Raw genomic sequence first — 288,358 nt, forward strand, 5'->3', positions numbered from 1 at the left:
CAGATGAAATACTATTGCAGGTCATTTCTTCGCACCACCCAAGCCACACTTCAGCAGTGCCTCACTCAAGGCAGTAGTGGGCCTCACGTTGCCCACCCCTAATTTAAATGGGGGGCGGGCAGATTCTAAATGCGTATTGAGACATGTATTATCTCCCGTATTTGAGGCAGTAAGCCTGTGTGCACCAGTTTCTGGGGAACATGGGTTTGAGGGTGCTGTTGCACCCTGTCCTGCTTTGTGGGGTCCTGGTTGACAGCTGGTTGGCCACCTGTGTGAACAGAATTCTGAACTAGATGGACCCTTGGTCTGATCCAGCAGGGCTCTTCTGATGTTCTTATATGCAAAGTTTATATGAACTTGCTCCCTCTCTTTTTGGGGATGCAGTTCCTCTTTATTTATGTATTTAATTTATTTATTACATTTTTATACCACCCAATAGCTGAAGCTCTCTGGGCGGTTCACAAAAATTAAAATCATGAAGAGCACAAAAACATCCAACAATCTAAAAACACAAATACAAAATACAAAATAAAAAGCACAACCAGGATAAAACCACACAGCAAAAACTGATATAGGTTAAAATATGGAATCAAAACAGCAAAGTTTAAATTTAAGTTAATAGGTGTTAAAATACTGAGAAAATAAAAAGGTCTTCAGCTGACGACAGAAGGAGTACAGTGTAGGCACCAAGCGAACCTCTCTGGGGTGCTCGTTCCACAGCCGGGGTGCCACAGCAGAGAAGGCCCTCCTCCTGGTAGCCACCTGCCTTACTTCTTTTGGCAGGGGTTCATGGAGAAGGGCCCCTGTAGATGATCTTAAGGTCCAGGCAGGTACATATGGGAAGAGGTGTTCCTTCAAATAACCTGGCCCGAAGCCGTTTAGGGCTTTGAATGTTAGTACCAGCATTTTGATTCAGGCTCGGACCTGGACTGGCAGCCAATGAAATTGTAGAAGACATGGCCCCCTTAGATCCCAGAGAAGACACATGATTCCAGTCTGGATTTTAGCTGTGTCCTGGAGGAGGTGAGGCAGGTGATGCATGCAGCTGGGCAATTGATATCCAAAGAGTATTGCTTGTCCTAAAGTTGGAGGGATTCTCTGCCTTGCTCAGACAAACTTGTCTAAAAAAAGAACCACGGAGGCTACAACTGATGCCAACCTAAGAAACATTATTCCCGATTAAGCCTCCTTCTTTTCACTCACAAGTTCTCTAAAAGGGTGCAGCAACACTCCCAAGCTCTCCTTTCATCTGTGTGAAAACAGCAATTTTCTGTGAAGGGTTTTGAACCCTTGGGGGAATGGTAGATGTCTATGCACGTCCCCGTCGGCTTGACGTCGCCTTCGCCTGTTCAGAGGAGGGTAAAAGGGCAGCCTCCAGGTGAAGAGTCTGCCTTTGAAGGATTCCTCCACTTCTCCCCGCCACAGCCCAGGAGAAAAATTCCAAATAAAACTCATATAAGTGAACAAGAGACACCAGCATAGAGGATTGAGTTGGAAAGCCACAGGGAAATGGGTGGAGAGACTTAAAGCTCCAGCAGATGAGTGTTTTATTGCATGCTCATTGCTGGGCACTCACAGATTTTTGAGGGTCCCTCTCACATTGTCATCTGCCTCCCATGTACTCCTGCTCCTTCTAACCTTCTTCGCACCACAACCCCCCCCCCAGTAAGTCTGAATTATTTTTAAGAACGAAAGTTGCTGCTGACTCCTGCTGTGTGCACAAGAAGCAGCATGATCAGAACAGTGCCCGTTGTTTACTTCCTGTTTCAAAAGAGGAAGTAATGAGGGACAAACGTGTGGGCAGAGAAGTGACAGTAAGCAAACACAATTCCCCCTATGTGATGATGCTCACTATTCATTTAACAAAGTGGGGGAGAGTTAAGCATAGGTTTTAAGAAAAGCAGGCCAAATATCCATGTATTTATCCACGCGCCTATATAACACCTGTTCAAATGTTGATAACGTTGTTAAGTCCTCAATCCCCTGCATTATGGGAGGTGAGCATTTCTCCTTCCAATGTGATAAAATAAATCTTTCAGCTGTTATAAAGGCTCTGAAAATCCATTTGCGCTGACCATGAGCTCTATCATGCCAGTGTTATAGTCTGCTGTCACGGCGGATTGCATGCAAAGGACTCCGATGATGTCGACCATGTCCTGCTGTGATTGTGGTTGTTCCCCCCTTCTTAGCGACATATTTTGGTGCGCGGAAAGTCTGGTTCTTCCGGTTATGCGAAAGCTCATGGAAGGGTGTGTGGGGGAGGTTTTCCGACAGGATGAATGGAGGGTGAGTTGTCCAACTCCCAACAACCAATAAACCAGGACAAATGTGTAGGTACAAAGGAGATCAATGGGTGGAGGCCATGGCAAAAACATCAAGGTGAATCTCAGCGGGATAACAGCAACGCTTCAGGAGAGGTGTAAAGAGGCTTGGGACATACAAGAACACAGGTGTAAGTTTGCAAGCTTTCATACACTATGGAAACGAAGTGGGATAATTCGGGGGGAAACCAGGACAAATGTGTAGGTGTGATGAAGCTTCATGTGTTAACTTCCTGGAGGCTGGTAGGTAGTTTAGGAGGACATACACATCGTTCCATATTAAAGATTGTTTCAGTACAAAGTTTACCATTATAACCTCCTCCCAAAACTACTAGGCATTGCCAAAACATGTGAATTAAAGAAGCATTAGGTGGGTTACGTCTGCAACAGTTCTGTAAGTTAGACAAAGCCTTATTGAAATGATGTTGTGGTGTCCAATAGAACCGAAACAAGATTTTTTTACTCAGTAAGATGTAGCCTAAGATTCATAGAAGCTTCAGATACAGACTCTAAAGCAACAATCCATTGATGAGGCAAAATAGGGGACTCCCCTTCTCTATTCCAATCCTGTCTTAAACTGTGGGTGTCATATTTCTTTACAACCACTAAATGATATATTAATGAATGAGGGAGAAACCTGACAATTACTTGCCATCCAGTATATGAAGACATTAAATATTTGACTTTGAATTCCTGTGTATTCAACCACATTTCTGGGTGCTGAAACCACATTTGGGGGCACCACCTTTTTTTCTGACAGGCTCTTCATTTTTAACAGCTACACGATGGTCAGGTACAACATGGCCCTCTTTATGCTGGAAATAGCTGTACCTGTTGAATTTTGCCTGGTGCAGCCAAGCGAGAATCTCATTCTGCGATCAGGATTTTACCCAAATCAGCAAATTCCTTCAGTGAAAATGACAGAGTCGTCCATCCATATCCCAGAGGCATTTTTCTGGGCACTTTCGGAAATCGAATCAGCTGAACTAAATAGCATCTTGGTCTGATCCAGCTGGGCTTTTATATGCTCTTGCATTACAGGCAGATTATTTGAGGAGGTGCAGATGTCAAAGGGTGCTCATAAATTACCCAGGATTAGCCACAGTAAAAGGGTGTGTCTGACAGGCAATGCATTAATTCAATTGGGCAGCAAGGTTCCTGCTCAATGTTGATCACAGATCTGAAATGGGACCCCCGCCCCCCCACCCTTGGCAAGATGCCATGCACATCTTCCTTCTCAAATCTGCCCATCTGACTCACATCTGTGAACCTCCGCTAGCAAAGTTCAACTTTTCCTCTTGCTAAAGGCCCTGTTCCTTCCCCCACTTTTTTCAATGGTGACAAAAGCCTCATTTTGTAGCCTCTCCGGACACAAGAGGCGAAAACAAGAACACGAGGAAAAGACATGAGGAAAAATTGAGGAAGTTGGAAGAGAGATATGAAAATCCTTTAAGAAAGAAAGAGGGAGATGCTCAGGGCCAGATTAAGGTATGCTGAGGCCCTGAGCTGTATTAAGATCCAGAGGTCCCGTGCCTCCCTCCCAGCCTTTACTGTTGCTATCCCCCCTCCCCCACGGCCACCTCTTGAGTAACCATGGCAACTATTACATGATTAGGCACGTCCTACTTGGGAGCCATTTTGTGGTGGTGCCCACAGCACTTCCTCAAATTCTCAATGTGCCCATGGGGCCCAGAAAGGTTGGGGATCCCTGCGGTACGTGCTTTTGCTTAAAAACGACAACAAAAACATTACCACACCTCCTTTGAGTTTTTATTTTAAAGCAAACTTGTTCGAGGGGAGGGCATGATCAGAAGGTCCCAGGTGAGGCCGATGGGATCTCCAGCTGAAAAGGTTGGGACCAGGAAGAGGTGAAGGGAAGCTCCTTCTTTGCCTGAGCCTCTGGAGACACAATCAGTGTAGAATAGTCTTCTCCAACCTGTTGTCTTCCAGATATCTTGAATTGCAGCTCCCAGTATTCCTGACCATTGGGCATGTTGACTATGGCTGATGGGAGTTGTAGTCCAAAACACCTGGAAGGCACCAGGTTGGTAAAGGATGGTGTAGACAATAATACTGAGTTAGATGGACACTGGCCTGAATCTGTCCTAGGTTCTTACAAGCCTGGGAGGACACACAGGGCCCAAGGAAATGTCCTCCTTACCAGCAGAGCTCAATCAAAGTTGGCCCCAGAGGCTGGGTTCACACAACCTGCTAACCCACACTCAATGGTTGAGTGCGGGGTGTTTGTTGAATGGTGGATTGTCTGAATCCAGGACATTTTCCACAGGGGGGGCTTGCTAACTGTGCCGTGTGGCTTATTATTATTTTCCCCGAATAAGCTGCCTTGAGAATCCATGGCTTGTGTTTGGGTTATTCAAGGTGGTTCACAAGCCACACGGCATGTTTCACAAGCCACCCTGTGGGAAACGTCCTGGTCTCAGACAATCCACCATTCAACAAACAACTCACATTCAGCCACTGAGGAAAACGTCTTGGGATCGGACAACTCGCTAACCCATGATTCAATAACAACCCACAATCAACCACTGAGCGTGAGTTAGTGTGTTGTGTGAACCCAGCCACAGAGAATGGATCCAACGCTTCCCAATTTTAGCTCCTCGCCATGGTGGGAGGTGAATCAAGCATATTGTTAAAACAACAGACATCGATTTAATCAGAGCCACACTGCCTTGACTGCATATTCGTGGGAAAATACACCTGCAAATCTCAAGGGCATTGCACCTGCCACTAAACCTAAGCTGATAATATCACCTAGCTTAATAAAACCACCGAAACGTTAGAAGCCGCTGACAACACACCAAGAGCTGTGTGGCCTGGTGCTTCCGCTGCACCTCCCTTTATCCCTCGCCGTGTTCCCGAGCGCCTTGGGAATTGGTTCGCTAAATGGACACACATTAGCTTGTTTGTCGCTGCTACGGGCGAGGGAGCCAGAAAGAGGAGGGGAGGATTGTGGGTAATTCAGCCTCAGCTTTTCGCCTGAGGTTCCTACATCATACACATTCTTTAGTTTCCTCCAGCGGCAGCAGGGGAGAACTGGATGTGGGTTCAACCACAGTGTAATCATAATTGGTGAAGAGTGGCGTGCGCATGGTTGGAGCTCACATGCCCCAAGACCTCTTTTGTCCCAAGATGGATGCCTCTCTTCCGACGGGAAAGCAGGAGCAGATGTCCGGAATGGCGGAACCCTGGGCTACAAATGGGGCGCAGGGAGACGGAGGGGGCAGAATGGATCTTGATCCCCCCAAACTAATCATTGTGACACGTTCGCCCTTGAAACCCTCTGCCCCCCCACAACAACCTCAAGAAACCTGTTACTGCCAACGGCAGCTGGACTAAATTAGCCAGGCCTGTTTGGCGTCTGGACACTGTCATTAGTAGAAAAGCAGAGCTTGGCCATTAACCGTAATGAATGAATTAATGGATGACTTGTTCTTCTCAAAGGGGGGAAAAAGTGGCTTAAATAAAGTTATTAACACAGCCCACCTGTGCTCGCCGCTCCGACTAGGCCGTTTAACTAGCCCATTAAGCCTCGAAGTAAGTCATCTTGAAAGTGAATATGAGTTTTCTGAAGTAGGCCCTTTAACGAGGTTCATATAATTCAATTAGAAGGCAGCATTCTTGAGCCGGGTGCTGGGATGCGACGCTTTCATCTCCAATAACGAAGCACAGACAACCACGCTTCGTATGGGGCGAGAGCAAAGCGAAGCCTTTTCAAGCTTTCATGTCCCCCCACCCTCCGTCCCACTGCCTAGAATAGAAACGAGTAGTACATCAACAGGAGTGTCCGGATCCGCGTCATGCCGTGGAAACGAGCAGAACAGGTTATTGGACACAAGATGCAATTGTCACATGGAAGGGTGGAATTTGTTCTCTCTCACCCCCCCCCGGTGCCCCGTTTTGGAGTGATGGAGAGGATGTGTTGGTTTTTAAGAAACAAGGTCTCCTTTTCCTTCTTCACACAGTGCACAGTTAAACGATGGGATTTGCTACCACAAGATGAGGTGGTGGCCACCAGTTTGGATGGCTTGAAAAGGGGGTTGGATACATTCCAGGACGAGAAGGCTAGCAGTGGCTACTAACCCTGATGGCTATGTGCTACCTCCAGTATCCGAGGCAGTAAACCTATATGCACCAGTTGCTGGGGAATATGGGTGGGAGGGTGCTGTTGCACCGTGTCCTGCTTGTGGGTTCCTGGTCAGCAGCTGGTGGGCCACTGGGTGAATGGAGTGCTGGACTAGATAGACCTTGGTCTGATCCAACATGGCTCTTCTTTTGTACTCTTTCTCCCCCCCTTCTTCTTCTTCTTCTTCTTCTTCTTCTTCTTCTTCTTCTTCTTCTTCTTCTTCTTCTTCTTCTTCTTCTTCCTCTTCCTCTTCCTCTTCCTCTTCCTCTTCTCCTCCTCCTCCTCCTCCTCCTCCATCATCATCATCATCATCATCATCATCATCATCATCATCATCATCATCTCTTTTCTTGCTCATGGCGGTTTTTCTAGATGAACATGACTGGCTTATTAGATTGTAAGCCTATGCGGCAGGGTCTTGCTATTTACTGTGTTATCTGTACAGCACCATGTACATTGATGGTGCTATATAAATAAATAATAATAATAATAATGCCATCCTTTACTGGTTCAGAAATTTCCTGACTGTTGAACATGTTTTATGTATGACTGCTTTCTGGATGTTGGTGTGGATGTATTTTGGTAGGCCCAGTTTCTTAACATTTTCCGTATAGTTTTTTGAAGTGATGGCAGTAATAGCAACTTTTTCCTCTTGCCTTAGTTCTTCAACTTCCATGACCAGTGGTATATATTTTCCTCTCTTTTCCTCTTCCTTTTCTACAACATTGTTGTCATTAGTTATTGCTATGTCAATGAGGTATGTGTGTTTTTCTTCTTTGTCTGTGACTGTTATGCCTGGTTGATTGCAAAGTCTTGTCTTGTCTGTACGAATTGTCCTGTCCCAGTCTGTTTTATGATCTGTATTTTCCAAGATTCTTTCTGGTGACTATGTATAGTATGGTATAGATTGTTTGATGAGGTTGAATTTGATGGCCTCGTTGAATTATTTTTGAAGCTGTATCGTGTCTGTCTGTATAGTCCATTACTGCCAGAATTTTACATCCTCCTGTTACATGGGCTATTGTTTCTTGTGACGGATGACATTTCCTACACGAGTTTGTTGTTACACTGTTATCGTTTATGATGTAGTTTTGGTAGTTCTTAGTGATGGTTATTATTATTATTTTGGGGGTCATGCAGACGTACTTATTTCTTTTCAGCTACGAATGGTTGCAATTTCGGCTGGCAGATGCAATGCCAAATGTTCATTAAGTGGGCTCTCCCGCCCCTCGGCCAATTTGAAGGGAAAAGGGTAGGAAGTCGTGCCATATCAGCTCCAGAGACCTCCGAGCTGCTTAATAAATGGTTCAAGCGAATTCATTAGGTCGGGAGAGACCCTCCAGATGTAAGAGGGGATTCTTCCTCTCAGTGTCACCGCCTGGGCTGCCCCCTCCTCCCTGCAAAAATGATACAACCCCTTTTATCACTTTACAACTTGTTAATGCCTTGCCCCGGGACCTCTTCATCTGTAGTAAACATCTTAAGGAAATATGCCTCCCCCGGGAGGAACTGTTTATTTCCTCAGGGGCCTCACGCATGTAATAGGGTTTTTGGAGATTTTTTTTTCTTTCTCTCTCTCTCTCTCTGTGTTTTAATGGTATGCAGGTGTTTTTTGCAAAATTGCATCGGGGCTGGTCATAAAAGTTCCCCGTAAAGAGCAGGTAGCACCCACGAAGAGGGGAAAATGTTTGTGCACCTGTCTGTGGAGAGGTTGAATGAGTTCTGGACTCCTTGCTGCCTAGGCAATGTTTTCTCTGGCCGCGAGATGCATCCTTTCATTTAGCACCAAAAGGTAAGTCCCTTTGGCTTCCCCCCTCCCACGAAATCTATTACAAACCCCCACTGTAGGGGGAATATGTTTTGACGTTGTTCTTTAATTGGAGCCGAAGGAAATTTCTCTGCACAGCTAATTGTTTGTTGGTAGCAAAATGGAAACATTATAGAGACCGCATTTTCCAATATAAGTTTCCTCAGAGGCATGGCTGTGACACGCTGTTCAACAGGGCTTACTCCCAAGTAAGACGAGGACTGCAGCCCCTCAGCCTTCAAAGAACTGAATGTCTGTTACATTGGCATGCCTCACGACAACGTTGTAAGGGAAAAATCATGGTCATTATCCCCATTTTGCAGATGGAAGGACTGAGGCCACCTAGATTTTTTTTTTATGGGGGAGATTTATTTGAATCAGAAGAGGGCATGTGCCCTACCTTATAGAGAATGGTCCTCCCTTTGAAGTCATAGGACAGTCCTCTGTTTGAAAGCAACTTTTATTTGAAGGAAGTGGAGGCTGGTGGATTCAGTTTCGGTGGGACAGTGAATCCACTCGGGGTTTCAGTCAGAACTCCAAAGGAGCTATTCAAGGATCCTCCATTGAAGGGCTGTCTTGTTGACATCTCCTTTAAAAAATATAAGACCCTAAGAAAATGCTGTCCAGTGGTCCTGGAGTGGCTTATAAACACTTCGCACCCGGCCAGAAGGCCAGCATTCACCTGATCACAGTTTCTTCTGCTATGGTGAGACAGGTTGCATTTCTATTTATAGCAATTGTTTCTAAATTGAGTCTCTCTCTATAAATAAGCCAATTCAAATTTCATGCAAACCTGCATCCTTTTAGTCTTCTTTTTTGGAGATGCATTCCCTTTTGTGACTTCTTTATTTGGGAATGTGGCGATAAACGTCCTAACAAGATTGCAATTGCTCTGTTGGTCTGAAACTACAGTACCTATTTTCCGATACATTTGCACCCCCAAACACAGCAACTATGTATTAGGTTTTTTCCCCAAGGGCTTTGAACCCCAGCCTCTGGGTACGCTTGACATTTTCACTCCTTTTCTTATTCTGCTTGATGCAGGGTTCTGCTGAACTCAAAAACGTACCTATATGACTACACCAAGCTAAATGAATCCATTAAAAAGAAAAAGGGGGACTCATTTTATGTACTTTGTATCTTTCATTTATTCACTGAGGTATAATCATGACTTTAAATCAGAGCTGTTGATTTGGACAGAGAACTAAAGGGCCAGACTGTCAGCAGAAAAGTTTAGAATGATAGAATATAGTCGCCTCTCAACTTAGATACACAAACGTGGCTTGTTTTTGCGGAAAAAAAAGGGAATGTCAGGTTATTATTTTTAAAGTTTCCGGTCCTCAAGGTTGTAAAGCAAATCCATCTTTAAAAAACCTAAACACACATCTCCTTTTAAAGGATGGAACAGCTTCATAGCTATATTTTCCACATCTTCCCTTTTCTCCACCCCATTTCACATCCCTGCTAGCGAAGAAGAGACAGGTGGATAACATTAATATCTAGCTATACACCTTGTTGAAGTCTCTGCTGCAAACAACACCCTCGCATCCCCGCCAAAGTCTGTACCTGAGCTGATAATGCAACTGAAAATGAAACTGCGCACACCTTTAAAATCCAGGAATATCCTCCATTTCGACTCTGGCTTTGATTTGGAACTTTTTCAGATTTGGCCTTTTTATGGATTCCAACTTTAAAAGGGTCTTTTGAAGACAATCTCATTCCTTCTGGATTATTTTGCCAGGAGGGGAAGCACCTGTTTTATACCTTCTTTTCTCATTCAGACTCTTGAAACCCAAACCGATCCTTTTCAGCAGGGAGTGTTGGAGTGGGGCGCAGCAAAAAAATATTGTTTCAAAGGGCACAGTCTGGCTAAAGTTAAAATACACGGGTGTCCCACTGGTGTCAGTGAGGAAGCTTAGGAAATCTCTTTAAATCTCTTCAATTGAAGTCCAACTGCCTTCGAATGCTTCATGTCGGCTGCAACTGAGCCCAAATATTGCAAACCAAGGCTTGTCATTCATCATTCACCCACCCATCTTCAGTGTGCTTAAAACTGAATTGGGCATTTAGAATTTGGGAAGATGAGCAACATTTCTATGTAATTCTCAGCGCCGTTCCTGGCCTGCATCCAGAGAAATGCATGGAGTTCGGCCGGCCCTACGATAAAGCAGCGTGAGAAGGCTGCCTCAGAGGGCAATCCCCCTTAATATCCCCCCCCCAACAAGGCAATGAAGCTAAGAAAGAAAAATTCCCTCGCCATCAATGGACACTCAGGGCTCTGGGGAATAGATTCAAGGCTCAGACCCCATGGAGCGAAGGCCTAACAATGTCCATAGATTCCTCACCAAATGATTTCAACGGGAGTGGAAAATAATAAGAACAAAGATCTCCCAGACTCAGGGGGGGAAAGTGAGCCAGCAGGCTTTGGGAATTAGAGAATTTTCCACCATGGTCTTCCAATTTCTCATTTAGGATCGTTCTGCAAGTGAGCTATTGATCAGGAGTGGAACCAGGAACTGGCTCTCTCTTTAGTCCATTGATTCGGGGTTTGCTCCCAGTTCTGCAGCTTCTCCGTCTGAATTGCTGAATGAATTCCATTTACAGCGAACCGTGTTGTCTGTGCATGACTGTGTGTTTGTTAGCTGCCTCAAAGGTTTGTTTGAATGGAAAGGCAGGCTAAAAACACAAATAAATTTAAACAAAAACAACTGGTAATGAACACATCAAAATGAAAGCAAATGGCCAATATTCATGATATTCAAAGTGCCATGTGATACCTTATTATTATTATTATTATTTGTGGCTGTTGATATTATTTACTACAAACAAGTAAAACATTGCTTTCCTTGCTTTTTTAGGGTGATATCAACAATTGCATATCACTGCGTCTAATTGAAAAGCAGCTAATTATAGGTTTGAGAGTAAACGCAAATATTTTACTTGGATTTTCTTATTTATAAAAGATGCTAAAAAAGCACTCTAAGAGATACGATAATTATTACGCATACAGACACCACCATAAAGAACAAGAGCTTTCGATGGCAAATAAAGACTCGCCTCTCCCGGCAGGCTTACCCAGATGAATTTTAAACCAAGAATTTTAAGACGTCTTGATGGTTATTGTGATATTGCATTGGTTTTATATGCTCTTTTAATTTGTTTTATGTATTTGGTTTATATTGTATTGTTGTACTAATTTTGTTCCCCGCCTTGATCCAAAGGGAGAGGTGGGTAAGAAATAAAATTATTATTATTATTATTATTATTATTATTATTATTATTATTATTATTATTATTTCCAGTTGGACCCTTCCCCACATCAAGCCTGTACATGTCAAGTTGCGAGGTGGGTGGGGGACGTATGGCTCTGCATTTTAGGAGTTTGATTGTGAATTATATACTAATATATTACAGCTCTTTGCTATTTGGTTGAGTCAAGCACTCCAGTGAGTCTTGCATTTATCAGCGGCTTCCACTGATAAGGTAAAATAATAATAATTGAAAAATCACCACTGGAACATGGCGGTGCAACAAGTATTTCTTGAAATAAATATTCCAAAGAATTCACTAGCTGTTTCATTCATTGTTGTACTAATTTTGTTCCCCGCCTTGATCCAAAGGGAGAGGTGGGTAAGAAATAAAATAATAATAATTATTATTATTATTATTATTATTATTATTATTATTATTATTATTATTATTTCCAGTTGGGCCCTTCCCCACATCAAGCCTGTACATGTCAAGTTGCGAGGTGGGTGGGGGACGTATGGCTCTGCATTTTAGGAGTTTGATTGTGAACTATATACTAATATATTACAGCTCTTTGCTATTTGGTTGAGTCAAGCACTCCAGTGAGTCTTGCATTTATCAGCGGCTTCCACTGATAAGGTAAAATAATAATAATTGAAAAATCACCACTGGAACATGGAGGTGCAACAAGTATTTCTTGAAATAAATATTTCAAAGAATTCGCTAGCTGTTTCGTTCGCAAGAATCACAGGGGCTAGCTCGAAAAGATGGAAAGACCTTAATCTGGTTGTCACTATTTCTCTTTTGTGACAAGTACGGCTTGTTTTTCTTAAGTAAAAATAGCAGCAAACTGAAGGACAAAGTGTTGGTCTTTCTGTCTGAGTCCCCAAATACTATTTGTGTTGAAAATTTGGCATTTAAATTCAGAAGGTGATTTTTTTATGTGGGGGTTTTAAGTCCCGTCGATTTAAACACAACACTTAAAAGCTTGCTTAAAACTCTCCAAATAGGGTGTGTGTTTTTTATAAACAGTGGAAGCCTAACCATGTTTAAGTCCCACTAAATTCAAGGGACGCTCACTCCCAAGTAACTGAGCATGGGATTGCAGCCTAAAGTATTTGATTTTCATTGAATCATGTCCATAATTTTTGCATGTAAGTGATTTCAAGAGAAACCTTCGAACTTAAATTTTAGACTGCTGGAATGGAGCCTAGAGAAGATACTCCCTTCCGAGATCCATTTCAGTGCTCCCATGAAATCGAATTTTCCATTCACAAGCCGGCTTTATGATGATCCACGTCCCGTTGCGAGGCTTGGTTTTGAATAGTCATTTCAGTGTTTTCTTGCTTCGTTTGTTAGCTGCTTCAAGAACTACTGCTGGTCAGTGAATGGCTTATCCATCTTAGATTTAAAAAAAAAAAATGCACTCTTGTTCTGAGGTATTCCTCTCCCCCACTTGAAAATATTTTTGAGAGTATGTTGAAATAAAAATGAATCACGCTGGAGCCCTATCTATACCAAGCAGGATATTATCATGCTTTGAAAACGGTTTGAAAATGTTTTGTGGAGTTTGTCCCAGGCCCAAATAGTTGTCACTACTGTTATAAATTGTGTTAAAGCAGTAGTATAGATACTGAGATGACAGTAGGGTTTTATTTACTTATTTATTTGATTTTTTCATCTCCTTTCTTTTTAAGTCAATTTCCAACAAGATTACAATGCACAAAATATAAAGCAGCTAAAAACAATGTCCATTAAAATACCCATCATTCTTCAAAGGAGCTCAAGATGGTATACAAAATGTGGTTGTTCCCTGACCCTGTACCAAACCGGCCTGCCGCTTTATTTTCACAACAACCCTGTGAGGTAGCTTAGGCTGAGAGGGAGAAACCGTGCACCAGGTCCAAAGTCACCCACCCAGCTTTATGTCCTGAGTGGGGATTCGAACTCAGTTCTTCCTGGTCCTAATCCGTCACTCTAACCACTCCCCTGATTGCTCTGGGCTTGCCTTCTTCCAGTGAGTCATACAGAGACACAATGGGCATCCTCTTCTTACAACGGATAACTGTTGCATCTCTTCATCAGGATCGAAGGAGTGATCCAATCATAGCCAATGAAGTCAACCTGGCGTCCTCCAGATGTGTTAGAGTGCAACTTCTGTAGTTCCCAACCAGCGTACTGACTACGGATTTCGGGAGGTGCAGTCCAAGGGCACCAGGTTGGAGAAGGCTAAAAAACAGAATTGTCCAACCTTAATGGAAGCTGATGGAAAAGGGGCAAAGGAAAAGCAGTGAGTCAAAAGAGTGTCTAATTTTTTCTTTGGTTGGATGCCTTGAGCACCCAGAAGCCCTTACCAAGTATTGGGTCTGTTCAGATGACACGCTAAGCCATGGTTAGGCTGCTAACCCTTTTGCAGCAAATAGTATGTATGTATGTTTAAACCGTGGTTACATAGCCATCATGGTTAGGAGTGGTTCTCATGACACACTAAGCCATAATGTTTAGCTCAAAAGGCTTAACCACCGTGAGTTAGTGTTTCGCCTGAACAGGGTCACTGTGAATTAAGAAGCTGTGAAATTCACAGGCGAGTCTCCCAGTTTTGTGTCGCTGCTGGATGCCATTTTGAATTCCCCAAGAAAAGCAAATGTTTTGGCTGAATTTGGGAGGCCGGCTGCAAAGGAGTGTGCAAAATCGCCCCCTTTCTTTCATTGTGTGTGTGGGTTTTGCAAGCAGGGGTCACAAATCTCCCCAGTGCTCCCCAGCTCCTTGCAGCGGCCATTTTGAATCCCCAAAATGCTTGGATTGATGCGACGTCATGAGACAGCACTGCTCCAGGGCATTCTGGGCAAATTCAAAATGGCGGCTGGCAGCAGCGCAGAACTGGGAGACTCACTGGTGGATTTCAGTTCCACAGCTTCTAAATTTGCTTCAGCCCCACAAAATAGCTGAAATGCTCCCTGCTTTTGTAGCTTACAAATGGCGGGTTACAAAAGTGCGTATTTTCACTCAGATGAAGCCCTCAGATATTCAATTTACTTCCCGCTGCATATCAGCAGCGCTCTACTCCACCCCAAGGCCTAGCAGTGTGCCGCTGCTATTTGGGAAGCCACTAATTTTTTGATTAAAAAAAAATCATCTAATTTTGAAATTTCGAAATTTCTCTGGATTTCAGATCTAGAGTAAAAATTAATTTCAGCTCTGCTTCAAAAGCGCATTTTAGTACCGCACTCCATATCCCAAACACTTAACAGTAACAGTAAAAATAAATAAATCAGTTTATAGTTTTGTCAACCGGCTCCTTGCACTTATCCCATCAATAGATACTGCGAGGCGATTTTGTCTTTCTCTTCTTAACGGATTCTCTGTGAGAAGGGAAAAGACAGAAGAATCCGTGGAAAAACATGGGAGGGCTACACATGGGATATGTCAGACTTTGGAACCACGGTAAAACGGCGAACACAGCAGGCCGATCGCATGATAAAATGCCTGGTCTGGAAGCACCTTTTGAAAACAGGGGATATTGTGCATTTTCTAAGCTCAGCAACCGGCATTTCCCAAAATTTCAGTGAATTATTCAGCCATGAAGCAATAGTGGTTGCTTCAAAACCAGTTTTGAGAATGCCAGAATTCCCCCCACCAGCTCCTCTAAACAAGTCTCAACTCTTCCAGTGCTGCGCTTAGAAAATACATTTAATTGGATCTGAGTTCTGCTGAAATAAACTTTTGAAAATGCCTAATGCTTAAGCCACACTTTTTTTCTCTGAGAGTGGATCCTATTTAACTCAGAATAAACACACCCATGGGTGTTCAGGATACAGAGTTATAATCCGATACCCCCTTACATTGGAAAACCCACTGACTTCAGCGAGATTTACTTCTGAGTAAGCGTTTGGGATTGTACTGTTAATTCCACCAAGCCAAGGCCTTTTCACACAAAGTCACACTGTTTTTTCTAATACACGAGTCTGGGCGTAAAGGGAAAAATGGATTTACATATTAGAAGAAAAGGAATGGAAGCGATTAAAAAGTTGCAAAATCTAGGCCCTGAGTTCTGTTCACGCAACTGAATTCTTAAACTTCTGTCGCACTGAGTTCTTCTGTCACACTGAGTTCTGTCACACTGAATTCGATTCGTGCAACTGAATTCTTAAACTTCGGTTTCCTATGGTGATTATCCCCACCCCCCCTCTCACTCACTCACATGCAAACTGCCTCCCACCCGAAGAAGGACGTTTTGATTCTCACATACAAAGCCTTGAGCACTCGGCTTCTTCAACTGCTGCTTTCTGTCTTGCCTGAGCCATCTGGATTTTATCTTGGAGTTGCTAGTCCTCATAAAGAAAGTTGAGGTTAAATTCATTTCAGCATTAGCTGAGCTTAGCCTGCTAAGTTGAGCTTAGTCTGGTATCATTTTACCAGGCCTCGTGTTTTGGAAATGGGTATTGACTTGTTTTCCAGATAGTCCCCGGGAAAAAGAAATAAATTAAAGACGAACAAGGAAAAGAAAGTGTCCAACCGCCAACCCACTTGAGACACAAACGCAAATGTAATTAGGGAACATATGGGAGGATTCGGAAAAGTTCAAAGCGGTCTCAGAAAAGGTTTATAAAAAGTTAATACAACACGTTGTTTCATATTTGGGTTCCCCCTGACTCCTGGCCTCTCCGTTTTTAATAGATTTCAGGCAACTCGGCATCACACGTATTTGTGTGGTTGTAAAGTTTACAGCCTGCTTTCTTGAGTGATCTGTCGCTCTTATAACTTCTTAGGTGGGAAGGAAAATCCCAGTCTCCCCCACAAAGAAAAGAAGAAAGTAACCAACCTGAACACTGGGGGGAGAGAAAAGATGTGATGTGGAAGAAGTTATCACTTCAAGTCAACCAATGGAATATCAGTAGGATCTCCTAGGCCTCAAAACATCCACGCAAGCCTTTTCCGGTTCATTTCAAATGAGCAGTGGTAAGACCAGTGAAAATATGGATGCCGTGATCTACTTCATCCCAATGAACATTTAGGAGGACCAACCAAGAACCCAATCAAATTGTCCCGTGGCCCAGAACTGGCCATGGGTTGGATCCACTGAATATTAGTTGATCTCCGTTATTTAAGATCATCCTTATTATCACTCAGAAGGGAAAGAAAACTGAAAATCTTGCAAGAGGAAAGGGCATAGCTCAGTGGGATAGAGCGCCCCGGGTTCGATTCCTGTCTTCTCCAGGTAGGGCGAGGAAAGAATCCTGCCTCAAACCCAGGAGAGATGCTGCCAGTCAGTGTCAACAATACTGGCCTAGACGGACCAATGGTTGCTCTCAGTATAAGACGGCTTCTTATGTTCCTTTTGAGAAGGAGGTATGCTATGTGTAGGTCCCTTTTGGGGTTCTGCAAAGGCAACCCCCATATGCATGGCTACTTTAACATTGAGTCTCTCACTCCTCCGTGATGCCTGTTTAATTCTGGGGCCCAACCAAATGCAAAGAGGTCAGCCACCCGCAGCAATTCAACAGTCATTTCATTGATAGATTGCTTTTATTGATGCATGCATTGAATGAATGAATGAATGAATGAATGAATGAATGTTTTATTCATAGCATTTGTGTCCCACCTTCAGTCTTGTTTACAATGTTTACCATTCCACTTAAATTTTAAAACAGTGGCTTACAACTTACTCAACATGAGAAAAAAATAGGGATGAAGATGGAAGAGGAAGATAAAAGTGTGTTACATAAGAACCCATTGGGTTCTAGCATTTTGAGAGAGAGAGAAAAATCTCTCCCTGTCCACCTCCTCCATACGATGCATACACTTCTGGTCCCTGTATCCACGATCTAGAGAATAGCCTGGCTCAAAAGAATAGATAACTTCACCATCAGACCTTCACGCGCCTACCTTGGCATGCACCAGTTCGCTGCCGTGAAACAAACAGGGCACCCCACGCCATGATGTGTATTGTGTGAATTTGGGGCGCATACCTTGTGTCCATTGCTCAGAAGAGTAGATAAACCAGGATTCTCTTTGACATTAATTCACAAAGAATTAGAGGGACTCAGTTAACTTACAAAGCAACTTCAGAAAGGGAGGGGGGGAAGGATTGCTACTGGCTAAAAGCACCCCCACCCTGACAATCAAAGAGTTAACTGCATTTGTCCAAATGCACAAATAGGACTTGGAGAGATAATTAGGAAACAAATTCAGCAGACATCTTGAAAGAAGTTGGAGACCTTTGATCTTTATAGACAAGAAAGCCTTATTCTACCCCCATAAGGTTCTGAGGGGGAGGGTGCAGCACACGTCCTGAAAATAAAGGGGGGGGGAATTCAGATGAGAGGACGATACCTCTCTCGAAAAATCAAGTCACACCTAATTCCATAGTAGCCTCATTATCTTAACCGGCTGCATATGTCTTGAGGTATCCAGCCGAAAGATTAGAGAGGCAGAGAAGGGCTGACAAAATAATTAAATCTGCAATTTGCCAAGTTTGGCCAATACGGCTTTGAAATCACCTTTCCAGGAAGTTTTACGGCTTGTTCCGTGACATGTATATTGCGGCCATCGGATTCTTCGCTAAGCTTTTTTGATGACTTTAATGGATTAATACCTGGGTACCATCGGCCGAACGGCCGACGCTGTAACCTGCTTCTAATTTGGCGAAAATTGGCCAAACTTCCTCTTTGGTGTTTTGACCCCCCACCCCACATGAAAAATCAACCCCCTAACTTCCTATCAATAGAATCTATATACGTTTTTAAAAAAAATCACAGAAGTCCACTTTCCGCGATGATTCATTAACCATTGTAATACTCTTGTTTCAAGTATCACTTTCAGATTCTTTTAAAAGCTTTTATGCACGGCAAGCATTCGGTGATAAAAACAGAATCCAGGCAGAAAGTTTCATTTGGGCGTCTTTAATCCCCTGGGACTTATTTCAGATGTCCTTAGTTCATGTGCAGAAGCTTCGGAATGCTCAGACTGATGCAGGGCTGGGTCTATATTCATTTTCGATGCCTTGATTTGCACATGGAATAGGTGAAGTAATATGAAGGATACCTCTGATTATGTCCAAAATGCATTCCCCCATCGCACAATGCACTTGTTACTGTCAATAGCATGGGAGCTGTTTCCTTATGGCTTCTTCCTATGCTACACTCTAAAGAAAGCAAACTCCATGTTAGGCATTATAAGAAAAGGAATTGAGAATAAAACTGCCAGTATCATACTGCCATTATACAAATCGATGGTGTGACCACACTTAGAATACTGTCTAAGTATTGGTCCACCAGATAGTCACTACTCCTGCATGCCACTATCAAATACTATGCACCATTGCATGTCAACTATAAAGAACTATTTCCAGGCAAGCAAACTTCCATGGTATATCAGCTGCTAATACAGTTGCATGTCAACTATCAGACAAATAACAGCTACTGTCACAGAGCAGCTACCACCATAGTTGTCAGCTATTAAATACTACATACCATTGCACAGTAACTATCATCATACATGCCGTTATCAAATACTACATGCCGCTGAAAGTCAAATATCAAATACTGCCAAATATCAAGAGTGAAATCAGCTATCAATGTATAACGAAACAAGAAAATATATTTATATAAAGCCAATTCTGGATGCGGAAATCATTGGACATCAAATCTAGAAAAGCCATATTCTGAGAATGTTTGATAGGGATGTCGAAGAAATCCAAAATGGAATCAAGTAACTTTGGATATCTATGAATCTGACTCATAAATCCCAAAGCAGACTGTCTTTTCCCGAGTCGCATGGATTCCGTGGATTTTCAGACTGTGTCTTTTTTAAAAACTTTCTGGAATTTTATGCAAATTTAGTCATAGAGAAATTTGCAAGATTAACAAACAAACAAACACTGGCTGAAAATGTGCATTTACCCCATAGTCTAAAGCATGAAAACATGCATTTTATGTGGATTTATGCATTTTGGAGGATTTTCACCTTTGCACAAGTGCGAATTTGCACAGATTTGGGAAATAGGAAAAAACACGCCATTTCGTCAATGAATGAACAATGGAACAGAAGGCACCTGACAATCCAGGTGGAAAGGATTTTACAAAATCTGTACATCTCTCATATTCGGCAGTTCATCCCTTCTTTTTGGGGGTGAGCATTTGACAAGTACACAGAGAATATTCGCCAGGGGAGAATTTGGGTGAGAACCTGCAGGAGCAAATTCATTTCCGCTTTGATTCACACTAAATTCCTTCCCTGGCCCACCTCATCCACATTGTCTTTGACAAGCAGCAGGTGCGGAAGAGGCGCAGCTCAGGGGTGCGGTACCCGCTTTGCATTCAAAATGTCTCAGGTTTAATGCCCAAAATCTCCAGGTAGGCATTGAAGAGTCACCGCCGGTTGGCATAGATCAGCTTTTCGTGCACAATAAAAATGAAAAAAGAAAGAAAGAAAAATAGATCAGGTTTCCCAGAAGTGGTGCCCTCCAGATGCCCTGGACTACAACGCCCATGGTCAGTGATGATGGGAGTTGTAGTCCAAAACCTCTGGGGGACACTGCATTGCGGAAGACTGACGTGGACTGAGGCCGCTTCCTCTGTGGGTGTCTCCCGGAGTGTCGCCCGGTTTGCCGACAGCTGGCTTCCCCAACTTAGCACCGTCGGACTCCAATTCCCATCACTCCAGCCAGGGAAGATGGGAGTTGTAGTCCAACAATCAAGGAGCACCCTCGGGTTGGCGAAGTCTGGCCTACAGATTTGTCTGAAAGCAGTAGCCGCAAAGGGAGTGACAAACGCTGAAAAATTGGGTTGTTATTAATACGGTGAAAACGCAAGTAGATGCAATATCAGGCTCCTGTATATATGGAATGTTCCTCCCCCCGTCCCCCCTCCCGCCCTCATCCAAGACCACAATTTTATAGTGACACAGGAAAACAACCTTATTACAAGTACCCGGAGACCCTCAGCATTTAAATCTTGAACATTAGATACGTGCCATTTATTTCAGGGTCAATTTCTCCCGACATGTTCCCTTCCTTGCTGGCGTACCGGCAAAAGAGCGCATACCCGAGACATATTTATAGCAACCGCTACTTATCGGGTTGTTGTAAATATGTCCGTGCTCAAATAAATCAGCCTCAGGATTATACAGAGCGGTAATCCCATGGCTCCGCTCGAAGTGTCGGTGAGATGCCGGACTGCCAAGGGGGAAACCTCAAGCCTTGGCCACGGATTTAGGCGTACACATTACACACACGCACACTCGCACAGCCCGCAATCCCTGAGGCCCAGGACGGCTCGTGGCTTTTTAAAGAAACATTTCAAACGGGCCCCCACCCCTCCCGCTGCCTCGAAACAGAGCTCCCAAGGCGGGCACGCATCATCTCAGAAACTGCAGTTAATAGAGAACAACTCAGAACTGCAACAGAATGTTGCAGTGCTGAACGCTGATACTCGGCAATTCCATCCCTCACTTTCTCCCTGACCCCATTCCATGACTACTGAGCGTGTTCCGATCTCATGGGGTTGTTTTTGTGCCCCCTCCCTTAGGTTTTTTTCCCCTTCACCTAAATAGGGTTGCCATATTCTGTCCACTAAACTGGGACAATTTTTTTTCGGGGGGGGGGGGAGAGTAGGATTTTTTTTTTAAAAAAAACACTGAGCAATATGTAAAGGTCTAGGGAAAGAAAGAAAGCTATTTTAAGCTTTAGTTATCGAAAGCCTTAGCTAGACCTAAGGATTATCCCAGGCAAATGGAGGGGTCGTCCCTGCCTGCTCCTGGGATCCCCTGTGTGTCATTTGGACATTCAGGGATGATCCCGGGATATAGGCATGGTCTAGCCATGGCCTAACACTGCAATCCCATGTGTGTCTACTCAGAAACAAATCCTATTACGTTAAATAGGACTTATTCCCAGGTACGTATGCATAGGATTGCAGCCTACGGTACTTAAGCACCTGGAAATAAATAATAGGCAAAGAACAGTTCAAGCAAACAATCAGGAAAAAAAATGACAGTAAATTATATTTCTCTACTAGTTCTCAAAAGCTAGAGGAGACTTCAATATGGAGACTTAGGCCACAGCTAGACCTAAGGTTTATCCTGGGATCATCCAGGGTTCGCCCCTGCCTGAGCACTGAATCCCCTGTGTGTCATCTAGATGAACAGGTTTGACCCCTGGATGATCCAGGGATAAACCTTAGGTCTAGCTATGGCCTTACACTCCACTGAGCAGGCTCAAGGCACCGTTTTGGAGGGTAGAAATTCTCCGGCCAGCTGGAACAGGAATCCAGGATTCTTGATGGACTGGCCGGGACATTTTGGAAATGCTTGGAAACCGGGACATTCCCAGTTTTCTGGGACGTATGGCAACCCTACACCTAAAGGATAGATAGATACAGATAGATAATCTGCAAGGTTTCGGTGCTGCTGTTTTTGCTACGTCTGTGACACTCACCCCCGGGCACTGAAAACGGAGAAAGCCACGCAGAGTTCTGCGCTGAAAGTATAGGGAGTGGTGTAGTTGTCACGAAGAAGACGTCTTCCTGGCGTTGAAGGGGTTCCGCTCACTTCCGGACCATGACCCAGCTCAATTCAAGGCGCTGGGGCTTACCTAGGGGACCCTATGGGGTTTGGGACTCAGGTAGCTGAAGTTTTCTCCCTCCCAGTCACCGTTCGAGGGCCCTCGCTCTTCAAGGCGAGGCAGGGGGGTGACTGAGGAGAGGTATTTTCAGAGCTGGCGGTGCCCCCCCCCAATGAACCTGTCTTTACTCCAAGGAGTTTTGCCTGGCCCCTTTGCGCCTACCTTCACCCACACCACATTCCCCGACGGGAATGCTGTTTTGCTGCTGCCAGGACTGTTTTTAAATACGGCACAGATGTCTTCCGCACGGCAGTGGGAAATCTCTGGCCCATTGGCCTTCTCTTTGGGGAGTTGCTCCCCTCACCCTTCTGTTTCCCGGTTGGGAAAGGCAAGGGGAATTGGTTGTGCTGGGAGGAGTCCTGGAGAACCCTGAAACGAATGACAAATGGCCAACTCCTTCTCTAGGGAGCCCGGCAACCCTGGAAAACAGGAGAGGTTCGGACCTTTCCTGCCCGGCACAGCTGTTTGCTGCATTGCTCAACTGATGTCTGAAGGCCATGCGCATGTGCGCCCAGCCTGTGCGCATGTGCACCCAGGTCATGCGCACGTGTGTCCAGGTCATGCGTATCGCCGCCCAGGGCTTCCATTTATGTGCCAAAGGACTGCTCATGAAGGGCAAGGTAGACAAGGGAGTGAATCCAGGGAAGGAGAATGTGGGCTGCCTTGCCCACTTTGGGGTCTGGCCCCACCCACTGTCAGCCTGCAGTCCGTGACGGCTTTCCACCAAGGCAATGCGGCCCAAAAACTTTCCGCACCCTTGATTTAAACATCCCATGTCCTTTGCCTCTCAGATGGCTTTATTTATTTATATTACATTTCTATCCTGACTTTCTGCCCCCCCCCCCTCTTTAAGGAACCCAAGGCAGTGTACACAATCCTCTTCCTCTCCATTTTATCCTCGCAACAACAACCCTGCAAGGTAGGGTGGGCTGAGAATCTGTGCCTGGCCCAAAGTCACCCAGTGAGCTTCATGACTGAGTGGGGACTAGAACCCGGATCTCCTGACTCCCAGTCCAACATTCTAGCCACTACACCACACTGGTTCTCTCTTTAAAGGTGGATAATGCACATTCATGGGGGAATAGACTATCTATGGCATTTGGCCATAACAGCCAAATTGAACCTCCAGGTGTATTTTCAGTCTACCTCCAAGTCCAACTTACTGCGAACAAACAACCCAGGGGGTGAGAGGGTGTGGAACGTTGCTTGCTTCTTCTGGTTGTATGGGCCATCTGGCTGACCCACCCTTGGGCAAGACAGACCTGGTTGGATCCAAGAAGGCAGTGCTTAGGACCTCCCATTCCAGACGTCTGCAGGCAATTTCAGATGTGTGTGGGAAATTTCCCCGAGAGCCCCTCTGCCGCCCGCCCGCTTGTTTCAGCTCAAGCGCTCCTCACATCTAGACAGTGCGCCGGTTCTGACAGAGGTCACTACTGGGAAACCGCACCGCCGCACAGCGGTGGTTTTTTAAGAACAACCGTTTCCTGACAAACAGGGCCCATGGGATGTCCCTTCCTGCCTCGACGTGAGGATGGCCGGAGAGCAATTTGCGAACGGCACGACTCTTCGCCAAGACGTCACCGGCTCAACAGTCCTCTTCCTCCCAAAGAGCCGGTTGACCTTAATTCACCTCCAATTAATAACTCAATTTCCACACCAACCCCTATTTTACTCTTTGTCCCTTGACACAAAACGGAGCATTAATGAGGGCTGAGCAACACAGGCCATTGCAGGCAGGGGCACGGTGTTTCCCTAAAACTTTCCTGGCCTGATCGCGATAGCGATCAGCACAACAGTTGCAAACACAGTGTTGCGGGCCGATGCCAGCTTAGGGAAACCCCGCTCTCGCCACCGGAGAGAGATCGAAGAGAATATCAAGCTGTATCAAGAAACACAATACGCTTCCTGCCACGCAAGTAAAGGTGGCTTTGCCAGGTCTGCAAAGAAAGGATGCTGCATGAACGTGGCCCAAATCCCAGCACAGATTGGAAAGACCCTCGCTAGCCATTGGCTGAACTGATGTGATGTCACGGAAGCTTGGAAAAAGAGCTGGAGAGGCAGAAAAGGACTGAAGAACTCTGTGAGCCCCTGCCAAAGGAAGTGAGGCAGGTGGCTACTATCCTGTTTCCCCGAAAATAAGACAGTGTCTTATATTAATTTTTGCTCCCAAAGATGCGCTAGGTCTTATTTTCAGGGGATGTCTTATTTTTCCATGAAGAAGAATACGGTACACATTTATTGTTGAACAACAAAAAAAAAGGTCTTATTTTCGGGGGGATGCCTTATATTACAGCGAGAGGCAAAACTGGAAGTAGGTCTTATTTTCGGTGGATGTCTTACTTTCGGGGAAACAGGGTAGGAGGAGGGCTTTCTCTGCTGTGGCACCCCAGTTGTGGAATGAGCTCCCTAGAGAGGTCCGCCTGGCACCTACACTGTATTCCTTTCGTCGCCAGCTGAAGACCTTTTAATTCTCTCAGTATTTTAACACTTAATTTTAACTTACATTTAAATTTTACTGTTCTAACTCTGTATTTTAATCTTATATCAATTTTGTTGCGTAGTTTTATCCTGGTTGTGCTTTTTATACAGTATTTTGTAATTGTGCTTTTAACCTGTTGGTTGTTTTATTATGGTTTTAATTTTTGTGAACCGCCCAGAGAGCTTCGGCTATTGGGCGGTACAAAAATGTAATAAATAAATAAATAAATAAAGAACTGAGTAGGAAGGAGAGTGAAGGATGCTGGGTATTCTGGATGAGACAGGGAAGAAAGAGGTGCCACGCCAAGATCTATCTCAGGAGTGGGGATTGGGTGGCCTTCCAGATGTTGACAGATTGCAACTCCCATAAACCTGGCCAGCATAGCCAACGGTGAGGGATGAGAGAAGTTGCAACAGCATTTGGAGTGCCACTCAATTCCATCCCAGGTCTGTCTGGAAGCAGGCAACGGAGACAGCAGACTTAGGCGAGGAGCGAGAGACAAAACTAGGCTGGCAAACATTACCCAGAGGACCTTTTCTTCTGTCACCCCCAAACTGTGGAACGGCCTGCTGGAGGAGATTCAATGACCGAACTCTCTGTCTGATTTCAAGACAGCTATAAGGACTCCAGCAGGCCTACCCAGGTGAATTTTAAACCAAGACTTTTAAGACGCCTTGATGGTTATTTTGATATTGTGTTGGTTTTATACGCTCTTTTAATTAATTTTATGTATTTGGTTTATATTGTATTGTTGTGCTAATGTTGTTCCCCGCCTCGATTCAAAGGGAGGGGTGGGTAATAAATAATTAAAAATTATTATTATTATTATTATTATTATTATTATTATTATTATTAGTGGAGGGGGGGAGTAAAGGAATGGAGGAAGCAGAAGGCCAAGGAAATATGTTCTGGGAACACAGAGAAAGCCTGCCAGGCTTCATAGCATCACCACAAGGCCTTGTGGGAAATGCTTCCATGACGCAATTCACCATCCCCCCCCAACCCGCGCCTCTGGTATATGTCACTTGTTGTCAGATTCATGTTTGCACACTGACCTCACACACACACACTCACACACAGTCCTAAGACAGGGCTTTCCCCATAACTCAAGACTTCAAAACGTTAAATAAGAAACTCCCAGTAGTCATCGCTGGATGAAAATTCAGCTGGAATTATCTCGGAGAACTGCAAACGCATCCCTTTTGGAGGGATGCCGCTTCCTCGGCAATCTTTGCACGCAGCTTGGGAGGACTCAAGCTAAACCCTGACAGATCTTATTTCACCACCGATCCGAAGGATGGATCATCCGGGTTCCCCTTGATTTCTGTTGGAAATATAACTCTTCAAAAAAATAAACCAACCTCTCCCTCCCACTCCTCCTTCCCCGCTGGAGAATTACACCACGATTTGATTATTTTCTCTCCCTCGACACGTTGGGTATTTTATTATATTAACCACTGCTTTGCTTTCTGAAGGAGAGATTTCAGTGCCTTGCGTCCCCCGGAGAAGCTCCTCACCCACCCAACCACATTGTAATTCAAGTGTCAAGATGGATTACGTTGATGGCAGTTCCTAGAGAGCTGACATCAGTGTGTCATTTCCCAAAGGGACAGGAACTTCAAAACATACCATGTTTTCCCTTGTAAGATGTCATGGATTGCATTAGAGAAGCATGTGGAATTCTGTCGCTTAATGTGTTAAAGTTGGCACGGATCTGCTTCCCGGTGCAAGGTGAGAAATTACTTAGCTAACAATATGCGCCGTTTCCCGCTCCGGCCCCGTTTTATACCCCTTTATGAGCCTCCAAGTGTGACTATTTCACCAAAAAATCCATGCCCTTGGTTGTGAAAAAAAATGTGCATTAAAACCCCCAAAACACATCAAATGGAAAGGAACGACCAGCTGGTTTTATTCACAAGCAGGAGAATTAATGGCCTTTGCAAATTCTTTATAAATATTAGAAGCAGATGAATTTACCATCATTGCAAAAAGTTTCTTTGTGTTGACAAGACAGCTAATTATCTGGCATTTCTACCGGATAATAAATGGATGTTTCCTTCAAGTGGGGGGGGGGGGGGAGGAACGCCCAACCGAATGAATATTTTCTCAAGCTCATTTGTAAGATCCCATTTTGAAAACAACTCCTTGCTTCTGAAGAGGGTTATCAGATGCTTGTGTGTGTGTGGGGGAAAACCTTCTCTCATCTTGCCCAAACTGAAAGTTGCAAAACGTTGATTTTCTTTGTGGTCGCCTGATGTTTTTACATCTTTCAACAAAGCGAGCCGAAAACTGGGAACATCTGAAAGTGTTCTTCCAACGGGAGAGGCTCAGCGAAAAAGTGGGCCACCTTTATCTCCCAAAGATCTGGGAGAGAATTGGAGGGTTTCAGTTGTCGCTGTCGTCATCGCCACCTTTGGGTCCGTGTCCTTTATAAAGTCAGCACAGAAGTTTGTGTCTTTAGACTGTTGTTTTATTATGGTTTTAATTTTTGTGAACCGCCCAGAGAGCTTTGGCTATTGGGTGGTATAAAAATGTAATAAATAAATAAATAAATAAATAAATAAATAAATAAATAAATAAAATAAGTTTGGGTAAAATGCCAGGTTTTGTGGGACATTCCTTCAAATAGAGGACACTTTCAAAACAGAGGACAGTCTGCTGACAGCCATGCCCTCTGTCTGTTGGAGGACGAGACCAGTGGTTACTGGTGGCTTCCATGTCAGTGGGACAGTGAATCCGCTCTGGGTTGCAGACAGGACCACGTCACGCTGGTCCCTTTCCAGCTTCATTCGCTGCCAGTCCAGGTCCGGGCCAGATTCAAAGTGCTGGTATTAACATTTAAAGCCCTAAATGGCTAGGGGCCAGGTTATCTGAAGGAACGCCTCCTCTCATATGTACCTGCCCGGACCCTAAGGTCATCCTCAGGGGTCCTTCTCCGTGAGCCCCTGCCAAAGGAGGTGAGGCAAGTGGCTACCAGGAGCAGGGCCTTCTCTGCTGTGGCACCCCGGCTGTGGAATGAGTTCCCTAAAGAGGTTCACTTGGCACCTACATTATATTCTTTTAGGCGCCAGGTGAAGAACTTTTTATTCTCTCAGTATTTAAACAGTCTATAAATTAATTGTATCTTTGCTGTTTTAAATGTGTATTTTAAATTTGTATTTTTGCATTGCTGCTGTTTTTATCTTGGTTGTGCTTTTATATTGTATTTCATATTATGGTTTTATACTGTTGTTTTGTTTTGAATTGTCTTAATTTTGTAAACCGCCCAGAGAGCTTCGGCTATTGGGCGGTATAGAAATGCAACAAATACATACATAAATAAATAAATATATAAATAAAGGCGTCATTTAAGGCGCTCCACCCCACTGACATGGGAACCACCAGCCGCCGCTGGTCCAGACCAAGTGTAGTTTAAGGATGAAGACTCCTGATGCTGAAGAATTAAGGACTTATCCACCCAGTTAGTGGTACCTGGACGGCGGACTGAGAAGGAGGCACGCCGACCCCCTGGGCACAGGTACCGAACGTCTGTCTACATTATAATTCGTTCCAAATTTGCAACCGTGCTTAATAATCAGCGTAGGCGAAATGCATGTATATCAGCAAGCCTTTTGGGGGCTCTGTTTTGGAGACATGTGACGGGGCCACCCCAGTAGAAAAGAAACAGGGTGGTCCGGGCACCCTTGAGACCCCGGGGCTGATGTTTTGGCCAGTAGCTCGGCTCCTCTCTTAACGCAGAATGTGTTGCTAGTGAAAACACCCAGGCAGAAAAGAGATTCCAGTTCCAGACAGGAGAGCAGGTTGATTCTCTTTTAACATTTCCACCGCACCTCTGTGTGTCCCCCCCCTCGCAAATCCTTGATATTCAATCAGGTGCTAGTGATGGGTCCCACAGCATTTTGAAAGATAAAACTCCCCCGTCCCCTGCCCCTGCCCCCAATACACGCGCTCCTTGGGGAAGGCTGGTGTTCATTTGGACGAGGAGGTTATAAAAACACAGACTGTCAAAAACAAGGGAATTAATCTCATTTAATTCAAAGGCCACTCAAAGAGAGAACCGGGAGGAACAGGAAGAGGCTCACGGGGCAGGGAATAGAAGATGTTCAGACGTAAAAATGCATCCAGAAACCTGTTTCTCCCCCCCTCCCCCAGTTCCTGCGAGACCCATTTCATGGTCAGCTGGTAGAATAAATGCTCATGTTCCTTCTAACATTCACATCTCACTCCAGGTGGGGATGACCTACCAAAAGGAAGAGGTATCATTATGTATACATGGGCGAAGGGACCCAACCACGGTCAAAGCAGAGGGGGATCCAGTTTGGGAATCCACAGGCCAGGTGATGGGGGATGATCCCAAATGGTTTGATTAAGGGACTTGAAGACAGGCCCTATGAGGACAGGTTGAAGGAACTTGGGATGTTCAGTCTGGAGCAAAGAAGGTTGAGGGGAGACATGCTAGCGGCGTTGAGGTACATAAGTCTGCCACGGGGAAGACGGTCAAGAACTACTTTCCACGGCCACAGAAATTAGGACCCGAAATAATGGGTATAAGTTACACCTACCTAGATTCCAATTAAATATAAGTCAAAGTGTTCAGAGGAGGGCAACCAGGATAGGACAACCAAAAGCCCTATGAGGAGGGACTGAAAGAACTGGGCATGTACAACCTGGAGAACGGAAGATTGACGGGAGACATGAGAGCACTCTTCAAAGACTTGAAAGGTTGCCACACAGAGGAGGGCCAGGATCTCTTCTCGATCCTCCCAGAGTGCAGGACACGGAATAACAGGCTCAAGTGACAGGAAGCCAGATTCCAGCTGGACATCAGGAAAAACTTCCTGACAGTTAGAGCAGTACAACAATGGAACCAATGTCCTAGGGAGGTTGTGGGCTCTCCCACTTGAGATGCCTTCAAGAGGCAGCTGGACAACCATCTGTCAGGGATGCTTTAGGGTGGATTCCTGCATTGAGCAGGGGGTTGGACTTGATGCCTTATAGGCCCCTTCCTCTGGGCGGTTTTTGTGAACCGCCCAGAGAGCTTCGGCTATTGGGCGGTATAAAAATGTAATAAATAAATAAATAAATAAATAAATTCCAACTCTACTATTCTATGTTTCTAAATGTTCCCAACGGTAAGTTCTGTACAAGAGTGGAACACTCTACCTACGGAGGTTGTGGGTTCTCCTTCTCTGGAGGTTTTTAAGAAGAGGCTGTTAAGCCTCCTTTCATGGATGTTTGAATTGGTTTTCCTGCACACGGCAGGAGGTTGGTCTAGATGACCTTTGTGGTCCCTTGCAACTCCACAATGCTATGATTCTTCAGCTCGTGTCAAGTTCAGACAAATTATTGTTATGGTCACGGATACGAATAGCAAGCTCAGGTGGTGAGCGCCAACGCAATTGTAGCCAAAACGGCATCTGAGAACAGAGAGGAACAGAGGAGCATTCTAGGTTTAACTGTGAGTTTGCAGAAGTACAGAAAGTTTTTCGAGGAGAAAACTGAAGGCAGGTCTCTCCCCACAACAGCCAAATGGGGACTGAGTACACTGTATGGCCACAAAGCATGAACAAGGTGGGTGGGTGGAATGGAAAATTGGGACAAGGTTATGGAATGGAGTAATCCAGAGGAGGGCATCCCTTAATGGCTGGCACCTTGTCCACACTTCAAGATTTTGTTGCAGGTCCCAGCAGTTGTTTAACAAAAATAATGATGAGTTGTGGTAGTTAAAACTACAAAATAGTTTTAAAAGGCAAAATTAATCTTCCATCGTAATTAGGACCATGAACCATGATCTAAAAATAAAATAAAATCCAAAATGTAAAGTAATTGTTAGGCGGGGGAATTCTAATTTCAAAGAAGAGGTTCGGGGCTTGGTGGTGAAGACACAACTACTCAGACAAAGAAGTTTCCTTCCCTAATCCTAAAAAATAGTTATTCCACAGCAAGCAAGATGTACTCTGAGCACACTCTGAGTTCCTTTCTTTGTGAACATGATGCCCCATGCTCTGAGTTCCGTGGCATTATAAAGACAAGAGGACATGATCATAGGCTCTGGTCTTGTGAGTCAATTATGAGCATTGCAAGTTTGAAAGCTCCCGCATGGGAAAATGGCCCTGCAGGTAGAAATTCAGCATATCAGGGAGAGGGTCGGGTCTTGTGATGCTTCAGAAACCAAAAGGAAACATTGCATGTTTGAAAGCTCTCGCATGGCAAAAAGGCCCTGCGTGTAGAAATCTAGCACACCGGGGAGAGGGCTGGAATCCCTGAAGTGCTAGTTGTCTAAGCTCAGGGGGGTGTTGTTTTACATGGGATGGGCATTCAAAAATACAGTCTGAAGTGGTACGGTAGAGGACTGTACCCTGCGATTATCCCGGAAGCAGAGAGGCATCCTCCCTCACTGTGCTACAGTGCTGTCTCTGCATTCTGAGCCAGCCAGTTCTTCAGAGCAGCACCACATTAAAGGTGGTTCGGATTCCCGGCCTCTTTTATAAACCCCCGTTTTGTTCCTGTAGGCTCGGAGTTAATAATATTTGTCTTCTGGATCCTTGAATCGATTAGAGCATTGTTTTCCTTCCTTTCTAGCCTGTAAACCGCACGGAGACGCGAGGGGGCCACCGTGCCCTGAGCCTAGCCAGTCCCCGAGAAAAGAAACGCTGGAAGAGAGGGAGGCCGCCTGGGTGGCCAAGCAAGTGATGAAACGCCTTCTCGGGCTGCCAGGTTGTGCCGTGACGTGCGGAAGAAGCAAACCCGCCCCCCTGGGGGGGGGGGGAGAGGAACGGGGACAGACCAAGCCAAGAAGCTGTACCGGCCAGGACTTGGCTTGTCTGCTTTCCCAATGGGATGCTTTAATTCTTGTTATTCTGCTAGACTGGGGGGTGGGCAACTTGTATCCCTCCAGATATTTTGTCCTACCACTCCCACCCACCCTAACCAACACAGCCAATGGTGGAGGAAATGGGAGTTGGAGGGTCAAACCATCTGGAAGACACAAGTCGCTAGACATTCTTAACAAGGGCCGCTTCCGCACTGAAGCAAGGCGATAGCCATGGCTGGAGAGTGGGGCGACGAGAACCATGAACTGATTTTTTTTTAGTTTTTAAAGCCTCTTTTGAGCAGACGTGCCTAGAGATGGAGCCGGGTTTTGGTAGACCTCCTCGTTGCCTTTGTCCCCAATTTCTACTCCTCCTCCTCCCCACCCCGCCACAGCCAGGGAGCGTAAGCGTGCACAACACATTTCATTTGGGTGTGCACCCACATTTTTATTTTTAAAGGTGAACATTTATTGTACACTCAGTCACAAAGGACATTAGGAAGCGCCCCGAGCATGGTGTGACTCCCAGAGTCACTGCTTGTCTCTCTCCCTTCATATGACAGGATGAAGGAGCCTGGGCTGAGCAGGGAATGTCTATGAGCATGCACAGCGAGGCATTAGGGTGTGCCTGGGCACATCCGGCACACCCCCTGTGCACGCCTATGCCAGGGGGACAGCAGACACGTAACGCGGACGCAGTTGTTCCTCGCTGCCATTTTTGACTCGCTTGCTGCCCTCTGGGCCAGAAGGAAAGGGTTGCTGGGCAAGGAGGTGGCAATAGTGAGGCAGAGGAACATAGGAAGCAGCCTAACCCAGGGCCAGACCACACAGAAGCATGTGCCTTTGCAGCCATGAGGACTAGTAACCCGGGTTCTATAAAGAACCACCCCGAACCTCAAAAGCGGAGAAGGGAAAGGAAGGAAAGGAACCTCTCATGCAAGCACTGAGTCATTACTGACTCTTGGAGGGACACCAGCTTTCACTGACGTTTTCTTGGCATGTGGTACAGTCCTCTAGGGACCTTATCAGTTCAGTTCTACTTCCATCTAAGTGGAAAACCAGCAGTTCAAGGAGAAGGCTAGGTTAGAAGAATGCTTATCCCTGAGGTGCTGGCTTTCTACACAAAGGGAGTTGTTGAAGTTTGGCGAAGGAGTTGAACATGCAGTTCCTCCATCTGAATGTTCAACTACACTCCACCCAATTAGTAAAACTGTCTTTTAGAAACCATACGGGGACAGAGATAACCGGCCTCAAATTTAAATGGCAGCAAGAGAGGATTTTTTTGATGAAATGGACAAAAGGGCAGGTTAAAACTTTTATTTAACAAATTATATTAAGAATACAGACTAAATTCTCAGACACGAACTTCCCTTTGTAAAATACAAGGAAGGCAATCTAAAATAAATATGAAAGGATATTAATAGGATTAATGAACAAGTTAATCCACTTTCCACGTCCCATCATAAAAATGCATAGCATCTTAAAAAAAAATACACACACACACGCACACACACACTAACACAACACAACCAAAGATTCCCCAACTGCATAACAAAAGCATTTATTTTTGCCTGTATGATCTGATGGCTCAAAACGGCTGCTTTTACCAACGCATTTCACGTTGCATCCCTTGAAAGTCTATTTCCTCCACTTCTGGCAAAACACACCCACAATTTTAAAGGAAAAATATACTGCCGTTTAAGCTTAATCCTTAATTTCTTGCCTCTCTCAAATCGAAATTTGAAATTGGGTGGGTATAAGCTCCGTTGGGAAAATGACATTTCCTCCACGGATTTGATCTGCTTAGAGCCAGTTCATGTCGTCTGATGCACTTGCATGTCATTGCTGGTGTGAGTTGGGCTGTGTGCAGAGCATTTGCACAACCGTGGACACCCTTTTTTCAGATACCACGATTACAGGAGTAAGTGTATCAACCTATAGGACAATAGACACTGCCGATTGCCCGTGCAATCTGAATATCCAGGTGACCGCAGCTCAGGTACAGTGGTCGAACTGTACTGCATGAATGAACCCGTTGTCTCCCCCTAATGGTGGTTGCTGGAACCACAGACAGGAAGCACTTTGAAAGGTCAGCAGGAAGTGCACACACACGTACTGGGAAACTAGGATTGGCACAGACCAGTGCATGGATACATAGCACAACAGACATGCGTGCAATTGTTACATGCAACACGGTATACAGTGCTGATGTGCCTTTCCCTATACAAAAGTGCCATCTTTGTATAGATATTTGTCACATCTGGAAAGGACCCAAGAGGCCAGACTTTCAAAACACTTTGCAAAAGTTGTAGCGGCAATGTCCACTAGGGGGAGACAAGAGCCATTGGGCCCGTTCAGAAGACACCTTAAACCATGGCGGTTAAGCCAGCAAGCCACGCCGTGTTCAGAAGAACCTTAAACCATGGCTTTAACCACAGTGAAGAAGGCTTTTTGCTTTATTCGCCATGGCTAAAGCCATGGTTTAAGGTGTCTTCTGAACACGGCGTGGCTTCCCGGCTTAACCGCCATGGTTTAAGGTGTCTTCTGAATGGGGCCAATGTGTGCGTTTCCTAGCAACCACCAGTAGGGAAGGAATAGAACACCACCTGTGTAGGCCTCAAAATTACCATTATGGGCAGTGGGGATTTTCTGTACATGCTCATTGCAGGACCAGCCTGCCCTACAGGAAAACATATCTCTGGAAGAGCCCCATTTTCAGAGACTTTCCTCAGGCGTGAGAGAAAAGGGGTCAGCTCATCCTCACACTGAACCCACAGAAAGTTTATCTGTACGGGCCTGGTGCTAACTTGAGGTGGTAAAACCTCTCTTCCTTATCTGTGCCACTTCTGACTGAGTTGAAGAGGCACGTGTGAATGAGATGCTTCCTTGTACAACCCCTCTCCCTACAAACTAGCACGTCAGGGAGAAGGGGATAAAAATAGCCCTCCCTGATATGCTAACTTTCAATGTGCAGGGTTGGCTCAGCACTTTTTTTTAAGTGGTACATTTAGGGGTGTCAGTTATGATTTGCCTCCAAAGTGGAAACACATCATGCACAGAAAGGAATAGAGGGGGATACCAATTTGGACACTGACTTTAATTTAAATAGAAATTCAATACATCTCATGCCATGGAGGAAACCATGACCAGGTGACCTGTCTGGCTACAGCTCAGTCTACCGTCCAGGTGCTGCTAACCGGCTGGCCAACTTCATGGCCCCTGGTTGCTCTCCCTTCTTAGGGCTTGTAATTGGGTTGGAATAGGTTGACCATATGAAAAGGAGGACAGGGTTCCTGTATCTTTGACAGATGCATAGAAAAGGGAATTTCAGCAGGTGTCATTTGTATGCATGCAGCACCTGGTGAAAGTCCCTCTTCATCACAACAGTTCAAGCTGCAGGAGCTATACCAGAGTGATCAGATACAAAAGAAGGAAGGGCACCTGCAGCTTTCACTGCTGTGATGAAGAGGGAGTTTCACCAGGTGCTGCATGCAGACAAATGACACCTGCTGAAATTCCCTTTTCTATACATCTGTTAAAGATGCAGGAGCCCTGTCCTCCTTTTCATATGGTCACCCTGGCTTGGACAGCCCTTCAATTGCAGGAGACCTTGTAAACGAATAGAGGCAAAGAGGAGAAACCGTGGTCCCTCCAAGCCCCTGCCTCACAATCAACCCCATCAGCACCATTGTCCCAAATTTTAAACCAGCTTCCCCCAATATGGTGACCCCCAGATGTTTTGGACTTCAGCCAGTATGGCCAATGATCAGGGATGTTGGGAGTGGTAGTCCAATTCATTTGAAGGGCACCAGGTTGGGGAAGGCTATTTTTTTAAAAATAGTAATAATGCCAAGCCCAAATGGACCATCTTCAACTTCTCTAATGATTACTGTTTATTCATTAGCAAAGAAAGGAAGAAGAAAGGCTGTCAAAACTGACAGGTAAAATGTAGATCAAATCAATGAACACATCTTGAAAAGGGGAAGGGGCATTCCCCAGGCCGAAAGGCAGACCTGCGCAGCTTTAACGAAGGCATCGGACAAACTGTGCCAATGTATCAAAATCTGCAGTACACATGGGCATGGAGTTTCTACTGCTTAGTTTCCCCTTGTGATAGAAACCCGTGTTGATGGTGAAGTAGGAGCAAGGAACGTCCTGCTCAGGGCGTGTGTTTGTGCGTGGTGGTAGAGGAGTACAAATTGTGCGCATCAGGAATCCGGAAAGCCGCCGTGGGAGCGCAGCCTTGAAATTCCACCATGAGAACTCAATGGAGCATATTTTGGACCTCACGGTTCCTTCTTCAACTGCTCACAGAAATAAAAAAAGACACATGAATACTTAAGCCAGAATCTCGGAATACATCCGTGGCAGACAAAAGCCCGATCTACGAAACTCTGAATACTGTACACATTCCACTGGCATTTCCTCCCTACTAGTTGCCGGTGACCACACAATTGCCAATTTGAACACGACCTAACGGATAAAATAAAATAAGGGACAGCAGCAAGGGCCGACGCACCAGGTCAGGAAAGAAAACAGAATTCAGGGGGAAGAGAAATGCTCTGGGTATGTTTACAGTTTTCTCTTACAGAAGATCTATCTAGCCCTGAATTGACAGAAGCTTTGTAGGGCCTCAGGCCTAGAGGAACTTCACATCTCTTGCTACTAAGGGATCCTTTTAATGGGAGATCCCAATGAAAGAACCTGCAATGAAACCATTGGCTCTACTGCTGAACTGTTATAGCTGCCTTTTCCCTCCCCATCAGAACCCAAGGAAAAGGCAGGTACATCTGGATGCTCTTGAGGCAAAGTTTACAAGCCAGCGCCAGGAATGAAAACTGAATAGATACATTGAGCCTCATAGGGGATTGGATGAGTCATCCTGGAACACCCAACCCTCTTACGAGCTGCAGTAGCTGGAGTGAACTAGTTGGTTGGATTTGGCTACACAGCGTGAAGCTTAAACCCTCCAGAAATCTTGTTTTCCTTTCCTGCAGAACGCAATTCTAAATTTTAGGGTTGGGGAGAGAGGACCCCTTGCTACAGAGTTAACCGCTAAAAGGGGAAGCGTAAAAAAGACATGGTAGCTCAAACAACCCACAAGATCAGCTACCTTTTCATAATCATAACCACGGCTATTGCATTTTAATACAGTGAGGGACAGTCAGTATTTACATGGTACACAGGCGAACCTTTCCACTTTGTTTTTGCAAGAGAAGAAATACAAAAAAAAAATTAAAAAACTATAATCATCATAATCCTGTCCCTCTTTGCTGCCGTAACATAGCATTTGTTCTCCGGCAGAGGCCTACGAATAAAGCAGCACAGGAGATCACACAGGCGTTCCAAAATAACTTAAAATTTCAATAACAGACTCCGCCGAGACATGCATTTGGGGGCTCAGAACGGAAGGGCTGAGACGCCCGTTGTGAACATGCTGGAGACTGAAGCTTGACGTTCTTCTGGGACCGGCAAAACTGGACCAGCCTCGTTGAGAACTGAAGTCTTTAGTTCCTTCCGCGAAGGCTTCTGAGGCACACACGGTGGTTGATCTCATCGTAAGCAGCCCAACTGGGCGGGGAGACAGAAAGGCTTAAAACCCAGGCCGAGGAAGTGGCACATTCGATTGGCTCTTTTTGTTAGTTGCCATGTTCAAGTATTTCTAGGCAAAGAAAGGTACTCGGGGACATTTTCCTAAGGTCGCTGTACGGTTCAAATTCCGAGAGAGCAACAAAGAACGTCTCCTGGGCTTCTATGCAAACGTCTGGAGCGATTCCTCTCCGTTGAAAAAAAGTGAGGTGCTTACAAAAACAAATACACACACACAGAAAAAAAGGCTTGGAAACTCTGTAAGGAATGGAGCGATCTTTGGAGAAAACCGCTTAGCTCGTGCCGTCGCGTTGAATGGATCGGGGCTAGTGCAGTTCCAGGCATCTGCATGAACCAAACGCAAGTCCGTCCTCCAAAGGTCTTGAGCTGATTCCCAACCACAGAAGATCGGTTGTGTGATTTTGACGAGGAGAAAGCAAAGAGATGTGTTTTCTTTTCTCCCACTTTATAAGCCGGTGCGGCGCGAAACCACCACAGGTCACGGAAGAACACTTGTCAACTGAATGCGCGACGTACGGTTTCAGCGTCTCTGTACAATCTGGAGAACCCACCCCACCCCAGCCCACCCCAAACCATACAAGTTCAGTGCAGATGATATGCTGTTATTTTGTAGACCCACATGGGTTAGAATACTGCTCAGGGCTTGTGGTTTTAACCTTGCTTCCAAAACAAGCTGGTGCCCAGAAGTTCGGAGGCACCGTTAAAAGCCACGGAGCAGGCGCCCAGCGCTTCTTAGACTGTGCGAGATATTCCGATGAAGGTGTCTTCGCTGGATTTTAGAGACTCCTCGACAAAGCCGGCTATTAGGACATTAAAATAAAATAAAAAGGGGGATGGATGGAAAAACCCATCCATCAAGGTTTGTGTTCAATCAGTTACAGTGTAGAATGATTCCAGAGGATGTATGATGAAAGGGAATGACACAGTCCAAAGCCTCCGAAACTACAACAGGTACATAAAAAGGGGAAAGAGATCCTATCCAGTTATATCATACAAAGAGAGGTGATGAGAGAGAGCGAGAGAGAGAGAAAGAGAGAATGAATTATCCCCTTTGCTGGTAAGGGTTCCAGTAACACTGCTTGTCGGGGGAAGGGGAATTGGGAGAAAGTTACGTGTTGGGGAGGGGATCAAATCCCCTCTCAGTAGTACGTGTTCTTCATCCACCAGAATCTGGCAGCGTTCAGGACTGTGGTAGCTGCTGACCCCTGGATGGACTGGGAGGCAGTCTGGCTGCAGCGCTCTGTTCTGTCCTGAAGCTGTAATCATACTGCAAGAAAAAGAGAGAGAAAGGTGCACAATAATAATAATAATAATAATAATAATAATAATAATAATAATAATAAATTTATTTCTTATCCGCCTCTCCCTCTGGATCCAAGTGGGGAACAACTTTAAGCATACCAGAAAATGCATAAGACTGATTAAAAACATGCAAAACTGATACAATATTAAAATAACAATCGGACATCTTAAAATGTCGGCTATTGGGCGGTATTGAAATGTAATAAATAAATAAATAATAAATAAATAAATAAATAAATAAAATTCATCTGGGCAGGCCTGCCAGAAGAGATCAATCTTTATGGCTGTCTTAAACTCAGAGAGATTATTAAGCTGACGAATCTCTCCCAGCAGGCCATTCCACAGTCTGGGGGTGGCAGAAGAAAAAGTCTTCTGGGTTAACAATTGTCAGCTTAATTTTGGCTGACTGGCGTAAATTCGCCCCGGAAGACCTGTAGGGTGGATTGTACGGGAGAAGGCGATCCCGCAGGTAACCTGGACCCAAACCATATCGGGCTTTAAAGGTGATAACCAACACTTTATACTTCGCCCGGAAACTAATTGGCAGCCAGCGAAGAGATGTTAAGACTGGTGTAATGTGGTCACCCCCAGGTGTACCGTTGACCAGCCTGGCTGCCATATTTTGAACTAGTTGAAGTTTCCGGACTAGGCACACAGGTAGCCCTATGTAGAGCGCATTGCAGAAGTTGAGCCTTGAAGTTATACGTGTGCCAAAGGAGGAAAGAAGCGAGGCAGAATCCTATTTTGTATGCCCCTCAAGGGCAGAGACTTGCATTAACTTTGTAATGCATAATGTGAAGCAACAGAACAAGTCCAATAATAGCCCCTCCCCTTTAACACAGCAGGGTTCTTCTGGGATGGGGGCAGCATGAAGAATTCCAAGTTTGAGACCACCTAGTTTCACTCAGATACCCCTCAAAGTTTTTGGCTCCTGGCAACTGGGATTAAACTGGAAAAGTGCCCTTTAAATTAGACTTCTTGTTAAACAAGAAGCCCAAAGCCAGGAGGCTGGTGCCAGGAACATAGGGCAATACTGCCATCTTGTGGCAAAAACACAATGGTACAACATAACGGTGTAAAAATAAAACTTAAGAATAAGCACATTCAAAGGACTGTTTCCGTAAAGAAAAGTAAGCTGATACGCTGGATGAGACCAAGGGTTCATCTAGCCAAGCACTGCCTCCAATTGTGGACAGTCTAATACTGCTACAAATAATAATAATAAGAGCAGCAACCACCAAATAATAACCTAACCTAATGACAAAAATGTTATAAAAATGTTGTAGAAAAGGAAGAGGAAAAGAGAGAAAAATATAGCTTCCAAATTGCGCAAGGTACTGGTTCCCCTCGATTCGGCCCTGGTTAGGCCTCATCCTGAGTACTGCATCCAGTTCTGGGCACCACAATTCAAGAAGGATGTAGACAACCTGGAGGGGGTTCAGAGGAGGGCAACCAGGATGATCAGGGGTCTGGAAACAAAGCCCTATGAAGAGAGACTGAAAGAACTGGGCATGTTTAGCCTGGAGAAGAGAAGATGGAGGGGAGACATGATAGCATTCTTCAAAGCCTTGAAAGGTTGTCACACAGAGGAGGGCCAAGATCTCTTCTCGATCATCCCAGAGTGCAGGAAACAGAATCATAGGCTCAAGTGACAGGAAGCCAGATTCCGGCTGGACATCAGGAAAAACTTCCTGACTGTTAGAGCAGTACGACAATGGAATCAGGTACCTAGGGAGGTTGTGGGCTCTCCCACACTGGAGGCAGCTAGACAGCCATCTGTCAGGGATGCTTTAAGGTGGATTCCTTCACTGAGCAGGGGTTTGGACTCAATGGCCTCATAGGCCCCTTGCAACTCTACTATTCTATGATTCTATGCTGAAATTCCCTTTTCTATGCAACTGTTAAGGATACAGGAGCTCTGTCCTCCTTTTCATATGGTCACCCTAAGGACAGGACTCATGTAATAGTTATACAGAAAAGGGAATTTCAGCAGGTGTCCAGGGAGCACCGGGTGAAATCCCCTCTTCATCACAACAGTTAAAGCTGCAGGAGCCCTGCCCTCTTAAATTAGAGTGACTAGATATGAAAGAGGGCAGGGCTCCTACAGCTTTAACTGTTGTGATGAAGAGGGGATTTCAAGGTACCAATAATATATGAAAAAACTATTGTAGTAAGTGACAACTATTTATGACACACTGAACAATGACTGTGAACATATAAATGAAATTCTCAATGCCAAACAGTCCAAGTGGTGTACACAGCAGGGTAAGATAACAGTTACTCCGGATATTTATAGCTTTGTAACTTCATCAGATCACTCTTAACTCTTTAATCGCAGGCAGCTGGTCTTGAACATCCACTGGGTGATAACTTCCCTTGAAATGGGAAGAACTCAAGCGACATAGTATCAATGTCTTATACGAATTGTTTCGTATCGTTTTATACAACCAAAATGCATCATTTCAATTCTATAAAATGGAGGAGCTATACTGGAGTGACCGGATACAAAAGAGGGCAGGGCTCCTGCAGCTTAAACTGTTGCGATGAAGAGGGGGATTTCGCCGGGTGCTGCAGGTATACAAATGTTACCGGCTGAAATTCCCTTTTCTGTACAACTGTTTAAGATACAGGAGCCCTGCCCTCCTTTCCATAGGGTCAGCGTAAACTAGATTAAACTAGTAAAGTGCTAAGTTCCTTCATACAACTTCTTTTCTGCTGAGACTGCCCATTATATTCAGAGATCTAGCAAACTAGATTAAACTTGTCATGTCTAACCCTACTGCCCGTGTTTTGGGAGAAGGTGTTTCAGGTAATCAATCAGAATCCAATTCGGACCTAGAGGAGGCAGCGCTAGACATCAGCCAGCCCATACCAGTGGGGGAGGAAGCTCTCAGGGGCGATTCCCCAGCTGGGAGTCAGCCCTCTCCAGAGCTCATCTCCTCAAGGCCAAATCCTACACATTCAGTGGGAAGTGAGGTTTCTTCCAGAGGTGAGCGTCCCGACAAGCTAGGTGATGCTAGGGTCCGCCAGAATCTCAAACACACGGCACGGAAGGAAGGTGTGAGAAAGTCAGTTCGATTACGCCAGAACCTGCCTCCGCACCAGGCTCTCTGAAGTTACGAGCATTTGGGAAGGGGCTTCTTGTTCTTCTTGAGCGGACAATTGTCTCACTTAGTTTGCATAGTTTTGCCTAGGGGGTAGTTTCCAAGAGATTAGACTCTCTTCAGGTAGAAGAGATTGTTGCTCCTTAATAAAAGCTTTGTGGATTTATTTATTTATTTATAACATTTATATCCTGCCCGATATCAATAAGATCTCAGGGTGGCGTACAGATAAAAACATACAGTATAAAACAGTAAATATACACAGCTAAAAACAAATTTACAAGAGCACTCTCCCGCCCATGTTCCCCAGCAACTGGCATCGATAGGCTTACTCCCTCTTATACTAGCACATAGCCATCAGGGCTGGTAGCCATTGGTAGCCTTCTCCTGCAGGAATTTACCCAACGCCATCCAAAGTGGGGGCCATCGCTACGTCCTGTGGCAGCGAGTTCCATAGTTTAACTCCGTGTCGCGTGAAAGGCGTCCTTCCCTTTATCTGACCTAAATCTCCCAACGGTCAGCTTCGTGGGAAGACCCCACTGGGTTGTAGCGTTACGTGAGGGGGTTAATGAGCTGCTTCAGACGAGCGTTTTAACATGCGCGGGTGACCGGCCACACACGGATCTCCGCGGGTCATTTGAATGATGCCGTGTGCCGCCTGAGTGGCACCCGCTCCTTCCGCCATTCCCCCCCCCCCCATGTTATAAAATAATCTTCATTAAACACGAAGGGGGTAGGATAAATTCCTGGTGGAGAAGGCTATCCATGGCTACTAGCCCTGATGGTTGTGTGCTACCTCCAGTATCCGAGGCATTAAGCCTGTGTGCACCAGTTGCTGGGGAACATGGGTGGGAGGGTGGTTGGCCACTGTGTGAACAGAGTGCTGGACTAGATGGACCCTCGGTCTGATCCAGCAGGGCACTTCTGATGTTCTTATGCCGCAATTTCCTGACCTCTGCAGGAGAGATTTCGCTACAAAACGCCCACTAGAGGGCGATGTCCCACTAAACTGAATGGGCCATGTGGTCGCTTCTCTTCCTCCGTGTGATTGGCGCGTCAGAGCCAACGGTAAGGGTGTTGAGTAGAATTTTACCCACAGAGGGTTAAATGCTTTGTCATCATGTTTCTGGACTTGGCAAGATTGCAGCCGGAGCGTGGAGGACGTGGTCTACGTTGTCAGACATGGACAGAGGACAATCGGTTAATTGGAGAATCAAGTATGTTGCAATACTAGTGGTGAAATGTATTTAAGATGCACAGTGTTTAATGGCATCTTGTTAGGGCTAGGTTTAGGGTGTTGGGTGTTTGGAGGTCCGTGTTGATGTTTTATGATGATTATGATGACCATGCGTGTAAATGAATGTTTATACTAAACTGATGAGAAAACCTCTGTAAAAGAACTTTACTGATGAATAAGGACTGTGAGTGTTATTTATTCCCGCAATGAGCTTCTCAAGGAAAAGTGCTAGGACTTTGCAGGCCAAACGTTTGTTGCGTGCTACGCACTCGGTTCTTATCATTTGGATAAAGGGAACGCGATTCCCCCCCCCCCCGAAGGAGCTCAATATCTGCCTTTTCTTTATTTATTCCATTTATATCCTGGCTTTCCCCCTCTTGCAAGATACTCAAGGCGGCTCACATGACCCTTTTTAAAAAACGGATGTTACATTTTCCACCCTCCGGAGGCTGATCTTTGGGATCACTGGCCATGCTGCCTGGGGTTTATGGGAGTTGTAGTCCGAAACATCTTGAGGGTACCAGGCTGCCAACCCCTGAACTAGAGCATGCTTTGCTTGAAGTCTTCCAGTGAGGGTGGGCCCACGTCCACCCTGGTAAATTGCTTTCCTCGTCAAGCTGCTCTCAACTTCAGGAGGTAGTCCGTGAAGGTCTCCGGGTGACCGTGGCCAAGTCAACGTCTCTCAGCCTAGCCTACCTCGCAGGGGTGTTGTGAAGACAAAAAAGTCACCACCCCAGGGAAACCACCTTGAGGTTCTCAAGATGATTGAGATACAACTGCAACAAACAATAAGTAGTCACAAAATGATATTATGCTGCAAGATAAATGCCTGGAGGAGAAGACTATCCATGGCTCTTAGCCTTGATGGCTATGTGCTATCTCCAGTATCCCAGGCAGTAAGCCTATATGCACCAGTTGCTGGGGAACATGGGCGGGAGGGTGCTGTTGCACCATGACGTCCAGCTTGTGGGTTTCTGATCAACAGCTGGTTGGCCCCTGTGTGAACAGAGTGGTGGACTAGATGAACCCTTGGTCTGATCCAACAGGGCTCTTCTGATGTCCTGATGTTCTAATGCTGAACTCAGTAGCGTCATGCCGGGTACTTTGAAGGGAAAACAGAGCCACCGATAAACAAAAAGGGAGATTCTAGGATACTGGTAGAACCCTGAGCTACACACACATTTGGTGGTGGTGGTTTTTAAAACTGATCCCTCCCAAATGGTGCAAAAACATCCAGGCACCCCAAACAGTGAAGAAACTGCTGTGTAGACGTGACTCGTTGCCTCCGTTTTGAGCAGAGCGCACAGGCAACACAGGCTTTCGAAAGCCACCATGCCGGCTCTGGGCTGCTTGTGGGGATGGAGGGGGGGCATGGAGGAGGGAAGAAAGTGTCAGGACAGAGAGAAAGGGAGACGGGAGGAATGTGGTGTGCGAGGAAAGGGGGCACGGAAGAGATTCACAGGGGATGTGGGAATACAAGCAACACAGCCTAGTGGGGGAAAGATGGCGGAAGAAATAAAATGGAAGTCACAGCAATGGGAGAGCGAGAGGCAGAGACGGGAAGGGGGGGTGGAGAGAGAGAGAGAGAGAGAGAGAGAGAGAGAGAAGCGAGAGGGTTGTGTGGGCACAGCAGGGACAACGTGCAACCTTTCGCTGAGAGTTCTTCTAAGTCCCATGCAAAATCCGAAAGAGAAAGATCGAAAAACATCCACATCTTTTTCTTCCAAGCGACACGGGAAGAGGAAGCGGTTTACTGCCCTTTGATGGCAATCTAGGAACGCTACCAGGGCCCCGATGATAAAATGTTCCGGGGAAGGGGGGAGCATTTCTAGCCCAGCCCCCCCCAACGCCCCCCCCCCCCCCGGTTGGCTGGCAACAAGATGGGGGATACTTGGCTCAGCAATACTACAAACAAGAAGGATCTCGGAATTGTTGTAGATCATGAGCTGAATATGAGCCAACAGTGCGATAGGGCTGCAAGAAAGGCAAATGCTATTTTGGGCTGCATTAATAGAAGTATAGCTTCCAGATCGCATGAGGTACTGGTTCCTCTTTATTCGGCCCTGGTTCGGCCCCATCTAGAGTATTGCGTCCAGTTCTGGGCTCCACACTTCAAGAAGGATGCAGACAAGCTGGAGCATGTTCAGAGGAGGGCAACCAGGATGATCAAGGGTCTGGAAACAAAGCCCTATGAAGAGAGACTGAAAGAACTGGGCATGTTTAGCCTGGGGAAGAGAAGACTGAGGGGAGACATGGTAGCACTCTTCAAATACTTAAAAGGTTGTCACACAGGCCAGGATCTCTTCTCGATCCTCCCAGAGTGCAGGACACGGAATAACGGGCTCAAGTTACAGGAAGCCAGATTCCGGCTGGACGTCAGGAAAAACTTCCTGACTGTTAGAGCAGTATGACAATGGAACCAGTTACCTAGGAAGGTTGTGGGCTCTCCCACACTAGAGGCATTCAAGAGGCAGCTGGACAACCATGTGTCAGGGATGCTTTAGGGTGGATTCCTGCATTGAGCAGGGGATTGGATGCAATGGCTTTGTAGGCCCCTTCCAACTCTGCTATTCTATGATTCTATGGTTTCATTTCGGGAGCAAGCAACCTGGTGTTTTTCCTTGCCAACGCAATCAACGATGCCGCCACTAGGTGGTACTGTGCGACCGTAAGAGTCCCGCTTTTGAAAATAAATAAACCTCCTTTTTCATTACCAACACCTGGTTATTCTTGAAAGTTAACGGGTAGGGAAAGTTAGGAGGCTGCGAGAGAAACAGACGTGACATTTATGCGTTCTCCCAGGCGCAAGGTTGTTTGCTGCCTAGGTAACTGGGAAATGGGCACGGCAGCAGCAGCGCAGAATGAAATGGAACTTCTGCTCAGCGAAGACGATGTGATGCCTCCGTTTTAAAAGGACGGAAACAAATAAAATTAAACAGCATGAAGGAGAAGTTCCGTCAAGGAGGAGTCTTTCCAAGAAGGCTTGGAAAGAAAAAAAAAGGGGGGAAACTGGCAAACCACATCTTCATTAATTTTATGTCAATGTCGTGATGTTGTGGTGAGCAGCAAGTGCCCGCAGCTATGCAGCAAGAAGTGCTATTTTTCAAACACGCAAACGCATAAAGATGTCAGCTCAAACTGTTTACTAATTAACACTTAAAAAGACACAAATTAGATATGCGTGGGTGAGAGCAATTATAATCAAGACGAATTTCTCCAGTCATTTGGGAGCGTTTGGGGGTGGGGGTGGGGTGGGGCGTTGGGAAAAAACCCCAACTCCCAGCTAAATTGCTGGAACCAACACTTAAATTAAAAAAAAAAAATACAAGGGGGAAAAACGAGAGCCCCCTGAATTCCTGCCAGTTAGCAAATATGTTCGTTTAAAGACCATTACATGTGACTGAGCTCTGGAGGCTTTGCTGCTAAACAGGAGAGGCGAGGGACGAGAAGGGAGGGTGGAAACGCAACCAACCCGTCGCTTCGGAATAAAATTAAGCCGCTCCAGCTCCGTTCTTCGCGCAGTGCCTTCGCCGAAGAGATTTTGCGGAGATGCTGAAATGAGGCGGCTAAACTGAAAGGCACGCCCTGCTGTTCAATGTTACGGGACGAAAAGGTGTTAAAGTGGTTGGCGGGATTCGAAAGACGCCCGCGCCCCTCCCGCGTTTCGGCTCGTTTCTGGAGTGGAGCGACTTAAAAACGGGGTGGTTGGGAGGGTGGGGCTGAGGTAGGAAGAAGGTGGCCGCGGGGCATGTCGTGAGGAGGGAAGTCAGGCCAGCAAGATCCTGGTCCAAACTGTATGGACCTTGAAGCTAGAGGGGACTGGTGGCTCCGGCGTCAGTGGGGGCCGTGAATCCGCTCCGGGTTTCAGTCAGAACTCTGAAGGAGCTACCTAAGGGGCGGAGCTTCACCTAAGGTGAATAAGAAATACTTCTTCACACAGCGCAGAGTTAAATGATGGAACTCACTGCCACAAGATGTAGTGATGGCCACCCGTTTGGATGGCTTTAAAAGGGGGTTGGATAAATTCCTGGAGAAGATGGCTATCAAGGGCTACTAGCCCTGATGGTTGTGTGCTATCTACAGTATCCGAGGCATTAAGCCTGGAAGTTACACATTCAATGACTGACTGCCCCCCTCCCCTGGATCCGGCAGAAAATGCTGAGTAAGATTTCCAGTGTTTAGAGAGCCGGATTTTATCCTACACCCGTTTCTTGCCACTCCCCGACACCACCCAGGTCACTTTGGTTTCGTTTTATTTATTTTTAAAAAATGCATTGCAAAACTATGCAAAGGGACGCAAATTTGCATTCACCTAGAGGCGTGACAGAACCACCGTTTTTCTCTGTGCAGGTTTCGGGTGCAGGATTTTCAACGGCAAAAGAAAGCGACGAACGGGCCCTTCTAAGGGGAGGAATTCCTACCGAGTTGCAAAAAGCAAGCGAGGACGGAAGCACAGAGCGAAGAGAAGTTCCCCCGGAGCACTTACCTCCTTTTCAATTTCCGCCAAGGATTTAATAGTGATGCCCATGAGGTCGACGGGCTGCATCTACAAAGAGAAGCCAAAGATATCCAGTTGAAAGCTGGAGGATAATCCTAGGGAAGTATCCTTTGGTTTCGGACCATCCCAACAATCGCATGGAACAAGTGGGAAAAACAGCCACAAATCCCAGAAAAGCACCCACTGGGCTTTATTTATGAAATGTGCTGCACACACATATGATACTGCTCCCCCTTCAAGAATTTCAGAGTGGTGAATAAATACTGGTTGCAGTTTTTGGGGTTCTCTCTCTCACCCCGCTGCCTCCTTGAGCAGAGATGAGCAAAACTTATCTATTCATCCCTGCAGCTATTGGGTCACTTACCCGCAAAAGCAAATATTTGACATTCACACTGTATGTACCTCCCCACCACACACACACATTTATTTATTACATATTTTTAATCCGCCTGATAAGGATTACAAAGCTGAAAGTTTCAAAAACGACAACACACAATTCAAAAACAACGAACAGCTCAGGGGAAAATTGCGGTGAAATAAAGCTGGAGAATATCCCAAATAACCCAAGGGAATGAGTTATTTTGGATATCCTTCAGCTTCTGGGTCGCTGGTCAAGAGCAGGATGACCACTGTGTGAACAGAATACTGGATTAGATGGACCTTTGGTCTGATCCAGCATGGCCAAAAAAACCCCGAGACAAAGTCTCAGGTATTGAATATATACTTTACTGAAGTATAGAATAAAGCTATATATTTTTCAACATCCTAAGATGCTGTCTCTTCATTCTTTTGGGCATAAAACACTTAAAAGTAGCAGTTAAACCCAAAATTTAAAATCTAAAATACAAAATGCCTGGGAGATTAGCCATTAGTACTTCTGTTTTTATTTTCATTTTATCTTGTACACCGCTCCGAATCTTTTTCAATGAGGAGCGGTATATAAACATTCTAAATAATAATAATAATAATCATTATCATCACTGGGCTATTTGTGCTACTTCACTGTGTATTCCCTTGCCTGCTTTCATTAATGCTGTTCCCCTGATAACCTCTATCTTACGGACGGTTGTTTTGCAATTTCTTGAAGCATATGGCTTTGTTTTTTAATCTTGTATGATGCTTGATTTCCGTAAGCTGCCTTGAGTTCAGTTTCAGGAGGAAAAAGTGGAGTATCCATTTTATTTTAAATAAAATCAATTCATTAAAAAATCATTCAATGGCACATTGTGTCTGTTGTCCATTCAGAAGTATAGATGGTAGATATCAATTAGGTAGATATCAATTAGCTGCAAATCCATGAGCAGTTGGCTTCACGTCTCAACAGGGGGCGCCACATGCTCTCCTTTCAGTTCCTAAAAAAATACAGCCGGGGTGGGATGGGGGGGGGGGGCGAGGTTGCCCTCTGCTCTCTGAACAGTTATGTCTTTTCCAAAATGTGTGTGTGTTTGACAGCAGTTTTCAACTGTTGTAAGTAACAAATATATATTAATCGTAGTTATACATTCTGTTTTTCCTCCAAGGCGGTATACTCAGGGATGCATATGAATTCCATTGCGGGGGGTGGGGAGTAAAAACTCAATGGAGTTTTCCGGTCCGGTCCTGACGGATTTTGTTCCACTACCCGCTGCTGGCATCACCTCGATCTGTGCAGCGAGAAGATCCAATATGCGGATTCCATCGTGATTCTTTCTTTAAAGGTGGCAATTTGTGCAAATTGTGGTTTTTGGGGGGCGTGTGTGTGTGAAATTTGCATTTATGGGGCTGTATTTTTTTTAAAAAAAGGAATGTTTTTTATTGGCGATCTTGCGCAAGTGTGCGTGATCGCAAGCCCGCCTGTCCGCTATGTAGCCCTGCAGAGACCTATCCCATTCTTGTCAATATCCTGGTCAGTTTCATCTGCTCCATCTAGAAAAGGAACTTGACAATTCCGTAACCCACCCCCATTTACCCCCATTCAAGGCCCCACTGACATGGCACCTTGACTAAAACCCGGAGCGGATTCACCACCCCACTCACATGGCACCATGGAGAGGTCCTTTAGAATTCTCACCGGTTCTGACTAAAACCTGGAGCGGATTCACCACCCCACTGACATGGCACCACGGAGAGGTCCTTTAGAGTTCTGACTAAAACCCGGAGCGGATTCACCACCCCACTGACATGGCACCATGGAGAGGTCCTTTAGAGTTCTGACCGGTTCTGACTAAAACCTGGAGTGGATTCACCACCACACTGACATCGCACCATGGAGCGGTCCTTTAGAGTTCTGACTGGTTTTGTCCAAAACCCGGAGCGGATTCACCGCCCCACTGACATCGGAGCCACCAGATCTCACTGGCCAAAACATCTGGCTTGCCTATCCCTGAGCTACACGAGAAGAAGACCCGGTGCTGTGCAACTCAGCTCTGGGAGCCTTTCCGACGGCGTTGCATGGAAGCACGCCCTCCATATGTCGGCAACAACCATTGAAGGAAATGTAAGAGGGGGATTAGCAGGGCCGTCATCCCTCCTGGCACGCAGCCTCGCGGCTGTGGAATGCCGGCTTCCTCGGCAACGCCGGAGGGGCAGGAACACAGCATGACCCATCCTGGCCACGTGCCAGGAGAGCCGCTCTCTTCACGGTCTGAATTCTGGCCCGCCCTGTCTCGAAGGCACCTGGCGAGTCGAAATGAAACGCATCCGCCTGGAAACAGGGCCGCACATCTTTCGCCGAGCCTCCAGATGTGTCGTGCTGGATCAGACCAAGGGTCCATGCAGTCCAGCATCCTGTTCACACAGTGGACCACCAGTTGTAGGCAGCAGTGCAGAGATTTAAAATACAGATTTGAAAACAGCAGAGCGAACGGACTAGAATGCGAAAACGCTTGAGAAAATGTGTTTCTCAACTTTGCACTTCCTTTGCCTGGTGCCGAACGAAGTGCAATGTAAGCACCAGGCGAACCTCTCTAGGGAGCTCTTTTCACAACCAGGGGGCCACAACAGAAAAGGCCCTCTTCCTGGCAACCACCCGCCTCACTTCCCATGGCAGGGGCTTTTGAACCCTGGTTTGCTATGGGCTGGGGCAGCCTTCTCCAGCCTGGTGCCCTCCAGGTGACTTGCACCACAGCACCCATTACCCTGGCTGTGGGGATGATGGGAGTTGTAAGTCGCTCTACCTCGAGAGCGCACCAGGTTGGGGTATGTATACCCACACACGACGCAGCACAACCCCTCCATCCTGTCTGAAAGATAGCACAAATCAGTCCAGGCCAAAAAACGGACGGAAACCTACAACGGGACTGAGTTCCGCAGCCCTGGCGCCACTCCCGAGAAGGCCCTGCCCCGGACACCTCTGAAGGGGACGGAATAGGAAGGTAGGCGTCTGCTGAAGATGTCTGCGTGTGTCTGTTTCAAGTGGGAACTTAAAAGATTTTGATTCCTACACAGCCGCGGGCGGACACAGCGATCGCCCGCCACTGCCAGCTAACGTGCCAGCAGCCCAAGAGGAAGCCGTCCGTACAAAAGCCGCTCTCTGGCACCGCCGGTGCTCTGGAGCCAAAGGGGCAAGCCACGAAGATGGACGAGGTTTTTCTTGAGGCGGCGTTTCTGCAGCCTGGACTCCAGCAGCGGTCCATCTGCTGCCTCATTAGGACGTAACGACCTCTCAACTTCCTAGAGTGGAATTGGTAAACAGGGCCGGCAAGGCCTTTCCCTCTCCGCGGAAGCTGGAAGCCGGCCAGCGTCGCCACAGCAACCGAGCGGAGTTGGGTCAGCTAAAGTTACTTTGCGCGCCGCGTGCGGCATCGGCTGACATTTCTCAAGATCTAAGCAGCTCCCAGAAATAAAGGCCGGGAAGGCAAGGAGCTGCCGATTACCTTGCAATTGTCCAGTGAGGAGTGTGTGTGTGTGTGGAGAAAGACGCGGCTCAGGCGCACACAGGGAAACAGCCCATCGATTGTGCGGGCATTTTGAAGTTCTCCCAAAGAGCGGAAGAGGTAGCAAACCTAAAGTCAGCACTGTACCATTTTCGGCGGCGCGTTGCAAAAACGAAACCCCTCCCTGGCTGATAAAAAGCTAGCGTTTCAGGGGGAAAGTCTTCCCTCCCTGACACCCTACCTTTCTACATGCAGGGATTTCTGCATTATTATTATTTTAAATACGAAAAAATGGGAACCGCCAGCCTCCCGCCGCATTGATGGTGCTATATAAATAAATAAATAAATAAATAAATAAATAATAATAACCTGACAACCTTGCAATCTACAGCGGTAGAGTTGAGAGACAAATTTATGCCTTCCTCTGCTGTTTGGGAGAAAAGCCATGTGTGTGAAAGCTTGCTCCTGAGTTCAGAAGAAGTAACAGATACACACAAAAGTGTGGATGGGGACTCTTTTGTTAAAAATCAACGACAGAAAGATCTACCTCACTGAAGTAGACCGAAGCTCTAACTAGCCCAGGGTACAGTTTCCAACAGTGTCAGGATGGAAGTTTCTAGAAAATCACAAGCAGGCCATAACAGTGTTGACACATTCCTCTTGTTTGCCCCTTGTACCTTGCATCCAAAGGTATACTGTCTCTGTAGATGGAGGCTCTACTGAGCTAAGCAGCCACCAACAGACCTATGAATCCCTCTTTTTAAAAGCTGTCTCTGGCCCATCGTCCCCATCTTGAACGAACCTCTGCACTGTATGAAGCGGCCAAACGGAAAGGAATGATTGTAGGAGCAGCAGCTAAAATGCAGAAAACTCACCCCTTCGGAAGCGCAGGCGAACTTCTCCGAGATCATAAACGGCACGCCTTCCATCGCTGCAAGCAAAACACAAAGAGAGCATCAACATTGTCACACTCATCTTGTCTCCGACTTCGGGGTCCCCAAATCGGCTCATGGCCAGTGCAATACAAAATGGTCCAATTTGGCCTTGTTTGTACCGGGCGCTCTCCAGATGTATGGAGTACAACTCCTAGCATCTGGAGTTGCTTCTCGTCACTCTACAAAAGAGGGCAGGGCTCCTGCAGCTTTAACTGTGGCGAAGAAGAGGGAATATCTCCAGCTGCTACATGCCTACAAATGACACCTGCTGAAATTCCCTTTTCGATGCATCTGTCAAAGGTACAGAAGCCCAGTCCTCCTTTCCATATGGACACCCTAAGGTACACATTGTGTCTCTGTGTGTTATCCGTTTATATGTTTTTACACAAAGGCTCCCCCCCCACACTTTGTGACAGTAATTTTTGGAACCGCCCAGAAAGCTCCAGCTATGAGGTGGTACAGAAATATAATAAACGAAATGAAATAACGAAATTCCCAGATTCCCCAATCACTGGCCATGCTAAAATCTAAAACACCTGGATGCCATGACGTTGCCTAAACTCTGAGCTAGGTGGACCAACATTGTCACCTAAATCCACAGCAGCTTCGTACGTTCCAACACCCCACTTTGTACGCTTCATCACCCCAGTTTGCACACCCCAAATTGCTCCCATGAGTCAACCGACATTGTGAGCACAAAAGCAGAATCATAGAACAGTAGAGTTGGAAGGGGCCCATAAGGTCATTGAGTCCAACCCCCCGCTCAATGCAGGAATCCACCTCAAAGCGTCCCTGACAGATGGATGTCCAGCTGCCTCTTGAAGACCTCAAGTATGGGACAGCCCTAAGTCATTGGTTCCACTGTCGTACTGCTCTAACAGTCAGGACGTTTTTCCTGATGTCCAGCCGGAATCTGACTTCCTGTCACTTGAGCTCATTATTCCGTGTCCTGCACTCGGGGATGACCGAGAAGAGATCCTGGCCCTCCTTTGTGGGACAACCTTTCAAGGCCTTGGAGAGTGCTATCATGTCTCCCCTCAATCTTCTCTTCTCAAGGCTAAACATGCCCAGTTCTTTTAGTCCCTCCTCACAGGGCTTTATTATTTCCAGACCCCTGATCTTCCTCACTGCCCTCCTCTGAACATGTTCCAGCTTGTCTGAACCAGTTACCTAGGGAGGTGGTGGGCTCTCCTACACTAGAGGCGTTCAAGAGGCCGCTGGACAACCATCTGTCAGGGATTCTTTAGGGTGGATTCCTGCATTGGACTCGATGGCCTTATAGGTCCCTTCCAACTCTACTATTCTATGATTCTTGAAGTGTGGTGCCCAGAACTGGACACAATACTCAAGATGAGGCCTAACCAGTGCCGAATACAGAAGTCTGCTTAACTTGCAGACTTCTAGAAGGGGAAAGGAGTGGAATATTTATTACTCCCAAGAAACCAAACACCCAAACTGGAGCAGAGAAGGCCTTTACGAACAACAACTCAATAGATTTCTTCTCTGTCTTGAAAAGAGATAGCAAAAAGACACCAGCATCAGGACACCCCGAAATGGCTTGCATACTGCTCACATCAACAACACCATTTTTCATTTCAAAGGATAGAGTTACTGGAAAATCTTAAATAATCAGCCCGGTTGGTTTTTTCTCTGTTTTTTTTTTCTCTCAGAGAAAAAATGTACAAAATGTTGCCAAAGCCCTACGGGTGAACTGCTCTTTGCTCCGTGCAAGGCTTGGAACAAGAGAATGCTTTCGGAATAATAATTAGAAGCTCATTTAAAAAAAGAAAAGAGAAAAAGAGACGGTATTTTGAAACTGGAAAGGGCGTGGAACCCACAGGGTGAATGAGCGCTTCCTGGCCAAGCCAGGATCTGTTGACAATATCTGATAGCGTGCTATTTAAACACAACCAAATTCCAGAGTTGGAAACAGACGCCAATAAAAGATACCAGGGGAGCGAGGCTGTTACGTGAGGCTCGAAATGTGATCTTCATTTACTTTGCACGGATGATGTCTTTCAGTGATTTTTATGGTCCTTCTAAATCAATATTTTATTCATTTGTTTTCTGGAAATTTGAAAAGGAAACACACACACAGCAGGGTACAGCTGGAAGGCATGAAGCAGCCAGCTTGCTGAAACGAAGAAGACCACTGTGTGAACAGAGTGCTGGCCTAGCTAGACCCTCAGTCTGATCCAGCATGGCTCTTCTTCTGTTCTTACGTTTTACATCACCCAGAAAAGGAGCTTGCTTCTCTCCGTTCTGCCAGGAAGCACACGGGTGAGAACTTTGTAACTTAGAACTAGTGCCTGGGCTTGCCTTTTTCCTCTTCCCTCCCCAGTGCTTTTCCTTTTGTGTCATGTCTTCTAGACTGTAAAACTGAGAGCAGGGATTGTGTCCTTAGTCATCTTTGCAAGGCACTCTGGGCGACTTCTTTTTTTTAACGGAAGAGTACGTATAAAAATACGTACATGCGCACATCTATCTTTACAGGCGGACAAAGAAGGCACCTAAATACTTAACACAGACCCAGATACGAAGCCCTAGTGAGCTACAGGACTGACCAGGTGACTTTGTGTCCGTCATGTTCTCTCTGCCTAACCTACCTCGCAGGGTTACTGGGATGATAAAATGGAGGGGAAGAATTCACACACCATCCCGAGGAACTCTTCTTGATCATCCCAGAGTGCAAGACACGGAATAACGGGCTGAAGTGACAGGAAGCCAGATTCCGGCTGGACATCAGGAAAAACTTCCTGACTGTTAGAGCAGTACGACAATGAAATCATTTACCTAGGGAGGTGGTGGACTCTCCCACACTAGAGGCCTTCAAGAGGCAGCTGGACAACCATCTGTCAGGGATGCTTTAGGGTGGATTCCTGCATTGGACTCGATGGCCTTATAGGCCCCTTCCAACTCTACGATTCTATGATTCTAGGGCAGGAGATAAAAGTTGCAGAGTGGAAGAAAAAGAAAAAAAGGTGGTGGTGGGGAAACCACGCAGTGGATGAAAAGTGAAAAAATATGCCACAATGGTTTGGAGCAAACGAGCTTTCCACAGAGCTGTAATTAAGCAGACCTGTAATTAAGTGGATGCCCTTTATCGGAATGATTGCGCTTAAAAAAAAATATGGCAGGACGCAAAACGTAGCCTGTTATTAATGCCACACTGTCAAGAGAAGAGCGAACACACTGTGGCAAAGCGTCGGCCTCATCAAGTCCTGTCATGGAGAAATTATTTATAAAATATACACTTGAGGGAACATCCGGGCGGGTGGAGGGGAGGAAAGAAGACCCAGAGAAGGGTGTGTGTGTGTGTGTGTGTGAAAATGGACGGATTGAACGGTTGCTTCTTAGGGAAAAAAGACGGCGGCGCCATGAGCGAGGTTTTGAAGAAAAATGGCACAACCTGTTTCCGGCAAGGAGCGTCACGGGCAATATCTCCTGCTCTGCCTTCTCTTAAGAGGGGTCTTAAAAAGGACAAAATGGCGGCAGGATTCAAGACCGTCCACCCAACTGTCATTTAGCAGCCTGCTAATCTCCCAATTAAAAACGATAAAATGAAAAGTATCTTAAAAATAAAAAAATCAGGTTGGGCAAGGGTCTCTCCCCACTATTGCTCCTCAGGCCCTTCTAGGCCAAAGTGAAGTCCAGAACAATGAACAGAGATAAGGCGGGCCGACAGCACTAGAGGGGAGGCAGAAGAGAACATCAGAACATCAGAAGTGCTCTGCTGGATCAGACCGAGGGTCCATCTAGTCCAGCACTCTGTTCACCCAGTGGCCAACCAGCCATCGGCCAGGGATGAACAAGCAGGACATGGTGCAACAGCACCCTCCCACCCATGTTCCCCAGCAACTGGTGCTCACAGGCTTACTGCCTCAGATACTGAAGATAGCACACAACCATCAGGGCTAGTAGCCGTGGATAGCCTTCGCCTCCAGGAATTGATCCAACCCCCCTTTTGAAGCCATCCAAATGGGTGGCCATCACGACATCAAGTGGTAGCGAGTTCCATAATTTAACTATGCGCTGTGTTTAGAAGTCCTTCCTTTTATTTGTCCCGAATCTCCCACCCATCAGCTACATGGGATGACCCCGGGTTCTAGTATTTTGAGAGAGGGAGGAAAATGTCTCCCTATCCACATTCTCCACACCATGTATAATTCTGTACACCTGTCGTGTCTCCCCTCCGCCTCCTCTTCTCCAAGCTAAACAATCCCAGCTAATGTGACCTTCCCTTGTAGGGGAGATGCTCCAGCCCCGTAATCATTTCAGTTGCCCCTTTTCTGCGCTTTTTCCAGCTCTGCTCTTTGAGGAACCAGCCTTGAGGCAACTATTATATAAAACCAGTCTACTGGCTCCACAAAACACCTGGTTCAGCACAGCGGATGAGCTGCAGTACCACTCTCTGGCCATTATCTCGGGGGCGCTGTAGAGCAGCAAAGATCTGTCTGAAAGGTCCCTCTGTCCAAGAATTGCCCTGGTGGCACGGGGCGGGGGTGGGTGGTGGGTGGGGGTATGGGCCCTTGTGCCTTGATGCCAGATACCCCATTCTGAGTTGGGTGTGTGTGTCAGGGATGCTGTGTACCTCCAGTGTTCCTGGCTACATTTATTCCAGGCTGGAACAATCACAATGGCAAGAGGCATCAGCGGATGGGTTTTGGGGTGCAACACTGGATATAGCAGGGCCATGACGCTCTCATTCGCCACAGCTAGGGGAAATCTTTACCTAGATTAATAGAAGGAAAAACTTCCTGACAGGAACATCTGTACAATAGAGGAACAGTCTACTTCTGGAGGTTGTGGATTCTCCACCTCTGGAGGTTTTTAAGAAGAGGCTGGACAACCGCCTCTCATGGATGGTGTAATTGGGTTTCCTGCACATTGCAGAGGGCTGGACTAGATTATCTTTGTGGTCCCTTCCAACTCAACTATTCTATGATTCCCAAAGGGCTACAGACAATGGTGAAAATGACCATTTGGGAGGTTACAGGCAACAGGCCTTTAATGGGCCTTCTGCATCTGGATCAGGTTCTCTGCAAGGTCAGGGCGCAAGCTGTGCATGCGTGGAAGAAGCCAGTGTGGCCTAGTGGTTAGAGTGTCGGACTGGGAGTCGGGAGAGACGGGTTCTAGTCCCCATTCTCGGCCATGGAAACCCACTGGGTGACTTTGGGGCAGTCACAGCCTCTCAGCCCAACCTACCTCACAGGGTTGTTGTTGTGAGGATAAAAATGGAGGAGAGGAGGATTATGTACGCCGCCTTGGGTTCCTTGGAGGAGAAAAGGCGAGATATAAATGTAATAAATAAATAAGTAAGTAAATAAATAAATAAATAAGGACAGGTTTAACTAAGTTTGTTTGTTGAATTGTTACGTTGGTGGGTTGTTGTTTTTTTAAAATACTGTTGTGGTAAGCAGCCTAGAGCGTTAGAGACAACGGTCTATGAATATATACAGGAAGGAAAATGTATTTTCTTGCCCCCACGTGCCATAATGAATGTGCCTCTCTGCCTTGCGCACCAGATCCCCCGCTCTGATCTCAAATCGTCAAGCCGGCAATCCGGCTCCCTTCAAGCCACGGTATTTTTAGAAAAGGCTACCAAGCGCGATCCTAAATTTAAACATGCCGATGAATTCCCATCGGTGACGCCGGCTAAGTATAAACGTGTCGCAAGAGGAGGAGGAATCTGACCTGGAACAGAACAACATTCCCTGGAATAATAAGCCTTTGGTTCCCTTGAAGAGAAAGCAAACAATGGGTTCAGAAGCAAGAGCAATTCTAACTACTAATTGCCGTTATTATACGTGTATTTTTATACATACGTACGCTCAGCATTGCATGGCGGTTATGAAAATGCGCACAATTGTTCCTTTTGACTCCATGAAAGATCAGATGTTCTTTTCAAATCGCTAATAAAGAACATTCTAGGACAAAGAGTAGGACAAGCTGAAGAAAACCCGTAAGATCAAGAGAAAGCGATATTTCAATTATAGCTGTCACGAACTATTTGGGCTAGAACAGCCTCCCTTAACTCAGCGGCCTGTAGAGGTGTGGGACTACAGCTCCCATGAGCCCCAGCTGGATGCCGGATGGGGATGATGGAAGTTGTGGTTGCAGAATGTCAAACTATGGAAGCTTGCAAGGGGCTGAAAACTTCCATAAACACCCTGCCTTGTGTACCTGCTGGGTGGGTTCACAATTTTTAATTTTTTTTTTAAAGGAAGGCTTCTTGCTGAGGCGATCCTAGCCAATCAGCGATCACATCGCTAGTATGATAACCTTGCAAAATCATGCTGCCGCTAACCAAAAATTTCCAAGTCAGTGTAAAGGCCCTCTCTCGAAGGTAAAGATTTTATGACTGTGCCGTGCACATTGGATTTGGCTATGTGATGTCAGAAAGCCAAGTCAGAGGGAGGGCAAAGCGTCCCCCTCACTCTGATTGGACAGACACTGTCCCTTCACTTCGCAGCCCCCTTCCCAACGCACACAAGTGAGAAGTCGTCAAGCGAATTGGAAACCCCTGAATGTCTGCCATGTGGTGCTATTAAGTCCCCCCAACTCCAGTGTGGTGTAGTGGCTAGAGTGTTGGACTGGGAGTCTGGAGATCTGGGTTCTAGTTCCTCACTTGGCCATGGAAGCTCACTGGGTGACTTTGGGCCGGCCACAGACTTTCAGCCCAACCCACCTCACAGGGTTGTTGTTGTGAGGATAGAAATAGAAAGAGGATTATGTACACTGCCTCGAGTTCCTCGGAGGAAAAACGGCGGGGTATAAATACAATCAATTAATCAATCAGTGTGAACCCACCCTGGTCTCACCAGACCCGGTTGTTATAAAAGCATCTGGGTCAGCATCAGTGGAGGCTGGTGGCTCCGATATCAGTGGGACGGAAATTCCACTCCGGGTTTTGGTCAGAACCGGTCAAAACTCTAAAAGGACCTGTCCAAGGTGCAGATAGCTCCTTTCAAGTCCTGACTGAAACCCGGAGTTGTTTCACCGTTCCACGGACATCGGGGCTACAGCCTCCGCTGGTCAGCCCTGGTCTTCTATATCGCTGGCTCTTGTTCCTCTGCCTACTAGGTCCCCCCTCGGAACCCTGGGGTGTCCCCCAACTTCATGATAAGGGAATGGTGCAACCCAACAAAAACTGGGCATATGGGAACCTCACTGAAAATACAGATCTGTGCCCTAGCCTTATATAAAAGTCGGCAGAACTGGTATCGCTTTAACGGGACAGCACTATTTCCGGCTGTGGGTGTTACATCTTTAAAGGAAAATACTGATTGCCTAAGGGTACCATTACCATACCCTTAACAATGCAGAAACAGCCGTGCGTTTTTGGACTATGCGCAGAGCATCACCACCAATGAGCATGGAACAGACCGTTCTAATGCAAAGCTCTCATGCTAAAACATATGTTGGGGGGAAGAATAATCAGCTTTATAACCCCCCTTTTTTCCCTTTTCGAAAGGGGTTCAGGAGACACCCACAATCTAGACCTCTCCAGGAGAAGTTCCAGAGAGCACCGTCCTCACCATTATTTAGGCAAATAATTAATTACTCCTGTTCACGTCAAGTGGTTTGTCACGACACATTAATGACTTGATAGACTCCCGTGAACTGGCGAACACCGAAACAGCCCCACGCGTCTTTATCGTCATTTAATTTAAAAACGATCCTGTGTGAAATTATCTCGTCGTGAGTGATGGAAGCATAAAGAACAGACTCAGCAAAGCCGCGTGTGGATCATTGCTTTATTAATGGGAATGTCAGAGAAATGAAAAATGCTGGCATCGTCGTACTTAGGGTCCCGGAAGGACTGCGTCGGTGCGCGGAAAGAGGGAGGGCTGTGCTCCGTTTCCTCTGCCGGACACGCGGGGACTTCAGGGCACCGTTACGGAGGGGCAGAAAGCCGGCCTGGTGCACAGACGAGGGGACATTTCGCTTGTCACGTGATGATATCCCAAAGTTTGCATTTGTTTGGCGTAGCTGCTAAGATCTACGTTGCTTTTTAAGTGTTGGGGTTTTAAAGTTTTAAAGCAGTCTGGAAACTTCAATTAATGCAAAAAATACTGCTGCCAGCCAGAATATTGCCTGGCACCCAAAGATCAGAATGTATAGCTTCAAATGTCTTTCATTTTTGTTAGCTGCTATTAGTTTCTGGACTTGGCTTAAAGTGCCTTTGAAGCCCTAGAGGGGTTGAGACCTCCCCAGCGTTTGAGATCAGTCTAGGAGTCTACTGTTCTGTGGTCAATCCACACATGAGGAGCAAAAAGATGAGGACAGGGCCTTCTCGGGGGTGGGGCCACAGCAGTGGAATTCCTTCCCAGTGGAGAGGCACCACGCTCCCTCTCTTTCCAACCTTTTGCTGGATGGCAAAAACTTCTTAAAAGTTAAGCTTGCCTTTACATAGTAACTGGTTATTTTAAGTGACCTTCTCAAATTTTTAGAATGGTTGCCTCCTTGGATTTACGACTCAGGCCATAGGTAGACCTAAGGTTTATCCCTGGATCATCCAGGGGTCAAACCTGTTCATCTAGGTGACACACGGGGGATCCAGTGCTCAGGCAGGGGCGAACCCTGGATGATCCCAGGATAAAATGTGGTCACTGCAGAGGCCACCAGTGAGGGAGGAAGCAGCAGCCAGGCACCTCTCCATCGTGCCTGGGTCCAGCTCCAGCTGAGAGCCCCCCCTCTCCTGCTACCAACTGTCTCTGCAGAGACCACCAGTGAGGGAGGAAGCAGCAGCCAGGCACCTCTCCATCGTGCCTGGGTCCAGCTCCAGCTGAGAGCCCCCTCCCTCCTGCTGCCAACTGTCAACTGTAACTGCTGAACTATGCAACTAAGAATGTAGTGACCGAATTTGCTTTCCTTTCCCCCCCCTCCTCCCTCCCAATCCCCTTTCCTTTTGTGTCATGTCTTTTAGATTGTAAGCCTGTGGGCAGGGACTGTCAGGAAAGACTGTTGTAAGCCGCCGTGAGAGCCTTTTTTGGCTGAATGGCGGCATAAAAATGCTTAAATAAAAAAATAAATAAAATAAAATAAAAATAAATCTTAGGTCTAGCTGTGGCCTCAGAGTTCAGAAGCAGCGTATTTCTCGGTATCGTAAGATGGGAAGGCACTACTGCCTTCAAGAGCTGCTCGTGGCCTTCCTGGGGACATCTGTTTGATTACTATGAGAAGCTGGATTAGATGATTCTTCTAATCCAGCAGGAGGCCATTACCTCCTTATCCTTCCTTCTAATACCAAACTCTGCTGGTGAGTGCCAACATGATTACTGTCATAAAAGGGCTACTGAGAAACAGGAGGGGTATCCCGAGGTTTACAGAAGCATGCAAAGAAAAATGAGAGAGGGAAACCCCTAACAAAGCTCTAAATAAAGGATGACAATGCATTTTGTTTGTATTGTAAACTGTGTTCTTTTAAATGAAGGTTTGGATATAAGGAATAAACTGAACTCGAGCTAAGCAATGGGGTCATGGGGGAGCAAAGGAAATGGGTCCACTTTCTACCCCAACAGAGTGCCGTGACAAGACAAATAGGCTGACGGCGCGGCAAAGACTTTGCCGGTTGGGCCCCGCCATCTGGTGTTGTACCAGGAGAGGAGACGTCGGCAGTCTGCTACGAGAGGATTAGCCAAAATCAACCAAGGCCCGGGAGTTCTTGACATCCAGACAGCCATTCCTGAAACAGCCTGGGCAGGGCTTTCCACACGCTGACCGACATCCAAGAAAAGCAAAAGAAGAGAACGGCACAGAGCATGCGGGAGACAGCAAACTTTGGATGTTAGCGAGAGGCATGGAAGGCCGTGAAATTAATGGCCTGATTGTCAAGCGGAGGAGGGCCAGGATCTCTTCTCCATCATCCCAGAGTGCAGGACACGGAATAATGGGCTCAAGTTACAGGAAGCCAGATTCCGGTTGGACATCAGGAAAAGCTTCCTGATGGTTAGAGCGGCACGACAAGGGAGCCAATGACCTAGGGAGGTCGGGGGCTCTCCCACACTAGAGGCCTTCAAGGTGCAGCTGGATAGCCATCTGTAAGGGATGCTTTAGGGTGGATTCCTGCATTGAGCAGGAGGCTGGACTTGATGGCCTTGTAGGCCCTTTCCAACTCTGCTATTCTATGATTCTATGATTCTATAAGAACCATACTGAATTAGACCAATCTAATTCAGACCATCTAATTCAGCATTCTGTTCCCAGGGGGTTGGACTTGATGGCCTTAGAGGCCCCTTCCAACTCTACTATTCTATGATTCTATGATACATCTATGTCCGTTGCCATTGTCACCTTTAAGGCAGTTGAGGCTGGTGGCTCCAATATCAGTGAATCCACTCTGGGTTTAAGTTGGAAAGGAGCTATCCAAGGTGCTGAACCCTGACCTCCAAATAGGTTCACCGCTTCGGTTAGCTCTTTCAGAGTTCTGACTGGTTTGCTCTAAAACCCGGAGCAAATTCACAGCCCCACTGACATTGAAGCCACCAGCCTACACTGGGGGACCTGGACTCCTCTGGATTTTGCCTGCTCCAGTTCCTAGACCCCAAACATGGGCCCTGCTGTCTGGGTGATGAGAACTGGGGATGATGGGAATCCGACACCTTCCGGAAGAGCACAGGGGCTCCGCAGGGCAAGAAGACCTGGAGCCATGTTCCACGGCTGGTCTTCTGGATCTCCCCTCGTGCAGGCAAGGTGATCCGCCTGTAAAGGAAGACGGCCGGAGAATTTTGTGCAGCCGGCATTTTTTTAAAGCAAACTGACCCAATTTCCACTTTCAGTACTAATATGCAATTGATTCCCCCTGGCTGTCCAACGTCTCTGACTCAGACATTTGTAATTGCATGTATTAGGGAGGAAATGTATGTTTCAGGGGAAACGCGTACAATTTAAAGGAGGATTTCCATATAGGTTATCATGATCATTACTATTATTCGCAGAAAACGGGGCAGAATGGATTGAACACCCGTGAAAATGACACCAACTGTATACAAACTGAGGAACCCATCCCTGCTATAAACTGGATTTTATCGTTGTGAGTGGCACTGGAAAGTATTACGTTTGCAAAATGCCGTACATGAATAAACTCCACTTTTACAGGTGTGCGTGTGTGTGTGTCTGGAGGGGAATCTACGTGCCACTCACTGTGCCTAAACAGGCAGTATTGTATCCAATCGCTAATACAGAAGAAGTTGGTGCGCGCTGAATATTTTACACCCCGTTCCTCATCCAACGGCATTACGCGCCCACGGAACAGCAATGCCTTACATGCAAACTGGAACTGGATGTCAGTGCATGTGGGGAATAGAATCATAGAATAGTAGAGTTGGAAGGGTCCTATAAGGCCATCAAGTCTGACCCCCTGGACAAGCTGGGTGCAAAGCCAAACAGAAGCCCATTGGACTCCCCTTCCTGCCCACCTCCCTCCCTGAAACCAGAGCACCGCTGCCCCTGCCCGCCTGAGGGACTGATTTCCCGTCCCTTGCTCCAGGCAGCCGTCCGTCCTCCGTGAGAGCCGCCACTGTCAAGGGAAATCTGGTCTCTGTCTTTTCCTAGATCTAATATTGGAAACTACAGTAACCGTAAAGGGCCATTTCTGGAAATGGCTCGGAAAACTGCAACACCCGGCCCACTTGGGATGTTCGGATCTCACTTCGTACTGGTGTTGTAGTTCGCAGTATTAAATTTAGGATAATACAGAGACCCCCATGAAGGACGGACAGCTCCCTGCCGTGTGCATTCACACAACACTGCCGGACTCAAGGGGACAGCAGGCAAGTCCCGTGGGCAGGCGGGAGCAATGGTTTATCAACGGATCAGGCTGAAGCGCTTTGGACCCAATCCGACCCATTCCAGATTGGTGCTCAGCCCTAGTGGGGAATCTACCTGCACCCGCCTGAACTGAATCAGTTGGGCAGAGTTCAGGCTACAGATCTGCTGGTCTGACACCCATATTTAGGACAGGATGTATTTATCAGCCAAGCGTCTACTACCTCTTTTATCCAGGCAACTCAGGGTGGCATACACAGCACCCCTCCTGTTAGCCCCAAAATAAAATAAAAATCTAAACCTTGCGAGGTTGACTAGCCCGTAAGACAGCAACTGGTCCAAGATCGCACCGCAAGCTTCCTTGAGGAGCAGCGATTCGAACGCAGGCCTCCCCGGTCCGAATTTCAATATTCCACCCACAGCCTTCTGCAGTGTGCCCAAGTCACCCAACTGCCCTCTTCCCTCTCAACAGGGATTTCAATGCATCTCAGCCTCCAAGGCGCATGCGCGGTTTCCCTCCCCATAGGTGACAACTGTCGCATGAAACGCCACCCAGCCGCTGCATAAAATTGAAGTTCAATCGCCAAATATGCACGTATGTGAAGAGTTCCTTCAACCTCTCTCAACGTGAGCATCTAAGTAGGCAGTTACATTCTGCAGGAGTGAACCCATGAAAAAGGAAAGCAGTGAAGATGAACGTGATTATAACTTATTGGTGAAGGGGGAAGGGGTTTCCCTTGAAATGAGAGCGCTGAGAGCCGCCAGGGCGGGGTTGGGTTTTCTACTAGGTATGCTTCCCTTGCACAATGCAAATTCCGTCAAACCAGGATGCCCCCATTAATGGAATTGCTAATTACAGAATAATAGCCACCCATCTCCATAACAGATCAAATGCCCAAGCCTTGTAGCTATTAGGGAAATGGCGCTTTGTAATTAAGATCATCCTCATTTCCAGATGCCAATTAACGATATAATTATTAGCCCCTTTCCGCTAATGCAAAATTAAGGATTTTCGCCCTTATTAGGGAAAGCGTTTGCTTTTTAAAAACATCGCTTCAAAGAGAAACCATCACAATAAGCAGACCCCCCTAGAAATCCTTCCTGGTTCCAGAGGTGAGCAGGTGAATTCACTTTCAATTACATATCTCTTCGAAGGCAACATAGCCTTAATTAATCAACCGTCTTAAAAAGGATACTACATTCTATCATGCTGCTATGCTTGCAAGCATCTCAGGGCGGCATTTATTAACCATCTGCCCCATTTTAACCTCACATCCCTCCTGCGAGGTAGGCTAGGCAGAGAGATTGTCCTAGGCCCAAGGTTCCCCAGTGAGATATTACAGTGATTTGAACCTGGGTCTTCCTGGACTAGTCTAACAGTACAGGCAGTGCACCACACTGATTTGGTTCACATGGACGTCAGTCTGATAGTCCAACCCCCCGCTTCTAGGCTGTCATTTCATTCAAACACAGTGAGGGCGGTTGGTTGATGTGGTTAACAAAAGACCCACAACTCTATAACAGCCCATGGGTTCTACAAGTGGAGGTTGGCTTAATGGGTGCCTTTGGGCATCAGTTACGTTCTGCAACCACTGTGGTATATTTAAGCCACCTTGGCTGAAAACGATCGTGCAAAACTGCCTGTTGTCTCTCTAGCGTGAACGAGCTTATCTGATTATTATCACCCATAGGAGAGGCTCTCTTAAGGTAAGAGCCCTGCCGGATCAGACCGAGAGTCCATCTAGTCCAGCACTCTGTTCACATAGCGGCCCACCAGCTGTCGACCAGGACCCACAAGCAGCACATGGTGCAACAGCACCCTCCCGCCCATGTTCCCCAGCAACCGGTGCACGCAGGCTTACTGCCTCTGATACTGGAGATGGCACACAACCATCAGGGCTAGTAGCCATGGATAGCCTTCTCCTCCAGGAATTCATCCAACCCCCTTTTTCAAGCCATCCAAATTGGTGGCCCTCACTACATCCTGTGGGAGTGAGTTCCATAGTTTAACTATGTGCTGTGTGAAGACGTCCTTCCTTTTATCTGTCCCAAATCTCCGACCAATCTCGGCCTAACCTACCTCACAGGGTTGTTGGAAGGATGAAACGGAGGGGAGGAGGATCCTGCACGCTGCCCTGGGCTCCTCGGAGGACAGGCAGGTCCGAGATGAAACTGACCTGGGAAGCCCATACAAAAGATCCCATAGTAGCTGCTCCGAGCTGAAATGCCACCCCCTCCCTCAAGGGGGCAGGCTTTCGAAGATCACTTGACCCGGCTTGGGGTTCTAAAGGTTTGCTTGGGTCAACGTCCTGCTCTCCCTGGGCGCTCTCCCTGGTCCTGAAATAGACTCTCATCTGACAGGCTCTCTGTTATCTGCTCCTTGACGCCCCGGTTGCCTTCTACTCTTGGGGTCAGCTCACCTGGCTCATTCCATCATTCCGCTGGCCCGCGGTCCAAGCAGGAGAAGACAGATGGCCGACATTTGCAGAGAGATAAATGCAAAAAGGCCCGATCAGCGAATGAGCAGCTATCAGATGAAGCTCAAAGGAATGCGGGAAACGAGAGCTATCCTCGTGGTTCAGGGTCCCCTCCCCGCCGCTCTCTCTTCTGGAAATGACAGCAATTTTAAGCTGGCACCCATGGCCAGTGACTAATGAGGGCTACCTGTGCAAGAACAGAAGGCCAAGCGGCCAGGTAAGGGCCTCTTGACAGGAACCGGCTCGGGCCGCGACACATTCATCATCTGCTAAACCAATCCACCAACTCCACACCACCATTTGTCATTAATTATGCTAATCAGCAAACCATTACTCTCCCGATGACAATGCAACTCTTATTAGCTAGTTACTGGGAGGGAGGTGGTGGAGAGAAGGGGGGCTTTCCGCTTCCCCCCTCCTCCGCTTCACCCCCAAATGCACCGCTTAAACATGAGCCCACAGGGAAGGAACGTCCAATTACGAAAGGAAGAAATTTCCTATTGTCTTCTACTAATGAACCAGCTGAGTGATCCGAAACATCTCCCATGTCAGAAGCCGTAAAAGAGACAAAAGCGAAGAGAAGCGTTCGTAGCCGCTACCTGGACGGAAGAACTTCGGGGAGAATTTTGGCTTGACCGAAAATACGCAGTATGTTCAAGAGACGTGTGCCCACGTGCTCAGATCGGTGTATTATTTATTTATTTATTTATTTATTTATTTATTACACTTATATACCACCCCCATAGCCAGAGCTCTCTGGGCGGTTTACAGAAATTCTAAAATTGAGATAAAAACAAGTATACAAAATTTTAAATTTTAAAACACAGAACATACACACATAAAGCATTAAAAACCGTTAAAAAAACTAAACATGTGGGTGATTAAGATGTACTGCAATATGCCTGGGCAAAGAGGAAAGTCTTAACCTGGCGCCGGAAAGATAGCAGCGTTGGCGCCAGGCGAGCCTCATCAGAGAGCTCGTTCCATAGTCTGGGGGCCACCACCAAAAAGGCCCTGTCTCTCTCGGAGTAGGCACCCGGAGGAGGACCTTAGATGTTGAACGTAGTGACCGGGTATGTTCACATCGGGAGAGGCGTTCCGTCAGGTATTGTGGTCCCAAGCCGTGTAAGGCTTTATAGGTCAACACCAGCACCTTGAATTACACGGCAAAACACGGATCTTGTAAAGCAATGGCTGGCTGTTAAGAAGGCAGATTTTTCAAAATAATTCTATGTTACGATTTGTGGCGGAGTGGTAGGAGCGCATTGATGAAACGGCAATTACAATATTTCAAAGTCGGCTAGTCATAGAATCATAGAATAGTAGAGTTGGAAGGGGCCTATAAGGCCATCTAGTCCAACCCCCTGCTCAATGCAGGAATCCACCCTAAAGCATACTTGACATTCATGCCTCTTGAATGTCCTTTCACTTCAAAACAACCATCACAGAAGAAGGCAGCTAAAGAGGGTCCAAGTACCCGGAGTATTTATCCTCACTTTATCCTCACAACAACAACCCTTTGAGGTGGGTTGAGCTGAGAGTCTGTGACCGGCCCAAAGTCACCCAGTGGGTTTCCATGGCCGAGCGGGGGACTAGAACCCGGATCTCCCAACTCCCAGTCCGACACTCTAGCCACTACACCACACTGGGCTAGTCACAGACTCTCAGCCCAACCTACCTCACAGGGTTGTTGTTGTGAGGATAAAATGGAGAGGAGGAAGATTATGTACGACGCCTTGGGTTCCTTGGAGGAAAAAAGGCGGGCTGTAAATGCAATAAATAAATAAATAAATAAACTTAATGGAAAGGTTCATTTCAATGGTGGCTCCGGAGCGGTTTCTAACTGCCTTGCTGTTTCCAAGTTGTTTCGTACCGTCACAAACTCTTAACACACATTAAGATCCTTAAAATTAGGTGGTAAAAGCTCATTAATATTGGCCAAGTAAATGGGCCCTATTAAACCATCTTTAAACAATATTGAAGCATAAATCTCCTTAAACTATATTTAATGACTGTACTTAAGATACATTATATGAGACTCTTAATGAAACATTAGATAGCGTTTTGAAGATGAAAATGAGAAAATCCATACAACGTCCATCCAGTTAACACACCCGAAAGCCATGTTCGTGAGATGCATTACGACCAAATGATTACTTCATTAGGGCAAATATTTTTCTAATCACTCCTGATTTATATTATTAGGCTTAAAGATACTTCGATAAAGTACTGAAGAAGTTTTCCGGGGCCTACAATGTAGGTTTAATGTAGTTTTACGATCGAACTTGTTATTTTGAATTGGCTTTAAGTAGGGCTGTTTAACTATTGGGGGCTGATTTGGAGCTTCCGAATCTGCCCTGATCTACCATGGCCTGATTCAGGCCCACTCTGACCCACTTCAGATCCAGATCCGAAGTGAAAACTGGACATCTGAAACACGTCAGATGTTGTGGTTTCCCAGGTGAAAGGATGACCAGGAAGCCAGATTCCAGCTAGACATCAGGAAAAACCTCCTGACTGTTAGAGCGGTATGACAATGGAACCAATGACCTATGGAAGTAGCAGGCTCTCCCACACTGGAGGCCTTCAGGAGGCAGCTGGACAGCCACCCATCAGGTAGGCTTTAAGGTGGATTCCTGCATTGAGCAGGCTGTTGGACTCGATGGCCTTATAGACCCCTTCCAACTCTACTGTTCTATGATTCTATGATTCTATGCTGCCTGTCACAAAGACCTAGAATTGTGTGTAGCTTTTGGTCATGCCAATTAATCAATCAAGAAATGAGCCAACTAATGTCAACTGATGGCATGGGTAGAGTTGAAGGAGTGATTTATTCAATTCACAAACGTAGAGCGGTATGACAATGGAACCAATGACCTATGGAAGTAGCAGGCTCTCCCACACTGGAGGCCTTCAGGAGGCAGCTGGACAGCCACCCATCAGGTAGGCTTTAAGGTGGATTCCTGCACTGAGCAGGGGGTTGGACTCCATGGCTTTATAAGCCTCTTCCAACTCTTCTATTCTATGATTCTATGATTTCTTCAAATACTTGAAAGTTTCATCACAGAGGAGGGCCAGGATCTCTTCTCGATCATCCCAGAGTGCAGGACATGGAATAAGGGGCTCAGGTTACAGGAAGCCAGATTCCAGATGGAAATCAGGAAAAACTTCCTGACTGTTAGAGCAGTACAACAACGGAACCAATGACCTAGGGAGGTGGCGGGTTCTCCCACACTAGAGGCCTTCAAGAGGCAGCTGGACAACCATCTGTCAGGGATGCTTGAAGGTGGATTCCTGCACTGAGCAGGGGGTTGGACTCGATGGCCTTAGAGGCCCCTTCCAACTCTACTATTCTATGATCCTATGATACATCTATGTCCGAATCTGTCCCAACTGAACTCTCCGAGAAGTCTGCCAGGCAAGACTTATACGAAAAAAGCACCAGGGAATTTGTCAAAGTACAGAAGGTAAAAAAGGAGGGAAGCCAGAGACAACCACAATAAAAAATATCCACCATGTTGACGCGACTCATTTAAAAGCATAGCAGGGGGCGACCACGTCAAAACTGTCAAGGAAAATAAGAACACCTATTTTCTTCTGCAAAATCCATGTGACAAATTATGAAAAGTAACATGAAAATTAAACTGAATTTGACAACTCCTTTTGAAAAACCCGACTGCAACCAAGCAGAGAGGATCAGGCAGGAAGGGCTGAGCTGTTGAGCAACCAAAGAGAAATATAATAACCTGGACATGGAGAAAATGGCCAAAACTAATCCAAGTCAGAATGCTGCAGGTGTCCTTTTCCGCTTGGTGGGCAAATTTGGAATGTTGAGCGTTGTGGGCACTCTCGCAAAATGTCTGCTACGGGAGGGTGAGGGTGTTGCCAATTGAAGAAGTGGATGCCATGGAGGCCGTGGCTGGTCACAAATACTAATTTCCCAGAAGGCAAACTGGTGAGGCTTTAAGAAAAGTAACATGTCTGAGATCCAAAGTACAAGGCACTGGTGGTGGGTTCTGAATTCCAAAACCCACAAATAGTGGGAGATTCAGCGCAGATAAAAGGGGGATTTTTTTAAAAAATTGCACAGTGCATGGTCAAACTATGGAATTCTCTACCAAAAGATGCAGTGATGGCCACCAATTTGGGTGGCTTGAAAAGGGGGGTGGATAAATTCCTGGAAGAGAAGGGTGGTACTTCCGGTAGCAGAGGCAAAAAGCCTACAGTATGTACATCAACTGAAGGGGAGCATGGGTGGGAGGATGCTGTTGCACTTGTGTCCTGGTTTTGGGTTTCTGGTTGACAACTGTGAACTGCCCAGAGAGCTCCAGCTATTGGGCGGTATAGAAATGTAATAAATAAATAAATAAATAAATAAATAAGGTTGGCCACTGTTGAACAGAATGCTGGACTAGATGGACCCTTGATCCGATCCAGCAGGGCTCTTCTGATGTTCTTAAAATTGCTTTTTCTATGTGTTTGTGTGTTGATCCCACAGTTTTCTGTTCCAATACCCATTTCACAGAAAACAAACTTAGGTACTCAGAGACATAAGAAAAAAGGCAAATGCTATTTTGGGCTGCATTAATAGAAGTATAGCTTCTAAATCACGTGAGGTACTGGTTCCTCTCCATTCGGCCCTGGTTAGGCCTCATCTAGAGTATTGCATCCAGTTCTGGGCTCCACAATTCAAGGAGGACGCAGACAAGCTGGAGCGTGTTCAGAGGAGGGCAACCAGGATGATCAGGGGTCTGGAAACAAAGCCCTATGAAGAGAGGCCGAAACAACTGGGCATGTTTAGCCTGGAGAAGAGAAGATTGAGGGGAGACATGAGAGCACTCTTCAAATATTTAAAAGGTTGTCACACAGAGGAGGGCCAGGATCTTGTCTTGATCCTCCCAGAGGGCAGGACACGGAATAACGGGCTGAAGTTACAGGAAGCCAGATTCCGGCTGGACATCAGGAAAAACTTCCTGACTGTTAGAGCAGCACGACAATGGAGCCAATGACCCAGGGAGGTTGTGGGCTCTCCCACACTAGAGGCCTTCAAGATGCAGCTGGACAATCATCTGTCAGGGATGCTTTAGGGTGGATTCCTGCATTGAGCAGGGGGTTGGACTCCATGGCCTTGTAGGCCCCTTCCAACTCAGCTATTCTATGATTCTATGATTCTATAAGAACCATACTGAATCAGACCAATCTAATTCAGACCATCTAATTCAGCATTCTGTCCCCACAGTGGTCAACCAGATGCCCAAAGGGGAACCCCAAGGGGTAAAATAGCAGAGAAAGTTAACCGTATCCTACATGAGGATGGACTTTTGTTCCATATGTAATTTGGCCAAGAAACTGAATGCAGGGACTTATCAAGCAGGGCTCTTCTTATGTTCTTAAGATATACTAACAGTCCAACACAGTATAAGGTAGCGTCACACGATCATACTAGGGTAGCCTTCCCAAACTTGCTTTTGGACTACAACTCCCATCTGGCCATGCTGGATGCGGCTGATTGGAATTGACATGCAAAACATGCAGAATGGATTCCAGGCTTCCTTTGCTCACATGCAATGGCATAAGCACATTTATGCACACTCTGCATGGGGGAAAAAGCTTTACAATAGACGGAACGGCAGGCAACGCTCTCTACAAATAAATGCCTTTTCAATTACCTAAAGAGGACCATTGAGATATCCATATAACAAGAGCCACAGAGAAGGATCACTGTGGCACCTGTCAACAGAATACGGCCTGCGCTGGTGATCCAGAAATAAAATAGAATTAAAATACAATTTTGCCACACTACTCATTAAAAGAAAATCCTTCTCGATTAGGAGAATGCCGTCGCAACAAGGTTATTTCATTTGTTCCACGCAGATCCGCTATCCAAAATGAAGGAGCAATTCCTTTGCATTTTATCTAAGTGCACAAATTATGCATTATGCATTTTTCATCAACGTTGGCTTCCTTCACTCACCAGAATTGCCTCTCTCTCTCTTTCTTTCTCTCTCTCTCTTTTTAATATTAGTGACACTGTAATGAACAATAGCCAATGTGATACATTATTCTTCATCAAACCTCCAAATGAGAGAGAGGAAAAAAGACCCCCGTGTTACACAATAATAGCTGTTGGTCAATGTAATGTACTAGATTAAATTCAACTTCTCTGTGTGTGTGTGTGTGTGTGTTTTAACACACCATAAAACAGCACGATAAGGCGACTATAAATTTGTTTTAATTTTACTCCAAACTCCATCAGGCACATCATATACAAGCACCGAAAGAAAGAAAAAAATTGTGTGAAAAGTAATTTTGCATAATCAGGACACGCCATCTGGAACAATTAAATGATTTCTATAGAACTATAAGGATCAGTCATATTTGCTTATTAAAGATCAGAAATTATACAAGTAATAAATCCTCGAAAAAACTAAGCGTGCTCTCGCCTGTCAACGCTATTTTAACTTCAGATACTGAAGAATGCTTGATAAGGCTGAAAAGAAGAGATTAATATATGCAAATTACATTGAGCATTTAAAATCCCCTGCAACTGTCTCTAGATTTTCCAGCCCTTATTGCCGCGTTTATGTTTTATTCATCCATTCACCCAACTCACCTGTCACTTCGTAAGCTATAATATTATGGGGGTATTATTAAACAGCATAAAGCCCCCTGCCTTAATTGGAAAGCTTCATTGCATTTTCCAATTATTTGGACTAAATTAAAAGCAGATGTACATAGTTTAATAAAGAGTCTAATATCAGTTCCGGGAAATCAAAATTCATTGTCATTACTGCGCCTCGATACTTTTGCAAACTGTACTCCATTTTTGGTGTGTGTGTGTGTGTGTGTACGTTTTCAAAGAAAATCTGTCTCTGAAATCTGTTAATTGTCATTCCGTTAATAACTGTTTAAATATCTGAACGGCACAGTAGCATTCTATTAAAAAAAATTAAAACGGCGGGGCGCGTAGAAGGAAAACAAATAAGGCTATAGATTGCCGATAAGGCAGGCGTCTCCTGCAATTGGTACATGATGTGCGTCAGGACGTGCGATTAAATGTGCAATGAATTGGAGTGGCCGGGGGTGGGGAGGTAGAGATGGTGGGCCTTGAACCCGTTTCCTGGTTGAGAATTGGCTAACTGGAACGCAAAACGCCACCACTCCCAACTCAAACCAATGGTGAGTCTTTTCTTTTCTGAAGACCCAATTCAAAACTTCTTTCCATGCGTGAGCCAGTCCAGGCGGTGGGGAAATGGCGGGGGGGGGGGAGGTACTGGGGTGTAAAGAAACGGGAAGGCCCACTGGGATCAGAGGAACTAGGAAAAGCACTTTCGAACAGGGGGCCAACGTTCTGTTTCGCTTCTTGTTCTCCCGTGAATCTTAACTAAGCTTGTCATTCGTATATGACTTCCCCCAAAGAATATGGCCTTTTTGACATCTGGCTGGGCTTACTTAGCGTGACCCTATGGAAAGGAGGACAGGGCTCCTGTATCTTTAACAGTTGCATAGAAAAGAGAATTTCAGCAGGTGCCATTTGTAGGCATGCAGCACCTGGTGAAATGCCCTCTTCATCACAACAGTTAAAGCTAGATGCAAAAGAGGGCAGGGCTCTGAAAGCTTTAACTGTTGTGATGAAGAGGGAATTTCATTAGGTGCTGCATGCCTACAAACGATACCTGCTGAAATTCCCTTTTCTAAAGAGACGGGAGCGCGGTCCTCCTTTCCATAGGGTCACCCTAGGCTTCCTTGCATGAGGCATCTGGGCAAGCTAGCCCCTCCATGCCACATTTCCCTGTCATCGCTTAAAAGAGTCCACTGACGGTCTCTTCCCTGTTACCCCGCCCTAAGACCAAATCCCGAAGGCAGCCTTGCTAAAACCACAAGGAACAACAGAACGCGTAACAGATGCAAAACCATCTGATGGCCATGGGCTGGCAACTCAATCCTGCAAATGAAAAATAAGAGCATGGTGGTGCACATTATTATTTTTGAAAGCAAATTATAGCAGCCATTAATTGGAGGACAGAGGGTGTGTGTATGGAGAAGGAGAAGAAGAATTTCTCAAGCAAATTTCCCCTTGCTCAAATGTTCTTGAAAAACCCTGAACCGGCATTTGAGTATAATCGGTTTTTTCTCCATCCTTCACAATTGTAGCTATTACTGAATTTAGGGAGGGAGTAGGGGATATAAACCTAGCGTGAAATTATATTGAACTGATATTTACACCTTAAATTCCACCTGGGCCCAACAGTTAGAAGGCTTAGGTTTATTTCCCTCAAAGCTGACATCGCAAAGCAAAGATTTGGAAATCCTAAATTGAAACTACGAAAACGTCGACCAAATTCGTGCAGAAATTGGTCTCCGCTCCACAGGAGAAAACCAGAACTCTAGATCGCTTCAGTGGACACCTGAATCTATCTCGCCCCCCACCAAAATCACTCCCAACTGTGAGTCATACTATTATGCATTTTATTTATTTATTTATTTATTTATTACATTTATATACTGCCCCATAGCCGAAGCTCTCTGGGCGGTTTATAAAGATTAAAAGAATGAACGTTAAAAGTCAATATACAAAATTTTAAACCATAAAAATACTTATTTATTTATTAAATTTATATAGCACCCCATAGCCGAAGCTCTCTGGGCGGTTTACAAAAGTTAAAAACAGTGGACATTAAAAAAAAGTACACAAAATTTAAAACCATCAAAAACTATAGAAACAACACTATAAAACAGCATCCATTTTAAAGAACAACAGTTCTGGGGTCCATTAAAAAACAAACAAACTTAGCATATGTTGTTAAATGCTGTTAAATGCCTGGGAGAAGAGAAAAGTCTTGACCTGGCGCCTGAAAGATAACAGTGTTGGTGCCAGGCGAGCCTCGTCGGGGAGATCATTCCATAATTGGGGGGCCACCACTGAAAAGGCCCTCTCCCTTGTTGCCATCCTCCGAGCTTCCCTTGGAGTAGGCACTCGGAGGAGGACCTTAGATGTTGAGCGCAGGGAGCAGGTAGGTTCATGTCAGGAGAGGCGTTCCATCAGGTATTGCGGTCCCAAGCCGTGTAAGGCTTTATAGGTCAAAACTAGTACTCTGAATTGGGCTCGGAAACATATAGGCAGCCAATGCAAGCGGGCCAGAATCGGTCTTATATGTTCGAACCTTCTGCAGCTTCCAAACCGTCTTCAAAGGCTGCCCCATGTAGAGGACATTGCAGTAAACTAATTTGGTGGTCACCAGAGCATGGACAACTGAAGCTAGGTTATCCCTGACCAGATAGGGGCGTAGCTGGGCCACCAAACGGAGTTAGTAGAAGGCACTCCGTGCCACCGAGGCCACCTGGGCCTCAAGTGACAGAGATGGTTCTAGGAGAAACCTCAAGCTACGAACCTGATCCTTCAGGGGGAGGGCAAATAGGTAACATTTAAATCATTTTTTTAAAACACTCAGCCAGGCCAAAGCTGTTATGCAACCCCTGATGCTTCCCCCCTGCCTCTCTGCTAAGCTTAGACAGCCAAAAGGCTTTTTCACCCATCATTTCAGAGTGAACAGCAAAAGCGCCAATCTAAGATGCTGCCCTGTTAAGCAGCAGAATTCCCTATTCCTCGGAGGTACCTACCGAAGCCTCTCTCTCGCTGTTCACACTTGACAAAAAGGGGTTTAAAAAGACTTTTGTCCCCTGTCCTAACTCTTCCGGGAGCACGTCACCAGGCAGAGCTCAATCGTGGGTCTTCGCACACTTCAAAAAAAGGACGTCCACTCCGAACATTTAGGCGCCAGGCAGATATTCAAAACCGGATGCAGTCATGCGATCCTAAATAATATCATTAATTTGCTTCTGAGGGGGGTGGGGGAACTGGGGGGGGTGACTGAAAGGGAACCAGCAGAGGCGGGCACCATTTTTCCTGCCTCAGAAAGCTGCTCCATCACAGTGTAGTGTCATTCCGGGGCGTTGTAACGGGGAAGAAAATGGCGGCCAGCGGCTCCAATGGCACTTGGAAGAACTCCAATGCCACAGCTGGCAATGCTGACTACATTTGAGGGGAGGGAGAGAACTAAAAGAAGCCACTACCACAGCTCAGGGAGGATCTGGAACTTGCAGGGAGTTTGTGGCAGGCCCTCGGAAAAACAAGGGGGAAACAGTCTCTCCATTTTTGCTACTGGCATGGGATTATGGCTCAACTCAGCCTGCCACAACATGGTGCCCTCTAGATGTGTTGGGTCTACAATTTTCATAGCTGGCTGGGGGCTCATGGGTGCTGTAGTCCAACGCAACTGGAGGGCACCAATTTGGGTAAGGCTGGTTTGCACACTAGCTTAAACTGTGGCCTTAGCTAGACCTAAGGTTTATCCCGGGATCGTCCCTGCTTGCTCCCGGGATATCCTGTGTGTCATTTACATGAACAGGGACGATCCCGGGATAAATCTTAGGATTAGCTAAGGCCAGAATCTGCCTCTGGCTTCAGGGCACCACACTTCAAGAAGGACACAGAGAAGGTGGAGGGGGTTCAGAGAAAGGCAACAAGGACGGTCAGGGCCCTGGAGACAAAGCCCTATGAGGAGAGACAGAAAGAACTGGGCATGTTTAGCCTGGAGAAGAGAAGACTGAGGGGAGATATGATAGCACTCTTCAAGGACTTGACAGGTCGTCACACAGAGGAGGGCCAGGATCTCTCCTCGATCATCCCAGAGTGCAGGACATGGAATAACGGGCCAAAGTTAAATGAACCCAGATTGCGGCTAGACGTCAGGAAAAACATCTTGGCTGTTAGAGCAGCACGACAAGGGAACCAATGACCTAGCGAGGTGGTGGGCTCTCCCATACTAGAGGACTTCAAGTTGCAGTTGGACAGCCATCTGTCAGGGATGCTTGAAGGTGGATTCCTTCATGGAGCAGGGGGTTGGACTCGATGGCCTTATGGGCCCCTTCCAACTCTACTATTCTACGATTCTTTATTTCACTGCTACCTTTCGGGGTCCTCCCAGGAGTTGCTGGCTGACTATTGCTATCCCTCCCAAATTCCCCCACAAAACAGCCCTAAACCATTTGTGACATCATTCCAAGGTGGGCTTTTGGAGAGAGGGAAGGGGGGGACAGTGGCCACCAGCCAGAGCTACGGCGGGTCCCTGCTGCTGCTGGTCCAACCCTCCTTCTACCCCACCCGTGAAAACCACCAAAATGGCTTCCTCAATTTCTCCGCTTGAGACTGGGACAGCAAAACTCAGGGCTGAGGAAAGAATTCGGGCTCAGGCTCACCGCCAACACCCCTGAACATCTGAAGAACGTTATAATAACAACTACCAGAAACTTTGCTCCAAGATTAAGGTGAAAGCTATTCTTCTACAGTGAATGAAACAATAGCATCTCTCTTAGTTTTCCTCCTTTCAAAATTACCTATGTTAATAAAGGTGGCACACTGTGCCTAGTGAACTATTTAATTATCTTTGAAAACTGGGGAAGGGGGAGTGGATGAATTAAAACAATAGTTTTTGGGGGAAATATATGACTAAGCTCTGATTAAAATGTCTATCCTCATCACAGGCAGATAAAAGATACCTCTTTTTTTTTTAAAAAAAAAAAGCCTATTGAAGAGCATATAGTATCGTGGCAGGAGCACGAGGCATTTTTTTGGCAACACAAGGGAAAATTACAGAGAGGGAGTGGAATGCGAATCAGAGATTTTAGTCGGAGAAAGGACGGGTTTTTTCTATTCAAGCTGCCACCAGCGCTCATTAATCAATGCCAAATTTCCTGAACGGACCCAAGCTTGAGACAAAGCCGTTACCAAACCGTGGGCCGGATATTTAATTTTCCGTGACAATTGTTATCTCGGCATTTGGACCTGGCCTTACGATTATGTTTTGACCAGGACCCTTCTTTCCCAGAGTTTGATTTACACGGCGAGAAGGCGGGAGGGGGTTTGCCACCCAGGTTGACGGAAGGAAAAAACGCAAACGCCTGTCACGATCGCGTTTCCAATGGCAGCTTACGTTTTGGACGTTGAAGCGTTGAGTGCTTTGGGAGAACTGTTGTTCAAAAATAATAATTATGCAGTAAGTAATAAGACTAGAGCTGCTACGTAGTTTTTGGAAACTCTTTATGGGCCGCAGTCATATTTTATCACTAGGGGCTCCTACAGTATTTTTAGCAGAACAAATGAGCACAACACTGACACCTGCTGGCATATTACAAGCACTACAAGTACAATAACACTGCTTATTTATATCGCCCGCCAACGCAATTTGGGGTGCAGACAAGGAGCCATGTGTCCCCAGCAGCTGCCATTTTCTTTGTGTCACAAAAAGTCAAACTGCTAGCCTCCTTCCCAACCACATGTGGGCACGGCTACAGCACTCAGGTCCCGGATAAAGATCCGGCTGTAAAGTCTTCGGTGCAACTTACCGTAAGGAGGAGCAACTAGAAGCCCACGGCACAAACGTAGGGACTGTGCGAGAGTTAAGAGTTGCACAACAGTTGAGACTGAGCTGGGAACCAAAATGTTTCTAGTACTTTCTACTGAGACCAGCTCTAAAACCGTACCTCCCTTCTCACTTTTTTTGTATGCCACCTAAGGAGGGCGTAGCCCAGTCTTCCCCAACTGGGTGCTGTCCAGATATTTGGGACTTCAACTCCCATCAGCCCCGTCAACATGGGCAATAGTGAAGAATTCTGGGAGTTCTGGTCCAAAACATCTGGAGAGCACAGGATTGGAGGATGTTGGGGTAGCACTAAAAAGCAGCTTAAAAATACTTGAAGACTGAGGAGATTACAATACCTGCCTACCTTACTGGATTTCATGGGGCTGAGATAAAGTCTGCAGAGTGCACTGAACAGTCTAAAAGTGCAACCCTATGCACCTCTACTCAGCCGTCTTCAATGGGACTTACTCACAAGTAAGCGTTTATGGCAGGGGCAGGCCACGTCAGGAGGTCTGATCCCCTGAACCAAGTAGAGGCTGGTGGCTCCAATTTCAATGGGGCTGTGAATCCATTCTGGGGTTTAGTCAGAACGGGTCAGAACTCCAAGGAGCGACCCAAGGCGGTGGACCTATTTTGGGGATAAGGTTCAGCAGTCTGGAGAGCAGCTTTAGAGTTCTGGCTTCTTCTGACGAAAACTCAGAGTGGATTCACAGCCAGAGCCACCAGCCTCTGCCACCTGATCCCCTTCCGCAGGGGCTGCAACCCCGCCCCCTTTGTGGGTGCCTAAAAATAAATAATTAAAAATGGCATCTAGTGGCTACAGAGCCCCAAAGCGGTCAAAATAAGCTTGTTTGCAAGCTAACTTTGACCCTTTTGGTGCACCACAACAGCTACGGAGCAAGAGAAGGGGTCAAAACTAGTTGGCAAACAGGCTAATATATTTTCAAAATGTGTTCTGGGGACAGTGAGTTGCAGAGGGCCAAACATTGAGCATCCCTGACCGCTAGGATTGCACTGCATGGTCCTACATACATGCTATTTATTTTTTTTTGCTCTACAGGGTAACGTCCGCCCCTCAACTGCAACCCAGAAACCGGTGAAGCAGAGGTTAAGAGCATTGGAGGCTGGTGGTTCTGTTCTCAGTGGGGCGGTGAAACCTCTCTGGGTCTCAGTCAGAACTCTAAAGGAGCTATTAGCATTTAAGAAAGCTATTAAGACTGATCTCTTCCGGAAGGCCTATCCAGTGGAATTTTAGGATGCTTTTAGGATGTTTTTTTTAGGATGTTTTAACAATGTATACTATGTATTTTATATGTTGTTGTTCCCTGCCTCAATCAAAATGGAGAGGCAGGTAAGAAATAAAAATTATTATTATTATTATTATTATTATTATTATTATTATTATTATTATTATTATTATTATCCGAGCAGGTCTTGTCTTGTCTGCCCAAACGTTGCTGACTAGGGACTTGTATCCTTCTTTATGTCCATTTGGGAGTGGGGTGGGGGGGACCCCAAGATATGCAGGGATCAGTCCTGGGCCCAGTGCTCTTCAACATTTTTATTAATGATTTGGACAAGGAGGTGCAGGGAACGCTTATCAAATTTGCAGATGACACAAAATTGGGTGGGATAGCTAATACCCTGGAAGACAGAAACAAACTTCAAAGTGATCTTGATAGGCTGGAGTGCTGCGCTGAAAACAACAGGATGAAATTTAATAGGGATAAATGCCAAGTTCTACACCTAGGAAAAAGAAACCGAATGCACAGTTACAAGATGGGGGGATACTTGGCTCAGCAATACTACAAACGAGAAGGATCTTGGAATTGTTGTAGATAACAAGCTGAATATGAGCCAACGGTGCGATAGGGCTGCAAGAAAGGCAAATGCTATTTAGGGCTGCATTAATGGAAGTATAGCTTCCAAACCACGTGAGGTACTGGTTCCTCTCTATTCGGCCCTGGCTAGGCCTTATCTAGAGTATTGCATCCAGTTCTGGGCTCCACAATTCAAGAAGGACGCAGACAAGCTGGAGTGTGTTCAGAGGAGGGCAACCAGGATGATCAGGGGTCTGGAAACAAAGCCCTATGAGGAGAGATGGAAAGAACTGGGCAGGTATAGCCTGGAGAAGAGAAGATTGAGGGGAGACATGATAGCACTCTTCAAATACTTAAAAGGTGGTCACACAGAGGAGGGCCAGGATCTCTTCTTGATCATCCCAGAGTGCAGGACACGGAATAACGGGCTCAAGTTAAAGGAAGCCAGATTCCATCTGGACATGAGGAAAAACTTCCTGACTGTTAGAGCAGTACGACAATGGAACCGGTGACCCCAGGAGGTTGTGGGCTCTCCCACACTAGAGGTCTTCAAGAGGCAGCTGGACAACCATCTGTCAGGGATGCTTTAGGGTGGATTCCTTCACTGAGCAGGGGGTTGGACTCGGTGGCCTTATAGGCCCCTTCCAACTCTACTTTTCTATGATTCTATGCACACAGCCTCAAGGCAAGTCGATGAAGGCCTCGTGGGGCAAGACAGGAATGATCGGCACTTCGTGCGGGGCCGAGAATGCCACCTTATCGGTGGATCGCTATATCTGCGATGCCATAAAACAACCCCAGCATGCAAGCGGGCGGGTGGGCGCGCAGCGAGGAGGGGAGCGAGACCCCGCTCTCTGGATAACAAAGGATCTCAGGCTGGCATCATTCATTGTCTCGTAGACAAAGGGGAGACAAATCTGCGGAATAATGAGCTTCTTTTCAGCGCACTGACAGATCTGCTCCATCTCGGGTCTAATCTATGGGACCTAATGTTCTTTACAGTGAAAGCAGCCAAGATGTTCATCTTCAGCTCGCTGCTCCCTTTTTTGTCTTTAAAGTCAACAACTCCCTGGGGGCAGTGGAAGAGCACAGATGGAACCCACCAGGAAAGGAGCCTTCAACAGGCCGTTGAAGTTGGGTAGATGAGGAGCCGGGATTTGGACCCCACCCTTCCACCCACAATTTCTGTGTCAGGGCCCTCTGGGTGGGAAGCAAGGGCCGTGAGGGGCCCAGGGATGGAAGTGTGGGTGGTGTACCAGGTCCTCTCTTCCTCCTTCCCAGTTTGGCCTCCCAACAATCATGTCGGTAGGTGAGGCTGAGAGACAGAGAAGAGCCCAATGTCAGCTAGTGAGATTTACGGCTGAGGGCAGATGTTCCCATGAGAACCTAAGAAGAGCCCTGCTGGATCAGACCAAGGGTCCATCTAGTCCAGCACTCTGTTCACACAGTGCCTGACCAGCCGTCGGCCAGGGATGAACACGCAGGACATGGTGCAACAGCACCCTCCCGCCCATGTTCCCAAGCAACTGGTGCACACAGGCTTACTGCCTTCTCCCTATATTCTCAAGAGCCACAGTGGTGTAGTGGTTAGAGTAGAGGTAAGCAATCCATTGCCCTCTGGAGCTACAGCTCTCCAGACAGCATGGCCATTGGTCTGGGATTGTGGGAGTTGTCATCCAAAACTTCTGGACAGTCCCAGGTTGCCTACTAGGGCTCTAACAACTGCACCTATTGGTTCTCAAAACACCATCAAGAAAACTTAAACCAGGGGTGGCCAACCTGCAATGTCCAGCTTAATTTCATGAAAAAAAAAATACCTGGAGGAGAAGGCAGTCAATGGCTACTAGTCCTGATGGATCTATGCTACCTCCAGTATCAGAAGCAGGAAGACTGTGTAAACCAGTTGCTGGGGAACATGGGTGGGAAGGTGCTGTTGCACTGTGTCCTGCTTGTGGGTCCTGGTCAACAGCTGGTTGGCCACTGTGTGAACAGAGTGCTGGACGAGATGGACCCTTGGTCTGATCCAGCAGGGCTCTTCTGATGTTCTTCTGATCATGTTGTGGGGTCTGCCCCAAGGGAGAGGAGGGTGGGAGGATAACAAGGGGGGGGATAAAAAAACAGACAGAATGATGGAAGGTAAGCAAGCAGTTCAAAGCTCTGATAAGAGTGCTCTGTCCTTCCCTTGGCATCACACTAGCTGGTGAAGAAGGAGGAGGAAAGGGAGAAAGAAAAGAGGCGGCAGAGAGAGAGAAAGAGAGCGAGAGAGAAGTGGGAGGGGACATTGGCCTCACGAACAACTGACTTTTGCCCCCCGACAGATGATCCTGAGAAATTGTGGCTCTCAATAAACAAGTGTTCCCTCCCCGTGACCTAAACTCAGCACCAAAAAAACTTGAACCTTCTGTCAACCCATAAAAATAAAGTAAATCATATTCGCCCAATTGGTTGACTGGCCAACCACGTAGGCGAAAGATATCCCTTGGAGGCAAATGCTGCCGTTCTAGACATAGGCCTCAATGCGCTTATGCAAGGTCTTAACACCAGCTTGTGGACTGCAATGGTTACGAAGATCTCAAGAACATCAGAGGAGCCTTGATGCTGGATCAGACCAAGGGTCCATCTAATCCGGCATTCTGTTCACACTTTGGCCAACCAGCTGCCCATGGGAAACCCCACAAGCATACTGGTACGGTATTATGCATGTTCCTTACCAGCTGCTGCATGCATTGAACATACCCCACTTTTAAAGTTGGGGGGTCAAAGCAAGCAATTCTGATGGGGCGGAAATAACTCCTTTTAAAAAATATTGTCGTGAATATTAACTTCCCCTCCCCAATTCTGTTTCGTGCCATTCTTTCTCCCGGATGCCATTTCCTCCCTTAGTGGATTAGTCCCATAGATGATCCCACCCAATCAGGGATCACATGATGCCTTTTCAGGAATCTATGCCTTCGGAGGGAAGGTCTGAAGAGGGAAGGTTGCTTCCTACACACATAGGTTCACTGATTCATAAGCCTGATTGCATAGGGGTGGTGAGGGAAGGGGGCCACAGGGACATGATGGATGGGGCAGGTCTAGCCAACATGGCCTCCTGTCCCGTGATTGGCTGAAAAGGGCTGTAGTGATTGGTAGGTCATGATGCTAGACAATCAGGTTTGGCTAAATGAGAAGATAAGAATACAAGAACATCAGCAGAGCCCTGATGCTGGATCAGACCGAGGGTCCATCTAGTCCAGCACTCTGTTCACACAGGGGACAACCAGCCATCGGCCAGGGACCAACAAGCAGGACATGGTGCAACAGCACCCTCCCAGCCATGTTCCCCAGCAACTGGTGCACACAGGCTTACTGCCTCGAATACTGGAGATGGCACACAACCATCAGGGCTAGTAGCCATGGATAGCCTTTGCCTCCAGGAATTTATCCAACCCCCTTTTAAAGCCATCCAGATGGGTGGCCATCAATCACTACAGCTTGTGGTTGTGAGTTCCATAATTTAACTATGCGCTGTGTGACGAAGTCCTTCCTTTTATTAGTCCTGGATCTCCCACTCATCAGCTTCATGGGATGACCCGGGGTTCAAGTATTTTGAGAGAGGGAGGAAAATGTCTCCCTAGCCACATTCTCCACACCATGCATAATTTTGTACACCTCTATCATGTCTCCCGTCAGCCTCCTCTTCTCCAAGCTAAACAATCCCAGCTGATGTAACCTTCCCTCATAGGGGAGATGCTCCAGTCCCTTAAAAGTTCTAGTTGCCCCCAGATCATTGAGGGTAAGTGAGGGCAATAGCGCAGGAGAAATAGAGACGCTGCAATCGCCAGAGGAGGTAGAAGCATTTTTCAGCATTGCAAAAAATGTTTGCCACCAGGGCCTAATCTACACCAATTGCACTACGAAAGCGGCATATAAAAGACAGGAGCCACACTATGGCTTTATAGCGGAATTGAAGTGAACTGGCAACTGCTGGGGACCATTGACACATACTGTTAACCAATATCCTGCTTGGTGTGGCTCCTGCCTCTTATATACCGCTTTCACACCACTTTCATAGTGCAATATCCTACTCGGTGTAGATTAGGCCCAAGCCAAAGAGTTTCAACTTAGACCTGGTAATGTAGGGTGACCATGTGGAAAGGAAGACTCCCCTAAGCCACAACTTTGCTCCTGGCTCCAGTTGATGGACTTCAGGGGTTCTAATAAAGAACGAAATAGATGCTGTATCTCTGACCATTTCAGACTTCCAACCTGTTTCCCTTTTATGCGTGTTCAGAAGAGGGCAACCAGGATGATCAGAGGTCTAGAAACAAAGCCCTATGAAGAGAGACTGAAAGAACTGGGCATGTTTAGCCTGGAGAAGAGAAGATTGAGGGGAGACATGATAGCACTCTTCAAATACTTAAAAGGTTGTCACACAGAGGAGGGCCAGGATCTCTTCTCGATCCTCCCAGAGTGCAGGACACGGAATAACGGGCTCAAGTTAAAGGAAGCCAGATTCCGGCTGGACATCAGGAAAAACTTCCTGACTGTTAGAGCAGTGCGACGGTGGAATCAGCTACCTAGGGAGGTTGTGGGCTCTCTGACACTAGAGGCATTCAAGAGGCAGCTGGACAACCATCTGTCAGGGATGCTTTAGGGTGGATTCCTGCATTGAGCAGGGGGTTGGACTCGATGGCCTTGTAGGCCCCTTCCAACTCTGCTATTCTATGATTCTATGATAGGGTGACCATATGAAAAGGAGGACAGGGCTCCTGTATCTTTAACAGTCGTGTTGAAAAGGAGAGGGCTTTCTCCGCTGTGGCACCCCGGTTGTGGAATGAGCTCCCCAGAGAGGTCCGCCTGGCGCCTACACTGTACTCCTTTCGTCGCCAGCTGAAGACCTTTTTATTCACTCAGTATTTTAACACTTAATTTTAACTTAAATTTAAATTATACTGTTTTAACTCTGTATTTTAACCTTATATCAATTTTGCTGCGTGGTTTTATCCTGGTTGTGCTTTTTATATTGTATTTTGTATTTGTATTTTTAACTTGTTGGTTGTTTTATGATGATTTTAATTTTTGTGAACCGCCCAGAGAGCTTCGGCTATTGGGCGGTATAAAAATGTAATAAATAAATAAATAAATAAATAAAATATTTCAGCAGGTGTCATTTGTATATATGGAGAACCTGGTGAAATTTCCTTTTCATCACATCAGTTAAAGCTGCAGGTGCCCTGCCCTCTTCTAAATCTGGTCACTCTCGTATACCTCCTGCAGCTTTAACTGTGGTGATGAAGAGGGAATTTCACCAGGTTCTCCATATATACAAATGACACCTGCTGAAATTCCCTTTTCTATGCAACTGTTAAAGATACAGGAGCCCTGTCCTCCTTTTCATATGGTCACCCTAGGTAATGTATTTATTGTTTATGTACTTTAAATTTGTTAAATACCCCCCTTTCAGTATCAAATCGCAAAGCAATGTACAAAATGCATTAAAACGACAATAAAATATAAAGATCAAAACAAAAAGAAAATCTACCGAGTCAGGTCTTAAAATGAGCAAATGCCAAAGTAACAATTTACAGATAAGTTTTCAACGGGCACCTAAATTTGTCGTCGAACAATTTGTCCGTCAAACTTTTTGAAAGCTTGTGTGTCCACTTGATTGGGAAGAGAGAAACATCTTGCAATTGCAACGGCTTTTGTTTCCAGCCAAAGAATTTTTTGGAAGGAAGACCAGACCTCATCCCTGTGAGACTATTAACATATCGTCCTGAAACAAGCTGTTTATTAACTTCGGCACGAAAACTGCCAAGGTATTAAAAAGCTCATCCGCTTAGCACAAACTTTTGATGGAATATTTGCACGCCTCGAGTTGACATCTTTTTAAAGGATGCGGTCCGGTGCTCCGTTGCCCACGCGCGCAAGTCCCATTGAAATCGATGGTGCAGAAAAAATTAAGATTAAGCAGATTTCAAAAATAATTACAAATCCTGGGACGCATTTCTCTAATTTGTTACGTTACTTCGCACAGTTAAAATATGGAATTCGCTAAAGCAAGATGGAGCGATGGCCACCAACTTGGACAGCTTAATAGAAGATGAGACAAATTCGTGGAGGATAAAGCTATTCAGTGGCTGCTGGTCACGACGGCTGGTTATTATTATCCTCCAGTATCGGAGGCACGACGTGTCTCAATACCAGTTGCTGGGGAATAGGGGCGGGACGATGCTATTGCACTCAATGGGCCTGTTCAGACAGCGCGCTAAACCGTGGTTAGGCCGCTAACCCGTTTGCAGCAAATGGTTAGGGAGCTTGTTTTAACCATGGTTATGCCGCCACCATGGTTAGGAACGGTTCACACTAAGGCCGTGGCTAGACCTAACGGGTCTAGCGAGATGGAGCGGGGAGGATCTCGTGATATGGTTATCGGGACATCTCCCCCTCTGTCTACACATGGCGCGCAATGTCCTAGGAGGAAGAGGATGTGGTGCCCGCCATTTTGGGTTTTTTTCCTAAAAAGAGGAGGCGCGCACCAGCGCTCAACTTGAAAACGTGTGTTGTTGTTTGTTTAAAAAATTCCCCACTCCCCCCACCTCATCCCCAGGTCCTTGCGGTTACTCAAGAGGAGCCAGGACAAACCGCGACAGCCAGCCACAAATTGCGCGGTCTTGCGACGAGCCCGGGACCGCGGGAAAAACTGGCATTTGTAGAGCCATATCCCGGGGAAATGGAGGGATCATTCCTCCCTGCTCCCGGGATCCCCTGTGCGTCATCTGGACGCACAAGGATGATCCCGGGAAGATCCCTGGGATACGCCCTAGTCTAGCCATGCCCTAAGTCATGGTTCACACGACACACTAAGGCATAACGTTTAGCTCAAAATGCTTAACCACTGTGGCTTAGTGTATCATCTGAACAGGTTCATTTCCTGTTTGTGGACTTCCCACGGGCATCAACTTGGCCACTGTGAGAACGGAACGCTGGACTAGGCAGGACCAGCACAGTCCTTACGTTCTTACTTTATCAATTCGTAATCTTTTTTTTTTTTTAAAGCAATTTATAAAAACATCGGGCACAAACCAGGCAAATTCAGACACTTCCTTTGTCCCGCTGACATCAAGGGAAGAGTTTGGCACAGACCTACGCCTCGCCCATCCAAATAAATCGGAATTAAATTTGTTTTACTGTGGTTAGCTCTTGTCCAAAGGTGGACAAGAACTAGCTTTACTGTACTTAGACTGCGTCCATTATCATTTCCTATCATATAGGCACTAAATACATCAGTTGCCGGGGAACATGGGTGGGAGGGTGCTGTTGCACCATGTCCTGCTTGTTCATCCCTGGCCGACGGCTGGTTGGCCATTGTGTGAACCGAGTGCTGGACTAGATGGACCCTTGGTCTGATCCAGCAGCGCTCTTCTGATGTGCTCACTTAGGACACAGCTAGACCTAAAGTTTATCCTGGGATCATCCAGGGTTCGCCCCTGCTTGAGCACTGGATCCCCTGTGTGTCACCTCGATGAACAGGTTTGACCCCTGGACGATCCAGGGATAAACCTTAGGTCTTAGAGTTAGATCGAATGGGCTCAATTAAATCCCTTCTGATTTCTCAGGTGAGTCTGCTCCATGCCATCTTGACCACCGCGTGCAAATTCATTTCTTAAAACCTGTACAAAACTCTTTAAAAAGAACAAGAAATTCACGAGGTGGTCCGAGGGTTGCCTTCCACACTTTTTTTTTTTGTTTTAATCCTCAAATGAACAGGTTTCTCTCTCTCTCTCTCTCTCTCTCTCTCTCTCTAAAGGACAGACTTCTTTTCCCTGGTCATTGGTTCATTCGTTTTGGCCCAACAGTTATGGACTTCTTTGATGGTGTTTATTTTTTATTATTATTACTATTGAGCTGATTATGGTTTAAGATTGATTTGGGTCCCCACCCCTGCCCGTTTTATTAATTATGGATTTCTGTATTTGTGTGTGTAATTTGCTTTGAGATTGCTTTTTGCAGCAGGAGGCATAAAATTTCATCATTATCATCATCATCATCATCATCAAACAGGAGCTCTGCTATGGGCCTAGAACTGCCCCCTGGAAAGATGGCACCTGATAACACGTCGTTCCGTACAGGGATGTTATATGGGGTGAGAGATGGCTGCCCCCCACATTAAAAAATAATCTACAGATTTTTCTACCCAGATGTTGGGCAACCTTGAAGTCCCCATTAATAGCACCAACACTGTATTAATTTCTTACCGCCTCTCCTATTTCCTTCACTATTTCACATTTCTCCTGCACTATCAATGTACATGATTACTAAGAGACAGCATTTAATTAAAATTAGATTAAAAAACCTCTCCTTTCCTGCTTCCTCCCTACCTTTTCTTCTTCTGTTGTTTTCCCCTTGCATCAAATTTTAGATTGTAACTTTCCTGGGACAGGGACCTATTCTCTTATATTTTCTAAAGAGCCTGACACAGAGATAACAACTTCTTAGTCCCTAACACTGCAAAGCTAAAGAGGATGTCAACCAATGTAGGACATTTTAAACAGCACTCCTATACCTGTCTACTCAGAAGTAAGCGCCACTGAGTTCAATTGGAGTTTACTCCAAGGTAAGTGGTTTTAAGACTGCAGCCTTAATTTATTAGCCATCTGCTTTTTAACCAATTAACTGATCCACTTTAAACAAATCCTCATAATTCCAAATCCTCAATATAAGCGCCTTTTTAAGATACTAACGCAAGCACGAGATGACGTTACAACTACGTTTCATTGTTAGGTGGAAAAATCGTTGGTTTTATTTCTTCGTTCATGCCTTATGACAGTAACATGTCATATGAAGACCTTTTTATTCTCTCTGTATTTTAACACTTCATTTTAACTTAAATTTAAACTTTACTGTTTTAACTCTGCATTTTAATTTTATATCAATTTTGCTGCGTGGTTTTTATCCTGGTTGTGCTTTTTATACTGCATTTTGTATTTGTGCTTTTAACCTGTTGGTTGTTTGATTATGGTTTTAATTTTTGTGAACCACCCAGAGAGCTTCGGCTATTGGGCAGTATAAAAATGTAATAAATAAATAAATAAATAAAGATCCCAGAATCAAAAGCACTTATATTTTTTTAAAAAAACACACACACATAAAAGCGCAGACACAAGAATATTTTCTCGATCTTCTGTTTAATCAACTAAAACTTCAGTTGATTCATTTACCGATTCAACTGAATAAAGACCTCCACTCTCTCCCAGAAAGGGTCTATCACCATATTATTGACATAAAATCTGCAGGTCCTTCCTCCCGCGGGGGAAAAAAAAAGAAAGAGACACTATGAATGCCACATTCGTTTTAATTATACACGTTGCACTCTGCGCCCAACATCTGCAAAAAGGTAAATTGGGCCCCCGCCCCTCGCTCCCTACACACGTCCTGATGTGTCCCCCTCTCTCTCACCCACGCCTGGGCCTATTGTTTCTTAAGTGACGGAAGGTTTAATCAAGAAAGCAGGCAATTCATCAATTGCAACGAGCCGACCTGCGTGGGGTTGACAGCCCCCACATGGCTTTATACAGTGGAAAAACCTGGCCACCTGTCAGCCGCCAACCTTTTACATCGGGATACACAAACGTAAACACCCCCCCTCCCCGATCAATCCTTCAGACCTTCCCATCCGTCCGTCCCCCTTCCTCCGCCTGGTCGCATCTTCCTTTATGTTCACCTGCGTCCCCCCCCCCCGTTATTGGCGGGGACAGACGGGGAGAGGCAAGCCGGCAACGGCTGTTTATGCGCCGTCGTAAAAATTTATGCACCCTTAACGTGACTTATTCCCCCTTCTGTTTGACTTCAATTATTATAAATAATCCCCCCCACCCTGTCTGCTTCGTTCAGGATTCTGCTCCGCTGCTGTGCTTTATTTTCTGTGGTCCCCGCGTAAAAACGCTCCCGTCCTTGCGCTCCGCCACGTTCCCCCGTCTCTCATCCCTTCCCTTTGCAAACGCTACTCAAGAAGCCCTTCAACGTCGGGTCCAAAACATCTATTTCTAATTAAGTCGAAGGCCACAAGGTGGAGAGGAAAACAATACCGGCAGCTCATTAAGCCAATTCCTGACATTTCGTGCCATTCGGCCATTGTTCGGTCACACTTTTGCGTGACCAAGGGACACAAATGAGGGAGGGGCTATGCAAATGGGAGGGGGGCAAATCCTTAATTGGTGGAGGCCGCCAGGGAAAGGGAGATGGCTTCGCTACCCCCCTCCCGCCTGCCCCCGCCTGCGTTCTCGCGTGTATGCACTGCACTTGTTTACATACGGACTTACCTTTATAGATCACCTTTCTGCGGACGCCCGCGGGGCTATTAAAACGACGACTTACGCATTTTACAGACATGACCTGAAAGGGCAGATGGACTAGGAATGGGGGGGGGGGGAATGTGCAAATGCAGGGGGCATGACCACCACACAAGGTGGTTGTAAAGAAGTTGCCACATGGCCATCAGTCACAGCCAAGCCGACGGAGGGGACCTGGCTAGGGTGACCATATGAAAAGGAGGACAGGGCTCCTGTATCTTTAACAGTGGTATCGAAATGGGAATTTCAGCAGGTGTTGTTTGTATGCCTGCAGCACTTGGTGAAATTCCCTCTGCGTCACAACAGCGAAAGCTGCAGGAGCCCTGCCCTCTTGACCAGATACGAAAGAGGGCAGGGCTCCTGTATCTTTAACAACTGCACAGAAAAGGCAATTTCAGCAGGTGTCTTTTGTATGCATGCTGCACCTGGTGAAATTCCCTCTTCGTCGCAACAGTGAAAGCTGCAGGAGCCCTGCCCTCTTCTGAATGACCAGATCCGGGTTCTAGTCCCCACTCAGCCATGGGAGCTCACTGAGTGATTTCGGGCCAGTCACAGACCCTCAGCCCAGTCTACCTCACCAGGCTGTTGCTGTGAGGATAAAATAGAAAGGAGGAAGAGAATTATGTACTCTGTCTTGGGTTCCTTGGAGGAAAAATGGCAGGATGTAAACGTAATAAAGATAATAATAATACTGGTTTTAGAAGCATGACGTGGCTAGAATTGGTGGGGACAGAAATGGGACTTACAGATTTTGTTAAAGCCTGTTATCCCATATAATTTGAGCACTCACTGCCTTCATGCCCTACTGGCGGGCTTTCCAGAAGGCTATGAAGAGCCAGTGTGGTGTAGTGGTTAGAGTGTTGGACTGGGAGTCGGGAGATCCGGGTTCTAGTCCCCGCTTGGCCATGGAAACCCACTGGGTGACTTTGGGCCAGTCACAGACTCTCAGCCCAACCTACCTCACAGGGTTGTTGTTGTGAGGATAACATGGAGAGGAGGAGGATTATGTACGACGCTTTGGGTTCCTTGGAGGAAAAATGGCGGGCTAGAAATGCAATAAATAAATAAATAGTATGTCAGTCGTCAGTGGCAGGCAACCTGGTGCCTTCCAGATGTTTAGGACTACCAGCTCTCACACACCCTGACCATTGGCACTGCTGGCTAGGGCTTAGCAGGAGCTACTCTTCAAAACACCTGGAGAGCAGCCAGGTTGCCTAGATGGATCGCCAGAATCGGATCCGTCACAGCAATCCGTAAGACGGTTTCAGTTCTCTCCCCAGAAATAAATGAATACATAAAACCCCGCAGACGGAGCTGTGCAGGAAAAAGTAAGCGCACCCCCAACAACTCCGAATTTCCTTCCATTTCTCCCCTCCTCCGGCACCATTGCCAGGGGAACGTTTCCGCTTTCCTCATTTCCAAACCCATTAGGACCACCAGGGTAACGAGGGAAAAACGAATACCGACATGAATTCTGCTATTGTTATATTCCATCTCTTTAGAAATCTACAGCAGCAGTTTCAGCACAAAGATTACCGTTTGAATGGCCCTTTCATTAAAGTACATGAGTTAATGCCATGTTCCTCTGTTCTAAGTGTCACTCACCATTATGATTATTAAAAAAAAAAATAAGGATAGAAAAGAAAAGAAAACCAGCCAACACCCTTTGTGGGTTTTGGGATTTTGGCTTCCCGCTGTGAAACAGGGTTCCCCTTCCAGAAAGCATAGCATAGCTTAGCTTCTTCTTTTTTTCCATTTTTTTTTCTTTTTAGAAGTCCCGGCTTCAAATAATGAAAAATAAGCGTGAATGAGATTGACTGGGTTCAGACAACACGAAGGAGCAGGTACGTAGCTTGGGAGTACTCCTAGACCCATCATTGTCACTGGATGCCCAGGTGGACTCTGTGGCACGGAGTACTTGGGGTCAGGTTCTGTTGATCTGCCAGCTACGGCCTTTCCTGGACAGGGACAACCTTGCCACAGTAGTGCATGCACTGGTAACTTCCCGACTAGACTACTGCAATGCACTCTATGTGGGGCTGCCCTTGAAGACGACTCAGAAGTTGCAGCTAGTGCAAAATGCAGCACCTTAGATCTGTTGGAGGAGCCCTTCTCCACATCTCACCAATGCAACATATACGTTATGATGGGACAAGGGAGAGGGCCTTCTCTGCTGTGGCACCTCAACGGTGGAACGCCCTCCCCTTGGATGCTCGATTGACGTCAACACTGATTTTATTCCGACGCCAAGTAAAAACATGGCTTTTTAACAAAGCCTTTGATGGTTAAACTCACTGGCACATTGTTTAAACTGTTTTAACTGCTTTTAAATTATATATTGTTTTAAACCTGGATCATGGTTTAATTTGTTTTTAACTGTGCAGATTTTACTATTTTATACTGTATGTTTTTATTTGTACGTCGCTCTGAGATCGTAATGATATAGGGCGGGATATAAATGTTTTAAATAAATAAATAAACCCACACTCAACAGTTGAGTATGAGTTGCTGCTTTTGAAACATGGTATATCGTGTTGTCTGAACCCAGCCATGCTAACAAACCATGGTTTGTTTGCCGCAAACAACCCAACAACAAACTGTGGATTCTCGACATGGGCTGTGGGTGTTCATGGTGGGTCCAAGTAGGGGGCAGGAGGCTGGCGTGCTTGGAGGCCTGCTGAGTGACCCCTGCTCCTTCCCTAGACCCGCCGTGAGCCCCCACAGCTGTACATGCCTCTTCAAGGGAGTCGCCATTTTAAAAATGGCCACTCCCGTCAATAGGCCCAGATGGCTACAGGGGCTCACGGTGGGTCCAGGACAGAAGCAGAGGGCTCGTATGGCATGTGTGTGGTCATCGGGTGCCATCCATCAGGCTTGGCTGTCAATGTCCAAATAATCTGGACATCCGAATCTCGCTCTGAGCCGAATCTGGGCCGAGCTGAATCGAGGCCAATTTAGCAGCTCTGAATTGGCCCCCAAAGTGGTTAGAGGGGGGTCTGTGCACAGCCCTAGTTTCTGCCGTCAACCCAAGGTGTCTGACCATGTGGAGGCTCCATTTGAAGACCCACATGAAAGTGGTCCCTTCCATTAACTGCAGTAATCCAACATATGGCCAGGCTTGACCTCACGTATCACATCCCAGAAGGTTTAGAGACCCCAAGTCCCCGTCTGGGCCGCTTGTGCAGTCAGGCCAGCCCTGAATTTAAACGTGTGTGTCATTATTTATATTCTTCATTTATGCCCCGCTTTTCCACCCAAAAACAGCGCTTAGGGCAGCTAAGAACAAAATCCGAGTTAAAAACGACGACTTCATTAAAACATAAAACCAGATTGAACTCAAAATACAATTAAAAGCACACCAATGAAACAAACAGCACCCATTCAAACCTCGTTCAGGAACAGAAAGGCTTATATGCCAAAGACGTGCCTGAGTCAAGAAAGAAGGGCCCACCCTAGCCTCCCACAGCAGCGAGTTCTAGAGCCTAGGAGCAGCCACCGAGAAGGCCCTGTTTCAATGGTTGGAGGCGAATGACACAAGGGCCTCCCTGGCAGACTTAAAACACATGGGCAGGCTCATACAGGAAAAGGCGGTGTTTCAGATGGACTGGACCCAAGATGTATAGGATTTTAAAGATCATAACCAGCATTTTGAATTGTGCCTGGAAAGCTGCTGTGATGAACAACTCCAGGAACCAATCCAGTCTCTGGCTTACCTGATATGGCATATAAATTGGAGTGCTGGTACTCGAAGTCTGGTCGTGTGCCGTTCCCTTTCCCTCGAAAACTGGCAGGAAGTGTCAGAGATATATGCCTAGAGAGGGAAACATATCATTATTAGAGCTTGTGAACCCAAGTGGCCTTATCAAAGGGTGGAGTAATAGCACTGTACAGGAGCAGCCCAAACTGGTGGGACCTGGTCTTCTTGGTGATAGACCAAAAACTTTGGAATGCTCTCCTTAGTAATATCCACTAGGGGGGCAGGGGCATGCGTTCCCAGAAGTCTGGGAACGCGTCTTCCAGCTCCCTCCCTCCCAGCTATGTAGGCCTTCTCCTGTGCACTGGCGCCGTTGCGCCAGTGCATGGGAGAAACCTAGATCGGCGCTGGAGGGAGGAGCTGGAAGAAGCGTTCCAGATTTCGGGAACGCGTCTCTCCCAGCCTTTCCCCCAGTGATTTGGGGCCCAGTCCCGGTTGCCCCTGAGGCCTCCATTTTTCCGGAGGTCTCCGGGGTTTCCCGGTGCATCTGGTCACCCTATGCTAGGGTCCGCCGGAAGCTCAAACGCATGGCACAGAAGGAAGGTGTGAGAAAGTCAGTTCGATTACGCCATAACCTGCCTCCGCACCAGGCTCTCTGAAGTTATGGGAATTTGGGAAGTGGCTTCCTATTCTTCTTGAGTGGACACTTGTCTTGCTTAGTTTGCCTAGTTTTGCCTAGGGGGACGTTTCCAAGAGGTTAGACTCTCTTCAGGTAGAAGAGACGTTTGTTGCTTAATAAAAGCTTTGTGAATTACGTAGCAAGCCTCGTTTGCCTCCCATCGAAAGCAGGAGTGTTCTGAGAAACACGGCAACCTCACTCTCTTCACACCCATCCTAAGTCCCTAGAATCCAAACTCTTCTTACTCTCCTCGCACGCGCTCAAACTCACCCCCTCACAAATTCCCAACTCTCTCCTTATATACTCTTCCCCCCAGCTATTACATCACAAACCACACCCACTCAGTTCTAACATTTCCATACTTACCAGACATACTAACCTAGACATATACAAGATACTCAATTGTGGGGTCACACTACAAGGTGCGCCCACGGTTGGCCCGCCAACGCCTGACCCCTAGGCGCTAACTTACTATAAGTCAAGGCAAACACTGAATCAGGATGGATACCGACGCGTAACCCCTGCTAACCGAGGGCAGAAATGTGTTTTCCTTACGCTCACGAAACGCCTTGTCATTTTATACCGTAGACAGGAAATTAGCTATGCGAAACGTTCCCTCTCTGGCACACACACAGACCCCACCGAGAAACCAAGAAGAGCCCAATTTATATTAAAACACACACACACACGCTCCTAAACACATATTGTTAAATGCGAGCAGCTTGGCAGCATATGGCAAATCAATTACTAGTTTCAATTCCGAAACATACACACACACACACACATACACACACAAAAGCCGAAGAGAAGCGGGGAGTGGAAGGGGGGGGGGAGAAGGGGAGGAATTACAAGAGGGATGTGGAACAACCGGAGAAACAATGGCAGAGTTAAGACAAACGGCAGCCGCCCGAGTTCTGAATACCATTAATCATCATTCCAAGCTGCAGGAAGCCATATTGACGCGCGGGCTGCATTTGAATATGTAATTAGGGCGAAGTTCTTCATCAAATTATCGCAGAAGAGAGACGAGGATGGGGGGGGGCAGGCTATTTTGCGCCCTAGGCAAGGTGAGCTACTTTCACCCCACCAAAATGCCAACTTTGATTTTTAAGAGCAGATGTTTCCTGGAAAAAATAAGAAGCACAAAACTTGAAACTGCTAAATTTATTTTAAAGTGCAAGAAATACATCATGCCAATTATAGCAAACAAATTGGAAAGGAACGTCTATGGGTCTAAAATGCATTATTTAATAGGAATATCACCTCCAAATCATCCCCCCCCAACTCACACACGCACGCACACACACACACACTCAGCATCACTCACTCCAAACAAACACACGCATGAACACATGCATTCACTCAAAGACCCCCTGCACACCATTCACCCATACATTCTCTCTCTCTCTTCCGGAAGTCCGAACGTGGAGCCGTCCCACCCCCACCCCAGCGTCACTGGCTTTGCTTCGGCTAGGCGGGCAGAAGGTAGATCGCCCAGCTGAACCCTCGGGCCGGGCCGGCTCACAGCCAACGCGCGTGACTGCTGCACTGAGCCCGGTGCCCTTCCTAGCTTGGCGCTCTAGGCAGCCTCCTGAGTGGCCTCTATGGTAGCACCAGCCCTGGTGGGTGGGTGGGGACCGGGCCAGGTATATAGAAGCAGGCACATTTGGCAGTTTCAGAAACTGTCGTGGGCACCACCACAAAATGGCTACCATGGGGGTGTGGCAAAGGGCACGTCCCTTGCCCAAAAGATTAAGTACAAGGGAGAGAGGTGCAGGGGGCAGTTGAGCCCCAACATACTAAATAACTCCTTTGAGTCCACAGTTTGGAGCAACAACAGAAAACGATTTCACAACAATCCTGGCCACCGATATGAAAAATGAGATCCTTTTTAAAAATAATAATAATAATGGGAGGATAGCATTTGGGATGCCTACCCTGGCCCTGATTCTTCCAGCTGAACCCGGAAAGGTTATTTATTCATTATTTATGAAGGTTATTTATTCATTATTTATTCATTATTTTGTTATTATTATTTATTATGTTATGTGGCTAGATGGCATCAATTTCTTTTGATTTTGTCAATCGCCCTGCAACAAAATTTGGTGGTGAAGGAGCAACATATAAATATTTTAATTGCATTTGTTGTTTTATTATTAATTTATCCATTCATTATGTGATTATAATTATTGTTATTATTATTGTTAAACGGATTGATGGCTTCTATTTCTTTTGGTTTTGTCAATCACCCTGGAAGAAAATCGGGTGAAGGGGTGATATACAATAATTTAAATAAAATAGACACTGGACATCAGGAAAAACTTCCTGACTGTTAGAGCAGTACGACAATGGAATCAGTTACCTAAGGAGGTTGTGGGCTCTCCCACGCTAGAGGCATTCAAGAGGCAGCTGGACAGCCATCTGTCAGGGATGCTTTAAGGTGGATTCCTGCATGGAGCAGGGGGTTGGACTTGATGGCCTTGTAGGCCCCTTCCAACTCTACTATTCTATCATTCTATGATTCACACGGTTTGGGGCCAGGTTATTTGAAAGAACGCCTCCTCCCATATGTACCTGCCTGGACCTTAAGATCATCTACAGGGGCCCTTCTCCGTGAGCCCCTGCCAAAGGAAGTGAGGCAGGTGGCTACTAGGAGGAGGGCCTTCTCTGCTGTGGCACCCCGGTTGCGGAATGAGCTCCCCAGAGAGGTCCGCCTGGCGCCTACACTGTACTCCTTTCGTTGCCAGCTGAAGACCTTTTTATTCTATCAGTAGTTTAACACTTAATTTTAACTTAAATTTAACTATTCTAACTCTGTATTTTAATCTTATATCAATTCTGGCTGCGTGGTTTTATCCTGGTCGTGCTTTTTATACTGTATTTTGCATTTGTGTTTTTAACCTGTTGGTTGTTTTATTATGGTTTTAGTTTTTGTGAACCGCCCAGAGAGCTTCGGCTATTGGGCGGCATAAAAATGCAATAAATAAATATATAAATAAAATACGTGCCTGTGGAAGTCCTAAGTCGCTAAGGATTGTTGTCCGGCCTTTCCTGCTACTGGATGCAACACCTGCGTGGACCGTTATGGAATCCCTATTAAAACACTCCCTAAAATGCAGAAGGTCTCCGTGCCTGGACCATCTCAAATTCTTAATGTTGTACACATTAAGCCACAAGAGCATGATGGGGGAATGGGGGAAGGGAAGACTATGAGAGAGAGAGAGAGAGAGAGAGAGAGAGAGAAATGTCTTTTAATGAGGAACAATACAGTTCCAGCCTCTCTGGAGCCGTAATTAGAGCAAATTAATTGAAGTTGTGTTTTGACACACTTGCCGAACGCCCGGGCGACGCGTGACATGTTCGCAACGCCACTCGCAGAGCAGCACTGGCGTGATGGCGGCCGGGAAGACGGCATCACTAAGTGCGCCGTGCCAATTTGCATTCGGAGTGCGCCGGCGGTGCGCCATTCACCACCACGCCACTATGAAAAGTTGCCACTGAAAGATATTAACAGTAATTACTAGGACTTTGAGAGACTCTCTAATGCCAAGATGTGTGTGTGGTGCTAGCGGGGGTGGGGGTGCGTCTCATTAATACGAGCTAACGCCAATTATTATTTTTTCCCCGACAGCAGCTGGAAATAAGGACCTTTTTCCTGCCCGCATTAAAATGACGAGGAGGAGATGGGGTCAATTAAAAAAAAAAAAGGGGGGAAAGAAAAACTTTCCACGAAGACTTAGAAAATCAACTGTATGAGGAAACGGCCCACCTTCCTACTTCCTGTTCCTGTAACAAAGCATTAAGTTCACGTACACATGAAGTGGCGGCCACAACATTCACTCCAGTGGTCGCCACTGATTCCGACGCCAACCGTTATTTATTTATTTATTACATTTCTATACCGCCCAATAGCCGAAGCTCTCTGGGCGGGTCACAAAAATTAAAACCATAGTAAGACAACCAAGAGGTTAAAAGCACAAATACAAAATACAATATAAAAAGCACAACCAGAATAAAAACCACGCAGCAAAATTGATATAAAATTAAAATACAGAGTTAAAACAGTAAAATTTAAATTTAAGTTAAAATTAAGTGTTAAAATACGGAGAGAGTAAAAAGGTCTTCAACTGGTGACAAAAGGAGTACAGTGTAGGTGCCAGGCGGACCTCTCTGGGGAGCTCATTCCACAACTGGGGTGCCACAGCGGAGAAAGCCCTCCTTCTAGTAGCCACCTGCCTCACTTCCTTTGGCAGGGGCTCACAGAGAAGGGCCCCTGTAGGTGATCTTAAGGTCCGGGCAGGTACATATGGGAGGAGGCGTTCCTTCAAATAACCTGGCCCCAAACCGTTTAGGGCTTTAAATGTCAATACCAGCACTTTGAATCAGGCCTGGACCTGGACTGGCAGCCAATGAAGTTGTAAAAGGACTGGCGTAATGTGATCTCGCCGGCCAGTCCCTGTTAGTAACCGTGCTGCCCTGTTTTGTACCAGCTGAAGCTTCCGGACCATTTTCAAAGGCAGCCCCACGTATAACGCATTGCAGTAATCCAAACGAGAGGTTATCAGAGCATGGATCACTGTAGCTAGGCTATCTCTGTCCAGATAAGGGCGTAGTTGGTATATCAGCCTAAGCTGATAAAAGGTGCTCTTTGCCACTGAGTTCACCTGTGCCTCAAATGACAGTTCTGGATCCAAGAGCACTCCCAAACTACGGACCCGATCCTTTAGGGAGAGTGCAACCCCATCCAGGACAGGGCAAACATCACCTCGCCGATGTTTTAAAATCCCTACAATGGTTTAATTTAATTTATTTATTTATTGAAAATATTTGTATCCCGCTACATATCACTAGGATCTCAGGGTGACATACAGATAAAACCATACCATATAAAACAATAAATATACACAGCTAAAAACGGATTAAACCATGAATCAAGTTAAAACCAACATATAATTTAAAAGAGGTGAAAACAATTAAAACAGCGAAAACAACGTGCAAGCCGGGTGGATTTCCATCCCTGTCGCCACACGGCACAACCTCATCACATGTACGTTTTTAACCGGCCTTATCATTCTCACTTCTAGGGCCCTGGTCTTTTGAATAAGATGGTATGGGCTTTCATTGTAAAATGCGATCCAGGTAAGTCAGGGTTAATAGAGTGTTTTGAGCGTGAGTGAAAGATGTGAAGATTCCACATGGGTTTCTTTTATTTAAAATATTATATATATGGTCCTTTCACCATCACACCGTTCCAGGGTGATTTACAAATTAAAAAGCCACATAACCTAATACATCGTAATAACGGGTTTTAAAAGGGGTGAACTGAGAGTTTGCAGTCAGACAGAGATTAGAGATTAAATAGGGTGACCCTATGAATAGGGGGACAGGGCTCCTGTATCTTTAACAGCTGCATAGAAAAGGGAATTTCAGCAGGTGTCATTTGTATGCATGTTACACCTGGTGAAACTTTTCCTCTTCATCACAACAGTTAAAGCTGCAGGAGCTATACTGCAGCTATACTCTGACCAGATTTAAAAGAGGGCAGGGCACCTGCAGCTTGAACTGTTGTGATGAAGAGGGAATTTCACCAGGTTCTCCATATATACAAAGGACACCTGCTGAAATTCCCTTTTCAATACAACTGTTAAAGATACAGGAGCCCTGTCCTCCTTTTCATAGGGTCACCCTAGATTAAAGATACATCTAGTGAGTGGGATTTGGGGAGCCGGATTTTGAAGGGGCAAAGTAGGTAGATAGGATAAAAGCAATTATAGTTTAAATCATTGTCATCATCATCATCCCAATTGATGCATTGAAAGAATAACAACCAGGAGGAAAGAAGGAGAAAGGGGTTTTCTGGACATTGACACAATTCATGCTAAATAGATAAAATCACTCAGGAATTTTTTCTACACTAAAAAACACCCCCATTCAGAAAGCAGATAAAAGTTACACCCCACTCAACCGAGCACTACAAAACGAAGACCAAACACGACCACTCACACTCGCAGAGAAAAAAGAAAAATGGGCACAAGGAACACTCCACAGGAAGCACTACAACGTAATACAGAACCCACAAATAAACAAAGAAGGGTTGTACGAATGGCTCAGGAAGGGCGAGCTATTTCCTGAAATAGCAACCAAGAACTACCAAAAAAAATCATAAAGAGAAATATTCCTAATAGCTATACAGGATCAAGTTATAGCAACTGAGAACTACCAAAAATACGTCATAAAGAGAATGATTCCTAATAGCTATACAGGATCAAGTTATAGCAACCGAGAACTACCAAAAATACATCATAAAAGATAAGTGTAACCACAGATTCATGTAGGAAATGTCATCAATTCCAAGAAACAATAGACCGTGTAACAGGAGGATGCAAATTTCTGGCAGGAATTTCTGACTATACAGGCAGACACAATACAGCTGCAAAAATAATTCACCAACAACCGGCCATCAAATTCAACCTCATCAAACAACCTCCACCATACTATACATACTCATCTGAAACAATCTTGGAAAATGCAGATCATAAAATATACAAAGACAGAACAATTCATAGAGACAAGCCAATACCTTGCAACAGACCAGACGTAAGTTATAGACAAAAATGAAAAACACATGTACCTCATTGACATAGCAATACCTAATGACAAAAATGTTGTAGAAAAGGAAGAGGAAAAGAGAGAGAAATATACACTACTGGCCAAGGAAGTTAAAGAACTACAGCAACAGGAAAAGGTTGCAATTATTCAATTAGTCACATCAAAAAACTATACAGAAAACCTTCAGAAACTGGGCCTCCTAAAATACATTCACACCAACATCCAGAAAGCAGTCGTACATAAAACGTGGTCAATTGTCAGGAAATTCCTGAATCACTAAAAAAAACGGCATGACCTCACAAAGCCCATCATGTCTAGAAAAGGGACGACGACGATGATGATGATAATAATAATAATAACCGCAGTAATATTTAACATCAATAGATTTGGAAATTAACAAGGTGATGCTAATCACAGAGGTTATAGAGAGTACATTTGTGATGATGATGATGATGATGATGATAATAATGATAATAATCTCTTCTTGTATTTAATGCATTTTATTTGTTTATTTATAAATACATAATACCAAGCGGGGCTTGCGTATTTATGCTACCAGGTAACAAAAACGTTTTTCCTTGCTACGCCTCCTGTATTGGGTAGAGAAAACCAATTCATCACATTGGGTGTCTCCTTGGACTCAGAGTAAAAATGGCTGAAGCTTTGCTTGGCAGCGAAGAGAACTGACCAAACTGGAGACGGGTGTCCCGAGGGGGTTCTCAGTTTCAACTGGTGGAAACTGGAGAGGGTATCACCCCAGGCCAGAACGTGACAGCGGTGTCCTCTTTCACAGAAGACGGTCTTCTACTGGCGGGGCGGCCAGAAGGCCGCCTTCTGTTTTGAAGGCGTCTTCTCTTTAAAGGGGTCTCTGGTCCAATTCCGGTTTAAAGATAAAGAACCGTAAGAACAGTTGCCCATCAATATTCAGCATCCGGAACCGGCAGGCACACAGGTGACTTGGTCCCAGTCTTCCACACCATGCTGAGATGGACTGTATTTCTATTTAAATTGCAAGAAGTATTTCTAAATGCGGGTCGTCACATATACATGGGTCTATGTGAACTTCACGCACCTTACTTTTATGCTCTTTTTCCACAATGCGCAAGCGGCCACCCAGTTTTTGATGCCCTGGTGCTCTTATTTCGTTGTCGCTGGGCAAATAAAACGTTATTTTCCCGTGTGTTTTAAACTGACTTTGATCTCCGTCCAACTGTACTCTTCTATGATTCCGAGATTTTGTTCTGCTGCTGTGATTTCATGTTTTCCTCTGCCTTGTTGTACTTATACACACACGGACACGTTATGTCTTTCGGGACCGTATCATTTTACCGTCCTGTTACCTATCCTAGGAGTCACAATACTGGGCCATGGGGATCTGATCTTTTCTTTTAAAAATACATGTTTATCATTGTGGGAGGATGTTACTGCACTCATGCCCTGCTGGTGGGTCACTGCAAGATCGGAATGTAGGACTAGGTGAGCCCTGAAGTCCGATAGACAACACTCAAATAACCCATGGTTTGTTTAGGGTTATTTGAGGGTTCTTGAACCCTCAAACAACCTTTGTTGCCTGGGTTTGCATGACGCAACAAGCTGAGTGTCTGTGGGCACCATGCAAAAATGGTGCTGGCCGGCGCCCGGCCCAACACGACAGCCCCCGGGTGGGCAAATTAAGACACGGTGGGTTGTCAAGTCATGCGAACTCAGCCGCCAGAAATGCCTATCCAAGCCCACCAGAGGTAGACGCTCGTTTCTGGTTAGCAATGCGAAAGCCAACGTCAACATATAAAGATTTCAGCGCGGGCCAGGACGCCAACCATCGCGCAGTCTGTAAATATTTTAAACACTCAGGAAAGGCCAGTAAAATATAAAAACGCGCCGCTCTTAAGTTCCTCTTATTTCTCCCTCGGCTCTTGTAGGGGACTCGCAGAGCCAAGAACATGCCCCCCCGCCCTCCACCCATTTTGCTTTCCTAATCACCCGCATCTGCAGCTGAAATGTACTGGGCGAGAGCACTTTGCCATCCAAGCAAGCCAGAAGCTGAAGTGTGCAGGGCGAGAGCGACTTGAGGACAAAATCTGGGAAGCGGTCTCTGGACTGCTGTACTTCGGACAGTCGTCCCGGATGGAGGCTCAGGAGTGAAACGGAGTGGATGTAAATACATAATTATTGCCAAGTGTCGGTATTATGTATTTTTTAAAATAGGATCTCTATCAATCTCTATGGGCTCATCTACACCAAACAGGATATTCCACTCTGAAAGCGGTATATAAAAGGCAGGAGACACACTACTGCTTTATAGTGGTACTGAAGTGCACTGATAACTGTTGGGGCCCAGGACACATCTACACCAAGCAAAATATAGCACTATGAAAGTGGTATGAAAGCGGTCTATGGTCTGTGTCAATGGGCCCCAACAGTTACCAGTGCACTTCCACACCACTATAAAACCGTAGTGTGTCTCCTGCCTTTTATATACCTCTTTCATACCAGTTTCATAGTGGAACATCTGCTTGGTGTAGATGAGCCCTATATTTATTTATAACAATTCATAGAACCATTGCACCTTTCCTCCAAGGACCTCAGGGTGGCTTGACATGGACTACAAAACCTACCATCCCTAGCCAGCACAGCCAATGGGCTCAGTGGAAATTTGATCCTGGGTCTCCCCAGACTTTATCTGACGCTTTCCCCAAACCTGCTGTGCTCCATGTGGGAGTTTGATTGCAATTCCCATTAGCCCCATCCAGCATGCCCCGGGGTCAAGAAAAATGGGAGTTTAAATCCAAGGCATCTGGAGGGCACCAGGATAGGGGATTCTGCTTCAATTGCTACAGGACCGTCCAAACCATTCTGGACCGTTTCCTTTTTGCTCTCTACAGAAAATGCTTGGGATGTCCACATTTTTGGCACCCTGCCCTTGCCTGCCGGATTCATCCCAAGGCCTCCTCCTCCCCTTCTTCTGCAGGATGTGGGCGTGCACGCGTAGAAGAAACCCCACTTTGGGAAACTCCCTTTGAAACATATTTGCCCCCGAGATCTATTAAACTGGAGGGGACCAGAGACAGGGCTTTTTTCGCAGTGGCCCCACACCTTTGGAATCCCCTCCCAGGGGAAACACGCTTGGCCCCATCAAAACCAGGTTTTGGGAGAACCTTGAATCAATCCCCGTTTGAGTGATGTGCCGGTTCTTGCTTTCTATTTGTTGCTGCTCGTTAATTAGGATGATAGTTTAGGAAATTTGCTGCAAGTGTTTTTACATATAGCCTTGGGAGAGCTATACCCTAAAAAGTGGACTTAGAAATCTTTTTTAATAAAAATAAATAAAAGATGCGGCTTAGGTAGAGAGCAACCTGGTTCGATCTTTCAGCCACAATTATCTCTGATTCATGTAAGGGGAATGCAATCCCTTCTCCACCGCTCTTCCTACGCCTTCACGTAAACCAGCAGCAGTGCGGTGTAGTGGTTAGAGTGTTGCAGTGAGACTGGGAAGACCCGGGTTCAAGTCCCTATCCTGCTATGAAGCTCACTGGATGACTCTGGGCCAGTTCCGGACTCCCAGTTTAAACTATCTCACAGGGTTGTTGCGCAGATAAAATGGAGAACCATATAGGATGCCTTGGGCTCCTTGGATGAAAAGGCGGGTTATAAAAATAACAAGTAATATAAATAATAAACAAATAAACCATCTCGATTGCTGAAACGCTTCTCTGAGATTAGCTGGCACCTTTCTCGGCATTCAGTGTTCAGAGCAGGAGGAAGATATTCTATAATATCATACAGAAGTTGAAAACACACACACACCCCATACACCACACAAGCGGGACATTAAATGCAAGACAAGAAATCTTTTCACAATCTGAGCGCGCTCCATTCCCCGAAGTGCCTGTCGCAGGCTGATCATATCCACGCGACAAAAACGTTAAGTACAATTATATTTGCCGTGGGGGCGGGAGGGGGTTGGAGAAGAAGAGAAGAAACATACACACGTACACACACACATACACACACACACACAAGTGACATCTTTATTTGAAGATGACAAATCGCTGGGAGACCGCTTGAATGATGGCCCCGGAGACACCGGAGATGGAATTCCAACCGCGTGAAATATGGCTTAAACCTCCTCCAGCTTGAGTTTGGAAGGGGTGCAGCTCAAAAGAGAGCCGCGTTGAGCAGGGGGTTGGACACGATGGCCTTATGAGCCCCTTCCAACTCTACTACGCCCCAGTTCTTTTGCATTTCAAAGGGTAGAGGTGGCAGAAACTCACCAGCGCTCCTGGTTTTTCCATGCTGCCTGCCGCCATTTTGAAATCCTCAGAATGGCCCAGAATGACACCAAGTCACGAAGCACTGCTACAAGCGGCATTTGGGCCAACGAGGGAAAGTTACAATACGCGGTAGTTGGGGTATTTTGGCCCTGCCCCCTTTTTCCCTTCGCCACGCCCGTCACTGGAATGCGCTCCCACCCCACCCCCGCCGAGAGCTTCTCTGAAATGGAATTCAGTCCAAAGGGGTTCAACATAGCTGGAGTGGACCAATCCTCTCTTCGGCCCTCCCCTGCGTTTGCATACTTCAACGTTCCGAGCCCTGGGCCGCCATTTTGAAAGGCTACGACGGGCATCCCCAGGCGGGTGTGGGAATGTCAAGTTCTGCCACCCCACACAGGAAGCCCAAAGCTGTCACCATCCAAGGGAGAATGCGAGCAGAAGGCCTCACCTGGGAAGGTTGGCGGCTGGCGTCGTGGCCGGAGCCTGGGGAGAAGGCGTCGTGGGCTGAGATGATTCGTGATTTCGGGGGACTTTGCCCATGCGGTACCAGATGCCCATGCTATTCAGTTCCCTTTGCAACAGACAAGAGAAACGGTGTCAGGCCAGACGGCTTGGCTGGCGGTGAACGTAACACACATGTGACGTACCATCGAATACACCATTCATTAAAAAAAAGCGGGGGGGGGGGGGGAAATTATGCATAGGTTTCAAGAAAAGCAGACCAAATATCCATGTATTCATCCACTCACAAGCGGATGAGTGGATGAATACATTATTATTATTATTATTATTATTATTATTATTATTATTTTATTTCTTACCCGCCTCTCCATTTTGATCGAGGCGGGGAGCAACAGTAAGTATAAAACACATAAAATGCTGATTAAAAACACGGTATACGTTGTTAAAACATCCTAAAAGCATCCAAAAATCCCACCGTTCAAATGTTGATGGGGTTGTCAAGTCCCCAGCCCATTGCATTCTGGGAGGTGGGGAGGACGAGGAGAGAGACCCTTACCCGATGAAGGTATACTGTGGAGGGGACTGCTTGCCCCGGCCCAAGATTCGGATATCGCAAATGGCGGCCTCCGTCGAATCCCGGGGGATGAATTTAATGCAAAGCCTCTTCTTCCGGAAAGCTGTCTCTTCTGCAAAATGCCAGGGTGTGTGAGTTCTGGGCCGGAGGGGCGGGTGGGTGTCCCCTCTCCCCTCTCTTCTTTTCACCCCTTCCCCCCAAAATCCAACTCTTCTCTCAGCTCAGCCCTTAAACCTGTCACACCAACCAAAAACCAACTCCTCCACCCTTCATCTCTCATTCTTCTTTATCATCCTTCCTTCCGTTGTCAGTGCCTAGAGGCACATGCTGCAGCTGATGTAGGGCAAACCCCACCACCTCTGCACGAAGAGGAAGTTATCGGCAGATTCGGGAGAATCCCCGAAGCGCACAGAAAACAAAACTTTCAAACTCTCAGCGGGAGGAAACCCCAAAACGGTACAATGGATCCCGAGCGTGCCCAGGGCTGGTTCTTGAGGGGATCTGGAGAGTCCGAAAACCCAGAAGGAAAGGGAATAGACTATCCCGAACAGAAGAACGCCGTGCTGTTGCAGGACCCCCCTGGTCTCTGCTACTCTCCACAATGGAGAAACTGTCCACTCCTTGGGGCAGGGATTCAATTTGCCAACCAAGCAGAAACAACTTGGCCAGAGATTTTTTTTTGATCTGCTTTGAGACAAAAAGGGGGGGGGAAGGGAAAGAGAATAGCCATAAATGTGGCTATTTTTGCGGTAGTGTTCTCTTTTCCTCCGGGCATGCCAAAACAACAACAACGTGATGTTACAGCTCTGACACTGTCCTGGGCTTCACCTCTTGACTTAGAGGGCTTCGTGCCCTAAACATGGCCCTGCTGGGAAAGCTTTCAGTTGTAAGAGCTTGTGGCTCAAAAGAGTTGCCTGTCTTCTGCTATGCTTATATTAGGTTTTGCCAAAGGAAAGGGCCTTTTGGGTACATAGCGCTCTTGGTGGTTCCACCTAGACCCATCCTCTGATTGGAGTCCACCAGGGGAAGAGCCTTCAGCGTGGTGGCCCCTCTCCTATGGAACTCCCTGCCTCTGGAGGTCAGGCAGGCGCCAACTTTACATTCCTTTCGGCGCCTCCTGAAAACGTCATTATTCCAGCAACCCTTTCCTTACAGACCAGCCACGGTTCACTGCACATTTTGCCTCTTTAAAAACCCATTTTAAAGTGTTATTTTATTTTATCTTGTACACCGCTCCAACATTTTCAATGGGGAGCAGTAGATAAATATTGTAAATAAATAAAATTAAAATCATTCCCGTAATAGGGTTGCTACTGATTTTTACCCACCAGCGACACCACCGCCCCGCCTGAGTTCACTTTAAGCCTGCCCCCCCACTTAACGTCCCCTTACATCTCTGTGCCTCTAATTGCAAGCCACTTTGGGGTCAAATGGTGGTTAAACTCCAAGTTAGATTACTGCAATGCACTCTGCGTAGGGCTGCCTTTGAAGACGGTTTGGAAGCTGCAGCTCTTGCAAAACGCAGCAGCCAGATTGATTTCGGGAACCAGAAGGTTTGACCATATAACACCTGTTCTGGTCCGCTTGCACTGGCTGCCTGTATGTTTCCGAGCCCAATTCAAGGTGCTGGTGTTGACCTATAAAGCCTTACACGGCTTGGGACCACAATACCTGACGGAATACCTGACGTGAATATACCCGGTCACTACGTTCAACATCTAAGGTCCTCCTCCAGGTGCCTACTCCGAGAGAGGCTTGGAGTGTGGCAACGAGGGACAGGGCCTTTTCGGTGGTGGCCCCCAGACTGTGGAATGATCTCCCTGACGAGGCTCGCCTGGTGCCAACGCTGCTATCTTTCCGGGGCCAGGTTAAGACTTTCCTCTTTGCCCAGGCATAGGGCGGCACCTCTTAATCACCCCCATGTTTAGTTTTTTTTAACGGTTTTTAATGCTTTATGTGTGTATGTTCTACGTTTTAGAAATTTTAAGTTTTGTATACTCGTTTTAATCTTAATTTTAGAATTTCTGTAAACCGCCCAGAAAGCTCTGGCTATGGGGGCGGTATATAAGCGTAATAAATAAATAAATAAATAAACCGCGGGATATAAATTGAATTCCACCACCTCGTAGTAGCGGCTGCACCGCCACCGTGCCCCTTCCATAACAGCACACGCGCAGGGTCTGACTGCAGCCGACGCCTGTAAACTCAACTCACGTGTATCCATGGTCTCTTGGATGGGAATGAAGCCGACGGGCAAGGTATCCCTGATATCTATGAGCTTCATGTCAACCAAGACGTTGCCCAGATGGCTCTGTTGGAAAGAAAGCCAAGAGAGTCCTGAGCAGAGACGAAACTCAACGGAGTAACAGCAAACACTGCCATGACATGAGAGCACTCTTCAAAGACTTGAAAGGTTGTCCCACAGAGGAGGGCCAGGATCTCTTCGCAATCATCCCAGAGTGCAGGACACGGAATAACAGGCTGAAGTTACAGGAAGCCAGATTCTGGCTGGACATCAGGAAAAACGTCCTCACTGTTAGAGCAGTATGACAATGGAACTAAAGACCTAGGGAGGTGGTGGGCTCTCCCACACTTGAGGCCTTCAAGAGGCAGCGGGACAACCATCTATCAGGTATGCTTTAGGGTGGATTCCTGCACTGAGCGAGGGGTTGGACTTGATGGCCTTATAGGCCCCCTTCCAACGCTACTGTTCTTCTATTCTTTCAAGTATTTGAAGAGTGCTCTCATGTCTCCCCTCAATCTTCTCTTCTCCAGGCTAAACATGCCCAGTTCTTTCAGTCTCTCTTCATAGGGCTTTGTTTCCAGACCCCTGATCATCCTGGTTGCCCTCCTCTGAACACGCTCCAGCTTGTCTGCATCCTTCTTGAAGTGTGGTGTGTGTGTGTGTGTGTGTGTGAGTATATAAGTGGGGATCCCTATGTGACGACATGTGCAAATTTGCACCAGACAAGCCTGTAAGGGCTGGATGCCAGCAACAGGGGCGGCCCCTCCCACTGCTGGCACAAAGGCTGTGTCATGCCGGTCTGGAGCCAATTTAGCCTTGAGTCCCAAAACAGGTTCCCCGCCCCTGTTATAAACGCACGACTGATCAGTCGTCCATGAACCAAGGCGAGCACCGAAAAACAGTACGGACATCACCCCATTTCAAGAAATTTTCATCGAGCCACCTGGTTTGCTTTCATAGAATCATAGAATAGTAGAGTTGGAAGGGACCCAGAAGGCCATCAAGTCCAACCCCCCCGCTCAATGCAGGAATCCACCCTAAAGCATACTTGACAGATGGCTGTCCAGCTGCCTCTTGAAGGCCTCTAGTGTGGGAGAGCCCACAACCTCCTTAGGTCACTGGTTCCATTGTCGCACTGCTCTAACAGTCAGGAAGTTTTTCCTGATGTCCAGCCGGAATCTAGCTTCCTTTAACTTGAGCCCATTATTCCGTGTCCTGCACTCTGGGAGGATCGAGAAGAGATCTTGGCCCTCCTCTGTGTGACAACCTTTCAAGTATTTGAAGAGTGCTATCATGTCTCCCCTCAATCTTCTCTTCACCGGAGAGTAAGCTCCGCTGAAAACAACGCGAGTTACTTCTCCGTGGAGATCTGTAGGCCTGCCTTGGAAACGGGAAACCGACGACTTATCTGTAAAAATCAGGGGCGCGCAAGAAGTCCCAGCGGTATGAAACAGCAACAGTGAAAAATGTAGGCGATCTTGCTTTTGGAAAAAACGCAAAGTAAAAAAGCTTTACCCAGACAGAAAAGACATATGTAATGAATTTAGCTAATTAGCTCGGGGTGTATTTGTTGCTAGGTCCAAAAAGTTCCAGAAAGAAAAGAACAAAAGAGTAGAGTCTGCATGCCAGTTGGAACAAGAAGCTGTTCTTGGGCTCCAACGTCATGTCTTTCCTTATTAATGAAGGGATGGAGAAAGAAACCCAGCAGCAAAATTCAGCAACGAAAAACACACACACACATACCAGTGAAAAGCCACCACGGTTGTATTTCCCAAAATTTCTTACGGGACAATATCTGGGATCCATGCAGTCTGGAAGCGACTAACATAACTAACTGCAGTCTGCCAACTAACATAACTAACTCTTATGTTAGTTGGCAGACCTCATTGAAAAATTTGGGGGGGGGGGTTGGAAAAGGGGGGGGGGGGAAGATATCATGCAGATTTATAAACGTGACTCAATTCTGAACCATTACAAATTTTTATTCCAGAATCTTGGTAAGCCAGGTAAAAGAATTTTGCATTGGGATGAGAAAATGTGCATTTGAGACAAATAAATAGAGGTTTTTTTAAAAAATAAATTATACGAGTCCTGCCGGATGGGCCCAAACAGAAATATAATACACAATTCTGTTCTCCATGATGGCCAACCGGTGCCCATAGGATATACAGCACACAAGTAGAAAAACTCTCTCCTGAAGTATCAGAGGCGATATGCCCCCAGCAACTGATATACAGAGACATATGGCCTCTGATAAAGGAGCTAATATATAGCCATTATGGCTAGTAGTTCTCAGCGTTACCCTCCATCATGATCAATAGCCTCATCCTCCAAGAATCTGACTACCCCCCCCCTTTTAAAGCCAACAAGTTGGTGGCCATCCCCACATCTTGTGGTAGTGAGTTCCACAGTTCAGTCACGCACTGTGTGAAGAAGTCCTTCCTTTTGGCTGTCCTGAATCTCCCCACCCACCGGCTTCATTGATGGCCCTGGATTGCAGGGTTGGGAGAGAGAGAAATATATTGCTCTCCACTTTTTCCACTCTATGCGTAATTTTATACATTGCTACCACATCTCCCTGTACTCACGATTTTTTTAAAGTAAAAACAAACACATTGTGCCCTTTCCACATAGAATAGTAGAGTTGGAAGGGGCCTATAAGGCCATTGAGACCAACTCCCTGCTCAATGCAGGAATCCACCCTAAAGCATCCCTGACAGATGGTTGTCCAGCTGCCTCTTGAAGGCCTCGGGTGTGGGAGAGCCCACCACCTCCCTAGGTCATTGGTTCCATTGTCATGTTGCTCTAACAGTCAGGAAGTTTTTGAGTGGAATCTGGCTTCCTGTCACTTGAGCCCATTATTCCGTGTCCTCCACTCTGGGATGATCAAGAAGAGATCCTGGCCCTCCTCTGTGTGACAACCTTTCAAGGGAGCATCAGCTATTGGGCGGTATAAAAATACAATAAATAATAATAATAAAAAGTATTTGAAATTTGCTATCATGTCTCCCCTCAGTCTTCCCTTCTCAAGGCTAAACATGCCCAGTTCTTTCAGTCTCTCTTCATAGGGCTTTGTTTCCAGATCCCTGATCATCCTGGTTGCCCTCCTCTGAACCCCCTTCACCTTGTCTGCTTCCTTCTTGAAGTGTGGTACCCAGAACTGGACACAATATTCAAGATGAGGCCTAACCAGTGCCGAATAGAGGGGAACCAGTACCTTGAACCATTTGGAAGCTAAACTTCTATTAATGCATCCCAAAATAGCATTTGCTTTTTTTGCAGCTGCATGACACTGTTGGCTCATATTCAGCTTGTGATCTACAACAATTCCAAGATCCTTCTCGCTTGTAGTATTGCTGAGCCAAGCATCCCCCATCTTGTAACTGTGGCATTTCGTTTCTTTTTCCTAGGTGCAGAACTTGGCATTTATCCCTATTAAATTTCATCGTGTTGTTTTCAGCCCAGCGTCCCAGCCTATCAAGATCACTTTGAAGTTTGCTTCTGTCTTCCAAGGTATTAGCTATCCCACCCAATTCTGTGTCAGAGCAGAGTTGCTCCAGCCTCTTGATCGTTTTGAAAATGTGTGTGTGTGTGTGTGTTAGTCTCAGGAACAGCTTCCATGATTATGTGGGGCTTTCTCTTTCAGTGACATCTCAAAATCTTAATGCAGGCTTGCAGGAAGTAAAGTTGCCTGCTCGCCTGTGGCGACTTAAGCGTCACCTGAAGACGAACAGGTTTGTCGCTTGTCTAGTTACCTTTCTCTCTCTTTTTCTCAGATGAGAAACCAAAGAGAAGTTCAGGAAACAAAAAAAGCAGTTTTGAATTTAAGAAAACAAGCATGCCGGCCGGAAATGCAAGCCAACTTACGTTCTCTTTGGAGAAGGTCCGTGTGAAGCACAAATACCGCGTAACCTTGGACTTGAACAGGCCGTCTTTCCAGAGGTCAGCATCTAGACCATCTGCTGTCTGTGCAACCTAGAATAAAATAAATGGGAGAGAGAGAGAGAGAGAGAGAGAGAGAGAGAGAGAGAAGGACAGGTGAACCGTGTTGAATTTAATATATAGGCACCGCATCCCTTCATACCTACGCTAATTAATGCTGGCCTGAGGCTCTCTTGATACCTCATTAAGCCTCGCTTCCAATGGAGAGCGAGATCAGATACAACAGCTTCTAAAAATACTGTCGCCAGAGAGTCAATTGATTAAAGAGAACCCCCCGCAAAAAGGATGGAGGGAGAAAACTACCTTTGGCTCTAGCTTCCTAAGGTGGTTTGGAGGTGAGGGGGAGAAATACAAAAAAAAATTGCCCACCCACCCACCCCCGGCCAGCTTCTGGTTTGAAAACCAGAAAACGAGGGACATTACGAGGAAATGCAGGGGAGGTTGGTGGTTCCATTGTTAGTGGGGTGGTGAATTCACTCCAGTTTTCAATTAGAACCGGTCAGAACTCTAAAGGAGCTCTTCAACAGATAGACCCCATATATATTTTTATTTATTTATTTATTTAGAATATTTATATACCGCTCCCCATTGAAAAAATTCGGAGCGGTGTACGAGGTAAAATGAAAATAAAAACAGAATAAAACAGTTAAAACAAAATTTTAAAAGAAGCAAAAAAAGAAATCCAAAGGCTGAATGTTAAAGAAAGGCTTCTTGGAATAAAGATGTTTTCAGGAGGCGCCGAAAGGAGTACAAGGTCGGAGCCTGCCTGACCTCCAGAGGCAGGGAGTTCCACAGGAGGGGGGCCACCACGCTGAAGGCTCTTCTCCTGGTGGATTCCAATCGGAGGATGGATCTAGGTGGAACCACCAGCAGGCCCTCGGATGACCTCAGTGACCGGGTAGGTTGGTAAGGGAGAAGGCGCTCTCTCAGGTATCCTGGTCCCAAGTTGTTTAGGGCTTTGTACACAAGTACAAGAACTTTCAACCTGGCCCGGTAGCGAATAGGCAGTCAGTGTAGTTCCCTCAGCAGAGGAGTTACATGCTGGAAAGGGGCAGCTCCAGACAACAGCCGAGCTGCAGCATATAGAGAGGATTCAGAAACTAGTGATCACTGCCAGAGTTTTGGTTGCCAGATCTGTAGGAGTAATGCTACCCTCACACTAAAAAAATGGTTGTGTAAAGTCTGGAAGATAGCAGAAATGACCAAGTTCAGCTAATATCTTTAAGAGACGGAAGTAAAAAAATATATGCTCATTTTCCCAATGCTTGGCACCCTTTCACTGTCTATATGAAAGATAGATATAATTTAGACATTGATCGATATAACTTTCTCCCTGTTAGAGCCTGAGCAAGGAGAAGGCTTACTAATGCACTCTCTATAACCTTTGTGATTAGCATCACCTTATATCCTTGTTAATTTCCAAATCTATTGATGCTAATTGCTACTGTGGTTATTCATATTATATTGTCATTATCTCTTTTCTCGCTCATGGCAGTTTTTCTAGAGGGACATGATGGGCATTGCTGTCTTTTACTGGTTCAGAAATGTCCTGACCACTGAGCATGTTTTAAGCACAACTGCTTTCTAGATGTTGGTGTGGGTGCATTTTGGTAGGCCCAGTTTCTGGAGGTTTTCTGTATAGTGTTTTGATGTGATGCTGGTGACTGATGTGACTAACGGGATAATTGTAACCTTTTCCTGGTGCCACAGTTCTTTAACATCCATGGCCAGTGGTGTATATTTCTCTCTCTTTTCCTCTTCCTTTTCTACAACATCTTTGTCATTAGGTATTGCTATGTCAATGAGGTACGTGTGTTTTTTCTTTTTTGTCTATAACTGTTATGTCTGGTCTGTTGCAATGTATCATCTTGTCCGTATCATCATCAGCAGCAGCAGCAACTAAAGATAACCAACCCTCATCCTGGCTTTTTTGGACTCTCACTTAAAGCTGCTATCGGAAGTAAATTAAAGATGTAAAGACCTTGATTTGATTGCAATGAACTCTTACAGTTAAATTCTAGCAATATTCTAGTAGACAATTCCCAGTTGTCCTTTTTTGAATTCTATTTATTTTATTTATTTATTTATTTATTACATTTTTATACCGCCCAATAGCCGAAGCTCTCTGGGCAGTTCACAAAAATTCTGCACATGAAATGTATAATGTATGAAAAAAAAAGAACAGTTTGGACTGGTTCTGACTTAAACCCGGGGCGGATTCACCGTTCCACTGACATCAGAGCCACCAGCCTTCACTGGGCAAACGTATTGCAATCCTTCAAACACGCATCCCTAAATTAGTGCAACCACAATTTTTATTTATTTATTTATAGCATTTTTATCTCGCTCTTCAGCCAAAAACGAAGTCTCCCAAAGTGGCTCACATTGATTAATAATAACACAGTCCCTCACCCCTGGTTTACAATTGAAAAGAGACGGCACGAAAGGAATAGGGACCAGGAAGGAAGAGAAAAAGAAGAGCAAAAATAAGGCACTAGTTTTTAGTTTCAAAATTCTAGCAGCCTTTCTGCAAGAGGCATTACGAGGCACCGTTTCAAAGCAAATAGATCAGCAAAGGTTCTCGGGTCCAGTCAGTAAAGTCCATAAAGTTTAGCAAGTTCACGGAAAAGCATCAAAGAGCGCACGGAAACATCTAGCTCCTTTCTACACCAATGTTTCCCACCCTGGCACGCTCCAGATGTGCCGGGCTACAACCCACCCAGCCTGTCCAACACACATAGAAATGCATGCGTCTAGACAACATTGTTAGATTTAGCCTCCCGGTTTGAGTTTTCTGGCTCCTTTTTCAAAAAGAGAACAGAATTTTGAAAATCCTCTTATAAAAGGAACGTTATCGGAATGATCAATGGGAGGTTTGGGGGCTCAAAGACTAATCTAATTACTGGCAGATGTTTTCAGAGAGGGGTTTTAAAACCCCTCCCTCCCCCACAACTCTCTCTCTCGCACGTACACATGCTATTTCTGTACTGGACGGTGTGGTCTCTCCCATCCTGATTTCTGTTTTAAGTCGTTTGATATCCACTCCTTCTCTTCTCCATAAAAAGTCCATGGTTCAATCTGCAGCACTTCCATGGCATTCCGCTCCTCATTTCTCTACACTTAATTCCCGACGCAACCATTCCTGTGACCTTTGCTCAACCGTCTCCACCCTTCTTGGTTATCTGATGGTCTCCTTTGCCTTCCCCAACCTGGTGCCCTCCAGACGTTTTGGACGTTTATCTCCTAACAGCCCCGGTCAACATGGCCAATAGTCAGGAATCCTGGTAGTCCAAAATGTCTGGAGGACAGTAGATTGGAGAAGTTTGGTCTAGATGACCACTGAGGTCCCTTCCAATGCTTTGATTTGAAGAACAAGAAGAACAAGAAGGAGGAGGAGGAGAAGGAGGAGGAGGAGGAGAAGGAGGAGGAGAAGGAGGAGGAGAAGAAGGAGAAGGAGAAGGAGAAGGAGGAGGAGAAGAAGGAGGAGGAGAAGGAGGAGGAGGAGGAGGAGGAGGAGGAGAAGGAGGAGGAGGAGGAGGAGAAGGAGGAAGAGGAGAAGAAGGAGGAGGAGGAGAAGAAGGAGGAGGAGGAGAAGGAGGAGGAGAAGAAGGAGAAGAAGGAGGTGAAGGAGAAGGAGGAGGAGGAGGAAGAGGAGAAGGAGAAGGAGGAGGTGAAGGAGGTGAAGGAGGAGGAGGAGAAGGAGAAGGAGGAGGAGGAGAAGAAGGAGAAGGAAGAGGAGAAAGAGGAGGAGGAGGAGAAGGAGAAGGAGAAATGGAGGAAGAGGAGACAGATCTCCCAAGAAGGCTGTAAGGAAAAGTTTGAAATAAGCCTTCAATAAAATGAAAAATGGCAAAAAAGGGGGAGAAATAACTCAGTTCTCCTGGGATTTTTTAAACTGTTTTGCCAAAGCTTCTTCGAACGGAAAATATTTGTTGCAAAACATACGCGAGAGAGGAATTCTGATGATGCAAGGACATCATTCTGCAGATAAAGCTTGCGTCTTCTTGGACAAAAGAGAGGGGACGTGCTGAAAAAACGGAAGAGGCCAAATCTAACGCCAGGAAAACCCAGCAGCAAGGGAGTTTGCGGCGCTTGTCAGCCCAGGAATGCTCGAATGTGAAGGTTACAGAAACAGCAAGCCCCGACAAACAAAGGCGTTTATGTATCATTTTGTGGCTATCCTGCCTTTCCATCATTATTTATTTATTTATTTATTTATTTATTGCATTTATATCCCGTTATTTATTGCATTTATATCCCGTTTTTCTCTCTCCAAGGAACCCAAGGCGGCATACATAATCCTCCTCCTCCTCTCCATTTTATTACATTTTTTTATACCGCCCAATAGCCGAAGCTCTCTGGGCGGTTCACAAAAATTAAAACCACAATAAAACCACCAACAGGTTAAAAGCACAAATACAAAACACAGTATAAAAAGCTGTTGTTTATCATCACAACAACAACCCTGTGAGGTGGGCTGGGCTGAGAGTCCATGACTGGCCCAAAGTCACCCGCTGGGTTTCCATGGCCGAGTGGGGACTAGAACCCGGATCTCCCGACTCCCAGTTCAACACCTTAGCCACTACACCACACTGGCTCTCATGACAAAGCTCTTGAGGTCTGTAAAAGTCCACTTCCAGGCTAGGGATAATTTATTTATTTATTTATTTATTTTATTACATTTATATACCGCCCCACAGCCGAAGCTCTCTGGGCGGTTTACAACAATTAAAAATAAAAATTAGGAAGGGGAGAGAAAATAGCTCTGCTACTTCCATCATGCCATTATACAAATCTATGCTTGGAGTATTTTATTTATTTTATTTTATTATTACCAGTCTATCCCGCCTTCTCCCCCACCCACCCAAGGAGGTGCTGAACATGGTTCTCCAACCCCTTTCATTCTATCTTCACAACGACCCTGCAAAGTAGGGTAGACTCAGAGATAATGACTGGCCCAGGATGCCCCAGTGGGCTATATCCAGGGTTCACCCTTGGGCACATTTGGGAATTTGACAAACTTTTGCCGGCTCTTCCAAGTTCAACAGATAAATCAAAACCTTCTAAGGAGACGCCCTTCTTGCTAACAACTCAGATCATTAACAGAAGTTGCAGACATTTAGAGCTTTATCACACCGGCGTTATACTGTGCAATCGCTGCGAATTGCATGTAAAGGACTCAGAAGTTTTCCACCTTATAATCTGCTTGGATTGTGAAGGACTCCCATGCATCCTGCCTTAATTGCGCAATAAAGCCAAAGGATTTGCCGTGTTTAGCCCCTACTTTTTGAGCATATCTTCCGAGCTGCCGCTGGGGCACAGGAGCAGGATTTTAAATAAATGCTTACATCTGCCTAAGCTTTAAAGATAAAACCACCAAAATTGGCACAGTGAAAGATATTAGGGAGAGTTTTAAGCATACCAAATTTGAATTGGATTGGGTCATCCGTTGATTTTTAATGATTTTTTACATTTCCCCCCTTAAACTCACTTCCTGGTATTATTTATTATTTATTTATTTAGAATATTTATATACCGCTCTCCATTCAAAAAATTTGGAGCGGTGTACAAGGTAAAATGAAAATAAAAACAGAATAAAAGAGTTAAAACAAAATTTAAAAGAAGCAAAAACAGAAATCCAAGGCTGCATGTTAAAGAAAGGCTTCTTGGAATAAAGATGTTTTCAGGAGGTGCCGAAAAGAGTACAAGGTTGGCACCTGCCTGACCTCCAGAGGCAGGGAGTTCCACAGGAGGGGGGCCACCACGCTGAAGGCTCTTCCCCTGGTGGATTCCAATCGGAGGATGGATCTATGTGGAACCACCAGGAGCAGGCCCTCGGAAGACCTCAGTGACCGGGCAGGTTGGTAAGGGAGAAGGCGCTCTCTCAGGTATCCTGGTATGCAAAGGATCGCTCCCTCCCGGTAGCAAAATCAACAAAAACGGCGAAAGCTTAGCGCTACGGGGATAATTCAAAGGAAGGAGGTACGTGGGATGAAGCTCTTAATTTCCTACAAAAGCTTGAAAGGACGCTCCTACATGTAAGTTTGCTTGGGGAGGGGGCGTTGTTAAATGTTTTAGGGCATGTCACTTGAATAATTTAAAACCAAAACTGGGCTTCCTCTGGGTGTAGAGAAAATACACAGATAGCTTCTGATGAAGCGAACGGTTCCCGAGTCAACGGAAATCACCGCCCTTAAGAACCCAGGGAGGTTCTGCCTAGAAGAGGAATACCGTGGGCAGGCATCCATCACAGACTCTGGGCGGATACACAGACAGCTCCGCCTCTTTTTTTCCATTGGCTCCTGTTGATCTATACATACTTCCGGCCGTCGCCTGGATCACAGTCATTCGTGGCTCTTAGCTGCAGGCCTCTACAACACGCCCAACGACAGGGCCGCCCCGAATTCTGGGCAAATTAAAACCAGGGTATGGCGGACGAAGGATTCGGATTTTGCGCACTGCTGTGCAAATGACCTGCACAGAGCCCGGGAGAAAGGGTGGGTTAGATCCGCACCCGTCAACCGAGAGAGAGCTTTGCTTCTCCCCTTTCCCCACGGACTGGTCTAGCAACTTGACGGCATGCCGCCGTTCTCCAATTCTGCCGGGGAATTCCAGCCGAGCCATCGTGTATGATTTCAATCCCTCGCGATAAGATCAGCAGCGACAACGTTTTGAAAAAGAGAGACGTTTCCCCAGAGCCGGAGGGTTCAGCCCGGGTTACACCCTCATCCTGTATCTGTACCTGTTTTTACTTCCCCTGATCTCTTCCTGTAAAACATTCCAATCAGCCCAACGGATCGCCCCCCTTTCCTGCATCTGGGGCACATCTGACGAAACTCAAGTATCCTTTTGGTGATGGAGCAACTCCAGGATCACACCTTGTAAACACTTCCAGTGGTGAATGCCAGCTCAGGACAGCGCTGTATCATAAGAACATCAGAAGAGCCCTGTTGGATCAGACCAAGGGTCCATCTAGTCCAGCATTCTGTTCACACAGTGGCCAACCGGCTGTTGACCAGGAAGCCACAAGCAGGACACGGGTGCAACAGCACCCTCCTGCCCATGTTCCACAGCAACTGGTGCACACAGGCTTACTGCCTCTGATACTAGAAGTAGAACATAACCATCAGGACTAGTAGCCATTGACAGCCTTCTCCTCCAGGAATTGATCCAACCCTGCTTTGATCCAGCAGGGCTCTTCTTATGGCAACTTTGCAAGTTTGCATGATTTATTCAACTTCTGATAATCTCAGGAAGGGACGAGGAGCTGGAGCACCAACCCTCTCGCCCTCTCGAGGGCCACTTCCCCGCCGGCTCTTGAGATTCCACCAAAACAATTTAGAATCATAGAATAGCAGAGTTGGAAGGGGCCTACAAGGCCATCGAGTCCAACCCCCTGCTCAATGCAGGAATCCACCCTAAAGCATCCCTGACAGATGGTTGTCCAGCTGCCTCTTGAAGGCCTCTAGTGTGGGAGAGCCCACCACCTCCCTAGGTAACTGATTTCATTGTCGTACTGCTCTAAGAGTCAGGAAGTTTTTCCTGATGTCCAGCCGGAATCTGGTTACTGTCACTTGAGCCCGTTATTCCGTGTCCTGCACTATGGGATGATCGAGAAGAGATCCTGGCCCTCCTCTGTGTGACAACCTTTTAAGTATTTGAAGAGTGCTCTCATGTCTCCCCTCTGTCTTCTCTTCTCCAGGCTAAACAAGCCCTGTTCTTTCAGTCTCTCCTTATAGGACTTTGTTTCCAGTCCCCTGATCATCCTGGTTGCCCTCCTCTGAACACGCTCCAGCTTGTGTGCATCCTTCTAGAATTGTGGAGCCCAGAACTGGACGCAATACTCTAGATGAGGCCTAACCAGGGCCGAATAGAGAGGAACCAGTACCTCACGCGATTTGGAAGCTATACTTCTATTAATGCAGCCCAAAATAGCATTTGCCTTTCTTGCCGCCATATCGCACTGTTTGCTCATATTCAGCTTGCAGTCTACAACAATTTGAAGGCACAGCCCTAGGGACTAGAAACTTGGGCTGTTGCCACTTTTAAAAGAAATTGTGCTGAACTTCCCAAGATGTTTTTTTTTGTTTGCTGCCTCCACCAAATTGTGGAATGCAAAGAGCACACACCAAAAAAAAAAAAAAAAAGGACACGAAATATTTCGCTTCCACTAAACAAATAAGAATGGAAATCCTTGCAGGGCCGTTATTAATTAAAAGGCACTGCCTCCATTACCACATCTTGCTTGTTTCTGGGAAAATCGGGTGAGGAAAAAGAGCTATTTTAATCCACCCACCCCCAAATAATCATTGTTATGTCTGAGCTTGAGCAGTCTGGAAGGTCCGATCACATCTTCTCTGCAACGAGAAGACATCCTCCCAAATCAGACCCCCAAAGCCAGCTGAGCTCCGGAGGGACTTCACACTCTAGTTGAACAACAGTTCAACAACATCTGCGCTTCTCCAGCCAACGAAGGATCAGGTTCCTCCATATGTTTCTAGCTGCATACCAGCCGGCTGGTTTCCGATTCCTTGTTCCCCAAACGAGGCTCCCTTCCCAAATCCAGGTCTGCAGAGCAGGAACACGAGAAAGAAGGAAGCAGCTTTCTACTGAGTCAAAGCCTTGGTCCATCTAGGCTGGTATTGTCGACACTGACCGGCAGTAACGGCTTTCCAGGGATTCAGGGAGAGCCTAGGACCTTCTGAGTGTAAAGCCAGGGCTTGACCCCCTAAGCCACGAGAGCATCCACATAACAAGCAACGTTCAGTAGCTCTATTTTCGTTTGGCGATGGATCTAAACGGCCTCTTCCCTCTCTGCTACCTGTGAACTGTTTAACACAGGGGCATGCAATGTCCGGGTGTCAATTCCACAGCCACCCACCATGGAACCCATCTAGGGCCACGCTCCCCTGCCGCATTTTCCGCCGAAATTTAGTGGCGGGGCGGCAGCCCAAAGGCAAACAAATTCACACTGCCCAGACCTCCATTCATTCATTCATTCATTCATTCATTCATTCGTTTCATTTCTGCACTGCCCAACAGCCAAAGCTGTCCGAGCGGTTTGCAAAGATGAAACCCCTAAAAAAGACAACATCATAAAATCAAACCATTTCCACACAAAAATATAAAACCAGTTTGCACAATCCACAACAACAACAATCCCAAGACCCATTAAAAAACATCATCTGCTAGGAGTAGAGGAAAGTCTTAACTTGGCGCCGGAAAGCTGACAACGCTGGCGCCAGTTGGACCTCACTGGGAAGAGCATCCCTGAACTGAGGAGCCACCACCAATAAGACCTCGATCGAAAGAGAAAATGTCATTTTTTTCCCTACCACACCACCAAATTTCAGCAACAAATCCAGCGGCGGAATGCCAGGGGGCTGCGAAAAGCCTGGGGGAGGGATACATGTGCCCCCATGTGCCCCCATGTGCCATGCGTCGCAACCCCTTTTCCAACAGGAGCTTCTAGCAATGGACCTTCTGCTCACAAAGCAAATATCCTGTTGCTGAGCTATTACCCTGGGCAATAATGAAGCTGTCTAATACGAAGACAAACTGTTGGTCTGTCTAATCTAGCATGGTCTGCTCTGATTAGCAGTAGCTGGCCAGGAGACATGATAGCACTCTTCAAATACTTAAAAGGCTGTCACACAGAGGAGGGCCAGGATCTCTTCTTGATCATCCCAGAGTGCAGGACACGGAATAGCGGGCTGAAGTTACAGGAAGCCAGATTCCGGCTGGACATCAGGAAAAACTTCCTGACTGTTAGAGCAGTACGACAATGGAACCAGTTACCTAGGGAGGTGGTGGGCTCTCCCATGTTAGAGGCCTTCAAGAGGCACCTGGACAACCAACCGTCAGGTATGCTTTAGGGTGGATTCCTATATTGAGTAGGGGGTTGGACTTGATGGCCTTATAGGCCCCTTCCAACTCTACTATTCTATGATTGTATGGCAGATGCTACAGGCAAAAAGAACACAAGGAAGTCTTAATTGCTTTATTTGGACTTTTTGGTAGTTCATGTTATTCTGTTATATCAACTCCTGAAGAAGGATCGGCAGATCCGAAACGTCAAGCTTTTATTCAAAAAGTCTTGTAACAACAATACATTTTTAAACGTTTGAGACATCTGTACAAAGAGATTAAACTTTTCTACTTTTTAACACTAGAGACTATCTCTTCCTTTTTTTTTTTTTTTGATGAATACGGATGAGGCATATAAAAAGTGCGGCAGGTTACGGCAGCAGCCGAGGGCAAGTCACCACGAAGAGGCGTTTCTGCGCGGGGAGGGCGTAACACGAAGAATTCTATGGGCTAAATTAAAACAGGAAAGGGGAGGGGGAATCCTCACATACGCAGTCTAAATTCTGTGCCAGGAAATTAAATTACAAAAACAAAACTCTCTGAACTCTGCAACCGACGTTAATGACGGAACGCTAAGAGCTGTGTTTAAAAAAAAGAAAAGGAAAAAGGAAGAAAGAGAAATGGCTTTTGGACTTACGACATCGTAATTTGTCGGCGCCCGGTTCCGGGAGGCGACGACCCCGACTCCAGTGATGGGGTCCATGGGTGCGTCTGGCAAAGCGTCGGCGAGGTCTCGAACCTCAGGCATCGTGGACTGATCCTGAAAAGTGAAGAGGGTTGGAGAGGAACAGCAAGGTCAGCAGGCTGAGAGCCAACGGGCGTATCACTGCAGAGCGCAAGTCTGCCAGAGCAAACACGGGCACTCCTCGCCCATTCGCTGCCGATAAGGGCTGGCTTGCTTTGACGTGCTTTTCCGACAGGTTTGCAATTTTCTGCAGATAAGGGCGAACAGCTTGAAAATACTTCACCCGGGCTTGTCTGCGTTCGAGAGAGACCCAAGGGTGGCAACTGGCTTTTTTTTTTAAAGGCAGCTGCAGCCAGGTGTGTGCATATCCACAAGGGGAAAGAACTCAGTTTTGAATTTTTTTTTTTAAAAAAAAGCTGCTAGTCCTTATGGTTGCTAAGAAGAAAAAACCTGTGTTTGAAAGGCTGGTTGACACAATCAACAGGTTTCATGTGTGAAAGAATTCATCCCAGATTCTAATCCAGGGGGAAGGGAATCATTGCTCCAAGGGTGCAAAAATCCAGGCTAACACTGTCACCCCCTAATCTGGGCACCCAACATTTACAACAGAAAGCAGATTTCTCCTCCTCCTTCCGCCTGTGGTGCCTGGCTGCTACCTCCTACTCCCTTGATCTCTGAACTCAACCAAGAACCACTGCCCGGAGGAAGAGCTCTGAACTCAGAGGCTATGATGCTCTCGGCTGCTGAAGGTGGCAAGAAGTTGGTTTCTCCTCCTCCTTCTGCATGTGGTGCCTGGCTGCCACCTCCTCCTACTTCCTTAACCTCTAATGTCAACCAAGAACCATTCTCTGGAAGAAGGTCTCTGAACTTCAAGGCAAGAAGTTGGTTTCTCCTCCTCCCCTGGCTGCCACCTCCTCATCCTACTTCTTTGACCTCTAATGTCAACCAAGAACCATTCTCTGGAAGAAGGTCTCTGAACTCCAAGGCAAGAAGTTGGTTTCTCCTCCTCCCCTGGCTGCCACCTTCTCATCCTACTTCTTTGACCTCTAATGTCAACCAAGAACCATTCCCTGGAAGAAGGGCTCTGAACTCCAAGGCAAGAAGTTGGTTTCTCCTCCTCCCCTGGCTGCCACCTCCTCATCCTACTTCTTTGACCTCTAATGTCAACCAAGAACCATTCCCTGGAAGAAGGTCTCTGAACTCCAAGGCAAGAAGTTGGTTTCTCCTCCTCCCCTGGCTGCCACCTCCTCATCCTACTTCTTTGACCTCTAATGTCAACCAAGAACCATTCCCTGGAAGAAGGTCTCTGAACTCCAAGGCAAGAAGTTGGTTTCTCCTCCTCCCCTGGCTGCCACCTCCTCATCCTACTTCTTTGACCTCTAATGTCAACCAAGAACCATTCCCTGGAAGAAGGTCTCTGAACTCCAAGGCAAGAAGTTGGTTTCTCCTCCTCCCCTGGCTGCCACCTCCTCATCCTACTTCTTTGACCTCTAATGTCAACCAAGAACCATTCCCTGGAAGAAGGTCTCTGAACTCCAAGGCAAGAAGTTGGTTTCTCCTCCTCCCCTGGCTGCCACCTCCTCATCCTACTTCTTTGACCTCTAATGTCAACCAAGAACCATTCCCCGGAAGAAGGGCTCTGAACTCAGAAGCAGGAAGTTGGTTTCTCCTCCTCCCATATGTGCCGCTGTGCGTGGTGCCTGACTGTCACCTACTCTTCTTACTTCCTTAGTCCCTAATTTCCCCCCAGAAGAAAGATTCCCAAATCAGGAGCTATGTTCCCCAGGCAAGCTCAGCCCTGGTACTACCTAGAAGAAAAGGGGTAGATTGACTACAACACAGCAGCAAGGACAGCATCTCTCTAACCCCGGCATGCACAGGTCTCTTGTCTCGCCCTCCTTCCTAGTTACCTCTTGGAAAATCTGCCTGGCTCTTACATTGTGCAACAGCGGCTTGCCATGGAATATATTGCAAAGCACTGCATCACGCAGTGAGTGGGAGTTACTGAAATCACCCTCCGTCGCCGCTTCGATACAACATCAAGGAGTTTCAAAATTGGTTCCTTGCGCCGCTCGACCCACAGAGCGGCCAAGGTGCCACCCAACGGGGTGACATCCGAATGACGTCTCTCCACCCCACCCCCTGCAAAGACTCCCGCCCCAATGAGACAGACCAAGACTGCAGACCACAAAGCGGAATGGAAAGGTTTGGACCCACCTGGGACCCCATTTCCAGAAGCGGCTAGATCGGGGAGCTGCAATTTTAATTTCCCACACTGGAGCAACACTCAGAAGCATTGTGAGATAGTTCAATGGTGGCTTGCAATTGCCCGGCCCCAATCCAAAGCACCGTTCCTGCTATTGATGCTGCCAGGACCCAATGAGGCAAGCAGGTGCCCAGAAGGTGGGCAGAAAGCAGATCTCTAGAGAATGGCGATCCAGGAGAAGTCTATCAAGGACTCCTATTCCTGACGTCTCTATGCTACCTCCAGTGTCAGAGGCAGTGTGCCTACGTACACCAGTTGCTGGGGAACATGGGCGGGAGGGTGCTGTTGCAGTCATGGGTCTCCCATCGACAGCTGGTGGGAACAGAGTGCTGGACTAGATGGACCCTTGGTCTGATCCAGCAGGGCTCCTAACTTAAGAGAGCCTCTCCTATGCGTGATCATGGTCAGATGGGTTCATTCACACTAGAGACTTTTCTGATCTTCTGATGTTCTTGGAGAAGAAGGCTATCAATGACTACTAGTCCGGATGGCTCTATGCTCCCTCCAGGATCAGAGGAAGTATGCCTACGTACACCAGTTGCTGGGGAACATGGACCGGAGGGTGCTTTTGCACTCATGTCCTGCTTGCGGTTGACAGTGGGTTGGCCACCGTGTGAACAGAATGCTGGACTAGATGGAACCTTGCTCTGGTCTAGCAGAACTCTTCTCATGTTCTGGACTTCAATTCCCAGCTTTCCTGGCCATTGGTTATGCTAACAGTGGCTTCTGGGAGTTGGAGGTCCAAACCATTCTGGACATCAGCCTTCCGCCCACTCCAGCCCTAGAGGGCAGTTTGTTCAAGGCATCCTTGAACCTGGAGCCGGCCCTCACCGACCCAACGACCATTTTTACTGGTCCGAAAGCACCTATCAACTTGAAAGTAATCTGGCGCGATTCTAGCCCCCCAACATTTCAAGGCAGAGCTTCATTTCAACAAGGCCTCTGCATCTAAACAGAACACACGAAAGCCTCCTAAAGGGGCAAAGTAAAAACAGTGCCTCTGGGCACCCACAGAGTGTTTCCCTTTACTGAGTCATCGATTAGCCATCACGCAAGTTTAGAGGGAAAAGGACAGATGGCGTCCCAGGGCCCTTCCGCTGTACAAATTAGACATGGTTTCATTCTCCTTCTTTTTTTTAAACGTCGGGCCAGCTGCCATCTTCCAGAACAAGGGCCCAATTTCCCAAGTGACTGAGCGGGGGTCAGGCGTTCCCGGGTGTCCTTTGGCACAAAGAAGTCATTCTCCATCGCCCCCCCCTTGCGACAGAAGCTGCCAAGAATAATCTATCTTTGGATCCCGGATGGAAGAAAATGAGCGCAAAGGCTTTTGTCCGCCGGCAGAGCACAAAAGCTTTCTTGTGGGTGTGCGACTCCGAGTGAGCGGCAGGGGGCGGCCAGGAAGCCCGGATCAATTCGGACTTTGTTGCTGCGCGCACAAAGGCCGGCTTTATGCCAAGAGCTGACGAAGGGGCGAGGAAAAGACTGAAAAGGAGGAAGGCAGGCTTTTGCACGGCAGGGCAAAACACACACTCGCTCAGGGGTGATGGGAGAGCGTTGAACACACACACACACACCGGCCCCACTCCTGGCGCACTGAACATCACATTGCTGCAAATGCTCTGGATGGATCTATAGACAATCCATTTTTTCCACTGTAAGGTAGCTTTGGGAGTCAAGTTGCAGTTGGACACCACACCGGCATCTAATTGATTCTGATAAAGAATGAGAGTCTAGCATGCTAAGCAGCTATGTACCTCATTCGGCCGACACTACGCCTTACCGAACCCTCCTCCCTGCCACGACCAGCCCCAATGATCTGGTTCCCTGTTCCTGAGAAAATGGCAGGCGGACTCCAGGCTTCAAGGTTCTGCTTTGTTTTTTCACGAGAACCCGACCTAGATCGCAAGCTGACTATGAGCCGACGGTGTGAGGTGGCTGCAAAACAAGCGAATGCTATTGTGGGCTGCGTTCATAGAAGTATAGCTTCCAAATCGCGAGAGGTACTGGTTCCTCTCTATTCGGCCCTAGTTAGGCCTCATCTTGAGTACTGCGTCCAATTCTGGGCTCCACAATTCAAGAAGGACGCAGACAAGCTGGAGCGGGTTCAGAGGAGGGCAACCAGGAGGATCAGGGGTCTGGAAACGAAGCCCTATGAAGAGAGACTGAAAGAACTGGGCATGTTTAGCCTGGAGAAGAGAAGATTGAGGGGAGACATGATAGCACTCTTCAAATACTTGAAAGGTTGTCACACAGAAGAGGGCCAGGATCTCTTCTCGATCCTCCCATAGTGCAGGACACGGAATAACGGGCTCAAGTTACAGGAAGCCAGATTCCAGCTGAACATCAGGGAAAATGTCCTGACTGTTAGAGCGGTATAACAATGGAACCAATGGCCTAGGGAGGTGGTGGGCTCTCCCACACTAGAGGTATTCAAGAGGCAGCTGGACAGCCATCCGTCAGGGATGCTTTAAGGTCTATTTCCTCCAAATTTGGAAAAAGCCCCCGAAGCACAGAAAAACCTGTTCCTTAGCACCCAGACCCCTTCTACCAGACCAAATGAGCCCTTTTGAGTCGTTTCTAATTGCCGATTTTAGGGTTTTATTTTTCATCCTGCAGGACGTGTCCAACTCAGACCTCAAGGGAGACAGGATTTGGCTCGGGAAATTTAGGTAAATATTGTTCTGAACTTTGCACAGACCATAGAATTTGCTGGCAGAGGAAGCGGCTGATTGGGATCAAGTTTCTCTTCCCATCTTTTGCCCCGGCTGTTGGATTTTGTTTCCGCAACGGAAGCATAGCCTGAGCTCACTTTATAACGTTTTTTTAAAAGCAGAACGCTCACATATTCCGGCAAGGCATCTGGTCCCGAGAAGGGACTCTTGAAGCCGCAGCCCCGGGCGTTCTAACTAAAGCCAAACCATTGAAATAGTCAAGACGGCTTTGGGAGGCTGAGCGACCCACCTCTAAGACCCACTGCCAACGGAGAACCAATTTACACAGCGTGCAACGGGTTCAAGAGTTATTGCAAAACCCGGGATTGGTTTCCGGACTTAGTGATGCTTAGAATAGAGCCGCTGGAACGAATGGGGCTTACGTTAGTCATGGGTACCTTGTCCAAGAGGTTTCAATGGGTCTACTCCAGGGGCGGGAACCTCTTTCAGCCGGAGGATTAAATTCGGTGCTGGGGAAGCTTACAGGGACAACCTCCCAGTGGTGGGTGGGGCTAAAGGGGTGTGATCAAAGCCCAAAGTGATGGTGCCCGAAATATCCCAAACATCAGCATAGTGTAGCTTTAAGTTCTTACTGTCAGTAACTAAGCCTTTAGAAAGGCAACCTCTTAGAATGGGGGGGGGGCATGCACAAAACCCAGGAAACTACCAAATGGCTGAGGGTCCGGGGGCAAAGGAGGTGAAGCCAGGGGAAGGGGGCATGGTCCAGACTGAGAGAATTGGGCCCTGGGAATGAGGTTCATCAGAGTATTCTACGTGCTCTGAAGAGGTCCTGCACTTCAAGAAGCGTGCAGACAAGCTGGAGGGGGTTCAGAGGAGGGCAACGAGGATGATCAGGGGTCTGGAAACAAAGCCCTATGAGGAGAGATGGAAAGAACTGGGCATGTTTAGCCTTGATTGAGGGGAGACATGATAACACTCTTTGAACACTTGAAAGGTTGTCATACAGAGGAGGCCTTCACGAGGCAGCTGGACAGCCACCCATGAAGTAGGCTTTAAGGTGGATTCCTGCATTGAGCAGAGGGTTGGACTCGATGGCCTTATAGGCCCCTTCCAACTGTACTATTCTATGATTCTATGATCTCTTCTCGATCATCTCAGAGTGCAGGACACGGAATAATGGGCTCAAGCGACAGGAAGCCAGATTCTGGCTGGACATCAGGAAAAACATCCTGACTGTTAGAGTAGTATGACAATGGAACCAGGGAGGTGGTGGGCTCTCCCACACTAGAGGCCCTCAAGAAGCAGCTGGACAACCATCTGTCAGGGATGCTTTAAGGTGGATTCCTGCATTGAGCAGGGGGTTGGACTCAATGGCCTTATAGGCCCCTTCCAACTCCACCGTTCTATGATTCTATGAGGCAGCTCTGAAAAACGAAGGGAGGAAGCCAGTGGGGCGGTGCCTCCACTCCGGGTTGCAGTCAGAACTCTAAAGTACTGACCAAGGTCTTCTGGATGGAACATGGTGAAATTCTAACTGAAGGAAGCCGTCCCAGATGATACAACATTTCCCTTTTGCGGTGGAACAACTCGCTTGTTACCTCTTCATCCCCGTGAATAGACCACCAATTCAGAAATTTGACCCGACAAATGACATCACACAGCAGCTTCCCGTACAGGCCACAAATCAGCATACAACCATACATCTACCTGAGGCGCTCCGGAGCCTGTGCTGCAGTCTATTTAATAGGGTTCGTATAATCAAAGAAAACTTTTGCAACCTGAAATGCGATTCTCTAAATATCTATTTAATAGCGTGCGTGTGTGTGTCATCTTTTAATGAAAATGGACTCAATAAAAATAAACTGACTTTAAAGGTTCCAAATCTCTCTGCTGTTGGCTGTTCACCTAATACAAATGAAAGGTTAAATACTGAAACCGCAAGGTAACAGCAACTAGTTAGTTTTGGGTCTGCCCAGCCCACCCTGAATTCCACCCCAGGGAGGGGTAGATCAACCCCTGAATGTGTCAGAGGAAGGGTGCATTTTTAGCGACATGTTTTGATCTCCTCTTCCCTTTCTGCTAGCAGCAGGAAAAATATGCTTCCAGGACCTTTTAATTAGCAGAGAGAATTAAATCATTTGCCCCTCCCATCAGAATCCCCTGTTTCTTCTTAGCCTAGCTGCAGTCCTCACAGTGGTTAGGAGGAAACGGATTTCCCCATCAACAATACACACCCAACGACCCGGTTCGCCCAATCAAAACAAGCCACCGTGGCTTATACGGTGAAATCAGCGGCACATGCCAGGCACCGTTAGCGTAATCACCCGCCCGGGCACGGTGTGTCATCCAAATCTGGGTGGCGGGGCTTGTTTAAAGAAGGAAACAACCCACAAACAGCCCATGGCTTGTCGTTGGGTGATCTGAGCCTTGTTCATCCCTCCAATATGCCATGAAACCCTAGATTCAGATGACATGACAAGCCACGCCCATGCGGGTAATTGGCACCCCGGCACGGGGCGGCACGCACAGCCAACTTAAACAAGCCACTGTAGCTTATTTAAGTCGGCTTGCTTGTTTCCAAGTTACATTTTGGCTCTCAAGCATCCCAGCGCACAACTCCCTGAGCCGTATAAAGCCTTACCCAGGGTCAGACTGTTGGTCCACCTTGCCCAGTATTATCTACTCTGCCAGCAATAGCTCTCCAAGGATTCAGACAGGGATATTTCCCGGCCTTACCTGGAGATGCCAGGGTCTGAACCAGGGAATTTCTACAGGCCAAGAGTTGTCTTGTCATTTTCACCTTCTCCCCTTCTGACAGTGAGACTGAAACTGACAAGCTTTCCTAAGCTTTGAATCAACATCAGCCCATTATTTTGTAGTCTGCGTTCCGGGATGATCAAGAAGAGATCCTGGCCCTCCTCGGTGTGATGACCTTTCAAGTTCTTGAAGAGTGCTGTCATGTCTCCCCCTCAGCCTTCTCTTCTCCAGGCTTGTCTGCTTCCTTCTTGAATTGAGCCCAGAACTGGACGCAGTACTCAAGTTGAGGCCTAACCAGTGCTGAACAGAAGGAACCAGTACCTCTCACAATTTGGAAGCTATACTTCTATGAACGCAGCCCAAAATGAGCATTCGCTTTTTACTGCTGCCACCTCACATTGTTGGCTCATATTCAGCTTGTGATCTAGGTCGGGTTCTAGTGAAAAACAAAGCAGATCCGTGAAGCACAACGTCTGCCTGCCGTTTTCTCAGGAATAGGGAACCAGATCATTGGTGTTGGACAAGCCAGGGAGGAGGGATAGGTAAGGCATAGTGTAGGCCGAGCGAGGCACATAGCTGCTTAGCATGCTAGACTCTCATTCCTTTTCAGTGGTGTGGTATCCGACAGCCACAGGTTCCACAGATCTGCAAGGCTATTGGAAAAACAATTGCCCTATTTCCAAATTTAAAAGCTGCCCCCCCCCTCCGTTGCAGCCTTTGCATGCTCCCGATGCAAAAGCCGATGGCTCTCCTGCTACCCACTGCAAGCAACCTGAAATGACTCACGCAAACACTCAAGCTGAAGCGTTGTAGACAGCTTCCTACCCAAAGTGGTAACTAAGCAGGTGGGTGGGAAGAGATGGGGAAGGTTTGAAGATGAGTCTTTTTTTAAAAAAGAGAGAAAGAGAGAGGGAGAGAAACGCCCAAGCAAGGTGCCATTGGAATTTACAGCTAAGCAAAGAATGCTAGATTTAATCTTTTCCCCGCATGTCCAGTTCAAATGAGCTCAGGTGGCCAATCAAAGCTGGCTGGATGGCCCAACGTAAGAACAGAAGAAGGCTTACTGCCTCTGATCCTGGAGGTAGGACATAGCCACCAGGATGAGTGGCCATTGATAGCCTTCTCCTCCAGGCTATTTTTGCAGTGGCAGTGCACATCCACCCACCCACGCCAGTTTGGGAAGGCTAACCTAAATATTAAGAACATCAGAAGAGCCCTGATGGATCAGACCAAGGGTCCATCTAGTCCAGCACTCTGTTCACACAGTGGCCAACCAGCCATCAGCCAGGGATGAACAAGCAGGACATGGTGCAACAGCACCCTCCCGCCCATGTTCCCCAGCAACTGGTGCACACAGGCTTATTGCCTCGAATACTGGAGATAACACACAACCATCAGGGCTAGTAGCCATGGATAGCCTTCGCCTCCAGGAATTTATCCAACCCCCTTTGAAAGCCATCCAAAATGGGTGGCCATCACGACATCTTGTGGTAGCGAGTTCCGTAATTTAACTCTGTGCTGTGTGAAGATGGCCTTTCACAACAGTATATGGCGATTTAAACAAACAAGGGGACAATACAACTTTGGAGCAGGGAGTTCTGGATTTGCAATTAAGGCTGCTTTGGGATCGATTCAATGACCAAGGCATGGCTTGCTAGACTGTAGTGGTCCATTGGTTGGGAGATATATCGATATATATCTGTATTGGAACTGGAGAGTGTGTGTGAGTGGGTGGGTCGGTGGGGGGGGGGTTGTTTAGATAGAAGAGAAGGCCAATCCATTGTTATGATTCCTTACCAGTTTTTTAAAACCAAAAAACCACCACCGAGGACCATTCCAAGCCAAGCCTGAACAAGGGAAATCTGTGTCCACACACAATGAAAGGAAGAGGCTGAGAGATGCCCCCACCATCCGGGAAATAAGGAAATAAAGAAATAATTTAGGGACTGGGCCGTCACCACTACCCTCGCCCACCAACCTGGCCAGGCCGCAAGGAGGGGCGACAGCCCGGCTGCGGAGAGGAAAGGGGGACCCCCCTCCCCCAAGGTGTCTGTGTGTGGCGGCGGGGTGCGCTGGGAGGGCTCCAAACCCATCGGAAGATGGGGGTGGGGGGAGGAAGCAAAGGCAGAGGCCACCGAGGCGTCGGGGGCGAGAGGGGAAGGAAAGGACGCAGGCCCCGGGGTGGGGAGGGAGGCCAGCCAGGCCTTGGCCCCGGAGGCTCCTGGGGAGACACTTAACTGTTGCCCGGGGCGCTGGCGGCGGCTGGTCCCGGCTCCCCCGTTTCAGGCAGAAGCAGCTTCTCATTGCCCGGCAGGGCGGGGAGCGCAGCGGAGGCAGCAGCAGGAGAGGAGGCGCAGGAGGAGGAGAAGCGGAGAAGCGGCAGCGGGCGGGGAAGAGAGGCGGCCTTGCTCGGGGTAGGTGGGGGGGCCGGCGCCGGTCCTTACCGGGCGCGTTGGGCCGAGCGCTCCCCCCGCCTCCGCCCCAGCCCGGTGCGCCGAGCGAAGGAGGCCGTCAGGAGCCGAGGCCACCGGCTGGGGCCAGGGGCGAGGGCGGAGGCAGGCAGGCAGGCAGGCGGCCGAGGAGTCGAGCCTGGCGCCGCCTCCCAGGCGCTCCGACGAGGAGGAGACGCCGCCGCCGCCGCCGCCGCTCGAGCGCAGAGGAGCCCCCTGCCTCCCGGAGCCCGCACTGCCGCTCGCTCCCGCCAGCCGAAGCCGCGCCGCCCGCCGCCCGCCGCCCCGCTCCCCTTTGCGCCCAGGGCGCACGACGCGCACCAGGCGCCTTTGGAGACTCACCCGTTGCGCCCAGGGCGCACGGCCGCCCGCGGGGCTGGGGACGCCTGCACCCGTCGCCTCTGGGCACCCCGGCGGTCCCGGCCTCTGCTTGGCGAGGGGAGGGTCTTGAGAGGCCGAGGAGCCCCCCCCGCGCCGCGCTGAAGCCCCCCCCCGGCGTCCTTCTCCCGGAGATTGGGAAAGCTTTAACGCTGCCCACCTGGGGATGGGTGCCACTCCCGAGCACGTCAGAACAGGGCCAGACCCAGGCTAGCGTCGCGCCTCGGAAACCCCGGCTCCGTTCAGTGGGCAGGCTCCTGGGTCAGCCCTACGTCGAACAGACCCATGGAAAGGAATGGGGGGGGGGTTTGAAGTGACGAACGTAACTGGATCAGACCAGGAGGAGGGCCTTCTCTGCTGTGGCACCCGGGCTGTGGAATGAGCTCCCTAAGGAGGTTCGCTTGGCATGGCACCTACATTATATGCTTTTAGACACCAGCTGAAGACCTTTTTATTCTCCCAGCATTTGAACAGTCCATAAATAAATTTTTAACTTGGGGTTTTAAATTTGTAATTTTGCAGTGCTGCTGTTTTGATCTGGTTGAGCTTTTATGTTGTATTTTATATTATGGTTTTATACTGTTGTTTCATACTTTAAATCGGTTTAATTTTTGTGAACCGCCCAGAGAGCTCCGGCTATTGGTATAGAAATGTAATAAATAAATAAATAAAATAAGGGGCCAGCCAGTCCAGGGTTCTGTTCACACAATGGCCCACCAGATGTTGAACAGGGACTCACAAGCAGGAAATGACTGCAACAGCACCCTCCCGCCCATGTTCCCCAGCAACTGGTGCACACAGGCTTACCGCCTCGGATAGTGGAGGTAGCATATAGCCCTTGAGAATAGTAGCCATTGATAGCCTCCAGGAATTTATCCAACCCCCTTTTAAAGCCACCCAAATGGGTGGCCGATTTGTCACTATTTCTCATTCCCTTCAATAGGTCTATTCTACGTATTACTAACGTTGGATACTACTTACTCCTGCGTTAACTCACACAGGGCAAATCAGACAGCAAGGGTCCACTTAAGGCTGTAACCCTCTACTGCAGAGCTGGGCACACATCTGGCCCTCCAGATGTTTTAGCCTAGCCAACATAGCCAATTGTGAGGATTTCTGGGAGTTGGAAGCCAAAACACCTAGAGGCCCAGAATTTGACCACCTACAGCAGCCTTCCTTAACGTGGTGCCCTGCAGATGTTTTTGGACTGCAAGCCCCATCATCCCTGACCATTGTTCATGTTAACTGGGGCTTCGGGGAGTTGTAGTCCCATAATCTAGAGGGCACTACACACCAGCCTCAGAGTAAGCCTCGAACTAATTTGGGATTTACTCCTGAGTAGACAGGCATAGGACTGTGCTGTAATTCAGGAGTTGGAGGTGGAGTGGGGCTTGTCTTTGTCCTCTGGACTCCAAGAAACATCAGCCTCAGCCAGCTTGGCCAGTAGTCAGAGATGCTGGGATTTGTAGTCCAGTAAAATCTAGAGATCCATAGGTCCCCCTGCCCTGCCCTGCCCTAATTAGCCTCACATCCTATCTCTTAAGGTGCCCAGACACACGGCTCAGTGAAAGCAACGGCCATCCCTTGTTTGGTTCCCAAAGGAAGACTGACTAGGCCTGCAATCTGCTGCATGTTTTATTTTAGGAGGAAGCACTGTCGAATTCAGTGGGATTTGCTTCCAAGTAAATGCGCACAGGAGTGGACAACACTGAGCAACGCCGGCCAGAAGTTTGGCCTTGGTATTGAGCAGCTTTCTGTGTTGCTTTGACCACAAGGATCTGTGTTGTGTCTTCCACAGGGGTCAGTCAAATACCAGACAAACATGGTGGATAGCTCCAGTTATACCTTCACCCCACCCCCGGTATTTAGAAATACACTGCTTCCGGAGGTTCTATTTCAGCCTCCCCCAAACTGGTACATTCCACATGGACTACAATTCCCATCATCCCCTACCAGCATGGGGATGGTTCTGGGGTTATAGTCACAGGAATGCAGGACACTGCATTATCAGACCCTTCGTCCATCTAGCCCAGTATCGTTGATGCTAACTGGCAGCAATGGGTCGCTAGGGTTTCAGGCAGGATTTTTTCCAGACCTGCCTGGAGATATCAGGGATCGAACCTGAGACCTTCTGCAGGCAAAGCGGGGGCTCTGCCACTGAGCCATGGCCCTTCCCAACACATTTGCAGGTTTGAGGAAGCCTCCTCTGTTAGATAGCATAGCTAATTACTGCTGATAAAATATCCCTGCTTCATGAATCTGTTGAATTCTTTCTCTCTTTTTAAAGCCAACTAAGGGCACGACCTTATATCATGTGTAGACCATTTAAAAACAACAACACTACAACTCCCAGCATGCCCTAGCCAGCTGGCATCACCTGATTTTTTCCCAACCACCAATCATTTGGTGATTTCCTGGAGTCAGGGTTCTTCTCATGTCCTGGACCCCCTGAGCAACTCTTTCAGGATCTCTTGCCTCCTTAAGAGTCCCATCTTCTTTCTTTTTACTTCCCCCGTTCCCAGTAATGTGGGATTTAGGCTGTAGATGTAGGGTAATTGGCACACCAGACACTTTAGGTTTAATACAACAGTTTATTAATATATTAAAACAAGCAAATTACAACAAAAGGCATTTAGTCAATAGAGCTGAATGGTACAAAGGCATTGAAAGGGGAAAAAAGTTGCAAAATGCAAGTCCTTTACCCTAGCTGCATATAGGCTTTCCCCCGCTGCTGCTTCCTCATGCCTTGGTCTTTTCCTGCCTGGCTCTCTCACTCTTTTATACCCTCTTCCCCAAAAACAGAAAGGAGGGTTCAAAATTTGAAGAACTGGAAAAATAAACTTACCCAGAGAATGAAACTTAACCGGAGAAATGAAACTACTCCTCTCAAGGATAAAACATCCCAACAACAACAACAACAATTCCAGGCCTCTACAGTAAGTGTGATTTTATTACCTTGCCTCCGTAGGCCTCAAACCTTCACACCCACCCCCAGGCCTGAGTTTCCCCACCTGTGCCTAGGGCCTACAACTCCCATCATCCATCTGGAGGGCCACAAGTTGCCCACACTTGGCCTACGCTGCTGCTGTTGCAGTATTCAAGTCAATAGGAAGGGAGGAGTAATGACTCACATTGTAAACGTCAGAAGAACTGTATGGGTAAATGGTACTCTGCACGTAAGGCATCAGGGCGTTAGACGGAGGCCAAGTCCACATTCTGAGACCGGTAATGATGGGCTGGAGCTGCAACACACCTGATCTACTAAGGTTTTTATGTACTCAACAATCTCAGGATCTATCTGGTGCATATGTGTAGCCCATAATCTCCTGCTCCAGCCTGGATCTCGGAATATGATGTTGTATTTTCTCTCGCAGTAATGTCTTGAGACTATTAGAAGTACAACACTCATTCTTTCTTCCCACCCCTTTTAGTATGGAGAGTAATTTTAAGATAACAACGTTGGTTGATGGAGGTAAGAAATATACAGCCCATACATAATGGATGCCCCCAATGCCTGATTAACAAATGCAAGAAGATATCTCAGGCTAGAAAACACACACACACATTGGCATCCAGTCTGGAGTGTTAATGCTCCCCCATGGATGGGCTGTTACTGAGACAGTCTTCAGTGTAATAATATTTTCTATAAACCTCCCATTTCAATAAGTTCCAGTAGCAAAGGGATCTATCCATAGCTTCCTAAGGAAATATCTAATTGGTACTTAGTAGCCAGAAAACATAACTATGTATATTGCAAACATATGTTTTTTCTCTCTCTTCTTTTTTTCACGATGGAAATGTCCATTGCCTCATAGGGACTAGCTGCTTTACATGGGCCTGCAATGAAAAATGTACTCTTAGCTTAATCCCCCCTCCCTTTCACTGTGTTCAAGTCCTAGCCAATATACCTCTTGCTTGGACTACATACTATCAGAGCTCAGGATGTTCTGGACATTTTTCATTTTTACTTGATACCACCCAAAGTTCTGTGTCAAAGCAGTCTGCTGCCTAGGCTTTTCTCATTCTTCTTTTTCCAGCAAAGGCAATGCTGTGATATTAGAATTGTATTTTAGCTTGCCTTTATTATCTTATTTATCCTCTGTGATGCCCCAAGTATGCAAGTTTGACCCAGGAAGGCATAATATTATTTATTTACCCTTCTCTTTACCCCAAAATGCTCCCAACCTGGCCTACAAAGCTATATCTTAAGAAAGCTTCTGTCCGCAATGTTACAATCTTAAAAAAAAAAGCAGCACAACAGGAAAGGAAGATTGTGAGAGAGGAGGAAAAGAAACAAATTCAAACACAAGATCCTAAGGGCTCATCTACACCAAGCAGAATATTCCATTATGAAAGCAGTATATAAAAGGCAGGAGCCACACTACTGCTTTATAGCGGTATTGAAGTGCACTGACAACTGTTGGGGCCCAGGACACATCTACACCAAGCAGGATAACACCCTATGAAAGTGGTATGAAAGCTGTATATGATAGGTGTCAATGGGCCCCAACAGTTGTCAGTGCACTTCAATACCACTATAAAGCAGTAGTGTGGCTCCTGCCTTTTATATACTGCTTTCATTCCACTTTCATAGTGCTATATCCTGCTTGGTGTAGATGTGTCCTGGGCCCCAACAGTTGTCAGTGCACTTCAGTACCGCTATAAAGCAGTAGTGTAGATCCTGCAGTGCACTTCAATACTGCTATAAAGCAGTCGTGTGGCTCCTGCCTTTTATATACCGCTTTCATACTAGAATATCCTGTGTGGTGTAGATGAGCCCTTAGTTGCAAAGTTCATCCGGTCGTGGACAAATTAGAAGTGCTGATATTAACCCCCTAACCAAAACCCAAATCAATCAAACTGCAGTTTTAGTAGGGAGATTTGGCAGTGATTGACCCCAAAAGACACCTTTGAGGTGTAGCAGAGAGCTGAAAGAAAGCACCAACTCAGCATGTGACAGCTTATTATTATTATTATTTATTTATATAGCACCATCAATGTACATGGTGCTGTACAGAGTAAAACAGTAAATAGCAAGACCCTGCCGCATAGGCTTACAATCTAATAAAATCCTAGTAAAACAATAAGGAGGGGAAGAGAATGCAAACAGGCACAGGGTAGGGTAAGCAGGCACAGGGTAGGGTAAAACTGCGCAAGAGACAAATTAATTTCAGGAAAGGGACTGAAAATAAAACGGCCAGTGTTGTAATGCCTCTCTGTCTAAATCTATGGTGCAAGGACTCTTGCAGCACTGTGGACAGTTCTGGTTGGCTCGTTGCAAATGGTTATTATATGGTGCAGAAAAGGACAAGCAAAATGTTCAGGGGGACATCATCCCTGTGAGGAAAGGTTACTGTACTTGTGGTGATGACGATGATGTTGACGACCTTAGAACAGGGGTGGGAAACATGTGGCCTGAACACAACGTGAGAGCTAGTGTGGTGTAGTGGCTAAAGTGTTGGACTGGGAGTTGGGAGATCCGGGTTCTAGTCCCCACTTGGCCATGGAAACCCACTGGGTGACTTTGGGCCGGTCACAGACTCTCAGCCCAGCCTACCTCACAGGGTTGTTGTTGTGAGGATAAAGTGGAGAGGAGGAGGAGAATTATGTACGCCACCTTGGGTTCCTTGGAGGAAAAAAGGCGGGATATAAATGCAATAATAAATAAATATGCTGTTTCCACCACCATGCCAAATTCAGGACAACCTCAAAAATATTGTTAACAAAAAAACGTTTTTAGGAAAAATAGCATTTGTATCTGCTACAGAGCACCGAAAGGATCAAATTTAATTAATTAATCTAAATTTGTACGGCATCTAAATTTGACCCTTTGGGCGTCATTTTTCCGTTTACATTTTTTAAAATGTGTGTTTTCATGTCATTCTGCAAACTGTGTCTCATGGGGGGGGGGCATTGTCCAGAAGGCAAAAATACCCCCCCTCCTTTGACTTGAAGTTACCCATGTCTGGCTTAGAAGAAAAGTCGAGCAAGGGTAGACATGACCAAGGTTTATACAATTATGCATGGTGTGGAGAAAGTGTATAAGGGGATGTGTACGTGTTTTCACCTTATCACTCCAAAACCTTAGGTCATCCCACGGCACACTGTCTGCAGGGCGACCTGAAAATACACTTTAAAAAAAAATATGTTAAGGGAAAAATGGCTACAGAGTGCCCAAAGGTAAGGTGACCATATGAAAAGAAGGACAGGGCTCCTGTATCTTTAACAGTTGCATAGAAAAGGGAATTTTATTTATTTATTTATTTATTTATTTATTTATTTATTTATTACATTTCTATACTGCCCAATAGCCGAAGCTCTCTGGGCTGTTCACAAAATTTCAGCGGGTGTCATTTGTATATATGGGGAACCTGGTGAAATTCCCTCTTCATCACAACAGTTAAAGCTGCAGGAGCTATATTAGAGTGACCAGATTTAAAAGAGGGCAGCTTTAACTGTTGTGATGAAGAGGAAATTTTACCAGGTTCCCCATATATACAAATGACACCTGCTGAAATTTCCTTTTCAATACAACTGTTAAAGATACAGGAGCCCTGTCCTCCTTTTCATATGGTCACCCTACCAAAGGGTCAAATTTAGATGATTTGCAAATTTAGATGAATTAATTAAATTTGACTCTTTTGACTGGCGGGAGATTCAGGACAGACCAAAAGAGCAGTACGACAAGGGAACCAATGGCCTAGGTTGGTGGTGGGCTCTCCTACACTAGAGGCCTTCAAGAGGCAGCTGGACAGCCATCTGTCAGGGATGCTTTAAGGTGGATTCCTGCAATGAGCAGGGGGTTGGACTTGATGGCCTTATAGACCCCTTCCGACTCTGCTACTCTATGTGCTGCTCACCCCAATGCAAAGCTAAATGGTTGGATTTCCTACAAGATGGAGTGATGGCCACCAACTTGGATGTCTTTAAAAGGGCATTAGATGAATTTATGGAGGAGACAGCAATTAATGGCTGCTAGTCATGATGGCTAGTTATTACCACCGGTATGAGAGGCAGCGTGCCTCCAAGTACCAGTTGCTGTGGTAACGGCAGTGGAAGAAGTCTGTTGCTCTTATGTCCTGCTTGTGGCTTTCCACAGGCATCTGGTTGGCCTCTGTGGGAAAAGGAAGGCTGGATAGGGAAGGACTTTGGTTTGATCTAGCAAGGCTCTTCTTCCCTAATTGCCTGTCTGCTTGGAGGTCTGGTCGAAAAGGTTTTGGAAGACATCCACATGTGGTGAAGTGCACCCACTTCAGCCATAGCTAGACCTAAGGTTTATCCTGGAATCATCCAGGGGTCAAACCTGTTCATCTAGGTGACACACAGGGGATCCAGTGCTCAGGCAGGGGCGAACCCTGGATGATCCCACGATAAACCTTAGGTCTAGCTGCCAACTGTCTCTGCAGAGGCCACCAGTGAGGGAGGAAGCAGCAGCCAGGCACCTCTCCACCGTGCCTGGGTCCAGCTCCAGCTGAGAGCCCCCTCCCTCCTGCTGTCAACTGTAACTGCTGAACTTTGCAACTAAGATTGTAGTGCCTGAATTTGCTTTCCTTTCCCCCCCCCCTCCTCCTCCCTCCCAATCCCCTTTCCTTTTGTGTCATGTCTTTTAGATTGTAAGCCTGTGGGCAGGGACTGTCAAGAAATACTTTTGTAAGCCGCCGTGAGAGCCTTTTTTGGCTGAATCCTTAAATAAATAAATAAATAAATAAATAAATAAAATAAAATAGCTGTGGCCAAAGTTAGCTCTCCGAACGAGACAGAGCGAAATGGACAATTTTGAGGGTTGGACGCATTCATTTATTAGAACAAGTGCTTGAAGCAAAATGTCCAATTGAAAGCCTTAGGGCACAAGCCTATGCATGTTCAGACAGGGAAAAATGCATGTTCAGACAGGGGAAAAAATCCCCACAACTGGGGCATGCAGGGAGTTTAGGGATTGCCCCACTCCCCGCATCTAAATATGCATGGGATTGTGAACTTAATGTATGTTTTTGAAACAGAAGCGTTAAGTCCGTTCCTCCTCCTTCCATTTCTTTCTTTTACTAACGGCATTGTAAATGATCATTATGTACATATATTTGGGGCCTGTTCAGACAACACACGAAGCCATGGTTAGGTCTCTAACCCTTTTGCAGCAAATGGTTAGTGAGCATGTTTAAACCATGGTTATGGAGCCACCATGGTTAGGAGTGGTTCACACGACACGCTAAGTCAACGTTCACACGACATGCTAAGCCATAATGTTTAGCTCAAAAGGCTTAATCTAGGTGACCCTATGAAAAGGAGGACAGGGCTCCTGTATCTTTAACAGTTGTATTGAAAAGGGAATTTCAGCAGGTGTCCTTTGTATATATGGGGAACCTGGTGAAATTCCCTCTTCATCACACCAGTTAAAGCTGCCCTCTTTTAAATCTGGTCACTCTAGTATAGCTCCTGCACCTTTAACTGTTGTGATGAAGAGGGAATTTCACCAGGTTGTCCATATATACAAATGACACCTGCTGAAATTCCCTTCTCTATGCAACTGTTAAAGATACAGGAGCCCTGTCCTCCTTTTGATATGGTCACCCTACTTAACCACCGTGGCTTAGCTTGTCGTCCGAGCAGGATCTTCAGGTCTTACTGGCATTGTGGGACTTTTTTTTCTGTCAAAACCTGCACAGAACTGCACCCTCATTCTTTCATATTTCGATACTTTGAGACTGCACGGATTATTTATTTTAAACATTTCTTGGACGCCTTTTAGGCCAAAGCCCTCACCAGTCGGCTTACAATAAACTACATAAAAGATGAAAAGCAATAAAATATGAAAAATATGAAAAGCAATAAAACAGAATCTGGTCAAGCGAGCAGGGCTCCTGCAGCTTTAAATGTTGTGATGAAGAGGGAATTGCACCAGGTGCTGCATGCATACAAATGACCCCTGCTGAAATTCCCCTTTCAATACAACTGTTAAAGATACAGGAGCCCTGTCCTCTTTTCCATATGGTCACCCTAGCATACATGGTGGCCTTTGCCAGCAGCGTAAAAACTCCCACGAATATACAAATAGCCGTTGCTACATGTTTCTTCTTAACCTGACTCTATTGCTTCTAAGAGTGTTATTTGAGGGAAGGGTTGTTGAGTCTCTTTCAGCCCGAGAAACAAATTCCGTTTCTGAGAAGGGGAGATGTATTCCAGGGAGGCGGGGCTGAACATGAAGGGGGAGGGGCAAAGGGAAAAGTGGGTGGAGCCCAAAATAGGGACAGAAATGGGCAACTAAAATGATCAAGGGACCAGAGCATCTCCCCTATGAGGGAAGGTTACAACAGCTGGGATTGTTCAGCTTGGAAAAAGGAGGCTAACGGGAGACAGGATAGAGGTTATGCATGGTGTGGAGAATGTAGATATGGAGACTTTTTCTCCTCTCTCATAATACTAGAAGCCAATGAGATCATCTTATGAAGCTGATTGGTGGGAGATTCAAGACAGATCAAAGGAAGGACTTCTTCACACAACGCATAGTTAGATGATGGAACTCACTACCACAAGATGTAGTGATAGCCACCAAGTTGGATGGCTTCTTTTGTTTGCATGTTTGGGAAAAGCCCAATAGTTAAACCCTTTTGGGAAGAAGTCATTAGGCAGCTAAACATCGTATTGGAAAGCACTTTAATATTTTCTGATGTACATGTTCTCTTAAATTATGTACCTGCTTCTTGGAACGTAACACACAGTCAGCATAAATGGATTTTTCACGCCCTCTTGACTGCTAAGAGACTAATATTACAACATTGGGAAGATAAAACCTCACTGTCTATAATGCAATGGATTGGAGACCTAACAAATTAACAACATTTGAAAGAGAGGTATATATAGGTGCCATTCATGAATGGACTCATATTTGGATATTTGGTCTGTCTTTACTATTATGTGTAATTTGCTCCTTTTTTCTGTGTTTTAGAATATTGTAATATTTGAAATGGAGGCCTTTAAAGTATGCAATTACACTTGCATTTTTATTTTTGTTTTTGTTTTTTGTTTTATAGTTTTGTTTTATTGAAACTTACAATAAAAACCAATTTTTTAAAAAGTTCACCATCATAACCATGATGCCACACTCCGGCACTTCCAGAAAATATCGTGGTAGAGCTAGAAATTTGGTTGTGAGGAGTTGCAATGTGTGACCTGCTATTTATATATTAGGGATCATAATATTTAAATGCTGGAGCTATAAACCCGGTAACTAGTTTTCCCTGACAGAATGCCCATGGCTCATCAGACACTAACAGCTGTTGGTAAAAACAGGTTTATAAACTCTTCAGAAATTCCTTAATAGTAATTTGCATGCAGTGGGTTTTCAATTTCTCTCTCTCTCTCTCTCTCTCTCTCTCTCTGTGTGTGTGTGTGTGTGTGTGTAATTGCAATAAACCATTACTAAACGATAATGTTTTAGGCATACATCATGAAAAAATGACCGTATAAGCTACACATTCACATTACATGGGGGAAAAGTTTGGGCACCATTTTTAAAAATGGTGGAAGGACTGCCTTTCCATCAAAATTATTGCCATTGTTGATCCCAACCCCCCAAAATCTACAGTTTCAAGCCAAAATCATATTTGTATGTTGATTTGTCAAGAAAATGAGAAAACGCAACAACATAGAATTATAGAATCGTAGAATAGTAGAGTTGGAAGGGGCCTATAAGGCCATCAAGTCCAGCTCCCTGCTCAATGCAGGAATCCACCCTAAAGCATCCCTGACAGATGGTTGTCCAGCTGCCTCTTGAAGGCCTCTAGGGTGGGAAAGCCCACCACCTCCCTAGGTAACTGGTTCCCTTGTCGTACTGCTCAAACAGTCAGGAAGTTTTTCCTGATGTCCAGCCGGAATCTGGCTTCCTGTCGCTTGAGCCCATTATTCCGTTTACTATACTCTGGGATGATCGAGAAGAGATCCTGGCCCTCCTCTGTGTGGCAACCTTTTAAGTATTTGAAGAGTGCTATCATGTCTCCCCTCAATCTTCTCTTCTCCAGGCTAAACATGCCCAGTTCTTTCGGTCTCTCTTCATAGGGCTTTGTTTCCAGACCCCTGATTTCAGTGCCATCTTGGAAAATGGCAGTAAGAGTACTCTGACAATTAAAATAACATAATCTTTGAACTCCTTGACTCTGAAAACCTATAATTTGATAACAAACACAACATAGTTACTTCTGTCATTGACGAAAACTAGTGACCTAAAGAAAATTGTCCGCCATTTTGAAAATAGCGCCTAAAATAGTTTTGCCCCCAAATTAGCACGTCTATCCAAATCATTGTGTTAATCTGATACCTCAAGATCACATATCAGCAGAGAAAATTTCTGGACCCCCAAAATTTTATGAGGGTAGAGTGTGGGGACAGGATTAGTGGGGGTAGGTGGAATAAGTGGCCTTAGAAATAAGTGGATTTAGAAATCCAACCCAAAGGACCCAAAGAAGGGATGTATGAATACAGAGCCTCATGCCCCTTTTCTTCTGGATCAGGCCACCTGTGCACAAAAGATTTGCATTTCGTATTTCTCCAAATCTTTCAGACTTGCTCTGCAGGATGTAACACTCCCAACCTGTGTAGTGCACTGATTGTCTCAGAAGTACAGAACTTCCTGTTTTAATTATGATTGCTAATGGACAAGAAGAAACGTATTCCTTTTTTCATTCCTTCCTAGGGATGGGGGAGAAGTTTATTTGGTTCATATTTTAATGTGAACTTCCTTAGTTTCACACTTTCAAACCAATACACGAAACCAAAGCGATGTTCTCGTTCACAATTTGCAATGCAAAATGTGTACAAGAATGCATGCATTAACCCAACCACGCACACAGAAATGCATATATTCTTGAAATTATTGAAAAGGTGTTGTATTATAAATAATATATATATATATATATATATATATATATATATATATATATATATATATTGCATTGACAAGACGGAGGTACTGTTAGCGGGTGGGTCATCTGTCCAGCGAGGTGATGTTTGCCCTGTCCAGGACGGGGTTGCACTCTCCCTAAAGGATCGGGTCCGTAGTTTGGGGGTGCTCTTGGATCCAGAACTGTCACTTGAGGCACAGGTGAACTCAGTGGCAAAGAGCACCTTTTATCAGCTCAGGCTGATAAACCAACTGCACTCTTATCTGGACAGAGATAGCCTAGCTACAGTAATCCATGCTCTGATAACCTCTCGTTTGGATTACTGCAATGCATTATACGTGGGGCTGCCTTTGAAAACGGTCCAGAAGCTTCAGCTGGTACAAAACAGGGCAGCCCGCCTACTAACAGGGACTGGCCAACGAGATCACATTACGCCAGTCCTTTTCCAGCTTCATTGGCTGCCAGTCCAGGTCCGGGCCCGATTCAAAGTGCTGGTATTAACATTTAAAGCCCTAAACAGCTTGGGGCCAGGTTATTTGAAGGAACGCCTCCTCCCATATGTACCTGCCCAGACCCTAAGGTCATCCTCAGGGGTCCTTCTCCGCGAGCCCCTCCCAAAGGAAGTGAGGCAGGTGGCTACCAGGAGGAGGGCCTGCTCTGCTGTGGCACCCCGGCAGGGGAATGAGCTCCCTAAGGAGGTTCGCTTGGCACCTACATTACGTGCTTTTAGACGCAAGGTGAAGACCTTTTTATTCTCCCAGCATTTTAACAGTCCATAAATAAATTTTAACTTGGTGTTTTAAATTTGTAATTTTGCATTGCTGCTGTTTTTATCTGGTTGAGCTTTTACATTGTATTTTATATTATGGTTTTATACTGTTGTTTTATACTTTGAATGTTTTTAATTTTTGTGAACCGCCCAGAGAGCTCCAGCTATTGGGTGGTATAGAAATGTAATAAATAAATAAATAAATAAATAAATAAATAATATATATATGCATGAGAACGTGCACATTCGGAGAAAATGCGTACAAAATGTGTACGAATTTTCATGCATGTAATTCTTTAAAAAAAATTCTCAAAGTTCAGGATGAAATGAACTTACGACGTGAGAAAATGAAATTTTTATTTCTACCAATTGGCAACCTCCCACATCTAATTTGCAGGCACCATGCTTTAAAAAACAAACCAACCAACAAACCCTCAAATCTCTGGATAAACAGAAATTTAGGATGGGAAAAATGAGAAATCAGAGTGGCCTGCTCCAAGTGGCTAGTGCATTTCAAGGACCTTGCGCTTAGACAGTAAAATTTGCAGTGTATCCTCCTGATAATACCAAGTTCGAATTAGGGGTAGGTACAGCAAAGAGTCTTTCTCCTTGACCATTCAGTGAGCTTTGGATAAATTCCTGGAGGAGAAGGCACTCAATGGCTACTAGTCTTAGCCTGTATACTAAGCCTGTATACACTAGTTGTTGGGGAACATGGGCAGGAGGGTGCTGTTGCACAAGTGTCCTGGTTATGGGTCCCTGATAGACAGCTGATTGACAACTGTGGCCATCGCTAGACCTAAGGTTTATCCCTGGATTGTCCAGGGGTCAAACCTGTTCATCTAGGTGACACGCAGGGGATCCAGTGCTCAGGCAGGGGCAAACCCTGGATGATCCCAGGATAAACCTTAGGTCTAGCTGTGGCCTAGATGAAAAGAGTGCTGGACAAGATGGACCTCTGGTCTGATCCAGCAGGGCTCTTCTTTATGTTCTTAAGAAATTCCTCAAGGAGGCATTCCAATACAATATATACGTAAAACACCATTTATCACATGCTAACAGATGCATTCCTTGGAGCAGTAGTAAGAAGAAGAAGAGGAATACCAAGGAGAACGCCGTTTCAGTTTGCAAACTCTCTCCCTGCAGCTAGGATTAATGAGAGAGGCCCGTTCGTTAACTGCTGCTGGGCTATCAATTAGGACTTAATTGCCAATTTTTATTTTTTGCGTCTGTGAGAAATGTCTTTGGGTCCTACACCCTCCACGCCCCGCCCCCCCTCAACAGATCTGCCATCCCAAGTACCTGGAAAGTTTGCCGGCTGTTGCACAACAAAGAACCCTGGGCATTTCCTTCCTTTCTAGCTTGGCATCTCAATGGCTGGTGATACCAACCTAGTCTTTGGACTGACATTTCTGTTTGTTTTTAAGAGTCTCTTTGGCCGGCTTTGGCCTCCTCTCCGTCCCCAGCCTCTGCCGTCTCTCCCCCTGGCGCTCCGCAACGGCGCGGAGGCGAAGACGGGAGAGCGAAACAGGACGCCGAATCCAAGCCTCACATCAGTCCGGCTGGACAGCGGCGGGACGCCGCGTCGTAAGGTGACTATTTATCTAGCGCGCGCGGCGTTGGCACTCACATCTGGCGCCTGGTACTTATTGCAATAATTTATGATTTCCACAAAGATTTAAAAGCTCATCGTCGGCCTTGTAACGCCGTAACTGATTGCACGGCTAATGTAATTAAGGAAAGATTATGATGTCCACGTGGCACGGCAGATGGTGGCTTTCATTGCAGGCGGCAACTGTGCAACTGGCAGGCAACTGCGTAAGGAAGGGCAGAGAGGCACCGGCAGCTGGAGGGCGACTTCGCCGCCATCCATTTGGAAAGAAAGGCAGGGAAAGCGAAAGCAGGGGGTGGGGGTGGGAGAGGGCGGCGCTGCATCGATCGCGTGCAAAACTGCCTTCAGGCTGCTAAGGAGTCTCGAGCGGAGACGAAGGGATCACATGTCTTCCCTTCTTGGGGCTCCGTGCCCTATTTTTATTTATCTTATTTATTTACAATATCGATATACCGCTCCCCATTGAACATCTCGGAGCGGTGTGCAAGATAAAATAAAACAAAGACAGAAGAAAACACTTTAAGATAGGTTTTTAAAAGACGCAAAATGGACAGTGAACCTTGGCTGGTAGGGTGACCCTGTGACAAGGAGGACGGGGCTCCTGTATCTTTAACAGTTGCATAGAAAAGGGGATTTCGGCAGGTGTCATTTGTATATATGGAGAACCTGGTGAAATTCCCTCTTCATCACAGCAGTTAAAGCTGCAGGAGCTATACTAGAGTGACTAGATTTAAAAGAGGGCAGCTTTAACTGGTGTGATGAAGAGGAAATTTCACCAGGTTCCCCATATATTTTATTTATTTATTTTATTTATTTATTTATTACACTTATATACCGCTCCCATAGCCAGGGCTCTCTGGGCGGTTTACAGAAATTCTAAAATGGAGATAAAAACAAGTATACAAAATGTAAAATTCTAAAACACAGAACATACACACATAGAGCATTAAAAACCAATTAAAAACTAAACATGTGGGTAATTAGGATGTGCCGCCATATGCCCGGGCAAAGAGGAAAGTCTTAACCTGGTGCCGGAAAGATAGCAGCGTTGGCGCCAGGCGAGCCTCATCAGGGAGATCGTTCCATAGTCTGGGGCCACCACCGAAAAGGCCCTGTCCCTGGTTGCCACACTCCGAGCTTCTCTCGGAGTAGGCACCCGGAGGAGGACCTTAGATGTTGAACGTAGTGACCGGGCATATTCACGTTGGGAGAGGCGTTCCGACAGGTATTGTGGTCCCAAGCCGTGTAAGGCTTCATAGGTCAAAACCAGCACCTTGAATTGGGCTCGGAAACATACAGGCAGCCCGTGCAAGCGGACCAGAGCAGGTGTTATATGGTCGAACCTTCTGGTTCCCGAAATCAGTCTGGCCGCTGCATTTTGCACGAGCTGCAGCTTCCGAACCGTCTTCAAAGGCAGCCCTACGCAGAGCGCATTGCAGTAATCTAACTTGGAGGTTACCAGAGCATGGACAACTACAATATACATATTGTACAATGTACATATATATACAAATGACACCTGCTGAATTTTCCTTTTCAATACAACTGTTAAATATACAGGAGCCCTGTCCTCCTTTTCATATGGTCATTAAGGAAAGGCTTCCTGGAACCATGACATTTTCAGGAGGCGCTTAAAGGGATACTACGTTGGCGCCTGCCTGACCTCCAGAGGCAGGGAGTTCCATAGAAAGGGGCCCACCATGCTGAAGGCTCTTCCCCTGGTGGACTCCAATCGGAGGATGGATTTAGGTGGAACCACCAGGAGCAGACTCTCAGATGACCTCAGTGACTGGGCAGGTTGGTAGAGGAAAAGGCGCTCTCTCAGGTATCCTGGTCCCAAGTTGTTTAGGGCTTTGTATACAATACCTTACACTTTCCATTCCTCTTGAATCCTAGCTTGACTAGGAGCGCCATCCGATGAGCGTTTTTATTGCACGCTCGTTACTGGGCAGTCATGGTTTTTTTGCAGGCCCCTCCCATGACGTCATCTGCCTCCCGCCCCTTCCGGCCTTCCTTGTGCCGCAAGAAAAACCAGAAAAAGTCCAAAGTAATTTTAAAACCGGAAATTGCTGCTCTCTCCTGCTGCGTATGGGAGAAGCAGCGGGATTACACTGCCCGACTGAATGGGCCTTGTGCTTGTTGACTTCCTGTTTTCAAACAGGAAGTAACTGAGCAACAAAAGCAGGAGTGGAGAAATGGCGGTAGGCAGTGAGCGTTCTGTCTGTGTGGGGACTAGAACCCAGGTCTCCCAACTCTCAGTCCAACAGTCTAACCACTAAGCCACACTGGCTCTCAGTTGTCGTTCCAAACGTCTAGAGGAGAGAGAAGGTTGGCGACAGTTTTCATAGAACAGCAGTGCGGACCATTTTAGTTTCCAGGAGGGAATGGTTTCCTATTCGGATGAATTTGCCTCTGTAAGTGTGTTCCTCTTTGCACTTTGTTGCTGTCATCTTGTCTAATACTAAAGTGTGTCTGGGTTATTATTATTTAAAAAAAGTTAGAGACACCATCATTGGGGCATCCCTGAAGCATTTATTTCCCACAGCCTTGGGCAAAATTTGGAGAGCTAAAAGGGATTCTCTCTGCTGCCGTAGTGCTGTGGGACTTCATCAAGGAACAGCAGATGCAAGGAATTATGGGATGGGGCTTGAGGGCAGCTCAGGGTTGCACAAACATGAAACTTGTCCATGTTCTCCAACATTTCACAGATAATAAGAACACTCTGGTAGCACTCTTATGCTCACATCAAGGCTTGCTGCCAGATTCCCCACTGTAGAGGTGGACTATTGTACATGGGTGAGCTATTGCACTAGGCGAACTATTGCACTTTGGTGAACTATTACCCTTGCTATTTCACATGGGCGAACTACTGCACATGGGTGAAGAATTTCACTTCGGTGAACTATTACACTTGCTATTGCACATGGGTGAACTATTTTACATGGGTGAACTATTTCACTTCAGTGAACTATTTCACTTGCCATTGTACATGAGTGAACTATTGCACATGGGTGAACTATTGCACCTTGCTGAACCTTCTTGCCCAGGGGTGGGCAAGAAGTTCCTCAACTGAATTTGTCAGGGATGGAACCTGGAGCCCAAAGTATTTGCCTGCCCAGGGATCCATAGTCCTCCTGAACACATCTAAGCAGAGGTTTTACCAGCTCACTGGCATCCAGAACCTCACTTATTACCTTCATTTTATTGCTAACCATTTGTACTACCTTCGCAAACTTGTGGGGAGGGGACAGCAACAGAACTACGTAAATTATAAATCGGAAAGAAGCCAACCACAGGCCAGGGCAGGAAAGTGGCAAGTGGATCTATGATGGCGGTGTGCGTGTATGTATGTATTTCTGTTGCTGCAAAGCAAAGGTTAATGTGTTTTATTGTTCCATGTCATGTTTAGAGAAGAATGTTGGGGGAGAAAGGTGAGGGGGGGATAGAAAGAAATTCCCTGCCCTGTGATTAATTGCTGCAAAACTAGTGGATCTACAATTATTTGGTTGTTGTGAACAAATAAAGGGCTCCGGTATTCATCATATTCAAATGAGGCAGTAAAATAAATGACGCCGACGCCCGTTGACGAACCAAACCTCGCCATGTCCCCCTTGCAATCGGGAAACGTACTCCAAAAATTGTAAATGAGATACAGCCGCCGTCAAGGGATTGTCAGCCATTTGTCTTCGCGCAACATGGCGCAATGCTGACCTATCACTTGCCGGCTTTAATTTATGTCACGAGATGCGCCTTCATTATGCGCTTTTGATGAAAATGAAGCGCCGATTTATAATAAAGACTTGCGGGTGTGTGTTTCGGGGAGATCGCCTGTCTCTGCCTCTCTCCTTCTGCCGGCAGAAGTTCTGTTTTTCATTAGCACCCATTCCGCCAGGTTAAAGCGCCCAGGTACCGACGAAAACCTGTCGCATCATTCATCATAATTTTGCTTTCTACTTTGTCACAGCTTGGGTGTTTAAGGAAGATAGATGGCACAAGATGTCTCCTTTTCAGAGACTCTTTATGCTCTGGTAAGTGTGTCCGATGCAAAATTACTTTGCCACTTTATTATTTTCCTGTGAGTGTTTGTCAAAGCCACGCTGCACCTCTCCCATACGGAGAGCGGGTTGTTGGCTGTCATTCAGAAGGGGCGCTGGAGACGCCGAGGAACCTCGGAGCACCGTTCTGAGTTAGTCCCATCAACACCTTGGCATGTGTGTGTGTGTGTGTGTGTGTGTGTGTGTGTGTGTGTGCTACCCAGCGCTCATTCACCGTGGGGCCTAGGCCTCCCGGGGGCTAAGATTTCAACCAGGCAATTGTCAACGGAGTTGCCGTTCTCATCTGCTTTTGTGAGTTGAAATTTCACAGTCATGGCCTGATGACTCTCAAAGCTGGAGTGAGATGGGATGGGACTTATTCTGGTGCATGCTGGGAGCAGGAGAAGTTGGAGCCCCCTAGTGGGGAGTCAAAGACAGCCACTATGAGGGACAGCTCAACATTGGACACCATTGTGTCCACAGACTTGGCCATACATCCCTGCATGCGCTCTGCCAATACCACAGGACAATCTCACCACCCAACTCCACAGGATTACACCCCGGACCCCCAAGAACAAAGAGGAGGGTGAAACCAGGCAGATGCCACCATTGGAGAGCAGAGCACTTGTTTCTGCTTTTGAAAATGAAATCCTTACTGATCCAGAGTCAACGCTTCCACTGATCCACCAGAGAGGATGAATTGAGATGTACGGATTGCGTCAAATCCGCTCCTTCGTGTCTTGTGGATTGTCCACAGCACCTTTCATTCTGTCGTCTGCTCATCAACGGAATCAGATTGTTTTTTTTTTTTTTGAGTTTCCGAATGTGCATAAATTCGCACTCGTGCAAAACGGCGCTGGCGAAAATGCGCAAAATCTCTCCCGAATGCGCATTTCCACGCTGTTAAAGGTACAGGAGCCCAGTCCTCCTTTCCATATGGTCACCCTGAGCTACAGACCCAGATGGCATATGGGAGGTCTTCTGAACTAGCGCTGGGCTGAATCCTGCTCCCTATTTTTGGGAAATTTCTCCCTGTGGAAGAGGCATTGTTTTTTCCGCCTCTTTCACAGGGAGGTGAGAATTTTTGAGAATTTTCTCCTTGGGGAGGGTGACGGGATTTCCACATGGCTTTTTTAAATGTAGCCAGTTGCTGAGAGAGATTCTTCCTCTGGCATTTGGAGAAGCCCAGCAGTTCTTAGTGAATGCCTACTGAAGACCAGGTGACCTCACCCTCGCCAAAAAGCATTCAGGAAGAACTCCTGGGCTCCTGAAAATGCCGAGGGTGTTTTAAAAATAAATAAAAAGAAGGAAGACCCCACAACAACCGGCTACATTAAAAAAAAGGTATGTGGAAACTCTGTCCCCCTACCCAAGGAGAACATTCTCTGAAATTCTCACCTCTCCCAACTTCTTTCACCCATGTTTTTCTTGGAATCATTGAATCATAGAATAGAGTTGGAAGAGGCCTATAAGGCCATCCAACCCCCTGCTCAATGTAGGAATCCACCTTTTGTGTCCCCCCCGAAATGCTGAAAATGGAATGTTCAAATTTTTCAGCGCAGCATTACTCTGAACTAGGGATGTGCTCCGCTTCTCTTCGGTTCAGAGAAGCAGGAGCGAGGCGGCCTAATTCGCCTCTGGAAAAGGCAGAGGCGAAGAGAGTCAGGGGAGCTGCGGATCGAGGCGAAGAGGATCATCTCAATCCGGAGCTTCGCCTGCAGGTAAGTGGGGGGGGAGGGGGACTAATTTGGCGCTGCCGGTGCTGCCATCCATGCAGCGGTGGCGGCAGTGCCAGGTAAGGGAGCAGGGAGGAGGGACACTTACCTTTCTCCATCGTGGGCTTCAATTGAGGCCCCGGTTGAAGCCGGAAGTGAAGGCCGAGGCCTCTTCCGGCTTCAACCGGGGCCTCAATTGAAGCCCGCGATGGAGGAAGGTAAGGGGGCGGGGGCCTGGCCTACCTGGCGCCACCGGCACCGCCATCCATGTGGCACCGGCGCCAGGTAAGGGAGCAAGGAGGAGGGACGCTTACCTTCCTCCGTCGTGGGCTTCAATTGAGGCCCCGGTTGAAGCCGGAAGTGAAGGCCGAGGCCTCTTCCGGCTTCAACCGGGGCCTCAATTGAAGCCCGCAACGGAGGAAGGTAAGGGGGCAGGGTGGGTGGGTGGCTTATCTTGCGCCGCCGCCGCCGTCCATATAGTGACGACGGCGAAGCCGGATCTCGCTCCGCGGAGCGGCGCGAAGAGGATCGGGCCCGATCCGGATTTTCCGGATCAGGCCACGAAGCGGATTGGGGGTCCGTGCACACCCCTACTCTGAACCCACCCCCATGATTGTCATGTGGAAACGGCTCTGGGGCTACAGTCAAGGCCAGCGCCGAGGGTAGGCATGGTCAGGCACCTGATGAGGGCCCACAACCCAGAGGGGCCCAACTCACAAGCGCCCCCTGGAGTTGCAGCTCCTCTTCCCTGTTCCATCCACCTTGTTCACCTGCCTCTCGCTCTGGCCCAGACAATAGTGGTGTTGAGAAGGAGGAGCAGGAGATGCCATGGCCTACTTGCTCATTGGTTCTCTGCCTGTCAAGCAAACAAGTGGGTGCCATGTTGGGGAAGAGGAGGAGGAGCAAGAACAGCTCGTGACAATAGAAGAACAAGTGTGGTGGTGAGAGCCAGCGTGGTGTAGTGGCTAAAGTGTTGGACTGGGAGTCAGGAGAACCGGGTTCTAGTCCCCACTCGGCCATGGAAACCCGCTGGGTGACTTGGGGCCTGCCATAGACTCTCAGCCCAACCCACCTCACAGGGTTGTTGTTGTGAGGATAAAATGGAGAGGAGGAGGAGGAGGAGGATTATGTACGCCGCCTTGGGTTCCTTGGACTTCTCTGAGGAAGGTGGCCCATGAAGGGTGTCTTGCCCAATCGTCCTCCAGAACCTTTACGCCCTAGGCAAGGCGAGCTACTTGCACACACACACCCCAAATTGCCAACTTCGATTCAGCTGTTCAAGAAGAACAAAAACTATTATATTATTTTCCATTTATTATGTTCCTTCTTAAAACAGCTAATTTGTATAAAACGGTGACCCTTAAAGGGCAGCACTGTGCCCCTCTGAGGTCTGCACCCTAGGCGGCTGCCTCGTTGGCCTAATGGTAGCGCCAGCCCTGGTCGCAGTCCTCAAGCGTGGAACCTGAACCCATGTACCAGTCCATCGGCACGATGCATTTCTTGTCTTCGCTTCCCAAACTCTCTTAATTAAAAGCAAGCCTTTTTGAGAAAGTTCACCAAATAATAATAATAATTCCCACCCTCTCATGGGTATGAATGCCTCCGCGATGAATACATATTTTTGTTCAGGTGCTGTCATACCTGACAAGATACAATTATCTTTCCTGAGGAGGCGGAGAGGGGGAAAAAAGTGGGGTTTTTTTTCCGCTTGCTCTTCTCTTCGCTGTTCTTTGAATAGGGGGTTGATCTCCAGAGGTGTTCTTCAGATATGTTCTGGAGGGAGGGGGGAGCCTTGCAACAAAGAGTCCCCGATTAATTTGGGGTAGAATCTCCAAGTTGACACTTGCAGCTTTAGAAGCAAAGTGTTCTGGAAATGGAGGAGAGATGGAGGAAGGGAGACGGGAGTATACAATAACACCGGTTATTTCAAACTCTCGTTCTTTTTGAACGGGGCGTTTCAAGGGACGCTAAGGTGGGGGGAACGACACCTCCTTTGGATCAACGGGTGGTTTTAAAAGAAAATATTGCAGGCGAGCTTTTAAGTCAAGCTTCTTTCATCGATTCTCCTGTTTCTGGCTTCCCAAGGAATCTGTGAATTCATGCTAAAAATGCAGAACATAAGTTATTCTTGTTTATTCGTTCTCTCTATGTTTTAAATTGCCGTCACTATTTCTCACATTGACGAACAGTGCAACCCTATAGATGTCTATTCAGAAGTAAGTCCCATTGAGTGCAGTGGGGATTACTCCCAGGTAAGAGCATGTAGGATTGAAGCCTTCACTGTTGACTGGGCTCATTGGAAACCCAGTGGTGGCCGGTGGCTCCCATTTTGGCAGGGCTGTGAATCCATTCTGGCTTTCTGTCAGAACCAATCAGACCTCTAAAGTCACTCTCCGAAGTGCTGAACTATATACCTGAAATAGGAAATGCCCCGCTTTCATTTTGAGCCTTTACGCTGAAGAAGCGTTCTGTGTAGCACCAAACCCCGTGGACTGCACTCAAACACTTGTCACTCCTCATACAAGTATTATCTCATGGACCCCGTATGTTTTATGATCAGAGAGATTTGGTTTCCAAACTTTTGACCTTGAGGCAACCCTTTCTACAGAGACTTGGTATGCTGAGGACCTGGCAAGTTGTGGCCCTCCAGAATATGTTGAGCTAGCCAATGGTGGGGATGATGGGAGTTGCAGTTCAAAACATGTCTTTATTTATTTATTGCATTTCTATACCGCCCAATAGCTGAAGCTGTCTGGACATATTGCTTCCTTGTATTTGCACATGGCAAAGCTGCCTTTGGGGGAAACAAGTCAACGATTAATAATATTCTCATTGAGGGACCTCCGGCAAACTTTAAAGACCCCCAAAGTTGCTCCAGAACACAGGGAGTCCCTGCGTTAAACCAACACACTGCCTGGATTTGAAGTGCAACTTCTCCTTCCACCACAAGGTGGCGCTGTTGATACCTTACAAAAACATTCATTGCGCCTTCAAAGTTTCTAAGACACAGAACAGCCTGGACTTGGAGAGGGTTGAAACCACAGGCAGAACTTACAGGCTATATGTTCCAGTGAACAAAGACAGTTACAGACATCATTCGACAATAGGGCTGTGCAAAGTTCTTTTCTGTCTACAGACACTTCTGGAGAAAATGAATTGGCAGGGGGCATTTTGCAATCTACTTACCTCCTTTGCCTGCTGTTCACAGCGGCTTCTTTCCCCAATCTACTTTTTTTTCCTTTAAAAAAGTACCAACAGACTTTTCCAGAGGCAATTCCAGCCAATCGGGGATCGCAAATGCGGCGTGTTGACATCTTAAAGCCAAATCAGAGTGAGGGTACAAAGCATTGCCTTCACTCTAAATTGACATGTGCTGTTAGCAGGGAACCTATCTGATTGGTACTTGATGGTGCCATTTAAAACAACACCAACAGGCTTCCTCTGGAGGCAATTCCAGCCAATCGGGGATCACAAATGTGGCGTGTTGACATCTTAAAGCCAAATCAGAGTGAGGGTACAAAGCATTGCCTTCACTCTAAATTGACATGTGCTGTTAGCAGGGAACCTATCTGATTGGTACTTGATGGTGCCATTTAAAACAACACCAACAGGCTTCCTCTGGAGGCAATTCCAGCCAATCGGGGATCACAAATGTGGCGTGTTGACATCTTAAAGCCAAATCAGAGTGAGGGTACAAAGCATTGCCTTCACTCTAAATTGACATGTGCTGTTAGCAGGGAACCTATCTGATTGGTACTTGATGGTGCCATTTAAAACAACACCAACAGGCTTCCTCCGGAGGCAATTCCAGCCAATCAGGAATCGCAAAGGCAGTGTGTTGACATCCCAAAGCCAAATCAGAATAAGGGTACAAAGCATTACCTTCACTCCAAATTGACTATATGTTATCAGGGCACCTATCCTATTTGGTACTTGAGGGTGTCATGAAACCAATTCATAGTGCAAGGAATACTTTCATCCCTCACTCCAGCTGGTCAAACCTTTTCCCTCTGTTTCATAAGCCTTCCAAAACAATTGTCGAAATAACAATTGTCCACATTTCATGGGTGGGTGGGTGTTTTGATATTTTTTTGCAGTATTTCAGCAAGTCTCCATTAAAGTAGTTTCACAGACCATTATTCAAGAGGATGTATCTTATTTCTATACTTAAGGTGTGTATCCGCCTTACCTTTTTCTCCACAAAAAGGGCAACGAAGTCATTTAGAGTACCCCAGTCTCCGCTTGAATTTCTAGAAAGGAAATGGATTCTCCCCATATAGGCTGCAGAGGCATCCTGAGCAGGAACTAAAATGGCACACAGCAAGGAAAAACTGGAAAGAGGCTATGTTCCATCAGGTAGCTCCAAGGGTTACCAAGTAGCCAGAATCTAACGTGTTTAACCAGTAAAACCATGTTCCATCAGGTAGCTCCAACCCTCCTGGAGAAGCTGTCTGGGCTGTTAAAGAGCCCTCACTTGGTTTTGTTCAGACAACATGCTAAAAACCATGATGGCCTTGCTGCAGAAGGGCTAGTAGCCTAACCATGGCTTAGCCCACTGTGAAGCACGCTAGCTGTGATACTGGAAGATTTATAGCTATCAGCTTTATATATATAGCTAACTACACCACATTGGAGAGCCAGTGTGGTTTAGTGGTTAAAGTGTCGGACCAGGAGTCGGGAGATCCGGGTTCTAGTCCCCACTCGGCCATGGAACCCCCCTGGGTGACTTTGGGCCAGTCACAGACTCTCAGTCCAACCCACCTCACAGGGTTGTTGTTGTGAGGATAAAGTGAAGAGGAGGAGGAGGATTATGTACGCCACCTTGGGTTCCTTAAGTGGAAAAAAAGCAGGATATAAATGCAATAATAAATAAATAAATAAAACATGACAAGTAGCCATCGATAGCTTTATCCTCCACGTATTGATCTCCCCACAAATTCATCCCATTTGCAAGCCATCCAAATTGATGGCCATCCCTAGGGTGACCCTATGGAAAGGACAGGGCTCCTGTATCTTTAACACTTGCATAGAAAAGGGAATTTCAGCAGGTGTCCTTTGCATATATGCAGAATCTGGTGAAATTCCCTCCTCATCACAACAGCTAAAGTTGCCCTCTTTGGTATCTGGGCAAGGGGGCAGGGCTCCTGCAGCTTTCACTGTCGTGATGAAGCAGGAATTTCAAGAGGTGCTGCATGCCTACAAATAACACCTGCTGAAATCTCCTTTCTGATACAACTGTTAAAGATGCAGGAGCCCAGTCCTCCTTTCCTTATGGTCACCCTACCCATCACCCCCTCATGCAGTACCGAATTCCGTAGTCTGACTATGCGCTGTGTGAAGACGTACTTGACCATCTAGGCAACTGTAACTCAACTCTTCTGGATCCCAGATATTTCTGGAGCTATCTGCCCCATTGCTCAAGGGAAGATGTGTAGACCTTTTTTCAGCAGGTAATTAATCTCTTCTCCACATTTGATACTAAATCACAGGGCACGCATCTTTGCATGATACCCGTTTTCCCCAAAGGTGTGGCTATCTCATTCATGCATGCTTTCCCCCTTCCCCCATAATACAAATGAAATATGTGACTTGTCCCTCAGGAGATTTGGGACATTAGTGCTCTTGCAGCACCATATTGACAAAAGTTCCCAAACATCTTCAGGGAATGCTGGGGGAGTTTGGATAAACCAACTCGGTCGTCATTCCGTCGGCGAAGTAGGGTACGTGCCAAGTGAAAGGAATCTGCCCTGACACTTCCTCTCCCATTGCTCATCTGCATTATTGATCACAAAAACTTTGCATTCAGAGCTTTCCGTGCAAGGAACATATGACAGGAGATGGCAGGAACGGAGTTGATGTTCCTCTTAATGGAGGAGAGAAAAGCCTTCGGGGAGTAGCAACCGAGGGCTGAAGTGAGGAATGGGCACCAGATGGAGAACAAACTTATGGCCATGGTTCTGTTGCAACCGTCCCAGGTTAATTCTGCAAGAAGGGGCCCTCACACACCTTTCAGGTGTCAAGTTAGCTGAGTGTAGCGGAATATGATGAGAAGCACCAATGTGTAAGTAGGAAGACGGGAGCCTGGTTGACCCCAGATGGACAGCAAATGGTAGCAAGTGGTCTGAGAGCCAGCGTGGTGTAGTGGCTAAAGCGTTGGACTGGGAGTCGGGAGATCCGGGTTCTATTCCCCACTCGGCCATGGAAACCCACTGGGTGACTTTGGGCCAGTCACAGACTCTCAGCCCAACCCACCTCACATTTTGCATGCCTCATAGTGCCCTAGATTTAATCCCATTCTGGGGCATTGTGTGTATTTGTGTGCGTGGATGGAATGATGGCCACCACACACACACACACACACACACGCACAAAATGGTGGACCGTATTCAGAGAAAATGCTAAGTGGCTTTATTTCCCACCAAAGGAGTGAGAAAAACAAACAAAGAAACCAAAACACAGAGATTGTCTCAAGAATAAGATGTATAAAGTTCTACACAGCTCAGGTCCAGGTTATCTGAAAGACCGTATTCTCCTTTATCAGCTTGCCCATGCCCTGAGATCTTCAGGGGAGGCTCTGGTCTTGGTCTGACCACCATCACAGACATGCCTGGTGGGAACGCAGGAGAGGGCCTTCTTGGTGGCCTGCCCCAAGGCTCTGGAACGCCCTTCCTGCGGACGTAAGAGCGGCTCCCTCCTTGCTATGCTTCCAGAAGCAGGCGAAAACCGTTCTGTTCCAGCAGGCCTTTGAGGAATAGTCTGGATCTCTTTGGATGCATTGGATATTTTTTTTAAAGAAATCATTATTTATATTTTAAATGTTTTAATATTACTGCAAGTTTAATTATATATATTTTTAACGTTTGTGTACGTCTATCGATACGCTTCAACTATGTATGTTTCAGTTTTGTAAAGCCGCCTTGAGTCCCAGGATTGTGGAGAAGGAGAGATGCATTTCGCGGGCAACAATTGCACAGAAACGAGAGAAGCAGCAGCTGAAATAATAAGTCCTGTACCCACCACAACCAGCGATGCGATGCCTGGCCTTCTTTCATTTCTATTGAACTCCCACCTATTGACTCAGCCTAGCGTGCCCGCATTTTGGAAGGGAGAAGCACTGAATTTATAGAAACCCCTCTCCCCAAACGCTATAAATAACGAGACCGATTGAAAATTTAAGAGCCAAAAAGAAAAACCCACGGAGAAAGAGGGTCAGAAGTCAGTGTGTTTGCCCTTCAGCCGGCTGCGTGCGCCCTGTTAATAAATTGGTTGATTTTTTTCCCCCAGAGGGGAGAAGGCAAAGGAATGTCCAGTGTTCCAGGGTCGTAAAAACAAACAGTTTTTTTAAAAAATGTTTAGTGGACAAGAGAGAGAAAGGCAGACCACTGGGAATCGCACGGCACTTCCCGGGCTGAATTCCTTAATGACATCCTCATTAAAAACGCTTCACTGCCAAACTCTGTTTGCCTTTGCCTTCGGAACTGTCGGCATTCGTAATGAGGAACTCTACTTGGAAGGTATTTACATAAAGTATTGTTCTCGTGACATTGCTGGAGACGGCAAACACTGTGCTGGTACAGAAAAGAGCGAGGTGGGGAGGGAGAGAGAGAACTGGGGATTCAGGACTTCAAGCAATCACAGGAGCAAGCAACGTTTGATCCGACAAGAAGGTAGGAAGGCCTTTGTAGTTGCACAAGCTCTTCAGTGAGCGCGCGCTGGCGGATTATCTTTCTTTTCTCAAGGGGTGGGTGGGGTACTAGGAAGTCAAGAAGAACAGAACGCAAAACAATGGCATTTTGTTTATATGTTCAAAGGCTTCTTTTTTTTAATTCCGTTCTTCAGCTGGAGAAAAGACTCCTGGAGCTGCGGACAAAGATGACAGGCATACTATCGAAAAGGCACAACACGAAAGGGAAAGGGATTGGGAGGGAGGAGGAAACAAAGGCAACTCAGGCACGGGCGGTTACATCAGTTCAGATAATGACCAACAGGTGTGTATATGGTTCAAGGAGAGGCGGAGCCAATAGTTGTGGGTCTCGCAGGAGAGCTGATGGCGTGACCCTACTTGTTTTTGCTCCCTCTGCTCCAGGCTGACGGAATGGCTCTGGGAGGAGGAAAACGAAGGGAGGCTTATTGGCAAGGCCAATAGAACGGCCCTGTTTCATTTCTCTTCCTTTGCTGCGCATGATGGAATGGCTGTGGGTGGAGGGCAGTTGAGAGGGGGTTCTTGGCAAAGCCAATGGAATGGCCTTGATTCGCTTCTCTCTCCCTCAGCTGCAGCCTGATGGAATGGCTCAGCCTGTGAGATACTCTTCTGAAGAGGGAGGTTTCTATACAGCCACACAACACACTTGATGCTGAGGCTGTGAGGGGCTCAGTGAGTCTCAGAGAAGTAACCTCCGAAGTCTGACTCAACCCTCTTCGCAGCGCATTCTTGGGCCTGCTATTCTCCCAGGCCCCTGACTGCTCCTTCCGGAGGCCTTTCACCCACCTCCTCCACATGGCTTATCTTTCAGCCTAGCATACCCCTCTCCGGGATTTGAGAAATTCAGACCGTGGTAACCGGAAACCCTTCTGTCTGCCTGATGTGCACCTTGTCACATCGGCGAGGGTCAGCCAACCATGCTAGAGACTTCTCCCTCACCACACAATCCCTAAGCACATGGTCTGATAGATCAGAGGTGCGCAAATCTCAGGCTTTCAGGGTTGACTTTGTTTTTTCGTATTTTTACCAGAACCTTGAAATCCACCAAGCTGAGCCCAGCAATTTAAGAGCATCAGCATAAGAACACCAGAAGAGCCAGGCTGGATCAGACCAAGGGTCCATCTAGTCCAGCACTCTGTTCACACAGTGGCCAACCAGCCATCAGTCAGGAATGAACAAGCAGGACATGGTGCAACAGCACCCTCCCGCCCATGTTCCCCATCCCACACTAGAGACATTCAAGAGGCAGCTGGACAACCATCTGCCAGGGATGCTTTAGGATGGATTCCTGCATTGAGCAGGGGGTTGGACTCGATGGCCTTATGGGCCCCTTCCAACTCTACTATTCTATGATTCTACGTTGCACACAGGCTTACTGCCTCGAATACTGGAGATAGCACACAACCATCAGGGCTAATAGCAATTGATAATTTTTGTACATCCCTATTTCCCAGTGATTGTTTTTAAGTGGGGAGGCAACTATCTCCCTACCTTCGTTCTTATTTGGTATTCACAACTACATTAAAATCCTTCTCCAACCCTATCTAAGAACATAAAAACATAAGACGTGCCCTGCTGGATCAGACCAAGGGTCCATCTAGTCCAGCACTCTGTTCACACAGTGGCCAACCAGACATCGGGCAGGGATGAACAAGCAGGACACGGTGCAACAGCACCCTCCCGCCCATGTTCCTCAGCAACTGGTGCACACAGGCTTACTGCCTCGAATACTGGAGGTAGCACACAACCATCAGGGCTAGTAGCCATGGATAGCCTTTGCCTCCAGGAATTTATCCAACCCCCTTTTAAAGCCATCCAAATGGGTGGCCATCACTTCATCTTGTGGTAGCGAGTTCCATAATTTAACTCTGCGCTGTGTGAAGAAGTCCTTCCTTTTATTTGTCCTGGATCTCCCACCGATCAGCTTCATGGGGTGACCACTTTGTATTTTGAGAGAGGGAGAAAAATGTCTCCCTGTCCACATTCTCTACACCAGGCATCATTTTGTACACCTCTATCGTGTCTCCCCTTAGCCTCCTCTTTTCCAAGCTAAACAATCCCAGTTGATGTAACCTTTCCTCGTAGGGGAGATGCTTCAGCCCCTTAATCATTTTCGTTGCCTTTTTCTGCGCTTTTTCCAGCTCTATAACATCCCTTTTTAGGTGTGGTGACCAGAACTGTACCCAGTATTCTAAGTTTGGTCGCATCATCGATTTGTATAAAGGCAGTACGACACTGGCCGTTTTATGCTCAATTCCTTTTCTCGTTTTGGCTCCTGGAATTGAACGCAACTTGCAGCCCTTCCAGACCAAAAGCCACTCCTGGTGACATCTCCAAGGTGTCTTCCTTTCATCAGGATAATTTCAGGGCTGGGTGTGGGGGAAAGGAAATTTGGCTCCTGCTCCTGTAAAACAAACCGGCATCAGAAATCCGTACCAATCTAGCAGGAGAGGCAGACCTACTTTCTGCCTTATCTCTGACGTAGCGAATTCACAATAACAACAAAACGGAGCTTCCAAAGTGGTGCTGACATTCTTAATGCCGTTATCTTGGCAAAATAAATAAATAAAAGAACAGCAACAACTTCATGTAGATTTGCTGGGGGGGGGGGACCTTGAAAGTTTCCACTCGCTAATTGATGAAGCGTTTTAATTGGGGCTGTCTCTTGCTAAACAGCCACAGAGCCCGGTAGAATTAAGATTATCGAATAATTGACCTCCTTGGTACGTTTTCCAGCGTTATCTGGCTCTGGCAGAACTTAACTGCCAGGTGCTGACAATTATCTTCCCCGGTTGCCCGGTTGGTTGGGTCATCCCACTTGAATAATTCACAGAAGTTCAAGTATTAGTGTCTAATGGAGCGATTTCGGGTGTTTATCGACTAATGGGCAAAGGCGTAATGGAAAGGAGTGAGGTCTCTACGCCTCTCTAATGGGCCGTATATCTAGCCCGGCCCTTTGCAATCGGGTGCCCTTCAGATGTGCTCCCGTCAGCCCCACCTGCTGGCTGGGGTTAATGGGAATTGTAGTCCAACACATCTGGAGGGGACCAAGTCGGGGAAGGCTACACTAGCCTCATTTTCAGAGTGTATCTTTCATGTTCTTTGTGTGGTGTGATAGCTCACAAGCTTAGACGCTTCCTTCATTAGAGTGCTCACACCCACAGATACACTGCAGTCTTAAAATGGGTCAATTGTTCTTCAATCTTTCTTTGGCACCTTGCGGGGGATCTAATGGAGATTCTTCAGCATCCATACCAAAACAAAGTTACCTTCCTGTCTTATGCGTTACCTTCTGGCCTTCTCATTCCTTATAGGATCACCCACTAAGCTTTCTCTTCCTCCTGCCTTTCTTAGGCCCTTCTTCTCCATGGTTCCTCAGTTTTTCTGGAACCTTCTTCATCTCCCACCTTTCTCTTGAAGCATCACATCATTCTCCTTCTGAGCCTAAAGACTGGGTTGAATGGTCTGGGTTGGTGGAACTTCTCACGTCCTCTCAGATGGGTGGGTGGGAGGCTCCTGCACAGGATGGGAGGCTGAGTCGACCTGAGCCGGCTGCCTGAGAACCAGCTTCCGCTGGGATCAAACTCAGGCCGTAGGGAGAGTTTCGGCTGCAGTAACTGCCGCTTACTACTCTGCACCACACAAGGCTCTTTCCACAAGGTGTAAATCAGGCAAATTGGTAAAAACCAAAATGCAAATGGAAACGCCTCTGTGAAGTGGGCTTCTTACATCTCCCCAATTGTGATGGCTGTATGCCACCTTCGGCAACATGCCTTCCTGAATACTGGTTGCTAGAGGACAGACCAAAAGGGAAGACCATCACCGCCATGACCAACAGTGGGCTTCCTGTAGCTGCTGGTTGGCCATTGACTATATCCAGCAGACCAGTTTTAAAATCTTTTCATTGGCTGCCGATTAGTTTCCGAACAAAATATAAAGTGTTGGTTATCACCTTTAAAGCCCTACATGGTTTGGGTCCAGGTTACCTGCGGGATCGCCTTCTCCCGTACAATCCGCCCCACACACTCAGGTCCTCTGGGAAGAATCTACTTCAGTCAACCAAAACTAGGCTGATGGGTATTACCCAGAAGACCGTCTCTTCTGCTGCTCCCAGACTGTGGAATGGCCTGCCGGAGGAGATTTGTCAACTTGCCAGTCTTTTAGCATTTAAAAAAGCAACAAAGACTGGTCTATTCTGGCAGGCCTATCCAGTGGAATTTTAGAATGTTTTGGGGATGTTTGAAAGAGGTTTTAATCATGTATGGTATGTTTTTAATCAGTTTTTAATGTGGTTCATATGCATTGTTGTTGCCCACCTTGATCCCAGTGGAGAGGCGGGTAAGAAATAAATTATTAGTAGTATTAGTATTAGTATTTATTATTATTATTATTATTATTATTATTATTATTATTATTATTATTGTTCTGAATGCACTGTGTGAAGAAATCCTTTCTTTTATCTGCCGAAATGACCCCACAACTCATCAATTACACTAGATGACCCTGAGTTCTATCACTCTGAGAGGCGCCACGAAATCTCGGTCAGCTCTCTCCGTACCTTCTTTAATTTTAGAATCCTTGAACATGTCCTCTCTCTAGTCAGCCCCCCCCCTCATTTCCTAAGCCAAAAGCCTGAAATGCTTCAGCAGGAGGCCTATTTTAAGTGAAAGCCAAATAAAATAAAATAAAATAAAATAAAAATCATCCCCTACTGCCTTCACACTGAAGAAGTGTGTTAATTTTGAAGGGAAATGTGTTTAATAAATAGCACCAGTGTTAGACAACTTGTCCTCCTGGTTTCATTCTTGTTTGTACTGTTCTTTTCATTCATCTGACTCTGTTTTCCCATGTTAATTTTCAGACTCAGAGATTTCAAGGTGCAGAAAGATTACCCCCTCCAAAACACATCATCATCATGTGAGAATATTCACTTTTTCAGTCTGTTTGATGCCGTTGTTTCTCCTCTCTGCTTCAGCCTTTTCCTGCTCCCTACCAATTACAGCTGCAAAAATGCCAGCCTATCAGGGATCATGTAGTGAATGGAATGACATTTATTTATTTATTTATTTATTTATTACATTTCTATCCCAACTTTTCCTCCTCTTTAAGGAACTCAGATGATGTTAAGGACATCGTGCTGCTATGTGTAGCCAAGTAGTTCTAATAATGTCACAAAGGGCCAACTAAGCTAATTGTGAAGGAGGACAATGATTTCTGGATCTATCACATGACTGGGGATCACTGAATGAATGAGATGGCATCATGAGAATTCATGGCGAATCAGGTTTTGCTATGTGCTCATATCACTGCTGGCAAAGTCAGTTTGGAGCGAGGGCAATGCTTCACAAACAGAGGATACTTTCGAAATGGTCACCCCCGAAAAGTTTTGGGCACTGTCCCAAATGTCCATTTTGAAGTGTCCTGTCTCTAACTCTCAGGTCTGACTGAACAAAACTTCCAATATCTTCCTCCAAGAGTTTCATTCGAAAAGGAAATGTTCCATGGTAGCCCACCACATCTCCTAGCCAAGATTTAATTTGCTGGGGGACTCCCTTGCTGATCAAGCCAGACTCACTGCCCTTGCAGATGTTTCAAATTCTAATTCCCTGCAAATTTTGATGCATCGTATTTATCCCTGCTTTGGACTGGCATAATTACCCCTCTGCCTCCTTCCTCCCAGTGCTTTCTTGGAATCACTTCAGAAGAATTTGAAAAGCTTTGAGTGTGTGTGTGTGTGTGTGGGGATACAGTCAAGGATGACACAGCTGATCAGCCGTGGTCTGGCTCTCCAGCCAAAAACGTAAGCCAAGATGCTACCACCTGAGGGAGGGAGGTGTTTTGTGGAACCTCTCCATCTTCAGCTGTTCCACCCAACAGTCCAAACGAATTCCCAGGAAAATGACCACTGTCCTCTGTGATCATGCATAGCTATTGTCTTCTGATCTGAGGATGCTGATGTGTGATGGAGACGGCCATCATCTCAGGCTTGACACATGAGAAACTTGAGGTGCTCTGGAACGCTGCTCCAGCATTGATGACAGGGAACCTTCAGCTCTGCACATCGCTGCTCTACATCCAGAACTCTAAGGAACTGTCCAAGGTGCTGAATCCCAGCCCCCAAATGGGTTCAGCACCACAGATAGCTCCTTTAGAATCCTGGGTGGTTCTGACTGAAACCTGGAGCAGATTCACAGCCCCACTGAGATTGGAGCCCCCAGCCTACACTGCCTGTAGGCTATACTGTGGTTTAGAGTCCCTGCCCGGCCCGGGTGGTCACTGGAGCCTCCGAGACAGGAAACGATATATATAGTGTTTCCCGTTTAGCTGCAATAGCCGTGCCAGTCCTTTTCCAACTTCATTGGCTGCCAGTCCAGGTCCAGGCCCAATTCAAAGTGCTGGTATTAACATTTAAAGCCCGAAACGGCTTGGGGCCAAGCTATCTGAAGGAACGCCTCCTCCCATATGTACCTGCCCTGACCCTAAGGTCATCCTCAGGGGTCCTTCTCCACAAGCCCCTGCCAAAGGAAGTGAGGCAGGTGGCTACCAGGAGCAGGGCCTTCTCTGCTGTGGCACCCCGGCTGTGGAACGAGCTCCCTAAGGAGGTTCGCCTGGCACCTACACTATATTCTTTCAGACGCCAGGTGAAGACCTTTTTATTCCCTCAGCATTTTCACAATCTATAAATTCAATTTTAACTTGGCTGTTTTAAATGTGTAGTTTAAATTTGTATTTCTACACCGCTGCCGATTTTATCCCGGAGAGCGCTTTTATACTGTATTTTATATCATGTTTTTATACTGTTAGTTTTATACTCTGAATGGTTTTAATTTTTGTGAACCGCCCAGGGAGCTTTGGCTATTGGGCGGTATAAAAATGCAATAAATAAATAAATAAATAAATAAATGAAAGAGTCTTTCAGAAAATAATGTCTTTGTAACTTCTCATGGGGCAACGGGGAAAGACGGGGTGATCCCAGGGAAAGGAGGTCATGTCTAGAAGCCTCTGTGCCATTTAATTATGGCAGTTCTCTGAAGGTATTTCTGCACAATTAGAATAACGATTCATACTTTTTTTTGTTTTCGTTTTTTTCATCAGACCGGGCTCTCCTTCCTTCTCCTGATCACATATGCTGTTATGGCCACTATTATGGGATGTCTCTTTCCTCCCCTCCCTTCCCCTTCCTCTCCTTTTGTTTTGCGTTAATGGTGACAAAATACGCACGGGCGCAAAGCGCACCCAACCAACCCGGACGTTCCTTGAAATATTAGTTTAATAAGACGCCGGAATACCACGAAGGGCGCGACGCTCTGCCTTATATATTATTTATATGCACCGCATGATTTAGAGATGCGTTCGAATCACGAGAGTCGCTGGCAAAGTATGCATCTGTGTGGACGTGTGTGTGTGTACACACACACACACACACACACACACACACCAACAACATCAACCTAGAGATTCAGTCCACATATCCGGAAGATTTTGATTTAACATGCACAGTTTATCAAGAGTCGTGTGCTCTGCCGAAAACCCGTTTTCCCCTTCTCTTTTTTATGCCACGGTATAAATAATCAATGCGCAGTGCAACTTTAAATTACCATTAATGCGCTGTACTTATGTTCCCAGAAGGACGATCCCGAGACTAACAGGGAATTGCAAGACAGATGCTTGGGAAAAATATATATAATAATGCCCATTTTTATTATTTGGAGACATCTCTTATTAAAGCGGGGAAGGGTAGTTCAGCATATGAAAAAGGGTGAGTGGGTGAGGAGGAGGAGGAGTCTTCCTGTTGGATTCTTGCGAGCGTGTGAAATGTGAGGTTAATGTTCCATTGAAAAGCTGCCCTGCATCCCTTCTAGGAGACTTGGCGATTTACTCGGAAGACAACCGCGAGCAAGTGAGGGACATGCGGGGAGATTTGTGAAGTGCAAACTCCAGGCCGGCATTCCATCTTCCCCAGTCCAGTGATTCAACGGCATTTCTTCCATTAGGGTATGGGAATTGTCAGACGGGATCTGTCCCGCGCTCTGTCTGTTCCATGATCCTGTCTCCCGCAATGACAGCGCACGAGGCTTGAGTGTAATGTGTTAGATGTCAAAGGAAGACACCGGCATACATGCAGGGCGAGGACCGGAGGGGGTGGGGTGAGGGAGGGGAGTTTACTTTTTGATGCTGAGCCTTGGGAGAAGGGGGTTTCAGATCCCACCTCAACCAAGGGGTTCCTGGTTGGCCTTGGTTTAGTTACGGCCTTTGACCCTTAGTTGCTTCCTTTCATCTGCACAATCAGGACACATTGGCCCCATTCAGAAGACACCTTAAACCATGGCTTTAACCACAGTGGTTAAGCCAGAAAGCCAGGCTGTGTTCAGAAGGCACCTTAAACCATGGGTTTAACCATGGTGAATAAGGCTTTCTGGCTTAACCACCGTGGTTAAAGCCATGGTTTAAGGTGTCTTCTGAACACAGCCCGGCTTTCTGGCTTAACCACCGTGGTTAAAGCCATGGTTTAAGGTGTCTTCTGAACACAGCCTGGCTTTCTGGCTTAACCACCGTGGTTAAAGCCATGGTTTAAGGTGTCTTCTGAACACAGCCCGGCTTTCTGGCTTAACCACTGTGGTTAAAGCCATGGTTTAAGGTGTCTTCTGAACACAGCCCGGCTTTCTGGCTTAACCACCATGGTTAAAGCCATGGTTTAAGGTGTCTTCTGAACACAGCCCGGCTTCCTGGCTTCACCACCATGGTTAAAGCCATAGTTTAAGGTGTCTTCTGAACACAGCCCGGCTTCCTGGCTTCACCACCATGGTTAAAGCCATGGTTTAAGGTGTCTTCTGAACACAGCCCAGCTTTCTGGCTTAACCACCATGGTTAAAGCCATGGTTTAAGGTGTCTTCTGAACACAGCCCGGCTTTCTGGCTTAACCACCGTGGTTAAAGCCATGGTTTAAGGTGTCTTCTGAACACAGCCCGGCTTTCTGGCTTAACCACCGTGGTTAAAGCCATGGTTTAAGGTGTCTTCTGAACACAGCCCGGCTTTCTGGCTTAACCACTGTGGTTAAAGCCATGGTTTAAGGTGTCTTCTGAACACAGCCCGGCTTTCTGGCTTAACCACCATGGTTAAAGCCATGGTTTAAGGTGTCTTCTGAACACAGCCCGGCTTCCTGGCTTCACCACCATGGTTAAAGCCATAGTTTAAGGTGTCTTCTGAACACAGCCCGGCTTCCTGGCTTCACCACCATGGTTAAAGCCATGGTTTAAGGTGTCTTCTGAACACAGCCCAGCTTTCTGGCTTAACCACCGTGGTTAAAGCCATGGTTTAAGGTGTCTTCTGAACACAGCCCGGCTTTCTAGCTTAACCACTGTGGTTAAAGCCATGGTTTAAGGTGTCTTCTGAACACAGCCCGGCTTTCTGGCTTAACCACCATGGTTAAAGCCATGGTTTAAGGTGTCTTCTGAACACAGCCCGGCTTCCTGGCTTCACCACCATGGTTAAAGCCATAGTTTAAGGTGTCTTCTGAACACAGCCCGGCTTCCTGGCTTCACCACCATGGTTAAAGCCATGGTTTAAGGTGTCTTCTGAACACAGCCCAGCTTTCTGGCTTAACCACCATGGTTAAAGCCATGGTTTAAGGTGTCTTCTGAACACAGCCCGGCTTTCTGGCTTAACCACCGTGGTTAAAGCCATGGTTTAAGGTGTCTTCTGAACACAGCCTGGCTTTCTGGCTTAACCACCGTGGTTAAAGCCATGGTTTAAGGTGTCTTCTGAACACAGCCCGGCTTTCTGGCTTAACCACTGTGGTTAAAGCCATGGTTTAAGGTGTCTTCTGAACACAGCCCGGCTTTCTGGCTTAACCACCATGGTTAAAGCCATGGTTTAAGGTGTCTTCTGAACACAGCCCGGCTTCCTGGCTTCACCACCATGGTTAAAGCCATAGTTTAAGGTGTCTTCTGAACACAGCCCGGCTTCCTGGCTTCACCACCATGGTTAAAGCCATGGTTTAAGGTGTCTTCTGAACACAGCCCAGCTTTCTGGCTTAACCACCATGGTTAAAGCCATGGTTTAAGGTGTCTTCTGAACACAGCCCGGCTTTCTGGCTTAACCACCATGGTTAAAGCCATGGTTTAAGGTGTCTTCTGAACACAGCCCGGCTTTCTGGCTTAACCACCATGGTTAAAGCCATGGTTTAAGGTGTCTTCTGAAAGGGGCCATTATTTGTTTCAGGCTGCATGTGGTGTATCTATGGCCAGCTCACATGGTCTACATGCTATTTGTGAACGTTGGCTGCATCCCGTGTGATCCACCAAGCCAATCACAGCTCAACACCAATTGTGTCTGACGGCCCACCAGTGCAGGCCTCGATAATAAACTGTGAAATGGGCCTGTATACGAGTTATTTGAAGATACATATCTTTTAGAAAGAAAGAGAAAGAGACAGAGAAAGAAAGAGACAGAGAGAGGGAGAAAGGAAGAAAAAAGAAAAGAAGGAAGGTCTATTTCTCCTATTTTGATAAAAATCACTATTTAGGAGGCATTAAAAAAACAAAAACAAAGGAAGACATAGCTTCCCTATTATTTAACAAGGGATGTAACAGCAACCTACCTCACAGGGTTGTTGTTGTGAGGATAAAATGGAGAGGCGGAGGGTTATGTACGCCACCTTGGGTTCCTTAAGGTGGAAATAAAGGAGGGATATAAAGGTAATAAATAAATAGACAGACAAAAGAAAATCAGCTCTTGTCCTTCCATTCTACACATATAGAGAGACTGTGACATCTGAAATAGATAAAACCCAGTTATTCAGAGACAAACTCTTAGCACAATCTTTTTAGTTTTTAAACAGGATCAATGGATTCATCCAGGGCTGAAATTCACTATGAAGGACGATGGATTCGCTATCTTGTTTTACAAACAAATCGGAGTTTAGCCTGTCCTTGGAAATTCCTGTTCTCCCTGAGTAGGTTTGATCCCTATTCTCCGAGCCTTGTTGGGTGGCATGCTTGCACCATATGGGTCTACTATCAATGTGGCTAAACCTGGATCCAGCCAATGAATACATCTAGGGTGACCATATGGAAAGGAGGACAGGGTTCCTGTATCTTTAAGGGTGGCACAGGAAAGGGAATTTCAGCAGGTGTCATTTGTATGCATGCAGCCCCTGGTGAAATCCCCTCTTCATCACAACAGTTGAAGCTGCAGGAGCCCTGCCCTCTTGACCAGACATAAAAGAGGGCAGGGCTCCTGCAGCTTTAACTGTTGTGATGAGGGGGGAATTTGACCAAGTTCCGCTTATATACAAATGACACCTGCTGAAATTCCCTTTTCTATGCAACTGCTAGAGGAATCTTCCTCAGAGGAGGAAGCAGAGCCCTCAGAAGCCAGGGAGACACTGGCACCAGACCAGGAGAAGCCTAGCCCTTTGGGGGAGATGGCTCCAGGTTCTTTCCTGACAGGCGGAGGGGACTCTGACTCACAGGCTGAGCACCCCCCTGACGCCCAGGAGCGTTGTCGCCTCAAGTGACAAGTCAGCAGGCCTCCTGTAAGAAGGAGTGCTTCGTTGCAAAAATGGTCTCCTTGGGAGAAAGCAACTCTTTTTGAGTAGGGCTCTGGCCAGACAGCTCTGATGGTCAACAGCTGAGACTGGGTGGGGCTCAGCAGCCTTTGAGAATAGAAGCCAGCAGTGAGAGCTTCCTCATTGTTGGAAACAACATCTCACCAGCTTCTCTTGTCTCCTGACCCTGCCTTGTTCCTGAGCCTCTGTGGACCTCTGCTACCAGATTATGTATGTATGGGACTGTATCACTGTGTTTGACCACTCCTGCTTTGCCGGACTCTTTATATTGGACTATTTGCCTGTGCCTTGACCCTGTGCCTGTTATCTGGGCTACTGCTGCACTTGCCTGAACTACTACTACTACTACTACTACTACTACTTCTTTCTTCTTTCTTCTTCCCGTCAATGTACATGGTGCTGTACAGAGTAAAACAGTAAATAGCAAGACCCTGCTGCATAGGCTTACATTCTAATAGCTTGTCTGCTGGAACGTCAGTCTGGGTTATTACTTGGCCTTGTGGTAGGGTGACCATATGAAAAGGAGGACAGGGCTTTTGTATCTTTAACAGTTGTATTGAAAGGGGAATTTCAGCAGGTGTCATGTGTATGCAGGCAGCACCTGGTGAAATCCCCTCTTCATCACAACAGTTCAAGCTTCAGGGCCCTGCCTAGCATGACCAGATACAAAGGAGGGCAGGGCTCCTGCAGCTTGAACTGTTGTGATGAAGAGGGGATTTCACCAGGTGTTGCCTGCATACAAACGACACCTGCTGAAATTCCCCTTTCAATACAACAGTTAAAGTAGGGTGGCCATACGAAAATGAGGACAGGGCTCTTGTATCTTTAATAGTGTCCTGCACTGGCTGTAGCATTCTTAGTCATACAGCTGACCACAAGGGAAGGTGACCGTATGAAAAGGAGGACAGGGCTCCTGTATCTTTAACAGTTGTATTGAAAAGGAAATTTCAGCACGTGTCATTTGTATATATGAGGAACCTGGGAAAATGTCCTCTTCATCACGACAGTTAAAACTGCAGGTGCCCTGCCCTCTTTTAAATCTGGTCACTCTAGTATAGCTCCTGCAGCTTTAACTGTTGTGATGAAGAGGGAATTTTACCAGGTTCTCCATATATACAAATGACGCCTGCTGAAATTCCCTTTTCTATGCAACTGTTAAAGATACAGGAGCCTGGTCCTCCTTTCCATATGGTCACCCTACCTTGTGGTCTGCTGTATGACTAAGAATGCTGTTCATTTATTTATTTATTACATTTTTATACCGCCCAATAGCCGAAGCTCTCTGGGTGGTTCGCAAAAAATTAAAACCACAATAAAACAACCAACAGGTTAAAAACAGCCAATAGCCAGTGCAGGACACTATTAAAGATACAAGAGCCCTGTCCTCATTTTCATTTGGCCACCCTAATAAATCGACCCTCCTGTTCCTTTAATTGCAGCAAAAGCTTTGTCAAAATGCACAGTGGTGTGCTTTGCGTAAGGAAATGTTCCCTTACCACAGAATTTCTCGGAAGCGGTGTGTGTACGTGGGACGGGTGTGTGGGTGTGTGGGAATCCCTATTCCAGTACAAAGCCGCGCTGGATCTTTAATTAAAAAGCAGGGTTCAAAGCACTAGGGCATCGACTTCCACTAGTTAATCTCCATCACTTCATTTCCCCACCAACTTCCATAGTCTACAAAACTGCTGGAGACAATTTTTATTGATTGCTCTTCAAGCCGTCAGAAGTGTCCCTGGCTGATCATACGTTAGCCCTAGACACCTTGTGCATTTCAGATAATAACTTGGTGCTCCAGAGAAGAAATGAATTGGATGTGCAGTCACTAACTGTCCAAGTGAATCATGTTACTATATGTCAGCAGCCCCGGCGCCCGCGATCATTTTAACGGAGAGGAATCCGCTATTTTCATGGCTGTTTAAAATTATTTTCCAGATGAATAAGATGTAACAACAACTACTTAGAATCAAAAGAATAACACAGGGGCAGCGATTTGCCTAGTCCAGAACCAATTTTTCAAGCATAATGCTGATCGCTATTATTTAATCCAGAGCTGGGCGGGGATGAGTGGGAAAACCCTACTGAAAAGCTGCTGTCATTCACGGGAAACGCTACACCCACACACACCAGGGAACATTTCAGGGATGTGGATCAAGCAGGCTGGATTTTTAACAAGCCAGACAAAAACAGCCCCCCCCACCTAGTACCCTCGAGAGGGTTGGACTCCAACCCCCATCATCCCCAAACAGCACTACCATCGACTGTGCTGGCTGTGGGTAATGGCGGTTGGAGTTCAACACAACTGAAGCATGATCGATTGAGGAAAGTTGCTTTCGCAGCTTTCTGAGGACTCATAGTCTTGGAACCAGATTTAGTCATTCTTAGAGTAGATCCAATTTCTCTAGAGGCCTTCAAGAGTCAGCTGGACAGCCATCTGCCAGGGATACTTTAAAGGTGGATTCCTGCATTGAGCAGGGAGTTGGACTTGATGGCCTTATAAGCCCCTTCCAACTCTACTATTCTATGATTCTATGACCCATTGGAATCAATTGGATTTCAGGTAGTCATGGCAAACTGAAGTCCCTTTGGTGTCATTGGGTCTAGTCCAGGTATGACTCCATTTTGAGCCAACCCCCCAAATATCTCCTCTGTCCAGACATTTTCCTGGAGGACACCAATGGCTACTAGTCCTGATGGCTATGTGCAACCTCTAGTAAGCCTATATACCCCAGTTGCTGGGGAACATGGGTGGGAGGGTGCTGCTGCACTTGCTTCTGCTTGTGGGTTTCCTGTGGTCAACTGAACAGGCACTGTGTGAACAGAGTGCTGGAGTAGATGGACCCTTGGTCTAGTCCAGCAGGGCTCTTCTGATGTTCGTACATCTTAAGCATAGGTCTTCTGCCAGGGATGCTTTAGGGTGGATTCCTGCATTGAGCAGGAGGTTGGACTTGATGGCCTTGTAGGCCCCTTCCAATTCTGCTATTCTATGATTCTATGATTCTTACGGTGTTACTTGAGACAATATTCAGACAACATGTTTCCATTTCGGCCTTCAAGCTTAGGTCTTTTTGATTTGTAGATGAACGGAGTTACATGGCAGGACTGTGTGTTTGGCTTCCACATTGATCTATTCACGGCATTTGCACTTCACCCCTAGAATGTAAAATTCTCCAGGTGCCTTGCAGTACTCAAACCATCAAAGTCAACTTCAATCCCAAACACAATACGCAACCGTAACGTCAGAAATATTAAGTACTGCCTTCTTTTTTTGTATCTGGTCACTCTACAATAGAGGGCAGCTTTAACTGTTGTGATGAGGGAATTTCATGCCCACGAATGACACCTGCTGAAATGCCCTTTTCAATACAACTGTTAAAGATGCAGGAGCCCTGTCCTCTTTTCCATATGGCCGCCCTATCAGTACAACATGGGTGTGTGTGTGTTCCTTCAAAAGGCCTTGGCTATTTCTTCCAAGCAGACACAATATTCTCGACATTTCACCCTCGGAGAACGTTGGGGAACAGCGTAGTCTAATAATTTTGGCCCAACTTGGCTCAGAAAGTTTCTTTCTCAACCCTGTGGCCTTGTGAGGACAAAATGGCCTCCCCACCACCGCCTGCTACACAACATTAAAATTTCACTTTTGCCCTAGTAGGACATCAACCCTCTTTTGAAAATTCATTAAAAAGTCTTTCTCCTGACCTTCATCCTCCTGTTTACCACACACACACACACACACACACGTCTTTTCTCATGGTAATCCCCCCCCCCTCTTTGGAGAACAAGAAACCAGATCTTTCTAAGCTGCAAACTCTGTCTGACCTCAAGCAATGCCAAAGACGAGAAGGGGAGAGTACGGTGATAAATAACTGAGAAAGCCCACTGCTGTACGCTGGGTGATGTCAGAATGCCCTTGTCACTAAAAGGTTGAAGAAATTACTTAACAAGTTGGAATTGGGATGGGGGGGAGGGGAGAGAGAGAGAGAGAGAGCAAGGAAAGAAAAAATGAAATGGGCAATATGGAGGCTGAGCCCTCTCTGGGAGGAATCCAAGGCTACTGCAGACGGGGAGAAGAGAAGTGGAGATCTTCTGGAGACCAACTGCTTTGGGTTCTTCATCACCATCAGTGATCACTTAGCTTCAGGCTACTTGAGATGTCTCCATCCCAGCTGGTCATTAGAGGCGCTGTAGCTTTAAGAACCGGTGTCTATGTTCACGTCTTCTTTTCTTCCTCCCTCCCTGTTCCTATTTCTTTTTGAATCGCTCCTTTTGGATCTTGAAACTGACTCCTCCTCATTCCTGTTTACTTTAGTGTCATGTCTTTTAAATCGTGAGCCTGAGAGCGGGGGCAGACTTGCTTTTTTAAAAAATTGACCCTTTGTAAGCTATCCTGGAAGGCTTCTTGGCCGAGGAGCAGGGTGACCACATAATACTGGGGTGACCCTATGGAAAGGAGGACTGGGCTCCTATATCTTTAACAGTTGCATAGAAAAGGGAATTTTAAAGGGTGTCTTTTGTATGCGTGCAGCACCTGGTGCAATCCCCTCTTCATCACAACAGTTAAAGGCAGCCAGTGCAAGCGGATCAGAGCAGGTGTTATATGGTCGAACCTTCTAGTTCCCGAAATCAATCTGGCCGCTGCATTTTGCACGAGCTGCAGCTTCCGAACCGAAATTCAGGTCCTAATTTCTGTGGCCGTGGAAAATAGTTCTTGACCGTCTTCCCTGTGTCACCCTTTTATGTACCTGAACACTGCTCACCTGTCTCCCCGCAGTCTTCCATTCATACGTTGAACACAGTGGAGGCTGGTGGCTCTGATGTCAGCTGAATGCCTAACCTAAGTGCGAGCATTTGGCTACTAAAAGAAAAGAAAGAAAAATGATTACAAACCCGGTTGCCTGTCTGCCGCGGTGTATGAGCGATGGGTCTCTCGGTCACGCCGGCGTTCTATCAAGGAATTCCAAAGGTAGAATGATCCAGGCCAGGGCTGGGGTTCTCCATCATTTCATCTAGAGCGTTGCAGATAGAAATTCAGATTGAGTGGGCTTGACACCCTGAAATGCCTGAGACTGTGGATCGATATCCAGGAGGACAGATCAATTCCTGTGACAGCTTGGACCAGTATAATCACTTTCCCTTCACCTTGTCAAAGTCCCCTCGGATTTACTCGGCTCTGAGTTGGGGCAGTGGAAAAGAGGCGGCGGGGATTTTCTCCCCCGCCCACCCTAAAGTGCTTCGCAAAGCAGTATACTTACGTGCGTACATCGTTATTTATTATTTGTTTATTTAGAGTATTTATATACCGCTCCCCATTGGAAAATTTCGGAGTGGTGTACAAGGTAAAATGACAATAAAAACAGAATAAAACAGTTAAAACAAAAATGTAAAAAGAAGCAAAAACAGAAATCCAAGGCTGCATGTTAAAGAAAGGCTTCTTGGAATAAAGATGTTTTCAGGAGGCGCCGAAAGGAGTACAAGGTGGCGCCTGCCTGACCTCCAGAGGCAGGGAATTCCACAGGAGGGGGGCCACCACGCTGAAGGCTCTTCCCCTGGTGGATTCCAATCGGAGGATGGATCTAGGTGGAACCACCTGGAGCAGGCCCTCGGATGACCTCAGTGACCGGGCAGGTTGGTAAGGGAGAAGGCGCTCTCTCAGGTATCCTGGTCCCAAGTTGTTTTGGGCTTTGTACACAAGTACAAGAACCTTCAACCTGGCCCGGTAGCGAATAGGCAGCCAGTGCAGTTCCCTCAGCAGAGGAGTTACATGCTGGAAAGGGGCAGTTCCAGACAACAGCCGAGCTGCAGCGTTCTGCACTAGCTCCAGCTTCTGGAGAAGCTTCAAGGGCAGCCCCACATAGAGCGCGTTGCAGTAATCCAATCTTGAGGTTACCAATGCCTGTATCACCGTGGTCAAGCTATCCCTGTCCAGGAGAGGCCGTAGTTGGCGAACCAACCGAAGATGGTAAAAGGCACTCCGAGTCGTGGCAGTCATGACACCAACCCACCAAAGACCAGCAGTGCTGACAGTGATTCTATGTCATAGTGACCTGGGATTATTATATACACTGGGTTTAACAGGGCTTCCTTTTGATGACACAGATTCAACTCCTAAAACATCTTGGATCCGAATTTATGCTAGATGTAGATTTATGCTGGAGCAATTGTGTTGATGGGAGTGGGCTTCCTCTGACCAGCAGCCCCCCGAAAACGCTACACAGGGTGTCGGGAATAGAGATGTCCATTGTTTGCAAATCTAACCCTTTTGGGGGCTGGCGGTGTCCGCTGGCCGACCATCTGCACTTGCATTCAGGAGATGCTGTGGTGAAATCTGGGGATTTTTTGGGTGGAAGTGTTGGTTTTTGTTTTCCGTAAACAGAACATTGCGGAAATTGCCACGGCAGTCTGCATAATTTGCTTGACTGACCCAAATTGCATTTTGAGCTGCACGTTATGGCTTAGCGTGCCCACTCCTAACCACGGTGGCTACATAACCACAGTGTAAACAGGCTCACTAGCCATTTACTGCAAAAGGGGTAGCGGGCTAACCATGGCTTAGCGTGTTGTCTGAACAGGCCCAGTGTATTTAAACTGTGGTTATGTAGAGCCACCATGGTTAGGAACGGTTCACACGACACGCTAAGCCATAAAGTTTAGCTCAAAATGCTTCTCCACTGTGGCTTAGCATGTCATCTGAACAGGGTCATTATAATACTATTATTATTATTATTATTATTATTATTATTATTATTATTTTATTTAAAAAGCCTGTCAACCTAAAATGATCTTTTCTTCTGGATGAAACCATACACTGAGGGACACAAGGCAAAGGTTACCCCAAGAGCCAGTGTGGTGTAGTGGCTAAACTGTTGGACTGGGAGTTGGGAGACCCGGGTTCTAGTCCCCACTTGGCCATGGAAACCCACTGGGTGACTTTGGGCCGGTCACAGGCTCTCAGCCCATCCTACCTCACAGGGCTGTTGTTGTGAGGATAACATGGTTTATGTACATTGCCTTGGGTTCATTGGAGGAGAAAAAGGCAGGATATAATTGCAATAATAAATAAGATCAATTTTATTTCCACTGTGCTGCCTCAGCCTGTCTCCTTCCTTCCTTGGTTGTTTGTTCTTGTTCTCTCTCTCTCTCTCTCTCTCTCTCTCTCTCTCTCTCTCTCTCTCTCTGACACACACACACAGAGAGAGAGAGATTGAGAAAGAGAGAGAGAGAGAGATCCCATTTATCCTGCCCTCACTCCAGCCAAAGCTGCCACCATCAGCATCTCGTGACAGGTCCCACGGAGCCACTTCCCTTCCGGTTGAGAATAAAAATAAAAAATGTGACTGCTACCAGTATGGCTATAAACTTGAGCCAGGCGATAAATGAGGGACACAAACCGACTCTCTGCCTAATGGGCTGTTGTTAGCGAAATTATTTGCTTTTGCTCTTTAAGCTGGGGCCGAACCCGTCCCTGTCCAACGAGACTCCTGGGCAAACTTTCCGGAATGTGCCGTATTGATCAATCCCGAAGACAGGGGAGGCCATCTGTGGGCGCGCATGGACTGTGCCACATCTCAAGGTAATCAATGATATTTTTATAGCTGTGGGTATGAATCGATAGACGAGCCGCTATCTTAATTGATTTGTCTAAGGCCTTCCATTGGCGAGGCTATCAATTATCTCCGAGGGCATCCATTGGATAGGAGGCAGCGACATGGATGTAACCCCCCCCACTCTTTTGGATGAGACCAAAATGGAAGCCAAAAGCACCTCCAAGAATTTTAGGGTGCAGTCCTATGCATGTTCAGACAGAAAAAAAGTCCTACAACTCCAGCCTGCTGTGGGAGCTGTAGGACTTCTTCTCTGGGTGAACATGCATAGGGTTGCATCCTTAATGTATCACATCCGAGGAACTCAAACAACTGGGCATGTTTAGCCTGGAGAAGAGAAGATTGAGGGGAGACATGAGAGCAGTCTTCAAATACTTGAAAGGTTGTCGCACAGAGGAGGGCCAGGATCTCTTCTCGATCCTCCCAGAGTGCAGGACACGGAATAACGGGCTCAAGTTACAGGATGCCAGATTCCAGCTGGACATCAGGAAAAACTTCCTGACTGTTAGAGCAGTACGACAATGAAATCATTTACCTAGGGAGGTGGTGGGCTCTCCCACACTAGAGGCCTGCAAGAGGCAGCTGGACAACCATCTGTCAGGGATGCTTTAGGGTGGATTCCTGCATTGAGCAGGGGGTTGGATTCGATGGCCTTGTAGGCCTCTTCCAACTCTGCTATTCTATGATTCTTTGAACTGCAAGCCAAGCAAGCCAAGGGTGATCATGAGCCTGAAGAATGATGCGTCTCTGAAAAAGGCAAATGTGATTTTATTCTGCATTGCTAGAACTGTTGTTTCCAAGTTAGGGAAATATTACGGACACAAATGAATATTTTGTGTGTGCAGAAAAGGTCAACTGAAATGATCATGGGGCTGGAGCATCTCCCCTGATTTGATTTATTACATTTATATACCGCCCGATAGCCGAAGTTCTCTGGGCGGTTTACAAAAGTTAAAAACTGTGAACATTAAAAAGTATGCAAAATTTAAAACCATCAAAAACATAAACAGTATAAAAACAACGGTATCCATTTAAGCAACAACAGTTCTGGGGTCTGATAAAAAACAAACAAACTTAGTGTTGTTAAATGCTGGTAAATGCCTGGGAAAAGAGAAAAGTCTTGACCTGGCGCCGAAAAGATAACAATGTTGGTGCCAGGTGAGCCTCATCGGGGAGATCATTCCATAATTGGGGGGCCACCACTGAAAAGGCCCTCTCCCTTGGTTACAACAGCTGGGACTGTTTAGCTTGGGAAAAAGGAGGCTAAGGAGAGATATGATAGAAGTGTACAAAATTATACACGGTGTGGAGAATGTGGATAGGTAGACATCTTTCTCCCTCTCTCAAAATACTAGACCCCAAAGGGGTCATCCCATGAAACTGATTGGTGGGAGATTCAGGACAAATAAAAGGAAGGACTTCTTCACACACCGCATGAATTATAGAGCTCACTACCAGAAGATGTAGTGATGGTCACCCATTTGGATGGCTTTCAAAGGGGGTTGGATAAATTCCTGGAGGCGAAGGCTATCCATGGCTACTAGCCCTGATGGTTGTGTGCTATCTCCAGTATCCGAGGCAGTAAGCCTGTTTGCACCAGTGCTGGGGAACATGGGTGGGAGGGTGCTGTTGCACCACGTCCTGCTTTTCTGGTCCCTGGCCGATGGCTGGTTGGCCACTGTGTGAACAGAGTGCTGGACTACATGAACCCTCGGTCTGATCCAGCATGGCGCTTTTTATGTGCTTATATTAGGAAAAAGTGCACACAAAATGCACACATTAGTGGGGTTGCACAAAGGGACTACAGATGGCAGGAGAATTAATACATTTGAAAAATAATGTTTATAATAGGAGAAATGCACATGAAAAAAATACATATTTTCTTGTGGACGTTCAAAAACAAAATCCACAATGGGATTGAACAAACGGAAGCATAGAGATCCAACAAACGGAACCAGAGTCAATGTGACGGAAACACCCATCCTTAGTTCCAATGTCTTCCAGACCCCAAAGTTAGCAGCTACAACATATTATTTATGTGGCGAATGTCCAGACACGCACCTTCGGCAGGACCTCCTCTTGGGAGCTCTGAGGCTGAACGTGACTCTGTTGTGCTACTCAAGAGGGCCCCATGACTTCATCCACAGAAGCAGACGAGGGCGATGGGTGAGAGATGGAAGGAGACCTTTTGTTTACACAATTCATTTGCAGCCACAAGCCGTTAAAGGAGGAGAGAGGAAGCAACACGGCGCTCGTGTGTAAATCAGGATCGCCTGAGCTTTGTCTGCGAAAGTTTTACGTATATATAAATTATCTGTTGGGAAGCCATATTGTACTGGCCTTTGTTCGGCCTGCTTCGACGAGGAAGGCCAGTTTATACAAGGAGCTTCCGGCAAAACTTTTCCAGGTGTGATCATTTTAGGCTGCAGGTGTGTGAATGTTTTGGGTCATTGTTGGATAAAAGACACTCCCTCCACATAGAAAAACGTCACACTGGCAGAGAAGGCGAGACTACTTTTAGAGACATCTCTGAAAGTCATCATTACTGGGTGCAGTTTTTTCGGGGTGCAAACAGGGTCAGTGTCATGTTGGGCCCAGGGCCCAAACTCTAGCAGGGGGTGTTGTTGAGCAGAGCTCCTGCAAACTGCTTTTTCACCTCCCTCTCACAGACCATGGTGGTGGTACGAAAGAAAAGCAGTAGCGTCCTCTAGGGATGCATGGATCTTGTAAAATCCATTCCATCTGTGTGTCCCGGATTACCAGGCGCCGTTCTGTTGTCCACCCATTGACGGAATTGGATTTTTTCCCCAATTTCCCCAATTTGCAGAAATTCGCCTTTGTGCAAATTTCCACATGTGCAAACCCCCAATGCGCAAATCAACTCAAATATGTGCAAACTTTCCCAAAGTGTGCAAATCCTCCCCCAAAATGTGCATTTTCATGATTTGGCCTAGGAGGAAATGAGCACATTTGCCTGTTTTTTTTTTAATTTTACGTATTTTTCTGCGACTAAATTTGCATGAACTCATGGAAAGTAAAAAGATAATGGTTCGCAAATGCGCAGAATCTGTTCAGCTCTGGAAAGCCATTCCGCCATGGGTCAGATGCATAGAAATCTGAACTCCTTTGACTCCACTGTGGATTTCTTAGATATCCCATGATGCTACTGCCCATATATCCATTGCCTAGCAAGCAAGCAAGTGGTAGCAATAATTATGAAAGGGAGCAGCAACAGCAGCTCATAGCAATGCTGGTGAGTAGGTAGAGCTCAGCAGATCCGAATTCTAGTTACAAAATAAATCACGCTGTGCATTTCAAGAGCAAGTCCTGCGATTATTTTCGACACCTCCCAGTCATCAGAAATACACCTAGGAGCTGTAACAAAATGTTGCAGCGTGAAGTACTGCTGTTCAGAATTCCAACGACTCAGCTCTCTGCCAATTTCCCAGCCCCCCCCCCCAAATAGGCCATCAATATCCCATGGCCACGGAACCTTCTCCGTTTTGGGAGGGGCGGAGGCTGCCCTTTAATTTTTTTTCTCTAGATTTTTTTTGTACTTCAGCAAATTTGGGGGGTCCCCTAAGCCTTCTGATAACCCGCTCCTGCACATCAATGGTGCTCTTTTGGTTACCTAAGCCATGGCGCTTGCAGCCTGAACATTAGAAATAGAAAAGGTTCTTCTTTCTGAGTAATAATTCTAGATGGGACAGGGATTGACACTGGTTCCATCTGGGAGATTCGCGGGTTACACATTTATTTATAGTGATATGTTTTGTTTTTCTGAGAAACCCCACACTGAAAGTAGAGCAGGGTGTTGGTTAATCAAACGATGTGGCCCCAAATTGCGTGTTTTTGTGACAAGTGTTCACCTACGAGGGTACGTTGCTAAATGAGATTATCGTCGCAAAGCCTGATCCGTCCTGAACGGGAGCAGTGCCGTCCCCCCGTGCAGAATCGAAGCAACGTTACGAAGGCATGCCAAACGTTGAGAGGAAAATCCATCTCTCTTCCCCATGCAAAACCACTGATGAGTTCATGAACTGTGCAGGGCCATAAATCAGTTTGGATCGCATTGGAGAACGGCAAGGTTTTTTAGCCCCCTTAATGGGCATTCTGACAATCTCATTGCACCATAATTCTTGGTAGCTGTCACCTTTGCAGGCCTGTCAACGCTCCTAATCTTTTTTCATTGCGATGTCAAGTTTTGGTAAAGTAAAGAGGTGGGTGGTAAAATAAAAAAATAATAATAAAAACATGACGGATCACAGAAGCCCAGAGATTTTGCATGACGGACCCAGATGGAGCGTGCAAGCTAGGGATATCGTTGAAGCTGGTTGTTAACCCGCTCTGGAATATGAAATGGCCCGTCCCGGGATACTCAGATATACGACAAATTCAGTGCCTTTCCCCACCGAGACATCCTTCAGCAGCTCAACAAGATTCTGCACCGTGCAGAGTGTGTTGCTCATTTAATTTTAAATCCTCCATGCTCGTTTGAGGGAGTGCCTTCTCCCTTACCAGCCTGCCCAATCATTGAGGTCATCAGTTGAGGCTTTCCTTGTTGTCCATGGTCCATTTGGAGTCCGCTTGAAGCAGAGCCTTGTCTGTATTGGCTCCCTCTCTATGGGAGAGGGAGCCAATACAGTCCCTCCCAGTCCAGGTCTGGGCCCCATTCAAAGTGCTGGTATTGACATTTAAAGCCCTAAATGGTTTGGGGCCAGGTTATTTGAAGGAACGCCTCCTCCCGTATGTACCTGCCCGGACCTTAAGATCATCTACAGGGGCCCTTCTCCATGAGCCCCTGCCAAAGGAAGTGAGGCAGGTGGCTACTAGGAGCAGGGCTTTCTCCGCTGTGGCACCCCGGTTGTGGAATGAGCTCCCCAGAGAGGTCCGCCTGGCGCCTACACTGTACTCCTTTCGTCGCCAGCTGAAGACCTTTTTATTCTCTCAGTATTTTAACACTTAATTTTAACTTAAATTTTACTGTTCTAACTCTGTACTTTAACCTTATATCAATTTTGCTGCATGGTTTTTATCCTGGTTGTGCTTTTTATACTGTATTTTGTAATTGTGCTTTTAACATGTCGGTTGTTTTATGATGGTTTTAATTTTTGTGAACCGCCCAGAGAGCTTCGGCTATTGGGCGGTATAAAAAGGTAATAAATAAATAAATAAATATGGAACTCCCTGCCTGTTGATGTCAGGCAAACACCAATATTGTTTCATCATTGTGAGGAGAGCAGGGCGTACACCCAGCCTGAAATGCTCCAGCTCAGCCTGGAGATGTCCATGGTCTCACCAACTTAAGGGAATATAAGTACGTAAGAAGTGCCCTGCTGGATCAGACCAAGGGTCCATCTCGTCCGGCACTCTGTTCACACAGGTAGATCTCCAGATGTTTTGGACTTTGCCTCCAAGGGTCAGAAATGGTGGAAGTTGAGCTCCAACACCCGGAGACCTACCTTCTGCCATCCTTGCGTTAGAAGGCCTTGGCGACGACAACCTGCATTCCAACCTGGCATCGGAAATAATGATGGTGCCAGGAGAAAGTCTCTGGGAAGGTAGCTCCATAAATTAAGAACATAGGAAGAGCCCTACTGGATCAGACCAAGGGTCCGTCTCATCCAGCACTCTGTTCACACAGCGGCCAACCAGCCATTGGCCAGGGGCCAACAAGCAGGACCTGGTGTAACAGAACTCTCCTGCCTCAACAAACTTTCCTGGTTTTCCCTGGAGATCCTGCCTGGAATAAGACTGAAACAATACACTCTGGCATGGCTAGATGGTCTGAAGTTGTACACTGTTTTGAGAACATATGGACAAGGGACTTCATAATGTAGGTGAAATGTTGGAGATTTAGCTTCCATTTCCCCATCCATGAAGACTAGGGATTTGGTGGATATCTGGGGGTGGAATCCAATGGACATCCATCCACTCAGCCCCCCAGGCTGGAGTCCACAGACCTTGCTGTCCACCTGACCCTGATTGGTGCAGGGTGCAAGCTGGCAGCTGGTGCACAACCCCATGGACAGTGCGTGGCCACCCATTCCCTCAACAAGTCACCATTTTGCAATAAATAAATAAATATGGCAGTTTGATCTCTTACGTGAAGGGCCTTTTACACGAATGGCAGCCATCTGCGCAAGATTACAGGCGTAAATGAGCACTTGCCGGGCATTTGCGGGGCTCGCGCGGCAAACAGGAGAGGGCAGCTGGCCGGGGTCCGGCGGGCTGCACACAAAGTGGATTTTGGAGAGCCCATTCATCCCTAGTGAAGACTCAAGGTAGCATTGAGCACAGTGGAGGCTGGCGACTCTGATGTCAGTGGGGCGATGAATCCACTCTGAGATTCAGTCAGAACCAAACTCCAAATGAGCGATCCAAGGTGAGGACAGAGTGCTTTTGCTTGAACTGGCCATGAAGCTAACTTGGGACCTGCAAAGTTCCTGCTGCTTACCTTTATTTGTAGAAACCGCCTTTGCCTCAGTCACCATCACACGCCATATAGTTTTCTCTGCTTTCTCCTTCACTAGGAACTGATCCTGCAAACACTGCTATGTCTTGGAAGAGATATATGAAAGACAGAAATCAAAAGCTGTATTCATCATCACCACATCCCCTATTGCAGGTGTGGGGGGGAAGCATCACCTATTAAATACACATAGGCAAAGATCTGTGGGTCAAAATTTCATACACCTAGAGCATGCTTTGAGTAAGTGATTGGATTTTCTCTCCATTTTTTTTAATGTGAATTAAATTTTCATTTGCACTGGATTTTCCCTTTACACTCTCTGTTTCTCATTCTTTCCCATGATGCTTTGCTTCTCCTGTCTGTCATATCCACCACCGCCCCCACAAACTCCTACACGCTATTGGGAAGTACAGACACACATTTATTTTATATTTTCCCTGAGGGAGTTGATGTCTGAAACGAGAGAAATGCACATTCTATATAACATCAGGTTGTTGGTGTTTTTTTTTTAAAAAAAATCATCTGCATTTTTCTTGCCCAGACATTAAAAAACCAGGACAAATAATCAAGTTGAAGCAATTACCTAAGCATAAATGTATATATTATTTATATGTGGCTTTGAATACATAAATAATACGGATAACATTTGCATTAAGAATAGAGACAAAGAGAGAAACGCATCTCCAAATCGTAATGCCAGTGCATTCTTTATGTCACATTGGATTCTACAGGACCATCCCTTTTGGATTTGCCTTTCACCCAACACACTTTAGCAATGTCAATAGCTTTGTATTAAAAAAAATCCGAAGTGTTTCACTAGGGCAGAAACTGCCAAACTCGCCTTGAAATTGGCCACGAGTTGAAATTTGGTGCCAGGTCTTCTGTCCAAGGCAGAACATCTGCAGCTCCCTAGTTGGGATTGTAAGGCTATGGAAAGTCACATCAATCCCATCAACAGGGGACTCCAGAGATTGGATGACCAGCAAGCAGTAATGGTGCGAGGTAGAACTGTACTGTGGCAGGCCATCCATCAGCACCATGGACAGAGCAGAGTAGACCTAGACTGAAACCGGTAAGTAGAGGGTTGCTCCAGCAATGGTTGCAACTCAGAGCTTCCAAAGTTAAGAACTCTTCTTCATGAGACCAAAGGTCCATTTACTCCAGCATTTAGTTTCTTAAAGATGACCCCAGGAAGCCCACAGACCGGTCTGGAAGGCAATAGTCTTGCCCTGGTAATTCTCCATACGTGGAGGCCTTTGATCCAGAAAGGACCAATTTGCGATTGTGGCTAATAGTCATTTGTAAATCTCTCCTTTGCCATGATTTTATCTGATCCCCTTTCAAAACCATGTGAATCAGTACCCATCACCACATCAGTGCATTCCCATAAGTGAATTAAGTATTGTCTGAAGGCCTTCCTTCCTTCCTTCCTTCCTTCTATCTGACCTGGATCTACTCCTAATCAATTTCATTGGGTTACCCTGACTTCTAGTGTCATGGGGAAGGGAGAAAGAGAGGAAGAATCCTTCCCCATCCACTTACCCCATAGCATCAGCTAAGATCAGTTCCCTGGTAAAGGGGGTTATACTTCGAGTCTGATGTATGCTTGCCTGGTGACTTTGGTTAGGGGAAAGCATAGATGCTGTCATTGATAGATGAATCCTCTATAGATTAGACCTGGTGCCCTCCAGATGTTTTGGACTACAACTCCCATCGATCCAAGGCAACATGGCCAATGTTTATGGATTACGGAAGTTGCAGACCAACGTATCTCAAGGGTGATATGTGGCCGATGCCAGATTAGCTGAAATCATGGATGACAAGTCTATCAATGGCTACTAGTCATGATGGATTTAGGAAAACTTGAATACCAGGTGCCACAGAGCAGCGATGGAAGGAGCCTATTATCTTCAAGACCTCTGCTGCTGAGTACTGGAAGAAACAAAACATTGGGACTAGATCACAGCCTGTTGCCCTCCAGATGTTTTCCCAGTCCCAGCCAGTATAGCCGATGGTCAGGGATGCCGGGAAATTGTGGTCCCAAACATCTAGCAGGAACCTTCGTTGGGAAAGGCTAGATGGATCTTTGGTTTGATCCTGCAGGATTCTTCTTATGCAGGTGAAAGAACAATTCCAGTAGCTGAGGAATTTTCTGGTTTGGAGCCAATTTTCTGACCAGGGCTTTGGAAGGAGGACATTCCTGGGCAGGTGATAAAGGAAGCTCACATCTCTGTAACCTTCTTGAAGTCCAACAGAGATGGCAGCCTGGCAAACTCATGACCAAACTAACTCACTCTCTTCATTAACCAATCATTTAACACTCACACCCCAAATTAGGCCTTTTCTGGGGGGGGGGAATATAGCTTTCAGTTTCCATTTCTCTTACTCCACTCTGAGGTTTGTTTCAGACTGAACTTTGAGATTTTTTTCTAGTCTGAGGTTTGGTTTGTACTAGACCTTAAGATGAAAAAAAAGTTTGCATGGAAATGTAAGTTTTTGTTGCAATTTTGTGCGTTTTTGTTGCAATTTTGCCAAATATAAGAACAGCCATGCTGGATTAGACCGAGGGTCCATCTAGTCCAGCCAGGGACGAACAAGCAGGACATGGTGCAACAGCACCCTCCCGCCCATGTTCCCCAGCAACTGGTGCACACAGGCTTATTGCCTCGAATACTGGAGATAGCACACAACCATCAGGGCTAGCAGCCATGGATAACCTTTGCCTCCAGGAATGGATCCAACCCCCTTTTGAAGCCATTCAGATTGGTGGCCATCACTACATCATCTGTAGTCATAAGAACATCAGAAGGGCCCTGCTGGATCAGACCAAGGGTCCATCTAGTCCAGCACTCTGTCCACACAGTGGCCAACCAGCCATTGGCCAGGGATGAACAAGCAGGACATGGTGCCACAGCACCCTCCCGCCCATGTTCCCCAGCAACTGGTGCACACAGGCTTACTGCCTCGAATACTGGAGGTAGCACACAACCATCAGGGCTAGTAGCCATGGATAGCCTTCTCCTCCAGGAATGGATTTTGCTGTTTTTTTTATGCTTTTAAATTTTTGTATATTTGTTTTTCGTGTCCATTGTTTTTAACTTTTGTAAACCGCCCAGAGAGTTTCAGCTATGGTGCAGTATATAAATGTAATAAATAAATAAATAATCTTATCCAACCCTCTTCCAAAGCCATCGAAATTGGTGACCATCACTCCATCGTGTTGGTAGTAAATTCCATAATTTGACTACGCACTGTCTGAAGAAGTCCTTCCTTTTATTTGTACTGAGTCTCCCATGAATCAGCTTCATGGGATGATCCCATTGGGTTCTAGTGTTTTGATAGAGGGAGAAAAATATCTCCTTCTCCACACCGTGCATCATTTTGTACACCCGTCTCCCCCGTAGCCTCCTTTTCCCCCAAACTAAACAATCCCAGCTGTTCGCAAACAATTTTTCTTAACAGAACGGATTTTTAACGTTATTTTCACAAACGTGTGCATTCTCCCCCCCCCAATGCCTTTCCGATCGGAGAACTTCATTGCAAAATTCAGAGGGGTGGATTTTGAAGGCTAACTGTGTTTCAGTTCGCTTATCGACTCAGAAGTATGGAAGAGAAGTATGGAAGAGTGTTGAGAAGTATGTCAGTGAGGATAAAAGAGATCTATTACAAGATTGTATGGAGGTGGTATCTAACCCCGGTGAGATTAAATAAAATAAACAAGCAAATTGCTGGAGAGGATGTAAAGAAAAAGGAACGTATTTACATATGTGGTGGGAATGTGTATTTGTTCAAAAACTGTGGAAAATGGTGTTTAAAGAGATAAATGACATTGTGGGAATGGAGATTGAAGAGACACCCACAGTGGCATTACTATCATTATATGGAGATTTAAAATGCAATAAAGAAACAAAAGAATTGATAACGAATTTGCTGACAGCAGCAAGGTTGATCATATCTAGGAACTGGAAGGTGCAAAGAGATTATCATGTTGAGGATTGGTATAAAAAGATTTGGGATATGGCTATAAATGATAAATTGACATGTAATATAAAAGTAAGAAAAGGGATAACAAAAACAAATGATTTTGAGGGAATTTGGAATCAGTTCCTAGAATATGTATTAGCTAGGGGGAGTGGAAGACCACCTCCAGAAGAATCAATGAGATTTTGGAAACAGGAATTGATCCCGGCGTGGGGTGAGGTGCACTTTATTGTTATGTAATGATGTAAAAATATTAATTAGAAATGTTATAAGGATAATCAAGTTATGTATTGTGTTTTTTGTTGTTGTCCTGTGTTGTGAATATTGTAGTATTGTATTAGTGTATTGTATGTATGTATGTGTATGGAATTAGGGAAATCTACATTAAAATGCGAACTTCAATGAATGTCTTTCCCCGGTCTGAACCACAGCCAAAGAAACCTTGGTTTCCGACGCAGCGCTCTCTATAAAGTTGTCTCTTGCTGGCATGCTCTTTAATAAAATTGGCTTAGATTTGTTGATAAGCCTGAAGCAAAGTCAATGCGAAGTGTCAATCTTGTGGTTCAAGAGAACCTTTAGGGGTCAAGCTGCTTCCCGTATATGATCGTTGTATCAAAGATATGTCAGCCGCGTGTTAACAGTTTTCTTTATGAATCGCGCTAAAGATGGGGCACGAGGTGCAGATTAAATCAATAAAAAGGGGGAGGGAGGGGGACATTTGGGGCACATCAAGGAGGGGGCTGTCTGGAAGAAAGCCAAGCCGGTACATCTAGGGGCGAGCATATCACCCCAACGTTAAAATCACTCCATTGGCTGCCAATTAATTTCCAGGCGAAGTACAAAGTGTTGGTCATTACCTTTAAAGCCCTACATGGTTTGGGTCTAGGTTACCTGCAGGATCGCCTTCCCCGATACAACCTGCCCTGCAGACTCTGGTCTTCTGGGAAAGGTTTACTCCAGTCAGCCAAAACTAGGCTGACAACTGTTACTCAGAGGACCTTTTCTTCTGCCGCCCCCAGACTCTGGAATGGCCTGCTGGAGGAGATTCATCAGCTTAATGCTCTCTCTGAGTTTAAGACAGCTGTAAAGACTCGCCTCTTCCAGCAGGCCTGCCTAAATGGATTTTAAACCAAGCATTTTAAGATGTCTTGATTGTTATTTTGATATTGTATTGGTTTTATATGGTCTTTTAATTAATTTTATGCATTGGATTTATATTGTATTGTTGTTCCCTGCCTCCATACAAGGGGAGAGGTGGGTAAGAAATAATTAGATGATGATGATGATGATGATGATGATGATGATGATGATGATGGGGAAGTAAGTCAGTCTATGCCCAGGATGGGTAATTGTTCAACTCCCATCAGTGGAGGCTGGTGGCCCCGATGTCAGTGGGGCAGTTGTCTGTCAAAACCAGGCAGAGCTCTAAAGGACCTATTTAAGGTGCTGAATCTATTTTGGAGATTGAGTTCAGCACCTTGGAGAGCTCAGCCTGGTTCTGACCACAACTGAGAATGGATTCACAGCCCCACCAAAATTAGACCTGCCTCCACTGGTCCCAGGTAGGTGAGCATACTATTGCACCTTGAAACTTGCCGCCATATTCAAAGTCAGACTATCCATCCAGCCCTGTATTCTCAACTCTGACTGGCAGCTGCTCTCCAGGGTCTTTCCCTTTACCTGCAACCTGCTTCTTTTAATTGCAGGGGCTGGGCTTGTAGCTGGGGCCACTGAGCTATGACCATGAGTGCTACCTAAAGCAATGGCTCCCAAATCCTGGACCCCAGATGTTGTTGGGTTACCATTCCCATCAGTTCCAGCCTGCATGGCTTGGGATGATAGAAACAACATCTGGAGAGCTGCAGGTTCTCCCCTTGTGGTCTAGAGTGTCATGGGCTGTAGCTGCTCAAGGGTCCTCAAAGAGTCAAAACTAAGGAAAGTTCTTAGGTTAATCTACAAAGCTTTATTGCAAACAATTAACACTTCTGTAACACAAATTAGGCACTTTTATGGGAAAATCTCCCCTAGGCAACGCTATGCAAACTAAGCAAAACAAATGACTTCTCAAAGGAAAGGAAAGGTTTTTCAAATGTCCTAAGCTTCAAGGTGGAGGAGGGAGCGTAGATGCCTTCTCACGCAATCTCTCCGACTGTCTCTTTGCTGCTAATCTCGCTGAATGTTTTAACTTCTGGCAATTCCTAGCATCCAGTAATGTTTTAGAATGTTCACCTCCGGAAGTTGACTCCCTGTCTCCTGAGAGCATAGGATCTGGCCTTGAGGAGACAGACTCTGGGAGGGGCACATTCACAGCTGGAGGTTCTCCCGTGTGAACTTCCTCCCCCACTGGCTCGACATCTTCTGAATCAGAATCTGTTTCTGATTGATTCTCTGCGTCACCTGCTCCCAACACTGGAGCAGTAGGGGCATACATGACATAGAGGATCTCTGATATCCAACAACATCTGGTATCAGAATGGAGCTTCTGGTTCTCCACCTGTGGTCTGAAGGACCCTCTGTTAACCAACAACATCTGGAGAGCTTCAGGTTCTCCACTTGTGGTCTAGAGGATCTCTGATGTCCAACAATGTCTTGTGTCAGGATGGAGTTTCAGGTTCTCCACCCATGGTCTAAAGGACCCTCTGTTAACAAACAGCATCTGGAGAGCTTCAGGTTCTCCACCTGTGGTCTAGAGGACATACTGTTGACCAACATCTGGAGAGCTGCAAGTTCTCCACCCATGGTCTAGAGGACCTCTGTTGACCAACAACACCAACAACACCTGAAGGCAGGCAGGCAAACTCCACCTGTGGTCTAGAGGGCCTCTGTTTGTCTCTGAGTACAGGAAAGAGCAGTGGCCAAATGAATTAAAGAAATCATGGAGCCCAAGCATTTCTGAATATCAACTGGGATGTAAGTCCCACTGCATTCAATATTGATTCATTTTCTCTTTTTTCCAAAGTGCATTTAGAACCTGATTTTTAGGCAAAGCCCTGCCCAAAGACAAATGAGAAAAGAAAACGGCTGTAAATCACACAAGTCATCTTGAGTGTATGCTCCCCTGCACGATTTAGAACCCTGACTGTGCAACATTGGAAAACGCAGAGGGAACCCATGCAATCGTCGTCCTCATCATCTGAAGTTCTCTGGGCAGTTTACAAAGATTAAAACATTAATAATTAAAAATGGACATTCAAAATTTAAAACCATCGACGTATAAAAATAGACAACATACGAAGACAATATACATTTAAAAACAACTTTAAACTCTCAGCCAGGCCTAAAGATAGATCTGGGGTCAATTACAAACTCAACACATGCTGTTAAACGCTTGGGAGAAGAGAAAAGTCTTGACCTGGCACCGAACAGATAACAATGTTTGCGCCAGGCAGCCTTCATCAGGGAGATCATTCTCAAATTGGGGGGCCACCACAGAGAAGGCTCTCTCAGTGGTGTATCAAGCAGGCACACTGCTTCAGAGCTTCACTCTCCAAGTCAGAGAGGGCAGAGGTGGCAGGGCCAGGGAGAACAGCTTTGCTCTCTCCTCATTCCATTTATTTATTTATTTATTTATTTATTACATTTCTATACCACCCAATAGCCGGAGCTCTCTGGGCGGTTCACAAAAATTAAAACCATTCAAAGTATAAAACAACAATATAAAATACAATAATAAAAGCTCAACCAGATAAAAACAGCAGCAATGCAAAATTACAAATTTAAAACACCAAGTTAAAATTTATTTACAGACTGTTAAAAATGCTGAGAGAATAAAAAGGTCTTCACCTGGCGTCTGAAAGCATATAATGTAGGTGCCAAGCGAACCTCCTTAGGGAGCTCATTCCACAGCCGGGGTGCCACAGCAGAGAAGGCCCTCCTCCTGGTAGCCACCTGCCTCACTTCCCTTGGCAGGGGCTCACGGAGAAGGACCCCTGAGGATGACCTTAGGGTCCGGGCAGGTACATATGGGAGGAGGCGTTCCTTCAGATAACCTGGCCCCAAGCCGTTTAGGGCTTTAAATGTTAATACCAGCACTTTGAATCGGGCCTGGGCCTGGACTGGCAGCCAATGAAGCTGGAAAAGGACTGGCGTAATGTGGTCTCGTCTGCCAGTCCCTGTTAGTAAGCGTGCTGCCCTGTTTTGTACCATGAGGACTAGAATGCCTGAAGGTAGGGTTCTGGCGTGACTACGGAACCCTGGGACAAAGTATTGCTCTATCTGCAGCAAGGGATATTGGGGGTGGGGGACATTGGGGAGGGGCTGTACCTCTGTGGTACAGCATGTGCTTTGCATACAGAAGATCAAGAGCTGGAACGCAGTTCTCTCAGCATGGCCAGAATTAAAGATCATTTTGAAGAAGTGAATTCACACATGGGACTCTCCAATGAGCTACTATCTCCAGTATTCGAGGCAGTAAGCCTGTGTGCACCAGTTGCTGGGGAACATGGGCGGGAGGGTGCTGTTGCACCATGTCCTGCTTGTTCGTCCCAAGCCGATGGCTGGTTGGCCACTGTGTGAACAGAGTGCTGGACTAGATGGACCCTTGGTCTGATCCAGCAGGGCCCTTCTGATGTTCTTATGACTGCAGATGATGTAGTGATGGCCACCAATCTGGATGGCTTCAAAAGGGGGTTGGATCAATTCCTGGAGGCGAAGGCTGTCAATGGCTACTAGCCCTGATGGTTGTCTTCTGATGCTCTCTTCTGATGTTCTTATGCAAGGCTCCCACAAAAACGTAGGCAAAGGAACAGCAGCTTTTCTCTTTGCAAAAGAAGGGTTAATTATGTAGCGATTAAGATTTATGCAACTTCCTCTCCACATCATAAATATTAATAAGGGGCGCTCAGTAAAGCAGTCACCGCTGAGCCGAAGAAAGATGTTAATTTTGGTCTTTTTGGGTGTGTGTGCGTGCGGGGGTGTGCAAAGGAACTGAGCATGATGCACAACTTTCTCTGCTCCTGGCTGTTCCCCAGTTTTTAAAAGTTAAATATAAATGAGGAAAGGGGTGGGTGTGTTTGTTTTTCTGCAGCTACCTGCCAGCTCCCAGAACTTGTGTCAGATGGGACTTTTTTTTGGAAAGAAAAGATAGGGAATTCCCCACAGAGAGACACCAATATATTCTGGGACCTGGAGGAAATGGCTCCCCCTGTAGGAATTCCAAGATACCTGGTGTGGAAGAGAGGGAATTCCACACAGACACCAATATATTCTGGGACCTGGAGGAAATGGCTCCCCCTGTAGGAATTCCAAGACACCTGGTGTGGAAGAGAGGGAACTCCCCACAGACACCAATATGTTCTGGGGCCTGGAGGAAATGACTCCCCCTGTAGGAATTCCAAGATACCTGGTGTGGAAGACAGGGAATTCCCCACAGACACTAATATATTCTGGGACCTGGAGGAAATGGCTCCCCCTGTAGGAATTCCAAGATACCTGGTGTGGAAGAGAGGGAATTCCCTACAGACACCAATATATTCTGGGACCTGGAGGAAATGGCTCCCCCTGTAGGAATTCCAAGATACCTGGTGTGGAAGAGAGGGAATTCCCCACAGACACTAATATATTCTGGGACCTGATGGAAATGGCTCCCCCTGTAGGAATTCCAAGATACCTGGTGTGAAGGTTTGAGGCTTACTGAGGGAAGGTAATAAACTAAGGCCTGGAGTTTTCTGTTGGGAGGGGTCTCCCTGAGAGGAGGAGTTTCATTTCTCAAGTTAAGATTCATTCCCTGGTTAAGTTTCATTTCTCCAGTTACGTTTCATTTCCTCAAATTGGGAACTGTTTTGGGGAAAGAGGGTATAAAAGAGTGAGAGAGCCAGCCAGGAACCAGACGAAACCAGAGCCAGAGCAAGACAAGACCTTAAGGAAGGAGCAGAAAGAAGCAGCAGAACGAAGCAGCCTAGGGTAAAAGAACTTGCATTTTAGCAGCTCAAATTGTCTTTTAATGCCTTTTGTATTATTCAGCTCTATTGACTCAATGCCTTCATTGTAATTTGGTTCTTTTAATTCATTAGTAAACTGTTGTGTCAAGCCACAAGTGCCTGGAGTGTCACTCACCCCGTGTCTATAGTCTAAACCCCATGTTACTTGGAAGAGGAAGGTAAAAAGAAGGAAGGTGGGACTCTTAAGGAGGCAGAGATCCTTAAGGAGCTGCTCAGGGAGTCCAGGTCATAGGAGGAACCCTGACCACTGGTATAAAGGACACATTGGACCACCTGGCTGAATCTAGTGACTTGGACGTAAGACCTGCTGCCATGTACCAGGGATCCTCCCTGCCACAGAACCCCCACTCACCATAATCACCATCATCATAAAGATGATGGGATCCCAGGCAGAAGCCATGATCAGGAAGCAGAGCACCCTCTGGGGATCATGGGACCTCCTTTCCCCAAGCTCTGCACCTCAGGATGAACCCCTGAGCTAGATGCTCACAGGATCAGGGCCCTCACCAATGCACCTAAGTGCTTCCAGGAGGAGGACTGATGTCCCAGGAAAGACGGATCTGTGGTGTACACACAACAGCCCTGGCCTCTTTTGTGTCTGGTCACTCTAGCTATATTCCTGCAACTTTAACTGTTGTGATGAAGAGGGAATTTCACCAGGTGCTGCATGCATACAAATGGCTCCTGCTGAAACTCCCTTTTCTACACAACTGTTAAAGATACAGGAGCCCGGTCCTCCTGTCAACAAAGGAGAAACTAAGGCACTTTTTCCAGATAGGGGGAAAACCACCAGACTGTGCAGGAAAGACCTTTAGCAACCTGCCTCCTCCCTCTGCCCCACCCTCACTGACCCCCTGACCCATCTTGCGGTCTCCCCTTTGAGAGAGAGCTGTTGTGTCAAGTAGTTATTAAAAGTGACACAGCCAACCTATGTGAGGACTCTTCAAGCCTAGTAAATCTCTAGCCACCCTTAAATAAAACTTTATGCCAGCTAATAAATTTTAATGCTACTTGTCAGCGCTTGATCACTGCAATCATTTAACCAGGCGAGGTAAAAGAGGAAGAAGAGAAGCAACGGGGAATCCGGGTTTTGTCATGGTGTGAAAACCAGGAGCTCCTGACTAGGGACAAATGGGTTGTATGGAGAAATCTCCCACTTCTCCAAGTAATAGCTGCATCAGGAGTTGCCACAAGCCCAGAGGTTGTGCAATGCGGCCTTTGATTTGCAGCAGTTTTTTAATATGTTGCTTTCTAAGGTGGACTTCAGACAACCAACCTGGAAGTCTCAAAGGTATTACAAATAGAGAGCGGTTTCCCCAAGATGTCCCTTTTTTTTTTTAATCGAAATACAATTTCATAGAATTATAGAACAGTAGAGTTGGAAGGGGCCTTTAAGGCCATTGAGTCCAACCCCCTGCTCAATGCAGGAATCCACCTTAAAGCATCCCAGACAGGTGGCTGTCCAGTTGCCTCTTGAAGGCCTCTAGTGTGGGAGAGCCCACCACCTCCCAAGGTCACTGGTTCCATTGTCGTACTGCTCTAACAATCAGGAAGTTTTTCCTGATGTCCAGCCAGAATCTAAACATGCCCAGTTCTTTCAGTCTCTTTTCGTAGGGCTTTGTTTCCAGACCCCTGATCATCCTGGTTGCCCTCCTCTGAACACGCTCCAGCTTGTCTGCGTCCTTCTTGAATTGTGGAGCCCTGAACTGGATGCAATACTCTAGATGAGGCCTAACCAGGGCCGAATAGACGGGAACCAGTACCTCGTGCGATTTGGAAGCTATACTTCTATGAATGCATCCCAAAATAGCACTTGCTTTTTTTAAAGCCGCGTCACGCTGTTGGCTCCTATTCAGCTTGTGATCTACAACAATTCCAAGATCCTTCTTGTTTGCAGTATTGCTGAGCCAAGTATCCCCCCATCTTGTGACTGTGGCATTTGGTTTCTTTTTTCTAGGTGTAGAACTTGGCATCCATTCCTATTAAATTTCATTCTGTTGTTTTCAGCCCAGCGTTCCGGCCTCTCAAGATCATGTTGAAGTTTGTTTCTGTGTTCCAGGGTATTGGTCGGAAAGAAAGAAAGAAAGAAATTGGCTGAGAAAGATACACAAAGTGGTTAAAAGGAAGGAAAGAGCAGGAAGTATAGTTTCCCTGAGGGGAAGAAGAAGGAGCTGTTGGTTTGCCCCTCCATTGGGAGATGAGAGGATGGAGCAGGGCCTTCCCACCAGCCTAAACAGTCTCCTTAATTTCTTTTTATTTTTCTCCCTCTTCCCTCCCCATCCACTTTTCCTTGTGTGTCGTGTCTTTTTTTTAGAATGTAAGCCTGAGGGTAGCGACTGTCTTCTTCACTGATAAATTGTAAGCCGCTCCGAGAGCCTTTTGGCTGAGGTGCGGGATAAAAAACACTCTAAATAAATAAATAAATAAATAAATAAATAAATAAGAAATAAATAGTTTAAATGAGAGAGTGGGCCTAGAAGGCAGGCAGGCAAACATATTTGCAAAGTCGCTGAGAAGTGGGAGGAAGAGAAGGAGGAAGATTGGTTGGGAGGGAAGAAAGAAAGAAAAGCAGGCAGGGGGAAGATGTACGAAGTGGTTAAAAGGAAGGAAGGAATTCCAAATTCTAAAGGGAAACAGCAGCTTTTGTTATCTGGAGCAAATTGCCTGCTCCAGTGGAAAGGCCTGACAATCGCTCTGGGACATTTCTCTTTGGATCCTGCTGCCTCTCTGAGCCTCCCTTCTCCGCGTCCCCCGAGTGAACCATGCTCCCTGCTTCGGCAGCTTCTCCCTTCCTTGCCAGAAAGAGAGAGAGAGAGAGAGAGAGAGAGCAGCGTCACATCAGAAACTCGATTGGATTCATCTGTTCTGGTCACAAGAGGGTAGCATTGGTACGGCTGTGCAATTCCAGCCTCGGTTCACCGCGGCTTTCGAATAATTGAGGTCTGGGCCTCCCTTCCCGGAAAACACGGGCTGGTTTCTACCTTGGCGGCGGCATTTTCATAAGCGAACGCGGGATTGGGCCGGCAAGGGACCGCAGCCTCTCCGTCGCTTCAGATTCGGAGAGGGGGGGGCATCATTCATCGATTTCAAGGAGCTGTGCTTTTTCTACACAGTGATTCAAGCAGATGCGAGACTATCAGGGGATGGTGGGACTGCTTAAATTTTCCCCCACCCAGTCATCCTGACCCCCTCCTCCTCAGGGTGCTTAGCATTTATATTGTGCCACAGTTCCCACCTTAGTAATTCTTCCTGTCAGGGCGGGCGGTATTATTATTATCTCCATATTGAAGATGGGGAGCTTATGCTGAGAGGATTGCCGGCTGTCTCAGGGGACTTAGTGAGTTTGTGGGTGAGGTGAGATAGAAAACTATCGATTTCCCAGCCCAAGTTTAGAGCGGATGTCGAACGTGAGCCAGAAGCGCCATCTGAACGTGGGGATTTCGGAAACTGGTATCAGGAAAACGGAAGCAGAATTGCCCAGCGTACCCGCCGTCAAAATTCGGCGTCTCCTGCAAAGGTTTTCAAAGTGAGAGAACAGCAGCAAGATTTCGCTGGGGAAATTCTTCCATCGACAAGATCATTATCATTGCCCTGCTCAAGGCATGGCCTCCCCTTGTATCCCCACAACAACCCTGTGAGGTGGGTTAAGCCGAGAGAGATTGACTGACGTAAGGTGATCTTTGATGGCTGAGCAGAGATTTTGATCGGGGTTTCTGCCGGCCAAAGTCTAGCCGATGAAAATCTCTTGGTTGTTGTCCAGTTTGACCTCAAGAAAAAATTCAAAGCAGACTTTGAGGTTCCTCCTGCATGAAATTGCAGCAAGACCATCAGCTTCCAGCTGAGGTGACATTTTGCAGAAGACGTATTCCTAAGAAAACCTCTGAGATTCTCCCCCCCCTGTTTTTCATCCCTCCCCCACCCCATGAAAAAGAAGGACACTTAGCAGAATTTTCTCCAAATATTCTCCACCATTGTTTGGTGTAGGAACGAATAAAAGAGTCAGTTCAGAATTTCTGCATCTTCTGGACTGTATTCAGACTCAGAAGCAGGTGTGTCCATCCATTTCTGAAGTTGCAACGTGATTCACATGTGTGTGGGGGGGAACCTTAAAAATGTGCATGAAAAATGCACACTTTTGAAAAAAATGTTCACGGGTGCTCTTTAATCAATGGTGGGACATGAGTCCACTTCAATAAATGTGCATGACTGATGCATACATTTTGGAAAAATACATGCGAAGAAGCGCATGGATTTTCATGCGAAAAGAAGAAGGGGAAAACTCTCAATCTGTTGCAGAATTGAGCTGGAGCTTTGAGATGGCGCTCAGAGAACTGCAGAGAACTTGCGTTTTGCTGATTTGCACATTCCTAGTTTGGTGGCACTCAACATTCACCTCCCCTTCCCTAAAATGCCCCAGGAATGATGTTCGGTCCAGGGCATCATGGAGGATGCAAAATAGTGGCTGTTGCCATGTGCAGTAGCAGCAAAAAATCACACCCCACAAGGACATCTCAGGGAAGCCTTCCACAACATGCCCCCCAAATGTTTCAGATGACACCCCCCATCATCCCCGACCATTAGGCATGCTGGCCTGGATGATGGGCATTGTAGTCCAATACATCTGTAGAGCGCCAGCTTGGGGAAGACAGTTGGGGGGGGGAGGGAAGCCTGTGCTTCTGCCACAACTCATGGTGAACCCCACTTCCAAGAAACAGTTGGAGCGTTATTCTCCTCCTGCAGGGATTTTGTGTGCTGACCACCACCACCACTTTTCCTGCCTATTAACAGGGTGGAGATTTGATTGATTTATTGTTAACATTTATCTACTGCCATATTTGCAATAAAATAAAAGATAGACATTATGATGGGGCACAACAATATGAAACAATAACTGCTTAAAATATTAATAAAAAACCAGGAACATTAAAAAGAGTAATCTGGCTGGCTGCTGTTAGAAACAGGATGGCGGTGTGGGGTGGGTTGATTTGTGGGGTGCAGGAGGGGAGGTCCTTTTGTTCATTAGCCAATGGCCACTTTCTTCCTGCTGCAAAACCCAAGCGTGCAACAAACATATTCTTTCCTGTTGACTCTGAATGGGGTTACTGGTCTTTTGCTGACACTCCTGTGGATTGGCCACTCATTGTCCCTCAACCGGTTTAGTAATAGTCTGCAAAACAATTAATGCAAGATAAAGTCCTCGGCTGGCAGGCCAATCAATGAACTATCAATTAATCAGGTCATCAGCCCATGCAGGGCAGTTGGTAATAGACGTCTCCGAAATTGGAATGTTGGCTTGCTGTTTTTTGGACTTGTGATTTAAAATGGACTCACTCCAGCTTGTCTGCGTCCTTCTTGAAGTGTGGTGCCCAGAACTGGACGCAATACTCAAAATGAGGCCTAACCAGGGCCGAATACAGGGGAACCGGTACCTGGCGCGATTTGGAAGCTATCCTTCTATGAATGCAGCCCCAAATAGCATTTGCTTCTTTTGCAGCCACATCACGCCGTTGGCTCATATTCAGCTTGAGATCTACAACAATTCCAAGATTCTTTTTGGCTTGCAGTATTGCTGAGCCAAGGATCCTCCATCTTGTAACCTTCTGCAACATTGTGCTTCACATCTGTTAGGAAGAAAGGGGTACTAACCAGTCATGTCTGCATTTCTTCCGGCTCCAGTTTTGACCCTTACGTGTGTGTGTTTTTGCCTTTGCTTGTTCAGCTCAGAACATTTAGCTTCTTTCATCATATTATTTTCAAACATTGCAGTCTAGAAGCACGGCATCTTTCTCTCGTCCGTCTCTGTTTCCACAGGCCTTTAACCTAATTTACTTGTCTCGATAAGGTAAGTAATACACTTCCTTTAAGATCCTGAGAGCTTACAAATGCCCAAGACCTCCATAACTGGATAATTTCCTTTAAAACAAAAACAACGGAAACCCCACCAGTCACATTATTAACTCATAATGCAATCAGATGTCTAATCCTTTTGGCACGAGAACAAAACCAATATAACTTTTTAATAAATAAATAAAATGTGTTGTCACTGCAGATTTTTTTAAAAATGCACCAATTTGTGTGGGGCTGGGCATAATTCTTGTTATACCCATTCACTGGTCATCAATTGTGTGCAGAGGACCCATTGAAATGAATGGGGCTTAAGTTAGCTTAGTTTAAGTCCCATTCATTTCCATGTGTTTACTCTAAGAAGGACATTAGTTAGATTCTACCCAGAAGGTCCAGTTCATGCTGAAGATACCCACAGCGTTGAGCTGTGGTGGTTCATTACCCTGACTGAACTTGTAGGGCAATGTTTACAAGCCCCCTCAATTCTTCTCTGGCTTGGATTACAGTGTGAGCCATAGAATAATTCCTGTCATCTCCCTTTCAGTTTGATGCCCTTCCTCATCATGAAAAGCCATTTACACCCTCATCCTCACTAAAAATGGCCCTTTCATTCCTTTAAAACTGGGTGTAGGGTGGCCATGAGTCCTCTTTTACAGAGTACAGTCCTCCATTTGAAGAGCTGCCAGAGGACAGTCCTCTCTTTTGAAAGTGTCCTCTATTTGAAGGGCTGCCCAGCCACCCAAGTCCAGTTTAAAGACGAAGAGCCACCAGAAGTTGGCCATCAACACGTAGCACCTGGACAGCTGGCTAGACAAGACACTGGCGTCACCCGGTCACAGTCTACCACCCTACGGTGAGATGTACGGAATTTCTCTTTAACTTACAACAATTGTTTCTAAATGTGTGTCTGTGTGTATAAATTGTTTGGTATTTTATGGTCTTAATTGTTGTGTACCATCCAAAAAGCTTCGGTTATTTGGCGGCATACAAATGTCTTAAATAAATGATGGATACATTAGCATACACATTTTTTATGCAAATTGGCATCCTGTGTTTTGGAAAAGCTGGGCAGAGGTAAGAGCAGCCTTCATATGGAAAAGACGAGAGGGAGGGCTCTTTCTTCCTGCTTCTACTCTGTCGTCCTGTTGTGCCAGGGCCCAGGGGCCGATGGGAAATGTAGTTGGTTGGGTTTTTTTTTTTAAAAAAAAGAACTTCTGAATGCTGTCACTCAATGTGGCAGGGCAACGGGGCCAGGGGAAAATCTCCCTCCTCATTTCCCCTGCATGGCTCCATGGCATATCCAAGGCAGCTACAGAGATGGGGGAAGGCAGCTGGCCTCAGGGTAAGAACATGAGCACATAAGAAGAGCCCTGAGGCTGGATCAGACCAAGGGTCCATCTAGATCAGAGGTCTAGAAACAAAGCCCTATGAAGAGAGACTGAAAGAACTGGGCATGTTTAACCTGGAGAAGAGGAGATTTGAGGGGAGACATGAGAGCACTCTTCAAATACTTGAAAGGTTGTCACACAGAGGAGGGCCAGGATCTCTTCTCGATCCTCCCAGAGTGCAGGACACGGAATAATGGGCTCAAGTTAAAGGAAGCCAGATTCCAGATGGACATCAGGAAAAACTTCCTGACTGTTAGAGCAGTGCGACAGTGGAATCAGTTACCTAGGGAGGTTGTGGGCTCTCCCACACTAGAGACCTTCAAGAGGCAGCTGGACAAGCATCTGTCAGGGATGCTTTAGGGTGGATTCCTGCATTGAGCAGGGGGTTGGACTCGATGGCCTTGTAGGCCCCTTCCAACTCTGCTATTCTATGATTCTATGATTCTAGTCCAGCACTCTGTTCCCACCAGCTGTCGATGGGAGACCCATGACAGCAACAGCACCCTCCCACCCATGTTCCCCAGCAACTGGTGTACGTAGGCACACTGCCTCTGACACTGGAGGTAGCATAGAGACGTCAGGGCTAGTAGTCATTGATAGCCTTCTTCTCCAAGAACATCAGAAGATCAGAAGAGAAGTGTGAATGAACCCATCTGACCATGATCACGCATAGGAGAGGCTCTCTTAAGACAAGAGCCCTGCTGGATCAGACCAAGGGTCCATCTAGTCCAGCACTCTGTTCACACAGTGGCCCACCAGCCATCGACCAGGGACCCACAAACAGCACATGGTGCAACAGCACCCTCCCACCCATGTTCCCCAGCAACTGGTGCATGCAGGCTTACTGACTCTGATACTGGAGGTAGCACTTAGCCATTGATCGCCTTCTCCTCCAGGAATTCATCCAACCCCCTTTGAAAGCCATCCGAATTGGCAGCCATCACCCCACCTTGTGGCAGCGAATGCCATAGCTTAACTCTGCCCTGTTTGAAGGAGCCCTTCCGAAGCCCGTTCCAAGCTACGCCCGAACTGCAGAGGAATTCGGTGGCTCAACTCCGAATGAGCTCACGGCTTTCGAACTGGGCGGGTTCATTTGCAAACCCACCCCGTGATTTTCGGAAACGAAGTCTTTCCAAATCCCAGACTTCGGGGATCCTCCCGAATCCGGGACGTGGCCAAGAACTGCAATGAATGGGGGAGCTGGGCAGAACAGGAGGCCTGGTTTGGGCAGAGCCGCTGCGCCTTTCAAGCCGCCCTCTGCTAGGGACGTGCCTGTCAGATCGTGCTGCCCTCTGCCTCCTCCGCAGGCCCGGCCTGCCGCTCCCCTGTCGTTCAGCAACTGGGCGAAGAGGCGAGGGAGGCAGCGGGAGCTCCCGAGGTCCGGGGGATGCGATCGCGTCCTGTCACGAAACATTTGCTGACCTTTCTGTAAACATTTCCCGGGAAAGGCTAAATGGCCGGGTCAGTTCAGAGGGGGGGCACATCATGATCAGCGCTGAGCCTCAGGCCCCAGCCGTGGTTCCCACTGACGAATAGCAATTGACCTGCCTGACTCCAGGCGCATGCCGTTACACTGGGAAGGGCAAAACCAGCGACCTGCATATTTTAAACGCCGTGGTGCTGTGCTTCTCGTCTCCGATTCGGTTGCGGGTGATACGCCGCCCTGTTGGTTTCCCCTCCTCCTTCTTCTTGTTCATCTCTTTGTGTTCTTGCAGCCTTCAGAAAGAGATACAGTGTGGGCTGGCTGGGCAAAATGTCTCCCTTGACAATCCCAAATCCAGCCAGCAATGTTTAGGGAATCATTTATTAATTTATTTATTTATTTATTTATTGCACTTATATACCGCTCCCATAGCCGGGGCTCTCTGGGCGGTTTACAGAAATTCTAAAATTAAGATTAAAACGAGTATACAAAACTTAAAATTTCTAAAACGTAGAACATACACACATAAAGCATTAAAAACCGTTAAAAAAAAACTAAACATGGGGGTGATTAAGAGGTGCCGCCCTATGCCTGGGCAAAGAGGAAAGTCTTAACCTGGCCCCGGAAAGATAGCAGCGTTGGCGCCAGGCAAGCCTCGTCAGGGAGATCATTCCATAGTCTGGGGGCCACCACTGAAAAGGCCCTGTCCCTCGTTGCCACACTCCGAGCCTCTCTCAGAGTAGGCACCCGGAGGAGGACCTTAGATGTTGAATGTAGTGACCGGGTATATTCACGTCGGGAGAGGCGTTCCATCAGGTATTGTGGTCCCAAGCCGTGTAAGGCTTTATAGGTCAACACCAGCAACTTGAATTGGGCTCGGAAACATACAGGCAGCCAGTGCGAGTGGACCAGAGCAGGTGTTATATGGTCGAACCTTCTGGTTCCCGAAATCAATCTGGCTGCTGCATTTTGCACGAGCTGCAGCTTCCGAACCGTCTTCAAAGGCAGCCTTCTTCAAAGGCACCCAAAGGAATGTAGCACCTGCCGGGTTTGCTAGTCTTAAACCAAGTTGGCGAACGGAGTAATTCTTCAAGAAGGACCGGCTGTGCATGCGTGGAGGTGCCTCTCCGTTCGGCTTTCTCTCCCACCCATTGTTTTGAAATCCCAGGTTCTTCCCATCACATTTCCCCCCCAAGAATTGTGTGAACGTTGGTAAGTTGTTTTTTTAAAAAAATGAACCCGTCAAGAGTTTCGCCCAACCCTATGGAAAGGATGGAAGGGGTATCAAGAGAACATCTGGTCCAGGACTGGGCAACCCATGGGCCTTCAGAGGTTTTGCAATACAACTCCCAGCTAGGGGTGTCCAGAGTGGGGAAATCCAGCCCAGTACTTCACCACACACCACATCACCCTCACAAGATGTCATGATGGCCACCAATTTGGATGGCTTTCAAAGGGGTTTGGATCAATTCCTGGAGGCGAAGGCTATCAATGGCTATTAGCCCTGATGGTTGTGTGCTATCTTCAGTATTCGAGGCAGTAAGCCTGTGTGCACCATAGAATCATAGAATAGTGGAGTTGGAAGGGGCCTATAAGGCCATTGAGTCCAACCCCCTGCTCAATGCAGGAATCCACCCTAAAGCATCCCTGACAGATGGTTCTCCAGCTGCCTCTTGAATGTCTCTAGTGTGGGATGGGGAACATGGGTGGAAGGGTGCTGTTGCACCATGTCCTGCTTGTTCATCCCTGCCCGATGTCTGGTTGGCCACTGTGTGAACAGACTGCTGGACTAGATGGACCCTTGGTCTGATCCAGCAGGGCACGTCTTATGTTTTTATGTTCTTAGATAGGGTTGGAGAAGGATTTTAATGTAGTTGTGAATACTAAATAAGAACGAAGGTAGGGAGATAGTTGCCTCCCCACTTAAAAACAATCACTGGGAAATCGGGATGTACAAAAATTTCATTCCACTTCACAAATCATGTCAACACATCCCATTTGCAACCCCAGACGTGGGACATTTTTTCAATTTCCCGACCTCGCGTTTGTGTTCGCAAGGGTGCAACTCCGCCAAGGTCCATTTCTCCCTCCCCAATCTGCATTTCCACACTTCGGCCAACAGGGAGAAAGGGCACGTTTGGGGTGTGCACTTTTAAAAATGCCGTTTTTCCAGGGAAACAGAAGACGCTTGCGTTCGGGAATGCAAACGAGGCAGAATGAGCTTCGGGGTGGGATTCGGAGTAGCGCCACGAATCCAGACATCACACGTTTGCTTTGGAGATGTCCTTGTTTTCACGGAACAGAAAGAAGAAAAAGGAAGGCGAGAACCGAGCCTAGCTGTTCGTCAATGCCAGATAGTTAACAAAATGGGTTTAATTGCCACACGTTTTTGAAGCAGTCATGAGCAGAGGCTGTCACTGCCTTTGCAGCCTGCAGCCTCGCCTCCAGGAGGATCCAGCCGGCCTGCAATCGAGATGGCGGAAGAGCCAGCGGGGTGGGGGAGAGAGAGAGGGGGGAGTTGTTGTCAATGTGTAAGAGAAATAGGGTCCTCTCTGCCCATTACTCTCTAAAATGGTCTCCATGTGATGTTTCCCAATCCCACTCTGAGACAATGTGCATGGATTCTCGCCGCTCACTCGCAATGTACATCATTTGCTGACTGCTCAGGCTATTTCTCATTTCATTTTCCCAGCCTAAAAAACAGAGCTGGGGGGGAGGAAGTGGGGAATCGAACCGGCTATGGAGCACATGATGTTCAAGGCCCAATCAGTGGAGAGGCCAATACAAAACAAGGGACCAATAAAAACAGTGGCTAGTCAGTTGAGGAAGGCTTCAAGTTGCAGGAAGCCCCAATCTGGCTGGACATCAGGAAAATGTCCTGATGGTTAGAGCAGTATGACAGTGGAACCCATGACCTAGGGAGGTCATGGGCTGTCCCACCCTAGAGGCCTTCAAGAGGCAGCTGGACCATCTAGGGTGACCATATGGAAAGAAGGACAGGGCTCCTGTATTTTTAACAGTTGCATTGAAAAGGGAATTTCAGCAGGTGTCATTTGTATATATGGAGAACCTGGTGAAATTTCCTCTTCATCACAACAGTTAAAGCTGCCCTCTTTTAAATCTGGTCACTCTAGTATACCTCCTGCAGCTTTAACTGCTGTGACGAAGAGGAAATTTCACCAGGTTCTCCATGTATACAAATGACCCCTGCTGAAATTCCCTTTTCAATACAACTGTTAAAGATACAGGAGCCCTGTCCTCCTTTTTATAGGGTCACCCTAGTCAGACAGTTACTTTACAGGGATGCTTTAAGGTGGATTCCTGCATTGAGCAGAGGGTTGGACTCGATGGCCTTATAGGCCCCTTCCAACTCGACTGTTCTATGATTCTGTGATTCTCCCTGTGTTGCCAAAGCCACAGGCTGAATATTTCATAGAGTTATTGCTACTTCTCAACACAACTAGGTGATAAATTGCAAGCGCTCCCTAGACAATACCCAGGGCGTTAAGAGGGGTTTCCATCAGATTCTTCTTACCTTAGCAAAATAGCGGTGGCTTTTTTTTTTTTTTAAAGGAAACTACAGAGTTTTTCTCCTTTGCAGAGAGAGAGAGAGACACACACACAGACAGAGAGATTGTATGGTACTTCTGAGTTCCACCAATTTCAGTTATTCTATTCCAGGCTGCTGATTCTTTTCTGCTAATGCCTACACACACACACACACACACAGACACACACACACTTCAGTTTCCTTTTACTGTATATGAAGGAGGTGCTATTTTTGCTGCCCTTTGTCTGGGGAAAAAAAATTAATTCTCATTTGCATTACCTCCACTAAATGTCACCTACCGATAGTTTGTTAGACATTAGCAGTGGTGCCGGAGAGGGCCACGGGATAATTGCATTCTGCCTAGTGCTGGGATTTACATAATTTGAGACAGCAATTAAAGAATCTATGGGAATATTCCCTTTCTCTCCCTCTCTCTTGTTCACTTCCAACCTCTTTGTTCAAAGAAAGTGTTCGTTTACATTAAGGCGCTCAGCCTCCTCGCTGTTCATTTGCATAAAATTAACGGTTTTTGTGTTCCGAAACAGCAGGGTAACATTTAAAATTCCGTTTTAAAAATCTCACCTTAGAATAATGAAATGTTAATATCATTTTGCGGGCTCGGAGAGGTTGCCAGCTGTCATTCATGGCAAAGTTTTACCCAATGTTATCTGCTGTATGTGTGTGTGTGTGTGTGTATACACACATGTGTTTGTGGCCTGATAGATAAATTGATATAAAATACAGAAGTCATGCTGTTGCTTTGGAGATTGCAAAATTTTGTATTTGGGGGAGTGAACGAACCACATTTTTGGGGGGGAAATCAACCCTATTCTTTCAAATTTGCGTGCCACCACGTTGGTGCTACGTGTGAATTTTAACATTCTTTCCAGCCAAAAGAAACACCATTGTGATCAATACGGAACCACTAGTATAAGCAGTGTAAATAATATCACTGAACAGATTGACATCAACAGTCAAAGGACCCAAAGAAATTTGTGAAATATCTAACGCACGTATATTTCAGCAGAATGCTCGTGGTATTAAATTGGACTATAATATAGACAAAAAAAGGTATTCCTGCTAGGATCAGGAGTGCTGTTTTGAAGGAGCAGTCGAAAACTGCAAACCAAGAATGTGTGCTTGGAACTGTTTTCTGAAATTCTTAGCTTTCGTTTAAGGAAAACACAAGTTTCTAGGTCTTACAGGGCCCAAATAGGTTTGAAAGGGTAGGTAATGCCGGCTGAAGTCTCAGAAACTGGAGGATCACTTTTTCACGAATTGATGGCAAGGATTCTATAGCCTATATATTTTTGTCTGTATGAGTTGCAAAACCGGGGGGGGGGGGGGGGGGAGGAAATCACGTCAAACAACGCAAATCTGGTTAATGTGCACGATTTATCTGAGTCACAGAATTTGGCTTTTCTCGGTGTAATATTTGAGCTGAAGGATTTATTTATTCATTTATTTAAAAAAGATAATTTAGTGTAGAAGACACAAAGCCGTGAACGATAGCTCTGTTCAGATGACACACTAAGGCATTTTGCGCTAAACATTAAGGCTTAGCATGTCATGGGGACCATGACTTAGTGTGTCACGTGCGAACCATGACTTAGTGTGTTGTGTGTGAACCATTCCTGATCATGGTGGCTCCATAACCATGGTTTAAAGACATGTGATGTTGTAGCTAAGGGGTTGGACTGGGAGTTGGGAGATCCAGGTTCTAGTCCCCACTCAGCCATGGAAACCCACTGGGTGACTTTGGGCCAGTCCCAGACTCACAGCCCAAGCCACCTCACAGGGCTGTTGTTGTGGGGATAACATGGAGAGGAGGAGGATTATGTATGCCGCCTTGGGTTCCTTGGAGGAAAAAAGGCGGGATATAAACGTTGGTCATTACCTTTAAAGCCCTACATGGTTTGGGTCCAGGTTACCTGCGGGATCGCCTTCTCCCATACAGTCCGCCCCGCACACTCAGGTCCTCTGGGGTGAACTTACTTCAGTCAGCTAAAACTAGGCTGACATCAGTTTCCCAGAGGACCTTTTCTTCTGTCGCCCCCAGATTGTGGAACGGCCTGCCGGGGGAGATTCATCAAATTAACTCTCTTAAGGCAGCTTTAAAGACTAGCCTTTTCCGGAAGGCCTATCCAGATCAATGTAAAATCAAGAATTTTTAAGATGCATTGATTTCTGTTCTAATGTTGTTCCCTGCCTCGATCCAAAGGGAGAGGCAGGTAAGAAATAAATATATTTTATTATTATTATTATTATTATTATTATTATTATTAATAATAATAATAATAATAATAATAATAATAATAAATTTGCTATCCATTTGCTGCAAAAGGGCTAGCAGCTTAACCATGGCTTAGTATGTTGACTGAACAGGCCCATTATCAAGTACAGAATCATGGAATCATAGAATAGCAGAGTTAGAAGGGGCCTACAAGGCCATCGAGTCCAACCCCCTGCTCAATGCAGGAATCCACCCTAAAGCATCCCTGACAGATGGATGTCCAGCTGCCTCTTGAAGGCCTCTAGTGTGGGAGAGCCCACAACCTCACCGGGCAACTGATTCCATTGTCATACTGCTCTAACAGTCAGGAAGTTTTTCCTGATGTCCAGCCGGAATCTGGCTTCCTTTAACTTGAGCCCATTATTCCGTGTCCTGCACTCTGGGATAATCGAGAAGAGATCCTGGCCCTCCTCAGTATGACAACCTTTCAAGTATTTGAAGAGTGCTATCATATCTCTCCTTAATCTCCTCTTCTCCAGGCTAAACATGCCCAGTTCTTTCAGTCTCTCTTCATAGGGCTTTGTTTCCAGACCCCTGATCATCCTGGTTGCCCTCCTCTGAACACGCTCCAGCTTGTCTGCGTCCTTCTTGAATTGTGGAGCCCAGAACTGGACGCAATACTCTAGATGAGGCCTAACCAGGGTTTATCTACTGGTTTTAACTTGATTCATGTTTTAATTTGTTTTTAGCTGTGCATATTTATTGTTTTAAATAAATATATCCTATATCCTAGTGATATAGGTCGGGATACAAATGTTTTAAATCAATCAATAAAATAAATAAATTGTGGGTTTTTTTGGGGAAAAAAAGTCTACAGTATCCTCATGGTTGCAGGCTTTCTCCTGAAGGAGCCACAAAGCATTATGGGTAGCACTGGGGTTGACATGGCCACAGAGATTTAAGCAACTTTTCCACCGTCCTGGCCAAAGGCTCAAACGGGAGTCTATATTGTTGGGGCTCCGGTGCACAAGAGCGTAGACAAACTGGAATCCCTTGCCAAGGAAAAGAGCTCAGGCAATGGTCCCAGGTATTCAACTGTCAGGAAGATGTATGATCTAGGACGGAGCTTTGTGCAGCTGGCACCAGAGACGTGGCAGCGTCGCCTCTGCCAAGAGGACACACAATGAGGTTGGCGTTCTCCAAACAAGCCGAAATGCACGGCGCCTGGGAGCCAAACTCAAGGCTACGGTCCCTGGAGCCCACCTCTCTTTACCGTATTGTGATGGACGCATCTGGCAAAGCTCAATGGCCCCTTCCCAAGGGAGAGGCCTGTTGGAGGAAGACAGGGAGGCGTGCGGGCCCGTCTTTCAGCAGGCGAGCGTGCTGGCTGAGAGGAAGAAAGTGGAGATGGGGTGGGGGGGAGCTAGGCGCTCTGCCTTCCCTCCACCACATCCAGGCTGAAAGGCACGTGGGATCCAGGGAGCCAAAGGTGGCCGAATCAGGGGGAAACAGCTTGTAAGAGGGAGAGTTGGAGGAACGGTTGATAAAAGGCGCCGGGCAGCCAGCGCACAATGCGCAAATGCGCCGGGCGTTCTGCAAGAGCAGGGCCAGCTCCCCGGGGGAAGGGCCGCTTTGAGCACGCCAAGCCTGGGCCAAAGCCGCTGCAGTTGAAGGATGGGAGGGACTGGACTGGCGACGGGAGCCGTAGTGGTATCGAAACAGGGCCAGGTTTGCCGTGGGACAGCGAAGCCTCCGACAGAGATAGGAGGATGGCAGAGATGCAGGAGAATTTGAACGGGTTCCTTTCTTTAACATTTTTAACTGCCTGGAGAGCTTCAGCTATTCGGTGGTATAGAAATCATGTGTGTGTGTGTGTGTGTATAATACACACACACACACACACAAATTTGGCTCGTGCAGACCATCTGTGCACTACTACTTTATTGCTCAATAACATACTTTCCCGGTTTTTCTTCGGGCACCCGGAAAAGCCGGGCAGGAGGTCAACTGGAGGTCCATTGGACTCCCCCCTCCCAGGCACTTCCCCCCCCGACACTCCCCCTCCCCATTCCCTCCTAGCAGCTCCCCTCCCCCACTCGCCTGCCTGCCAATGCATAGGACTTACCTGAGGCCTGCACACATGCTGGCAAGCCACCCGTCCTCCTCTGGGCTTCCCCCTCCTAGTCATTCCCCCCACTCCCTCCCAGCTGCTCCCCACACCAAGCTGAGTTTATATATCCTGTTGCTTAGCCAAACAAAGTTCTTCTTGTAGCTCAGAACCTCCAGCATATGAAGTTCTTCTCATAGCTTGCAACCTCCAGCGTGTCATAGCTCAGAACTGTTCTGCCACACATTGTCACACACACACACACACACACACACACACACACACACATATATGGGAGAAACCACAATTGGGAGATTTATCCATCCAGGCAGAGGGCTTTGAGTGCTTAATTTTTTAAAGGCTAGCTGTGGATCCCTGTGATTTCAACCATGTTGGTAGTGCTGAATTAGGGTTGCCTCCTCAATTTCTCCTAACGAGGTTCTCATCTTTAACAGCTATATGGTAGGTGGGTACAACATGATGATCTCCATGTTGGGGACAGCGATACTTGTTGAATTTGGCTGGTATGATGGGTGAGAATGCCATTTCAGGTTTGTTTTTGATTAGAGCCAAAATTGATGGATTTGTTCAGGTATGGGAGAAAAAGAACCTGAGTGGGGTTTTTTTAAAATAATGAATACAGCAGAAAGTAAAATGGATAGATTCACTCATCCCTGGTATTGGGCGTATGGTCTTGGCCTGATCTGGAGAATTCCTGATGGATCCCAGAGATTGGGGCTGCACAGGAAGAAGCCAAGACTGGATTACCTTTAAAACCAAACCAAACAAAAACTGTGCATGGGGAATAAGTGTAAAACTCTTGCTCTATTACCACTAGGGATGAATGGATTTTATAAAATCCATTCTGTCTGCATTTCATGGATTGTTAGGTACTTTTCATTCTGTTGTCCACTCATGGACAGAACTGGATTCCGCCCCGCCCCCCAATTTCCCAAATTTGTGCATATTCACATTTGGGCAAATCCACAATTGCACAAATTCACACTTGCAAAAATAAGCAACTGCACACTTGCCGATATGTGCAAATCTGCTGCTGTCTTAATGCAGAGGCTGTCCAAGCCACATCCCAGCCTCAGCTGTGATCTGCTAGTGACTGGAGTTGAAAAGGTCCTCCTCATGAGGCAAGCCTCCAATGTGCAAGTCGGCGTTTACTCACCAAGAGGCCTCTGGCTCAGGCCAGAGCTACTCCTTGTGTCAAATCATTATGGATGTGAAATAAAAAGGAGGATATAACACTATGAAAGAGGTATATGGAATGTGGATGGTGCCCCAACAGTGATCAGTGTGCTTCAATAAAGCAGGAGTGTAGATCTAACGTCAGCCTAGCACCTCTTCCTGTCTTTTCAGGTGGTGTCTCTCTCGAGGACTTGAGAGTTTCTCTGCCTCCATCTCAGAGGCAGAACCCTCATCCTACATGGGTGATTCGCCCCTGACCATTTGCCCTTCAGGGTCAGGGTTCCTCCTGGTCTACTGGAGAGCCTGGACCTTGCTGGTGACAGGCGGTTCCTTGTCCTCCAACTCTTCTGTCAAGGAGGAGTCTTCCAGCGAAGGCATGACACGTTTGTACAACTTTGGAAAGCTTTCACAGAGCTAAGGCTAAATATGATGGACACTGCCTATGGAGATGGGAGGCACAGGGGTATCCCAATAATCCTGAGCAATGACCCAAGGGTCATTTGTGGCACCCTTAATTGAACGCTATTCTTACCAGAGCCCACTGGAAGTGATTTTTTTTTACCTCTTCGTGGACATGGATAAATACAAGTGACAGGAAGTCAGATTCCAGCTGGACACCAGGAAAAACTTCCTGACTGTTAGAGCAGTACGACAATGGAATCAGTGTCCTAGGGAGGTTGTGGGCTGTCCCACACTAGAGGCCTTCAAGAGGCAGCTGGACAACCATCTGTCAGGGATGCTTTAAGGTGGATTCCTGCATTCTGCAGCGGGTTGAACTCGATGGCCTTGTAGGCCCCTTCCAACTCTACTATCTATGATTCTATGTGACTTGGCATGTAGCTCTGTTTGCCACAGCTGCCAAAAAGATCAGAAATGAACACATAGCAGAGATAGCCATCAACTGTAAAGGAGAGGATCGCATTTGACCATATCTGATTTATATTATATCACAAATGGTTCACCTATGACATGCTAGAGGAGGGCAACCAGGATGATCAGGAGTCTGGAAACAAAGCCCTATGAAGAGAGACTCAAACAACTGGGCATGTTTAGCCTGGAGAAGAGAAGGCTGAGTGGAGACATGATAGCACTCTTCAAAGACTTTAAAGGTTGTGACACAGAGGAGGGCCAGGATCTCTTCTCAATCATCCCAGAGTGGAGGACACAGAATAACAGGCTCAAGTTACAGAAAGCCAGATTCCGGCTGGATATCAGGAAAAACTTCCTGACTGTTAGAGCAATAAAAACTTTTCTTTTTCCTAAAGCTTTTAAAAGTTGATTTTGTTCTGACTTTATACTGTTAGTTTTACCCTACCCAGTGCCTGTTTACCCTACCCTGTGCCTGTTTGCTTTCTCTTCCCCTCCTTATTGTTTTATTATGGTTTTATTAGAATGTAAGCCTATGCGGCAGGGTCTCGCTATTTATTGTTTTACTCTGTACAGCACCATGTACATTGATGGTGCTATATAAATAAATAAATTAATAATAATAATAATAATAATAATAATAATAATAATAATACGACAATGGAACCAATTACCTAGGGAGGTTGTGGGCTCTCCCACCCTAGAGGCCTTCAAGAGGCAGCTGGAGAACCATCTGTCAGGGATGTTTTAAGGTGGGTTCGTGCATTGAGCAGGGGGTTGGACTTGATGGCCTTATAGGCCCCTTCCAACTCTACTGTTCTATGATTCTATGATAACTCAGTGGGACTCACTTTCAGGGCCTACCTGAAAGCCCGGGCCGCAAATGAGCCACTTGCATAGTCTTCTTCTCCAGCGCTCCAGGGCTGGAAAGGTGATCCTAGCTGTGAATGACACTCCCGATAAAAGTGGGGGGGGGAGTGCAAAGTGAAACCCTGGGAAGTGTCAGGGAGGTTTCGGTGTGTCACTCAGCCGCACAATGTTTGAGCCAGAGAGTAATGAGTGTCATCCCAACTGCTGACAAGATTCACCACCCCAAAGAAAATGCAGCCTGTCAGCTGAAATACAGCAGAGACAAGCCAGAACAGTCGCGGCAATGGAGAACCCTTAGGCCACCGGAGTGTCCCAGAATGCCGTGGTACGTTGCTAAGAGGAAGGGGGGGAAACACAATGGCAGCCTTATTAAGCCAGTCAGCGCCTCTAGGGTGACAGCAGTGAAAGATGCAGCAGCCCACAGGACGCTCAACAGATGCTCAGCAAAACTTCCCCCCTGCCAAGGAAACTGTTGATTCGTTTCCGCGAAGATTTGCCTGTTGGGATCAGCCAAAAGTCCAGGCAACCCAGCATTTTGCTTCCGACAGAAGCCAGTCCGATACTTCTGGATAATCTCGGGGACAATCTGAAGGGGATGGTTTGTCCCCCCAAATCTGCGAGTCAGGGCTGGACTGCCTTTGAACATGGAAGCTTCACTTAGCTGTTACGGCTAGCAGCCATTGGCTGAATTATCACCCATTCATTTAGTAAATGGCTTAGGCGGAGAGGAAGAAATGTTAGTCCTGATATTTTCAAGATGAAAGCACTCTGTATTTCTAAACTTCAACATTTGACAGAATGTTTTAGAATGGTTCTTTTTCAGGCGCTGTTGCCCCCCTAAAGTTTTTTAAGTTGGCTAATCCTCTATTTTTTAAAAGATGAATTAATCAGTTACATATATTTGCATATCAACGAACCCTAAACATAGGAGTTTTGCTGAGGTCTTGAAGGAAGTGTGGGATAACTTACAGCTGAGTATGTAAACAGTCATATCAAACATCGCTCAAAGGGAAATCTGTCCTCACTATTTCCATTTTTCATTTTCAGTCATGCTTAAGAAAGTTATCCCTTCACTTTCAGCTTTACAGAATAAAATGTACGTTCCTCAAATAAAATTGGCTTCCACCAATTAATTCACTTAAACTTGCATTGATTATTTTACTGGGGGGGGGGGGAGATTGCTTTTGGAAGTGTGGGCTTCCAAAAGTGTGGGCTTCCAAGACAGTCCCCCTCAGTCTTAATTGACTTCATTTGTCCTAATGTCATCATCGTATAGCCAAACTGATAGGCTATGTAGAGCCATGTGATCCCTGATTGGTTGGAATCACCAATATGTCTGACTCCAAGAAGAAGAGTGAAGTCATAAACAGGGGAGCACAAATCTCTCTCTCTCTCTCTCTCTCTCTCTCTCTCTCTCTCTCACACACACACACACACACACACACACACACACACACTGGAGACTCTTACTGAAAAGAGATGCCTCAGAAACTGCCTCACCTGGCTATGAAGAATGGTACTTTAAAGAACTCAATATTGGCGTATCTCTCTTTGATAAACATTGGCACGGCATGCTTAGATCTTATTTATCTATCCTTGGAGCGGGTTCATTACTATGTATTAGGTAGATGTGACACATTTATGGAAATATGGGGACTCTTTATGGAATACATTAAGATTTAATAAATCATTCACTGTGTGGTCAAGAGCTACAACAGCCCTGATGAATGACTTGTGGGCTGTGTTGTGTGGGTTTTATCTTCATTTTTGCTTGGTTTGATCACTGTATTTTCAAAGAGCTGTATCAGTTTTCTCTCTCTGGTCCACCCCCAACCCCAGATCAGCAATTTCAAAGCATTTTTTTTCCGCGTATCCTGTCCACATTGTTCCATCTGCCATGTAACTGTAACATATTGCAAAGGGTTCTTGGACATGTTTTTTTTAGGTGCATCCATATCCCCATGCATTCAAGCATGCACACACACACACACTTTTGTGAGATAACGGCTAAGATTGTTAATTTATTTATTTATTTATTAGCCTTAGGATTGTGCAATATGAACTGAAGGTCCACGCTACAACACACCAAGACTCTGTCACCAGTTCTTAAATAGTAGCTCTTATCATGACCAGCTGGCTTGGAAACAGTTCAAGAAGAGAAGGAGCCCTGATGAAGGTGTACTTTCACCAGAGAATCATAGAATCATAGAATAGTAGAATTGGAACGGGTCTATAAGGCCATCCAGTCCAACCCCCTGCTCAATGCAGGAATCCACCCTAAAGCATATCTGACAGGTGGTTGTCCAGCTGCCTCTTGAAGGCCTCTAGTGGGGGAGAGCCCATGACCTTCCTAGGTAACTGGTTCCATTGTTGTACTACTCTAACAGTTAGAAAGTTTTTCCTGATGTCCAACCGGAATCTGGCTTCCTTTAACTTGAGCCCGTTATTCCGTGTCCTGCACTCTGGGAGGATTGAGAAGAGATCCTGGCCCTCCTCTGTGGGACAACCTTTCAAGTATTTGACGAGTGCTATCATGTCTCCCCTTAATCTTCTGTTCCCTAGGCTAAACATGCCCAGTTCTTTCAGTCTCTTTTCATAGGGCTTTGTTTCCAGACCCCTGATCATCCTGGTTGCCCTCCTCTGAACACGCTCCAGCTTGTCTGCGTCCTTCTTGAATTGTGGAGCCCAGAACTGGACACAATACTCTAGATGAGGCCTAACCATGGCCGAATAGAGAAGAACCAGGACCTCACGTGATTTGGAAGCTATACTTCTATTAATGCAGCCCAAAATAGCATTTGCCTTTCTTGCACCATATCGTACTGTTGGCTCATATTCAGCTTGTGATCTACAACAATTCCAAGATCCTTCTTGTTTGTAGCATTGCTGATCCAAGTATCCCCCATCTTGTAACTGTGAAGATGGGCTGGAATGAACTGCTTGTTATCTCCCTCTGTTATAGCTTAGTGAAATGGCTTCTGCCAGGTGACATGTGAAGGAAGAACCCAATGAAATTGGTCTTTCACAGAGCTGCTGCAATGGCCCTGCTTCCTGCTGCTGCAGCCTGATGGAATGCCTGCTGCCAGGTGACAGGTGAGGGAGGAACCCAGGTGAGGGAGGTTTTTCACAGAGCTGATGGAATGGAGGAACCCAATAAATTTCGCTATTCACAGAGCTGATGGAATGGCCCATCTTTCCTTCTCCTTCTGCTGCAGCCTGATGGAATGGTTACTGCTTCATGACTGCTCTTGTTGTGGTACCCAATAGCTGATGAACAAGGGAGTGAGGCCAAGTCTTCATAAGACTGCAGGAGAGCTCACCAGCCAGCTTTCTCATTGTGCTCTGTCCAAGGTTCTGACCACTTCTGCTTCATCTAACCCAACCCTGCTGTCCCTGCCTTGACCTGGCCTTGCAGATGCAACTCCGCCTTACCTGCTGTTATGCTGCCCTGCCACTAGGTGCCGCTGTTGCAGTCCACTTCCCCATGTGAGCTCTGAGCCTAGTCATCAGAACAGGACAATAGTGTCCCAGCGGAGAAGACTTCCTGGCTCAATATCTATAACTTTGGGCACCCTGGTTAGCAGTGAGGTTCCACAGCAGAACGCTAATGCTGGCCCCATTTCTTTTAAAAACAAGAGCAAGATAAACATATTTGGCTCATCCATTGGGAGTTCTCATGCATACCTAGAGGAGCAGGAAGCATTCTTGGGGAAAGTATGGGCAATGGGTTGGATCCAGATTTACATGGAATCAACTGCAATGGTGGAAGTGGAGCTTCCCTACTGCCTCCTTCCCATGGCATCCCCTCCAGCCCCCTAAAAATAGAGTCTTGTTAAATAGGGTGACCTGTGTCTGTGGGAAGGGGGATCCCCCCCCAAAAAAAAGCAGGTAGAGGGAACTTCCATGTTTAGAACCCTTCTTCTTACAGAAGACAGATGCTGGATCCAACATCACTGTGAAAGGACAGCTGTGGAGGCCATGGCTTTCTGTCAGCTTGTTTTGGAATGGTGGGCTTAAACAGAGCCAGTGTGGTGTAGTGGCTGAAGTGTTGGACTGGGAGTCGGGAGATCCTGGTACTAGTCCCCACATGGCCATGGCACTTACTGGGTGACTTTGGGCCAGTCACAGATGTTGTTGTGAGGATAATATGGAAAAGAGGTTGATTATGTGCAGTGCCTTGAGTTCCTTGGAGGAAAAAGGTGGGATATAAATGTAAACAACAACCACATTTCTGAGAGGAGAGGGCCACCTGCTCCAAAACAGGGCATCTGATCAATAAATATATCAGGCACTACTGAACAAGTGAGTGGTATTCTTCAAGCAAAGTGCCACTGGAAGTCCCCAAGGCCTTACTTCAAGCTGGGTTCACATGTGTCATGGGTCTGTGGAACTTTAAAAGACTAACCGTCATCTCTTGGGCAGCTCAGCTTGCAATTTGCAAGAGTTTTCACCTCTGTTTTGTGGCCGGTCCATTTATGTGGTAAACAAAACACCACATGAGTTCCTCAATTGTCAACTATCATGTGGTTTCTCCTGTCTAACTAATATAAGGAAAAAATACCTCGGTGTAAACATTTATGAGGTGAACTATTATGAGTTTTTCCAGCCCTCTAACTAATGTGAAAAATACCACAGTGTATCCATTTATGAGGTAAACTGTTCTGAGGTGGGAACTGCGTAACTAATGTGAAAATACCTTCGTGTATCAATTTATGAGGCACATTATTATGAGGTCTCACTCATATAACTAATGTGAAAAATACCGTAGTGTGCCAGTTTATGAGGTAAACTATTCTGAAGTGGGAACTGTCTAACTGATGGGAAACCTGCTGCTGCAATCCTCTACCCACTTACCTGAGAGTAGAATCATAGAATCATAGAATAGCAGAGTTGGAAGGGGCCTGCAAGGCCATCTAGTCCAACCCCCTGCTCAATGCCTCATTGAACTCAGCTTCTCAGTAGGAACATAGGAAACGGCCTTATACTGAGTCAGACCACTGTTTCATCTAGTCCAGTATGGTTGACACTGACTATTATTATTATTACTATTATTTATTTATATAGCACCATCAATGTACATGGTGCTGTACAGAGTAAAACAGTAAATAGCAAGACCCTGCCGCATAGGCTTACAATCTAATAAAATCATAGTAAAACAATAAGGAGGGGAAGAGAATGCCAACAGGTACAGGGTAGGGTAAGCAGGCATAGGGTAGGGTAAAACTAACAGTAGAAAGTAACAGTAGAAGTCTGCACAACATCAACTTTTAAAAGCTTTAGGAAAAAGAAAAGTTTTTAGTTGAGCTTTAAAAGCTGCGGTTGAACTTGTAGTTCTCAAATGTTCTGGAAGAGCGTTCCAGGCGTAAGGGGCAGCAGACGAAAATGGACGAAGCCGAGCAAGGGAAGTAGAGACCCTTGGGCAGGCGAGAAACATGGCATCAGAGGAGCGAAGAGCACGAGCGGGGCGATAGTGTGAGATGAGAGAGGAGAGATAGGAAGGAGCTAGACCGTGAAAAGCTTTGAAGGTCAACAGGAGAAGTTTATATTGGATTCTGAAGTGAATTGGAAGCCAATGAAGAGATTTCAGAAGTGGAGTAACATGGTCAGAGCGGCGAGCCAAGAAGATGATCTTTGCGGCAGAGTGGTGAACAGAAACCAACGGACTGATGTGAGAAGAAGGAAGGCCAGAGAGAAGAAGGTTGCAGTAGTCCAACCGTGAAATAACCAGTGCATGAACAAGCGTCTTGGCAGAAGAGACAGACAAAAATGATCGAATCCTGGCAATATTATACAGGAAAAATCGACAAGATTTAGCTACTGCCTCAATATGAGCAGCAATGGCTCCATGGTTTCATTAGGAATTTTTTCAGCCCTACCTGAGGTAAGAAAAGAAAAGTGTCAGGGGTTTCCTGAAAGTTTTCTTTCTCCATGAAAGGGGCTTCCATTTTTTCTGCCTCGTTCTCAGGGCAGTTTATAATTTATTTTGAGTGTGTGTTGTTGGTGGCTTTGGCCTCAGCTAATCACCGTGAGGTGGCTGAGGGGACAGTCTCTCTTTTTCTTTCTATTACACATCTCTCCAATGCTCTGCTGTCTCCCAGGCTGCCTGCACTCCCTGATCGGAAAAGGCCCTATGGGAGGAATAAATTTATGATATCTTGCCCTGGGCAGAAGTGTGGGAAGCCAAGGAGGCTACAGGCTGTCAGAGATGTGACTGTACAATGAAAGATAGGACACCCACAGACACTCCTCAGAAACCTCATAAGTAAGGTAAAGCACAAGAACCCTGAAGAGAACCCATGAGAATCTCTCTGAAAGTTCTTCTCCTTTGAATTTCTTTCCGAAAGCAATTTCGTTCCTATCAAATTGAAGGAGAAGGGTCAAAATGTCCACAGGAGAATTTTTCGTTTATACACCACCAATAATGCCTTCATATCTCCTCCCAGCAATGCAGACGGAACGTTTTGCAATGGAGTCCTTTTGCAAATTCAGTTGCCCAGCATCAAGGACGGAGAGGTCAAATGATGCAAAGGGACATGGACCAAGGGGAAGTGTCCAGGAATGGAGCGTGGAGAATCCAACCACGAAAGGTCAATGCACGTATGAACTGGGCCTACGGATAGGAAGAACCACCAACATGGCACAAGATTTCCCACAGTCCCTTTTATTGAGGCAGGAATCAAAAGCGAATAAAGTACAATAAACCGTGACGGTGGCAAAATGGCAAATGCTTCGATTGCACTCAGTTTCCAAAGACTCAGCACCCAGGAAAACGTTGACAAAGATCCCAGCTATTATCCTGCGAAGGTTGCGATCCAATTTTATTCTTTTGCCCTTGCCAACCCCGGCAACAGGTAGCCCTTGTAACTGCCTGTCTGAAAGGATAGAGGAGCGTGCCTTATTATTTCAAATGACAACATGGCCTAGGCCTCTCTGACCCACCACATGGCGAGGTATACTCCCTCGTTCCCCAGATGGAGTTCAGCTGGATGGGAGAGGCCATTTATAAGTGCTGTGAGGGGCAATTTAAAAATAATGTAATGGCAATAAAAAGAAAGAAAATGACTCCTAAGCCATCTATTCCTGGCAACATTTGACACACTCTAGGCTTTCTTGTCCCCAGCATATTAAGCGAATCAATGGGGCAAACCGTTGTTGACAGCTGAAAGAGGAGGCGCGGAGCAGATAAGGGGAATTTTTTTTTACTAGGCCAACTTCTATACAGGAGAATTCGCATCTTTCTGAGCCTCTCAGGACCCCTTCCTGAAGCCCATTATGTTACAAGAAGCTAAAGAGAAATATATTTAATTTATAGCCATGTTCAAAACCGGCAGGAGGAATTCCATTTCCAGCCGTCCTTGTTTTCAGCCCCAAGCAGTAGTTTTTGGGAGAAAATCCATCTTTCTGTTCCAATTCAGCCAGGTTTTCGTGCTACCACTCTTCCTTTCATGTTATCAATTGCTGGATTCAATGAAAGCCCCTGTTGTTTTATTATCATAGAATCATAGAATAGTAGAAATGGAAGGGGCCTAAAGGCCATCAAGTCCAACCCCCTGCTCATTGCAGGAATCCACCCTAAAGCATCCCTGACAGAGGGTTGTCCAGCTGCCTCTTGAAGGCCTCTAGTGTGGGAGAGCCCACAACCTCCTTAGGTAACTGGTTCCATTGTCATACTGCTCTAACAGTTAGGAAGCTTTTCCTGATGTCCAGCCGGAATCTGGCTTCCTGTAACTTGAGCCCATTATTCCATGTCCTGCATTCTGGGAGGATTACACACTTTATTAAAAACACACACAGTGCATCATGAGGTTTGTAGTCTTATGGCAGTGTAGTTAGTATTTCTTATGCTTGTACTTTTCACTTTAGATCATACAGAACCCTATATTCTGTCATGTTTTAGCTGCATATTTTCCTCTAGGTCCCCACCTACCAACCCCCAAATCACGCAGGAGTTTATTTATTTATTTATTTAGAATATTTATATACCACTCCCCATTGAAAAATTTCGGAGCAGTGTGCAAGGTAAAATGAAAATAAAAACAGAATAAAACAGTTAAAACAAAATTTAAAAAGAAGCAAAAATCAGAAATCCAAGGCTGCATGTTAAAGAAAGGCTTCTTGGAATAAAGATGTTTTCAGGAGGCGCTGAAAGGAGTACAAGGTCGGAGCCTGCCTGACCCCTAGAGGCAGGGAATTCCACAGGAGGGGAGCCACCACGCTGAAGGCTCTTCCTCTGGTGGATTCCAATCGGAGGATTGGAAGTTCAAAAAAAGAGAACTGGTCAGAAAGGTTTAAAACATTGAGAGAAAGTTCCCTAGCTAAATGGTGTGAAAGAGTCGAAATGCCACAAGAATGCAGATATTGCAAGAATAATCCTTTATGTTAATTTTCATAGAATCAAAGAATAGGAGAGTTGGAAGGGGCTTATAAGCCTATCGAATCCAATCTCTATCACCCAATGACGAACCTGGGTTGGTGAAGTCACACTAACATCTGGGAACCATCAGAGATACTTCAACCTGCAGTCATGGTGTCTCAACACATAGGGTCTCCATACACAGAACTGGGGGATGTTATTTCTAGCCCTTGAAGTTTCTGAAATTTTAGGTGGACATAGCAGTGATTAGAACCTAGAGAGCGCTGACGAGAAGCGTTAATATCATATTCCCCCAACAACCCGTCTTAGCTTTTCCATCGCCAGAATTTCGTGATGTATGCTGCAATGTTAGCCACTTTCGAGATGTTTTAGCTTGAAAAACGGAGTGTAGAACTGGGCATGTTTAGCTTTGAGAAGAGAAGATTGAGGGGAGACATGTTAGCACTCTTCAAGGACTTGAAAGGTTGTCCCACAGAGGAGGGCCAGGATCTCTTCTCGATCATTCCAGGGTGCAGGACACAGAATAATGGGCTCAAGTGACAGGAAGCCAGATTCCAGCTGGACATAAGGAAAAACTTCCTGGCTGTTAGAGCAGTACGACAATGGAACCAATGACCTAGGGAGGTTGTGGGCTCTCCAACATGAGAGTCATTCAAGATGCAACTGGACAGCCATCTGTCAGGGATGCTTTAGGGTGGATCCCTGCATTGAGCAGGGTGTTGGACTCGATGGCCTTATAGGCCTCTTCCAACTCGACTATTCTATGAGTCTCCCCTGTCTAAATGTCATCGAAAAACTGTGTGGGATGGGATGATTTGTAGAACTGGGGGCCTTTCTTCTAAACAGAGCCCCCTCCCAAAGCTACAAATATAAAGATATCTGTAGAGGAGGCCAGGAAGGAGAGAGGACTGTCAAGGCAAGCTGTGATTCATATTTCTGCTGCTTTCCATTGAAGCCATTGGTGCACAGAGCAAATTAGACAGACAGGTGGGGGCTGTACTCCATGGGATGTTTGGGGGGACTTTGGTCTAGGAAGCACCAAAGCTGGTGGTGAATTTCTCATAGCTGCTCGAAGTCCTCTTAATTAGGCTCTATGAACACTGGGCGATTCTTAAGGATAGTTAAGTAGCAAACTATGTGTTGATAATAAAATTTGCTTGCCTTTTGCCGATATCCAATTTGCTTGTGTCTTCAAAGGAAGAAATTGGATTGTCTGCTCCCTAAATTGTTTTAATCTTTTGGCACGGAGTGCTCCTGGCAGAGTCCCCTCAACTGGAAAATGGGAAATGAGTTTGAAACTATAGACACAAACGTGAATAATCCCCGTGCTCAAGGGGGTGTAGTTGGAGCCGGAGATGTGAAGATTCTTCAGTTTCAAATCTGCATCATGCAAAGAAGGTTAGACGGCAGTTTAGACCTGGCATTGAACAGTGTAATGGGATTAGGAACCCCATGGAGGCAGCGGAATGGGTTTCCCCAAGTGGCGTTCCTTGTTTCTGCCCCCCCCCCCACTTTCCGGAGCGACAGAGAATTGCAGGGGAGGTGTTTAAAAAAACCCAGAGAAAAGGATCAGAGAGCAAAGAGATTTATTTAGAAATGCACACAAGAAAAAAAGAAGAGCTATGCTGGATAAGAGAAATACTCCATCTAGTCCAGCAACCCACCTCCCACACTGGCCAACTATAGATGTTCTTAAAGGCTTCTTTACACAGCACATAGTTAAACAATGGAACTCGCTGCCACAAGATGTGGTGATGGCCACCAATTTGGATGGCTTTAGAAGGGGATTGGATAAATTCCTGGAGGAGGAGAAGGCCATCAATGGCTAACCGTTGTCCATGCTCTGGTAACCTCCAAGTTAGATTACTGCAATGCGCTCTACGTAGGGCTGCCTTTGAAGACGGTTCGGAAGCTGCAGCTCGTGCAAAATGCAGCGGCCGGATTGATTTCGGCAACCAGAAGGTTTGACCATATAACACCTGCTCTGGTCCGCTTGCACTGGCTGCCTGTATGTGTCCGAGCCCAATTCAAGGTGCTGTTTTTGACGTATAAAGCCTTACACAGCTTGGGACCACAATACCTGACGGAATACCTGACGTGAATATACCCGATCACTACGTTCAACATCGAAGGTCCTCCTCCAGGTGCCTACTCTGAGAGAGGCTCGGAGTGTGGCAACGAGGGACAGGGCCTTTTCGGCGGTGGCCCCCAGGCTATGGAATGATCTCCCTGACGAGGCTCACCTGGCACCAACACTGCTATCTTTCCGGCACCAGGTTAAGACTTTCCTCTTTGCCCAGGCATATGGTGGCACATATTAATCACCCACATGTTTAGTTTTTTTTAATGGTTTTTAATGCTTTATGTGTGTATGTTCTGTGTTTTAGAATTTTAAATTTTGTATAGTCGTTTTTATCTTAATTTTAGAATTTCTGTAAACTGCCCAGAGAGCCCTGGCTATGGAGGCGGTATATAAGTGCAATAAATAAATAAATAAATAAATAAATAAATAAATAAATAAATAAAATAACCTTTCCTTCCCCCCCCCCCCGAAAACACAACATTTGACCTGCTTCAATATCTAGATCTTGCTTCAGATCCAGATCCGAAGCAGGTCAGACTGCGTCCGGAGCAAGCCGAGGCAGATCAGGGCTGATTCAGAAGTCCCTGCACATCCCTAGTACTAATAGCACTAATTCTACTACTAGTTGTAATGATTTGTAGCAGCTGAATTCTGTATTAGAATTCCGTACTAGAACTTCAGCCTTTAGACTGGTGAAAAAGAAAAGAAAGAGGAAAGGAAAGAGAAAATAAGAGAGTTTCCCTTTCTCAAAAGCTGAAGATTGAGGGCACCGGCCCTGTCATTAAACAAGGTGATCAGGGCTCCCTTAGAAAGCATTTTTCTTACAGTACCATTTCAAGGCTGGTGTTAAGCATCAGTACATCTGGGTACCTGTTGAGTGCCCACATTCTAGCAGGGGCTACTGGCAAGAGCCTTGCAGCCTGTTTCTTCCCCTGCCAGAGCAGTAGATAGCACTAAGAGATGATGATAATGATGATGATGATGATGATGATGATGATGATGATGATGATATTGACGATGATGATGTGCATCTGGTTCCAAACTAGATTGGGGCATCTCTGTTTGAAGAGCACGGGGGAAGTCTGTGATGGAACTCAGGACAAACAATCTTGCCTGTTATTTCCCAATTATAGCTTCAAACGTGTTGACAATCTCTCTTTCCCGAAAGACACAATCCTGGATTCTTACATTCCTTGTGAGCAGGAAAAAAAGAAGAAAAATCTGTGTTCTTCACATCGCTTTATCTTTCTTTCTTTCTTTCTTTCTTTCTTTCTTTCTTCTTCTTTCTTTCTTTTGTAGCCTGGACAACGATAATATTCATGTTATTACTGATGCTAATTGAACTTTCTCAAAGGTGCCTGGAGGCAGGAAAGTTGCCTGGTAAGATAATTACCATGGCAACCCCCTGCAGCCGGGCCTGGCACATCCACGAAGCCTGCCACCAGTCCATACACACAATTGACTGTCAACTTCTTCTTGGAACAAGACAAAGGGGACCATGAATCACAAAAACACAAACTGTTCACTTCTGGAGAAGGAGGGAAAAGAGGAAAAATACATACAACACCACACCTAGGGAGGTTGTGGGCTCTCCCACACTAGAGGACTTCAAGAGGTAGCTGCACAACCATCTGTCAGGGATGCTTTAGGGTGGATTCCTGCATTGAGCAGGGGGTTGGACTCGATGGCCTTTTAGGCCCCTTCCAACTCTACTATTCTATGATTCTATGATCCTCCCAGAGTGCAGGACACGGAATAAGTGGCTCAAGTGACAGGAAGCCAGATTCCGGCTGGACGTCAGGAAAAACATCCTGACTGTTAGAGCAGAACGACAATGGAATCAGTGACCTAGGGAGGTGGTGGGCCCTCCCACACTAGAGGGCTTCAAGAGGCAGCTGGACCACCATCTGTCAGGGTTGCTTTAGGGTGGCTTCCTGCATTGAGCAGGGGGTTGGACTTGATAGCCTTTTAGGCCCCTTCCAACTCTACAATTCTATGATTCTATGATCCCAACCTGGTGCCTTTTCCCATTAAAGTGCAGAAACATCATTTTCAGCAGGTGTACAAAGGGATATTAATTAGTAAATAATAAGGGGGGGGGAAGAACTCATGGAAGGACATTCATATTAATGCTAAATATATATGCCACACATGTTAGTTTCATCTTGGATCACTGATTATGATTTTCCGTTGATTACAACTTCCTAGGACTGATTTCAACCACCTCATCAAGTTTTTCCATGATCCAGATACCCAGATACTTAATTTCAGGTGTTTTCCGAATGCAATCCATATTTCTTTATCTTATCGTCAGCGTTTCCCCTTTCTCTCACTTGCTCTGAGCACATGCTAATGCTGAAATCACCAACCTGAGCAATAATAATAATAATAATAATAATAATAATAATAATAATAATAATAATAAAGCACCTTCCCATTGAGCTGAGTGGATCATTCTAAACAGGAAAGCAGACGGAATGGATGAAAGTTTAATTAGGAAAAATTATGGCCGTCACCAAAGTAGCCCCATTTGCCCCTCATTTCGACCCCTTCGCCATAAATCTCCCCCTTGCCCGGAAGAGCCCCTTCCCGAAGCAACTCGCTCCCCTCACCAAACCTTTGTCAAGGTTCCCATTATTTTAATCAGTTCGAGGGGGGGGGGGATTTAATACATTATTGATTTTCGTCAGTGAATTGAAAAACCTCCGGTATTAAGTCCAGGTTGCTTATTCTTTCTCTATATGACATTCAGGTACTTGTGAAAAATTATACCAATTATGAAATCAGGCATTTACTGCTTCAAAGTGCAATCAGTTGTCACACGGCAGAGTACTCGCTCTTGAATGTTATTAGCCGTGCGGCGGGCGCAGGAAAAGTGCTGAGAGGAGAGACTTTAACCAAAGGCCAATTGCATGAAATTTACTTAGAAATAGCTATTTATCACCCTTGGATTCCCCACTGTTCAAATCCACTGCAGACACTTTGTGGAATTGGCAGTGGCGGGGGGGGGGGGGAAGCCATCTTGGGAACGAATCACAGCCAATGGAGGGTTCGTCTTCCTCTTCTCCCTCCCAACTTTGCTGACACTAAATAAAAAATTTAGAAGTCATTGTAACGGCTTAAAGATGCATTATCTTTTCTGATGTGCAATTGGAGCTTCAAATGAAAAGCCGTACGCATGAACACACACACGCGCGCGCGCATACACAGAGAGGCGCACGGAACTTTTCAAAGTTTGATGATGTGCGGCTTGTCTTACCTCTAAGGTATCTAGGGTGACCAACTGTCAGGATTTCCCCGGATTTGTCCTGGTTTTTGTTCTTTCCATGGTGTCAGGGGGGATTTTCTATAATTTTCAATAATGTCCTGGAATGACACACCTTCCCCTTTAAGGCTGCCATTAGCATGGCAGGAGGGAATGACATGCTTTCTTGAGGCACGTCATTCCCCCACCCCGAGCTCCAGTTGAGGTCTTAAAGGGGAAAGTGGGTCATTCGTGGACATTATAGAAAATGCCCCAATTGGAGTGGATGGTGGTGGTGCAGAATGAAATCCTTTCCCCTCCTCCACTCCAATCGGGTTCTTTAAGGTGGCGGGGGAATAAATTACTTTCTGCAGGACTCAGAAAGCTGCTTCCCCACACACACAATAGGTGTCCTCTTTTTTGGTTTCCCAAATATGGTCACCCTAAAGGTATCGAATGAGTGGCGTTCCTCGGGCAGCTCCCAAAGAGTTGTGACGGCTGATTATTGTGATGGTGATGGCGAAGGTGAGAAATTACGGCCCGTGGAGTAGCAAAGAGCAAAGGAAGGACGGATTGCTCTCCGGAGTCTGCGAAATACCAAGGTGTGGGGTGGGCAGCGAGGGAAGATGTGAAAAACACACACCAAAGCATCGCATAGCTGGCGAAATAAATAAATAAAAATCCTTTGAAGCAAGGCAGCTCTTGAATCGCTGCAGTGCTGCCCATTAGGGGCACCTTCACTTGTGTCACGAACGACCACCATTAATGGCTTTTGCCGCAGGCGATGGAGCACAAGGGGACATAAATTAAAGAAGATACATTCAAGAGAAATTTCTACCTCAGTAAAGATGTCTTGTCTGCTTGTTTTCCAGAGCTGGCAAGAATTTCAGAAGGGAGAGGGAGACTTCTAGTAGGCCATGTCTGTCCTTCACTTGGCTGCTTCTTGGAGTTCCCTGCTACACAGCCACACACTAGGGTGACCGTATGGAAAGGAGGACACGGCTCCTGTCTCTTGAACTTCGACGCACACCTTCCCTTAAGAAGGAGGAAGCTCATTAGCAGACAGATGTCCCGTAGACTCCGTGGGAAGACTGGGAGGAGACGGAATGGCGTGTTGCGAAAAGGAGTTGGCTGGCTGGAACCCTGAACAGGAGCACATTCCAAGCTGCAACGTTTTGTTGCAGCCCTCCCTTGTGTATAAATAAGGTAGGGTGACCATATGAAAAGGAGGACAGGGCTCCTGTATCTTTAACAGTTGTACAGAAAAGGAAATTTCAGTAGGTGTCATTTGTATATATGGAGAACCTGGTGAAATTTCCTCTTCATCACAGCAGTTAAAGCTGCCCTCTTTTAAATCTGGTCACTATAGTATAGCTCCTGCAGCTTTAACTGTTGTGATGAAGAAGGAATTTCACCAGGTTCTGCATATATACAAATGACACCTGCTGAAATTCCCTTTTCTATGCAACTGTTAAAAATACAGGAGCCCTGTCCTCCATTTCATATGGTCACCGTAGATGACCAGACTGGGGACATATGAGGGCAATTGAAAGTTAGGGGTTAAGTTAGGGCAATGTATGGATCCAAGTAAAGGAACCACTGATGTGGGAAGTAGCCTTTTCCACTTGATCGCGGTGACTCACCAGTGAGAAACAAGCTGATTTCTACCAGATTAACCACACCCATTCCTTTGCGTAGCTCCACCCAGAATTCTGTTTCCTGGATGCCCTAAAGAAATGATGGCACTCCTGGGAAATAGTTTCATATATAATCAAGATCCTGTTCCAAAGAACTACAATAATAAAAAAAGGGAGACTGCGTTGCATTATCTTGGGAATTGCCTATTTGTTTCCGACTGTTAACACTCAGCGTGTTATAAAATGCACGGACAATAAATTCTTCCACCAGTTGATGGACTCCCAAGATCTAATAGATTATTTTATAACGTGAAGGTAGCATTTAAAAACAGCACACTGGCATTGGGGAGGGGGGGGTAGAGAAAAGGATTGCTATCAAGTGCCGTTTAATTTAATTTCATAAATAATAGGGTATTTATAAAGGGAGCCATAACGCCAAGTGTTACCAATTTCTTCGCATACAATAATATGATTTGCACAAATGTTTGTCCTTGAGGCAACCGGAATACATTTTACAAATCAATCCTTCCACTGAGTGCAATTAGCACCCGTGAAGCCAGACGGCAGTACCTGTAGCGGTATTTCTCCCCACACGCGCACGCACACGTACGCACACACACATTGCATTTTGAATGCTGGAAAAAAACTCCAGCATGCAAAAAGCCAGCAGTGGTGGAAAACGCACGTGCCATTCTATGGCCATCCGTTCTAATCAGGCAAAAGTGGTTTTTAGTGGCCCATTTGATGTGACTTTTACGTACGACTCCAAATGTAATAAATGAAATAAATAAATAAATAAATAAATAAACCCTGGCTCCAAAGGGGGCTGGCAGAAAGGTCATGAGTGCTGCATAAAGAGAGACACAGAGAGAGAGAGAGAGAGAGAGAGAGAGATGCATTTTAAACAGCAGGGGGTTGAAGGGCAGGGGGTGGGGAAAGGACATTTTGGTTAGCATTTGGAGTGGAAGGCGGGGAAGCTATTTGCACAGCCTTGGTGACTCTGCCCATTTCTGTACACTGGAGGGGAGGGAAGGATATACAAAGAGATCCCATAATGGTTAGAATATAAGAAGAGCCATGCTGGATCAGAACGAAGTTTCACATGGAAGAGCCATGCTGGATCAGACCAAAGTTTCACATGGAAGAGCCATGCTGGATCAGATCAAGCAACTCTGTTCACACAATGGCCCATGGCAAACCCACAGTCAGGACACCAACAACACCCTCCTACCCATGTTAGGCTATGGCCTAAATTGCAGATAAACTGATTACCCCAAACTAAGGCCACAGCTAGACCTAAGATTTATCCTGGGATCATCCAGGGTTCGCCTCTGCCTGAGCACTGGATCCCCTGTGTGTCACCTAGGTGAACAGGTTTGACCCCTGGATGATCCAGCGATAAACCTTAGGTCTAGCTATGGCCTAAGGCTGTAGCTAGACCTAAGGTTTATCCCAAGATTGTCCTGGGGTCAAACCTGTTCATCTAAGTGCCACACAGGGTATCCAGCGCTCAGGCAGGTACAGACCCGGGATGATCCTGGGATGAACCTTAGGTCTAGCTACAGCCTAAATCACAAACTAAAACGCATCCAGCAGCCTATTTGCCAAGCCAACATAGACATCAAATAATAATAATAATTAAAAAAAACCCAAACAGAATAAACCTACGTTAAGCACCTGGTAGAAAGGAAAGCCTTTTTAACTTTGCTCTTTTAAATTTCCGCACTGCTGCTGTATTTTATCCCGGTTGTGCTTTCGTATTGTATTTTATATCACGTTTTATACTGTTTTATACTTTGAATGGTTTTAATTTTTGTGAACCGCCCAGAGAGCTTCGGCTATTGGGCGGTATAGAAATGCAATAAATAAATAATGAATAAATAAATGCCCAACTTGTGGGCATCTTAATGGCCAAGCACTGCATCAGGCGACTTGCAACATTACTGCCTGCGTGGTGCATACAGAACACCCCCGGTACTAACCATTCCGAAGCGGAAGGTAGATGACATTTCACGAACAGGGCTGGTGGTGACATTGTTATGGGCAGGTCCACAGGTCACGGGCCCCAGGTATATTTCTTAGTGCCCTGGGTCACTGTGAGCAAAGCTGATTTTCCTTTCCTTTCCTGTGATTCGCAGACAACTGGAGCTGGGAGGAAAAGAAGCAGGAAGGGATCACGCTCTCCCTTGGCAGGCAGCCAGCGGCCCAAAAGAAGGAAGTGGGCAGGGCTGGCGGAGAAAGAGGAGGAGCCAGTGAGCCATGGGCCTCATCTACACCAAGCAGGATATTGCACTATGAAAGTGGTATAGAGCTATTGGGTGGTATAGAAATGCAATAAATAAATAAATAAATAAATAAATAAATATCAAAGGCAGGAGCCACACTACTGATTTATAGTGGTATTGAAGTGCACTGACAACTGTTGGGGCCCACTGAGACATACCATACACTGCTTTCATACTGTTATATCCTGCTTGGTGTGGCTCCTGCCTTTTATATACTGCTTCATACCGCTTCCATAGTGCAATATCCTGCTTGGTGTAGACGAGGGATACACTTGGTGTAGCCGAGGGATACTGCTTGGTGTAGACGAGGAGGGCCAGGATCTCTTCTCGATTCTCCCAGAGTGCAGGACATGGAATAACGGGCTCAAGATAAAGGAAGCCAGATTCCAACTGGACATCAGGAAAAACGTCCTGACTGTTAGAGCAGTACGACAATGGAACCAGTTACCTAGGGAGGTGGTGGGCTCTCCCACACTAGAGGCCTTCAAGAGGCAGCTGGACAACCATCCGTCAGGGATGCTTTAGGGTGGATTCCTGCATTGAGCAGGGGGTTGAACTCGATGGCCTTGTAGGCCCCTTCCAACTCTGCTATTCTATGATTCTATGAGGCCATGGAAGTCTTTCCCTCTGTCTGGCTCCACCGGCCATCTGCACAATGCATGCAACAGAAAAGGACTGGAGGAGGCAACTTGGAATATATAAGTCTTTAAACCTGACTCATAATCGCTTCTATTCACAATCTTTATCAGCACTCAAACCTCCTGCTTACTCCACTCTCAAAAGCAGTGTTGGGGCTGAAAGGTTGAGGTTTCTCACCCTTTCATTCCCCCCCTTCTGTTCTATATAAATGAGAAAGTGTTGAGCAACCACAGTGACAACAGCGAGTTCATTGATCTTAGGTTGTTTACTTGCCGTCCTTAACCAAGAGCAGGTTAATTTATCATCAGCAAGGTGGGGGAGAGAAAGAGAAACCCCAGCCCTTGAAGATTTTCCTATTGGACTTTAGAGCTGGTTTACACATGTGTCCTCCTCACCTGATTATAGCTGATGACAGCTGAAGGTGTGAATAGAGTCTGTTGAAAAGCATGATATCTTTGGTGGTGTGAAGAGTACAGTTGTTCCCCAGCCAGATTTTTACTGGCCAGACTAGAATCATAGAATCATAGAATAGTAGAGTTGGAAGGTGCCTGTAAGGCCATCAAGTCCAACCGTCTGGTCAATGCAGGAATCCACCTTAAAGCACCCTGACAGAGGGCTGTCCAGCTGCCTCTTGAAGGCCTCTAGTCTGGGAGAGCCCACCACCTCCCTAGGTAACTGGTTCCATTGTCGTACTGCTCTAACAGTCTGGGAATTTTTTCTGATGTCCAGCCACAATCTGGCTTCCTGAAACTTGAGCCCATTATTCCATGTCCTGCACTCTGGGAAGATCGAGAAGAGATCCTGGCCCTCCTCTGTGTGACAACCTTTTAAGTTTATGAAGAGTGCTATCATGTCTCCCCTCAATCTTCTCTTCTACAGGCTAAACATGCCCAGTTCTTTCAGTCTCTCTTCATAGGGCTTTGTTTCCAGACCCCTGATCATCCTGGTTGCCCTCCTCTGAACACGCTCCAGCTTGTCTGCATCCTTCTTGAAATGTGGTGCCCAAAACCGAATGCAATACTCAAGATTAGGCCTAACCAGGGCCGAATAGAGGGGAACCAGTACCTCATGCAATTTGGAAGCTATACTTCTATTAATGCAGCCCAAATATCATTTGCTTTTTTTGCAGCCGCATCACACTGTTGGCTCATATTCATCTTGTGATCTACAACAATTCCAAGATCCTTCTTGTTTGTAGTATTGCTGAACCAAGTATCCCCCATCTCGTAACTGTTCATTTGCGGGGTGTGTGTGTGTGGGTGTTCTAGCTGCAGAACTTGGTATTTATCTCTATTAAATTTCTTTCTGTTGTTTTCAGCCCAGCGCTCCAGCCTATCAAAATCACTTTGAAGTTTGTTTCTGTCTCCCAGGGTATTAGCTATCCCACCCAATTTTGTGTCATCTACAAACTTGATAAGCATTCCCTGCACCTCCTCATCCAAGTCATTAATAAAAATGTTGAAGAGCACTGGCCCAGGACTAAGCCCTGCAGTACCCCACTCGTTACTTCTCCCCAAATTTGAGAAGGTACCCTTGATAAGCATAAGAATGTTACCCTCTTGGCTAGTTGCCGCAATTGAAGGCTACCAATGAAAGGAAGATAATCCAGATGAGCTATTCTTGGTCTCCGTGCGTATGCATTTTGCCACTGTAGTGCACAATTGTGCACTGAGAAGTTGCATGGGAGGGGGGTGATCCAAGTTTGAAGTTATATCACTGGAGCTTATAATTATATGGTTTAGAATATGAATTTAAAATGCCTCCTCCAAAATGGAAAAGCCTGGTCCAGATCTACACCAAGCTGGGATTGTTCAACTTGGAGAAAAAGGAGGCTAAGGGGAGACATGATGAAGTTGTAGAAAATTATGCATGGTGCAGAGAACGTGGACAAGGAGACATTTTTCTCCCTCTCCCATAATACTAGAACCCAAAGGGGGTCATCTTATGAATCTGATTGGCGGGAGATTCAGGAGAGATCAAAGGAAGGATTTATCCGCACAGCACATAGTTAAACTATGGAATTCACTATCACAGGATGTGATGATGGCCACCAATTTGGATGGCTTTAAAAGGAGGTTGACTAAATTCCTGGAGGAGAAGGCTATCAATGGCTACTAGCCCTGATAGCTAAGTGTGACCTTTAGTGTCAAAGGCAGTAAGCCTGTATACACTAGTTGTGGGGGAACACGGGCAGGAGGGTGCTGTTGCACAAGTGTCCTGGTTGTGGGTCCCTGGTCGACAGCTCGTTGGCCACTGTGCAAACGGATGGACCCTCGGTCTGATCCAGCAGGGTTCTTCTTTTGTTTTTAGGACTTTGAAAGCAGTTTGAAAATGGTATATGTAATATGTCAAGGGCTCCAACAGTTGTCAAGACCTTTATAACCCATTATGAAGCAGTAGAGCAGTACGACTGTTAGAGCAGTACGTCATTGGAACCAGTTACCTAGGGAGGTTGTGGGCTCTCCCACACTAGAGGCCTTCAAGAGGCAGCTGGACAACCATCTGTCAGGGATGCTTTAAGGTGGATTCCTGCACTGAGCAGGGGGTTGGACTGGATGGCTTTATAGGCCCCTTCAAACTCTACTATTCTATGATTCTAGATCCTGGTTATCAAACCATCAACGGGAAATCAGTGGCTGGAAGAAGTTAGGGATGGCCATTTGGTAAACCCGGAAGGCCAAACTGGGATCTCAGGAGGTGTGGCCTCTGAGACTGAGGAGACAAATTTCAACACGAGAAACAAAACCCATGGAAATTCACCTTTGCCATTAAGCCCCAGATTTCTCTTGAGGAATCTTGAGGCAAAAGAAGATGAACACCGAAACAACGAAAACTTCTCAGGAGACATAGCAAGTTGAGGCAATTCCCCTCACACACCCCCACGCACGCACGCACGCACGCACGCACGCAGACACACACACCTGTCTGTAAAATAAATGAGGTGGGGATAGTCATCCAGTGGGCCTTCGCCGAGACAGACAACTACGGTTCCTCTCATGGAGCCGTCGAACTGGCATTAAACAGACAAGACAAGCCTGCAGTCAGTTATCGGCCAAAAATATAATGAAGAAACAAGTTGGCGGAGCAAAACCGAGTCACCCGGACCAGCCAAGTGGAGAATTTAATTTCTCACAGGTTCTTCTGCAACGAAGCGTCGCCGTGCTAGCGGCCCTGGTGCCTGCCTGATCAGTGACAGCTCTGACCTGCCGGGGCGAGAGCCTGCCATCACTCCCTGTCACAACTGCAAGGGGAACAGGGCTAGGCCGGAGTGCCGAATGGGGCCAAGCAAGGAGAGGCAGGGCAGGGCAGAAAACCAGGCAAGAAGCGCTTCCTGGCACTTAGGACTCCATGATTTACAATATCCAGGGACACCGTTTGCCTGTCCTTGATTGCTATGAGGTCATCGTTGCTGTGGTATGTCTTCCTCTTGTTTCTCCTTCTGGAAAACAGGGTTGGTGACCATTGACATAGAATCATAGAATAGCAGAGTTGGAAGGGGCCTACAAGGCCATCGAGTCCAACCCCCTGCTCAATGCAGGAATCCACCCTAAAGCATCCCTGACAGAGGGTTGTCCAGCTGCCTCTTGAAGGCCTCTAGAGTGGGAGAGTCCACAACCTCCCTAGGTAACTGATTCCATTGTTGTACTGCTCTAACAGTCAGGAAGTTTTTCCTGATGTCCAGCTGGAATCTGGCTTCCTTTAACTTGAGCCCGTTATTCCGTGTCCTGCACTCTGGGAGGATCGAGAAGAGATCCTCTCCCTCCTCTGTGTGACGACCTTTCAAGTATTTGAAGAGTGCTATCATGTCTCCCCTCAATCTTCTCTTCTCCAGGCTAAACATGCCCATTTCTTTCAGTCTCTCTTCATAGGGCTTTGTTTCCAGACCCTTGATCATCCTGGTTGCCCTCCTCTGAACACGCTCCAGCTTGTCTGCGTCCTTCTTGAATTGTGGAGCCCAGAACTGGACGCAATATTGTTGCCCAAATGGGAGAGAGGTTCATTCCCTGGAGGACCATGCCAATTTATCCTTCAGAGTGGAATCAGATGCGCAGACCTTCGGCGGATACAACTCAGCTTTATTTCTCGAGAAAGGCCAGAAACCAGCAAGCGAACGCCCTTAGGGTCTGGCCCCGAACAATCTAAAGGTATTTCCTTATATTAGCATACAAACAATGGAGGTGAGTCACACTCATGTGAGGTTACTTCAGAGTCACGAGTTTAAACGCCACGTCGCTGTTGCTGGGCAGAGTTTGCACTCGGCACTTAAAGTTTGCGCCCTGCCTGCTGTTTTTGCACGCCTTACGCCAGAGCTGACAGTCCTTATATGGCCATTCTTTACACTCAGAACACAAAACTTTTCTCCCGGCCTACTACCTTAGGCGCGGCTGTGTATACAGGGTCTTGTGATTAGCTGATTCAAGCAGGCATTTACAATTTATTCAACAACATGTTATGCCATCCTTCTCAACCCACAGGCTCCGGACTATTTCATACTGGCTCCTGACACAAAGAAGATGGGTTATCATTGCAATTTTGATCTGGCACGTCTTCTAACCCATTCTTCTCCTGGCCTCTCCCCTCCCCTACGAACTGAGAAGAAGAAGCTATGCTTGGAGGAAAGGAGGCTGAGGGGAGACAAATTCTCCCTCTCCCATAATACTAGAACCCAACTGGGTTCTCCCATAAAGCTGATAGGTGAGGGATTCAGGACAGATAAAAGGAAGGACTTCTTCACACAGTGCAGAGTTAAACTGTGGAATTCATGACCAGATCAGACCAAAAATCTATCAAAATTGAATTTGCTCTTCAGGTTTAAAGCGGTTCCCCGTACTTGGCAAAGGCAACCTTCCTCTCCAGAAGTTTTAGACTGTATCCATCAAGCCTGACCACAGGCCATGCTAACTGGGGCCATAGCTTTACTGCTTGGACCGGTCAACCGTTCCAAAAGAGGACACCTTCTAAGAGAAGACTGTTCTCCCAGAGCCCTTCAGACAGAGGACTGCCCTCTGCAAAGTCACCCTAATGGCCACAGCTTCCACTTTTGTCTTCCCTTCCTCTTTTCCACTAACATGGAGATTTCTACACTTTCTCAAGATATTAAAAACAACACTCCGTGTGTGTGTGTGTGTTTTGCCAATGGGTACTTAGAAATATTTGCAAACACTGTTTAGCAGCAATGAAAGACCCATGAAATATTAAACGTAGTATAAATATCACCTGCCTGTATTTTAAAATTGCTTTTGTTCACTAGCAGAAGACTGGGCAGCCGGGGAGGGGGGGAGAACCCACATCCCCCCAGTTTTTTTTTACCAAGACTTTACACTTGGTATGTGTCTCTTTAACATACTGTTAGCTGTGTGGCTGTTGTGTGTATATGTGTTTTAATTTTGTTTTAATTTGCTGCCTTTCTCAGCATACCAAAGAGATCCTAATTGGAAACATACAGGCCTACTTCCATTTGCAAGACGGAGTTCCGTCATCTTCCTTTCTGCCCCTTCCAGTTTCTAAAACCTTGCCTCTCTGGTCCCCATTACCCAAAGTCCAATGCATCTTTCAAAGTTAGCAGCTAATTATATTTCTCCAAGCTATATATCTGGAGTTTTTCAAGGTGGTGAAGGCAATTACTCCCTCTGCTCCTTCCACACACCCCTCCCCATTCCCCCATTTTCATTTAGCATAACAATCTCCAAAAGCTTTATTGAAACCACATGGCAAGTCATTGCATGGTTGAGAATCGATGGGGAAACGGGAGCAATGTTCAGGGGTGCTGACTCAGCTATTTCCAGCTTGTTCATATTTCCTTCTCCGAGAGGGCTGCCTTCCTCTTTCTGGTTCTTGGCAGAATGACCACAGATGTCCAAACCTGATTCCAATCCGGGGAGTTTGGAGGGTCAGGATCTCTTCTCGATCCTCCCAGAGTGCAGGACACGGAATAACGGGCTCAAGTTAAAGGAAGCCAGATTCCGGCTGGACATCAGGAAAAACTTCCTGACTGTTAGAGCAGTATGACAATGGAATCAGTTGCCTGTTGAGGTTGTGGGCTCTCCCACCCTAGAGGCCTTCAAGAGGCAGCTAGACAGGGATGCTTTAAGGTGGATTCCTGCATTGAGCAGGGGGTTGGACTCGATGGCCTTGTAGGTCCCATCCAACTCTGCTATTCTATGATTCTATGTAGGGTGACCATATGAAAAGGAGGACAGGGCTCTTGTATATTTAACGGTTGTATTGAAAAAGAAATTTCAGCAGGTATCATTGATATATATGGGGAACCTGGTGAATTTTCCTCTTCATCACAACAGTTAAAGTTGCAGGTGCCCTGCCCTCTTTTAAATCTGGTCACTAGTGTAGCTCCTGCAGCTTTAACTGCTGTAATGAAGAGGGAATTTCACCAGTTTCTCCATATATACAAATGATACCTGCTGAAATTCCCTTTTCTATGCAACTGTTAAAGATACGGGAGCCCTGTCCTCCTTTTCATATGGTCACCCTAATTCTATGATTCTATGAGTTCATCCAGGTGGAGGGATGGGAACGTGTCATAGGGCAGCCAGGAGCTGAAAACCAGGAACCAAGAGTTACGCCGGGGATCCAAAGGTGAGGGACCAGGAGTGAAAGCCAAACAACACACTGATACACATGAAATCCAGGAAGACCATGGTTGGACAAGCCCCATTCCAAACAGGAAGGCCCATTCCAATCAATCAATCAATCAATCGATCAATCACTTTATTACGGTCTGAAACCAGCACAACATTAATCCAGCAACAGCAACCATCTCCCAGAAATTTAACAGTCCTCCGAGGTTAATAGGTTATGATGTGTCCTCATAGCCAAGTGGAAGAATTTAGCAACCTTATAGGTAACTGAGGGTTTTCTATCGGCAAGGAGGAACTTGGTATAAAATTCTACAGTGTTACCTGGAAAGTCCTGTAGTAGAGGATGGATTAAACCAACCGGGCATCTGAGGCCTTAGCTAGACCTAAGCTTTATCCCAGGATTGTCCTGGGGTCAAACCTGTTCATCTAAGTGCCACACAGGGCATCCAGTGCTCAGGCAGGGATGAACCCGGGATGATCCTGGGATAAACCTTAGGTCTAGCTACGGCCTGAGTAGACAGAGCAGTGTAAAAGCACATGAGAGGATGTCTCTATCTCACCTGAATCACATGGGCATAACCTTTGGGGGACTGGAATTCCTTGATATCTGCCTTCTGTGAACTTGGAAGGGAGAGCATTATAGCGAGCCCTAGTAAACGCCCACCTGTATTTAATATGTAAGGGAGCTCAATTATCAGATGAAATGGTGGAACATTATCCAAGGGAAATTATGCACATATGGGTTCTCTACAGAACATCTACTAGCCATAGGTTTAGAAAAAGCCAAAGACCTTGTTAAGCAGCGTATATGGGATATTGAACTGCAACACTCTCTAATTTGCCAATTGGGGACGTTTCCTCCAAAGTGACTTTCGAGCTGCGATTTTTAATTCAGGGGCAGAGAGAGAGAGAGAGAGAGAGAGAGGAGTCCCAAGCAAACAAATTTCCAGATAGTTTTCAAAGGAGGAAGCTATAAATAGCTGCCGTAATGGGAGGCTGTAATCCGATACGATTTATTTCCACCTCCGATGGGCTGACCTTCATCCCACTCCAGGCTCGGCTTGTCATGAAATATGGCCAATCCGTTCAGTAGTGGAAATAAATTGCATTCCCACCAGTGAACGTTGCACATCCTCTGCATAATGTGTGTAGGAATGGTCAGAGGCGGCCCTGAAAGAAGGTGGACCTCTCTCTCTCTCTCTCTCTCTCTCTCTCTCTCCCCCCTCTCTTGCACCACATCTACGTGCTCCAAATAATCTTCACTAGAGAACCAAATGGCATTTAATTTCCTCAGGAAGATGGCTGGCCCATACGGTGTTGGCCCTTAAAAGCAGAAAAAAGTCCTACAACTCCCAGCCCTCCCCAGCCTAGGACTTTTACGCTGTCTAAACATGCATAGGATTGTGCTCTAAATGATAGGGCTATGCACCACTTCGTTCCTGAACCCCGAATCTGAGTCACGACTGGATTGAATCGCCTCGGCCCAAAGTGGCTGAAGCACTTTGGGCCATTTCAGCCCAATGGTGAGCCACTACCCACCTGCCCCTTGGATTTATTTGGCCCATCTGTTCAGACCAGCAAGTTGCCCGTCCTCCAGGAGAACCACCATCTGTAAGGAAGATGGCAGCTCTGACCTGCCATAAATCTACTGTTGCGAACTATGGTGGCCAGAAAAGGCCATTTCTGGAAAAGGGAGCAGCAGGGGATCTACACTAGTCAAGTTAGAATGTGTCTTACCATTTTTAAGTGTGCGTTTGGTAGTATTTCGCCACATGACGTTCAGTTTGTGACATTTTATTGTTGTCTGTTCTCTGGTTTTTATTTTGAACTTTTCTGAAATAAGTCGTTCTATTTGGTATGATGTGGCTAATTTCATCGTATTAAATGGGTTTCCTGTAGTTCTTAATTAGCCAATCACAGTCCTGGGGGCATGTTTATGTAATTTCCGCGCCCAAAATTGGAGCCGTTTTTTTCTTTCAAGCCTCTTTTTTGCAGACACTTTTAGTTTCACTTTTGGGAGGCTAATTGCTGGATTGTTTGCCAGTGGAGGCAGCTGGACAACCATCTGTCAGGGATGCTTTAGGGTGGATTCCTGCATTGAGCAGGGGGTTGGACTCGATGGCCTTATAGGCCCCTTCTAACTCTGCTATTCTATGATTCGATGATTCGATGAGGAAGTTCTGTTGTTGCTTCTGAGGATGTTACCCTATAAGTATCTTAGCTTTGCCTGCAACTAGTGGGCAGTCCTTCAGATCCTCTAGGGTTTGCCACCTTGCAGCACTGCAGGCTGCTCGTAATAAAACTTTTCCAAGATGAGAGAAATGGTGTCTTGAGAGTCTTTGACCGCCACTCAGCGAACTAAGGGAACCTGCCCTTTCAGGTTCCTCCACACAGTCTCTGTTCGGTCTCCAGCGGCTGCAGCCCCCATCAGGGAAGGTGGCGTGCCAGGGCTGCAGCTGCACTGTGAGGGCTGCCTGTCTCTGCGTCCTCCTCACCTGCCTCCTCGGCTCACAGAGCCTTCAGCTGTCCCATGACCTGCTCCTCTTCGTCTCCTCCAAGGGTTTTGCAACAAGCAACTCCCACCCCCACGGGCAGCAGAAACAAGCAATGCCTCTCCGGAGCCTCTGATGGCAGCTGCAGGAAAAGGCTGGCTATGAGGGGGGCACATGCAAGCCGAGCCTCCGCCCCCCAAAAACCTCCGACCCCAGGAGTGGGGCGAGGGGGCAGTCTGCTCCTCTCTGACGTCTGCGCCCTAGGCAGCTGCCTAGATGGCCTTAATGGTAGCGCCAGCCCTGATTCTATGAAGGCTTCAGTCAGCCCAAAGTTAGACATAGAACTCTGAATCAGAATTACTCCCAGGCTCTAAAAGCTTCTCAAGAACTCAGCAACTCATTTCGGGAATTAAGAGGTTTTCCGAATAGAAATGCCTAAAGAGTTTTTTGAGCTGTGAGGGATATTGATTGACTGAAAGAGAAAGTAACCCTCCTGCAGGAGTGCTGTGCACAATAATAGTCTTTTAACAACAAAGGAAGTTGTCTGAAAATGCAGCAATTTAGTAGTGTAAAGAGGGGGGGGGGGGAAACCAAGAGAAAAAAAATTCAAATGACAAACAAATAATTCCAACCGAACTAGGAAAAGAAAAGAAGTGACTTTTAATTATATAATCTTTTCTTTTTTTTTTTGGATGAATTTATTTCTGACAGTTTTCTAAGATGACAAGAAAGCGTATTTTATATGCAAGAAGAAAAAACAGAAAAGGAAACACGAACCATTTTTCCATCTTGACTGTTAAGGCATAAGAAATGGCAAATGATTTTTAATACAGTTTTTAAGTTTTATGTTTATTGTCAGGACATAAAAAAAATAAATAAATCCCACAGCAATTACAAAATCACATGGCCCTTAAATCTTTATGTTTCTTTTTTGTTGTTGACAGGAATAACAATAAAATGCATTTTTATTTATTTTTTGCTTTTTGGGGGGCCAACTTATTTACTGTACAGATTGATGAGGTTTTAAGAGACAGCTGTTTCCCACATTCTGAGAGTTTACAAGGGAGCGGGGGTGGGGGGAAGAATCAACTAACTTTGAAGCCGGTGAATCACTTGTCTTCTAACTTGAACAATCAATTACTTTTGTGTAGCTATTACTAAGATAGTCCTGTAAAAGAAAAGAGAAAAGGCATACTGTTTCCGACGATGGCCTTAGCTAGACCTAAGGTTTATCCCAGGGTCGTCCCTGCCTGCTCCCGGGATCTCCTGTGTGTCATTTACATGAACAGGGATGATCCCAGGATAAACCTGAGGTCTAGCTAAGGCCTCCATCTGCCTGGTCAATCCGTTTTAGAATGGATATCACAGAGCTGGAAAAAGGGACGCAGAGGACAACCCAAATTATTAAGGGGTTTGGAGACCTTCCCCCATGAGTAAAAACTACACAATTTTGTGCCTTTTAGTGTAGAAAAAACAAAAGCTAAGGACGCAATCTTATAGAAGCATGGAGCATGTCTACACCAGCCCTATATCCCGGGATCATCCTAGGATCATTCCTGTGCACCATCCTTATATCCTGGAAGCAGGCAGCGACGATCCCTTGATTTTCCCGGGATAACCCTTAGGTATAGAAAGGGCTATAGAATCATAGAATGGTAGCGTTGGAAGGGGCCTATAAGGCCATCGAGTCCAACCCCCTGCTCAATGCAGGATTCCACCCTAAAGCATCCCTGACAGGTGGCTGTCCAGCTCCTCTTGAAGGCCTCTCGTGGGGGAGAGCTCACAACCTCCCTCGGTCATTGGTTCCATTGCCGTACTGCTCTAACAGTCAGGACATTTTTCCTGATGTCCAGCCGGAATCGGGCTTCCTGCAACTTGAAGCCTTCCTCAACTGACTAGCCGCTGTTTTTATTGGTCCCTTGTTTTACACTGAACAATTTTAATTTGCTTTCTTAATCTTCTTTCTTTTCACACCGCTCCGGAATCTATTTTAGCAAGGGATATATATATATATATATATATATATATATATATATATATATTGTAAATAGAGAAATAAATTTCTCTTGCTTACTGTTGTCCATCATCAAAGTTCTGCTTGCTAGCAGTTCTCATTGTTCCATCACATGCTGACACTAAAGAGAGAGAATAGAACAAAAAAAACCACATTGGCATACATTGTACTTCTGGGTTTTTTTTGAACCCCCACCCAGGGCCGGCGCTTCCATAGAGGTCAGTTAGGCGGCCGCCGAGAGCGCCACAGTGGCAAGGGGGTGCCGAACGGCGCGCCCGGAAGTCGCCCTCCCACTCCCAGAGCAGCTCTGGCCGAGTGAGGGCAGCTTCCGGGCACGGCGTTCCGAACCCTTCCACCCCGCCCCAGCGTCCCTGGCTTGGCTTCAGCTGGGCGTCCGCCCAGCAGCCGAAGCCAACCCAGGACACGCGGGGGCGGGGGAGGAACGGCTCCACGTTCTGACTTCCGGCGCGCGCCGAAAGTCAGAACATGGAGCCATCTGACTGCCCTCCCCCAGCGTCCCGGCTGGGTGCTCCCAGCCAAAGCCAAGCCGGGACACTGGTGTGTGTGTGGGGAAGGAACGGCTCCACGTTCTGACTTCCGGCGCGCGCCGAAAGTCAGAACATGGAGCCATCTGACTGCCCTCCCCCAGCGTCCCAGCTTGGTTTCGGCTGGGCCCTCCCAGCCAAAGCCAAGCTGGGGGTGGGGAACAGACGGAATGGAGCTGCCCGCCCCCCCTGCAGCATCCTGCCAAGCCAGGAGGACTTCGGGAGAGGGACAGGTAACCTGTCTCCACCTACCTGGGGTGGTGGGGGATACGGTGGGGTGGGAGGGGGTGAAAGCAGGTCACCTTGCCTAGGGCGCAAAAAAGCCTAGCACCGGCCCTGCTCCCACCCCCACCCCACCCCCATGCACAGGGGGACAATTTAGGGGGTAAAGTGGCTGAACAGGAGAGTTTAAACCTTACCCACCCACCTGTGGTGGTCCCAAATTAGTTGGGAGACCCATATGCTTACACAAAATTAAAAAGAAGAAGTTAGGACCAGCTACACACTATGCATTTGATGTAGTGTGTAGTTCGGCCAATAGAGAAGCAGAATAATATGTGCTCTGCCTAATTTCCTATTGCGCTCCGACTAAGGACCTGTTGCCACCTGAAAGGGATCAGTTTATTTATTTATTTATTACATTTATATACCGCCCCGTAGCCGAAGCTCTCTGGGCGGTTTATAAAAGTTAAAAACAGTGGACATTAAAAAGTATACAAAATGTTAAACCATCAAACATATAAAAGCAACAGTATAAAACAACAGTATCCATTTAAACAACAACAGTTTTGGGGTCCATTAAAAAACAAACTTAGCGTATGTTGTTAAATGCTGTTAAATGCCTGGGAGAAGAGAAAAGTCTTGACCTGGCGCCGAAAAGATAGCAGTGTTGGTGCCAGGCGAGCCTCGTCGGGGAGATCATTCCATAATTGAGGGGCCACCACTGAAAAGGCCCTCTTCCTTGTTGCCATCATCATCTGAGCTTTCTTCAGAGGAGGACCTTAGATGTTGAGCGCAGTGTACAGGTAGATTAATGTCAGGAGAGACGTTCCATCAGGTGTTGCGGTCCCAAGCCATGTAGGGCTTTATAGGTTAAAACCAGCACCTTGAATTGGGCTCGGTTCAAGGTATAGGCAGCCAATGCAAGTGGTTTAGATGTCCTAAAGCAGGATTGATCTGAAACTTCTCTGGCAGAGACATCATCAGAGACAGAGAAGGGGTGTCTGAAAAAGAAGAAAGGGGTGATAGAGAAAGAGGGGGGCAGAAGGCGAGGGAAAGCACTGGCGTTTGGTTCTGTTCTCGCCCGTGGCTGGCTTTGACCCCACTCACCACTAGTACACAGCTTCTGGCATGTTTCCCCCCCAAGTACAGTGGTCCTCAACAGAAAAAGAAGCAAAGAAAGAAAGTTGTCCCCTGCAGAAGAACAAAGCAACAAAGTTTCAGGTTGGGGTCAAAGCGGATCTAAATGGATTTGAGATTCTCTGAAGTTCCCCCGATGCGTTTCTGAGACTCGCAAACCGATCCTTGCAAAGATGGCATTAATTCTCCCTCCTTGTCCCCAAAGAGAAGCGGTGTTTAACCAGCATGGGCTGATGTAACAAATTGTCATGGCCTTCTTCTTCTTCTTCTTCTTCTTCTTCTTCTTCTTCTTCTTCTTCTTCTTCTTCTTCTTCTTCTTCTTCTTCTTCTTCTTCTTCTTCTTTTCTGACGAGAAACAGTAAAATTCCACCAGAGCTGGTGGGCTTCGTGATGGGGAGGGGATGAGGAGGGGAAGAAGGGTGGGCTTTTTGAAAGACTGGAAGTAATAATGGTTTATTGATCTGTTTGTTAAGTTATTGGAGCCTTAATGGAGGTAATAAACCAATGGGATACATTGTGGTGGTGTGACAACCAGCTTTAGAAGACTAATTAAACAAGAATTTCTCCAAGGACACAAGAGGGGGAGCGAGATTTGGGGATCCCAAAACGCAAAAGGAGGTTGCGTCGGTCATCCAAACCAGCCACGGAAACCAGCGAATCCTACTCCAAATTTGAAAGACAGACACATTTTCTTTTGTCTTCTGGGCCACCAGAGAAAGTCACAAATGGATTCAAATGCTCCCATACTTCCATGAATTCACCCTGCAGATTCCATACCAACTTTTCCCAAGTTACACAGAATCCTCAGACGTATGGATTTTGGGATGGACGTGCGCATCAATGAGTGTGTGTTCGTGTGCATGAAAGCTAATGCCAATTAGCACAAGTAGAATGAAATTCTATTACCGTATTTCTTTGATTCTAAGACGCACTTTTTCCCCCCATATAAAAATCTCTAAAAACGGGGTGCGTCTTAGAATCGTGGGTGCGTTTATTATTTCTTAGAATCAAAGCTTTTTTTCTGTGGGTGGTACTGAAATTGGTGTGCGTCTTACAATCGATGGCGTCTTAGAATCAAAGAAATACGGCAAAAATACATATGATTCCATCAGTGAACGAATGATGGGACAAAAGACGTCGGACAATTTAAGAAACCAAAGACAAAATGGATATAATGGGTACGTAGACTTCTTAACCCATTGTCCAATTCTTGTGCTCTCTGCAACATCTGATCTGACCTCCTGAAATAAAAAAAAAGCTACCGGGCAAAGTTTCAAATAATAACGCTTATAATGATTTTATAATTTTCAAGGCTCGTTAATACCTGCTAAACTTGCCGGAACCTCAATAGCTCCCCAGTCATGATTTGAGAAGTTCATGCTCCATTAAAAACAGTTATTTAATACAATAATCATTCAATTAAAAACCTTTTGAAGCAGCTGCCAGACCTTATTTGTATCAATACCATGTTTTAATTGTTAAAAGAGGGCTAAAGACTGAGTCACCAACTGTGATTGTCAAGAAATGTTATAGCGGAATTAGTCAATCAAATGAGGGGGCTCCCAAGAGGTGGGAGAAAGCCCTCTGGCTGAATGAATGGGTGGGACTCGGAAGCACAAAAGCGTACTGGTGGGAGAGGCACGTCCTCATCGAATCATAGAATTATAGAATAGTAGAGTTGGAAGGGGCCTATAAGGCCATCAAGTCCAACCCCTGCTCAATGCAGGAATCCACCCTAAAGCATCCCTGACAGATGGTTGTCCAGCTGCCTCTTGAAGGCCTCTAGTGTGGGAGAGCCCATAACCTCCCCAGGTAACTGGTTCCATTGTCATACTGCTCTAACAGTCAGGACGTTTTTCCTGATGTCAACCGAATGAATTTCTTCCCAGCACTGCTGCTTGGAGAGTCAATGTTTTCTCAAAATGTCCTACAAGACTCCTACATCCCTGGCTCAATCATAGGAACGTATTAGTGTGAAATCGGGTTTCTCCCCCATCTCAACCTGAGACAGGCTGCGGACAGGCCTTCGTGTGCAGAAGGGAACGGCATTGTGCAAAATTGCCCCCGCGAAGTATGAAGCCTTGTGATTGGTCAGACCTGGTATAAACGCTTAGAGCCTGGCCTGTCAACTTCAGCCAATGAAGTCAAGGACGTTGAGGCTAGATGGGGCAAAATCCCGGGGCAGACGCACAGGGGATCCCGGGATCAGGAAGAGTTTATTTATTTATTTATTTATTTATTTATTTATTTATTTATTTAGTGCCATTGATGTTCGTGGTGCTGTACAGAATAAAACAAAACAAGACAACCTGCCATATGGCTTATTTTATTTATTTATTTATTTATTACACTTATATACCACTCCCATAGCCAGGGCTCTCTGGGCGGTTTACAGAAATTCTAAAATTGAGGTAAAAACAAGTATACAAAATTTAAAACTCTAAAACACAGAACATACACACATAAAGCATTAAAAACCATTAAAAAACTAAACATGTGGGTAATTAGGATGTGCCGCCCTATGCCTGGGCAAAGAGGAAAGTCTTAACCTGGCGCCGGAAAGATAGCAGGGTTGGTGCCAGGTGAGCCTCGTCAGGGAGATCATTCCACAGTCTGGGGGCCACCACCGAAAAGGCCTTGTCCCTCGTTGCCACACTCCGAGCCTCTCTCGGAGTAGGCACCCGGAGGAGGACCTTAGATGTTGAACGTAGTGACCGGGTATATTCACGTCGGGAGAGGCGTTCCGTCAGGTATTGTGGTCCCAAGCCACAATTGGGAGCACAGCATTCTAAAAACACAAGGGATCGTTCTCTTGTCCCGGGATCTCGCCCTCGCTTTTGAGCCTACTTTTTCCACGGTCTTGGGCTGATCCTGAGACCATGGAACATGTGGGCAGGCATCGCGGGTTGTCCCAGTTCCTCACGGTTCCTCATGAGGACCTAGGACCCGCGCATAGGTCAGCGGTGGGTTGAGGGGATGGGGGAAATTAAGTTTATTTTTTATTTTATTTTTTAAAAAAACACCTTTCTGTGCACGAGCATTTGTGCGCTCTTCTTCTTTAAGAAAAGAAAATGGCGGCCGCAACATCCTCGCCCTCTGAGGTCATGGCACACCGCGTGTAAACAGAGGGGGACAGCTCGCGATAAAAATATCACGAGATCTTCACCCCTCCATCCTGCTAGACCGCTAGCTGAGGCCTGAGTTGGAGTAGACGTCCTCCAGGACTGAATTCAGGTCCATCTGTGTATAGTTCCATCTTCTCCCTCATGTTATCCATCCATTGTTCTTTTCTTTTCTGCTTCATCTTGAGCTATCTGGGTGCCTCCGCATAAATATTCCAGTCAGTACATTGTACTGTCAGACCCAATTTAGAAAAGTACCTGCCTGTTACAAATATTTCATAGTGCTTGGATATGCAATGTATATAACTTCCCACGGAAAGGGGTGGGGTGGGAATCATTATACGGTCCTGTCTAATTGAAATTCTACCATCGTCACAGTAAGCGGGGTGGGGAAATGAAATTATTATTATTCCAGGAAAGCTGCGGTCTACTGTGAAGACCTAACTGATCTTCCTCTAGTAGAATCAATTCCCTTTCATCGTTGATGAAGATGTGAGCCGTGTCAGGCAACTGTCGTAAGGCACCTGGCACTGGGTGGTGCAATTTGGTGATACCAGCCAATTTCATCTACAGCAGGATTTGGGTCAAAAAATATACAGGACTTGGTCAACAGGATGTCATAGAATCATCGAATAGTTGAGTTGGAAGGGGCCCATAAGGCCGTCAAGTCCAACCCCCTGCTCAATGCAGGAATCCACCTTAAAGCATCCCTGACAGATGGTTGTCTAGCTGCCTCTTGAAGGCCTCTAGTGTGGGAGAGCCCATCACCTCCCTAGGTAACTGGTTCCATTGTCGTACTGCTCTAACAGTCAGGAAGATTTTCCTGATGTCCAGCCGGAATCTGGCTTCCTGTAACTTGAGCCCGTTATTCCGTGTCCTGCATTCTGGGAAGATCGAGAAAAGATCCTGGCCCTCCTCTGTGTGACAACCTTTTAAGTATTTGAGGAGTGCTATCATGTCTCCCCTCAATCTTCTCTTCTCCAGGCTAAACAAGCCCCGTTGTTTCAGTCTCTCCTCATAGGGCTTTGTTTCCAGACCCCTGTTGACCAAGCCCTGTATCTGCAGCACTATCACCTAACCCATTCCACATTTATGCAGGAAGTATTTTTAATTAAGGCTGCCAATAGTTTCATTTTTAAGCTGATTAAACACCTTTAAAGGGGGGACACCATAGCTTAACACAGAGCAAATGTTATGCAGGCAACCAACCCCATGTCTGAGCCCTAGCACTTTCAATTAAGATATAGAAGGGTCTTCTCGCTGCGTTTTGGGGGGCTTTGGCCGGGGGCAGCAGGAGGCCGGCGGGGAGATGGGCGGCGGCGGCGGCAAGGACAAAGCCGGATTCCCCAGCCACCGCCTCCTCCGTCTCTTCCTGCGTCTCTTCTGGGCAGGATCTACACAATCGTTTTGGGGGCGCACTGAAGGCACTTGCGTGCGCCTTCAGTATGCTGTGTAGATCCCCTTCAGCTTAACAATCCCACCTGTTACAACCTTCCCCCATAGGGGAGATGCTCCAGCCCCTTGATAATTTTACTTGCCCTTTTCTGCCCTATTCCCAACGCTATGATGTCCTGTTTTATTGGGGTGGTGTTTTTAAAGCTCGATTTCAAATCATCCACTCCCCCATTCCTCTTCCCGGCGCCTGCCAGGTCCATGCATCCGCTCCTGCCTCCCGTTTAAATTTCTATTAGTTGGGTCTCTGGGTTCGAAGGTAATTTACATTTTGCAAAGTTCCCCTTCTCCCGTTCTCATTTGCTCTCATTAGCGGCCTCCAGAGTAAATTAACAAGCTCATTGATCTGAGCAGCTCCATTTGGAGAAAGACAAAAAAAAAGTCTTGAAATGGAACCGTCACATCCTGCTTGGCACGGCTTCTAAATACAGCTGGGACCTTCTAGCCAAACGGGAACTGAATATGCAGGGCTCCGTTGAAGGCTGGGACTTCGATATTGTCTTTGCCTTTCCTCAAGTGGGAGGGAGTTCCAGGGGAAGCTGCTGGGGGCTGGTCAGACCCTCAGCAAGCCGTCAAAGAAATCCGTGCAGCACAAGAGCAGAGGCAGCAAGGTGAACGTCCGACAAGTTGGATCTGGATGAGTTCGCCTTCTCGTAGCCTCTACCATCCACATCAGATTGCAAATTCTTTCTCCTCCTGTCATGAAAACACATGCGTATTCCATGCTCGTTTCCCCAAATGGGTGCATCTTGGAAATGTACGTGCTCTTCTCCCATGGATTAAATCAGGTTTGTGTGAGTTTTTCAAAGTGCACATTTTTAATGCACATTTTGCACGTGTGCCCACGCTGTCAAACACAGCAATACTACAACTGGCTCAGCATCACCACAAGTGACAAGGATCTTGGAATTGTTGAAGATCACAAGCTGAATATGAGCCAACAGTGTGATGTGGTTGCAAAAAAAGAAGAAGAAGAAGAAGAAGAAGGAGAAGAAGAAGAAGAAGAAGAAGAAGAAGAAGAAGAAGAAGAAGAAGAAGAAGAAGAAGAAGAAGAAGAAGAAGAAGAAGAGCAAATGCTATTTTGGGATGCATTAATAGAAGGATAGCTTCCAAATCACGAGAGGTACTGGTTCCCCTCTATTCGGCCCTGCTTAGGCCTCATCTTGAGTATTGCATCCGGTTTTGGGCACCACATTTCAAGAAGGATGCAGACAAGCTGGAGCGTGTTCAGAGGAGGGCAACCAGGATGATGAGGGGTCTGGAAACAAAGCTCTATGAAGAGAGGCTGAAAGAACTGGGCATGTTTAGCCTAGAGAATAGAAGATTGAGGGGAGACATGATAGCACTCTTCAAATACTGGAAAGGTTGTCACACAGAGGAGGGCCAGGATTTCTTCTCGATCATCCCAAAGTGCAGGACACGGAATAATGGGCTCAAGTTACAGGAAGTCAGATGCTGGCTGGACGTCAGGAAAAACTTCCTGTTAGAGCAGTACAACACTGGAACTAATGACCTAGGGAGGTGGTGGGCTCTCCCACACTCAAGGCCTTCAAGAGGCAGCTGGACAGCCATCTCTCAGGGATGCTTTAAGGTGGATTCCTACATTGAGCAGGGGGTTGGACTCAATCGCCTTATAGGCCCCTTCCAACTCAATTATTCTATGCTTCTATACTTCTTCAGTCCTTGAATCACATGGCAAGCTCAGAAATGCAGACTTTAACCACAAATTCTCTCTGAGGCCATAGCTAGACCTAAGGTTTATCCCTGGATCGTCCAGGGGTCAAACCTGTTCATCGAGGTGACACACAGGGGATCCAGTGCTCAGGCAGGGGCGAACCCTGGATGATCCCAGGATAAACCTTAGGTCTATCTGTGGCCTGAGTATATGTTCAGACCAAAAAGTTGCAAATTGGGTGAATCCTGATTCAAAAATGAACTGAAATAAATTTCTCATAAATTCCTCTAGTACGCAATTCTTTTCAGGCAACTTCAGCTGCTGTTCCGGTGAAGTGGAAGGAACAAACAGGAATGCAAACACAAAAGCTTAGTCACTTTTCGGGAGGGATGTGTGAATATTTCCAGTATTGGTGTGCCACCTAGTAAAAATGTTCTGTAGGCAGCTTTTAATATTAACATATTAAAATACAACAATAAGCCATCATCACTCAATAAAATAATAATTAAAAGCAACAAACATTCCAGCAGTGGGAAGTAAAACAGTAAATTAGATAAGACGGCATCGTTGAAAGTTAAATTCATCTAACATGTGGTGGATTAAGTGTGCACAGATCTAAAAAGCCTGGGGAAATAGGGTCTTCGCCTAGCACTGAGAGAGTGTAAGGAATTATAGAATCATAGAATCATAGAATAGCAGAGTTGGAAGGGACCTACAAGGCCATCGAGTCCAACCCCCTGCTCAATGCAGGAATTCACCCTAAAGGTGGAAGGTGTCAGGCAAGCTTCTTTGCGGACAGTATTCATAGAATCATAGAATAGCAGAGTTGGAAGGGGCCTACAAGGCCATCGAGTCCAACCCCCTGCTCAATGCAGGAATCCACCCTAAAGCATCCCTGACAGATGGTTGTCCAGCTGCCTCTTGAATGCCTCTAGTGTGGGAGAGCCCACAACCTCCCTAGGTATTCCAATCAGGGGGCCACCACTCAAAAGGTCCTTTTCCCAGTATCCCCCAGTGACAAATTACTTGGAAGAGGGCCTCAAAAGATGGTCTCATGATCTGGTGACTGGGTAACCTAGGTAGAAGGAGGGTCACTACAAGGGGTCATCCTGACCTTTGACCTCCAAAAAGGCTTGAGGTTTTGTAAGCTTCTGGTTCAGCCCACCGTGGAGAACGTGCCTTCTGCTATGCTTTGAGCAGCGTTGTTTGAGCTCCGTGAATATGATCTTGTGGTTCTCCGTATGAGGGGATGGCGGCAAAGCTGGCATTAGGAGGTGCTTTTGAAATAGTTGCTAGCTTTGAGAGGGCTTTCATGCTTTTTCATGGATTGATTGGCGTTTTATTGAGGTGGTGATTTTCATTTGTTCTAACCTGATCATTTATTAGATGACTGCAATGCGCTCCACGTGGGGCAGCCTTTGAAGACGGTTCGGAAGCTGCAGCTTGTGCAAAATGCAGCAGCCAGATTGAAAACTGGAACCAGAAGTTTCGAACCTATAACACCGATTCTGGCCCGCTTGCATTGGCTGCCTGTATGTTTCTGAGCCCAATTCAAGGTGCTGGTTTTAACCTATAAAGTCCTACATGGCTTGGGACCACCACACCTGATGGAACGCCTCTCCCAACATGAACCTACCTGTACACTGCGCTCAACATCTAAGGTCCTCCTCCGAGTGCCTACTCCGAGGGAAGCCAGAGGATGGCAACAAGGAGAGGGCCTTCTCAGTGGTGGCCCCCCAATTTTGGAATGATCACCCCGATGAGGCTTGCCTAGTGCCAACATTGTTATCTTTTCAGCGCCAGGTCAAGACTTTTCTCTTTTCCCAGGCATTTAACAGCATTTAACAATGCTAAGTTTGTTTGTTTTTTAACGGACCCAAGAACTGTGGTTTTTTTAAAGGGCTAACGTTGTTTTTATACTGCTTATGTTTTTGATGGTTTTAAATTTTGTATACTTTTAAATGCTCGCTGTTTTTAACTTTTGTAAACCACCCAGAGAGCTTTGGCTATGGGGCGGTATATAAATGTAATCAATCAATCAAATCAACTTAATTTATTGTGCAATTAATAAGTGGATTCAACCAACCAGCCAGCCAACCAGCATGGCCACCATTAGTAATTTATTAAGCTCCCCCATATCCTTCCCCCTTTATCATCTTCCCCAAACCAGAATCATCATTATCATCATCTTTCGCTTGTCCTCATAGGGCAGGAAGGAGCAAGGAACTCTAGATATTCTTACAGATCTTTCCTCAAAATATCAGCCTGCAAAGTGCTCTGGTTTTCCCTTTCAGTGGAAATTGCCCTCTCCAGAAAACACTTTCTGCATCCCTAAGCCAAAGGGGTGGAAATAAAGATTCCCCATCGCCCCCTGTACCTTGTGCAGTGGCTGTCGCTTGTGCAGGGTGGCGTTTACATGCATAAAAGCAGGTCAGGAAATGCCAAGGCTGCCGTAGTTATTTCCTCAGGGGACTCGGTGGATTACTCGTGGTATGTTTTATGGATAGAGTTGGCCCCATATGTCTTGGGGAAGGCATTTGGTTAAGCGGCACGTTAACAGTTTCTTGTGCTAAGGAGCCATTGTTTGGGTACTTTAGTTTTGACATTTAAATGCATTTTTCAAATACAGTGAGATGAATGGGATGTCGCCAGGGAATCGCGAAGGACTCTCAAGCATTAAAGCTGACGGCTGGGTTTTAATCTTTAACGGCACACTGGCCGCACCTCCAGTGGGATCCCTTATGTGGGAGCACATGTGCTGCTTAAGAAACTTGGGACCGCCACACAAGGATAGGGGGTTGCGTTTGTCTGCTCCACATTTTAATGCGAACATCGCGGTTTTGAACCAATTCGGGAGCTCACACTCAGTTATCCTTCAAGGTTTTGCAAGGGCGTTCTCTGAATTTTGCGATGGACTTCGATAAAAAAATAAATATGAATACAGAAATGGGTATGTTAGGGAAAGAGCACATCAAAAGGCATGCATTCGTGGAAATGACACTCACAATGCATTACATTAAGACTAAAGATGCTTGCAAAAATGTGTATATCAGGCGAAACTGTAACAAGCTGTGTATGTTAAGAGCAATGTGTGCAAAAATGTGTACAAATTTTAATGCAAACTTTTTTAAAAAAAAATCTCAAAGTTCAGGGTGAAGTGAATTTGGGCCTGTTCAGACAACACACTAAGCCATGGTTAGGTTGATAACCCTTTTGCAGCAAATGGTGAGCGAGCATGTTTAAGCCATGGTTATGGAGCCACCATGGTTAGGAATGGTACACGCGACATGCTAAGTCATGTTCACATGACATCCTAAACCATAATGTTTAGGTCGAAGTGCTTAACCAGCGTGGCTTAGCATGTCGGCTGAACAGGGTCTTTAAGATCGGAAGAATGAGAAACTGATATTGACAGCTTTATAAGAACTACCACCAGGTTTATAAGAACAGGAGAAAAGCCTGTGTGGATCTGATGAGTGTCCTATATACTGCAGCACCTAGTTTCCTGTTGTGACCAACCAGATGCTTTTCAGTGCCTACAGTTTATTTATGTATTTATTTATTGCATTTTTATACCACCCAATAGCTGAAGATCATTCCTCTTTTAGCTCCCAGCAGCTAGTATTCTGTGGCATGCTACCGTTGAACACAGAGTTTGTATGTAGCTGTCATGAGGAGTAGTAATTGATAGACTTCTCCTTCACCTTCTCTTCCTTCTCCTCCGTCTCCTTCTCCTCCTTCTCCTTCTCCTCCTTCTCCTTCTCCTTCTCCTCCTCCTTCTCTTTCTCCTTCTCCTTCTCCTCTTCCTCCTCCTCCTCCTCCTCCTCCTCCTTCTCCTCCTCCTCCTTCTCCTCCTCCTCCTTCTGCTCCTCCTCTTCCTCCTCCTCCTCCTCCTCTTCTTCCTTCTCTTCCTTCTCATCCTTCTCCTTCTCCTCCTCCTTCTCTTTCTCCTTCTTCTTCTCCTCTTCCTCCTCCTCCTTCTCCTCCTCCTCCTCCTCCTCCTCTTCTTTCTTCTCTTCCTTCTCCTCCTCCTTCTCCTCCTCCTCCTCCTCCTCCTCCTCTTCTTTCTTCTCTTCCTTCTCCTCCTTCTTCTCCTCCTCCTCCTCCTCCTCCTCTTCTTTCTTCTCTTCCTCCTCCTCCTCCTCCTCCTCCTTCTCCTCCTCCTCCATCATGACTTTTCCTAATCCCTCTTTAAAGCCATATAAGAGCTAGTGGTCACACGTCTGCTTCTTCTAAAAGTGAAATTAGGTGCATATTTTAAAGGTTCCTTCTTGAGAAGAATCATCCAAGGACTACAGAAGACAAGGGCAGGCATGTTGGACGTAAGGAAAATCCCAAGATCTATGAAGTGTAATACCGTTATGAGGCCAACTCAAATTCTGTGCACAATTCTTGGCTTAATAACGGTTTAACATGAGAGGCATGTTGGCATACATGGACGGTAGAGCTAAGTGGACATTTCTCCGGGGACATTTTTCTGCGAAATAGTTTGTGAGAGTTTTCTTTTTCTCAGCTTCCCTCCAGCTACCATCCTCTGCCCCCTCCCAAACAATACCCCAGAGAAATACTAGGTCCGAGGCATTGTCGGTAGCATAACATAGTGGTTATGCTGCCACTATCACTTACAGTAGCAGGAGAGAGAAAAAGAAAACCCTTGGGGGGGGGAAGAATTGGTCTTGCTAATGTTAATGGTGAGCCTCCCCCTTAAGAAACTGTTGGGGGTGGGTTTCTCCTCCCCTTAAAGAAATATATGGTGAAATTCCTTTCCTTTCCCCACAAATAAGAACATAAGAACACAAGACGAGCCAGGCTGGATCAGACCAAGAATCCATCTAGTCCATCACTCTGTTCACACAGTGGCCAACCAGCCATCGGCCAGGGATGAACAAGCAGGACATGGTGCAACAGCACCCTCCCGCCCATGTTCCCCAGCAACTGGTGCACACAGGCTTACTGCCTCAAATACTGGTGGTTGCACACAACCATCAGGGCTTGTAGCCCTTGATAGCCTTGGCCTCCAGGAATTTATCCAACCCCTTTGAAAGCCATCCAAATGGGTGGCCAACACTACATCCTGTGGTAGTGAGTTCCATAATTTAACTATGCGCTGTGTGAAGAAGTCCTTCCTCTTATTTGTCCTGGATCTGCCACCCATCAACTTCATGGGATGACCCCATTGGGTTCTAGTATTTTGAGAGAGCGAGATTAAAAATGTCTCCCTCTCCACTTTCTCCACACCGTGCATAATTTTGTACACCTCTACCGTGTCTCCCCTCAGAATTTCAAGAAGCTCGCACAGCTGAAAGAAGCCAAACAAGAAATTGCGATGGGCAGCCTGGAGAGACACTGTGGTGTAGTGGTTAGAGTGTCAGACTGGGAGTCGGGAGATCCGGGTTCTAGTCCCCACTCGGCCATGGAAGCCCACTGGGTGACTTTGGGCCAGTCACAGACTCTCAGCCCGACCTACCTCACAGGGTCATTACTGTGAGGATAAAATGGAGCGGCGGTGGAGGAGGAGGAGGAGGAAGAGGAGGAGGAAGAGGAGGAGGATTATGTATGCCGCCTTGGGTTCCTTGGAAGAAAAAAAGGCGGGATATAAATGCAATAATAAAATAAATAAATAAATAAATAAAGGGGAGGAGGAGAGATTCTGAGCGAAAGAGAGTTCTCTCAGTTTGTTTAGCTGTCTGCTTCATTTCTAGCTGCTGAGACAGAGAGATGGCTTCTGTTTCCTTCCCCCGCCCGGGTTATTTTTCTCTCTGTGCGTCTGGCTGCTTTTATTTGCTCACCCCACACTCGCCCATTATTGAGTGTGCGTGTATGTGTGTGTGTGTGTGTGTGTGTTCTTGTTCTACCCTATTTTACCCCCACTGAGAAATTTAAAAAGAAATTTTGAAAAGTTTCTCTTTCCAACTTTTCTTTAAATTCCGTTCTGTTTGTCTCAGCGTGTTTGAATCGAAGTTACTTCAAAGCACCCTACCTTTGTGTGTGTATGTGTGTGTGATTTACTGTTACCATGTCTACTCCCCAAAAGTATGTCTATCTATCTATCTATCTATCTATCTATCTATCTATCTATCTATCTAAAAGACCACCCTCTTTATTTTTCTATTCCAATACTTTATCTTACCAGTGCTTTATCTTACATTTCACCCCCAGTGCCTGCTGTGTGTTAGTTAGAGAGAGGGTTTTCCTATCCCTAATGTCGGAGAACTTTGATACATCTGTCACAAAATCCACATTTTGTGGGCTCTAGGATGATGCGCAGAGCATGGGGATCAGGTTCTAAGCAGTGGCGGCGAGGTGGCTCCGATGTCAATGGGGTGGCGAATCCGCTCCGGGTTTCAGTCAGAACTCTAAAGTTGCTTTCCAAGGTCCGAAGCTTTCATTCTGCAAGGAAGGGATTTGCGTGAATTAGTACATTTGTGCAACATTGAAATGGGGGAGGTGGCGCGAATCAAAAGAGCGCATGCGTCCAGCAATTTGCAAACCTTCTCAGTAGGCGTATGCTTGCTCTCCCGCTCAGGGCTTTTGTCAGCCAATCAAAATTCTCATACACTTAATAGTTTAAGCAGCTCCATCACCTTTTCCCGTCTTCACTTTTCTTTACTCACTTTTCTTTTCTATGTTACCTAGGGCGGTTGTGGGCTCTCCCACACTAGAGGCCTTCAAGAGGCAGCTGGACAATCGTCTGTCAGGGATGCTTTAGGGTGGATTCCTGCATTGAGCAGGGGGTTGGATTCGATGGCCTTGTAGGCCCCTTCCAACTCTGCTATTCTATGATTCTATGATTCTACTCTGGAAAATCATCCTTTCTATCCTGCTGTGCTCACGTTCCCCCCCCTCTCCTCCAGCCCTCATTTCTCTTCCCCAACACACCTCTAGTTCTTTCTCTCTCTGCGTCCCCATCCAGTGCTTTACCTTTCCCCATAGGCATGTATGGGTGTCATTCACTTTTGGAGGAGGAAGTAAATGGGGTGTAATCAGGAACACCGTTATTGGACGGGGCAATTCAGTGAGGAGCAATTCAACCTGCTGCCTGCCTCCGGTAAGTAGTGACCCTAGCCAGTGAGAATCAAGCTTATTATTATTATTATTATTATTATTATTATTATTATTATTATTATTATTATATTTATTTGTGTCCCACCTTTTGCCCAATACTGGACCTCAAGGCAGCCTTACAAAATTTAATACATATACATTTTAAAACCTAGGAAAAGAAATGTACAAAAAAATTAAAATAAAATACAATATTAAAACATTAAAGTTTTAAAATAGATGACAATTTTACATGTCCTTAACATAGATGGAGGACCAGATTATTCTCCAAAGGCCTGCCGGAAGAAACTAGTTTTTGCTTGCTTCCGAAAGCCCATCAAGGAGGGAGCCAGCCTAGCTTCCCTGGGAAGAGAGTTCCAGAGCAGCCACCGAGAAGGCCCTCTCCTGCACTCCCACCAGGTGCGCCTGTGAAGATGGTGGGACTGAAAGAAGGGCTTCCCCCAGAAGGGCAGGCTCATAAGGGAGAATACGGTCTTTCAGATAACCTGGACCCAAGCCATATAGGGCTTTAACCAGCACTTTGACTTGTGCCCGGAAACAGACTGGAAGCCAGAGGAGCTGTTTTAACAGGAGAGTCCACCCCCAGTCAACAATCTACCTGCAGCTCTTTGAACCAGCTCTGTGTAGCCACGCCCCATCCTGTGTAGCCACGCCCTTCATTTACATAGCCCCATCCTGAAGGTGGGTTTTTTTTTTTGGTCACTCGATCCAGGCGTCCCCCAGGGTTGGATCCTCTCCACCCACGCCGCCTTTTTAGACTTGTGAATCCCGCCCCAAGTTCCGATATCTCTCCTCTGTGTGTCTGTGCATTTGAGCGTGTTTTCCATGACTAGGAGAGATACAAACAGCCGAGTTCCCTGAGGATCTCACTCGGCGTTCCGACAAGTTACCTCCGGGATAAATTTGTCCTTGTATTCCTGCTCTTCCAATGACAAGTTACAATGCTTTCAGCTTTAAATATTCATGAAGATTAGGCAGAGCGCAGCATAGGAATGTGGAATTGGGAACGGCACACGTTTAACCCTTTGCAGCCAGAACCTAAGTACATCAGAAGTGCCCTGCTGGATCAGACCGAGGGTCCATCTAGTCGAGCACTCTGTTCACACAGTGGCCAACCAGAGATTAACAAGCAGGACATGGTGCAACAGCACCCTCCCACCCATGTTCCCCAGCAACTGGAGCATATAGGCTTACTGCCTCTGCTACTGGTGGTAGAATACAGCCATCAAGACCGGTAGCCATTAACAGACTTTAAAAGGGGGGGGGTTTGTTCAAACTCCCTTTTAAAGACATCCAAAGTGGTGACCAGGACTTAATACTGTGGAAGTGAATTCCACAGTTTAATTATACACTGTGTGAAGAAGCTCTTCCTTTGATCAGTGCCACCAATCAGCTTCATGGGAGGACCTCCCTAGGTTCTACTATTATGAGAGAGGGAGAAAAATGTCTCCTTGCCTACTTTCTCTACAACACGCTTAACGTTGTACACCTCTATCATGTCTCCCCTCACTCACCTTTTTTCTAAGCTAAACAAACCCAGCTGTGTAACCTTCCCTCACAGGGGAGATGCTCCAGCCCCTTGATCATTTATGTTGCCCTTCTCTGTACTTTTTCCAACACTACAAAGCACTTCTTTAGGTGTCTAGCATGACTAGATACAAAAGAGGGCAGGGCTCCTGCAGCTTTAACTGTTGTAATGAAGAGGGGACTTCACCAGGTGCTGCATGCATGCAAATGACATCTGCTGAAATTTCTTTTTCAGTGCCACTGTTAAAGCTACAGGAGACCTGTCCTCCTTTTCATATGGTCACCCTACCTTATTTATACTAGGGCTGTGCTCCGCTTCGCTTCGGATCACGAATCCGGAGTGGAGCGACCCGATCTGCCTCTGACAAAAGTGGATCCAGATCGGTTTGGGGGAGCTGGACCACAATGGAAGCAGGTAAGTGGGGGGAGGGGTGCTTACCTGGCTCCGCCGCCACCGTCCGTGTGGCAACGGTGGTGGAGCCAGGTAAGGGGGCAGGGGGAAGGGGGGCTTATTCGGCCCCCATTTTGTCACCCCTTCCCCACTTACCTGCCTCCGCCGCCCACCACGGAGGCAAGTAAGTAGGGAAGGTGGGCAAAATGTCGATCCGTGGAGCAGAGCAGGGGAGGGTCGGATTGGCACGAAGCGGATCAGCCTGATCCGAAAGTTGCAGATCGGGCCATGAAGCGGTTCAGGGGGGTCCGTGCACCGCCCTAATTTATACACAAGGAGGGTGAGCTGCACCCAAATGTTGCAGTGTGGAATGTGCTCCTGTTCAGGGTTCCAGCCAGCCAACCCCTTTTCGCAATACTCCATTCCGCCTACTCCCAGTCTTCCCATTGCGTCTTTGGGACATCTGTCTGCTAATGAGCTTCGTCCTTCTTAAGGGAAGGTGTGCGTTGAAGTCCGTCCACACCTTGCTACCATTTCCTTTCCTTCGCTCGTGAGCTTTTTCCAGAACTGGCTTCAGGGGTGGAGGGAGGGGGTGGGGTGGAGGGGTGGGGGAGAAGTACTTGGATCTTATGTTACTGAAGAATTCCGTCAATAGTAGCAGTGGCACATCACAGATCATCAATCATCTGCGCCTCAGCAATTCCAGCCACGCCAAGTCGTGGCGGGTAGAATTAACAGATGAAATTAAAGTCATACTTCTTTTCCTTTTTTCTCTCCTTTCCTTTTTTAAAGGGGGTGGAGAAGAAGTTCTCAAAGCCGTCAGGCGTGACGTCCGTCGCCTGCAAAAGGCGATGCGATGATTTCCCCCCCCCTTTTTTCTGCGGTAACGACTTCAAAGCCAATTAGTTAGAAAAGTAGCAGTTAATATTCCAAGCACTGGGCGGAAGGAACCTTGGTGACCACAAGTTTGACTTTCGGCAGAGGACACCAAACCGAAAAAGAAAAAAAAGGAAAGAAAAGTTGCAGGGAACACTTGGGAGGGATTTTTTATATATATATAATAACAGCAGCTGTGCTCGGAGGTCCATGCAGGTTTATCTACATTTGACCCCTAACAGCTTGGTTGATACATCGGTAATTTACCGGCATGCAGAAAAAGTTGGATTTCTGCCCGTGATCATTGGCGTGAAATGTTAGTGCATAAAATTGGGAGTACCATTGAGGACTATGCCTAAATCTTTAATTTTTATGTCAGCTAAGAGGGACGGTCCAAGAAACTTAACCCTGAGCATAAATCACAACTCTACTGATGGTAGGAGGACCAATATAATACGTCTATCATAGAAGTGCCACCTAGATTACCAGGGCAACACACTTTTTCTGAACGGCCCAGAGAGTTGTGGCTATTGGTCCATATAGGAATGAAATGAAATGAAATGAAAGGTAGTGATGGTCAACTCTGGGTGGATTTGGAAATGAACCCGCCCAGTTTGAAAGCCCTGAGCTCATTGTGAGTTGAGCCACCTAACTCCTCTGCAGTTCGGGCTTAGCTTGGAACAGGCATAGGAAAGGCTTCTTCCAACAGGGCATAATTAAACTGTGGAACTCGCTACCACAAGATTGAGTAATGACCACCAATTTGGATGGCTTTAAAAGGGTGTTGGATAAATTCCTGGAGGAGAAGGCTGTCCATGGCTGCTAGTCTTGATGGCTATGTACTACTTCCAGGATCAGAGGCAGTAAGCCTATGTAAACCAATTGCTGGGGAACATGGGTGGGAGGGTGCTGTTGCACCATGCCCTGGTTGTGGGTCCTTGATTTGACAGCTGGTTGGTCACTGTGTGAACAGTGTGCAGGACTAGATGGACCCTTGGTCTGATCCAGCAGGACTCTTCTGATCTTCATCCATCCATCCATCCATCTATCTATCTATCTATCTATCTATCTATCTATTGGGCTGCAGGATCTAGTAATTTGACTTCTAGTGCTACTATGGCCACTAGCATGAAGAGGAGACAGTCAGCCTGAAATGTGCTATGCTGAGATGCAGATAACAACCTTAGAAGATGACTACTGGATCAGACCAAGGGTCCATCTAGGCAAGCATTCTGTTCACACAGTGGCCAGCTAGCTATTGATGGAAAACCCGCAAGCAGGACACAAACAACAGCCTCCTACCCATGTTCCACAGCCACTGGTGTACAGAGGCATACTGCCTCTGATACTGGAGGAAGCATAGAGCCATCGGGTCCAGTAGCCACTGATAGCTTTATTCTCCATGCATTTGTCTAACCCCTTTTTTAAAGCTATCCCAATTGGTGGCCACCACCATGTCTTGTGATAGTGTTCTACAGTTTAACTATGTGCCATGGATGGCCAGTGGGGGCTACTTACTTCATTTACTAGCCCATTAGGGATCAGGTGACGATAGCCTCTTCTCGTTTTTTTAAATTCTATGTTATTCTTCTCATTTCCATAATTAAATACAGAAGTCCTGGGCCAAATCTACGGCAAGCCGGGTATTTGTTGTTTATTCGTTCAATCGCTTCCGACTCTTCGTGACTTCATGGACCAGCCCACGCCAGAGCTTTCTGTCGGCTGTCGCCACCCCTAGCTCCTCCAAGGTCAAGTCCGTCACCTCCAGAATATCATCCCTCCATCTTGCCCTTGGTCGGCCCCTCTTCCTTTGGCCTTCCACTTTCCCTAGCATCAGCCTCTTCTCCAAGGTATCCTGTCTTCTCAATATGTGGCCAAAGTACTTCAGTTTTGCCTTTAATACCATTCCCTCAAGTGAGCAGTCTGGCTTTATTTCCTGGAGTATGGACTGGTTGGATCTTCTTGCAGTCCAAGGCAAGTTGTCACTGTACTTCAGTACCGTAGATCCTGACCCGGTTCACCTGGGGTTCAGATGTACGCTGAAGCAGGCTTAAATGCATATCTTTCACTGGATGAGGACACTGTGTGCACAGTTGGGCCATAGCTAGACCTAAGGTTTATCCCTGGATCATCCAGGGGTCAAACCTGTTCATCTAGGTGACACACAGGGGATCCAGTGCTCAGGAAGGGGCAAACCCTGGATGATCCCAGGATAAACCTTAGGTCTAGCTGTGGCCTAAGTTGCTATGCATGGATTTCCCCTCTCTAATCCAGCTACAAGGGTTCTGCATACAGAACTCTGGAGAAAACACCAATCACTTATTTAGTAGGAAATGAAAGCACCAATCAGGGCCTAGATTTAGTTCCCTCCGTTCATACATCTAGATTTGGTTTCCTAATCTGAATTGCTCTCCATCCCCATAGTTGCTTTTTACAATTTTTTTTTTTAAAAAGAGAGATTGGAGATCAAATCACAGATCACCACGGACTCATCTGCATTGGCCCCATGTCATATGAGCAGGGGGCTGGACTCGATGGCCTTGGAGGCCCCTTCTAACTCTACTGCTCTCTGATTCTGTATAATTAATTTGTCCTCGTAGAACTTAACCAACATCAAATGAAGTGTGCCTTTGGATTTTTCCGGGGCTTTCATGGAACCACAGTTCAACCAGTTCGTAAAGATTAGAAAACAAAACCCTTCTAAATATTCCAGAAGGATGATTAGTGGATCTACAGGTAATTTGAATGGTTTCTTTCTCAACAAGTTGTTATTATTGTTGTTGTTGTTATTGTTATTACATTCATTCTTGATTGACCCTGGTACAGAGGAGAGATTGCATTGAGCCTCAACTGATCGCACGTTCCAAGGTGGGTTGATATTTCCAGGAAAGCTGAAACAGATTTGGCAGTCTTCCACCTATGAAAGCATGACATTTAGCCCTGCGTTTTTGAAATATGTTTAAACTACCACATGGCACAAAGCCCCCGAGGGAACCTGCGAGCCAAATGAGAAATTTGATGTCACGGGTAGTCACAGCCTTTTTCTTTACCATCTCGGCTTAAACACAGAGCAAACAAGCTGGCGTTATGAAGCCGTGTCAAGGCACGGTTTCAAAATAAAATGGAATATATGCTTAGGGCTGCCCTGAGGGAGTTTTTCATGTTTTTGTAAAACCGGGGGACGGGGGGGAATTAAACAATGCTCTCTTTGCTGTTATGGAACATTGCTCTTCTCCTCATTCCCTTTTGTGGCCTAGGTGGCCTTTTACAGGAAAAAAAAATTCTTCTCATGTTTTCCTCCACGTATTCAGTCACCTCCCCTTCCAACTCTCACCCTAACCTACCTCGAAGGGTTGTCGTGAGGATATCGTCAGGCACAACGCAATGAGTTCGTGGGAGAAAATAAACCAACGGAGGACATCGCCCAGATTTAATGTCATCTGGATAGTCTTCCCACATGTGAAGGAAGTGTGGGGAGGGCTCAATGAACTGGAGATTGAAACCTTGGCTGCTTATATGCTCCCTCCCTCACCACAGCCCTGCTTGATTTTGGCAGCCTGCTCCTTAAATCTGAGCGTGAGCGTTATGAGACATTCCGAGCTGAGAGGAAGTTATTGATAGGGTGACTTTCTGCCCTAAGTAGATTCCCAACGTGTTCTAGGGAGGTTGTGGGCTCTCCCACACTAGAGGCCTTCAAGAGGCAGCTGGACAGCCATCTGTCAGGGATGCTTTAGGGTGGATTCCTGCATTGAGCAGGGGGTTGGACTCAATGGCCTTATAGGCCCCTTCCAACTCTACTATTCTATGATTCTATGGTGCACACAGGCTTACTGCCTCGAATACTGAAGATAGCACATGATCCTATGATTCTATGATTCTCCTTCAACAGAAGAAGAAATCAAACAATCTGTCAAACTCTACTGTGACCAAGGCACAGAACATAGGGTACTTAATAGAAGTACAGCTTCCAAATTCCACGTGGTACTGGTTTCCCTCTGTTTGGCCCTAGTTAGGCCTCATCTTGAGTACTGCGTCCAGTTCTGGGCTCCACAATTCAAGAAGGACGCAGACAAGCTGGAGCGTGTTCAGAGGAGGGCAACCAGGCTGATCAGGGGTCTGGAAACAAAGCCCTATGAAGAGAGACTGAAAGAACTGGGCGTGTTTAACCTGGAGAAGAAAGATTGAGGGGAGACGTGACTTGAAAGGTTGTCACACAGAGGAGGGCCAGGATCTCTTCTCGATCCTCCCAGAGTGCAGGACTCGGAATAACGGGATCAGGTTAAAGGAAGCCAGATTCTATAGGACAACAGGAAAAAGTTCCTAACTGTTTGAGCAGTACGACAATGGAAGCAATGACCTAAGGAGGTGGTGGGCATTCCCACCCTAGAGGCCTTCAAGAGGCAGCTGGACAGCCATCTGTCAGGTACGCTTTACGGTGGATTCCTGCATTGAGCAGGGGGTTGGACTCAATGGCCTTATAAGCCCCTTCCAACTCTTCTCTTCTCTTCTTGATCATCCCAGAGTGCAAGGCACAGAATAAAGGGCTCAAGCGACAGGAAGCCAGATTCTGGCTGGACATCAGGAAAAACCTCCTGTCTGTTAGAGCAGTACAATAATGGAACCAATGACCTAGGGAGGTGGTGGGCTCTTCCACCCTAGAGGCCTTCAAAAGGCAGCTGGACAACTATCTGTCAGAGATGCTTTAAGGTGGATTCCTGCATTGAGCAGGGAGTTGGACTGTTTTTCCAAACCCATTGTGCGCATCTTTGAAATTTACGCCTTCTCTTCCCATTGATTAAAGCGTAGCTGTGCACACATTTTTCATGCACATTTTTCAAATGTACACATCCTCTCAAATGCATTGGGGGTGGGTGGGCGTCCACAAGTCACATTCCTGGCTCCATATCACACATCGCAGACCACGTATCACAATTGAGTGCATGATCAGTCCAGAAGGTGTGAACTGGACAAAACCCTGATCAATACCCAATTGAAATGAATTTCTGATACATCCCTACTTCTAAAACAAGGCAACCCAACTTGATGAGTCAATTTTGAATCTCAGTGGTGGCAGAGATGAGAATTTCTTACCTCAGTGTTATCCACAAACACGTGTAAACGGTGAGCCACTGTGGAATCGAACTGAAGGAAGTTTGCTTGTCATTATTTTGTAATTGTTTGTCTGTTTAAAAATATATATGCCACCCTCTGCCACCTGATTTCAGTAAAACGGGACTATTGATCCATTGAAATAAGCCTGTGAAGAGATCAGACCGACACGATAAAAAATAAATAAAAATAGCAGCATAATCCATCAGCGACTTGCTGCCGTGGAAGCCAGTGACAAATGCCTTGTTTAAAAGGAAGATCAAAACATCGAGAAAAATTAGATGAAATGGTTATGAATCTCCCAGTGGAACATACGTCTTGGAGAAGAATTCCCAGCGGGAATTTTGTAAAGTTGCAATTATCCCCGTGACGAGTGCATTCATTAGGACTTGGGCAGAAGTGATTTCTGCATCATTGTCCCCTAACCTCCAGAAATCGGATTTTTTTAGTGATGCTTAGGAGAGATGAAGTAGTAGAGGAAGCAGTCACAACACTGCAGGCGTAACCATAAGCTTGTCTACTCTGACGTAAGTCTTGCTGAATACACGTTCCCTCCCAGGTGAAGCAGGGACAATATGAGACAACTTGGCTCTGGGCAACCATATCAGGGGCTGAAAGCCCACAGTAGAATCATAGAATAGTAGAGTTGGAAGGGGCCTATAAGGCCATCGAGTCCAACCCCCTGTTCAATGCAGGAATCCACCTAAACCATTCCTGACCAATGGTTGTCCAGCTGCCTCTTGAAGGCCTCTACAGTGGGAGAGCCCACCACCTCCCTAGGTAACTGGTTCCATTGTCGTACTGCTCTAACAGTCAGGGAGTTTTTCCTGATATCCAGCCGGAATCTGGCTTCCTGTCACTTGAGCCCATTATTCCGTGTCCTGCACTCTGGGAGGATCGAGAAGAGATCCTGGCCCTCCTCTGTGTGAAGACCTTTCAAGTATTTGAAGAGTGCTGTCATGTCTCCCCTCAATCTTCTCTTCTCCAGGCTAAACAGGCCCAGTTGTTTCCATCTCTCCTCATAGGGCTTTGTTTCCAGACCCCTGATCATCCTGATTGCCCTCCTCTGAACACTATCTGTGAGATGAGACCACCTCACAGATACAATGGGCCCCTCCTGGTGTGTTTTCCAATTCAAAGAAATAGACACATACATACAAGCACGTACATGCCCTAGTCACACAGACAGACTCCTGCCACCCTTTTAATATTTACACACATGCAACTGATTTACACACACACACACACACACACACACACACACACACACACACAGAGTGCTGGCTTTGCTCTAGGGCTGTGCACAGCACACATACACCCAATTTGCTTCGGAATGAAATGGGTTGGCTGTGGTGAGAAAGCTGGGCATGGCCAATCGGTTGAATGGCCAATCGCTTCTCCCAGCGCATGTGTGCCCATTGTTCAAAGTATGCACTTTCTCATGCGCCATTTTCGATACATGCTGTCGAATGCGTTTTCAGGGGGTCCATGAATCGTATTGCAGGATCAGGAATATACGGATTGTGTCTGAGTCCGTGTTCAATCCGGAAGGTGAGAACTTGGTAAATCCTAATCAAAACTGAACAGAAACTAATTTCTGATGCATCTCTAACCTTGGCAAATCCTTTCTCAATGCCCACCTTTTCCATGAATCCGTTGGCACATTTCCTCAGTCGCCACACCCTACTGCTTCTTTGCCTAACCTAGAGGGGATCTACACTAGTCAAGTTAGAACGTGTCTTACCATTTTTAAGTATGTGTTTGGTAGTATTTTGCCACATGATGTTCAGTTTGTGACGTTTTATTGTCTGTTCTCCGGTTTTTATTTTGAACTTCTCTGAAATACATTGTTCTATTTGGTATGATGTGGCCGATTTCATTGTATTAAATGGGTTTCCTGTAGTTCTTAATTAGCCAATCGCATTCCGGGGGGGGGGCATGTTTATGTAATTTCCGCGCCCAAAGTTGGAGCCGTTTTTTGCTTTCAAGCCTCTTTTATGCAGACACTTTTAGTTTCACTTTTGGGAGGCTGCTGGCTGGATTGTTTGCTGGTGGAGGATTCTCAGAGAGAAGAGGAAGTGGAACACTCTTCCAGAGCATTTGTGAACTTCAAGTTCAATCACAGCTTTTAAAGCTCAGCTAAAAACTTTTCTTTTTTCTAAAGCTTTTAAAACTTGATTTTGATCTGACTTTTATACTGTTAGTTTTACTCTCCCCTGTGCCTGTTTGGTGCATTCTCTTCCCCTTCTTATTGTCTTATTATGATTCTATTCGGATGTAAGCCTATGCGGCAGGGTCTTGCTATTTTATTGTTTTACTCTGTACAGCACCATGTATACTGATGGTGCTATATAAATAATAATAATAATAATAATAATAATAATAATAATAATAATAATAATTTGCGCACACCTCTGAAAAATCTCCAACTTGCACACTAATTCAGGCCGAGTTGCAGATGATTGAGACGGAATCTGGGGGGCTGAGTTAGCAAACCCCCCACTGAGCTCCACCCCACAAACAGATTCCTCCAACATCCTTAGATAGAGCCTATTGCAAGTAAGAAGCACCCCCCAAAAAAATCTACATGCCACAGAACCCATACAAAAATAGACGTCTTCATTTATTGGAGGCAATAAAGCTACCACAGTCCAACCTTTCCGTCTTGGGAGACGTTTCACAGCTGAGCAGAGAGGACTAAAAAGGAGAGTGTTAAGAAAGAAAATTGCCACGTCATATGTTAACTTTTTATTATTCCACGATGCCGACAGTCCACTGACAGATGCTGCATTATTAACATTTGATTAAAAATCTCTTCAGGCCTTAAAGCAGCCTGTTCAGAAGAGAACATCTTGACAGGGCGAACAGTTCGTGATTGACAATTAATAATATTCCGTGTGTCACAACATAGAGTGTGCGACTTCATTGGCGGCGGCAGAACGCAACACACTTTAAATTTGGAACCTCAAAATAAGGAACAGGGAGGGAGGGGAAGAAAGCAATGGAGATGGTGCCACTTAGAAACCCAGAAGTCACTGAAAGAAGCTTTTTGCGGTCAACAGTAGGAAGAATTAAACTGGTGGACAACTTGTGGTGAAGAAGGCTTTCAGAAGAAGCGTTGCAGAATCCAGTTTTTAAAAAACTTCTGGACAGTTTTCATCAGTAGATAAGAACATCAGAAGTGCCCTGCTGGATCAGACCAAAGATCCATCTAGTCCAGCACTCTGTTCACACAATGGCTGACCAGCCATCGGGCAGAGATGAACAAGCAGGACATGGTGCAACAGCACCCTCCCACCCATGTTCCCCAGCAACTGGGGCACACAGGCTTACTGCCTCGAATACTGGAGATAGCACACAACCATCAGGGCTAGTAGCCATGGATAGCCTTCTCCTCCAGGAATTTATCCAACCCCCTTTTGAAGCCATCCAAATTGGTGGCCATCCCTACATTCTGTGGTAGTGAGTTCCATAATTTAACTCTGCACTGTGTGAAGACGTACTTCCTTTTATTTGTCCTGCATCTCCCACCCATCAGCTTTATGGTATGATTTTTTTTGGGGGGGGGGTTTCTAGTATTTTGAGAGAGGGAGAAAAATGTTTCCCTCTCCACATTCTCCACACCATGCAAACTTTTTGTACACCTCTAATATCATGTCTCCTCTTAGCCTTCTTTTTTCCAACCTAAACAATCCTAGTTGTTGTAACCTTCCCTCATAGGGGGAGATGCTCCAGACTCTTGATCATTTGAGTTGCCCTTTTCTGCACTTTTTCCAACTCTATAATATCCTTTTTTAGGTGTGGTGATCAGAACTGTATACAATATTCTAAGCATGGTCGCACCATAGATTTGTATAAGGGCAGTACAATACTGGCCGTTTTATTCTCAATTCCTTTTCTTATAATGCCTAACATGGAGTTTGCCTTCTTTACAGCGGCTGCACACTGGGTGGACATTTTCGTCGAGCATAAAATTCACCTTAGTCAGTGGAAGGCTAATATAAGAGAGACTGACGGTGGAAATAGCCATGACTAAGGATGTCAGAGGAATTTGGTTTGGGGGTGGAGCTTGGCATGTTTGGGGGTGGAGCTTGGCATGCGTTCACCAGCTCAGTCCCCCGGGCACCAGCTCATAGATCCCTGAGCTGCCTCCACTTGGCATACGCTGAGTTGGGCAAGTTTGTGGTTTCACACACTTTTTTAAAAAAATGTGCAAGTCCAGATTTGCGCAAACCAGGATTTACCCTATTTCTTCGATTCTCTAAGACGCACTTTTTCCCCCATATAAACATCTCTAAAAATGGGGTGCGTCTTAGAATCGCAGGTGTGTCTTAGGTTTTTTTCTTCTGTTGGTGGTACTGAAATTAGTGTGCGTCTTACAGTCGAAGAAATACGGTAATAACACGGCCGGGAGTATTTATGGAAATCGAGGCTCGTGCAAAATCACAGCTGTAAATTTCACATTGTGCGCAAAATTGCGGGTGGAAATGGTCCTTTATGCCTGTGGTTTTATGCCAATTGCAGTATTTACAGCTGTGATTTTGCGCAAATCTCAATTTGCGTCAATATCCCCAGCTGCGATTTTGCGCAGTGTGGACCAAAAAAATTAAAAAGGGGGGGGGGGAGAAAAAGAAAAAGATGTGAGCTCTCACTAGGTCACCGCAAACAGTCTGGCAGCTAGCCCTGAATGCACGCAGGGGTCAGAGAACCAGCTGGAGTCCTGTGAGCAGAGTGTGAACAGCACATGGGGTATTCGCCTAGCTCTATGCCTTTGCTTACCAGTGGCCTCTTTAAATGCAGAACACATTGCATTCCCCACCCAACCCCCAGGAGTACATCATAACTCCATGTGGCTTAGAGTTGCCTGCTCTATAGATTCAATTTGAAGCCTTAGTCAGAGAATGAATGGATTTATTGTATTGAAATGCAATTCCACAGACATCACCTCTTCTCTGACCTGTCATTACTTATAATGCTAAACTTTGCAATGTTAATTCTGCCTTATGTTTCTTTAGATATTTTACGACACTTGGCTTAAACCTTTTTTAATCTACACATCGGTTGATGTCCACCTAAATTAGCGTCGCTTCCCGGGGAGGGGGGCGTCGTCGGCGTTGGGCACACGAGGACGGCCGATTCATTACGCCGACCCCTCGCTTAAATGAATTTTGCACAATTTAATAAAGTTTCTTCCCTTTGCTTGTGTTGTGTTCAATGACTCTCCCTGCCACAAATACCAGTCCAAGGTGATCAAATCTTAGCAGGGGGATCAAGTTAACCTCAGAACAGCATCAGCACAGAGCAGCTGAACTTCCAGGATTGTCATGTTTGATTAAACCACTCTCCTAACATGTCACAACCATTCCATTGCTCTCTCTCTCTCTTGCTCTCTCTCTTGCTCTCCTCCCATCCCATTTGCAAAAGTCTATTTCAGCTTATTTCCCCTTCCCCTTCCCCTGTGGTTTTCCCATCACAGGTTAACTCTTAACATCCACCAGAAACACTGAATAGCTGATTCCCTACCCCAGATGTTTGTCCACCCAGGTGTTGTTTTTCATTTTTCTTTTTAGAAATAGTAGCCGTGGGAGTGGCCTGGATTGACTTTATAATACATAGGTAAGCTGTCCAGTCACCTGTGCCTTTCTCCCACTTGTCTGCTGCAGCAGCACCATCGGAAGCAAATAGCACCTTTGAGAAAGGTTTTTGCTGGGTAAAAGGCATGAAGGGAAGTCTGGGCCTCACCTGGTGTCTGGATTCCTTCTGTGACTTGGACCCCCTGAGCAACCTTTTGTCTCCTTAAGAATCCTACCTTCCTTTCTCTCATCCTCCTTGATAATTCTGAGCCCAATTCTAGGTGCTGGTTTTAACCTACAAAGCCTTCAATGGCTTGGGACCACAATACCTGACAGAATGCCTTTCCCGACATAAACCTACCTGAACACTACGTTCAACATCTAAGGTCCTCCTTGGGGTGCCTACTTCGAGGGAAGCTTGGAGGGTGGCGACAAGAGAGGGCCTTCTCTGTGGTGGCCCCCCAACTGTGGAACAATCTCCCTGACGAGGCCCGCCTGGCGCCGACATTGTCATCTTTTCGGCGCCAGGTCAAGACTTTTCTCTTCTCCCAGGCATTTAGCAATATGTAATGGCCGTAGGTCTGCTTTTTTGGCTCATCGGTTTTAAAGTTGTTATAGTGGTTTTAAATGTATGTGTATTTTGCTTGTTTTTGTGGTTTTTAATCTTTGTATATTGTTTTTAAGTGTTTTATCTTATGTGAACCACTCAGAGAGCTTTGGCTATGGGATGGTATACAAATGCAATAAATAAATAAATAAATAAATAAATAAATAAATAAATAACACAACAGCTTACTAGACTATTAAAATAACCAAATAACAAGTAAAGGTATTTAGTCAGTAGAGCTGAGTGATAGAAAAACATGAAAAGAAAACAAAAGTTGCAAAACACAAGTTCTTTTACCCTAGCTGCATTTAGGCTTTTCCAGCTGTTTCTTCCACTTGCTCTCTACTTTTCCTGCTCTCTTTGGCTGCCTCTCCTTTCTTTTTTTATACCCTCCCCCCCCAAATAGAAAGTACTGTTTGAACCTTCAAGAAATGAAACTTAACTGGAAAAGTGAAACTTTACTAGGAAATGATTCTCAACCTAAGAAGTGAAACTACTCCTCTCAGGGATACCGCCAGCCACCCAGCAGAAAAACCGTAGGCCTCTAAGGCCTGACCTCTTTATTTTGTCTCTGTAGGTCCCAAACCTTCACACCTGGGGTAAAGTTTGCATCAGTGTTAAACCTACATGACAGTAGCAGCAAACAAGCAATCCGTCACCCCGTTCAAATGGCAGGAGGTTTGACATTTGAACAGATGCCTTCCAAATCAAAGCAATTTGCCATGTGGGAGAAACCACTGGAGCATTTCTGTAAATATGGAGGAAGCTTGGTGGCATACCTGTACTAGCCTGGATTTGCCAGAGGAGATAAAGTCAAAGGGGCTGAAGTCAAAGATAAGCCTTTGGCTGCCTTGGAAAACGAGATGGAGAAGACAGAGTCATGTTGGGAAAGTCGGCGGAATGGATGCATGATCCTTGGTTTTGCAGAGTAGCAAAACTTTCAAGAATGCAGGAGAAGACTTGTTTGTTCACTTCCATCCCCGCTACTCTTAGTGACCCCTATCCCCCCCTCATACCTACATTCATTATTTCTTTTCTCTCTCTTTTTCCTGCAACAATGTCATGTTTTTTGTTTTTTTTTCATCCTTGATGAACTTCAAAGTCTTATAATGACTCTTCAAAAAAAAAAAAAAGAAGAAGAAGAAGGAAAAAAGAAGAAGTAGATAGGGGGAGCAAAAATTGGGCAAAGGAGATGATTAAAGGACCTTATTAAACGCAACCTTGTAGAATTCTCCACATGAAAGCGAGCGCCATTATGGGGGGCTTATCCTTATAAATGACACTCCGCTTTTGCGAACGCGCCAAAACCTGATTGGAGTGGCAAGTACTGAGTGATACCGCAAACCTGTTAATAACATGAAAATTAGAAGAGGCTCATGCAAAGAAGAAAGATTAATTTAGCCCGAGAACATCTCGCACAAATTGCAAAGTTGTGAATATGTTCCCGGATAATGAGCCTTCCCAACCATCAAGCCGCTTGTCATTTTCTGTAATTAATGTTAAGGAAGACTCCTTCCTGATGGTTCGTATTACTCATATACCAAGAAAATTTCTTCAGAGAAATAATTTACATTTATTATCATCGGTCTGTTTGTGTGCTTTATTTCGTGGTGAGTAATTTATGGCAGCGCTGTTTCACTCGCCTTGATTAGTCACTTGTCAGGCTGAAATGTAATTTTTTGCTTTCTCTCTCTTTCCTGATGGCGATGTCTAGGACTTGACAGCAGCGAGATCCTTTCTTTGTCTTCTTCTCTCTCTCTCTTTTTTTTTAAAAAAAATACGGGGATGTGTTTTCTCAACTTAAATAAACTTTTGGACAGAAGACAGACCCCCCCCCCTCCAACTCTTCATGGATTGAACCACAACTTCTAACATCTCACTCTCCTGTCTTCAAGGACTGGCCCGAGAAATCTTGCAGTATGATTGGCTGATGGACAATATACCCAATTTATTTATTTATTTATTTATTTATTGCATTTCTATACCGCCCAATAGCCGGAGCTCTCTGGGCGGTTCGCAAAAATTAAAATCATTTATTTATTTATTTATTTATTTATTAAACTTATATACCGCTCCCATAGCCAGGGCTCTCTGGGCGGTTTACAGAAATTCTAAAATTGAGGTAAAAACAAGAATACAAAATTTAAAACTCTAAAACACAGAACATACACACATAAAGCATTAAAAACCGATTATGAACTAAACATGTGGGTGATTAAGATGTGCCGCCATATGCCTGGGCAAAGAGGAAAGTCTTAACCTGGCACCGGAAAGGTAGCAGCGTTGGCACCAGGCGAGCCTCATCAGGGAGATCATTCCACAGTCTGGGGGCCACCACCGAAAAGGCTCTATCCCTTGTTGCCACACTCCAAGCCTCTCTCGGAGTAGGCACCCGGAGGAGGACCTTAGATGTTGAACGTAGTGATGGGGTATATTCACGTCGGGAGAGGCATTCCGTCAGATATTGTGGTCCCAAGCCGTGTAAGGCTTTATAGGTCATGTGAAGTATAAAACAACAGTATAAAACCATAATATAAAATACTATATAAAAGCTCAACCAGATAAAAACAGCAGCAATGCAAAAATACAAATTTAAAACACCACGTTAAAATTTATTTATAGACTGTTAAAATGCTGGGAGAATAGAAAGGTCTTCACCTGGCGTCTAAAGGCATATAATGTAGGTGCCAAGCGAACCTCCTTAGGGAGCTCATTCCACAGCCGGGGTGCCACAGCAGAGAAGGCCCTCCTCCTGGTAGCCACCTGCCTCACTTCCTTTGGCAGGGGTTTGCGGAGAAGGACCCCTGAGGATGACCTTAGGGTCCGGGCAGGTACATATGGGAGGAGGCATTCCTTCAGATAGCCTGGCCCCAAGCCATTTAGGGCTTTAAATGTTAATACCAGCACTTTGAATCAGGCCTGCATCACCTTGGGCTGAATCCCTAAATACGAGGTGGTACTTGTGCAGCTTGAGGCAACCAGAGGTGAAGTGGATTGGTTCCAAAGAGCCTCGGGGTGTCTCGGGCGAATTTGGATAAGGTGACCCTATGGAAAGGAGGACTGGGCTCCTGGATCTTTAACAGGTGTATAGAAAAGGGAATTTCCTATATTTTTATATATGACGCCAGCAGCAAGATTACTATATGCCCAAAGATGGAAGGGCAAAATGGTTCCCACAACAGAGGAATGGCTACTGAAGATGTCTGAGCTAGCGGAGATGGCGAAACGCATGGCAATTATGAGAGAAAAATCGAATTTCAGATTTATAATTGAATGGCAACCTTTTGTAAACTTTATGAAGGGACGAGAAAAAGAGGACTTGTACATCTGAGGATTCAACCAATAATGTAGGAAATGGTAAGAGAGAAATTAGAGATTTGGATTTGACAGTGATAGAGTAAGAAATATAACAACATTGTTACATACTTGTGCTGGGGGGAATATTGGAAGAACATTTTAATTTTGTTTGCTTGTTTTTGCTTTGTTTGATTTCTGTGTGTGTGTGTGTGTTTATACGTATTATATTTTCCGTTGTAGCGTTTTTATTTATTTATTGGTGTTTGGAAACGATAAAAAAAGATTAATCATCAAGCAAAGGGCATTTCTGAGGGTGTCATTCACAGGCATGCAGCACCTGGTGAAATCCCCTCTTCATCATCACAGATAAAGCTGCAGGAGCCCTGCCCTCTTTTGTAGCTGCAGCATGGGATGAAGAGGGAATTTCACCAGGTTCTGCATATATACGAATGACACCTGGGAAATAAAATGCATCTGTAACCAATTTGAAATGGCAGCATTTAGGGTTAGAACGCTAGTCGATACTTACCAACACCAGGCCAAGGCACATTTTGGCTACAATCCTATCCATACTTGCCTGGGTGTAAGTCTAATTTGTCATGGGCTGAGCCCATGGACCCTTTAAGAGAACATCTTTTGCTTCATCCCAGGGAGAGGGACAGGGGTTTCTTTATGTCTGAAAAGGGATTAGCAAGCGAAATGCCAAGGCTGCGCTGGGTGAGAAGCACCTGGCATCTGATAAGGCCTCCCCAGGCTGGTACCAGGGGAAGAGGAACAAGTTGCAGCTGTGCGATGTCTGGGAGCATTCCCCCCTCCCTTCGGGAGAGGTGTGGGTTGCTATGGGGTTTCTATTGGTCAGGGTGGGTGTGGTGACAAGGGGGTCCCAGAAAGGGATAAAAGTCTTAGGCACCCAAGGGTCCAGCCTCTTTCCTGTGGGCGTTAGGAGGCCAGCGTGTGTGTGGTGGGTCAGAGCATCCAGGCCAGACCGGCTGGATGGTGGAGGCCCGACATGGCCGCTGAGGGAAGGAGTTTAGCTCAAGTGGCGTAAAGCCAAGTCGGGGTGAGCAACAGAGGTTGAGTAACAGAGTTAAGTGTTTTGTTTTGTTTTAGAATAGGTTTGGCTACAATTTGGGCAAGGGACGTTGCCGGAGTTACGGCTGGTGGGGGTGGTTAAGTAGCCAGTGAGTGCGAATTCTGTAAGGCTTGAGCGTGTGAAAGGTGAGGGTGAGGTATTAGTCCCTGCTGTCCTATGTGTGTCATTCCTTTGTCCGTGTTTCCCCCCCAAACCTCTTAAATGTTAACCTTAATGTGTGGACCCTTATGGAAGTGTGTAGTGTCAAGAATAAAAGTGTTTGGTCCCTACTTCTGGAGTGTGGCATGGTTTCCTTGAGAACCTAGACTGTAAAGGATTAACAAGTAGCAGTGAAATGGCGTGTGTCTGGGCTGGTTGAGTCAGACCCCCCTTCTCTGGCCGGGGAATTTCTAAGCCAAACCGAGCAATTCCATTACATAATTGAACTCAGAAACATTTATTTCTGAATAGACATACATACGACTGTTAGCTTGTAGAAGAGTTGATTTACGCATGCACGTTCATCCCTTGATTTTAGGGCACAATCCCATACATATTTAGATGGGTAAAAGACTTACAACGCCCAACATGTCCCATCCAGCATGGCTGGCTGGGGTATGCTGGGAATTCTAGGTCTTTTTTTCTGTCTAAACATGCATAGGATTTAGGGTGACCATATAAAAAGGAGGACAGGGCCCTTGCATCTTTCACAGTTGTCTAGAAAAGGGAATTTCAGCAGTTGTTATTCGCATGCATGCAGCACCTGGTGAAATCCCCTCTTCATCACAACAGATAAAGCTGCAGGAGCCCTGCCTAAAGTGAAAAGGTACAAAGGAGCAGGTCCGGTGCCAGGCTATTTTGCACCCTAGGCAAGGTGAGCTGCTTTCACCCCCCACACCCACCCCACCCCAGCATACACCCCCTCCCCAGGTAGGCGGAGACAGGCGGGGATGGAGGCCGCGTTACCTTTCCCTCGCCTCGCGTGACGTACCCAGAAGTGTGACACGAGGCGACAGGCGGGGCTGTCGACTGGGGCGGGCGCTCTGCTAGAGTGGCTCTGACTGGGAGGGCGGCTCTGGGCGTTCCGGACATCAGAACGTGGAGCCGTCTGCCCGCCTACCCCACCCCAGCGTCCCGGCTTGGCTTCGGCTGGGGTGGGGGAGGGTGGATGGCTCCATGTTCCGACGTCCGGCACGTGCCAGAAGTCAGAACATGGACTGTCCGCCCCACCCCCCACCCCAGCGTCCCAGCTTGGCTTTGGCTGGGCAAGCGCCCAGCCAAAGCCAAGCCAGGGACACTGGGGTGGGTGGGGGCAGAAGGGTGGCTTCGGAACGGCGCACCCGGAAGCTGCCCTCGCTCAGCTAGTGCAGCTGTGGAAGTGGTAGGGCGACTTCCAGGCACGGCGTTCGGCGCCCCCTTACCTTGGCGCTCTAGGCATCCGCCTGACTGGCCTCTATGGCAGCACCGGCCCTGCAAAGGAGAGTCATTAAAATCATGTTACATGATGTAATATTTTCTCTTCAGCATGGAATACTGAAGCCTGAGCCAGTTCTACACCAAGCAGGATATTGCACTATGAAAGCGGTCTGAAAGCGGTATGTAAGAGGCAGGAGCCACACGGCTGCTTTATAGCGGTATTGAGCTGCACTGACAACTGTTGGGGCCCGCTGACACATATCTACATGATCTTCAAGATCTCTTCCAACTCTTTGATTGTAATCCTGGGAGCCTGTCCAGGACGTTGAAATAATGATGTTCCTGGGAAGGAGGGAGCCTTAAATGACGCAATGTCCCCAAACTCGGAGCGCTGATTCAATTTTGGGCTGCGCGCAGCTGTTTCTCATTACCCGTTTGGTCGCCTCGGTCCCTCAGTAGCTACAGTGCAGGTGCTACGAGCAGAAATCCCCACCTCACCCCCTGAGCCCATATGGCGCTTAGCTTAGAAAGTCACCCCTGTGCATGACAAGGTCAGCTTCCTTTCGAACCGCCTTCAGCTGGTTCCATTTTGTTTTTATTTCTTTTAAGGAACTCTAACGCTTTTCCTGGATTTTTAGAAAAGAGCAATTGCTCTCTGGGTGTACAGGGTGGCTGTTCTTTAATGATACCTGTGCTTTGGCATTGCACCTGAAGGAAAAAAAAAAGGTGTTGTACAGCCAAAGGAGTTAGGGGTGTGCACGGACCCCCCAATCCGCTTCGTGGATCTTGGGTGGTCAGAAAACTGCAAAACAGACTCCACCCCCACCATAGTTTTAGTCAGCTGATGTTACCTTATGTTATCAGGGTTTACGGTAGCATTCCAGACTCATGGAGCTACTAGCTCTGAAGAGTAACAAACTTTGCAACTTTTTCTCATAGGGCCTTGCTAGACCCTGCCGGATAAGCCGGCAGGGAGGCGGGGCGACGGCGTGCTAACTTTAGCACGCGCTGCCCCGCCTCCTAGACGGCCAATGCACAGGGACTGCAGAAGCCCTGTAGCGTCGGCCATTTATTTTATTTTATTTTTTTGTTAAAGGGGCCATGTGCGCCCCGAAGACTCCGGAGAAGGTAAGGGTGTTTTTTTACTTAAGCCCCCCCACCCTTTTTTAATTAAGCCCCCTGCCCACTCTTTCCCCGCCCTCCCTCCCCATCCCCATCCCCTGTGTCGCCCTCCGCCATCCCTCCCCGTCTCCCATGTCGCCCTCCGCCATCCTCCTCTCCTGCCGGTCCGGCCTTTCCCCCCTATGTCCCTCCCCCCGGGATCCCCCCAGCCTGATGGGCACAGCGCTCATATGAGCGCTGTGCCCAGTCCGTGGCTTTTCCCAGCTACTCAAGAGTAAGCGAGTATCTGCAAAAAGCCACGGACCTTGCTAGACGTTCCGCAGTCCCGGCCTCGGCGCGTTAGGGGAGGTCTGAGCACGGCTTGACCCCGGATTCCCCTGTGCGTCATCTCGACGCACAGCAGGGAAACCGGGCCTCAAAGCACGCTAAGGCCTCATCTAGCAAGGCCCATAGTGTCTTATTGTTCCACAACTTGACAAATTCGAAACTTGTCAAGTCGTGCCTGAGAAATGGTACCTGAGTTTTCTGTATTGTTTTGTTTTCCTCCTCCCTCCCTACCCCTTTTCCTTTTATGTCGTGTCTTTTAGATTTTAAGCCTGAGGGCAGGGACTGTCTTATTGATCTGTGTAAGTCTTTTTTGGGTTGAAGAGTGGGGTAAAAACGCTACCAATAAATAAAATAAAATGGGGGAAGAATGTATTTAAAGACAGGGAGAAATAGATGGGGTTTTCCCCCCCCCCTTCAAGACTGTTTTTGCTGGCCTTTATTTCCCTTTGACGTGGTAGAAATGATTGCGTAGGGATGCCGGAAGAAACTTGTGGCAATAAAAATAGGGGAGAGAGAGACTTTTACCAAGAGGACAATCCCATCAATTCAGATACAAAAACAGTAATTGCGAGAGGCAATCTGAATACAAGCACAGATGAAATACTGAGACTGCTAAAACCAAGATAGAAGCTGGAGAGATTTGCAACAGCAATTCAACACCGGGAGAGAGAGATGAATAAACAGCGGGAAAATAATGTCTTCCGGCACCCGGCGTGGGAATAGCTGTCTTGGCTGGAGCTCAAATACAACGGTGCACCCATTCAAAATATGACAATGTTTGGGGATTTCAATGCAGGAAAGTCTCAAACATTTGGGAAAGGAAGCATCATGTCTCATAGCATCCATGCGCTGAAGGATCCCATCGGAATTCCCTTTCCAACTGCATCACCCTTCTGAGTGTGCATGTATGTACCAAAGTGTGCCAGCAATGTTCAGGAATGCGTGGGGGGGGCAGACCCTCCCCTGTTTTCTCCATACAGCCTTCCCATTCAGGGTGATTCTATTTATTTGTTTTATTTATTAAAACATGTCTTGGCCACCTTTCAGGGCAGAGACCCTCACAAGGCGGCTTGCACCAATAAAATACATAAACTCTTAAAACCAATAAAATATTAAAAACATTAAAAGCAATAAAAACAGCAATTAAAACAATGAAACCAACAGAAACAACAGCAGCAGAAATAACATCAATAACAGCAGCAACAATACTCATCATGGGAAGTCCATGGTAAACTAAAATGGTTTTAAGGCCTTCTTGAAAGCCTGCAAGGATGGTGCACTGTGGACCTCTGATGGGAGTTTGTTCCAGAGGTTAGGGTCCACCACCGAGAAGGCCTTTGATTTTTAGGAAGTTTTTTAAAAGTTTGACAGCTGAGCTGTCAAAGTTTGACAGCTGTCAAACATTTTTTAAAAATCCTAAAAATCAATGCCTGAACAGATCTGCTTCAAACTTGGCAGGTTTAAATCCCTACTTGTGAACCGCCCAGAGAGCTCCGGCTATTGGATGGTATAGAAATGTAATAAATAAATAAATAAATAAATAAATAACTTAAGAGCTATCACATTGCCAAGTTTCATCTCTTTATCTTTAACAAATGATGGAGGTGTAAGCATTTTTGTTAATTCCCATAGACTATAATAGAGGGGTTATCCAAAAGCGGAACGGAGCTTCGATGAAGCTCATTTCTACGGGTATTCAACAGTTTCGAAACTGTCCCCTCTCCGCTCCAAAAACATGGAGCTTGGTTGAAGGTTCGGATTTTCGGGGTGGAGCGCACACCCCTAACAAATACGACGTGGATCCAGATTACGATTTCACACCTTTGGAACATGAAAGGCAATGGCCCACCCGATTGGTAAAGCCGCCTCCTGCCCACACACTGTCTCCCAGGCTCCCTATCCTACCTCAGAGGCCCGCTTAAAAGCAATTATGTTTGCCTGCAGATATATTAACAATGCTGTCACATACATTAACATTGTCTGTTGGGTACCTTTCCCCCCGCCCTTTTAGGATCAAATTGACATATTTTTAGCGGTGAGAACCGCTTATTCGTTTTCGTGTGGATGGCTTTTCCTGGAACGACTCATAAATTATGTTTATTTTGTTATAATTTCTCCCCTGTCAGGAGTTATAAATAACGACGTTGTACCGAAATTACGAGGAAGGCCGCTCTGCGTGCGTGAACCTTAAATATCACATTTTGGTGGCTCGAGAAGGAGAGGGAGGCATTTTGCTAAAGGGTCACCGGCATTGGGTAGAATTAGTGCAATTCCAGAGCGGAATTAGGGACTCGTCATGCATCCGGCCACACTCTCTCCACATCAGGGTTTTGTTGCTTTAAATACCAGAAGCTCTGTTGCATTTGCTACACACACACACACACACACACACACACACCATTTTTCATATGCTGTATCTCAGAGCACTTTACAAGGCAATTAATTACCTGCACTGGAGTGACGGAATGAAGGCAGATATGACGGCCATTATATACTCAGCAACAACCCGCACTCAGCTCTCTGAGAATTTGCATTCATGGCATTTAATTTGTGGTGGCATTAATGGGGAGAGGGAGCGGAGCGTCCGGGGGTGGGGGGTGGGCTTTTGCAACCACCACCTCACGGCATAATTCACCTGTCTCATCATCCTGACCATGTGACTGCACTCCTTAAAACCTTTCACTGGCTTTCTCTCCACTCCTGTATCCTGTACACATTGCTTGTCCTTAACCTTCAAATAGCCCCATGGCCTGGACCCCTTCTTATCTCTCTGCAGTTGTATCCCGACACATCCCATCCTCTGACCTGTATTTACCCAGTTCCACCAATCTCAGCCACTTCTCCTTGCTGCCTGTTGTGTCCTGAACTACCTCCCAGAATGCCTCTGTTCAACCAATTCCCTTATGTCCTTTAAGTGAACTGCCCAGAGAGCTTCAGCTATTGGGTGGTATAAAAATGAAATTAATTAATAAATAAATACATAAATGAGTCCCTTTCAAAACTCACTTTTTCTGGGAAGCTTTGAATTATCCCCCTAATCCCTATACATTTTCACATACTTTTCTAACCTGGTGTCCTCTGGATCCCTTGTTCTTTGTAAAGCCCCATGTACAAAGCTGGTGCTATAAAAATAATAAATAACAATCAGTAATGATCTCAGATCCAGCCAAGCTCCATACAAGACACTGGTATGGGCCAGGAGAAAACTGCCCTGTGGTGAGGTTCTAGCGGTAAAGGGAAGCACTGAATACATAATCTAGATAGCCAGGCTGTTCAGGACCTAGGACAGCTCCCCACAAAGAAAGATGTTGCTTTGACAAGAGCTCTTACACACAGTTTGGTTACTATCTGATCATGAGTCTATTATAAGAAGTTGCGTTTGAGGCTGCCCTTGAAAAGTATCTTAGACTTCACTGGGCACGGAAAAACAGCAGTTAGGCTGCCAAACGGAACTTGTTCACTCTTTCACATAAAACTAGTGTATTACATCAACTTTATTGGTCCCAGTCTGTTTCTCGGCTCTCTACAACTTGCTGTCTCTTACTTTAAACTCCTAACTGCGATTTCTTTTGCACCCACTGAAGTCTTCGATGCTAATAATAATAAATAATAATAATTTTCAAGGGCAGCCTCATATACAACTTATCGCAATAGTCTCATAATCAGATAGTAAACAAAGTGTGTGTAACTATGGTATGTGCTCTTGTCAAAGCAACACCTTTCTTCACAGGGAGCTATCCCAGGTCCTGAAAGGTCTTACTTAGCCCTGGCTATCCAAAGGGCCATTTGCTCTAGGGATATTGGAAGAATTGGGTCCTTGTGGGTTCTAATATGACCTGACTTGGTACACACTTCCTGGAATAATGTGCCAATCAGAATTTAGTTATCCATCAGATCTCGTACTTCCAGAATTTTCCAGTGCTGTTCTTGGCTCAGAAAAAGAATACTCAACCAATTAAAATGTGTATTTTCAGGGGAAATGTGGTTAGAAATGCCTATTTTGAAATGTGCTCTTTGATACGTCTTTGAATGAGACTCTTTCTGCAGATTAAAAAAAAAAGATTCACCTAAGAACATGGAAACGGGACAGACTGGATATGAGAAACTAAGAACATAAGAAATGCTTCTCTGGATGAGAGCAAAGGCCTTTCTTGTCCCTCATTCCATTATCCCAGTGGACAACCAGGACATGGGCACAATAGCATGGACTGAAAATAGATTAACTGATACATCCATCTACTCCTAGGCTGGTCCTGTATGAAACTGCCTTCCTCTCCATTCCCACGGAGCCTTGCCTTCTTTTTAGAGCAGTCTGTCCAGACATGTTTGCCTCGGGTCTACATTGTTGTCATGTAGCCTTGTGGCTTTTCTCATTTTCCCTGTTACGTTCTCATGGCTTCGGATTACCTAGGATAACCATATGAAAAGGAGGACAGGGCTCCTGTATCTTGAACGGTTGTAGAGAAAAGGGATTTTCAGCAGGTGTCATGTGTATACATGCAGCACCTGGTGGAATCCCCTCTTCATCACAATAATTAAAGCTACAGGAGACCTCCTCTCTTTTGCATCTGGTCAAGAGGACAGGGCTCCTGCAGCTTTAACTGTTATGATAAGGACACAGTTTCACCAGGTGCTGCATGCATTCAAATGACACTTGCTGAAATTCCCTTTTCTATACAACTTTAAAGATGCAGGAGCCCTGTCCTCCTTTTAATATGGTCACCCTAGATTACCATTTAACGGAAGTACTTTGGCCACATCATGAGAAGACAGGGCACCCTGGAGAAGAGGCTGATGCTAGGGAAAGTGGAAGGCAAAAGGAAGAGGGGCCGACCAAGGGCAAGATGGAGGGATGAGATTCTGGAGGGGACAGACTTGACCTTGGGGGACCTAGGGGTGGCAACGGCCGACAGAAAGCTCTGGCGTGGGCTGGTCCATGAAGTCACGAAGAGTCGGAAGCGACTGAACGAATAAACAACAACAAAAGATTATAATTTGCCTACAACCTCAGTTCCAGCCCACCTTGCTGTGACTGTACTGTTTTGCTTTCATTTTCTCTCTCGCTGCTATTTTGGCACAGATATAAAATCAGCGGACTCCAGAAAGGCTGCAGTTATACAGCTTAACCACAAGAGGCAGAGGTCAGGAGTTCTTGAGAGGCTGCAGTTGTACAGTTTACCACAGGGGGCAGAGGTCAGCAGTCTTGAGAGGCTGCAGTTGTACAGCTTTCCACAAGAGGCAGAGGTCAAAAATACTTGAGAGGCCACAGTTACACAACTTACCACAAGGGGCAGAGATCAGCGGTTTTTAAGAGACTGCAATTATACAGCTTACCGCAAGAGGCAACAGT

General features: G+C 46.3%; 1 protein-coding gene across 4 annotated transcripts; it reads right to left on the minus strand.

The window, feature by feature from the left end:
- Positions 1–32,703: 32,703 nt before the first annotated feature.
- On the minus strand, positions 32,704–134,328 carry MVB12B (multivesicular body subunit 12B). 4 transcript variants are annotated; one of them, XM_063144559.1, is made up of 10 exons: positions 134,310–134,328; positions 123,775–123,897; positions 113,196–113,303; positions 109,298–109,394; positions 107,066–107,195; positions 106,496–106,618; positions 94,508–94,605; positions 51,913–51,968; positions 47,172–47,231; positions 32,704–38,309 (listed from the first exon to the last, which is right to left on the minus strand). In XM_063144559.1, the coding sequence occupies exons 2-10, from the start codon at positions 123,883–123,885 to the stop codon at positions 38,223–38,225; spliced, it is 870 nt and encodes a 289-aa protein (XP_063000629.1). In that variant the 5' UTR covers positions 123,886–123,897; positions 134,310–134,328; the 3' UTR covers positions 32,704–38,222. The 4 variants fall into 4 exon arrangements, with proteins under 4 accessions (XP_063000629.1, XP_063000628.1, XP_063000626.1 ...); XM_063144558.1 differs by lacking the exon at positions 134,310–134,328 and adding an exon at positions 133,962–133,984; XM_063144556.1 differs by lacking the exon at positions 134,310–134,328 and adding an exon at positions 133,756–133,857.
- Positions 134,329–288,358: the final 154,030 nt, after the last annotated feature.

The sequence above is a fragment of the Elgaria multicarinata genome, chromosome 19, assembly GCF_023053635.1.
Source record: "Elgaria multicarinata webbii isolate HBS135686 ecotype San Diego chromosome 19, rElgMul1.1.pri, whole genome shotgun sequence".
Lineage (NCBI taxonomy): Eukaryota > Metazoa > Chordata > Lepidosauria > Squamata > Anguidae > Elgaria > Elgaria multicarinata.

Coding starts and splice junctions, on each gene's coding strand:
- MVB12B (XM_063144556.1), bottom strand. CDS start 133,821: ATGAGAAGCTGCTTCTGCCTGAAACGGGGGAGCCGGGACCAGCCGCCG. Junction 109,395..113,195: donor GGACCTTCTCCAAAGAGAAC/GTAAGTTGGCTT, acceptor TCTTTCCAACAG/AGCCATCTGGGCAACGTCTT. Junction 38,310..47,171: donor TGGCGGAAATTGAAAAGGAG/GTAAGTGCTCCG, acceptor TTTTTCTTGCAG/TATGATTACAGCTTCAGGAC.